The following is a 288,358-nucleotide window of genomic DNA, read 5'->3' as shown; positions in this document are numbered from 1 at the left end:
AGACAAGTATTAGTGACATAAAGACAAGTGGTAGTGATATAAAGACACGTAGTTGTGATATAAAGACAAGTAGTAGTGATTTAAAGACAAGTAGTAGTGACATAAAGACAAGTAGTAGTGATATAAAGACAAGTAGTAGTGACATAAAGACAAGAAGTAGTGACATAAAGACAAGTGGTAGTGACACAATGACAAGAGGTAGTGACATAAAGACAAGTAGTAGTGACATAAAGACAAGTAGTAGTGACATAAAGACAAGTAGTAGTGACATTAAGACAAGTAGTAGTGATATAAAGACAAGTAGTAGTGACATAAAACAAGTAGTAGTAATATAAAGACAAGTGGTAGTGATATAAAGACAAGTAGTAGTGACATAAAGACAAGTAGTAGTGACATAAAGACAAGTAGTAGTGATATAAAGACAAGTGGTAGTGACATAAAGACAAGTAGTAGTGACATAAAGACAAATGGTAGTGATATAAAGACAAGTAGTAGTGACATAAAGACAAGTAGTAGTGACAGAAAGACAAGTAGTAGTGACATAAAGACAGGTGGTAGTGACAGAAAGACAAGTGGTAGTGACATAAAGACAAGTAGTAGTGACATAAAGATAAGTAGTAGTGACATAAAGACAGGTGGTAGTGACATAAAGACAAGTAGTAGTGACAGAAAGACAAGTAGTAGTGACATAAAGACAGGTGGTAGTGACAGAAAGACAAGTAGTAGTGACAGAAAGACAAGTGGTACTGACATAAAGACAGGTGGTAGTCACAGAAAGATAAGTAGTAGTGACATAAAAACAAGTAGTAGAGACATAAAGACAAGTAAATGTGACAGAAAGACAAGTAGTAGTGACATAAAGACAGGTGGAAGTGACAGAAAGACAAGTGGTAGTGACAGAAAGACAAGTAGTAGTGACATAAAGACAAGTAGTAGTGACATAAAGACAAGTGGTACTGACATAAAGACAGGTGGTACTGACATAAAGACAGGTGGTAGTCACAGAAAGACAAGTAGTAGTGACATAAAGACAAGTAGTAGTGACATAAAGACAAGTGGTAGTGACAGAAAGACAAGTGGTAGTGATATAAAGACAAGTAGTAGTGACATAAAGACAAGTAGTAGTGACAGAAAGACAAGTAGTAGTGACATAAAGACAGGTGGTAGTGACAGAAAGACAAGTGGTAGTGACATAAAGACAAGTAGTAGTGACATAAAGATAAGTAGTAGTGACATAAAGACAGGTGGTAGTGACATAAAGACAAGTAGTAGTGACAGAAAGACAAGTAGTAGTGACATAAAGACAGGTGGTAGTGACAGAAAGACAAGTAGTAGTGACAGAAAGACAAGTGGTACTGACATAAAGACAGGTGGTAGTGACAGAAAGACAAGTAGTAGTGACATAAAGACAAGTAGTAGTGACATAAAGACAAGTAGTAGTGATATAAAGACAAGTGGTAGTGATATAAAGACAAGTAGTAGTGACATAAAGACAAGTATTAGTGACATAAAGACAAGTGGTAGTGATATAAAGACACGTAGTTGTGATATAAAGACAAGTAGTAGTGATTTAAAGACAAGTAGTAGTGACATAAAGACAAGTAGTAGTGATATAAAGACAAGTAGTAGTGACATAAAGACAAGAAGTAGTGACATAAAGACAAGTGGTAGTGACACAATGACAAGAGGTAGTGACATAAAGACAAGTAGTAGTGACATAAAGACAAGTAGTAGTGACATAAAGACAAGTAGTAGTGACATTAAGACAAGTAGTAGTGATATAAAGACAAGTAGTAGTGACATAAAACAAGTAGTAGTGACATAAAGACAAGTAGTAGTAATATAAAGACAAGTGGTAGTGATATAAAGACAAGTAGTAGTGACATAAAGACAAGTAGTAGTGACATAAAGACAAGTAGTAGTGATATAAAGACAAGTGGTAGTGACATAAAGACAAGTAGTAGTGACATAAAGACAAATGGTAGTGACATAAAGACAAGTGGTAGTGACACAATGACAAGAGGTAGTGACATAAAGACAAGTAGTAGTGACATAAAGACAAGTAGTAGTGACATAAAGACAAGTAGTAGTGACATTAAGACAAGTAGTAGTGATATAAAGACAAGTAGTAGTGACATAAAACAAGTAGTAGTGACATAAAGACAAGTAGTAGTGATATAAAGACAAGTGGTAGTGATATAAAGACAAGTAGTAGTGACATTAAGACAAGTATTAGTGACATAAAGACAAGTGGTAGTGATATAAAGACAAGTAGTTGTGATATAAAGACAAGTAGTAGTGACATAAAACAAGTAGTAGTGACATAAAGACAAGTAGTAGTGATATAAAGACAAGTGGTAGTGATATAAAGACAAGTAGTAGTGACATAAAGACAAGAAGTAGTGACATAAAGACAAGTGGTAGTGACACAATGATAAAGACAAGTGGTAGTTATATAAAGACAAGTGGTAGTGATATAAAGACAAGTAGTAGTGACATAAAGACAAGTATTAGTGACATAAAGACAAGTGGTAGTGATATAAAGACAAGTAGTTGTGATATAAAGACAAGTAGTAGTGACATAAAACAAGTAGTAGTGACATAAAGACAAGTAGTAGTGATATAAAGACAAGTGGTAGTGATATAAAGACAAGTAGTAGTGACATAAAGACAAGAAGTAGTGACATAAAGACAAGTGGTAGTGACACAATGACAAGAGGTAGTGACATAAAGACAAGTAGTAGTGACATAAAGACAAGTGGTAGTGACATAAAGACAAGTAGTAGTGATATAAAGACAAATGGTAGTGACATAAAGACAAGTAGTAGTGACATAAAGACAAGTAGTAGTGACAAAGACAAATGGTAGTGACATAAAGACAAGTGGTAGTGACTTAAAGACAAGTGGTAGTGACATAAAGACAAGTGGTAGTGATATAAAGACAAGTAGTAGTGACATAAATACAAGTGTCAAGAGAGGTGTTTGTTAAATTAGTTGGATTTGGATACAGTTCCCTGGTGTTATTGAGGTATTGTTGTACCCACAGCCCACTGCTTCTGTTGATGGAGATCGAAAACGTAGGAAACATCTTTCCTGTGTGTCACACCGATCAATCCGTTTAGGGAGAACATCAGCGCTGCGGACGTTGTTCACTTTGCTCTGTCCTGACTACTAACTAGTCCAGCTGGAATGTTTTCCACAAATCTCCCACTGACAGCAAACGCTTGGGTCACGGAAAAACTTCATCTCAGTTGATCCAGAACTAAAATCTTGAGTACCATTTATGTTACGTAGTCTGAGATTACAGAGAAAGGTCTGAGCCATGCCTACAGAGGATGGGTTCTGTACATAGACTCTCTAACCTGTTTTGTGTGCTCTTCTGATAGACGTGGATGACTGCCAGTCCAACCCGTGTCTCAACGGAGGCACCTGCATCGACAAGATCGACTCGTTCATCTGCCTCTGTCTGCCCAGCTACGCAGGAGACACCTGTGAGAAGGGTAAGAGAGTGCGTACACACTGGTCAACACACACTACATAGCAATGGAGGCTGCTGAGGGGAGGACGGATCATAATAATGGCTGGATCGGAGTTAATGGAATGGCATCAAACACCTGGAAACCATGTGTTTGATGTATTTGATACCATTCCAGCTATTCCGCTCCATTACCATGAGCCTGTCCTCCCCAATTAAGGTGCCACCAACCTCCTGTGCTACTTAGTCAATACACACAGCCTAAACAGAGAGAGATATAGATGATCACTTTTATCTGAAATGCACAGAAATAAGTGGCATTTGCACCTCCAAATGATACAGTGGAATATGTTAACTGAGCTCCCATCCAAGTCCTTTCCCCATGAAGTTAGTCCCTTATGAAAATAACGCTCTTCGTGTCCAAGTCTCCTTGGTCAGTGTTGTTATGTGTAGTATCAGCTGATGTATCAGAGGCTAACGTCCCAGAGAGCACTATTTCACTGCAGTATCACTCACCGGCTATCAGGCAGTGTATCTGTCTGTACCTGTCACTCTGCCGCAGAGAGCTGGCTGATGGATGTACACCCAAACACACACATACAGCCAAACTAGCACAGATACACACACTCTCAAATGAGCGCAAACACACACACCTCGCTGGATTCAGAGTCACTCTGACAGCCCACACCTCCTCATCTGCCCCCCTCTGTGTGTGCAGAAACACTAATAGCAATGAGGGTTAACGAACCCATAACCCTTGGAGTTATTAATGAGACTTCATAATGTAGAGATAGGAACAGTGTGTGCTGAGAATGGAAATGGAGGATCCATGATTGCAGGTTTAATGGTTCATTCAGTCTCAACCTTATTAAAGTGTGGCCTTGCAGGTCCTGAGAGGCACAATACTGAATGACAGGTTGAGAGGGTGTAACAACAATCCTCTCTCCTTCACTCAACTCTCTCTCTCTCTTCTTCTCTCCACTCCTCTCTCCTTCCCTCCACCTCTCTCTCTCCTTCCCTCCACCTCTCTCTCTCTTTTTCTCTCTACTCCTCTCTCTCCTTCCCTCCACCTCTCTCTCTCTTCTTCTCTCCACTTCTCTCTCTCCGTCCCTCTACCTCTCTCTCTCTTCTTCTCTCCGCTCCTCTCTCTCCTTGCCTCCACCTCTCTCTCTCTCTTCTTCTCTCCACTCCTCTCTCTCCTTCCCTCCACCTCTCTCTCTCCTTCCCTCCACCTCTCTCTCTCTTCTCTCTACTCCTCTCTCTCCTTCCCTCCACCTCTCTCTCTTCTTCTCTCCACTTCTCTCTCTCCTTCCCTCTACCTCTCTCTTTCTTCTCTCCACTTCTCCCTCTCCTTCCTTCTACCTCTATTTCTCTTCTTCTCTCCACTTCTCTCTCTCCTTCCCTCCACCTCTCTCTCTCCTTCCCTCCACCTCTCTCTCTTCTTCTCTCCACTCCTCTCTCTCCTTCCCTCTACCCCTCTCTCTCTTCTTCTCTCCACTTCTCTCTCTCCTTCCCTCTACCTCTCTTTCTCTTCTTCTCTCCACTTCTCTCTATCCTTCCCTCCACCTCTCTCTCTCTTCTTCTCTCCACTTCTCTCTCTCTTTCCCTCTACCTCTCTTTCTCTTCTTCTCTCCACTTCTCTCTCTCTCCTTCCCTCCACCCCTCTCTCTCTTCTCCTCTCCACTTCTCTCTCTCCTTCCCTCCAACTCTCTCTCTCTTTTCATCTCTCCACTTCTCTCTCTCCTTCCCTCTACCTCTCTCTCTTCTTCTCTCCACTTCTCTCTCTCCTTCCCTCTACCTCTCTCTCTCCTTCCCTCTACCTCTCTCTCTTCTTCTCTCCACTTCTCTCTCTCATTCCCTCCACCTCTCTCTCTCCTTCCCTCCACCTCTCTCTCCTTCCCTTCACCTCTCTCCCTCTCTCCTTCCCTTCACCTCTCTCTTCTCTCCACTTCTCTCTCCTTCCCTTCACCTCTCTCTTCTCTCCACTTCTCTCTCTCCTTCCCTTCACCTCTCTCTTCTCTCCACTTCTCTCTCTCCTTCCCTTCACCTCTCTTCTTCTCTCTGTCACTGTTCCTCTTTTCCTCTATCGTCCTACTCTCCTTTCTCTCTTCTTCACTTATCTTTTTCACTCAATCTTCTTCTCCCTTCCTTGCCTCCTTCATTTGTCTTTCTTTGCCCACTCCCATCTTCCATACTCTAACCTCTCTTTCCTATCCCTGTCTGCTTCCTCTATCACTCAATGCTCTCTTTTCTCATCCGCTCTCTCTAGATGTTGAGGGTTGTGAGCATGGATGGAGGAAGTTCCATGGCCACTGCTACAGGTACGTGAGAAAAAAGAACTGACAACGAACCTACCCTCTAACATTCAACTGTATCAGGGGTGTCAAGCTAATTTCCCCCCACGGGCCGCATTCGGTCTTCACCGAGCTCCGGAGGGCCACACTTAAAATGGATCTGGCCCGCGGGCCTTGAGTTTGAGACATCATCTATCATCTATTTTTAGCCTTGGTAGCTGAGGGATGAAGGAATCCTGCATTGAGCAACAGAAATGTAAAGGTGATTTTCTATTGAGCCGACGCAACATTTATGATGAATGCAGAACATTGCCTTTACATTTAAATCACGCTGTAATGCTGAATATTGGATTGAATATTGCCCTACTATTGATCTAACAAAAACCTGTTCTCTTCACTTCAGGTACTTCTCTCACAGACACACCTGGGAGGATGCAGAGAAGGACTGCAGAGAGCAGAGCGCCCACCTCAGCAGTATCACCTCGGTCACCGAGCAGGAGTTCATCAATGGGCTGGGCCATGATAACGCCTGGATCGGCCTGAATGATCGCACAGTGGAGGAGGACTTCCAGTGGACTGACACCAATGACCTGGTGACGTTTTATATTTCTCTCTGTCAATAAGAGCTCATGTTATCCTGCATTGTATGTGATATATACCTGTACTTGAACCTCAAAGTTGGAACACTTTGTGTGTAAAGTGTGTCTTTGTACAACAGATGATATTTCCACGAGATTTAGCAGACACTTTTATCCAAAGCAACAGTCATTCATACATTTTAAGTATGGGTGCTCCCAGGAATGGAACCCACTATATTGGCGTAGCAAGGGCCATGCTCTACCAACTGAGCTACAGAAGAGCAAACATAGGATCCCATGTATAAACAGCTGACTATTACTTTATAATAGATTTAAAGCCAAGATTAATACAATGTGACATACTGTAAGTGTGTGGTATTGTGTAGGTGTATGAAAACTGGAGGGAGAGCCAGCCTGATAACTTCTTTGCGGGCGGAGAGGACTGTGTGGTGACCATCGCCCATGAGGAGGGCAAGTGGAATGACGTGCCCTGCAACTATAACCTGCCCTACATCTGCAAAAAAGGCACAGGTAGGATCACAGGACTTAATAACTTCTTATGGCTGCAGGGGCAGTATTGAATAGCTTGGATAAAAGGTGCCCAGAGGTGCCCAAAGTAAACTGCCTGCTCCTTAGTTCCGGTTGCTAATATATGCATATTATTATTAGTATTGGATAGAAAACACTCTAAAGTTTATAAAACTGTTTGAATGATGTCTGTGAGTATAACATAACTCATATGGCAGGCAAAAACCTGAGAAGAAATCCAAACAGGATGTGGGAAATCTGAGGTTGGTCGATTTTCAACCCAGACCCTATTGAATACACAGTGGGATATTGGTTATGTTGCACTTCCTGAGGCTTCCACTAGATGTCAACCGTCTTTAGAAACTTGTTTGAGGATTCTACTGTGAAGTGGCACGGAATGAGTCAGGTCTGCCATGAGCTGACTATGCTCTGACCATGCGCGTTCACATGAGAGGGAGCTCTGTTCCATCGCTCTTCTGAAGACAATGGAATTCACCGGTTGGAACGTTATTGATGTTTTATGTTAAAAACATCCTAAAGATTGATTCCATACATCATTTGACATGTTTCTACGGACAGGAACGGAACAGAACTTTCTAACATTTCGTCTGCAACTAGGGAACGCACTTCATGACTTTGGATTTGTTTACCAAACGTGCTAACAAAAGTAGCTCTTTGGACATAAATGATGGACATTATCGAACTAAATTAAACATTTAATGTGGAACTGGGAATCCTGGGAGTGCATTCTGATGAAGATCATCAAAGGTAAGTGAATATTTATAATGCTATTTATGACTTCTGTTGACTACCCAATATGGAGGATATCTTTTGGACTGCTTTGTTGTCTGAAAGCTATACTCAGATTATTGCATGGTTTGCTTTTTCCGTAAATGAAAAAAAAAATCTGACACAGCGGTTGCATTAAGGAGAAGTGTATCTATATTTCCATGTCTAACAATTGTATTTTCATCGACATTTTTAATGAGTACTTCTGTAAAATGATGTGGCTCTGCAATATCACCGGATGTTTTTGGAACTAGTGAACGTAGCGCGCCAATGTATACTAAGATTTTTTAAATATAAATATGCACTTTATCGAACAAAACATACATGTATTGTGTAACCTGAAGTCCTATGAGTGTCATCTGATGAAGATAATCAAAGGTTAGTGATTCATTGTATCTCTATTTGTGCTTTATGTGACTCCTCTCTTTGGCTGGAAAAATGGCTTTGTTTTTCTGTGACTTGGCTCTGACCTAACATAATCGTTTGTGGTGCTTTTGCTGTAAAGCCTATTTGAAATTGGACTCTTTGGTGGGATTAACAACAAGATTACCTTTAAAATGGTATAAAATACATGTATGTTTGAGAAATTTTAATTATGAGATTTCTGTTGTTTGAATTTGGCGCTCTGCATTTTCACTGGCTGTTGTCATATCAATCCCGTTAACGGGATTGCAGCCCTAAGATGTTTTAACAAAGCCATGGTGCAACCAGCTCCATGTCTTCAGAAAGGAGCAGGTAGGATCACAGGACTTAACATAGCCATGGTACCGGTAAAACAATAAGAATGCATTTACAATAGCGTCCTTCAAACTGGGCTGTGGCTAGAAACAGGATGTCATGTTCATTTGGAGGAACAAAGTCATCATGGCAAATAAGGATTTTGGAAATACTGTTTCATATGACTTTCCAATTTACTCTACGAAGCCTTGTATCCTCTGGCTCTGTTTTGTCAATAGAATGTCTGGCGAGGAAACACGCACACTTGACATCAGAGTGTAAGAGCATAATGACAGTTTTATCAACTCAAGTTGCCAAAATAAATATTGCCTTTTGATGAAACATGTCAATCACAGTGTTTAGTTCAACAGGTTATTTATTATTGACTAGTGGGATTCACATTGTCAAGACAGACAGACAGACAGACAGACAGACAGACAGACAGACAGACAGACAGAGTGCTATTTCAAAATCACTGATATTCCCCTAGATACAACCCGATCAATATGCAGGCTGTCAAACCTCAATAGGCACAATGCACTCTCATATTGTCCTCTATGAAGTGTGAAAAGAGAATAAAGCTTCAACATTGCTGACACAACAAACAGAAGTCTGAATCACATTTACAGTTTTTCCCAATTGTTAACACACGTTTGCTGAAACTCCATCTCAGGTAGTCAAAACACAAAACAGTTAGCCAGTTTCCCCAGTGGGCAGTGTTGTATGGTCCAAGGGTGACATGAAGCTGTAGGTCCCCATTGTGGCTCACAGCTGCGCATATGGTGAAATTTCTCCCACGCTGGCCAGGTACAGTATCTCAGTGATGGCGCGTTGACCAATGATGTTCCTTCCTCCCCTCCTCGTCTTTGCTAAATTGAATCCAGCCTCATCTATGAGTACGAGTTCCTGGGGGATGGGACTTGCATCCAACTCCATGATTCTCTGAAATGACAGTAAATACTGTAATTGCTGTATAGTAAAGTTCACTGGCAACATCAATGAGTCTCTAATGTTTCAAGAGTGTAATACTACTACATTGCTTACTTACACATATTCGTACCGTTTATCCTTCACTCTTTGGGAATTCCTTTCAAATGGGACTCTGTAGATTTGCTTCATCCAGAGATTTGTTTCTTAAGGATGTGGCATATGGTTGGTCACCTTCCTCTCACATACTGTAGGTAACTCTGGGTCTTTCCAGTAGCGGCCCTTATGAGAGCCAGTTTCAGAGCTTGATGATTGTAGCTTCAACCCAGAGTTACCTATGCTGCAGAGGATAAGTTCATTAGAGTTAACTGCACCTCAGATTGCAGCCCCAAAAAATGCTTTAATATGGTCCACCATTGTCGCTCGAATTTCATCAGAGATTACTCTCCTTGTTCTTGGTCTTCCTCCACCTCTACAGTACCTCTACTGCTACCACTACCTCTACCTCTACAGTACCTCTACCTCCACCTCTACAGTACCTATACAGTACCTCTAACTCTACCTCCACCTCTACAGTACCTCCACCTCTACCTATACAGTACCTCTACCTCCTCCTCTACAGTACCTCTACAGTACCTCTAACTCTACCTCTACAGTACCTCTACAGTACCTCTACCTACAGTACCTCTACCTCTACAGTACCTCCTCCTCTACAGTACCTCTACAGTACCTCTAACTCTACCTCTACAGTACCTCTACAGTACCTCTACAGTACCTCTACCTCTACAGTACCTCTACCTCTACAGTACCTCTGTACCTATAACTCTACCTCCACATCTACAGTACCTCCACAGTACCAGTACCTCCACAGTACCTCTACCTCTACCTCCACAGTACCTCTACAGTACCTCCACAGTACCTCTACCTCCACAGTACCTCTACCTCTACCTCCACAGTACCTCTACCTCCACAGTACCTCTACCTCTACCTTTACAGTACATCTACCTCTATAGTACCTCCACCTCTACCTCTAAAGTACCTCTACCTCTATAATACCTCCACCTCTACAGTACCTCTACCTCTATAGTACCTCCACCTCTACCTCCACAGTACCTCTACCTCTACCTCTACAGTACCTCTACCTCTACACTACCTCCACCTCTACCTCTACAGTACCTCTACCTCTACACTACCTCCACTTCTACCTCTACAGTACCTCTACCTCTATAGTACCTCCACCTCTACCTCCATAGTAACTATACCTCTATAGTACCTCCACCTCTACCTCCACAGTACCTCTACCTCTACAGTACCTCTACCTCTACACTACCTCCACTTCTACCTCTACAGTACATCTACCTCTATAGTACCTCCACCTCTACCTCCATAGTAACTCTACCTCTATAGTACCTCCACCTCTACCTCCACAGTACCTCTACCTCTACCTCTACAGTACCTCTACCCCTACACTACCTCCACTTCTACCTCTACAGTACCTCTACCTCTATAGTACCTCCACCTCTACCTCCACAGTACCTCTACCTCTACCTCTACAGTACCTCTACCTCTACACTACCTCCACTTCTACCTCTACAGTACATCTACCTCTATAGTACCTCCACCTCTACCTCCATAGTAACTCTACCTCTATAGTACCTCCACCTCTACCTCCACAGTACCTCTACCTCTACCTCTACAGTACCTCTACACTACCTCCACTTCTACCTCTACAGTACCTCTACCTCTACAGTACCTTCACCTCTACCTTTACAGTGCATCTACCTCTATACTAAATGAGTTACAGGTTTGGTGTATGGTTCTACTAAATGAGTCACAGGTTTGGTGTATGGTTCTACTAAATGAGTTACAGGTTTGCTGTATGGCTCTACTAAATGAGTTACAGGTTTGGTGTATGGTTCTACTAAATGAGTTACAGGTTTGGTGTATGGTTCTACTAAATGAGTTACAGGTTTGGTGTATGGTTCTACTAAATGAGTTACAGGTTTGGTGTATGGTTCTACTAAATGAGTTACAGGTTTGGTGTATGGTTCTACTAAATGAGTTACAGGTTTGGTGTATGGTTCTACTAAATGAGTTACAGGTTTGGTGTATGGTTCTACTAAATGAGTTACAGGTTTGGTGTATGGTTCTACTAAATGAGTCACAGGTTTGGTTCTACTCAATGTAGGTTTGGTTCTACTAAATGAGTTACAGGTTTGGTGTATGGTTCTACTAAATGAGTTACAGGTTTGGTGTATGGTTCTACTAAATTAGTTACAGGTTTGGTGTATGGCTATACTAAATGAGTCCCAGGTTTGGTGTATGGTTCTACTAAATGAGTCACAGGTTTGGTGTATGGTTCTACTAAATGAGTCACAGGTTTGGTGTATGGTTCTACTAAATTAGTTACAGGTTTGGTGTATGGCTCTACTAAATGAGTTACAGGTTTGGTGTATGGTTCTACTAAATTAGTTACAGGTTTGGTGTATGGTTCTACTAAATGAGTTACAGGTTTGGTGTATGGTTCTACTAAATGAGTTACAGGTTTGGTGTATGGCTCTACTAAATGAGTTACAGGTTTGGTGTATGGCTCTACTAAATGAGTTACAGGTTTGGTGTATGGTTCTACTAAATGAGTTACAGGTTTGGTGTATGGTTCTACTAAATGAGTCACAGGTTTGGTGTATGGTTCTACTAAATGAGTTACAGGTTTGGTGTATGGTTCTACTAAATGAGTTACAGGTTTGGTGTATGGCTCTACTAAATTAGTTACAGGTTTGGTGTATGGCTCTACTAAATTAGTTACAGGTTTGGTGTATGGCTCTACTAAATTAGTTACAGGTTTGGTGTATACTAGATTACAGGTTTGGTGTATGGCTCTACTAAAAAGGTTTGGTGTATGGTTCTACTAAATGAGTTTGGTATGGTACTAAATGAGTTACTCTGGCTATACTAAATGAGTTACAGGTTTGGTGTATGGCTATACTAAATGAGTTACAGGTTTGGTGTATGGCTCTACTAAATTAGTTACAGGTTTGTGTAAATATGGTTCTACTAAATTAGTTACAGGTTTGGTGTATGGCTCTACTAAATGAGTTACAGGTTTGGTGTATGGCTCTACTAAATGAGTTACAGGTTTGGTGTATGGCTCTACTAAATGAGTTACAGGTTTGGTGTATGGCTCTCCTAAATGAGTTACAGGTTTGGTGTATGGTTCTACTAAATGAGTTACAGGTTTGGTGTATGGTTCTACTAAATTATGGTTACTAAAGGTTTCGTGTATGGCTCTACTAAATTAGTTACAGGTTTGGTGTATGGCTCTACTAAATTAGTTACAGGTTTGGTGTATGGCTCTACTAAATTAGTTACAGGTTTGGTGTATGGCTCTCCTAAATGAGTTACAGGTTTGGTGTATGGCTAAATGAGTTCTACTAAACTAAATAGTTACAGGTTTGGTGTATGGTTCTACTAAATGAGTTACAGGTTTGGTGTATGGTTCTACTAAATGAGTTAAATGAGTTACAGGTTTGGTGTATGGTTCTACTCAATGAGTTACAGGTTTGTGTATGGTTCTACTAAATGAGCTCTACTAAATGAGTTACAGGTTTGGTGTATGGTTCTACTAAATGAGTTACAGGTTTGGTGTATGGTTCTACTAAATGAGTTACAGGTTTGGTGTATGGCTCTACTAAATGAGTTACAGGTTTGGTATGGTATACTAAATTAGTTACAGGTTTGGTGTATGGGTTACTATGGTTCTACTAAATGAGTTACAGGTTTGGTGTATGGTTCTACTAAATGAGTAAATTAGTTACAGGTTTGGTGTATGGTTCTACTAAATTAGTTACAGGTTTGGTTTGGTTCTACTAAATGTTAGGTTTGTTGTATGGTTCTACTAAATGAGTTACAGGTTTGGTGTATGGTTCTACTAAATGAGTTACAGGTTTGGTGTATGGCTCTCCTAAATTAGTTACAGGTTTGGCTGAATATTCCTCATGGGCCAGTGTATAATTGGGAAAAACTGTAATATTTCAAACTTCCAGTTGATCTAAACAGAAACCTTTGTCTCTTTCTGTTGCCGTTTTATCTCACCCCACATGTTCACTTGGACTGCAAAGCTGACATTTGCCATCTTGTTTAAAGCTGGCATTAAATTGCCAGTGACTGTCTTGCCCTCAGATTTATTCTCTGAAATCCCACCATGCATCTCTGTGTCAGGTGCCCTGATGTAACTGTGACACTGGAATGAGACCCAGAGCAAGGATTTGTGGGATAGCCTGAAGCCTAGCTCCTTGAAGAGGGAGGGAGGGAGGGAGGGAAGAGGGAGGGAGAGAGATTATCGGAGCTGCCTTGGCTCTATATTTATTCACAGAGCACTGCGCCATCTGCAGAGCACGGCGCCATCTGCAGAGCACCTGTCCTCGCGTATAGGAGTCAGTAGCAAGTGTTTCACCTAGGGAGAAAAAAAAGAAATTTCAAGCCAGACACCCAAGATACAGTACACACTGTATCTTCTTCGATGTTGCTCAACACTGACTGAATTGACTTAATTGTTCATCTTGTCCCGTCTGACAGTGCTGTGTGGAACCCCGCCCGCTGTGGAGAATGCCCATCTGATTGGCCGTCGGCGGTCCCATTATGACATCCATGCGGTGGTGCGTTATCAGTGTGCCGAAGGTTTCTACCAGCGCCACATCCCCACCGCGCGTTGCCGGGCCGATGGCACCTGGGACAGGCCCAAGATCATCTGCACAAAGTGTGAGTGACAAACAGCAGATTTATTTTAAACGTGTTGTCTTCTGCAACCTTTCTACGGATAACAAACCTTCATTCACCCAGGTAGGCTTTTCTGTATAAACATTTGTGTATTCCTTCTAGTATGGGCTGAATAAGAAACTGAATTGTAAATGTTGTCACTGCACCAATTAAACAGAGAATGGTAAATGTTGTTACTGCACCAATTTTGAGGTGTAACTACCTGTGTTCCCCTCCCTCAGCTCGGCGATCCCACCGGTACCGCCGCAACCACCGCCACAGCCAGCGCCGGGAGCGTAGGAACCACAGGAGAAACGGAGGAGAGGCACACATGGAGAGGGGAGAGGACACACACAGCCAATACTGAACCAAATACTACACCTCCCACAATGCTCTGCGCCTGACCGCTGACCTATCCTGGGGCTGAGGGGGATCAACCCCTCGAAATGGACAGTAGTTGACATCTGAACGTTCTCTTTTCCTGACCTATTTCAGTCTCTCTCTTTGGATTGAAATCTCACTTGAGATACTGTATGTGTGCAAAACTTGAACTTTCATGCAAATGACCGATTGACATCAGTGCAAAAACGGTTCTGTGTTACGCACCCATATCTCATGTTTGGATATGTCCTTTTTTTGTTGATTTTGTTTAACCCATGTCCATTACTTACAATAGTAATAGTCTCTCTCTCGCTAACACGGTCGCTAATACTGTAACTTAGAAACAGCAAATCCTTGGCATGTCTATGAATAACCTATTCTCACTGTCGAAACATAAATACAGTGATGTGATAAATACAGCGTGTGTGTGTGTGTGTGTGTGTGTGTGTGTGTGTGTGTGTGTGTGTGTGTGTGTGTGTGTGTGTGTGTGTGTGTGTGTGTGTGTGTGTGTGTGTGTGTGTGTGTGTGTGTGTGTGTGTGTGTGTGTGTGTGTGTGTGTCTGTTCATGCATGTGTATGTGTGTGAGAGACAGTGTGTATCCTATACGAGTGTGTTTTTATAAGTTTGAAGCTTGTTCTACATCTCAGAACATCCTAATGTTTGTGTTCTGTTTATAAAGCACAGATTTAATTAATAAGTTAGCTAGTTAGCTTTCAGTCCCAATTAACCCAGAGCTTTTGTCTGTATCCTGTACTTGTTATGTTCCCTTAGGGCTCCTGAATAGTAGGGCTGTTTTATTATTCAACTTATGTGCCATTTTTAATATTTGCTAACTTTTCATGTCACGTCACTATTTATTATGGTCTCGTTAATATATGTTGATTTTTTTTGTTTACATAATCCAACAAGTCAATGTAATACCTGTTTTCTTTAATGTACCATTCTCTTACAATCAAAATGTGTTAACCAAAAAACAAGTTAACCCTTTGATTGCCTGTACTGTACTGTAAATACTGTGGTTTTTGTTTGTTTGTTATTGACTGACACCTGATTGATACCTGACCCGTGTCCAGCCATGTGTTTCCCATCGGCATCTCAACTAATATTCTAAAACAGCCCCATCGATCTAAATGGAATAAAATAGGATAGATTGAAGTACTACGGACTGAGACAAAACATTCCCAAGATATCTACTCGACCGCCAATAGACCCAGTCTTTGCACGGCTCCAATATGTGATGGGTAGGATGCCATGAATCTGGTCCTTGATTGATCGTCACCCCTTTTTTGGTGTTGTTATGATGTCCTGTCCAGCTGTTGTGTTCCATTCTTAATAAAGCTAAAAAAACAAACAAATGAACGACGACAGTGTCTCTGGTCAGTTTTGTGATTGAAGCTGGGCTCTAGCTCTAGTATTTCTATTTCTTTGTACGTTTCTACCTCAGACACGGAAGACTGACAGCAGCTTGTAGCTAACCCATGCCTCCTAAACCAGCATCCACGAACAAAAAAAAGCATTTTAACATCTTCTACTAATTTACCAGCTCTGTTGTTCATCTCACTTCATTCTCCACCCAGAGAAAGTCCATTCTGGCCACTAGTTTTCATTCTGTCGGGAACAAACAGGACATTTTCTCCTCTCTTTGGTCTCTGTTTTGAATGGATTGTGGAGGGAAAATACATGTAAGAATGGACCCTATAGAGGAAAATACATCTAAAAGAATCAACCCAATAAAAGAAACTTAATCTAAAGGAATTGGTCCATCAACCCATCCACCTATGATGAAAATTACAGGCCTCTCTCATCTTTTTAAGTGGGAGAACTTGCACAATTGGTGGCTCACTAAATACTTTTTTGCCACACTGTATGTTGTCAACAGTTTGATTTTGTATGACAATACTGTCTAGCTGGGGTTCACTTCTTATCAACTCATGACAGCAGAGGTCACCTGCCAGGCAGGGCAAAGTTTACTAGGCCACATGTGCACTGTCACTAACTATAGACAGGATCCAATGACATCATCAACCAGAGACAGAAGCTCAGAGGTCTTCGAGCAACACATACAACTCAGTGACAGTTTTGAACTGGAATAGACCAATGATTGTGAGAAAAAAACACTCCAGACAGAAGTTGCCTCAAACCACAGACCTAGGATTTCCCCCAGTCCAAAGCTTATCCGTTAGGTGGTGGAAAAATCTGCCCCAGCATCAGTGGTTTGGGCAACTATTATGATAAAAACAATGTTCCAGTGAAAGACTGAGCATCCCACCACTTTCAGTATCTGATGAATCTCTGCCCTGTTGCCTCAATAGTCAGGCAGACTTGCATGAAGAAGGTAAACAGAGTATTTCACAAGAATAGAGATATCGACACATCAGGATACACACCAACCAAGGACCAGAGTACAACTACTCAAAGAAACAGAATAGTGTAGTTGTTCACATATTTTAATATATTCACGTAACAAACATTTATTGAAGTAATTCTGGCCCAACTCCTCCAAAAATAGCCATCATGTGTTTCATAAATACTAACTATAAATTTGTCCCCTCAACCCATGACTTCCTATAGTGGTCTCTCCAATCCCAACCACATCTTGTGAAACATGCCTTGTTATCTGGTCTTATCAGCAGCACTACAACACAGTTGTTCAGCAAAAAAAAGAAAAGAGTCCTCAACATGGTCCATAGTTTCACAGTTCCTCTGTGATAACTCTATGAGGCAATGCTGTCCTGCTGTATCAGTGTCAGTGATCAGAGTCCACGTTTATAGGCCTTTTAGGCCCTACTATCCTATACCACCTGAGACTGTCTCACTGACTCACTAGCTACATAGATAAAGCCATGTCCACAAACAGGCTTTATCTCGATCCAATAGTCCATATAGGGAGTGCTACTGCAGAATAGATGGCTTGTAGCAGGGCTTGGTTTTGGCTGTTTAATGCACTGTACTGTATTCCGCTGTTGTAGACATGGGCCTGAACTTTACTCCAAAAGGCTCCAACCAACAGAAGGAGCGGATAATGTATGAAATTGAAGTTAATTTGCTTGATGTGTTCTAGATTAATATAACATTGTTTTGTAAATCTGGAGGGTCGCATTTCCAGAAGCATAGTATGCCAGCCGCACCAAAACGTTTGGGTTCTTTAGGATCGTGGGTACAGTAGTTCTTGATCTTACAGTAGCATTCTAGACCATTCGCTCACAGAGTCCATGCTCAGTGGGAATTGTAGTGTTATGGGTTTAGTTGTCCTTCTTCTCCGGGCTGGTCTGTCCCTCAGGTACAATAGGCATGAAGAAAGTGGGGCTGAGGCGGCATCGGATGGCTAGGAAGATCGGTAGAGCTACATACAGCCCGTTGAGAATCATAACTGTCGACCATTTGTCTGTTGGGACCCGGTATGTGAAGGGGGTTCGGGAGTGGAGTGATCCCCCGATATGGCACCACTGGGTCTGGGGAAGGGGAGGAGACGGGTGGGTGTGAGGGGACGTTAATGGAAGATGAATAATAGGAACAGAATAGAAAAACAACGGTGTAAAAAATAATCAAAAATTGAATTTGTATCACAGCTGATTTGTCAAATCCCTGGTACATCACACTGCGTGTGAACTGCAAATTGAAGCTACCAATATTATTACCTGGGCTATGGCCCCCGCAAAGAAGATGGCCCAGTCCAGCATCCAGGTACAACCAGGGTTCCTCAGCCCATATATGAATGCAGCCAGTAGAGGCAACGCATAGAACAAATACACCAGCATCTAGAGCAATCAAATAACAAGACACGTGTCGTTCGACATCAAGACGGACGCAATGGCAACTACACTGTCAAGCAGCATGGAACAGGAACAAATATGGATAATATGCCATAACGGACAATGGAATGAAGATCTATGTGTGTTTTACTCATTTTATTTTCTACAACTCACCATGATCCTAGGGAAGACCACGGGGTCCTTGAGGTAAGGCTCAACTCACCGTGATCCTAGGGAAGACCACAGGATCCTTGAGGTAAGGCTCATACTGGTAGATATAGGTGAAGCAGGTATCCAGAGGACAGTCAAGGGCCACCTGAGGGAGAGAGAGGGAGAGTGAATGAATGGATGGCTGGATAGATAGATGGATGAATGGATGGATGGATTAATGGATCAATGAATGAACACATGAATCAATCAATCAATCAATGATGTACAATTTTGTTAGCTAAAGAAGAAACACACTGGCTACATGAACCCTACAATTCAGACTTGTAATGTACGCCTTTCCTACGCACGCCTTCAACTTACCAACATTACTACCAGGAATACAACTTTCCCTAAGTTGATCCTCTGTTTGTACCACCACCCAGGACAATGGATAGGATCCCAGTAGGCGACCCAAAACAACAGCGTCGCAGAAGGGGCAGATGGAGCGGTCTTCTGGTAAGGCTCCGTAGACGGGCACATCACTCACCGCTCCTGAGTATACTACTCGCCAATGTCCAGTCTCTTGACAACAAGGTAGGCAAAATTTGTGTAAGGGTTGCCTTCCAGAGAGACATCAGAGATTGTATCATTCTCTGTTTCACAGAAACATGGCTCACTCAGGATATGTTATCAGAGTCGGTACATCCACCAGGTTTCTTCACGCATCGCGCCGACAGAAATAAACATTTCTCTGGTAAGAAGAAGGTCGGGGGTGTATGCCTTATGATTAAACGAGTCGTGGTGTGATAATAACAACATACTGGAACTCAAGTCCTTTTGTTCACCTGACCTAGAATTCCTTACAATCCAATGCCGACCGCAATATTTACCAAGAGAATTCTCTTCGATTATAATCACAGCCGTGTCTACCCCACCCCCCCCTCACCCCCCAAGCAGACACCTCGACCGCCCTGAAAGAACTTCATTGGACTCTATGTAAACTGGAAAGCATATATCCTGAGGCTGCATTTATTGTAGCTGGGGATTTTAACGGAGCTAATCGGAAAACAAGGCTCCCAAAATGTTATCAGCATATCGAATGCCCGACCCGGGCTGGCAGCGTTCTGGATGATTGCCACTCTAACTTCTGCGACGCATACAAAGCTCTCCCTCGCCCTCCTTTCGGCAAATCTCCAAGATGGCGTAGCAGTCAGACATCTTTTTGTCCTTGTCTTGTCGTGTCCCATGTATACATCTTTTTTGTATATTTTTTCTTCTTTTCTTTTCTTAACCTCAACTTCAACATACTCTCCTGCAATCCACCTCACCCAATGTGGTATAGATCTGCTATTTATTTACTTCTGAACCGGAACCCCAACAGAAGCTAGCCAGCTAACCACTGCTAGCGGTCATCAGCTACCATTAGCCCAGACAACTCTCGCCAGTCTGCAAAGTGCAACTCAAACCAGAGAAAATCTGACTTATTTTTCTCCATAGCTGCTATCCAAGTGGCCACCTGGCAAATGTCTCTGTCCCGAAACAAGAACAAATTAGCCTGGAGCTAGCCTTGCTAGGCCCATCTCCCGGCTAACCAAATAGGTCCATCAGCTACTCCTTGGGCTATAATACCTATTTTGCCAATCGGCCTGAACACCCTCCGACCCATCATGTCTGGACTACCAATGTAATTCGCCTGAGGGGGTTTATCAACTCGCGACATCCCCTGAATGCCCATCTGCTAGCCTGCTAGCCGCGGCCTGCTAGCTGTCTAGAGCATATCGGACTGTTAGCTTAAGAGGCCCATCGGACAAATTCTTTGGCCACTTTACCTATTCTACCAATTGGCTTGGATCCTTTAACCACACGGAGCCCTGCTGATCCACGACGACTGATCTGCAGATGTAACAGCACGAGGGGGCTACAACAGACTTTCTTCCGTCGCGACATCCCTCTAAGACCCTTCTGCTAGCTTGCTAGCCCCGGCCCGCTAGCTGCCTGAATCGAAGAGTCTACGGCCTGAGCCACTCACTGGACCCCTATGATCACTCGGCTACGCATGCCTCTCCCTAATGTCAATATGCCTTGTCCATTGCTGTCTGGTTAGTAATTATTTCCTTATTTCACTGTAGAGCCTCTAGCCCTGCTCAATACGCCTTAGTTAACCCTTTAGTTCCAACCCCCACACATGCGGTGACCTCACCTGGTTTAAATGATGTTTCTAGGGACATTATCTCTCTCATCGTCATTCAGTGCATATGTTTACCTCCACTATATTCACATCCTACCATACATTTGTCTGTACATTTTGCCTTGAATCTATTCTACTGTGCCTAGAAACCTGCTTCTTTTACGCTCTGTTCCGAACGTACTAGACGACCAGTTGTTATAGCCTTTAGCCGTACCCTTATCCTACTCCCCCTCTGTTCCTCTGGTGATGTGGGGGTTAATCCAGGCCCTACAGTGCCTAGTTCCACTCCCATTCCCCAGGCGCTCTCATTTGTCGACTTCTGTAACCGTAAAAGTATTGGTTTCATGCATGTTAACATTAGAAGCCTCCTGCCTAAGTTTGTTTTATTCACTGCCTTAGCACACTCTGCCAACCCGGATGTCCTAGCCGTGTCTGAATCCTTGCTTAGGAAGACCACCAAAAACCCTGAAATGTTAATCCCTAACTATCACATTTTCCGACAAGATAGAACTGCCAAAGGGGGCGGAGTTACAATCTACGGCAGAGATAGCCTGCAGAGTTCTGTCTTAATATCCAGGTCTGTGCCCAAACAATTTGAGCTCCTACTTTTAAAAATCCACCCTCCCAGAAACAAGTCTCTCACAAATGGATCTTGCTATAGACCAATTTCTGCCCGCAGCTGTGCCCTGGACACCATATGTGAATTGATTGCCCCCCCATCTTTCTTTAGAGCTTGTGCTGTTAGGTGACCTAAACTGGGACATGCTTACCACACCGGCCGTCCTACAATCTAAGCTTGATGCCCTCAACCTCACTCAAATTATCAATGAACCTACCAGGTACAACCTCAAATCTGTAGACACAAGCACCCTCATATATATCATCCTAACCAACTGCTCGCCAGATACACCTCTGCTGTCGTCAACCATGACCTCAGATATCACTGCATCATTGCCTGCATCCATAATGGGTCTGCTGTCAAATGACCACCGCTCATCACTGTCAAAAGCTCCCTAAAACACTTCAGCGTGCAGGCCTTTCTAATTGACCTGGCCCGGGTATCCTGGAATGTTCAATCTCTCTTTCGTATTGTCTGAGATCCCCAAAGATTGGAAAGCTGCCGCAGTCATCCCCCTCTTCATAGGGGGAGACACCCTAGACCCAAACTGCTACAGACCTATATCTATCCTACCCTGCTTTTCTAACGTCTTCAAAAGCCAAGTTAACAAACAGATCACCCGTCCATTTCGAACCCCACCGTACTTTTTCTATACAATCTGGTTTCAGAGCTGGTCATTGGTGCACCTCAGCCACGCTCAAGGTCCTAAATGATATCATAACAGCCATCGATAAGACACAATACTGTGCAGCAGTATTCATCGACCTGGCCAAGGCTTTCGACTCCGTCAATTACCACATTCTTATCGGCAGACTCAACAGTCTTGGTTTCTCAAATGACTGCCTCGCCCGGTTCACCAACTACTTCTCAGACAGAGTTCAGTGTATCAAATCGGAGGGCCTGTTGTCCGGACCTCTGGCAGTCTTTATGGGGGTGCCACAGTGTTCAACCTCGGGCCAACTCTGTACACATCAATGATGTTGCTCTTGCTACTGGTGATTCTCTGATCCACCTCTACGCAGACAACACCGTTCTGTATACTTCTGGCCCCTCTTTGGACACTGTATTAACTAACCTTCAGTCGAGCTTCAATGCCATACAACTCTCCTTCCGTGGCCTCCAACTGCTCTTAAACGCAAGTAAAACTAAATGCATGCTCTTCAACCGATCGTTGACCGATCGTTGCCCACACCTGCCAGCCCGCCCAGCATCACTACTCGGGATGGTTCTGACTTAGAATATGTGGACAACTACAAATACCTAGGTGTCTGGTTAGACTGTAAACTCTCCTTCTAGACTCACATTAAGCATCTCAAATCCAAAATTAAATCTAGAATTGGCTTCCTATATCGCAACAAAGCATCCTTCACTCATGCTGCCAAACATGCCCTCGTAAAACTGACTATCCTACCGATCCTTGACATCGGCTATGTCATTTACAAAATAGCCTCCAACACTCTACTCAACAAATTGGATGCAGTCTATCACAGTGCTGTTACAGTGCCATCCGAATACAAACAGTGTAGCTATTCCCTCCGCAAGACAATCAAACAAGCTAAGCGTCAGTATAAAGACAAAGTAGAGTCGCAATTCAAAGGCTCAGACACGAGACATATGTGGCAGGGTCTACAGTCAATCACGGATTGCGAAAAGAAAAACAGCCCCGTCGCGGACACCAACGTCTTGCTCCCAGACAAATTAAACAACTTCTTTTCTCGCGAGGACAATATAGTGCCACTGACACAACCCGCTACCAAAACCTGTGGGCTCTTCTTCAATGCAGCCAACGTGAGTAAGACATTTAAACACGTTAACTTCTCTGGGATATGTGGGACGGTAGCGTCTCACCTCGTCAACAGCCAGTGGAATTGCAGGGCGCCAAATTCAAAGCAACAGAAATCTTTAAAATTAAAATTCCTCAAACACACAAGTATTATACATAATTTTAAAGATAAACTCCTTGTTAATCCAGCCATGGTGTCTGATTTCAAAAAGGCTTTACGGCGAAAGCACACCTTGCGATTATGTTAGCTCAGTGCCGAGCCACGGAAAACCATACAGCCATTTTCCAAAGAAGGAGCGGTGTCACAAAGGACAGAAATAGCGTTAAAATGAATCACTAAACTTGATGATCTTCACCGGATCACAGGATCGAGCCACATTTAAAAAACGTTTTACGGTAAAAGCACACCATGCAGTTATGTTAGGTCAGGGCCTAGCCACAGAAAACCATACAGCCATTTTCCAACCAAGGAGAGGTGTCACAAAACTCAGAAATAGTGTTATAAATATTCACTTACCTATGTTGATCTTCATCGGAATGCACTCCCAGGAATCCCAGTTCCACAATAAATGTTTGTTTTGTTCGATAAAGTCCATCATTTATGTCCAAATACCTCCTAATTTGTTTGCGCGTTTAGTTCACAAATCCAAATTCACAAGGCGCAGGCACTTAGTCCAGACGAAAAGTCAAAACAGTTCCATTACAGTTCATAGAAACATGTGAAACGAAGTATATAATCAATCTTTAGGATGTTTTTATCATAAATCTTCAATAATATTCCAACCGTGCAATTCCTTTGTCTTTAGAAATGAAAGGGAACGGAGCTCGCTCTCACGGCCACGCACATGACTAAACTAATGGCATTCTGCCCTGATTCAAACAGCTCTTATTCGCTCCCCCTTCATAGTAGAAGCCTGAAACAACATTCTAAAGACTGTTGACATCTAGTGGAAGCCTTAGGAAGTGCAATATGACCCCATAGACACTGTATATTGGATAGGCAATCACTTGAAAAACTACAAACCTCAGATTTCCCACTTCCTGGTTGGATTTTTTTCAGGTTTTTGCCTGCCATATGAGTTCTGTTATATTCACAGACATCATTCAAACAGTTTTAGAAACTTCAGAGTGTTTTCTAACCAAATCTACTAATTATATGCATATTCTAGCTTTTGGGCCTGAGTAGCAGGCAGTTTACTCTGGGCACCTTATTCATCCAAGCTACTCAATACTGCCCCCCAGTCCCAAAGAAGTTAACACTCTCGCAAGGCTGCCGGCCACAGGCGGCATCCCTAGCCGCGTCCTCAGAGCATGCGCAGACAAGCTGGCTGGTGTGTTTACGGACATATTCAATCAATCCCTTTCCCAGTCAAGAGGGCCACCATTGTTCCTGTTCCCAAGAAATCTAAGGTAACTGAGCTAAACGACTCACTTCCGTCATCCTGAAGTGCTTTGAGAGACTAATCAAGGATCATATCACCTCCACCCTACCTGATACCCTAGACCCACTCCAATTTGCTTACCACCCCAACAGATCCACAGACGACGCTATCGCAATCACACTGCACGCTGCACACTGCCCTAACCCATCTGGTCAAGAGGAATACTTATGTAAGAATGCTGTTCATCGATTACAGCTCAGCGTTTAACACCATAGTACCCTCCAAACTCGTCATTAACTCGGGACCCTGGGTCTCGACCCCGCCCTATGCAACTGGGTCCTGGACTTTCTGCCCCCAGGTGGTGAGGGTAGGAAACAACATCTCCACCCCACTCAACACTGGGGCCTCGCAAAGGTTCTTTCTCAGCCCTCTCCTGTATTCCCTGTTCACCCATGACTGCGTGGCCATGCACGCCTCCAACTCAATCATCAAGTTTGCAGACGACTCTACAGTGCTAGGCTTGATTACCAACAACGATGAGACGGCCTACAGGGAGGAGGTGAGGGCCCTCGGAGTGTGGTGTCAGGAAAATAACCTCATACTCAATGTCAACAAAACAAAGTAGATGATCGTGGACTTCAGGGAACAGCAGAGGGAGCACTCCCCTATCCACATCAACGGGACAGTAGTGGAGAAGGTGGAAAGTTTTAAGTTCCTCATACCCAACCTCAGGAGGATGAAGAAATTTTGCAACAAAAACACTCACAAACTTTTACAGATGCACAATGATAGCATCCTGTCGGGCTGTATAACTGCCTGGTACGGCAACTGCTCCGCCCACAACCGTAAGACTCTCCAGAGGGTAGTGAGGTCTGCACAACGCATCACCGGGCGCAAACTACCTGCCCTCCAGGACACCTACACCACCCAATGTCACAGGAAGGCCAAAGTACAACAACCACCCGATCCACTGCCTGTTCACCCCACTACTATCCAGAAGACAAGGTCAGTACAGGTGCATCAAAGCTGGGACCGAGAGACTGAAAAACAGCTTCTATCTCAAGGCCATCAGACTGTTAAACAGCCATCACTAACATTGAGTGTCTGCTGCCAACATACAGCCACTTAAAATAATTAATATTTGGATGTAATAAATGTATCACTAGTCACTTTTAACAATGCCACTTTATATAATGTTTACATACCCTACATTACTCATCTCATATGTATGTACTGTACTCTATACCATCTACTGTATCTTGCCTATGCCGATCGGCCATCGCTCATCCCTATATTTATATGTACATATTCTTATTCATTCCTTTACACTTGTGTGTATAAGGTAGTTGTAAAATTGTTAGATTACTTGTTAGATATTACTGCACAGTCAGAACTAGAAGCACAAGCATTTCGCTACACTCACATTAACATCTGCTAACCATGTGTATGTGACCAATACAATTTGAATAAAATTTGAATTAAAATGTGATTTTTTTTGCCTGCACTGAATACATTTAATTCATCCACTGAAAACCTTCCCACTTGCTGGCCAACAGATTTACTCTTCAATGTTTCCATTCAATAGTGTTTTCAGTTTAAAAAAATTAAACCATCCCTTTAAAATATAGTGTATCTTCAATTAGAATTTTGGCGACAGGCACTAGAACACATGGAGAGAATGGGTTCAGAATACAGGGATTCATTAAAGAAAGCCATCTAAATATATACATACATGTCTTTGTTTCAGCACCAACTGGTAGATTTCTAAATATTTAGGCACATTTTGGGGTTTGGAAAGTATGAATCATTTTTTTATTTGGAGATCCTTTATGCACTAAATATATTGTTGAATCAAAAATACATCCTGAAAGTTGTCATATTATTAAATTGTTCAATCCCATGAAATATTGGAAGATTAGAAAAGTGTGCAATAGGGATTGAACTGTAGTCCAATAAATGTACCCTAATAATCCTCACTAATCATGGAACTGTATGAAAATGGTCCAGTTGTCATGAACCATGCGCCAGGCTCCAGGTGTAAACTGCTACTTATGGTCTGTGTTCCTTAATGATTCAAACAGGCTACCTGTTCCAAATTATTGCACAACTTGGAATACATTAGCCTAATATGATACACTATGGCTACCCACACATACTCCACAGTGGAAAGAAAGGTCAACTAACGATGTAATGGAATGATGCAAAATGTAAGGAAACTAACACTAAAGAGACAGATATAAATGTAAGGAAACTAACACTAAAGAGACAGATATAAATGTAAGGAAACTAACACTAAAGAGACAGATATAAATGTAAGGAAACTAACACTAAAGAGACAGATGTAAATGTAAGGAAACTAACACTAAAGAGACAGATATAAATGTAAGGAAACTATCACTAAAGAGACAGATATAAATGTCAGGAAACTAACACTAAAGTGACAGATATAAATGTAAGGAAACGAACACTAAAGTGGAAGATATAAATGTATGTGGGTATGTCTAACTGACGGTGGCTACCAATAGTGGCTAATATTTAAGAAAATACATGTATTTTTTTCAGACAGTGAAAAGTCCAGACATAAAATGAAAACTTTCTAGACATCCTAAATCAACTCGTTAGGTTCTCCACTATACTGTCATATTGTGCATTGCTACAGAAGCTTATAGCTTGGGTCTCCAGATGTCATCCCTGATGGTTATAAAGCCAGCGTTTCATAAACTTCACTGTGGAAAAGGTGATATGTTGATGTGTTTCAGTTTGCAGCCATATTACTGGTTTCACATTTGTCTCCATCGATCAGGTAAAATAGATCTAAAACTACTGTCATTTATATTTACAATCCACTTATCCAAATGGCTTTTTATTTTATTTTTATTTCACCTTTATTTAACCAGGTAGGCTAGTTGAAAACAAGTTCTCATTTACAACTGCGACCTGGCCAAGATAAAGCATAGCAGTGTGAACAGACAACACAGAGTTACACAGGCTACATAGGCTACATAGGCTACATAGGCTTACCTAGCTCTTATCAACAGCTCAGCCTCTTATCAATTTTGTAAATTACGGTGCATGGAGAATGGTGTTATTTCTATCGGAAAAACAAAGTAGATGTTGTTCCACTTAGGACCGATAGGTTGCTCAACCTTATTCGTCGTTTCATCGCGCGTAAAGGTGGTTTAATTATGAGGGGAATTAAGTCATGGTCAGAATACAGCGTATATGTAGACAAACCTACTTCCTTTACTTGAGCTCCCCCGCAAATCCAATCCATCCAATCCCCGCAATCCATGAAGTATTGGAAGGTGAGAAAAGTGTGCAACTTGGGTCGGAATCCCCCCATTGTGAAGTGAGTGGTTTGTCTGTTACTTACAACGCCCCTGAAGACAGAGAAGGCCATGGCTCCCAACAGTAGCAGAGACAGGATCAGGTCAATAGGCCTGTAGAGGAGACTTCTCTTCTGCGCTACTGCAATCTGAGGAATACAGACAAACACAACCTATGTCAGTCCAACTGGGTTACTGTACATTTCAGGTTCAGTACCAGTCAAACGTTTGGACACACCGACTCATTCCAGGGTTTTTCTTTATTTTTACTATTTTCTACATTGTAGAATAATAGTGGAGACATCAAAACTATGAAACACATATGGAATCATGTTGTATCCAAAAAACTGTTGAACAAAGAAAAAGAAAACACTACTAAAGGACACCAATAAGAAAAAGGGACTTGCTTGGGCCAAGAAACACGAGCTATGGATATTAGACCGGTGGAAATCTGTCATTTGGTCTGATGAGTCCAAATTTTAGATTTTTGGTTCCAACCGCCGTGTCTTTGTGAGATGCGGAGTAGGTGAACAGAAGATCTCCGCATGTGTGGTTCCCACCATGAAGAATGGAGGAGGAGGTGTGATGGTGTAGGGGTGCTTTGCTGGTGACACTCTCTGGGATTTATTTAGAATTCAAGGCACACTTAATCAGCATTCTGCAGTGATACGCCATCCCATCTGGTTTGCATATAGTGGGACTATCATTTGTTTTTCAACAGGACAATGACCCAGAACACCTACAGGCTGTGTAAGGGCTATTTCACCAAGAAGGAGAGTGATAGAGTGCTGCATCAGATGACCTGGCCTCCACAGTCACCCAACCTCAACCCATTTGAGATGGTTTTGGATGAGTTGGACCACAGAGTGAAGGAAAAGCAGCCAACAATTGTAGTCACTCGGAAGCAAATGGAAGCAAACAGAAGCCAACTGGGAGGGACCTATCTGAATTTGTCCTTGTTTCGGTTGAGCAATGCTTTCTTCGGTTTGCAGTAATGAATTTGTGTTTTGTGTTGGAGCGTTTAGTGACTGCAACATGATGGTTAGTTATTCTCTTAAAGTGAATTGATCATATTCAATTCATGGATGAAACAAACATATCAGTCCAGTCGAAAGTTAGCTTTACTGCACTGCTGTTCCGTCTGTGTATCTCACCTTGTCTGCAGGAATGATTGGCAGCTCTCTCTCTCTACTGAAGAGCAGGATGGCTCCCCAGATGGGCAGCAACAGGAAGGGAGTATTCCTCCAGAAGGCGGGATGAATGTTTGAACCATATTTACCTACGTGAAGAGCCATGACAATATTAACATGTGTGTTCCTGATATACCTGTTTGCCACTATTTGGCCGTGTTAGACTATACCAGAGAGTAACAGTAATGGCAATTTCTTTGAAACACTCACCGATGACTACTCCTGGGATGAAGACGATCTGGTGGGCAATGGACGACCCAGCCCAGAACAGCGCCAGGCTGCGATAGGACTTCCTTATGAATAGGAAATAGATTTAACCATCTCACCGAAAAATCTTATTGCCACTATTGGTACTACTGTAGAATCACTGTAACGAAGTGCCACTTACCCCCTGAACATGCGATGGATGATGATGAGGAAGAGGAGGAAGTGAATGACTCCCTCCCAGTAATTCATCATCACAGCGTAGGCTGTGCTCAGATGGGGCTCCCCCTGACATATCATCAGGTCATGTTTAATAGCTGATATATTTCTGACAAAAAAATGTGTTTTCTACAAAGCGATTTCCAAACCATATATCAATCAATAATCTAGTACAAATTACTAATTCATGAGGTAAAGGAAATTACTAGTTAATTAAACTAACCTTCTTCAGGTAGAAACCCATGTAACCAGAGATGTAGCCATCCTGTTCCAAAGCATTGGTCAGGCCCACCAGACATGTAAAGGAAAACACAGCCAACACTAAAAGAGAGAGAGAGAGACGAGAGACGAGAGAGAGAGAGGGAGAGAGAGACAGAGAGAGAGCGAAAGAGAGAGAGAGACGAGAGACGAGAGAGCGAGAGACGAGAGAGAGAGAGAGAGAGAGAGAGAGACGAGCGACGAGAGAGAGAGAGAGAGACCTTTCTCATCCAGTTTCACTCACGCATTCTTTTCAATTATCTTCAACACCCCTTTATAATGAGAGGCGTGTGCGTGCTCACATACTACTACCACCTTTACGGTCTCTGACTACTACATACCATAAAACAAGGGGTCAATGTTTTCCCAGTGTTGCAATGCGAGAAGATGGAGGATGAGGAAAGACATGATGTAGGGTATAATGTACAGTACGGCAGCTCCTAGTGTCAACACCATTACAGGCCTGTGGAGGAGATCGAACCATGTATCAGTAATACAAACTCAAACACCTTATGAAACTACATAGGGAAAAACTCTGGGGCCTTTTTTTCCTCTCCTCAAAGGTATCACCGATTTGAATGAATGACTGAACGAATGAATGACTAAGCCACTGAAGAATGATGACGTAACTGTAGCTGCCGTCTATGAAGGTACAGCCTAGGAAAGACGTTCGACTAAAAAGTATGGATGGATCAGGTGTTGTGTATCATGGTAAAAGTGTGTCATGATTACATTACACAGAATAAAATGTGAGATGAACCCAACTTACTGTTTTGTGACATTGTTCATAGCGTAGAGAACCGCAGGAGCCACAAGAGACAAAAGGAGAACACATATGTCCACAGGCAGCTGCATCTTTGTAGCGTTGATTCATATAACACCTCAGCCAAGGTGAATAATCTGAACAATGTACTGAAAAGGAACAGGAAAACTATATATCCCGGGTTTCAGTGGAGGATTACTGCTGCTGTCCACACCTTGTCTCCTGAATGGTGATTGTGATCACTCTTTTTACAAAGCTTTCATTGACCCTCGACATCAGCTGTTCACTGCTTTGGTTCAAAGTTCACAAACTTTATGATTGCATTATTCTCAGAGTATCCTAGTCTATATAGCCTATAAACCTTTAAAGAGAGTACATTTTGCATAAAATACATTAATGCTTAAATTAATTACATTCCAGTTTTAAATAGTTGTCAAACGTATATATATTTTTCTGTCAAGGCTTTGACATTTGGAACTATCGACAAAGAATGTATTACTGGAACCTAGGCCTACATGTCATTATTGCCACCTTGTGGTATGTGGCAAAAGATGTTGTTTTATTCTCAAAGTAAAGGTGATGGTAACTGTGGTAGAGGTCAATAACAATGTAGTCGAACAATGAACAAAAGCAAATGATGAACAACAACAATGAACTAAAATGTATTTCTCTAAATATACTAGACAAAAATATAAACACCACAACTGAAATAAAAGATGCAAGAAATGTTCCATACACACAGAAAATGTAAATCTTGAGAGAAATAAACATTTTGTGCATATGCACAATTACTGGGATATTTTGTTTCAGTTCATGAAATATGGGACCAACACTTTACATGTTGCGTTTATATTTTTGTTCAGTGTAAATAAAAAACTGAACTCAACCCAAAATCAGCATTTGGCCTAATGAAATACCTTGAAATCAAAATCAAAATCAAATTTTATTTGTCACATACACATGGTTAGCAGATGTTAATGCGAGTGTAGCGAAATGCTTGTGCTTCCAGCTCCGACAATGCAGTAATAACCAACAAGTAATCTAACTAACAATTCCAAAACTAATTTCTTATACACAGTGTAAGGGGATAAAGAATATGTACATAAGGATATACGAATGAGTGATGGTACAGAGCAGCATAGGCAAGATACAGTAGATGGTATCGAGTACAGTATATACATATGAGATGAGTATGTAAACAAAGTGGCATAGTTAAAGTGGCTAGTGATACATGTATTACATAAGGATGCAGTAGATGATAGAGTACAGTATATACGTATACATATGAGATGAATAATGTAGGGTATGTAAACATTATATTAGGTAGCATTGTTTAAAGTGGCTAGTGATATATTTTACATCCTTTCCCATCAATTCCCATTATTGAAGTGGCTGGAGTTGAGTCAGTGTGTTGGCAGCAGCCACTCAATGTTAGTGGTTGCTGTTTAACAGTCTGATGGCCTTGAGATAGAAGCTGTTTTTCAGTCTCTCGGTCCCAGCTTTGATGCACCTGTACTGACCTCGCCTTCTGGATGATAGCGGGGTGAACAGGCAGTGGCTCGGGTGGGTGTTGTCCTTGATCTTTATGGCCTTCCTGTAACATCGGGTGGTGTAGGTGTCCTGGAGGGCAGGTAGTCTGCCCCCGGTGATACGTTGTGCAGACCTCACTACCCTCTGGAGAGCCTTACGGTTGTGGGCGGAGCAGTTGCCGTACCAGGCGGTGATACAGCCCGCCAGGATGCTCTCGATTGTGCATCTGTAGAAGTTTGTGAGTGTTTTTGGTGACAAGCCGAATTTCTTCAGCCTCCTGAGGTCACGATCCTTCTTCACGATGCTGTCTGTGTGAGTGGACCAATTTAGTTTGTCTGTGATGTGTATGCCGAGGAACTTAAAACTTACTACCCTCTCCACTACTGTTACATCGATGTGGATAGGGGGGTATTCCCTCTGCTGTTTCCTGAAGTCCACAATCATCTCCTTAGTTTTGTTGACGTTGAGTGTGAGGTTATTGTCCTGACACCACACTCCGAGGGCCCTCACCTCCTCCCTGTAGGCCATCTCGTCGTTGTTGGTAATCAAGCCTACCACTGTTGTGTCGTCCGCAAACTTGATGATTGAGTTGGAGGCGTGCGTTGCCACGCAGTCGTGGGTGAACAGGGAGTACAGGAGAGGGCTCAGAACGCACCCTTGTGGGGCCCCAGTGTTGAGGATCAGCGGGGTGGAGATGTTGTTGCCTACCCTCACCACCTCTTGTCCAGATGGGTTAGGGCAGTGTGCAGTGTGGTTGAGATTGCGTCGTCTGTGGACCTATTTGGGCGGTAAGCAAATTGGAGTGGGTCTAGGGTGTCAGGTAGGGTGGAGGTGATATGGTCCTTGACTAGTCTCTCAAAGCACTTCATGATGACGGAAGTGAGTGCTACGGGGCGGTAGACGTTTAGCTCAGTTACCTTAGCTTTCTTGGGAACAGGAACAATGGTGGCCCTCTTGAAGCATGTGGGAACAGCAGACTGGTATAGGGATTGATTGAATATGTCCGTAAACACACCAGCCAGCTGGTCTGCGCATGCTCTGAGGGCGCAGCTGGGGATGCCGTCTGGGCCTGCAGCCTTGCGAGGGTTAACACATTTAAATGTTTTACTCACCTCGGCTGCAGTGAAGGAGAGACCGCATGTTTCCGTTGCAGGCCGTGTCAGTGGCACTGTATTGTCCTCAAAGCGGGCAACAAAATTATTTAGTCTGCCTGGGAGCAAGACATCCTGGTCCGTGACTGAGCTGGATTTCATCTTGTAGTCCGTGATTGACTGTAGACCCTGCCACATACCTCTTGTGTCTGAGCCGTTGATTTGAGATTCTACTTTGTCTCTATACTGACGCTTAGCTTGTTTGATAGCCTTACGGAGGGAATAGCTGCACTGTTTGTATGCGGGGTGCATCAAGAGGCACCCCTTCTCCTAGCGGGTTCTGTATCTTGATACCTATACCCCATTACCTGTTTAAAGGAGCTGAAGGCTAAACACACGTGTAGATAACGCCACATAATATTCATAGGCTTTTCTCAATCAAACAGGTATACCATCTGAAATACGACACATCTCATGAAATACTACGTTCACAAAATGACAGAACCCGCGGGGAAAGGGGTGCACGCTTCTCCATTCATTGAAAATAGCTTAATTCTTGTGTGTTTTATTTCTCACGTGTTTTTATTTTGTATTTTTCATATTTAACTCTGCATCGTTTGGAAATAGCTCGTATGTAAGCATTTCACTGTCTGTTCTACAACCGTTGTATTCGGCGCATGTGACAAATACAATATTATTTGATTACTTTGTTTGTTTTTTGTAAGTAGATGTTTCCACTGATGACGCTCCTTGTAGTAGAGTGCGTATATGCACGAGCGGAACTCCGAGAAGCAGCAGAAAAATACTCTAAATGAATGCACAAACTGTAAGAAATAATTTCACTGGAGCTACAAAGATATAACTGGAGAACTTGCTATCAATGAGTGGAATAGCAATAGTAGGCATTGTCACGGTTTTCTGTAGGTGAAAGAGAGTCAGACCAAAATGCGGCGTGGCTATTACGATCCATGTTTAATGAAACAGAAGAAAACACGAATCAAAATACAAAACAAACAAATGTAACACGAAAACCGAAACAGCCTAATACTGGTGCAAACTAGCACACGACAGACAAAAGGACAATCACCCACAAAATCCAACACCAAACAGGCTACCTAAATATGGTTCCCAATCAGAGACAATGACTAACACCTGCCTCTGATTGAGAACCATATCAGGCCAAACATAGAAACAGACAAACTAGACACACAACATAGAATGCCCACTCAGATCACACCCTGACCAAACAAAACATATAAACATACAAAGCAAACTATGGTCAGGGTGTGACAGTACCCCCCCCAAGGTGCGGACTCCGGCCGCAAAACCTGAACCTATTGGGGAGGGTCTGGGTGGGCATCTGTCTGCGGTGGCGGCTCTGGTGCTGGACGTGGCCCCCACTTCACCATAGTCTTTGTCCGCCACCTTGTCCGCTTCCTTGGCCTCCTAACTACGGTGACCCTACTATATAACCCCACTGGACAGAGGGGCAGCTCGGGGCTGAGGGGCTCTGGCGCCTCTGGGCTGAGGGGCTCTGGCGCCTCTGGGCTGAGGGGCTCTGGCGCCTCTGGAAGTGTCTGGCGGATCTGGAAGAGTCTGGCTGACTGGCGGATCTGGAAGAAGATCTGGAAGATCCTGGCTGACTGGCGGATCTGGAAGATCCTGGCTGACTGGCGGATCTGGAAGATCCTGGCTGACTGGCGGATCTGTAAGATCCTGGCTGACTGGCGGATCTGTAAGATCCTGGCTGACTGGCGGATCTGGAAGATCCTGGCTGACTGGCAGATCTGGAAGAGTCTGGCTGACTGGCGGATCCTGGCTGACTGGCGGATCTGGAAGAGTCTGGCTGACTGGCGGATCTGGAAGAGTCTGGCTGACTGGAAGCTCTGGCTGCTCCATGCTGACTGGCGGCTCTGGCTGCTCCATGCTGACTGGCGGCTTTGGCTGCTCCATGCTGACTGGCGGCTCTGGCTGCTCCATGCTGACTGGCGGCTCTGGCTGCTCCATGCAGACTGGCAGCTCTGGTGGCTGGCAGCTCTGGTGGCTTCTTGCGGCTTCTTGCAGACTGGCAACTCTGGCGGCTTCTTGCAGACTGGCAGCTCTGGCTGCTCTATGCAGACTGGCAGCTCCTTGCAGATGGGCAGCTCCTTGCAGACTGGCAGCTCTGGCTGCTCCATGCAGACTGGCAACTCTGGTAGCTCCTTGCAGACTGGCAGCTCTGGCAGCTCCTTGCAGACTGGCAGCTCCTTGCAGACTGGCAGCTCCTTGAAGACTGGCAGCTCTGGCTGCTCCATGCAGACTGGCAGCTCTGGCTGCTCCATGCAGACTGGCAGCTCTGGCTGCTCCATGCAGACTGGCAGCTCTGGCTGCTCCATGCAGACTGGCAGGTCTAAACAGTCGGGAGACTCCGGCAGTGCAGGAGAGGAGGAAGGCTCTGGCAGCGCTGAACAGGCGGGAGACTCCGACAGCGCAGGAGAGGAGGAAGGCTCTGGCAGCGCTGGAGAGGCGAGGCGCACTGTAGGCCTGATGCGTGGTGCTGGCACTGGTGGTACTGGGCCGAGGACACGCACAGGAAGCCTGGTGCAGGGAGCTGCCACCGGAGGGGTGGTGCGTGGAGGTGGTACTGGGTAGACCGGACCGTGCAGGCACACTGGAGCTCTTGAGCACCGAGCCTGCCCAACCTTACCTGGTTGAATACTCCCGGTCGCTCTGCCAGTGCGGCGAGGTGGAATAGCCCGCACTGGGCTTTGCAGGCGAACCTGGGACACCGTGTGCAAGGCTGGTGCCATGTAAGCCGGCCAAGGAGACGCACTGGAGACCAGATGCGTAGAGCCGGCTTCATGGCATTTGGCTCGACGCTCACTCTAGCCCGGCCGATACGCGGAGCTGGAATATACCGCACCAGGCTATGCACCCGCACTGGGGACACCGTGCACACCCCAGCATAACACGGTGCCTGCCCGGTCTCTCTAGCCCCCCGGTAACCACAGGAAGTTGACGCAGGTCTCCTACCTGGCGTCGCCATACTCCCTGTGAGCCCCCCCCAATACATTTTTGGGGCTGATTCCCGGGCTTCCTTGCCAACCGTGTTCCCTCATATCGCCGGCTCCTCTCTCCGGCTGACTCTGCTCTCCTCACTGCCTCCACCTGTTCCCATGGAAGGCGATCCCTTCCCACCAGGATCTCCTCCCATGTGTAGCAACCCTTGCCATCCAATATATCGTCCCATGTCCAATCCTCATTGCGCCGCTGTTCTGTTGCCTGTTGTCACGCCGCTTGGTCCTGCTGTGGTGGGTGATTCTGTCACGGTTTTCTATAGGTGAAAGAGAGTCAGACCAAAATGCGGCGTGTCTATTACGATCCATGTTTAATGAAACAGAAAAAAACACAAATCAAAATACAAAACAAACAAACGTAACACGAAAACCGAAACAGCCTAATACTGGTGCAAACTAGCACACGACAGACATAAGGACAGGAAAAGGAACAATAAGGACAATCACCCACAAAACCCAACACCAAACAGGCTACCTAAATATGGTTCCCAATCAGAGACAATGACTAACACCTGCCTCTGATTGAGAACCATATCAGGCCAAACATAGAAACAGACAAACTAGACACACAACAGAATGCCCACTCAGATCACACCCTGACCAAACAAAACATATAAACATACAAAGCAAACTATGGTCAGGGTGTGACAGTACCCCCCCCAAGGTGCGGACTCCGGCCGCAAAACCTGAACCTATTGGGGAGGGTCTGGGTGGGCATCTGTCTGCGGTGGCGGCTCTGGTGCTGGACGTGGCCCCCACTTCACCATAGTCTTTGTCCGCCACCTTGTCCGCTTCCTTGGCCTCCTAACTACGGTGACCCTACTATATAACCCCACTGGACAGAGGGGCAGCTCGGGGCTGAGGGGCTCTGGCGCCTCTGGGCTGAGGGGCTCTGGCGCCTCTGGGCTGAGGGGCTCTGGCGCCTCTGGAAGAGTCTGGCGGATCTGGAAGAGTCTGGCTGACTGGCGGATCTGGAAGATCCTGGCTGACTGGCGGATCTGGAAGATCCTGGCTGACTGGCGGATCTGGAAGATCCTGGCTGACTGGCGGATCTGGAAGATCCTGGCTGACTGGCGGATCTGTAAGATCCTGGCTGACTGGCGGATCTGGAAGATCCTGGCTGACTGGCGGATCTGGAAGATCCTGGCTGACTGGCAGATCTGGAAGAGTCTGGCTGACTGGCGGATCCTGGCTGACTGGCGGATCTGGAAGAGTCTGGCTGACTGGCGGCTCTGGCTGCTCCATTCTGACTGGCGGCTCTGGCTGCTCCATGCAGACTGGCAGCTCTGGTGGCTTCTTGCGGCTTCTTGCAGACTGGCAACTCTGGCGGCTTCTTGCAGACTGGCAGCTCTGGCTGCTCCATGCAGACTGGCAGCTCCTTGCAGATGGGCAGCTCCTTGCAGACTGGCAGCTCTGGCTGCTCCATGCAGACTGGCAACTCTGGCAGCTCCTTGCAGACTGGCAGCTCTGGCAGCTCCTTGCAGACTGGCAGCTCCTTGCAGACTGGCAGCTCCTTGCAGACTGGCAGCTCTGGCTGCTCCATGCAGACTGGCAGCTCTGGCTGCTCCATGCAGACTGGCAGCTCTGGCTGCTCCATGCAGACTGGCAGCTCTGGCTGCTCCATGCAGACTGGCAGGTCTAAACAGTCGGGAGACTCCGGCAGTGCAGGAGAGGAGGAAGGCTCTGGCAGCGCTGAACAGGCGGGAGACTCCGACAGCGCAGGAGAGGAGGAAGGCTCTGGCAGCGCTGGAGAGGCGAGGCGCACTGTAGGCCTGATGCAAGGTGCTGGCACTGGTGGTACTGGGCCGAGGACACGCACAGGAAGCCTGGTGCAGGGAGCTGCCACCGGAGGGCTGGTGCGTGGAGGTGGTACTGGGTAGACCGGACCGTGCAGGCACACTGGAGCTCTTGAGCACCGAGCCTGCCCAACCTTACCTGGTTGAATACTCCCGGTCGCTCTGCCAGTGCGGCGAGGTGGAATAGCCCGCACTGGGCTTTGCAGGCGAACCGGGGACACCGTGTGCAAGGCTGGTGCCATGTAAGCCGGCCAAGGAGACGCACTGGAGACCAGATGCGTAGAGCCGGCTTCATGGCATTTGGTTCGACGCTCACTCTAGCCCGGCCGATACGCGGAGCTGGAATATACCGCACCGGGCTATGCACCCGCACTGGGGACACCGTGCACACCCCAGCATAACACGGTGCCTGCCCGGTCTCTCTAGCCCCCCGGTAACCACAGGAAGTTGATGCAGGTCTCCTACCTGGCGTCGCCATACTCCCTGTGAGCCCCCCCCAATACATTTTTGGGGCTGATTCCCGGGCTTCCTTGCCAACCGTGTTCCCTCATATCGCCGGCTCCTCTCTCCGGCTGCCTCTGCTCTCCTCACTGCCTCCACCTGTTCCCATGGAAGGCGATCCCTTCCCACCAGGATCTCCTCCCATGTGTAGCAACCCTTGCCATCCAATATATCGTCCCATGTCCAATCCTCATTGCGCCGCTGTTGCTGTTGCCTGTTGTCACGCCGCTTGGTCCTGCTGTGGTGGGTGATTCTGTCACGGTTTTCTATAGGTGAAAGAGAGTCAGACCAAAATGCGGCGTGGCTATTACGATCCATGTTTAATGAAACAGAAGAAAACACAAATCAAAATACAAAACAAACAAACGTAACACGAAAACCGAAACAGCCTAATACTGGTGCAAACTAGCACACGACAGACAGGAAAAGGAACAATAAGGACAATCACCCACAAAACCCAACACCAAACAGGCTACATAAATATGGTTCCCAATCAGAGACAATGACTAAAACCTGCCTCTGATTGAGAACCATATCAGGCCAAACATAGAAACAGACAAACTAGACACACAACAGAATGCCCACTCAGATCACACCCTGACCAAACAAAACATCACCCCCCCCCAAGGTGCGGACTCCGGCCGCAAAACCTGAACCTATTGGGGAGGGGGGTTTAAAAACAATAACTATGTTGGCATAATTAACTGAAGAGCGAACAGAGAGTGGGGCTTGAATTTGAGCCGAGTACAATGTCAAAATATGTACATTTTATGAAATTGAACATGCAGACCTTGTCCAAAATAAATGTTATTAAACTTTCACTGATTTATCTGACTGATTCGAGTTACTATAAAATACTGTGCAATACATAAACTACAGATAGTGAAGATTACTATCATTATTATTATCATCATCATCATCATCATCATCATTATTATTATTATTATTATGGTCAGATAGCCTACTATAGGACACATTTCCAACATCATAATTTGTCTCTCTCACAGTGTCTCTGTGTCTCATCACAGAGAACCCCCTGTGCCAATGAAAAGCAAGAATTCCTGTCATGAAAAATATATCACTGCTAAGGGCTGTTCTTAGGCACGATGCAACGCAGAATGCCTGGACACAGCCCTTAGCCGTGGTATATTGACCATATTTCACAGATCCCTGAGGTGCGTTATTGCTATTATAAACTGGTTACCAATGTAATTAGAGCAGTTAAAATAAATGTTTTGTCAAACCGTGGTATAAATGAATGCACAAATTGTAATAAATAATTTCCACGGCTGTCAGCCAATCAGCATTCAGGGCTCCAACTTTCCAGTTTGTGAGAACAAACAGACAAAGATGACACATTCAGACAGAGTTGTGTATGGGACTTGGTTCATCAAACCACTGTTGAGATGTCCTCTTCAACATTAAAGCAAGTAAAAAACAATCTTCTCCCAAACTGATTAAACAAAATCAATGTCTTGCCAGGACCCAGTCTTAAGCCAATGCTCGTGACCCAAAAGGAACCCATTAATTGTGGGTCTCAGCTACAGACGTGATATACGCTACAGCCGGTTATCTCCCCTCCGTCTCCATGGAAAGATGTGGTAATAGAGGATTACATACCGCAGCATGAGAGAATTATGATCATGGTAAATGCAAAGGGAGGAGGAGGGAGAGAGAAGGAGGCGTAGAGAGAAAGGAGTCGGAGCAGACCAAGAGAGAAACAGATAGAGGACAAGGGCCAGAGAGAGAGAGAGAGAGAGGGAGAGAGAGAGAGAGAGAAAGAGAGAGAGAGAGAGAGAGAAAGAGAAAGAGAAAGAGAGAGAGTTCAGTCAGATCGAGGAAAAGACAAACACACACACACTCTCTTGCTGCACGCGCTAACCACACATACAATCCTATATCTAAGGGCAGAGCACCCAGACGCTGTGGCACCATGTTGCACCCCATTATGATAGGCATCGTGACCTTCAACACCTCCTTGACCATCATCTACTGGACCTTTCTCCTGGGAGGGACCTTCTTTGACATGATGTCTCAAGAAGAAGACAAGCCCAAGAAGCTTAGTGAGGTCACCCCCGCTTGAGCCTGCGCCGCCATGGAACCCACTACCTACCTGTGAATTTACTATGACAACCACCGACAGCTTACTAGGCCTATAGGCAGCTTGTGTCGCTTTACACATTTTATGTTGTGTTTTTTGTTTTTTCAGAATTCCATTGGGAATCCTGTTTTTTTTTTCTCTTTCTGCTGTTTTCCACTTGTTCCACATCCGTAGAGAATCGGGTCATCTGGATCAATCTGGAATCAATCTAAAACAGGTACAGTAGACTATATCTCCAGTATGATCATCTCTCATTTCAAGTAGCCTGAAGATTGTTCCTTTATTTTCTATTATTTAACATTTCTCTCATGGGTTTACATCATAAACACATTGGTCAGATTACTTAATTATAAGGTCACACAGGGGTTGAATTGTTGTTCTCATCGGCTTAAGCTGCAGATTATCACGTATCATTTAAGTCTATAGCTCTAATGCCTGTCCCAGACAGGTGTTGCATATCATTTTCACAAGCTAATAGCACTCCGCTTGCGTTTCTGTGTGGCTTCTGTTCATTGGCTTAGTTACAGTATCAAATCCTGTCAAGGGTTCCAGGAGGGGGTAAAGTACGTTACTTTAGTACCTGAAGAGGACTGGGAGTCTCAGAAAAGATCCAGACCACTTCAGCCTAACATAATTTCTCCATCCTATTTTCATCCGTCTTAACTTCACCTCAACCTCTACTCAACTCAAAATTTATTGGTCACATACACGTGGTTAGCATCCCTCATCCCTCTCTTTCTCCTGATAGTTACCCCTTTCTTGTTTGTTCCAAACTCCCAAACCTCAACCCTTTCCACCCTCATCCCTCTCCCCTGGCAACTGCCCCCACCCCACAACTACCCTCCACCATCATGGGGCTCCATCCCCTCATGATTTTCATTGTCTCCTTCAACCTCTTAATCACCATCATAGAGTGGACTTGGCTCTTGTCTAGGATCCTCAGGGTTGAAGATGAAGATGTCTCTCCAGAATGACAAAGAAGCATAGCCCTACCTTCTTAAGCTCTCGTCCCAACTCCACTGAGTAGAAAAAACATTTTCCTAATAGTGTACTCTGTGTCTGTCTTCATGGTTGCTTCCAGGATTCCATGCTTGCTTTGATTTACAGAGCAATTCTGCATGCTACAAGGTAAGAATGGCGTGAATTTGTTAGGAGAGCTGATGTTAAGTTCAGGGAAAGACAACTAATCTGACTCGTTGTTACTTCTCCTTTTCTCTCTGTATTCTGTATTCTGTATTTTGAATATAATGTGTTGTAATAGTGCAACATGAAACCGTTGTTAGGGGGTGGTTTGTGTGGATTGGCCCAATTAGTCACCAAATCCTGTCAAGGATTACATCAGGGCAGCCATGGGCGGTGAAAACTGAGTAGACTGACTAGTGGCTAGTCACTGAGTTGACTGACTAGCGGCTAGTCACTGAGTGGGCGTTTGTGTCTCAGGAGGAGAAAAGACCATTTCCTCCTTCTATTTGAATCCTTTTTTTCACCCCTCTTTTCCAAGACTACCATCACGTCATCCCTTTTTCTTTCACCTCTCCACTTCTCTCTCCGCCACCCACCGTCACCCACCGCCACCATGGCGCCACCATTCATCCCTTCATTGCTTGTGAGGTGGTCTGCGACCTCATCACCACCATCATAGAGTGGATTTGGATGCTGTCAACAAGAAAAACTCTGGAATTCTGAAACCATAGCATTCTTGTTGGCACTACAGTAAATTTCCTGGTGGAGGTGGACAGTCCTGTTACAGAGTATTTGTTGCTACTTCTCCTGTGTGTGTTGGCCTAGTTACAAAGTGTTACCGGCAGGGCAGCCGTAGGGGGTGAAACAGAGTGGACCGACTAGAGAAAACATCTGGATCATTTCATAATTTCTCCATCCCCTCTCTTTTAAGAATTCCACCTTTTGCTGGCATTGATCTCATCATTTCATCTCTCTTTGCTCCACCTCTTCATTTCTCTCTCCTGGGAGTTCCTTCCATCCCATTACGGCCGCCCTTCCTCTGCCACCATGGTGATGATCGGTCCCTTCATGGCCATTCAGGTCACCCTCAACATCCTTATCACCATCATATGGTGGGCCTGGATACTATCTAGAGTCATGAGACAAAAGGAAGATGAGGTCCCTCAGTTCTGACAATGGAAACAACTCTAATCTTAACCCTGCCTGCTAGTCCGACGTACCGATAGGAGCCACTTCAGAAACTCTGACCTGAAACGTAGCACTCTTGTTGACACTGAGTAGAGAAACACGCAAATAGAGAAGTCAGCATGGTTTGTTGTGATGTGGCCCTAACAGTGTTTCCATCCAGGATTACAGAGAACTTTCTAGACTTTCTCTCAGCGACAACATGCTGAGGGGAAGCTACACATCAAGTTTGTAAGGTAAGAACGGCACATCCCTGATTCAAAAGGGAAATTCAATTGTAGTCACTCAGGATCTTGTTTTCCATTTATCAAACATTTCCAGGAAATCACCTAACCCTTCATGATAACTTCCTTTTAACTTTCCAGGAAATAACCTAACCCTTCATGATAACTTCCTTTTAACTTTCCAGGAAATAACCTAACTCTTCATGATAACTTCCTTTTAACTTTCCAGGAAATCACCTAACCCTTCATGATAACTTCCTTGTATTCAATTGCTCTTTATTATTGTCAGAATACATCTGTGTCTTCAAATCCTTCACTGCTCTCTTCTGGAAAGTTTACTTTGCCTACCATAACCAGTTCCTGATGGACTGTCTTATTTCTCAGTCTTTCCCTTTGCTCTACCTCACATTTGATAAGAAATACAAAAAAAAAATGTATAAAAAAAAATATAACCTAGTCCGTGGTAGAAATAAGTTAAGGTATGGTGTGGTGTGTAGGATCAGGATCAGTAGGGACTATAAGCCTCTTTGGTACATTACTGTACATCTCCTCTGTCATATCACTAATCCTCACAGATGGAGGGCTGATATCTCTGGACATGATGACAGATTCCTGTTCAATCCTATTAGCACTCTGCCTGCCCTACATGTACTCAACTGCTTTACAAGGTTATGACAGATTATTAAACCAAGGATCCTCCTCAAAAAGACCATGACCCGAAGTAAGCCAACTTTGGCCTGGCTTCCAGATCAGTTTGTGCTGTCTTGTCAACTGTGCATGATAATTATTGCCATTATAATGACAGTAGGTGTTGTCAAGACAGCCCAGAATAGATCTGGGTCCCAGGCTAGGCATTATAATGACCGTAGGAGTTGTAAAGACAGCACAGAACAGATCTGGGACCCAGGCTAGGCATTATAATGACCGTAGGAGTTGTAAAGACAGCACAGAACATATCTGGGACCCAGGCTAGGCATTATAATGACCGTTGGAGTTGTAAAGACAGCACAGAACAGATCTGGGACCCAGGCTAGGCTTACTTAGCCACAGAAGGAATTTTGGTTGATATATACTGTATGTTACTTTTGAAATACAGCACATTCTTTTGAAATGAACTACTATGTTCTCGTTCATTCATTTTCCAACCCATTAGGCCTCTATCCAGAGCCTCACCCCGTCAATTGAAATACAATTATATTTTCTTCCATGAAAAGTAGAGTAACCACATTTAACCACAATTTCTTTATTTCTCTCACTCGTCTGATACACTTCTTTAACCCTGAAAACATCCAGAGTACAATGGTACACAGAGTGGATCTACTCATAGAAACCTCATAGAAACCAAGACTGTACCTCCTCAAAGACTATACCGACTCATCAAGGTGATACAGACAGATCTGCTTTGTACATAACGTCTGCAGTCTGCGCATCATCCATTTACTGTGTATCCCACCGCATCTCACTATACCAATAGCGTGCTTCACCAATCAAACCATGGGCTATCAGCTGCCCCCGACCCATGCACAAAACATCCCAGGACTGGTAGCAGTGGCCTGGAACCTCACACAGCTGAACTTTGAACCCCGCCAGCTCCTCCAGGCTTCCATGATTGGACAGGAGGAGGACGAGAAAGAGTATTTCAGAAACTACGTCCCGCCTTCTCGCGACGCCATCGAGCTGCCTCGCCATGTTGTTTACATACTTATAGGAGTGGTGTTGGTGGTAGTCGCTACCTACGCCATAGTGGGTCACCTGATCAAGGACCTGATGCATGACCTAGCAGGTAACCTGGGACTCCTTCTATCTGCTACCATCTGAAGGTTTTACCACTTGGTGTCACCGTGTGTCATCGTCCTATTTCCCTATCATGTGACGTGAGTCATTGTTTGATCATCTGACTGTCTTTCCCTTCTTGGATGGCCACTGGTTCAGTGAGTCCACATGATGTTGACTGTTGATGTCATCTATGCAATGAAAATCTTTTTGTGTGTTCTGACCTTCCCTCCATTTTGCACCTGTTGTGGGTACAAAGCTGCAGTGTATTCCCTGAGGTCATCTCTATGGCTGTCAGTATGTCATCAAGCTCAAGAGTGCGAATATGAAAACGTACTGGTCTGTTGGTGGCATTTCATAAACCACCTAAAATATTATATAGCCTACACTGCCTTGCGAAAGTATTCGGCCCCCTTGAACTTTGCGACCTTTTACCACATTTCAGGCTTCAAACATAAAGATATAAAACTGTATTTTTGTGAAGAATCAACAACAAGTGGGACACAATCATGAAGTGGAACGACATTTATTGGATATTTCAAACTTTTTTAACAAATCAAAAACTGAAAAATTGGGCGTGCAAAATTATTCAGCTCCCTTAAGTTAATATTTGTAGCGCCACCTTTTGCTGCGATTACAGCTGTAAGTCGCTTGGGGTATGTCTCTATCAGTTTTGCACATTTTTCCCATTCCTCCTTGCAAAACAGCTCAAGCTCAGTGAGTTTGGATGGAGAGCATTTGTGAACAGCAGTTTTCAGTTCTTTCCACAGATTCTCGATTGGATTCAGGTCTGGACTTTGACTTGGCCATTCTAACACCTGGATATGTTTATTTTTGAACCATTCCATTGTAGATTTTGCTTTATGCTTTGAATCATTGTCTTGTTGGAAGACAAATCTCAGTCCCAGTGTTCAGGGTGATGAGCTGTGTTGCTTTTATGCCAAACATAACGTTTTGCATTGTTGCCAAAAAGTTCAATTTTGGTTTCATCTGACCAGAGCACCTTCTTCCACATGTTTGGTGTGTCTCCCAGGTGGCTTGTGGCAAACTTTAAACAACACTTTTTATGGATATCTTTAAGAAATGGCTTTCTTCTTGGCACTCTTCCATAAAGGCCAGATTTGTGCAATATACGACTGATTGTTGTCCTATGGACAGAGTCTCCCACCTCAGCTGTAGATCTCTGCAGTTCATCCAGAGTGATCATGGGCCTCTTGGCTGCATCTCTGATCAGTCTTCTCCTTGTATGAGCTGAAAGTTTAGAGGGACGGCCAGGTCTTGGTAGATTTGCAGTGGTCTGATACTCCTTCCATTTCAATATTATCGCTTGGGATGTTTAAAGCTTGGGAAATCTTTTTGTATCCAAATCCGGCTTTAAACTTCTTCACAACAGTATCTCGGACCTGCCTGGTGTGTTCCTTGTTCTTCATGATGCTCTCTGCGCTTTTAACGGACCTCTGAGACTATCACAGTGCAGGTGTATTTATACGGAGACTTGATTACACACAGGTGGATTGTATTTATCATCATTAGTCATTTAGGTCAACATTGGATCATTCAGAGATCCTCACTGAACTTCTGGAGAGAGTTTGCTGCACTGAAAGTAAAGGGACTGAATAATCTTGCACGCCCAATTTTTCAGTTTTTGATTTGTTAAAAAAGTTTGAAATATCCAATAAATGTCGTTCCACTTCATGATTGTCTCCCACTTGTTGTTGATTCTTCACAAAAAAATACAGTTTTATATCTTTATGTTTGAAGCCTGAAATGTGGCAAAAGGTCGCAAAGTTCAAGGGGGCCGAATACTTTCGCAAGGCACTGTAAGTGCACAAAATGCTATATTTAAGCAATAAGGGACGTATGGTATACTGGCCAAAACCCAGTGGTGACTTATTGCTATTATAAACTGTTTACCAAGGTAATTAGAACTGTGGTATATGGTCTCATATACAGCGGCTTTCAGACATTCAGCATTCAGAACTAGACCCACCAAGTTTATGATGTAAAATAACCTATTCTTATCCCCTCTCTGCACCCCTCTCTCTCTCTCTCTCTCTCTCTCTCTCTCTCTCTCTCTCTCTCTCTCTCTCTCCTCTCTCTCTCTCTCTCTCTCTCTCTCTCTCTCTCTCTCTCTCTCTCATACACAGATTGGGTTCTTGGCCCAAAACTCTCTGATGTGGATGCTGAGGGCGGTATGGAAGAAGAAGAGGAGGAGCGAGGGATCCTATATGATGGAAGGATTAAGAAAGAGTGGATGGAGGAGAACGAGGTTGGGTTGCTGCCAGGGTTCTACCACGTGGCAGGGAACTACCACCCGCCTGCCCTGCCACTTTGCAGCATTATCACAGCTTTGCCAAGCGAGAGGATTATGTCCAATCAGAATGTGACCTTTCAGCGCCCTTTGACCCCTCATGTCACCTCCTTCGGAGTTCTGTAACCTCATTTCTTATGCCAATACGAAATCACCCCCTCATCTCTAGCCCTATGGAACGTGTTTATATCTGAGAGGATTTTAAGATACCAGCCATGTGGCTGAAATTGAATCTGGCCTATGAGAGGGCAAGTTGGTGAAATCATCTGCTTGTAACTAACCAATACATTAAGATCTAGGCAGAAGAGTTCAATCTGGAATAGGGCAGTGTTTTTAGACCTAGATGCCAGGTTCAGTAATGAAGTCCATCCTTCATTTTTACCCCATAACAACTCCTCTGTTTGTTGCAAATGACATAGAGATAGATGCTTGAGCTACATAACCACCGAGGTACAACACATGTAGCTTCTATGAAATATAACTGTGATACATGTATGAATACATGAGTATGTTCTTGAATTGATGCTGATAGAAAAGTGGGCCATATTTATACTCATTGACATGAGAAATGGGTAAAAAAATTATAGAGCTCTTGGATGTGATGTATAGCAGCTATATTACTTCATGTATAGACACACACACACACACACGCACACACACACGCGCACACACGTGCACGCATGCGCACACACACGCACGCACACACACACACACACACACACACACACACACACACACACACACACACACTTATATACACACACACAGGTTCCAGGTTTATGTGTTAGCAACAGTGTTTTCCCATTACGTAATAACTTGTGTTACTGTAATGTGTTTTTGAAATAAACATACTTTTACATTCCTGTTATGAAGTTGGTTGAGGATTTCTTCAGTAAAGAACTGACCGTTCGGATTATGTTGTGTCATCTACTTATCCTTATCCCTCTTATCCATTACTAATGCCTGACAGGTGTTAAGGTTGGGTCAGGGACAGTCCCAATTAAAATGTAGAGGATTCTATTAGTCACTTAGCATGAGACAGGAGAGGGGTTAAGTTAGGAGTATGAGTTTTGTTACAAGTTTGTTACAAGTTGAGATAGATTTATAGATCTTTATGCTGATAGATATGTAACTTCTGCATTTGCTAAATGCTAAATATTGAGTTAGAATCCAGAATTTGACATCACACTAGTGCTGTGTACTTGTAAGTAGCTGAGTGACTAGGCGGCTATGAGTCGATGACTCGGTGGCTATGAGTCGATGACTAGGTGGCCCAAACTTTCGAGTCACTCTTTCCCCAGGTGATAAACTGGGGCGGTCATCTGATATCACTAAGCTGGTCTCACCTGCGTCCTTCCACCGGTCCGTCCACAAGCAGGACAGACAAATAACAGTTGGAAGTTTATCCAAGACAACGCAAGTTTCAGCATGCGACATATGGATAAAGACATGGTCTGCTGTAGATACTGAGGGTTTTTAACCTAATAAACTGAAGACCCACCTCACTGTCACTGATCTGCTACCCCAAGAGCCTGAGTAGTAAGGACAGACGCACACAGCCAGTTCTGCTGGTATGTACTATACTGTAACATCCAAAGACTCTACAGGGTCTTGCTTTCAATCATGTATATCAACAAGTGTTTTACAAATATGTCTCTTTCTGTGAGACAGATATTTAGTTGCTGACACAGGCAACCCCAATGTCATGCCCTGTCTTTCCCCAAATGTATATGTTAGATTCTTCAATAATCAATGGTTACATATCATTAATTTATAAGTGCAAAAATGGACGTAGCTACTTCTGATTGCCCCTTTAACGTATGCTAATGTTGTTTGTCTAAAGATGTTGTGCATGAGGCAAAGGCTTGCAATCACAAGCCTTTCATGTGAATCCTTTCATTGTAAATTGTAAAAACACCTTATTAACCCTGTAATGGACATGTATTTTTGTAATCCTGTTTCTATGATCTGTTTCCACTACCATGTAGCCGGTTCGCTTTGTATAAAGGCGTCTGCTAAATAGCATATATTATTAAAGTCTCCTTTGACAACTAGCTGCCCAGTGTAGTGACCATTCCTTTCCAATAGATGGCAGCCAAAGCTAGTTGAAGTCACTACTCTAGCAACGGGGAGATGGGGTTAGTGTGCATTGAAAGTAGTTCAAAACATCTTCAAAGCAAGTTTATCTGGTTATGCTCGAACCTGTTGTTATATTGGACAAGCTAACTGATACATAAGGCAGAGGCATTAGGCCTATGTCTTGAAAAATGTGTTTTTACAGCAGGCTAGATCTACTAAATGAACTGTTTTTTATTCAAACTCAAACCCTGTGCAGATGCCACTTGCTTCTGGGTATGCTGCCTTATGGAAGAGAGACACGTAGGGATGACACGCTGTACACCTCGTCCAATTCTCCCTTGCGCCCATAGGGTGAACTGGTGATAAGCTGCCAGCCTGTGTGCTCTGCAAACAAACTCATAAGAAAAGTTAGTCTGATACCAAAACTAAATCACAAGGTATTTATAATGAGCACGCCCCATTATTGGTTAAAATTAGATTTCATAAATCATGATGCTGTCTGCGATTCCAACTCCGGTTGCCTAATAAAAAGGGGGATGCGTTACCATCACGCTGAACAGCGCTTGTGATAAACATCGTTATAGGTTACTTCTTATATATATTGAGCACCTACCCACTACTGAGGGTAGCTTTAAACCATTTATAATCAAGCAAAATACAAGCAATTATTTGACTGGCATATCGGCTGTTGACTGGTTGAGTAACTCTTCTGCAAGGAAGTTCTTCATAAGGATCAGTGACACTTCCAATATATCGCCAAAGGAAATGGAGGAATCTGGGAGAAAGAGAGTGCGCTTGTTTGAAATGGAAAAGTGTCACAGTAGCTATTGATAAAGAAGAACATCAAGAGGAAGCAGCTGCTTTACAAGTGAGATGCATTGTTGAGCGCAGCATCCAGAGGAGTTTGTGCTGATTGTGACAGCCGGTTAAATGGCGTGTGAGAAATGCAGTATTATCATAAGGAGAGTTATACTAGGAATACCGAGGAGAGTGGAGGGGGAAAGGGAAGCAGAGGAGGTCTAATAAAGAGATGGAGAAAGAAGGTGAGCTCGAGTCGGTTCAAAATGGATGGAAAAAAGGAGATGGTTTGTTAAAGAAGAATGTTAGAAAGTGTAAGCAGAGTGAGTTGAAGACAAGAGGAGAAATGGAAGTGAATGAGGGTGACGTATCGGAGGTGGTCGGTCTGGTGAAGTTCTCGGAGCCTGATGCACAGAGGGTCAGGATAATGGTGAGTCAGCAACAGCAGGAGTGAAGTTTTTGGAAAAAGTGGACCCTTGTCTTTAGCTGATCCATTTGAGGTTTCAGGTGGGTTCCAGGTTGCATCTGCATGTATAAAGTGGTTCAAATTCTGACTGTCAACATGAGAAAAAGGCGAGAAGTTCACCTTCCAGACAATCACCGGTACGGCTGTGTCACGTTCTGACCTTTATTTCCTTTGTTTTGTATTTATTTAGTATGGTCAGGGCGTGAGTTGGGTGGGCAGTCTATGTTTGTTTTTCTATGTTTTGGGGTATTTCTATGTTTCGGCCTAGTATGGAATCATACTTAGGTAGCTTGGGTTTCACTGTGTGTTTGTGGGTGATTGTTCCTGTCTCTGTGTTTTGCACCAGATAGGGCTGTTTTTGGTTTTCCCCGTTTATTGTTTTGTAGTGTTCGTGTTTATCTGTTTTTATTAAACATGAATCAATATAACCACGCTGCGTTCTGGTCCTCCTCTACTTCACCACAGGAAAACCCTTATAGGCTGATTAGCTGTCCGAAGTCAAATATCTAGAAAAGCAAACTCTTCAAACCACCCTGTTACTCATCTCAAATCACCGTCGACACGGTTCCTAGGAACATCTTCCAGAGTGAACAACAGTAAGAAGACGGGAAATGGTAACCCCTTTAGGACAATCAGAGCCTTACAAGCATGCTGCTGAAAGGCCAACCCAACAATCTTCCTAAGGAGGGATGGTTTCCGACAGAGATAAACGGTGAATGACTCTTTAAACAACTGCTCTCGTGGTGCCCCAAATTTCTAATGAGTTAATTGTTACATGATTGATTTAACAGTCATCAGATGAATGAAAAGTATAGTGACGTTAGGATGTTTCAGTTATCCTTTACGAGTTGTTGTGCAGACTACAGTGCGTTGCTACGAGTGTCAAGCTTTTGGGCATTTGGCAGCAGTGTGTAGGAGGGAGGTTCCTAGGTGTGCAGAAGGGCATGAGGCTTTGGGGAAAGTCGTGGTGTGTGTTACCTGTAGGGGTGCCCACAGGGTTGGGGTTCACAAATGTCCCGTGCGAGAGAGGCAGGTTGAGGTTTCCAGGGTTAGAGTAGTGCAGACGTTGTCATATGCTGAGGCAGTGAAGAAAGCAGAGGAAGATGGGTCAAGGGGGAGGGATCCTGAGAGGAGTGGTGTGAGTAGTATATCTGTACCAGTACAGAGTGATAAACCAACAAGTTATATATGTTTCAGTAAGATTGGATTTTTGGCATTTATAGAAATGGTTATCAACTGTACTGCAGGGATGAAACGTAAGTCGCAGAAAATAGGGGTTGTGGTGGCAGCTGCAGGGAGGTATTTGGGTGTGAGACTTGACATCAGAAGAGTTGCAGGGTGTGTTAAGTGGTGGTGTCCCATCCTTTCAGGCTGTTGGCATGAGGTACGACTAAATATATTGAAATAGTGGAGTATAGTATTTATGATGCAATTTTGTGACTGTAGTGTTAGATGGTAGGGTATTTATTTTTGTTGTTGCAAAAAAAATGTTTTTTAATGCAAAGTATAAGGGAGTAATACTCCAGTCTAGTAGGTGGCGGTAATGCAGCATTTATTGGATACCAACCTCCATTAAATCTCATCATAGAAGAAGAAACAATACATTGGCATCCAGGCAGACTGACAGGAACTCTGACTGAATGTGATACAGCCACCGTCCGCTGGGATTTTGTGATGTATCGCCACCATCTCTCTACAACACACACTCATACTCTAACCATTATCTGGCAGCATCCCCACTCACAGCAGTTTGTTTTCGGCTACGTCAACCCACTAGATGAGGTGTTTCAGGCGGCATTTCTGTGTTACTGCTACGAGAACAAACTATTTGATCTGGGGCAACGATCAGCTCAAACATGAATGGCTTCAGTAGTTTACTGGCCCCCTTAACTAACGTTATTTCATCCTCTGTTATAAACTCTTTCTCAGACTCAGAGTTACTCTTGGTAAATTCAGCTATTTTTGTGAGTTCCAAAATGTTCTCTCCTGCCAGTGACGCAACAATGCCAATAAGGTGATTTACAGTTAGTTTGCTGACGTGTTTCCATTCCCCTTTACAGATCTCATCCACGACCTGGCAGGTACGCTATCGACTTATTACATCTTGCAGGCATGTTATTATCATGTTATGACATAGACCTGAGGCACAACCTGGCATGTATGTAATTATCATGTTATAACAAAACTGTCTGAGAGCAAATATACCTGTCCATATTGTTACACCTGTCCATCTATTCAATTACTGGACAAGCTACTACCTCACCTCCCCTGATCCACCTCAGTGTGCATACCTACGACACCCATCACTTCCTACCTCGCTTTTCTTACCTGCGACACCCATCACTTCCTACCTCCCCTGATCCACCTCACTGTTTACCTGCAACACCCATCACCTTTACCTGTTTACCGACACCCATCACTTCCTATCTCGCTGTGCTGTGTTTACCTGCAACACCCATCACCTCCCCTGATCCACCCATCACTTCCTACCTCACGCTGCAACACCCATTCTTACCTGTTTACCTGCAACACCCATCACCTCCCCTGATCCACCTCACTGTGTTTACCTCCTACCTCGCTGTGTTTACCTCCTGTTTACCTGCGACACCCATCACTTCCTATCTCGCTGTGCTTACCTGCGACACCCATCACTTCCTACCTCACTGTGCTTACCTGAAACACCTGTCAATGTTTTAACACCTGGCATGTGGCTCTCACTCCCCTCCCTTCCCTCTTTCTCCCTCCCTCCCCCTCTCCCCCTCCATACATCCTGTTTGTGAAGGTGAACCTGTTTGTGGCCAAGGATAGTTTCATGGCTGACTGGGTTCCAGACACCACGCCAAAGCTGGAGGAATGAGCAGGGTAGAGAGCATCAAGTTGCAGGTCATGGTGATGAACCAATGTTCCCCAGCCATCTGGGTCATCTCTGATGGTAACCTTAATGAGCTAAGCCCACCCCATACCGGAACCTGCGTGGCCTTAACGAAAAGCACCTCAATCCAGACAGAAGTGGAAACTACACAGGAGTGGTCCTAGAAATGTAAATACTAAAGAGGAACCAGAATAAACATGGGGGAACAAGCTTAGGCAGAAGACCTTGAACAGAGGTGTTCAACTTGGTTTTTAGCTGTGTCTCTAAGCATCTAAAAATTACTATCACGTTTCCTTTTGACTCAGCTTATAAACAAAACAATATTTATAGCCTTTGCGATTACCCAGGATGAACCACAGATACAGTGGCTTGCGGAAGTATTCACCCTCCTTGACATTTTTCCTATTGTCACGCCCTGACAATAGTAAGCTGTTTTTTTATCTGTGTTGGTTGGGGCGTGATGGGGACTTGGGTGGGTCATCTAGGGGAATTTGTATTTCTATGTTGGCCTGATATGGTCCCCAACCCGAGACAGCTGTTTATCGTTGTCTCTGATTGGGGATCATATTAAGGCAGCCATTTCCCCTTTGTGTTTGGTGGGATTTTGTCTATGTTTAGTTGCCTTTCAGAACTAGTTGTATAGCTTCACGTTTCGTTTGTTCGTTTTGTTCAGTGAATTTCGATTTATTAAAATTATGTGGAACTCTACTCACGCGGTGCCTTGGTCCGATCTTTACGATCTTGCCTTTATAACCTGGAATTAAAATAGATTTTGGGGAGTTTGTGTCATTTGATATACACAACATGCCTACCACTTTGAAGATGCAATTTAGTTTTTTGTGAAGCAAACAAGAAATAAGACAAAAAACAGAACTTGAGCATGCATAACTATTCACCTCCCCAAAGTCAATACTTTATAGAGCAACCTTTTGCAGCAATTACAGCTGCAAGTCTCTTGGGGAATGTCTCTGTATGCTTGGCACATCTAGCCACTGGGACTTTTGCCCATTTTCAAGGCAAAACTGCTCCAGCTCCTTCAAGCTGGATGGGTTGCGCTGGTGTACAGCAATCTTTAAGTCATACCACAGATTCTCAATTGGATTGAGGTTTGGGCTTTGACTAGGCCATTCCAAGACATTTAAATGTTTCCCCTTAAACCACTCGAGTGTTGCTTTAGCAGTATGCTTAGGGTCATTGTCCTGCTGGAAGGTGAACCTCCGTCCCAGTCTTAAATCTCTGGAAGACAGAAACAGGTTGAAAAACATCCCCACAGCATGATGCTGCCACCACCATGCTTCACTGTGGTGTTCACTGTGGCTGGTGTTCTAGGGGTGATGAGAGGTGTTGGGTTTGCGCCAGACATAACATTTTTCTTGATGGCCAAAAAGCTACATTTTAGTCTCATCTGACCAGAGTAGCTTCTCCCACATGCCTTTTTGGGAACAAGAAATTGTTTTTTTTCTGGCCACTCTTCCATAAAGCCCAGCTCTGAGGAGTGTACAGCTTAAACTGGTCCTATGGACAGATACTCCAATCTCTGCTGTAGAGCGTTGCAGCTCCTTCAGGGTTATCTTTGGTCTTTTTGTTGCTTCTCTGATAAATGCCCTCCTTGCCTGATCTGTGAATTTTGGTGGGTGGCCCTCTCTTGACAGGTTTGTTATGGTGCCAAGAGAGGGCCGCCCACCAAAATTCCAGCAGGACAATGACCCTAAGCATACTGCTAAAGCAACACTTGAGTGGTTTAAGGGGATTTATTTTTATCAGCACAAAGTACATTGAGCAATAAAAGCCCCATTCGAGGTCTTCTTAATTTAAACTCAATTTAGTATGTGGCGCACAATACCATGGAGTTTAGAAGGGAGGAACTCCGTCTAACTTTTTTCCATAGACTAGGATCCACACTATGCAGCTGTTGCTAGAGCACATTTTTAAAGATACACTATGCAGAAATCGCTCCACCATTTCCTTGTAGCAAAAATTGGAATATTTTGCTTAATTTCAGTTGACAAAACAAGCATGTATAGTGTAGAGAATCATTGTACCATCTAAACCGTTGTGAAAAGCAAAAATATTGTATTTTCAGCTGTTTGAAACTGGTGTACAAAACCCAAAGTAAAAGACGCAAAAACAAAACCTAAGAACAGGAAGCATAGTGATAGTGCACATGGAACAGATATACCACTTCTTTTACTTGTTTTCAATGAAAGTGGCAGATCTATAACACACATTTCTATGTGAATTTGGTCGGGTTGCCCCAAAAAGTTACATACAATGCATTTGGAAAGTATTCAGACCCTTTCACTTTTTCCCATTTTGTTATGTTACAGCCTTGTTCTAAAATTGATTAAATCGTTTTCCCCCCTCATCAGTCTACTCACAATAACCCATAATGAAAAAGCAAAAGCAGGTTTTTAGACATTTTTTGCAAATGTATAAACAATTCAAAACTGAAATATCACATTGACTTAAGTATTCAGACCCAATACTCAGTACTTTGTTGAAGCACCTTTGGCAGCGATTACAGCCATGAGGCTTCTTGGGTATGACGCTACAAGCTTGGCACACCTGTATTAGGGGTGTTTCTCCCATTATTCTCTGCAGAACCTCTCAAGCTCTGTCAGGTTGGATGGGGAGCGTCGCTGAACAGCTATTTTCTGGTCTCTCCAGGTATGTTAGATCGGGTTCAAGTCCGGGCTCTGGCTGGGTTACTCAATTCAGAGACTTGTCCTGAAGCCATTCCTGCATTGTCTTTGCTGTGTACTTATGGTCGCTGTCCTGTTGGAAGGTGGACCTTCTCCCCAGTCTGAGGTCCTAAGCATTCTGGAGCAGGTTTTCATTAAGGATCTCTCTGTACTTTGCTCCATTCATCTTTCGCCTGATTCCTGATTAGTCTCCCAGTCCCTGCTGCTGAGAACATCCCCACAGCATGATTCTGCCACCACCATTATCACGACTCAGGATATGACCCAGATGTAGACACAGTCGGCAGATAGTACAGTTCTAAGATGATTTATTAGAAACACGGGCAGGCTTGAGAGCAGGCAGAGGTTCATGATCAGGTCAAAGTCAGGCAGGTACAGGATGGCAGGCAGGCTCGGGGTCAGGGCAGGCAGAGTTTCGTAATCTGTTCAGAGTCAAGCAGGTACGGGACGGCAGGCAGACTCTGGGTCAGGGCAGGCAGAATGGTGAAAACCGGGACAAACTAGGAAACAGAAATAGAGAAACAGGAAAGCGGGAAAGAACACTGGTAAGACCTGGCAAGATAAGATGAACTGGCAACAGACAATCAGAGAACACAGATATGAATGGGAAGATGGGAAGATGGGTGACACCTGGAAGGAAGTAGAGACAAGCACAAAGACAGGTGAAACAGATCAGGGTGTAACAACCATGCTTCACCGTAAAGATGGTATTGGCCAGGTGATGAGCGGTGCCTGGTTTCCTCCAGACGTGACACTTGGCATTCAGACTCCAATCAAGTTGTAGAAACATCTCAAGGATGATCAATGGAAACAGGATGCACCTGAGCTCAATTTCAAAGGTCATAGCAAAGGGTCTGTATATTTATGAAAATAAGGTATTTCAATTTTTAATTTTTAATAAATTAGCAAACATTTCTAAAAACCTGTTTGTGCTTTGTCATTATGTGGTATTTAATCAATTTTAGAATAAGGCTGTGATGTAACAAAATATGGGAAAAGTGAAGGGGTCTGAATACTTTCCAAAAGCACTGCACTGAGAAAGCACTGCACTGAGAAACAGTGTGATTAAATCATTGTGCTACGCAGATGTTAATGATAACCGTATCGCCTGTAGGCTACACCACTGCTGTCAGTTACCTCCACGTGTCTATTCACATTGGATGTATAATCTTTGGATGCTGAGAGAAGACAACACTTGGACTATAACCTACAAAAGCCCATTACTGCTCTTTTCCAGATATTCATCAAACACATTTGGTGTGTCATCATAGTGGTCTCTGACTTGTGGTCAGACTTGCTCAGGCAGAACAAATTTAAACCTGCGTGTTTTTTCACCGCAAACATCCTTTCTGAACTTAAAAGTAGCCTAATCCTAGAAGTAACCATCTAGTTTTTCAAAAGTATCTGTAATCTGATTACAATATTTTTTGCAGGTAAAGTAAGAGATCACAGTTACAGTTTTTACGTTTTTTAAAGTCAGTTATATGTAACTTCCTCCCCAACCCTGTATATCAATGTTACAATAGAGTGTTGAGGAGGAGGAGTGGGATCTCTGTTATAGACATTGTTACAATAGAGTGTTGAGGAGTGGGATCTCTGTTATAGACATTGTTACAATAGAGTGTTGAGGAGGAGGAGTGGGATCTCTGTTATAGACATTGTTACAATAGAGTGTTGAGGAGGAGGAGTGGGATCTCTGTTATAGACATTGTTACATAGAGTGTTGAGGAGTGGGATCTCTGTTATAGACATTGTTACAATAGAGTGTTGAGGAGGAGGAGTGGGATCTCTGTTATAGACATTGTTACAATAGAGTGTTGAGGAGTGGGATCTCTGTTATAGACATTGTTACAATAGAGTGTTGATGAGGTGGAGGAGGATCTCTGTTATAGACATTGTTACAATAGAGTGTTGAGGAGGAGGAGTAGGATCTCTGTTATAGACATTGTTACAATAGAGTGTTGAGGAGTTATAGACATTGTTACAATAGAGTTAGGATCTCTGTTATAGACATTGTTACAATAGAGTGTTGAGGAGTGGGATCTCTGTTATAGACATTGTTACAATAGAGTGTTGAGGAGGAGGAGTGGGATCTCTGTTATAGACATTGTTACAATAGAGTGTTGAGGAGGAGGAGTGGGATCTCTGTTATAGACATTGTTACAATAGAGTGTTGAGGAGGAGGAGTGGGATCTCTGTTATAGACATTGTTACAATAGAGTGTTGAGGAGGAGGAGTAGGATCTCTGTTATAGACATTGTTACAATAGAGTGTTGAGGAGTGGGATCTCTGTTATAGACATTGGTGCGAGTTTTCTCATGTCAATTAACTTGTGATATTCTTGGATGACTCATTATACTAATAAAGTCTGATGTAATCAACAAATACAAATACTGTGTACATATCTGTCTGTGTTGCCAAAATCACTACATATCCCATTGTCACAGTTCCAAGCCCAGTCAGAAAGAGAAGAGAATTACAGAGAATTACACGGTTATGAAAACGCCATGCCAGGGTAAGAATACACGAAACACAGCCCTTATTTCAAGTGCTTCTAAAATCCCCTATGGGAAAAATAAAATGGTGGAAAAACAATTGTAGCCATTTCCCTGTTTAACCTCTAGGTTTTCTGGGTATTATGACTCATACTGTGATACTCCATACAGTAGCCCAAAATAGGTTGAAGGTAAAACAGTCATTGTAAAGCTTATAGGGGCATCTAGTGCCTCTTAGGGAAATTACAACTCATCTACACCCACACGCATTACATTCTGTAGGATGTGACCATACATATTACGATGTACCTCAATATCATTTCATGCACACAGTAACACATGTTGGCTATTATGTATTACACACGTACATCATTCACATTATTTCAGTAACAAAACAGTAAAATTGTCACAATACACATTTCTGTAAATTACATAATAAACATATTGGACGGTTTGAGATGCCCGTATCTTCTGTATCCTATCTTACCAGAGCTACATTCACTTTTCAATTTTGAAGTAAGACATTTGGTCTAAACCTTTTTGGAAATTAGGCTAAAGTGCAAAATCACATAAATATGGCCTTATAGTAGACTGTATTCACCCATTAAAAAAATATGTTTTCTGATCATTCAGAATTTAGACAATCTATCTAAAACATCACCCTTAGAAACATTCGAGGCAACCGTGCGACTGTAGTTGAGCTGGAGGAAGGGTGTGTGAGAGCGGAGGGGCTGAGGGCGGTGTGTATGACAATACCCCACCGCATCGGTGGCACATTTCAAGACGCGCATCATCTCGAGCTCCAACCTCTTCCAAACGCTGTAATGATTGGGAAACTGACCACCGACAATTTCCCTTTATATCGGAACCTTTAAATGGACTGATGGCAGCCTTGGCAGGATGATATAAAAAAAACGGGTGACCACGCAAGGTGACCCTTTAACTGACGGCATATATGGATTGGACCTCATCGCCAGGACAGACCTGGGGCGGGACTGAAAGGTAAAACACATTGTTCTAGAATGCGGGCTTGAATGATTGAATAGTGGAATGATTGAATAGTCTAATATTATTGTTGGCTGGGTTTTGGAATAAAGGTTTCATTTTCGAGGTGGTGGTTTCACAATTGCTGTGATTATTGAAGGTGAAATCGAAAATATTTACTGGAATTGTGTTCTACACAATAATTGATGCGCCCGATTGACATATAATTAGGCCTTGCCCTTAACACATACTCAGCCTAATTATTAGGTGTTGACAGCTGATTTGCGCCATGTCCTTTTCTGGCCTATATATTGGCATCCTTATAAAATGCACATACCTATTGATATTGTCTTTTGTATACATAAGAACACCATGTCATAAACTCCGGCGTCCTCTAACTATAGCCTATGTCAATTAGGTCATTAATTACATCTTATGGTTTATTTGGTTAGCTAAAGAGGATTGGGCGGTTTCCATACATTTACTTATCAATCCATGGTTTGCTGTTGTACAGATGGCTCTACCAATAGGGCGGTTAGAACGGCCTGCTAGTCACGTGACAACCCGATGTGAGCAATGTGTCACATTTGCATACTACAGCATCCTTTTTATAGTTTCTGCCAATTTGGAACTGAGGTTCTTGATGATAGGCAGCCCAATAAATTCACAAGACGAGAGAGACACAATCAGTGGCAACTACTGAGCCAGTTCGGCCCGTATGTTACCTTCAAGGAGGTGTGGAAGAAACAGTGGCATGGCTCCTGTGATGTACCGGAGCTTAATTGTCCTGTTATTTAGAGCACATGCACACTGCCCTGAACATCACAGTTGTTCCTCATTTGGCGAGTCATGGAAGAATCAAAGTGGGCGGTTTGATTATTTAAAATTAATTTAGAATTTGTAACCCCTATGCTAACAGTAATTTGGGTCTCTCATGTAGTCACTTAGGGACCCCCTCCTAATAGTAGAATATACAAGGTTCAATTTCGAAATTTGGTTGTGCATGGGTGTTTTTTCTCTTGTTATGTCAATCACTGATTAGCCATGTCAACTAAACATTTTTAGATTGGTAAATTAGTTTAGCCAGCTAGCTAAACTTGTATTAATCTTAGTTTAGCCAGCTAGCTAAACTTGTATTAATCTTAGTTTAGCCAGCTAGCTAAACTTGTATTAATCTTAGTTTAGCCAGCTAGCTAAACTTGTATTAATCTTAGTTTAGCCAGCTATCTAAACTTGTATTAATCATGGACAAATACCGACCGGGCACGAATGGCATATGCCCAGGGACCATGACCTCCAGGGGGCCCCCGTTGATTTAGGTAGTAACTCTCACTCAGATATCATTAACATGGCATACGTCTTGGCAAAATTGGTAGAATTGCAGGAAATTAGCTGTAAAACTGCAAAAAATGTCTCTGCCCGATGCAAAATTAGTATAATTGCATGAAATGTGTTATAAAATTGCTAAACTTCTCTCCACCCCATGGCATAATGTGTAGAATTTCAGAAAGTTTGCTTTAAAACCGCAATTTGTTCTCTACTCCCCATGGCATAATGTGTAGAATTGCAGAAAGTTTGCTTTAAAACTGCAATATGTTCTCTACTCCCCATGGCATAATGTGTAGAATTGCAGAAAGTTTGCTTTAAAACTGCAATTTGTTCTCTACTCCCCATGGCATAATGTGTAGAATTGCAGAAAGTTTGCTTTAAAACTGCAATATGTTCTCTACTCCCCATGGCATAATGTGTAGAATTGCAGAAAGTTTGCTTTAAAACTGCAATATGTTCTCTACTCCCCATGGCATAATGTGTAGAATTGCAGGAAATTCACTTTAAAACAAAAACATTTCCCTCCATTGTCAACTAAAATAATTTACCCTCAAGGTGTGGGGGCCCCCAAACAAATATTGCTTAGGGCCCCTGAAATGCTAGGGCTGGTCCTGGGTCTGAAAAGGGCCAGACTGTTTTGTTTATGTCCCACCAGTAGGGCCAGTGGACTACCGTCTCACCAGTCTGCAATCAGCAGCTCAGCTGTCCAAACAACAAGGTTATTTTCTGAACCAGCAACTGATGGAGGCCTATGTAATCGTAGAACTGTGGCATGTGTGGCAGTTATTTCTACTTTAGTTAACTTGTTATTGTACTGCCTGTTAGGTAAGTCAACAATGCAATGTTACGGTATTAATTGCAGAAATACTAGTGTACTGCTACAAAGCTGGTTTTCCTTTCCTCCGTGAGGGTGAGTCCCTCTTGGCTTTAGGTAATAAGGAAGGCTATCCCTCATTTAGAAGTTAACAGCTTTATCAGAAACCCAGTGGGGGTTCTCTGTGTGTGTGTGTGTGTGTGTCTTTTGTCTTTAATTAGTTCACACTCTTATCTTTATTGAGGTTTACAGCCACTGATATCACTCCCCACTGTGTGTGTGTGTGTGCAGGGGTGGTCTGGCCATCTGGCATTTTGGGCAAATGGCAGGTGGGCTGGTCCATTTTTAGCACAGTGGGTCTGTCAAACTTTTTTTGTGCATTGTTATAGTTTTCTGCTCCCGAGTAGCACAGCGTTCTGAGGCACTGCATCTCGGTGCTAGAGGTGTCACTACAGACTCTGGTTTGATTCCAGGCTGCATCACAACTGGCTGTGATTGGGATTCCCATAGAGCGGCGCACAATTGGCCCAGCGTCGTCTGGGTTTGGCCGGGGTAGGCCGTCATTGTAAATAAGAACGTGTTCTTAACTGACTTGTTAAATAAAGGTTCAATGAAGGGGAGGGTAACACTGAAAAGCAGCAGCTGTGTGATGTTAGTTTTGGGGGAGTAGCTGGATGTAGCAGAGAGTTGTGAAATCTCATGATTGGGTTAAACTCTAACCCCATGTGGCTGCCGCCCTGACCTCTATCTTCCTTTACCCTTCCTCACCCTGAATATCTCCCCCTCTCCCATAGAGGTGTTAATGGGGTACTGCTAAAATAAACAGGGACCTTTTGTGCCTGTGGATATTCCTATGTGTCGTTTGAGAATGTATCAGGTACAGTGTGATGCCCAAAATGGTCCCGCTATATTTGTAAGGCAATATTGACCACAGAGAGACTCAAATATCTTTCTCTGTGTGTGTGTGTGTGTGTGTGTGTGTGTGTGTGTGTGTGTGTGTGTGTGTGTGTGTGTGTGTGTGTGTGTGTGTGTGTGTGTGTGTGTGTGTGTGTGTGTGTGTGTGTGTGTGTGTGTGTGTGTGTGTACATACTCACCGTGTCCCTCTTTGGGTTTTAGGGACAGTGCTGTGAAAGAGGAGTCCTCAGCCAGGAGCACAGGTCACATGACAGGTAAGGCCATTTTATTTGGACTTCCTAATAGTCCAAAAGATTTGACTTCCTGATTGTCCAAAAGCTTTGACCTCATTGCAGGGTAAAGTAGTGAGTAAGTGATGCACACTTCATATAACAAAACAAAGCAAATGGAGCTTTACATCTGAGGGTTTGAAACTTTCTCACTCGCACCACCGTCACCAAATTGCTCACCTGCTGCGGGCTACTTCGGGCTGCGGGCTACTTCATGGAATATCAAATGGCAGGGCAGTGCTGGGAGGAAACACAATATGACATTTCAAATGTCTTTATTCTTTTGGAACTTCTGTTAGTGTAATGTTTACTCTTCATTTTTATTGTATATTTCACTTTTGTTTATTATCTACCTCACTTGCTTTGACAATGTTAACATATGTTTCCGATGCCAATAAAGCCCTTGACTTGAATTGAATTGATATACTGAGACGGTTCAGAATTCATTCAGGGCCATCACACTGCTCTGTAATAACACTTTATGTCACTATGTAATTATTAACGTAATTACCATGAAATAAAAAAAGTTTACAAGATTTGTATGTTCTCTCCCTTCAGATGTATGTAGTGATGAAACTGACAACTCACCTTCTCTCCAACCTCACACTCTGAGAGAGTTTGAACAGGTGAGCTCTCCTCTCTAATTTAATGATCCAATCTTTGTAGCCTCATTATATTAACTCATTGTCTCCATCGTGTGGATTCATAATGTACTGTAATGAAGCAGACTGAAGACCAGTCTGTGAGGGATGATAAAGCCCGGATGTTACAGTAAATTATTCAGTCTGGATGTTACAGTAAATTATTCAGTCTGGATGTTACAGTAAATGATTCAGCCTGGATGTTACAGTAAATGATTCAGCCTGGATGTTACAGTAAATGATTCAGTCTGGATCTTACAGTAAATGATTCAGTCTGGATCTTACAGTAAATGATTCAGTCTGGATGTTACAGTAAATTATTCAGTCTGGATGTTACAGTAAATGATTCAGCCTGGATGTTACAGTAAATGATTCAGTCTGGATGTTACAGTAAATGATTCAGTCTGGATGTTACAGTAAATTATTCAGCCTGAATATTATAGTAAAGGATTCAGTCTGGATGTTACAGTAAATTATTCAGTCTGGATGTTACAGTAAATTATTCATCCTGAATATTATAGTAAAGGATTCAGTCTGGATGTTACAGCAAATGATACAGCTTGGACATTATTTGAAATGATTCAGCCTGGATGTTACAGTAAATTATGATTCAGTCTGCTAAAATAACATTCTATACAACAGAAATCTGGATAAAACCTATAAACCTCTAAATCAACTCTAGACCTGGAAGACAGTGTCACTGCTTGTTTTCATTGTTCCCCTCTAATCAGGGACTGATTTCGACCTGAGACACCAGGTGGGTGTAATTAATTATCAGGTAGAGCAGATCTCATAGGGTAAGGTTTGAATTCCCCTGACCTATAACTAAGAAGACCCTGTGCACTTCCTAACCATGTGACCAGGAACAACTCTGAACCCTAGTGACCAGAGAAAACTCTGAGCCCTAGTGACCAGGAACAACTCTGAACCCTAGTGACCAGAGAAAACTCTGAGCCCTAGTGACCAGGAACAACTCTGAACCCTAGTGACCAGGAACAACTCTGAACCCTAGTGACCAGGAACAACTCTGAACCCTAGTGACCAGGAACAACTCTGAGCCCTAGTGACCAGGAACAACTCTGAACCCTAGTGATCAGGAACAACTCTGAACCCTAGTGACCAGGAACAACTCTGAACCCTAGTGACCAGAGAAAACTCTGAACCCTAGTGACCAGGAACAACTCTGAATCCTAGTGACCAGGAACAACTCTGAACCCTAGTGACCAGGAACAACTCTGAGCCCTAGTGACCAGGAACAACTCTGAGCCCTAGTGACCAGGAACAACTCTGAACCCTAGTGATCAGGAACAACTCTGAGCCCTAGTGACCAGGAACAACTCTGAACCCTAGTGATCAGGAACAACTCTGAACCCTAGTGACCAGGAACAACTCTGAACCCTAGTGATCAGGAACAACTCTGAATCCTAATGACCAGGAACAACTCTGAGCCCTAGTGACCAGGAACAACTCTGAACCCTAGTGACCAGGAACAACTCTGAATCCTAGTGACCAGGAACAACTCTGAACCCTAGTGACCAGAGAGAACTCTGAACCCTAGTGACCAGGAACAACTCTGAACCCTAGTGACCAGGAACAACTCTGAGCCCTAGTGACCAGGAACAACTCTGAGCCCTAGTGATCAGGAACAACTCTGAGCCCTAGTGACCAGGAACAACTCTGAGCCCTAGTGATCAGGAACAACTCTGAGCCCTAGTGATCAGGAACAACTCTGAGCCCTAGTGATCAGGTTGGCCATTCAGGTCATGTGGATGTGGCATGTAGAATATTGGAAAGTCTTTGTTTAGCAGATTCCTGTCTAAAGCACCTGCTCCAGGGAAACAGTCTTATAATCTCTCTCAAAGTCACAAAGTGGACGATTTCTGGGCCCTGAATTCATGCCAAACACAAACACACATACATATATACTGTATATTTCAAAAATAAACCTTTTTGTTTGACTCCACACCATGTGATATGAACACCTGTTTTTCTACAACACATACTTCTTTCTTTCCATTCTCCATCTCTTTAGCTTCGCCTCCTATTCCAAACCCCACCACTCTCACTCACTTTATTCACGCATCAATCCTCCTCTCCTCCTCTCTTCATCTCTTCCTCCCCAACTCTCTCATTCTCTAATCATTCTCAGCACCCTCAAAAACACTTTAAAAACATTCCATGGTTCAAACACATTCCAGATCAGAATAGCTTACTAATGGGAGTCATTCACAAGCCATTAAGCTTATTAAATGTAGATGTTCCTCCTTTCTGTTTTGGTGGCTTTGCTGCTCTGGTAAAATGGGATGTAGCCAGCTTCTCACCAAAGCAGAGGTTCCACTCTGAAAGAGGGATGTGACCCAAAGCAACCCTCTCTTTCATGGGTGCCGGCGCAAGCTTCTCCAAGAAGTTACACCTCCACACATACATACCGTACATACACAAGCACGCAGTGTACACGTAAGTATGCCACCTTTTCTTATCAGAGGACGTGTGAGAGGAAGTGATTGTGTGTGAGGGTGAGGGCATGTCCTGGTGGCTGTTGTGCCACCCGCCACGTGTGTTGTTGTTTTTAAATGGGCAGCCGTGATGATGTCATCCTGGTGCTACGTGGCTGTTAAATAAGCTTGGTGACTGGCCCGTGTCTCTGTGGTGAATTATTTAGGAAGTGTTTTGTAACTCTAGATATTAATGGACACAGTCCCTGATTCTGCGGAGGGACGAGGTCCACTAATGATGATGTCATAGCTGCCCAGTCAGTTTGTCTGGGAGTCAGTCTGTGGCAAAAAAAACATATCCTTAAAACATCCAGCTAGTCAGTCTGTATAGGCATACCCACAAAATACGTGCAATGTTATTGACTCAATTGCATTATATTGAGACGGTGTGAGTTTGTGACCAGGTTCGTAATGTTATTACTGGTGTATGTCCACAGAACAGATGTACAGTGCATTCGGAAAATATTCAGATCCCTTCACTTTTTCCACCTTTTGTTACTACATTTTCTCTCTACTCAATCTACACACAATACCCCTCAATGACAAAGTGAAAACAGGTTTTCAGTACTTATTACAAATGTATTAAAAATAAAAACATGTACATAAGTTTTCAGACCCTTTTCTATAAGACTCAGGTGCATTCTGTTTCCATTGGTTATCCTTGAGATGTGTCTACAACTCGATTGGAGTCCACCTGGGTTAAATTCAATTGATTGGACACGATGTGGAAAAACAATTTTTCACAATTTTTCACATAAATTTATTCCACATAAAAAAAGTACCCCTTTGGTTTGTGACACAAATGTAAAAAGCATGTCAAACATCCTTCCTACAATGAAGTTTCTATGTGAGAATTGCCAGAACAATCTTAGATACCAAAACTATTTTGGGGCTATTCTGGCGTGGAATCGCTCAAGTCTTTAAAGTATGTACGCTTTTCTGTGCTTAGCTAATATAATAATTGATTGTGTTTGCAAGGTAGAGGACATCACCATATTGCTGCCACCTATCTGGTGTCTTCAGGCAGGGTTGGAGCAAACACAGGATAGGTGCGGGTTTTCGTTCGTCCCTTGTACTTGATCGATGAATTAAGGTCACTAATTAGTCAGGAACTCCACACTCCTGGTTGTCGAGGGCTTAATTGAAGGGAAAAACCAAGAACCTGCAGACACTAGGCCCTCCATTGAATGAGTTTGACGCCCTTGTTTTACAGGGTCAGCCGTAGTAGTACGGCACCCCTGGAGCAAATTAGGATTAAGTGTCTTGCTCAAGGACACATCAAGAGATTTTTCACCTTGGGTATTCGAACCAGCAGCCTTTCAATTACTGGCTTAACACTCTAACGACTAGGCGACCTGCTGCGGTTAAATACTTAGGGGTGGTATTCAGGACATACACAGTACATCCCTATAACATACCTGTTCTCTCCCCTCTCCACCCCCATTCTCTGCCTCGGAGGAACAGTCACTGTGAGATTGGTTCCCTATAAATAGCCCCACTGGCACAGAGCCATGCCTCCTATTACAGCCTCTGTCTCTACCTCTCAGATGATTCATTATGCCCATTCGTCGAATTGAAATCTGAAAACACAGACCATTGCGTATCATACTGTCCGTTGATCTCAATTGCAGATCTGAGCAAAAGGCACATTTGAATAGATTTTAATTTAGGATGCAGCCCTTATATACAAAGTACCTGTGCACTGCCAGACAGACTGAGGAATAGACAGAGTACTGTATTATGTTTATGTTGGCTGACACATTACAGAATAAGCACCTACTGTCTGTTGTCAGAGTTCAGAGTTTCAGCTGGTCGTTCACGTGTGCTTTTAACACAGATAAGGAGAGGGGACAGAGAGAGGATATGTACGACCATTCAGACCTCCCCGACCCTAGCACCTCTTTCTATTTACCTCTTACAATTCAATTCAAGGGCTTTATTGTCATGGGAAACATATTTTAACATTGACAAATCAAGTGAAGTAGATAATAAAGGAAAGTGAAATAAACAATAAAAAGTAAACATTGTACTCACAGAAGTTCCAAAAGAATAAAAACGTTTGAAATGTCATATTATGGGGGGGGTCGGTGGCAACTTGGCTCGTGGTTAATGGCTAGAGCGGAAGCTGTGGAATGGTATCAAATACATCAAAAACATGGTTTCCATTCCAGCCATTATTATTAGTCGTCCTCCCCTCAGCAGCCTCCACTGGATATTCTTACATGTCAAGTGCGTGCTTACCCATGGAGCCTCTCTCCCCCCCCCCCCCCTCTCCATGCTGTCTGAGATTCCAGGCATGTCTGTTTCAGTAAAATAAGCTCCTGTGTTCGGCCTCGTTGGCTCCAGAACACACCATGGAGCCAGCATGGCCACAGCTCTGACCACCCGGGCTGCACCACTACACAGCCTAACACACTCCTCCTGTGTGTGTGGGTGTTTTAGTGTTCGTGTGTGTGTGTAGATTCTCCTTCCTAGAGCTTGGGAAGGCACTTTCATTGTTTTCATCTTTTAGTTGTTTTTGCGTTGTGACACCGAGGACCGATATATTATGTCCACCGGGAAGAGGACATAACATGTCTAAAGGTTACCGGACTTTCTGATCTATATCATGGACATGTCAAACAGCTACCGTATTTTTTTAACGGTTACCGTATTTTCCCAATAACAGGGCCATGTCAAATGGTTACTGTATTCTCTGACTTATAAGGGACATGTCTGCGGGTTGCCGTTGGTTTTAAAGTGACATGTCTAACGGTTACCGTACTCTGTCGCAGCATCTCAATGACCTGAAGAAGGAGAACTTCAGCCTCAAGCTCCGCATCTACTTCCTGGAGGAGAGGATCCTGCAGAAGTACGAGGACACCAGTGATCATGTCTACCGCACGGTGAGTGTGTGTGTGCGTGTGTGTGTGTGTGTGTGTGTGTGTGTGTGTGTGCATGCATGCATGTCACCATGTTGGGAAAGGAGAGGTGGATGAAGTGATGGAAGATGAAGGGTTTTGTCCATTATGTTAAAAGCTGCGGTAGGGTCAATCCTTTCTGTGTTCCAGTCAGTTCAGGCATTGAACAGAGCCGTAGATGTTCAACTCACTAAGCACATGCCATGCAGTCAGGTTAGTCTGTTGTCATCTATGTTAACTACCAGGTTACAGAGGGTACTTTCTAGTAGTAATAGTAGTGTTATTGTATAAGAATCAATTCAACTGACTGAGGAATTGAGCCCAACTCTAGGTGAAGGGAGGATGAGATGAGCTGATACAATGTTCTGTGTGTGTGTCCCTCTGAGGAGATGGTAAACATTCTTTCTCTATGATGTCATTGTCCTACAGTGGTCCCTGCTACAGGTTCATGGCTAGAAGGGATCCAGCTTTTGTCAAATTAACATCAGATTTGACTTTTCATAGCAGGTTAGGAGAACTTATGCAGCAGGTTAGGATAATTAACGTAGCAGGTTATGGGTATTAGGTTAAGGTTTGGAAAAGGGTCGGGGTTAGCTAAAATGCACAAAAAAAGGACATTCATTTGACAAAAGCTTTATCCTCTAGCTATGATCCTGCTACAGGGAGCCATATAATGGCCAATTTAGAATTTTATAATGGCCATCTACTCTGCTGGGGTTCCTCTGGTGTGGTTCCTCTGCTGGGGTTCCTCTGGTGTGGTTCCTCTGCTGGGGTCCCGCTGGTGTGGTTGTGTGTTCTGTCTGGTGTCTATGGGTAGAATGTAGCGCTCGTTTGACAACTTAAATGTACAAAGAGAGATATCATTAATAAAATACATGTCAATCTCTCCTGGCTCAAAGTAGAGGAGAGATTTACTTTATCACTACTTGTATTTGTGAGAAGAATTGACATGTTGAATGCACCGAGCTGTCTGTTTAAACTACTAGCACACAGCTCAGACACCCATGCATACCCAACAAGACATGCCACCAGAGGTCTCTTCACAGTCCCCAAGTCCAGAACAGACTATGGGAGGCGCACATTACTACATAGAGCCATGACTACATAGAACTCTATTCCACATCAGGTAACTGATACAAGCAGTAGAATCAGATTTTAAAAAACAGATAAAAATACACCTTATAGAACAGTGAGACTGTGAAGAGACATAGGCACAGACACACGCACATTATATTAGACCATAAGGCATTAGTGCATAAGCCTAAACTTTAGGGTGTACCTGTATGCGCGCACAATAGCCTGCCTACACGCTACTCGCCACATGCTTTTGGGAACGGATAGAAAAAGTTAACATAAATACACGGAGGCAAAAATTGTCATTGTCGAAGTTCAATTCAATAAAAGAAAAGCTGCGAAATGGAGGGTTGAAATTAAAGAGAAGGGAGGGCCAGAAAAGTCATGTTTGTAAAAGATTTGGTGAAATGGTAAAAGAGGATGATAGCAGTGTGATGATTGTGAGGCGCTACTAATTGGACAGTCACAAGATGGGACTTCAACTAGGCCTATGGTACAGTGGTTTGTCCTTTAAAAGTTGCAGCGTACTGCAGCACAGCTTGCATGGTGCCGCAGAATTCTATGGCACATTATTTAAGTGTGAACTACTGGTACCATTAATGCTAGTTAGTGCTACTTTGACCACCAGAGGGCATCTCTGAGAAGCAAAGTCATCTGAATAAAGGCCAAAATAATATTTGTAAAGGCCAAAACATTTATTTCTGTTTTTAGGGGGAGAGAAACGCTGGGGCAATTGTGTACCACCCTATGAGACTCCCAATCACAGTCAGATGTGATACATAATATTTGTTTTGTCTTTTCTGGGGGATTAAACTGAAATTGCAACCAATCACGGCCAGTTGTGATACAGCCAACCTCACTTAGATATGCATTTGATGATAGAACTCTCCCCCTACCCTCCTTCCAGGCAAGTCTATTGTCCAGCTACCTGCTAATAGCCATAATGGCGCTGTACAACGTGAACGTGTGTGTTTGAAAGAGTATTTTCTAGTAAGCAAACATTTGTTTACCTTCATTAGACAACTTTGTTCCAATATTTCTGCCATTCAGTGATATTTAATCCCATAGTAATTCAATATGGATCCATAACTAAATAAACATCGACATTTTGAAAGAGTATTATTATAATTATTTTATTAACGAAAAAAGTTGCAAATTATCAGTTACATTGTTTTAGTTTGAACGTGCAGACTGGCACTAAGAACAGAGGAAACGTTTGCCTAGTCAACGCCAATTTTAGTGCAATGCCCCTTAAAGTGTTGCTATGTGCTACCCACTGTGGCGGGGTGGGGTTTCACCCCCCCTCCCCCTTGGGCTAGGTCTGTCTTATGTGCGCGGCTCTGCGGCCCATCCTGTGCCCCCTGCCCTCGTGCCTTGAACCTCATGTGCTTTCAGTGGATACAGCTGGAGAACTGCAAGGCAATCCCATTGCGCACCACTCGGGAGCCATGACCAATATATATTGTCCTGCTCCGAACATCTGTGAGAATATCCAAGGGGCTTTTATATCATTCAAAATAATAATAATAATAATAATCGCTTTATTTTAAAAAATAACAATATTTTGGAGATGATTTCGTTCTCACATAACGTCAAATGAGAGAGAAAAAGGCCATTCTTGAACACGGGGTGAGACATTGTTACTAATTTGTAAATAGTGTCAGGACCCGGTTACGAACTTGGGTCTCCGGAGTGAGAAACAGTCACTTAACCAACTGAGCCACAAATAGTCTGCAGAACCTAGAAGATGAGGCAGACACAGCAGTACTTAAGACGGTGTATTTAATAAAGTAAAAAGGAGAAGTCCTTAAATACAAAAATGGCAAATCCAAAAGGTGGTAGGAATAGCACAAAAAAGCCTCAAGAGACACTCAAAAACAAAAACAGAATTCCACAAGCGCATCCACCGGAATCGACAGGAAAACACAGAACACTAGGGCTGGGTGCTAACATACAAACACAGAGCACAGAACTGAGGGAAACTAAGGGTTTAAATACAATCAGGGGAAAACGAGGTACAGGTGCAAATAATAATGGGGAACAAGGGAAAAAACATAAGGTCAAAAAGCACAATGGGGGCATCTAGTGACCAAAACCTGGAACAACCCTGGCCAAATCCTGACAAATAGAGCCAGTTTATTTAGAATTATGTATTTATGTTTTTAGTGGGAGAGAAACCAAAAACCTACAGTCATCTCATAGGTCTCCCAGTCAAGGCCAGCACAGGTATTGAACCAGCATCTGTAGCAATACAGCTTCCACTGCTATGCAGTTACTGTCACGTACTGTCACGTTCTGACCTTAGTTCCTTTGTTATGTCTTTGTTTTAGTATGGTAGGGCGTGAGTTGGGTGGGTTGTCTATGTTCTTTTTTCTATAATTTGGGATTTTCTGTGTTCGGCCTGGTTCTCAATCAGAGGCAGCTGTCAATCGTTGTCCCTGATTGAGAATCATACTTAGGTAGCCTGGTTTCACTTTTGAATGGTGGGTGTTTATTTTCTGTTCTGTGTTTTGTTGCACCGTTCAGGACTGTTCGTTTGTCGTGTATAGTTTTTTGTTTCAGTATTCATTCTGTATTAAATTACAACGCTGGACCTTGGTCCTCTCTTTCTCCCGACGACAACCGTTACAATAATGACAAAAGCGAAGCTACATATATCTAATTATAGACATGTTTACTGAAAAATAGCCTTCCAAAATGGAGGAAATTATAAGCAGAAACATATTAAAATCAGGCAACAAAAAACAATCCTGCAACCCCTGTCAAAAAATTGTTCTGCAGTCTTTGACTGTACTTTATAGTATATTGTCTATATTTGCGGGTTAGGGTTGAGTGCGGCCTTTTTCCTTCCTTTTTTACTATCTTTGTGAGGACCTTTGGAACCCACCCACGCGCACACACACACACACAGCTCTTAGGCTGGTAACACCCTCAGGTTGGCACACAGACAGCTCCTAATCCCAGGGAAAGGGCAGCAGTCTGGGGTACGAGATGGTAGCCTGCTGCCTCATCTGACCTCCGAGATGCATGTTAAAAGGGGGTGTGAGGGGAGGGTGTGTGAGATCATGTATACACTACATTCCCGAAAGTATGTGGACACCGGCTCATCGAACATCTCATTCCGAAATCATGGGCATTAATATGGAGTTGGTCCCCCCTTTGCTGCTACAACAGCCTCCACTCTTCTGGGAAGGCTTTCCACTAGATGTCTGAACATTGCTGCGGGCATTTGTTTCTACTCAGCCACAAGAACCTTAGTGAGGTCGGCAACTGAAGTTGAGCGATTAGGCTTGGCTCACAGTCGGCGTTCCAATTTATCCCAAAGGTGTTTGATGGGGTTGAGGTCAGGGCTCTGTGCATGCCAGTCAAGTTCTTCCACACTGATCTCAACAAACTATTTCTGTATGGACCTCGCTTTGATAACGAGGGAATTGTCATGCTGAAACAGGAGCAGGCCTTCCCCAAACTGTTGCCACAAAGTTGGAAGCACAAAATAATTTAGAATAAGGGCACTCAACTTTTTTTTTACCCCTTTTTCTCCCCAATTTCATGGTATCCAATTGTTTGTAGCTACTATCTTGTCTCATCGCTACAACTCCCGTATGGGCTCGGGAGAGACGAAGGTTGAAAGTCATGCGTCCTCCGATACACAATCCAACCAAGCCGCACTGCTTCTTAACACAGCGCGCATCCAACCCAGAAGCCAGCTGCACCAATGTGTCGGAGGAAACACCGTGCACGTGGCAACCTTGGTTAGCATGCACTGCGCCCGGCCCGCCACAGGTGTCGCTGGTGCGCGATGAGACAAGGATATCCCTACCAGTCAAGCCCTCCCTAACCCGGACGACGATAGGCCAATTGTGCGTTGCCCCACGGACCTCCCGGTCATGGCCAGTTACGACAGAGCCTGGGCACGAACCCAGAGTCTCTGGTGGCACAAAAAAATATACCATGGCTGTCAGCCAAGCTGAAGTACAGTGCCCTTAACCACTGCGCCACCCGGGAGGCCAGGGTACTCAACTCTTACCCTAAGAGGTCTGGAACCTGCTGGTTTTCTGTTCTACCTGTTAATTAATTGCAGAAACCTGGTGTCGCTGGTCTAAATAAGTCCCTGATTAGAGGGGAACAATGAAACAATGCAGTGGAACTGGCTTTGAGGTGCAGAGTTGAGTTTGAGGGCTCTAGAATGTCATTGTATTGCTGTAGAGTGCTCGATTTCATACACCTGTCAGCAAGGGGTGTTGCTGAAATAGCCAAATCCACTAATTTGAAGGGGTGTCCACATACTTTTATATATATAGTGTATGTGTGAGTGGGGGTGTGCGTGCGTGTGTGTGTGTTCTAAGTGTGTTTGTGTGTTCTTGGTCTGTGTGTATGTGTAATGTGACTCTGTGAGCCAGCTGTTGTCTGGGTCCGTATGGAAATGGTCAAATCCATTATTGGTCCCTTCTCCAGAATCCCTAAAGTTCACCACTCCAGAGAGGTAGAGAGATTAATGTGTGTGGCTATGTGCTGTGTGTGTATGTCTGTGTTTGTATATTTTCATGCTTGCTTTCATCTGAGTGTGAGTGTGTGATTGTGTGTGTCTACATTCTTCCAATACATTCTTCTTCAGCCCTTAATCTCCTCCCTGATCATCAGTAAACCTCTTATATGAGAATCATGCAAACAAGATGGCTGATATGATCCAAATAAACAAGATGGCTGACCTTATCCAAATGAACAAGATGGCTAACTTTATCCAAATGAACAAGATGGCTAACTTTATCCAAATAACAAGATGGCTGATCTGATCCAAATAAACAAGACCTGAATGTGCTCTGACTCATCCTCTATTGTGCATGCCACAGCTAATTGAGTAGAAAGAGGTTTGACCAAACTGACACTTTCATGTTTTACCATGTTATAATTAAGCAATAGGCATGAGGGTGTGTGGAATATGGCCAATATACCACAGCTAAGGGCTGTTCTTAAGCACGATGCAACGCGGAGTGCCTGGATATAGCCCTTATCCAAGGTATATTGGCCATATACCACAAACCCTCAAGGTGCATTATTGCTATTATAAACTGGTTACTAATGTAATTAGAGCAGTAAAAAAAAAGTCATACCCGTGGTGTACGTTCTGATATTCCACGGCTGTCAGCCAATCAGCATTCACTGCTCGAACCACCCGGTTTTTAATTACCATTAGTAACCATTATAATTACTATTCACAAAATAATAATTCAAGGAATATTATGCTGAAGTATGAGAACTACGGTTCATATCCATTTAAACGTAATCAGATTTATTACAGTTACACAATAAGAATACAATTGACAAATAGTACATACCAGAAGTCTTCCATTTTTTATACATTTTTTATTTCACCTTTATTTAACCAGGTAGGCCAGATCACCTTTATTTAACCAGGTAGGCCAGATCACCTTTATTTAACCAGGTAGGCCAGTTGAGAACAAGTTCTCATTTATAACTGCGACCTGGCCAGGATAAAGCAAAGCAGTGTGACATAAACATCAATACAGAGTTACACATGGGATAAATAAACCTACAGTCAATAACACAATATAAAAAGTATATGTACAGTGTGTACAAATGTAGTAAGATTAGGGAGGTAAGGCAATAAATAGGCCATAGAGGCAAAATAATTACAATTTAGCATTAACACTGGAGTGATAGATGTGCAGATGATAATGTGCATGTAGAGATACTAGGTTGCATAAAAGCAACAACAACAAAAATAACAATATGAGGATGAGGCAGTTGGGTGTGCTATTTACAGATGGGCTGTGTACAGGTACAGTGATCGATAAGCTGATCTGACAGCTGATGCTTAAAGTTAGAGAAGTTAAGTCTCCAGCTTCAGTAATTTTTTGCAATTCGTTCTAGTCATTGGTAGCAGAGAACTGGAAGGAAAGGCTGCCAAAGGAAGTGTTGGCTTTGGGGGTGACCAGTGAAATATATCTGCTGGAGCGTGTGCTACGGGTGTGTGTTGCTATGGTGACCAGTGAGCTGAGATAAGGTGGGGCTTTACCTAGCAAAGACTTAGATGACCTGGATGAACTGGAGCCAGTGGGTTTGGCGCCAAATATGTAGCGAGGGCCAGCCAACGAGAGCAGTGGTGGGTAGTATATGGGGCTTTGGTGACAAAATGGATGGCACTGTGATAGACTACATCCAATTTGCTGAGTAGACTGTTGGAGGTTATTTTGTAAATGACATCGCCAAAGTCAAGGATCGGTAGGATAATCAGTTCTACGAGGGTATGATTGGCAGCATGAGTGAAGGATGCTTTGTTGCGAAATAGGAAGCCAATTCTAGATTTAAAATTGGATTGGAGATGCTTAATGTGAGTCTGGAAGGAGAGTTTACAGTCTAACCAGACACCTAGGTATTTGTAGTTGTTCACTTATGCTAAGTCAGAACCGTCCAGAGTAGGTATGCTGGTTGGGCGGGTGCGGGCAGAAATCGGTTGAAGAGCATGCATTTAGTTTTTCTTGGAGTTGGAGGCCACGGAAGGAGTGTTGCATGGCATTGAAGCTTGTTTGGAGGTTTGTTAACACAGTGTGGTGGATCAGAGAATCAGCAGCAGCAAGAGTGACATCATTGATATAGACAGAGAAAAGAGTCGGCCCGAGAATTGAACCCTGTGGCACCCCCATCGAGACTGCTAGAGGTCCAGACAACGGGCCCTCCGATTTGACACACTGAACTCTATCTGAGAAGTAGTTGGTGAACCAGGGGAGGCAGTCATTTGAGAAACCAAGGCTGTTGAGTCTGCCGATAAGAATGTGGAAGCCTTGGCCAGATTGATGAAGATGGCTGCACAGTCTTTTATCGATGGTGGTTGCCACAAGATACAAACTATCTAAAAGTCTATAGGTGATTAATAAAAACACACTATAGTGTAATGGAACGCTACGCCAGGAAAATGACATCGACTCCATGAGCAAAGTGTCAACCCAGCCAAATCCCAGTGTCTCATATCGTCTAATTAACATCACTTTGCATGGCACAAAACATTACAACAAAAAGCATGAAAGCAACACACGCATTCTTGGATCTAATCATCACAACTCTCATCTCAATGATAGGAGTGTACATCTGCGTTGCTCCCTCTTTGAACTGACCGCCATCCGATAAACAAATTAACAATAAATCCAGCACAATGAAACACATCAATATTTATAGCTCTTTAGGAACACTTGAAACAATCCAAACATGACAATTTAATTCACACAGTAACAATCATTCAGTCAATTTCACGTTTCATTGTGTCTTCACACATTCAACGGTGTCCACGCTCCCAGCGTTCTGTGAGAAGGGAATGTCCCTTCCTAGAGATTACCACAGGTGTGATGGACCCCTGCGATAGCCCACAGATGGTCAGCCATCCAAACTATCTCATACAGTGCCTTGCAAAATTATTCACCATCTTGCCGTTTTTCCTATTTTGTTGCATTACAACCTGTAATTTAAATGGATTTTTATGTCGATTTCATGCAATAGACATACACAAAATAGTCCAAAATTGGTGAAGTGAAATTAAGAAAATTATGTGGTGGTGCATATGTATTCACCCCCTTTGCTATGAAGCCCCTAAATAAGATCTGGTGCAAACAATTACCTTCAGAAGTCACACAATTAATTAAATAAAGTCCACCTGTGTGCAATCTAAGTGTCACATAATCTGTCACATGATCTCAGTATATGACCTGTTCTGAAAGGCCCCAGAGTCTGCAACACCACTAAGCAAGGGGCACCACCAAACAAACTGCACCATGAAGACCAAGGAGCTCTCCAAACAGGTCAGTGAGAAGTAAAGATCAGGGTTGGGTTATAAAAAAATATCCAAAACTTTTAACATGTATATTCTGGCACCACAACAAACTTGCCAAGAGCCGCCCACTAAAAATCACGGACCAGGCAAGGAGGGCATTAATCAGAAAGGCAACAAAGAGACCTAAGGTAACCCTGAAGCAGCTGCAAAGCTCCACAGAGGAGATTGGAGTATCTGTCCATAGGACCACTTTAAGCCGTACCATCCATAGAGCTGGGCTTTACGGAAGAGTGGCCAGAATAAAGCCATTGCTTAAAGAAAAAAATAAGCAAACATGTTTGGTGTACGCCAGAAGGCATGTGGGAGACTCCCCAAACAAATGGAAGAAGCTACTTTTTGGCCATCAAGGAAAACGCTATGTCTGGCACAAGCCCAACACCTCACATCACCCCGAGAACACCATCCCCGCAGTGAAGCATGGTGGTGGCAGCATCATGCTGTGGGGATGTTTTTCCATCGGCAGGGACTGGGAAACTGGTCAGATTTGAAGGAATGATGGATGACCCTAAATAAAGGGAAATTCTTGAGGGAAACCTGTTTCAGTCTTCCAGAGATTTGAGACTGGGACGGAGGTTCACCTTCCAGCAGGACAATGACCCTAAGCATACTGGTAAAGCAAAACTCGAGTGGTTTAAGGGGAAACATTTAAATGTCTTGGAATGGCCTAGTCAAAGCCCAGACCTCAATTCAATTGAGAATCTGTGGTATGACTTAAAGATTGCTGTACACCAGCGGAACCCATCCAACTTGAAGCAGTTTTGCCTTGAAGAATGGGCAAAAATCCCAGTGGCTAGATGTGCCAAGCTTATGGAGACATTCCAAAGTGGTAGGCATGTTGTGTAAATCAAATGCTAAACACCCCAAAATCTATTTTAATTCCAGGTTGTAAGGCAACAAAATAGGAAAAATGTCAAGGGGGTGAATACTTTCGCAAAGCCACTGTAAATCATGACTGAGTCATCACGCTTGACTAAGTCATCATGCTGGGCCTCAGCTCCTGCAAGTCACTAGTCGCTAGTATATCCTTTTTCCACTACATGTCCATAGAATTAGGAATGTCTAATTTAATAGGATCTCTATGGTCGTGTCACTCCCGGTCTATGCAAGACCATATGATAATGCTGTCACTTCCCACTGGGCAAATACTGGTTGAATCAATGTTGTTTCCACCTCATTTCAACAAAACAATCTATGTGAGGACATTGAATAAAGGTGGGAAAACTGATTGGATTTGAAAAAAGTAATCAACGTAAGGGAGTTAGGTATTTTTTGGGACACAACTTTTTACCTAAATCCAATGACATGGAGACATGTTTTGTTGATTTTACACATTGAATTCATGATAGTTAACAACTCAACCAAATGTAAGTTAAAAGCAGATGTTAAAATGACGTCTGTGCCCAGTGGTATCATTGTATCAGATACAGTAATTATGTTAATTTGGCCTTGGGATTGTTTCTTTGTTGATCTGCTTGATTCAGTTGATTTCCTGGCACCGTTTCTGTTGTCTTAGTTTACACTTCCTGCTCAGAGTGGGAGGGAGAGAATTTCTATATATAGTCCAAGTTTGAGTGCAATAATTTATTCAACACATTTGTTTTTCTGCAATGGGTTTGACTTGCTTGTTTTCACCCCGATATCTGTGCATGTGTAACAGTATAGCTTCAGTCCCTCTCCTCACCCCTACCTGGGCTCCTGGTTCGAGCACACATCGACAACAGTCACCCTCGAAGCATCGTTACCCATCACTCCACAAAAGCCGCAGCCCTTGCAGAGCAAGGGGAACAACTACTTCAAAGTCTCAGAGCGAGTGACGTCACCGATTGAAAAGCTTTTAGCGCTCACCCCACTAACTAGCTAGCCATTTCACATTGGTTACACATGCATGTCAGTATAAAAAATTATGCGGATTAACAGCTACAAAAAAAAATCTCAAAGGTACTTAAAGATTCTTATAAATAAAGTAGTCAAAGGTTTAGTATTTGGTCTCATATTTCAATGAAATATGAATTTACAGTTTGCTTTGGTTGCGTTTCAGATTATGTTGTGCCCAATAGAAATTAATGGTAAATCATGTAGTGTGTTATTATGGAGTCACTTGAATTGTGATTAATGATGATTTAGAAAGTTACAGAGGGTCAAAGATCATACCCCCAACCCATGCTAACCTCTCACCATTACTAATAACAGGGGAGGTTAGCATGTCTTGGGTGTATGATCTTTGACCCTCTGTAACTTTCTCACTCATCATTATTCAGGATTCATTCAGGACCATCCATAATCATGTTAGCATCCATATTAATTTGGAAGTGTTTGGAAACACACTATATTCTTATTTACAATAAAAGTGGCTCCAAAATGACACATTACATTATTTACCATTCATTTCTATTGGGCACAAAATAATCTGAAACACACCCAAGAAAAACTACAAATGCATCTAACAAGTTTGTAGAGTCACAAGCTTAATGTAAGCATTGCGTGCTAAGAATATGGGACCAAATATTCCTAGAATCTTATGGGATGTCAATAATTGTTACCTCTACCTTGTTGATATAGTTTTGTAATACTTGTTAAACAAAATATCTTTTCCTGAGCAATTGTATTAGTATAAAAGTATATACTTTTTTGAGCATACAATATAGCTCAGTATTTAAATCATATATTTTATACAGTCATTATTGCTCATCTTTATCAAGGGTGTCAATCATTTCAGACCCCACTGTATGCGTGTGTGACTTCATGGCTAGGTGTGTGTGTGTCAGCGACTAGGCCTAGCACTATACTCTTAACCCCATGTCTCGGCCAATCAGGCAGCCTTGTACCACTCCAGTGCATATCTAGTTATAAGGGGAACTGTTACTGTGGGCCGGGGGGGGGGGCAGGAATAGCAGGTGCACCATGGACTCCTATATTTAGAGCTGTGCGGATAACAGGAAAAAATCCCGGTTACTGTCTGTCAAGCAGTGACTAATAACGTGAAAAGTAATGTGAAATGCGTTTAAATTAATTTCAATTTGTTTACGTGACTTTGGCTTTTATAGCGACACTGTGTAAGAGCACATATATTGTGATTCTTTGTAAGATGCTAAATTGCTAAAATGTTTATGTAAAATGTTATCTTACGAACATTGCTTTTGTTTTGCTGAAGTATTTCCTAAATGTAATAAGATAAATAAGATTTATATTTCACACTACAAGGACACAGCGTAGTCATTAACTAACGGTTGTGTGTCAATACCAGTCCAAACGGCCAAAATCAGTGTGCAGCCAGTTTCAGTGTGGGTGAGCTCTAGTGACACGTGCACTGGGGGTCTGCTTACTCTGTGTGTGCGCACAAGTACCAGGGTCAGTGTGAGTGTTAAGGACAGACAGATAGTTTTGCTATGAAGGTGTGATGAACTGGAATACCTCTCTGGCTAAAAGACAGAGCAGATTCTAAAGGTCAATAGACTGGGGGAAGAAAAAAAACTAGACATACAGGTCTGACAGAGTGAGAGAGATGGAAGGATGTGGGAGACAGGAAATAAGAGAAATGGAATAGAAAATATTGAGAGAAAAAGTGAGAATAGGATACAGTTTGAATTTCAGAGAGTGAAAAGAGAGATAAGAGAAAGAGGACAGAGATAAGCAACAATAACACGAAAGAAAGAGAGAGACGGTAGTGTCTTATTCCTGTCCAGGGTCACAACCGGACAATTGAACCTCACCATTAATTCCCAGTCACATTGCCAATCCATTTTCCATATCCCAAATCCCTATCCTAAAGGCTCTGTTGTCACGTTCGTCGTAAGTAGAGTTCCACATAATTTTAATAAATCGAAACTCACTGAACAAAACAACCGACCGACCGACCGACCAACCGCTATACAAATAGTGCTGACAGGCAACTATACATAGACAAGATCCCACAACACAATTGAGGAAAATGGCTACATAAATATGATCCCCAATCAGAGACAACGATAAACAACTGTCTCTGATTTGGAACTATATCAGGCCAACATAGACATACAAAAACCCTAGACATAGAAAAATTAGAGTACCCACCCTAGTCACACCCTGACCTAAACAAAATATATAGAAAACAGAGATATCTAAGGTCAGGGCGTGACACCTGTCCTAGCTCAGAACTGTTCACCGTGCCTGTCAGAGCAGATAACCAAGGTGTGTACTTTAACCCCTGACCCCTGGTATAAGCCCAGAGAGGCTCTGTTTTCCCCCTGGTTTAAGTATGTGTGCCTAACAGTTAGTTACCCTCCATTGTGAGGTGAGGGAAATGACATTTTACCTTTATAATGATGAAAATAGAATCACTTAATGTTGTATTTCCACAGTAGCCTATTTGGCAATGGAACCAGGGCTGTTGAAAGCCCTGGATACGTTTTGTAACCTGTACTAGCTCCTGAGTGGTGCAGCGGTCTAAGGCACTGCATCTCAGTGCTAAAGTGGTCACTACAGACACCCTGGTTCGAGTCCAGGCTGTATCACAACCGGCTGTTATTGGGAGTCCCATAGAGCGGTGCACAATTGGCCTAGTGTTTGGCCGGTGTAGGCCGTCATTGTAAATAAAAATGTGTTCTTAACGGACTTGCCTGGTTAAATAAAGGATGTAATAAAAATTTGCTTTGCACTGGTGTGAGATGTGGCAAAGAGCTGATGTTAGCAAGATCTCTAACAGATCTGGGACCAGTCCAGATTTATACATGTTTATTCTATGAATTGATATGCATTCTATGATAGGTTTCAAGTAAAGTGTGCAATGGACAGGACATTATAGATTTTTGGTAACCTCCAAAAAGTTTGGGTTTCCTGGCTGCCTGTCCCATCATAAAATATGACATCTGTGACAAGAGAGAACCATGTTCCCTACTAATGTTACGTATGCACACCACACCACTCTGATTGATACAGCAGAGTGAGGGGGAGGGAAGGAGGAAAATTGATGCAGCATAGGAGGGGTGCGGGGATCAGGTGTAGATGGTGAAGGTATTTGAGGGTTGTGGGTGAGAAGGAGAGAGGACAGGTTGTGCGTGTAGGGTTGCTGTTGCTGGCTAGCTGTGGGATGGTGTTGGAGGGGGATAGAAGTTGCATTTGGAAGGCAGGAGTTTCCAGGAGAGTAATAGGGTATACTGTTCCTCTGGACATCAGAGGTCTTTGCAAGGCAGTACAGGTCAATGGAGGCTGGTGGGAGGAGCTACAGGAAGAGGTGCTCATTGTAATGGGTGGAATGGAATTAATGGATCGGAGTCAAACGTGGTTTCCATGCGTTTTAATGTGTTTGAAACCATTCTATTAATTCCATTCCAGCCATTACAATGAGCCTGTCCTCTACTCTCTTCCAGTGTTTTACACTAATTGTACTAATGGTGCCTGCACTTCTGGTTGAGTTTCTATGACTTCATTGACTTGTTTTAAAGTTTCTATTTGATATTCCTTGTCTTCTGAGATGAATCGTTATGATGTGGTTGAGGATGATGATGATGATAATGGTGATGACGGTGACAACGACGACAATATTGATGATGTCATTTTTTCTATCAAACATAATTCCAGTCTGATTTCGTGTTCTATTCTCCCTGTGTTCCAGAACATCGAGTTGAAGGTAGAAGTGGAGAGCTTGAAGCAAGAGTTACAGGAGAAACAAGACCTTCTTGACAAGGCTCTGTAAGTCCAGTCAGACACTTCCAGACTGACAGTTGACCGTTGAATACATTGACCAACCTCAGTCATCTGATCTGAGAATCTGACACTTTTTACGTCAAATTAAATTGCAATGTAGACTGACAGCCAACCAACAGATCAAATCAAATTCTATTGGTCACATACACATATTTAGCAGATGTTATTGCAGATGTAGCAAAATGCTTGTGTTCCAAGCTCCAAAGGTGCAGTAGTATCTAAATCAAATCAAATCAAAATCAAATTTATTTATATAGCCCTTCGTACATCAGCTGATATCTCAAAGTGCTGTACAGAAACCCAGCCTAAAACCCCAAACAGCAAGCAATGCAGGTGTAGAAGCACAGTGGCAAGGAAAAACTCCCTAGAAAGGCCAAAACCTAGGAAGAAACCTAGAGAGGAACCAGGCTATGTGGGGTGGCCAGTCCTCTTCTGGCTGTGCCGGGTGGAGATTATAACAGAACATGGCCAAGATGTTCAAATGTTCATAAATGACCAGCATGGTCAAATAATAATAATCACAGGCAGAACAGTTCAAACTGGAGCAGCAGCATGGCCAGGTGGACTGGGGACAGCAAGGAGTCATCATGTCAGGTAGTCCTGAGGCATGATCCTAGGGCTCAGGTCCTCCGAGAGAGAGAAAGAAAGAGAGAAATAGAGAATTAGAGAGAGCATACTTAAATTCACACAGGACAACGGATAGGACAGGAGAAGTACTCCAGATATAACAAACTGACCCTAGCCCCCGACACATAAACTACTGCAGCATAAATACTGAAGGCTGAGACAGGAGGGGTCAGGAGACACTGTGGCCCCATCCGATGACACACCCGGACAGGGCCAAACAGGAAGGATATAACCCCACCCACTTTGCCAAAGCACAGCCCCCACACCACTAGAGGGATATCTTCAACCACCAACTTACCATCCTGAGACAAGGCCGAGTATAGCCCACAAAGATCTCCGCCACGGCACAACCCAAGGGGGGGCATCAACCCAGACAGGAAGATCACATCAGTGACTCAACCCACTCAAGTGACGCACCCCTCATAGGGACGGCATGAAAGAGCCCTAGTAAGCCAGTGACTCAGCCCCTGTAATAGGGTTAGAGGCAGAGAATCCCAGTGGAGAGAGGGGAACCGGCCAGGCAGAGACAGCAAGGGCGGTTCGTTGCTCCAGAGCCTTTCCGTTCACCTTCACACTCCTGGGCCAGACTACACTCAATCATATTACCCACTGAAGAGATGAGTCTTCAGTAAAGACTTAAAGGTTGAGACCGAGATTGCGTCTCTCACATGGGTAGGCAGACCATTCCATAAAAATGGAGCTCTATAGGAGAAAGCCCTGCCTCCAGCTGTTTGCTTAGAAATTCTAGGGACAATTAGGAGGCCTGCTTCTTGAGACCGTAGCGTACGTGTAGGTATGTACGGCAGGACCAAATCAGAAAGATAGGTAGGAGCAGGTCCATCCTTTGTAAGTTAGCAGTAAAATTTTGAAATCAGCCCTTGCCTTGACAGGAAGCCAGTGTAGGGAGGCTAGCACTGGAGTAATATGATCAAATTTTTTGGTTCTAGTCATGATTCTAGCAGCCGTATTTAGCACTAACTGAAGTTTATTTAGTGCTTTATCCGGGTAGCCGGAAAGTAGAGCATTGCAGTAGTCTAACCCCGAAGTGACAAAAGCATGGATTAATTTTTCTGCATCCTTTTTGGACAAAAAGTTTCTGATTTTTGCAATGTTACGTAGATGGAAAAAAGCTGTCCTTGAAACAGTCTTGATATGTTCTTCAAAAGAGAGATCAGGATCCAGTGTAACGCCGAGGTCCTTCACAGTTTTATTTTAGACGACTATACAACCATTAAGATTAATTGTTAGATTCAACAGAAGACCTCTTTGTTTCTTGGGACCTAGAACAAGCATCTCTGTATTGTCCGAGTTTAAAAGTAGACAGTTTGCAGCCATCCACTTCCTTATGTCTGAAACACATGCTTCTAGCGAGGGCAATTTTGGGGCTTCACCATGTTTCATTGAAATGTACAGCTGTGTGTGATCCGCATAGCAGTGAAAGTTAACATTATGTTTTCGAATGACATCCCCAAGAGGTAAAATATATAGTGAAAACAATAGTGGTCCTAAAACGGAACCTTGAAGAACACCAACATTTACAGTTGATTTGTCAGAGGACAAACCATTCACAGAGACAAACTGATATCTTTCTGACAGATAAGATCTAAACCAGGCCAGAACTTGTCCGTGTAGACCAATTTGGGTTTCCAATCTCTCCAAAAGAATGTGGTGATCGATGATATCAAAAGCAACACTAAGGTCTAGGAGCACGAGGACAGATGCAGAGCCTCGGTCTGATGCCATTAAAAGGTAATTTACAACCTTCATAAGTGCAGTCTCAGTGCTATGATGGGGTCTAAAACCAGACTGAAGCATTTCATATACATTGTTTCAGGAAGGCAGTGAGTTGCTGCGCAACAGCCTTTTCTAAAAGTTTTGAGAGGAATGGAAGATTCGATATAGGCCAATAGTTTTTTATATTTTCTGGGTCAAGGTTTGGCATTTTCAAGAGAGGCTTTATTACTGCCACTTTTAGTGAGTTTGGTGCACATCCGGTGGATAGAGAGCCGTTTATTATGTTCAACATAGGAGGGCCAAGCACAGGAAGCAGCTCTTTCAGTAGTTTAGTTGTCATAGGGTCCCGTATGCAGCTTGAAGGTTTCGAGGCCATGATTATTTTCATCATTGTGTCAAGAGATATAGTACTAAAACACTTGATCCTAGGTCCTGGCAGAGTTGTGCAGACTCAGGACAACTGAGCTTTGAAGGAATGCGGAGATTTAAAGAGGAGTCCGTAATTTGCTTTCTAATAATCATGATCTTTTCCTCAAAGAAGTTCATGAATTTATTACTGCTGAAGTGAAAGCAATCCTCTCTTGGGGAATGTTGCTTTTTAGTTAGCTTTGCGACAATATCAAAAAGGAATTTCGGATTGTTCTTAAATTGTTCAAATTTTTGGGGTATCCTTCCACAAGCTTCCCACAATAAGTTGGATGAATTTTGGCCCATTCCTCCTGACAGAGCTGGTATAACTGAGTCAGGTTTGTAGGCCTCCTTCCTCACACATGCTTTTTCAGTTCTGCCCACACATTTTCTATAGGATTGAGGTCAGGGCTTTGTGATGGCCACTCCAATACCTTGACTTTGTTGTCCTTAAGCCATTTTGCCATAACTTTGGAAGTATGCTTGGGGTCATTGTCCATTTGGAAGACCCATTTGTGACCAAGCTTTAACTTCCTGACTGATGTCTTGAAATGTTGCTTCAATATATCCACATAATTTGAATTTCTCATGATGCCATCTTTTTTGTGAAGTGCACCAGTCCCTCTTGCAGCAAAGCACCAACACAACATGATGCTGCCACCCCCATGCTTCGCGGTTGGGATGGTGTTCTTCAGCTTGCAAGCCTCCCCATTTTTCCTCCAAACATGACGAAGGTCATTATGGTCAAACAGTTCTATATTTGTTTCATCAGACCAGAGGACATTTCTCCAAAAAGTATGATCTTTCTCCCCATGTGCAGTTGCAAACCGTAGTCTGGCTTTTTTTACAGCGGTTTTGGAGCAGTAGCTTCTTCCTTGCTGAGCGGCCTTTCAAGTTATGTCGATATAGGACTCGTTTTACTGTGGATATAGATAATTTTGCACCTGTTTCCTCCAGCATCTTCACAAGGTCCTTTGCTGTTGTTCTGGGATTGATTTGCACTTTTCGCAACGAAGTATGTTCATCTCTAGGAGACAGAACACGTCTCCTTCCTGAGTGGTATGACGGCTGCGTGGTCCCATGGTGTTTATACTTACGTACTGTTGTTAGTACAGATGAACGTGGTACCTTCAGGCATTTGGAAATTGCTCCCAAGGACAAACCAGACTTGAGGAGGTCTCCAATTTATTTCTGAAGTCTTGGCTGATTTCTTTTCATTTTCCCATGATGACAAGCAAAGAGGCACTGAGTTTGAAGGTAGGCCTTGAAATACATCCACAGGTACAATTCCAAGTGACTCAAATTGTCACTTAGCCTATCAGAAGCTTCAAAAGCCATGACATCATTTTCAGTAATTTTCCAAGCTGTTTAAATGCACAATCAAATTAGTGTATGTAAACTTCAGACCCACTGGAATTGTGATACTGTGAATTATAAGTGAAATAATCTTTCTGAAAACAATTGTTGGAAAAATGACTTGTATCATGCACAAAGTAGATGTCCTAACTGACTTGCCAAAACTATAGTTTGTTAGCAAGAAATTTGTGGAGTGGTTGAAAAACGAGTTTTAATGACTCCAACCTAAGTGCATGTAAACTTCCAACTTCAACTGTAAATATTAGGTCGAGCTATGTCGGAGTGGCATTGACTAAACTACAGTGGAATAGAATACAGTATATACATATGAGATGAGTAAAGCAGTATGTAAACATTATTAAAGTGACTAGTGATTCCATGTCTATGTATATACGGCAGCAGCCTCTAAGGTGCAGGGTTGAATAGCCGGGTGGTAGCCTGCTAGTGATGGCTATTTGACAGTCTGATGGCCTTGAGATAGAAGCTATTTTTCTGTCTCTCGGTCCCAGCTTTTATGCACCTGTATTGACCTCGCCTTCTGGATGATAATCGGGTGAACAGGCTGTGGCTCAGGTGGTTAATGTCCCTGATGATCTTTTTGGGCTTCCTGTGACATCGGGTGCAGGAGGTATCCTGGAGGGCAGGTCATGTGGCCCCGGTGATACGTTGGGCAGACCGCACCACCCTCTGGAGAGCTCTGCGGTTGCGGGCGGTGCAGTTGCCGTACCAGGCAGTGAAACAGTCCAACAGGATGCTCTTAATTGTGCATCTGTAAAAGTTTCTGAGGGTCTTAGGGGCCAAGCCGAATTTCTTCAGCCTCCTGAGGTTGAAGAGGCGCTGTTGCGCCTTCTTTACCACACTGTCTTTGTGGGTGGATCTTTTCAGATTGTCAGTGATGTGTACGCAGAGCAACTTAAAACTTTCCACAGTCTCCACTACTGTCCTGTCGATGTGGATAGGGGGGTGCACCCTCTGCTGTTTCCTGAAGTCCACAATCAGCTTCTTTGTTTTGTTAACTTTGAGGGAGAAGTTCCTTTCCAGGCACCACTCCACCAAGGCTCTCACCTCCTCTCTGTAGGCTGTTTCGTCATTGTTGGTAATCAGGCCTACTACTGTTGTGTCGTCTGCAAATTTGACGATTGAGTTGGAGGTGTGTGTGGCCACTCAGTCATGGGTGAACAGGGAGTACAGGAGGGGGCTGAGCACACACTCTTGTGGTGCCCCTGTGTTGAGGATCAGTGAAGTGGAGGTCTTGTTTCCGACCTTCGCCACCTTGGGGCGGCCCATCAGGAGGTCCAGGACCCAGTTGCACAGGGCGGGGTTCAGACCCAGGGCCCCGAGATTAATGATGAGCTTGGAGGGTACTATGGCGCTATTGAATATGTCCGTAAACACTCCAGCCAGCTGGTCTACAGCATGCCCTGGTCTACGCAGCCAGCTGGTCTACGTGGCTATTCAACCATATTCCCTGTCACCTTGCCATGGTTAAATGCGATGGTTCGCGCTTTCAGTTTTGCGTGAATGCTGTCATCTATCCACAGTTTTTGGGTAGGTTTTAATAGTCACCATGGGAACAACATCCCCTAATCAGTTCCTGATGAACTCAGTCACAATGTCCGTGTAAACGTCAATGTTATTCTCAGAGGTTACCCGGAACATATCCCAGTCCGCGTGATCAAAACAATCTTGAAGCATAGATTCCAATTGGTCAGACCAGCATTGAATAGACCTTAGCACGGGTACTTCCTGTTTGAGTTTCTGCCTATAGGAAGGGAGGAGCAAAATAGAGTCTTCATCTGATCTGCAAAGGGGGTGCGGGGGAGGGCCTTGTATGCCTCTCGAAAAGGCGAGTAGCAGTGGTCTAGTGTTTTTCCTACGCGAGTACTACAGTCAATGCGTTGATAGAACTTCGGTAGCGTTTTCCTCAAATTTGCTTTGTTAAAATCCCCAGCTACAATAAATGTGGCCTCAGTATATGTGGTTTTCGGTTTGCATGAAGTTCAGTGTAGTTCCCTGAGGAATGGTTGTGGTTTCGGCTTGAGGGGGAATATGCACAGCTGTGGCTATAACCGTAGAGAATTATCTTGGGAGGTAATACTATCTGCATTTGATTGTGAGGTATTCTAGGTCGGGTGAACAAAAGGACTTGAGTTTCTGTATGTTATCACAATCACACTATGTGTAGTTAATTATGAAACATACACCCCCGCATTTCTTCTTCCCGGAGAGTTCTGTATTCCTGTTTGCACGATGAACTGAGAACCCAGCTGGCTGTATGGATGGGGACAGTATGTCCCGAGAGAGCCATGATTCTGTGAAACAGAGTATGTTACAGTTCCTGATGTCTCCCTGGAAGGAGATCCTCGCCCTGAGCTTGTCTACTTTATTATCCAGAAACTGAACATTAGCGAGTAATATACTCGGAAGCGGTGGATGGTGTGCACGCCTCCTGAGTCGGACTGAAGTCCACTCCGAAATCCTCTTCTCCACCGGTGGCAGCCTCTGGGATAAGTTCAATTGCCCAGGAGGGTACGGACAAAGAATCCAATTCGGGAAAGTCGTATTCCTGGTCGTAATGCTGGTAAATTACCGCTGCTCTGATATCCAAAAGTTCTTTCCAGCTGTATGTAATAACACACAAAAAAAGTTCTGGATTAGTAATGTAAGAAATAACAATGTTCTGTATGCATTATGAATGGATGGCCTCAATGGCCTAATGTTGACATCACCAATGTCACATAACCACCAATAAAATACTGTCCTCTTACTCTTCCTGAAATTCCCCTCGAGACCCGCTTACTGTATGTAGCATAGTACTAAACCAATAGAATTCAATTATCTTAATGTTTTCCAAAGACCCATGACTACGTTCGACATGCTTTGCTGGTATTCTGAAATACAATTTGCTCAAGTGATTACTGTGAGTGTTTGTCGTTGTTTGATGAGAATTAACAAAGCTGTTTCTCATACAGCGATGGCGTTATAGCAGGATAACAAGCCTATAGCAGGAGACTTTAGGCATGGAACAGTAATCAGTAGTGAGTCCCTCAGAGGGTAGAATCAAACCATATAGCGATAGCATCTCAGCTCATGTTTCACACAACAGCTGGTGGGGTGAGAGAGAGCTGGACACACACACACACACACACACACACACACACACACAGGAGCGTGCACAGTCAGACAAACACACACACGTGTACACACACGTGTACTCCGAGTGTCTGTCCCAATGGGAACGCACACCCGCCAGCTCCAAAAGGGCAACCCTGATATCTTGGCGTGCAGACAGGGATATGGAAGGCAATACCTGTCACGTCCATCCTTACCCCCCTCCGAACCCTGCCCTGCTGTTGCAGCTAGGCTTTGAATGTAATACTCCCCCTGGAAGGGAATCAATTTGATTGACATATTCTGTGTATTTATCAGATTGCTATGAGATTAAAGGTCCACTCTTCTGCCTTGTGCCCTCAACCCCCCACCCATAGCCTCCAGCCTACAGTCCATAGCCTGTGATAGATTGATGATCAAAGGTGGTGTGTGCTGGTAGGGCGTCTAAGCAATAAATATTTGGCTGATGGAGGGGAGCAGTTAGCATGCAAGCTACTAATCACTGCCAGCTCCACAGCTGGTGTAATGGATCATACTGTTCCCTGGCCTTCTTGCTCATATGGCAACTAATCAACCTTACATTACAGTATTCATATGGAGATAGCATCAGATCAGCTCATCGACATTACAGTATTAATATGGAGATAGCATCAGATCAGCTAATCAACCTTACATTACTGTATTAAATTGGAGATAGCATCAGATCAGCTAATCAACATTACATTACTGTATTAAATTGGAGATAGCATCAGATCAGCTAATCAACATTGCATTACTGTATTCAAATGGAGATAGCATCAGATCAGTCAATCAACATTACATTACCAGCCTAGTACGGCAACTGCTCCGCCCACAACCATAAGGCTCTCCAGAGGGTAGTGAGGTCTGCACAATGCATCAACGGGGGCAAACTACCTGCCCTCCAGGACACCTACACCACCCGATGTCACAGGAAGGCCATAAAGATCATCAAGGACAACAACCACCCGAGCCACTGCCTGTTCATCCCGCTATCATCCAGAAGGCGAGGTCAGTACAGGTGCATCAAAGCAGGGGCCGAGAGACTGAAAAACAGCTTCTATCTCAAGGCCATCAGACTGTTAAACAGCCACCACAAACATTGAGTGGCTGCTGCCAACATACTGACTCAACTCCAGCCACTTTAATAATGGAAATGGATGGAAATTGATGTAAAGAAAATACATATTCTTATCCTTTTACACTTGTGTGTATAAGATAGTAGTTGTGGAATTGTTAGGTTAGATTACTTGTTGGTTATTACTGCATTGTCGGAACTAGAAGCACAAGCATTTCGCTACACTCGCATTAACATCTGCTAACCATGTGTATGTGACAAATAAAATGTGATTTGATTTGAATAAACTGCACTCCACACTATTCTACGTTATCTTAGTCACTTTTAAATTGTGTTTACGTATTGCATCACCCATCTCATATGTATATACTGTATTGTATTCTATACTACACCACTCACTATGGCTGATGGCTTCTTATGGCTGAGATCCTACTAACAGGATCGATATGACAACAGCCAGTAAAAGTGCAGGGTGCCAAATTCAAAACAACAGAAATCCCATAATTAAAATTCCTTAAACATACAAGTATTTCACACCATTTTAAAGATAAACTTCTTGTTAATCCCACCACAGTGTCCGATTTCAAATAGGCTTGACAGCGAAAGCACCACAAACGATTATGTTAGGTCAGAGCCAAGTCACAGAAAAACACAGCCATTTTTCCAGCCAAAGAGAGGAGTCACAAAAATCAGAAATAGAGATAAAATTCATCACTAACCTTTGATGATCTTCATTCGATGACACTCATAGGACTTCATGTTACACAAAACATGTATATTTTGTTTGATAAAGTTCATATTTATTTTTTAAAAACTCAGTATTCATTGGCGCGTTAAGTTCAGTAGTTCCAAAAACATCCGGTGATTTTGCAGAGAGCCACATCAATTTACAGAAATACTCATTATAAATATTGATGAAAATACAAGTGTTATACATAGAACTTTAGATACTCTTCTCCTTAATGCAACCGCAGTGTCAAATTTCAAAAAGGCTTTATGGAAAAAAAGCTTTTTTGGAATCTTTTTGAAATTTGTATTAAATTATCTGCCATATTGTGCAGTCAACAGAAGTCAGAAATAACATTATAAATATTCACTTACCTTTGATGATCTTCATCAGAATGCACTCCCAGGAATCCCAGTTCCACAATAAATGTTTGTTTTGTTCGATAATGTCCATCATTTATGTCCAAATAGCTCCTTTTGTTAGTGCGTTTGGTAAACAAATCCAAACTCACAAAGCGTGTTCACTAGGAGCAGACGAAAAGTCAAAAAGTACCTTTACAGTCCGTAGAAACATGTCAAACGAAGTATAGAATCAATCTTTAGGATGTTTTTAACATAAATCTTCAATAATGTTCCAACCGGAGAATTCCTTTGTCTATAGAAAAGCAATGGAATAGAGCTCGTTCTCACATGAACGAGAGTCACAAGCTCAAGGCATTCTGCCAGACCTCTGACTCATTCCCCTCTCATTCGCCCCCACCTCACAGTAGAAGCATCAAACAAGGTTCTAAAGACTGTTGACATCTAATGGAAGCCTTGGGAAGTGCATCATGACCAATATCCCACTCTCTCTTCAATAGGGAATGTGTTGAAAAACGACCAACCTCAGATTTCCCACTTCCTGGTTGGATTTTTTTCTCAGGTTTTTGCCTGCTCTGTTATACTCACAGACATCATTCAAACTGTTTTAGAAACTTCAGAGTGTTTTCTATCCAAATATACTAATAATATGCATATATTAGCAACTGGGACTGAGTAGCAGGCCATTTACTCTGGGCACCTCTGGGCACCTTATTCATCCAAGCTGCTCAATACTGCCCCAGCCATAAGAAGTTAAATTAAACAGCCATCTCCAGCACATCAGAGGCTGCTGCCTATAGACATAGATTAGGAATCACTGGCCACTTTAAGGAACATCCATCTCATATGTTTAAACTGTATTCTATACTATGCCACTGTCTTGTAGTCCAATGCCACTCTGACATATATGTATATATTCTTAATCCTTTCCTTACTTAGATTTACGTGTATTTTGGGTATATGTTGTGAAACTGTTAGATATTACTTGTTAGATATTACTGCACTGTCGGAGTTAGAAGCACAAGCAATTTGCTACATCCGCAATAACATCTGCTTTACATGTGTATGTGACCAATACATTTGATTTGATTTGATCAACCACCCACCCAGCAGTAGCATCCATCCACCCAGCAGTAGCATCCATCCACCCAGCAGTAGCATCCATCCACCCAGCAGTAACATCCATCCACCCAGCAGTAGCATCCATCCACCCAGCAGTAGCATCCATCCACCCAGCAGTAGCATCCATCCACCCAGCAGTAGCATCCATCCACCCAGCAGTAGCATCCATCCACCCAGCAGTAGCATCCATCCACCCAGCAGCATCCATCCACCCAGCAGCATCCATCCACCCAGCAGCATCCATCCACCCAGCAGTAGCATCCATAGCATCCATCCACCCAGCAGTAGCATCCATCCACCCAGCAGTAGCATCCATCCACCCAGCAGTAGCATCCATCCACCCAGCAGTAGCATCCATCCACCCAGCAGTAGCATCCATCCATCCATCCCCAGCAGTAGCATCCATCCACCAGCAGTAGCATCCATCCACCCAGCAGTAGCATCCATCCACCAGCAGTAATCCATCCACCCAGCAGTAGCATCCATCCACCCAGCAGTAGCATCCATCCACCCAGCAGTAACATCCATCCGCCCAGCAGTAACATCCATCCACCCAGCAGTAGCATCCATCCACCCAGCAGTAACATCCATCCACCCAGCAGTAGCATCCATCCACCCAGCAGTATCATCCATCCACCCAGCAGTAACATCCATCCACCCAGCAGTAACATCCATCCGCCCAGCAGTAACATCCATCCACCCAGCAGTAACATCCATCCACCCAGCAGTAGCATCCATCCACCCAGCAGTAACATCCATCCACCCAGCAGTAACATCCATCCACCCAGCAGTAACATCCATCCACCCAGCAGTAACATCCATCCACCCAGCAGTAGCATCCATCCACCCAGCAGTAGCATCCATCCACCCAGCAGTAACATTATACAGTCTGGTTAATAATAATCTTAGTTATCTTAGTTGCTGTCTGCCATGGTCAGATGGTCTGAGTTAAAAACAGAGGAATGCAGAGGAGAGGAGGAGAAAAGAGGAGAGGAGGAGGAGGAGGAATAGAACAGACGCCCCAAGGAGACAGGAAGGCGTCTGCCATTTTGGGATCCACAGCAGGAATTCTGGAATGGCATCATTGAGTGACTCAGTAAAACAGATACTTAAAGGCACACACACACACACACACACACACACACACACACACACACACACACACACACACACACACACACACACACACACACACACACACACACACACACACACACACACACACACACACACACACACACACACACACATTTGTTTTACTCTCCTTGTGGGGACCAAACAATTGATTCCCATTCAAAAACCTATTTTAACCCCCCTAACCCTGACCTTAACCCTGACCTTAACCTCAAACTCCTAACCTAACCTAATCTTAACTCCTAGCCCTAATTCTTGCCCTAAACCTAAGCCATAAAATAAAATAGCCTTTTTCCTTGTGGGGACTGGGGAATTGTCCTTGTTTTACTATCCTTGTGAGGACTTATGGTCACCACAAGGATAATAAAACCAAACACACACACAGTCAGAGGGTGTACGACTACAAGCAGTAGACTTCCCTCACAGGTTGATGCTCCAGTTTTCTCAATACCATGTGTGTGTGCAAAGACAGTAGTTTGTAAACAAAGACTCTGAATGCTTATTGGTAGCTATGGCGAGTTTGATCAAATTCCAGCCTTGGTCTGCGTGATGTTTTCGGGACGCTCTCACAGAACTATATGTGAACACAATGAAAGTTTACACTCTGGGTGTGTGACTGGTCTCTATTTGTAGCTGGGAAGTATAGGGTATCCCATGAGTTATAGCAGGGATACTTCATATGACCTCATATCCTGTCTTAGTCCTGACATGACCACACTACAACCCTAAAATCACCCAGGACTGACACCACTGGTCTGCCCTGCACAGATGGCGCAATAACAAGCAACACAGTGTTATGAGTGTTTGTGGATGACTGTTGGTAGTTATTGATAGACACTTAACATGATGTTCCATCTAATGTCCACTCCCTGATAGGACACCAGAATAGAGCCAGAACCAATCACAATTATTGCTATTTTTTCCTCTCTTTTAATTTGTCGATAGCAGAGAGCCTGACCAATCACAATGTTTCCTTTCTCTCCCCTTTTTCTGATAGGTCAACAGCTGAGAGCCTGTCCAGTCATAATGAGGCAGAGCTACAGAGACGATGTGAGGAGAGACAGCAGGAGATCGACCACATGCAGGAGTTGCTGGAGACCAAGATACAACTCCTGCAGGAGGTACACAAACGTGCACACACACACACACACACACACACACACACACACACACACACACACACACACACACACACACACACACACACACTGCTAAAGTTGGTTGTAGTCTTTGTTGAGATGAAATTAGTTGTTCTATTAGATTAGCTTTAAACACGGACTGATATCCAGACCTTTTCATGTTTTTCCTCCAGGAGGCCGAGCTAGCGCGATGTGAGGCTGGGAGGATGGCCTCCCTGGCTAGGTCTAGCTCCCAGACCCTCTTGGAGGACATGAAGGACAGCCCAGAGGAGGAGGAGAGCACCCAGACCACGTCTCACCACCCCCCATCACACACCAACAGAGACAGGTACACGCACAGTATATGGTCATTTGAGCCAGAGTTGAACCAGTGACCTAAAAGCTGTAATTACACACCTTCACACTCATGGAGGAAAGCCTAGGACTCCTACTAAGTCCAAATTTAGCCCACAGTACCTATGGTACTGACCTCTCTCTCTCCTCTCTCCTCTCCTCTCTCTCCTCTCTCTCCTCTCTCTCCTCCTGCAGGGTGGTTGAGGAGCTGACCTGTGCTCTGCGCTGTAAGGAGGCTCTGATCACTGAGCTGAGTGGACAGAAGAGCATCCTGGCCCTGAAGGTGGGAGAGCTGGAGGGACAGGTAGTGAACCTCTCCTCCTCCCTGCTGCAGAAAGAGAGGGATGCAGAGGTATATATCATCCCTGTTACACGTATGAGGAAAAGTGCATGTGTAGGGTCTGCATTAGGGTCAATCATTTATTGTGTTATTGTATTCATCTATTGTATGTATTTGACTGAGTTCCTGTAGTGTGTACAGGCATGTAATAGCAAGTGAAAAGCTTCATACACAGGGTTTCAGGGACAACTCACCCATCTCTCACCCTAGTCTCACCCATCTCTCACCCTAGTCTCACCCATCTCTCACCCTAGTCTCACCCATCTCTCACCCTAGTCTCACCCATCTCTCACCCTAGTCTCACCCATCTCTCACCCTAGTCTCACCCATCTCTCACCCTAGTCTCACCCATTCCTCATAGCTCAACCCTTCCTCACCATAGTCTCACCCATCCTTGCCTCTCCTTTAGCTATAGCTAACATGCTTTTCAAAACCTCCCCCCTCCTCACCCAGTCCTTCTTCATCCATATCTCCCCCGTCCCCACACATGTAAAAAAGATGAAACCACATGGAAACGTGAAAGCACAATGTCAAAATGTGGAAGCACACCTGTTATAGCTACGTAACACACGCAACACACACACGTAAACACTCCTGTCAAGAAACACATAGCAACACACACGTAAACACTCCTGTCAAGAAACACATAGCAACACACACGTAAACACTCCTGTCAAGAAACACATAGCAACACACACATAAACACTCCTGTCAAGAAACACATAGCAACACACACGTAAACACTCCTGTCAAGAAACACATAGCAACACACACGTAAACACTCCTGTCAAGAAACACATAGCAACACACACATAAACACTCCTGTCAAGAAACACATAGCAACACACACGTAAACACTCCTGTCAAGAAACACATAGCAACACACACATAAACACTCCTGTCAAGAAACACATAGCAACACACACGTAAACACTCCTGTCAAGAAACACATAGCAACACACACGTAAACACTCCTGTCAAGAAACACATAGCAACACACACGTAAACACTCCTGTCAAGAAACACATAGCAACACACACATAAACACTCCTGTCAAGAAACACATAGCAACACACACGTAAACACTCCTGTCAAGAAACACATAGCAACACACACGTAAACACTCCTGTCAAGAAACACATAGCAACACACACATAAACACTCCTGTCAAGAAACACATAGCAACACACACGTAAACACTCCTGTCAAGAAACACATTGCAACACACACGTAAACACTCCTGTCAAGAAACACATAGCAACACACACGTAAACACTCCTGTCAAGAAACACATAGCAACACACACGTAAACACTCCTGTCAAGAAACACATAGCAACACACACGTAAACATTCCTGTCAAGAAACACATAGCAACACACACGTAAACACTCCTGTCAAGAAACACATAGCAACACACACATAAACACTCCTGTCAAGAAACACATAGCAACACACACATAAACACTCCTGTCAAGAAACACATAGCAACACACACGTAAACACTCCTGTCAAGAAACACATAGCAACACACACATAAACACTCCTGTCAAGAAACACATAGCAACACACACATAAACATTCCTGTCAAGAAACACATAGCAACACACACGTAAACACTCCTGTCAAGAAACACATAGCAACACACACGTAAACACTCCATAAACATTCAAATCCTTTCAGTTGTCAAAATCTTATTTTGATTGAGGAATTCCATGTGGTCAATTTCCACAACACCTAAGGGCAATGAAGAGTGAGCCTCAAAGCCCTGGCTACAACATTGTGAACAGGAAGGAGCAAACCACAACACTGTGAGTCAAGTGATGGATCTCAATATATATTTATTTAACTAGGCAAGTCAGTTAAGAACACATTGTTATTTACAATGATGGCCTAGGAACAGTGGGTTAACTGCCTTGTTCAGGGGCAGAACAACAGATGTTTACCTTGTCAGCATGGGGATTGATCTAGCAACCTTTCAGTTACTAGTCCAACGCTCTAACAACTAGGCTACCTGTGGTGCTGGTTGTTGCAACATCATTTCGCTGAGTCTACTTTTAACACTTTAATCTGTTTCAGAATCAATCCATTACATGTGTATTTGCTGTGTAGCCTTCTGTAACCCATGCAACTAGTCGTGTTCAATCTACCAGTTGTGTAGTGTGTTGTGTTAAGTTGTGCTGTTGTGGCAACAGGCAGGGTGGTAGTGTGATGCATTTTGTTGGACGACTGTCAACAGGACATGGTGTTACTCTGCTCCTCTCTGAATGGTCTGATCATCCCTACAGCTGTTGTACAGATTTTCTGAGAAGGAGATATTAATTACGCTCTGTGGGACTGATATCACCATTACTCAAACACACGCACACACACACACACACACACACACACACACACACACACACACACACACACACACACACACACACACACACACACACACACACACACACACACACACACACACACACACACACCTAACTTTCTAAGGCCCCTGTTTCTCTCCCCCACAGTTCTACCAGGAGGAGCTGGGCAGGGAGAGACTACGCATTGAGCAGGAGATGCAGGTGAGTGAATCCTGAAGTGAACACAGAAACTCACTTGAAGCTGGGATCCTTAATGGTGAAACTGTCCATTTGTGATATTACAACAACAAAGAAGTTATTGAAAACAACCAACACAGTTTTTTCCCCTCTGACATCATCGCACGCACAATAGAAGAGCACAATATGGACTGGAATTTGTTTCACCATGCTGCAAGGTGCTCCTCAGCTCGGCAACAGAAACAATAACAAAGGTGATGGGGCGGCCAGTGGCTCTCTGTCCCCCTACTGCGGATTCCATCTTTAACATTGCATAATCACTATCAGCTTTGAGTTCTGTATTAAGTTGATTAAAGAGGGCACTTTAAGGTACTCGTCCTACACTACTGTTGAGTCAGTTCCCACTTTAGCCAGATCTCACTCTAAGGTGTTGGTGGAGCTTGACCCCTACTGAAGTATAAACACAAAGCACCTTTAAACCAGACAGCCACATACAGAGTGGTAACATCATGAGCTACAGAATATGTGGTCGGTGGTCACTATATAAGGAAAAATACATTATCAAATTGTAATCACATATAAACTACTTTCTAATATAATTAGGGTTTCTTTGTGGTTAATTGAAACGCCATTGTATTGAATTCAACGTAAACATCATACATTACCCATAGTTACCATATCATATAACATCTTAGTATATAGCAGCTGCTAGAGCTGAGTAATAAACCGTTCCTAGACCAGTCTGTGTTTGTGTCTCCATGTCTGTTAATGCCAGTATTGTGTTGGGAGCTGTCGGCCCTGTAAGGGAGCGGGCTGGGTTATTTTAATCTGTGGTAAACTAATTATGGGATGAATTTATGAACAGTCAGACCACATTCTCTATTCTCATCAGTCACATTCTTAGAGGGGAGCTTCATAATTAACAGGAAAACAGGTATATACAGTAACAGGTATATACAGTAAGAGGTATATACAGTATGCAGGTATATACAGTAACAGGTATATACAGTAACAGGTATATACAGTAACAGGTATATACAGTAACAGGTATATACAGTATGCAGGTATACAGTAACAGGTATATACAGTAAACAGGTCTATACAGTATGAAGGTATATACAGTAACAGGTATATACAGTACACAGGTATACAGTAAACATGTATATACAGTAACAGGTATATACAGTATGCAGGTAAATACAGTAACAGGTATATACAGTAACAGGTATATACAGTAACAGGTATATACAGTAACAGGTATATACAGTATGCACGTATATACAGTAACAGGTATATACAGTAACAGGTATATACAGTAACAGGTATATACAGTATACAGGTATATACAGTATGCAGGTATATACAGTAAACAGGTGTATGCAGTAACAGGTGTATGCGTAACAGGTATATACAGTAAGAGGTATATACAGTAAGAGGTATATACAGTATGCAGGTATATACAGTATGAAGGTATACAGTAAACAGGTATATACAGTAACAGGTATATACAGTAACAGGTATATACATTAACAGGTATATACAGTATGCAGGTATATACAGTACGGAGGTATACAGTAAACAGGTATATACAGTAACAGGTATATACAGTAACAGGTATATACAGTAACATGTATATACAGTATGCAGGTATATACAGTATGCAGGTATACAGTAAACAGGTATATGCAGTAAACAGGTATCCACAGTATGCAGGTATACAGTAAACAGGTATATACAGTAAACAGGTATATACAGTAACAGGTATATACAGTATGAAGGTATATACAGTAACAGGTATATACAGTATGAAGGTATATACAGTAACAGGTATATACAGTATGAAGGTATATACAGTAACAGGTATATACAGTAACAGGTATATACAGTATGAAGGTATATACAGTAACAGGTATATACAGTAAACAGGTATATGCAGTAAACAGGTATCCACAGTATGCAGGTATACAGTAAACAGGTATATACAGTATGCAGGTATATACAGTATGCAGGTATATACAGTAAACAGGTATATACAGTATGCAGGTATACAGTAAACAGGTATATACAGTAAACAGGTATATACAGTAACAGGTATATACAGTAAACAGGTATATACAGTAACAGGTATATACAGTAACAGGTATATATATACAGTAAACAGGTATATACAGTAAACAGGTATATACAGTATGCAGGTATACAGTAAACAGGTATATGCAGTAAACAGGTATATACAGTATGCAGGTATATAGTAAACAGGTATATACAGTAAACAGGTATATACAGTATGCAGGTATATAGTAAACAGGTATATACAGTAAACAGGTATATACAGTATGCAGGTATATAGTAAACAGGTATATACAGTAAACAGGAATATACAGTATGCAGGTATACATTAACAGGTATATACAGTAACAGGTATATACAGTAAACAGGTATATACAGTAACAGGTATATACAGTAACAGGTATATACAGTAACAGGTATATACAGTAACAGGTATATACAGTAAACAGGTGTATGCAGTAACAGGTGTATGCGTAACAGGTATATACAGTAAACAGGTATATACAGTAACAGGTATATACAGTAACAGGTATATACAGTAACAGGTATATACAGTAACAGGTATATACAGTAAACAGGTGTATGCAGTAACAGGTATATACAGTATGCAGGTATACATTAACAGGTATATGCAGTAAACAGGTATATACAGTATGCAGGTATATAGTAAACAGGTATATACAGTAACAGGTATATACAGTAAACAGGTATATACAGTAACAGGTATATACAGTAAACAGGTATATACAGTAACAGGTATATACAGTAAACAGGTATATACAGTAACAGGTATATACAGTAACAGGTATATACAGTAACAGGTATATACAGTAAACAGGTGTATGCGTAACAGGTATATACAGTAACAGGTATATACAGTAACAGGTATATAGTAAACAGGTATATACAGTAACAGGTATATACAGTATGCAGGTATATACAGTAACAGGTATATACAGTAAACAGGTATATACAGTAACAGGTATATACAGTAACAGGTATATACAGTAACAGGTATATAGTAAACAGGTATATACAGTAACAGGTATATACAGTATGCAGGTATATAGTAAACAGGTATATACAGTAACAGGTATATACAGTATGCAGGTATATAGTAAACAGGTATATACAGTAACAGGTATATACAGTAACAGGTATATACAGTAACAGGTATATACAGTATGAAGGTATATACAGTAACAGGTATATACAGTAAACAGGTATATGCAGTAAACAGGTATATACAGTAACAGGTATATACAGTAACAGGTATATACAGTAACAGGTATATAGTAAACAGGTATATACAGTAACAGGTATATACAGTATGCAGGTATATACAGTAACAGGTATATACAGTAAACAGGTATATACAGTAACAGGTATATACAGTAACAGGTATATACAGTAACAGGTATATAGTAAACAGGTATATACAGTAACAGGTATATACAGTATGCAGGTATATAGTAAACAGGTATATACAGTAACAGGTATATACAGTATGCAGGTATATAGTAAACAGGTATATACAGTAACAGGTATATACAGTAACAGGTATATACAGTAACAGGTATATACAGTATGAAGGTATATACAGTAACAGGTATATACAGTAAACAGGTATATGCAGTAAACAGGTATCCACAGTATGCAGGTATACAGTAAACAGGTATATACAGTATGCAGGTATATACAGTATGCAGGTATATACAGTAAACAGGTATATACAGTATGCAGGTATACAGTAAACAGGTATATACAGTAAACAGGTATATACAGTAACAGGTATATATAGTAAACAGGTATATACAGTAACAGGTATATACAGTAACAGGTATATACAGTAAACAGGTATATACAGTATGCAGGTATATACAGTATGCAGGTATACAGTAAACAGGTATATGCAGTAAACAGGTATATACAGTATGCAGGTATATAGTAAACAGGTATATACAGTAAACAGGTATATACAGTATGCAGGTATATAGTAAACAGGTATATACAGTAAACAGGTATATACAGTATGCAGGTATATAGTAAACAGGTATATACAGTAAACAGGAATATACAGTATGCAGGTATACATTAACAGGTATATACAGTAACAGGTATATATAGTAAACAGGTATATACAGTAACAGGTATATACAGTAACAGGTATATACAGTAACAGGTATATACAGTAACAGGTATATACAGTAAACAGGTGTATGCAGTAACAGGTGTATGCGTAACAGGTATATACAGTATGAAGGTATATACAGTAACAGGTATATACAGTAACAGGTATATACAGTAACAGGTATATACAGTAACAGGTATATACAGTAAACAGGTGTATGCGTAACAGGTATATACAGTAACAGGTATATAGTGAACAGGTATATACAGTAACAGGTATATACAGTATGCAGGTATATAGTAAACAGGTATATACAGTAACAGGTATATACAGTAAACAGGTATATACAGTAACAGGTATATACAGTAAACAGGTATATACAGTAACAGGTATATACAGTAAACAGGTATATACAGTAACAGGTATATACAGTAACAGGTATATACAGTAACAGGTATATACAGTAAACAGGTGTATGCGTAACAGGTATATACAGTAACAGGTATATACAGTAACAGGTATATAGTAAACAGGTATATACAGTAACAGGTATATACAGTATGCAGGTATATACAGTAACAGGTATATAGTAAACAGGTAGTAAACAGGTATATACAGTAACAGGTATATACAGTAACAGGTATATACAGTAACAGGTATATAGTAAACAGGTATATACAGTAACAGGTATATACAGTATGCAGGTATATAGTAAACAGGTATATACAGTAACAGGTATATACAGTATGCAGGTATATAGTAAACAGGTATATACAGTAACAGGTATATACAGTATGCAGGTATATAGTAAACAGGTATATACAGTAACAGGTATATACAGTAACAGTAACAGGTATATACAGTAAACAGGTATATACAGTATGCAGGTATATAGTAAACAGGTATATACAGTAACAGGTATATAGTAAACAGGTATATACAGTAACAGGTATATACAGTATGCAGGTATATAGTAAACAGGTATATACAGTAACAGGTATATACAGTAACAGTAACAGGTATATACAGTAACAGGTATATACAGTATGCAGGTATATAGTAAACAGGTATATACAGTAACAGGTATATACAGTAACAGTAACAGGTATATACAGTAAACAGGTATCCACAGTATGCAGGTATACAGTAAACAGGTATATACAGTAACAGGTATATACAGTATGCAGGTATATACAGTAACAGGTATATACAGTATGCAGGTATATACAGTAACAGGTATATACAGTAAACAGGTATATACAGTAACAGGTATATACAGTGTGCAGGTATATACAGTAAACAGGTATATACAGTAACAGGTATATACAGTATGCAGGTATATACAGTAACAGGTATATACAGTAAACAGGTATATACAGTAACAGGTATATACAGTAACAGGTATATACAGTATGCAGGTATACAGTAAACAGGTATATGCAGTAAACAGGTATATACAGTAAACAGGTGTATGCAGTAACAGGTATATACAGTATGCAGGTATACAGTAAACAGTATTAGTCGTTATCTGTAGCTAGTCATTACCAGAGCCATGTATTTAGAGAGTTGGGCCAATGAGGTTTCTGCATTATGATGCATTCTCATGTCACTACAACATTCTATAGCAGCCATGTTAGAGCGCCATCAACATTACACTGGGAATATTTAAACATTGCTATGTCACTGTCTAGAATTAGAACAATATATAACATTCTACAGGTTGTCTCAACTCTCTAGATGCATGGCTCTGGTCGTATCCATTATTCTTCCTTTGATCCTGTCTCACTGAGACTCCCAGGGCTCTTGCATCTGGTCATATCCATTATTCTTCCTTTGATCCTGTGTCACTGAGACTCCCAGGGCTCTTGGCTCTGGTCATATCCATTATTCTTCCTTTGATCCTGTCTCACTGAGACTCCCAGGGCTCTTGCATCTGGTCATATCCATTATTCTTCCTTTGATCCTGTCTCACTGAGACTCCCAGGGCTCTTGCATCTGGTCATATCCATTATTCTTCCTTTGATCCTGTCTCACTGAGACTCCCAGGGCTCTTGCATCTGGTCATATCCATTATTCTTCCTTTGATCCTGTCTCACTGAGACTCCCAGGGCTCTTGCATCTGGTCATATCCATTATTCTTCCTTTGATCCTGTCTCACTGAGACTCCCAGGGCTCTTGCATCTGGTCATATCCATTATTCTTCTTTTGATCCTGTCTCACTGAGACTCCCAGGGCTCTTGGCTCTGGTCATATCCATTATTCTTCCTTTGATCCTGTCTCACTGAGACTCCCAGGGCTCTTGGCTCTGGTCATATCCATTATTCTTCCTTTGATCCTGTCTCACTGAGACTCCCAGGGCTCTTGGCTCTGGTCATATCCATTATTCTTCCTTTGATCCTGTCTCACTGAGACTCCCAGGGCTCTTGCATCTGGTCATATCCATTATTCTTCCTTTGATCCTGTCTCACTGAGACTCCCAGGGCTCTTGCATCTGGTCATATTCATTATTCTTCCTTTGATCCTGTCTCACTGAGACTCCCAGGGCTCTTGGCTCTGGTCATATCCATTATTCTTCCTTTGATCCTGTCTCACTGAGACTCCCAGGGCTCTTGGCTCTGGTCATATCCATTATTCTTCATTTGATCCTGTCTCACTGAGACTCCCAGGGCTCTTGCATCTGGTCATATCCATTATTCTTCCTTTGATCCTGTCTCACTGAGACTCCCAGGGCTCTTGGCTCTGGTCATATCCATTATTCTTCCTTTGATCCTGTCTCACTGAGACTCCCAGGGCTCTTGGCTCTGGTCATATCCATTATTCTTCCTTTGATCCTGTCTCACTGACACTCCCAGGGCTCTTGGCTCTGGTCATATCCATTATTCTTCCTTTGATCCTGTCTCACAGAGACTCCCAAGGCTCTTGGCTCTGGTCATTTGGTGAATCCTACACATTTTTTGTTGTTGTGTGAGTTTCTCATGAAGCAGCCAAATCCCCAAGGTGCCTCTGGAGGCATTTTACCTTGTAAATCAGCTTGGCTCTAAGATGCAAATGTGACTATCACGGCTGATCTCAGCTCAGATTTCACGCAGTGATGTTGTCCCATTGACTTGGCCACTGCCAGTTGTAACTAAGGCTGAATGGATCACTATTACTCAAATCCATGTCAGTTTCTTTAGAAGACTGAGGCGGAGGGGTCTTTGAAAGTGGAAAATGAATTCACAGGCATAGGCAATGGAATGGCACACATTGAACGTTGGATTTATTTGCCCCATTAAATGACAGAAAAATATCTAAATATCAATCATTTCTGGCCTGTAGTTACACCTGATGGTAAGGGTAGAAATCATGTTCACCTGTCTGTCAACATGTTTAATATCTGTGTACACAACAGAGCACGACTGTATACAACACAGAAGGCTTGCAAGTGTCTGTATCCATGTATGTCAATGAGTGTACGTGCAAGGATGTGTGTTGGTGCGCATTTAGTGGCTCGTGTTTCAGCGAGGTTGTCAATTGGTCACGCTGACCTTCTGGTGCCAACTCTGACACACACAGATATCAAGTTGTGTTGTCTAAGATACCTAGCTTCTAAGTGGTTCTCCAGACACCACAGCCAATGAGATCAATCTAAATGGCAGGCCATCCAGGAGGGAGAAATGTTATGAATGAAATGCGCTGTGGGTGGCAGCTGATGCTATTCATGTTACATTTATGCTAATATTTTACCTCCTTTTCCTCCCCAATTTCGATCTTGTCTCATCGCTGCAGCTCCCCAACGGGCTCAGGGGGGCGAAGGTCGAGTCATGCGACCTCCGCAAACATGACCCGACAAACCGCACTTCTCAACACCCGCCCACTTAACCCGGAAGCCAGCCGCACCAATGTGTCGGAGGAAACACCTGTCGACCGAGGTCAGCCTGCAGGCGCCCAGCCCGCCACAAGGAGTAAAAGTGATATATTTTTTTATAAAATGTCTGTGTGGTGATTTGTTATTTCTAGCTCTCTCTTGCTTGATTGCAGTCTATGCTTAAAGAGGAGTTTGAAGGAACTATCTGATTTTACAGTAGACTCTGCTGGAGAGCACTGAAGCAGTCCTCATTTTAAACCCCAAATCCTCAACAAACTTTATCAAGAACCGCCAACTACCCCCAGACTGTCATTTTAAACCCCAAATCCTCAACAAACTTATTCAAGGACCTCCAACTACCCTCAGACTGTCATTTTAAGCCACCCATAAGCAGGCTTTAGTGAGGAGCTGACCTAGGACATACAAGGTCAACTCTGCCCTCAGAGAAAATGTCTGCCATACACCATCATATAGTAAGGTAATGAAGCCTACATGGGTTTGAAAATTAAGCATAGTAAATATTAGCACAATCACATACAGGTTTTTGTTATGAATCATGTATTACTCTTGACTTTAAATAAACCGTCAATTTGATGGGTTCAATTTGGTTTAACCAGTCCCTTTAAAATTGTTATTTAACCAGGCAAGTCAGTTAAGAACAAATTCTTATTTATAATGACGGCCTAGGAACAGTGGGTTAACTGCCTTGTCCAGGGGCAGAGCAGGAGATTTTTTTACCTTCTCCTATCAGCTAGGCCCTCTTGTCCTATCAGCTCAGGGATTCGATCTAGCAACCATTCAGGTACTGGCACAACGCTCTAACCACTAGACTACCTGCCGCCCAAATAACCCATCCCTTTTGGTAACCTATCCCCTTTGGGTTAACCCATCCATTTTGGTAACCCATCCCCTTTGGGTTAACCCATCCCTTTTGATAATCATTCCCTTCTGGTTTAACCCATCCCTTTTGGTTTAACCCATCCTTTTTGGTAACCCATCCCTTTTGGTTTAACCCATCCCTTTTGGTAACCCATCCCTTTTGGTTTAACCCATCCCTTTTGGTTGAACCCATCCCTTTTGGTTGAACCCACCCCTTTTGGTTTAACCCATCCCTTTTGGTTTAACCCATCCCTTTTGGTAACCCATTCCTTCTGGTTTAACCCATCCCTTTTGGTTGAACCCATCTCTTTTGAGTTGAGTTTGAGTTTATTTTTATTTTTACAGGGACAGTGCACATTAATCAACGTTTCAGTAAAAGTGCCGGTTTTAGCCAGCCGGCTAATTTTCAACCGCAGTCCCTGGGCAGGTTATTAAAAACAATTACAATATAGACAATAGCAACATAGAACAAGCAAGACATAGCAACATAGGACAAGCAAGACATAGCATACAGACAGAGCAACATAGGACAAGCAAGACGTAGCATACAGACAGAGCAACATAGAACAAAAAGCAGCAAGACAAAATTCATAAAAGCAACAAAGTGTTTCCACACCTCACAAGCTACAGACAACAGACAACATGGAAAGCGGCAACACACAGCTAGGGACCATGTTCACAAATCTTATTGACCTTTAGCCATGTCTTCAAGCATTTTGTGAAAGTGTGATATGTGGTGCAGTTATGTGTGTCTGATGGCAGTGTATTCCAGACATGGGAAGCTCTCACAGAGAATGCAGATTTACTAAAGGTGCTTTTCCTTAGGGGAACTATCCAGTCACCTCTCATAGCAGACCTTGTGGATCTGCTGCCATATGTCTGGGTTTTCTGTTTAACAAAAATCAATAGAGTGGAGGGGGAGCCAGGCCATTAAGGATCTTGAATACAAGACATGCGTCGGTGTATTGCACAAGATTTTCCCAACTCAAGAGCTCATGCTTTCTAAGGATGTGACAATGATGATGGCTATTGGGCTTCCTATCAAGCACTTTGAGAGCCTGTTTGTAGACAGACTGAATAGGTTTTAATGTTGTACAGCGAGCTTGGGCCCAACTAGTCAAGCAGTATGTTAAGTGGGGGACTATCATAGAGTTGAAGTACAGTTTTGCTACCTCTGTAGTCAAACAATTTTGTATAAATCGGAAATTAGCTAGGTTGAATTTAGTTATTTGAATTAACTTTTTCACATGCTTTTTAAAAGAGAGGTTGGAATCAAGTATGATGCCAAGGTACTTAAAATCGGATACCACCTGGAGCTTCTCCCCTGACACATAGACATCTGGCTCAGTAGCATCTGTTGCCCTCTTTGTGAAGAACATGAAAACAGTTTTTTTCACATTGAGATGCAAACACGAGTCACTGAGCCACTTTGTAACCTGGACCATTACAGTAGTGAGTTCTTGTGCAGCTTGTTGTTTGCTCTTTGCATGCACATATATCACTGTATCATCTGCATACATTTGAACTTCAGACCCAGTACAGACAGAAGGCAGATCATTAATGTACAGGCTGAACAGGAGGGGCCCCAGTATTGACCCTTGGGGCACGCCCACATCATAGCTACGATAGGGCGGCAGCTCATTGCTCACTCTGACACACTGAGTTCTGCCTTCAAGTTATGATTTCATCCATCTCAAGGCATCAGGGGAAAAGTTGAACTTTGACAATTTTGTGATGAGAATCTCATGGTTAACAGTATCAAAAGCCTTCCTTAGGTCCAGAAACACAGCCCCAACAGCACCCCCTTTGTCCATCTTGGACTTCACATTTTCCAGAAGAAAGCAGTTGGCCGTTTCTGTGGAGTGTTTCGCTCTGAAGCCAAACTGCATGGAGTGTAATGTGAAGGGGCTGTTGTTGAGGTGGGCAATCAGTTGTTCTGCTACACACTTTTCAACAACCTTTGACACCACAGGTAGTATACTAATGGGCCTGTAGTTACTCACGTCAGCAGGGTCGCCTGATTTAAAGATGGCCGTTATTATGGCCGACTTCCATACCCTTGGAAACACACCGAGACCAATAGATGTGTTGGTGACCTTAGTAATGGGGCCAATGAGTGACTCCTTGTAGTTTTTAAGAAAGGTAGAGTCCATCCCAAACACATCTTTGGCTTTAGAGTTCTTTAGTGAGCTAATCACCTTGTTCACCTTTGACTCAGAAACCTCCCTTATGATGAAGACAGGTTGAGTGTCATTCACTAGCACTGAGCCCAAGAAACCAGTGGAGGGGTTCTGTGTCAGTACCCTGACAGAGTCAATAAAGTAGGAATTGAAAGCTATTGCTATTTCGACTGCATCCTGTGTTAGATTGTTATTCACCATGATTTCTAGTCTTTTTGCAGTGTTACTATGGTCTTTCCCTGTTAACTTTTTTAGATTCTCCCATATCAATTTAGAATTTCCCTTTGCTTCACCAATTATGTTAATAAAAAAGTTTGCCTTGGCCTGTCTGATTTCTTTCATCACCTTATTTCTCAACATGGTAAACCTACGTCTGTCATGCTCTAATTTAGATTTTAGGGCTATTTTTAGAGCATAATCTCATTCTTTCATCAATTTCATGATTTCTCAATTTAGCCAAGGAAGAGTGCTCTTTTGGCCAGGTTTGGATTTGATTTTCTTTAGGAAGCCATTTATTGTAGTCTGGATTGTGGATAGAAAAACCTGACTATCAGCTTCCACGTCTGTATAGGACAAGAGATCATTCCAGTTTATTCCCTTAATTGCTTTTTCAAAATAGTTTAATTCACTCTTAGGTATTCTGAGTTGATCCGGCTTTCTAACAGTAGAGAGGTTAAACCTGCTCTTAGTCAGCTTTCTGGCTATAAGTGTCAGATTATGATCAGACAGCCCAGTAACCATATTGAATGATTTAGTCACTCTCTCTGGTTTATTACTGAACACCAAATCAATCTGTGTTTTAGAGCAACAAGTCACCCTGGTTGGCCCTTTAACTAGCTGTGTAAGGTCAAAGGTATTAGTGATCCGTTTGAGGGTTTTCCTACAACACTTGTCTTCATAATTCATGTTAAAATCTCCCATTAAGATGACCTCTTTCCCAAAATCACATTCCCTAAGCATGGTATTAAACTGATCAAAAAACACACTTTTGGTGGAAGGTGGCCTATACATTCCAATGAGGGTAAAATACATTTGGGGAGACAGTGTAACGTTCAGGCCGATACATTCTAGTTCATTATCACATGACCACTCAATTTGTTTACATCGGATATGTTCTTTAATGTAAATCATCACACCCCCTCCTCTTCCTTCAATCCTGTCTCTCCTGAAAACATTGTAGCCAGGCACAATCAAAGCAGCATATGGAGAGTGTTTATGGAGCCATGTCTCTGAGAGGCAGAGAAAGTCAAGGTTGGAGTCTGTGAGTAGATGTTGAATTTGATCACTTTTTGGAATGACACTACGAATGTTCAAGTGCCCCCCTAGTAGTCCCTTGGGCTTAGCTCGTGGGTCCCAGATGACTCGAGAGTGATTGACACATTGAAAAATGTTAAATTTTCTGTGTTTTCTGACGGCTGGGTTTAGGCCGTTTTGTTTCGTTTTGATTAGGGGCAGTTCGGTAGCGCAATTAAGAATCCCTCCCGCCTGCACTGGATGCGGGGAACTAATTAAAATAGCTTGCGTACCAGAAGCAGAGTCAGGGATCGCATATAGCGACTCTGGTATGTTTGAAGAGTCAAAATCTATCCTGGAGTCGGGTGAGTCGAGAGAAACCATAGGACCATAGCACTCACCCACCTCCACAGCGGCGACGATCAGTGGACGAGGCCATCCACCGCTCTCCACTCCGGTGCGTATCACTGGCTCGGTGATATTGGGCCCAGGATTGAGTTGTACATCCCCGGAGAGCAGGAGGGTAGTGAACAGGTAGTTTAACAGTTTCTGATAAATGTTGGACTTGTGTTTGTTACGCCTAAGCGGTTCAGTAGAATAAGGAGCGAGGTAGACTTGGCCATTATTCAGAACATTATGGTATGCTGTGTACTGTCTGCTCCCGTGGAACGGTGAACCAATGTGTTTGGTGTTGATATTCTCCGGTAGTAGACTGATTGTGTCATCCCAGCAAGGACGCACTGAGATTATCAGTAGAGCAGCTACATAACTGACAATCATGGCAGAGTACTGGAGATAAAACACATAATTGCGCTTTAACTCTTTGCATGAGTTACTTAGCTGGGATCGGCGTACACCTGATGGTTTAGATAAAATTACAGCATTCGAATGAGAAGCGGCACCTGCTGCACCAATAACCCATCCCTTCTGGTTTAACCCATCCCTTTTGGTAACCCATCCCTTTTGGTTGAACCCATCCCTTTTGGTTTAACCCATCCCTTTTGGTAACCCATCCCTTTTGATAATCATTCCCTTCTGGTTTAACCCATCCCTTTTGATAATCATTCCCTTTTGGTTTAACCCATCCCTTTTGGTTTAACCCATCCCTTTTGGTTGAACCCATCCTTTTTGGTTGAACCCATCCCTTTTTGGTTGAACCCATCCCTTTTGGTTGAACCCATCCCTTTTGGTTGAACCCATCCCTTTTGGTTGAACCCATCCCTTTTGGTTGAACCCATCCCTTTTGGTTTAACCCATCCCTTTTTTGGTTAACCCATCCCTTTTGGTAACCCATCCCTTTTGATAATCATTCCCTTTTGGTTTAACCCATCCCTTTTTGTTTAACCCATCCCTTTTGGTTGAACCCATCCCTTTTGGTTGAACCCATCCCTTTTGGTTGAACCCATCCCTTTTGGTAACCCATCCCTTTTGATAACCCATCCCTTTTGGTTTAACCCATCCCTTTTGGTAACCCATCCCTTTTGATAATCATTCCATTCTGGTTTAACCCATCCCTTTTGGTTTAACCCATCCCTTTTGGTTTAACCCATCCCTTTTGGTTGAACCCATCCCTTTTGGTTGAACCCATCCCTTTTGGTTTAACCCATCCCCTTTGGTTGAACCCATCCCTTTTTGGTTGAACCCATCCCTTTTTGGTTGAACCCATCCCTTTTGGTTGAACCCATCCCTTTTGGTTGAACCCATCCCTTTTGGTTTAATCCATCCCTTTTGGTTGACCCCATCCCTTTTGGTTTAACCCATCCCTTTTGGTTTAACCCATCCTTTTTTGGTTAACCCATCCCTTTTGGTAACCCATCCCTTTTGATAATCATTCCCTTCTGGTTTAACCCATCCCTTTTGATAATCATTCCCTTTTGGTTTAACCCATCCCTTTTGGTTTAACCCATCCCTTTTGGTTGAACCCATCCCTTTTGGTTGAACCCATCCCTTTTTGGTTGAACCCATCCCTTTTTGGTTGAACCCATCCCTTTTTGGTTGAACCCATCCCTTTTGGTTTAATCCATCCCTTTTGGTTGACCCCATCCCTTTTGGTTGAACCCATTCCTTTTGGTTTAACCAATCCCTTCTGGTTTAACCCATCCCTTTTGGTTGAACCCATCCCTTTTGGTTTAATCCATCCCTTTTGGTTGAACCCATCCCTTTTGATAATCATTCCCTTCTGATTTAACCCATCCCTTTTTGGTTAACCCATCCCTTTTGGTTGAACACATCCCTTTTCCAAGAGAGACTTGGACCTAGTAGCCATTTGTAACATTCTGTTCTGAGGCAGCATGCTATTTTGAGAATCAAATCTGATATGTGCAGTCACAGTGTGAGTGCATGACTGTCTGTGTGCACACCCTCAGGGATACAAAGTCAGTGGTCACTGTGGAAACCTATGAGCCTAAAGCATTCTGGGTAATGTGGTTTTGTACAGCTCATTTATTCACACAGCCAAACCATATTTTAAATGTTGAAGCCAAATGTGATGTTTCAATGTCATTGGGTTGCCCTTGTCAGTAAGTTAATTTATTGTCAGTAAGTTAATTTATTGTCAGTAAGTTAATTTATTGTCAGTAAGTTAATTTATATGCGGCAGCGTCTCTCATGTTGCCTCGTGTTTCTAGAAAAACCGGTTTACCTTCATATGTCAACATATCTGCCTACACCCCTCCATTCACAGCACAGGCTACAATAGCAGTCCCACATCCACCAGTGTCGGTGCATACTGCACCACTAGTGCCCCTCTCTTTGTTCTGTTCTTGTAGCATATGTAGTCGTAGTAACCGGTTTTATGGCCCTCTTGTCCTATTGAGTCACTGTGTTTCCCTCTCTGCTTTACATCACTCTTCCTGATGACTAACTGTAATGGATAGCCTTGTGTTGTAGTCTATTTCTCACAGACAGGCGCCTGGTTGAAGGCGTTGGAGCCTGGGCCTCCTGTGATATACAGTTCTAGAATAGAATAGAATAGAATAGAATACAGTACAATAATTATGCTTGACCACATGACTATATGCTATAACTTGAGTCCAGGTCAGGACATGGTCAGGACATGTGGTCAGACAGGAAAGACTACAGGCCCTAAGTGTATAGCGTAGAATAGAAGCACTTTGTTGTTACACTCAACAGCAAGCAGCACTATGAGAACTGTGGCCAGCCCATCTGTTGAGATCTGTTGAGTTGTAGAGCCACTACCGTTACAGTGTATCTTCACTCATACAATCATGTCATACAATCATGTCATACAATCATGTCAAACAATCATGTCATACAATCATGTCATACAATCATGTCATACAATCATGTCATACATGCCAGATCTGTTTTTTTTCCCTTCCCATAACTATTAATAATGTACGAGATATAAAATATAAATGTAAACATTGGAACCATCCACCTTCGCTATTATGGAAGCATTTGCCTGATAATATATAATAATATATGCCATTGAACAGACGCTTTTATCCAAATCGACTTACATTTCATGCATGCATACATTTTACATATGGGTGGCCCCGGGAATCGATCCCACAACCCTGGCATAGGGCATAGGAAAATCTATGTAAAATGTATCCCTTCTGCTTTGCAAAGCATTAATGGCATTTACTTGTAAGTGTATTTCTGAGATCTTATTTGCATTTAGAAGAGGCTCAATATGAGGAAGGAAAGGTGATGCAGCCTGCTCAGCCTGCTCAGTGGAAATGAGTTCAGTTCAACCCTCAGGCTGTGTGTGTGTGTGTGTGTGTGTGTGTGTGTGTGTGTGTGTGTGTGTGTGTGTGTGTGTGTGTGTGTGTGTGTGTGTGTGTGTGTGTGTGTGTGTGTGTGTGTGTGTGTGTGTGTGTGTGTGTGTGTGTGTGTGTGTGTGTGTGTGTGTGTGTGTGTGTGTGTGTGTGTGTGTGTGTGTGTGTGTGTGTGTGTTTGTGTGTGTGTGTGTGTGTGTGTGTGTGTGTGTGTGTGTGTGTGTGTGTGTGTGTGTGTGTGTGTGTGTGTGTGTGTGTGTGTGTGTGTGTGTGATCTAAACATGCAAGGAAGTAAATGTTTTTTTTTTGCTTTGTTAAATATAGAATCAATTCCACATTGAATTTGATATCAAATTCTGTATTTACGAAATAACATTGTGACTGAGTATGTGGTTCTGTTTGAGTAATTGGTATTGACCCCATAAAAGCACAAAAATAGCCTGGTGGAAATGAACAAAGCAGAGAAAACGATGTTATTATTGGTTTTCATTTAGATTATTTCTACTGGTTTACAAGAGTTTATGCAAAACACTGGGAATATAAAGTAGTTTACATTTCAGAGCGTCACTAATGTCACCATGTTACTACACGGTAATATGCATTTCACCTGTTCGTTGAAGCGAAAACAAAGCTTAGTGTAGAGTGGACCAGAATAACTAAGGGCATCCTGGGGAGCATTAGAGATCGTCAAAGTATTTGATTCAACATCTTTAACAAAATTGACCGACATTTAGCTCATTATATGAAAGAAAATAACGTGTATTATCGTGTCAGATAGGGACACTTTTTAACCCCTTGATATAGACGATCAGATATCTTGCACCCCTATTGCATGAAATGGTGCGCTCCGTGCCTGCAGCCAGGTCTAGCCAGTGCTACAAAGCTGCCACATCATGGTGTGCCCAAAGGATCGCGGGGCTGAAGTGAGCTAACTCCACTGTTGACATTGTAAATCATGAATGAATGTCAAAGGATTGCGGAGGACCTGATTGCCGCTACCGAATGAATTGTTTTGGTGTGTCAGTTATCCGAGGTGACGATCTTCAGTTAAAGCGATACTGCCGTAGCCTAATGTACCGGTGATAATCTATCTGACAGTGCGAGCCTCCCAATGACAGCTAACCAAGTAATGGAGCGGAACGTGTGCGTGCTTTTCTTGTTTTGGTAAACGCGAGATGAAGTCGCCTGGAGTGAAAACTCTGGTGGTTTGTGTATTTAGGGAATATGCAAGGCGCATGACACCAAAATGACTTTATTTTCCCCTTTCGGACTTTAACCCATCGCTTCAGAATATCCATTACGGAATGCAACAGAATCGGTGACCAAGGATACTGGAATACTTGCTGGCTGCCCTCTGCTCAAGCAATATGCAATTACAATTCACCCAAATTCTTCATTGTCCTACTGAAGCAACAACGCTGGTCGGGTTATGAAATAAAAATAGTCATTATGTCAAGATTATTGGATTTTGTGAGCATCTCTTTTACTTGCTGCTGTTTGCGTTTCCCTGCAGGCTACCAGTGCCAATATTAGTATTTAATGACTGCCTATCTGTTGTTTTTATGAAGTTTTAGTGGTATTTATTTATCTTCTGACGAGAGAGAAAGAGGACTGTTACATACAATATATTCCCACCTTCAATGATCTTATACTCAGAGTTTTAAAGTGATTCTTCTGATGGATGAGCATTAGTCATATTGGAGCTAATAGCATCCTCTCATTCACCTCCATCAATCAAAAGTTATTTATTATTTATAGGACACTTGACAGTAAACAGCCAGAACCTTTGTTTTTATCATTAAAAACAACGGTTATTTCACCATTAGACTAACGTTTTCAAGCTACGGTGATTGACCTCCGTCTGAGTGCGTGTGTGGAATGCTGGACATCAGAATGAAGGAGGCGTGTCGTATCTGCGCTCGTGAGCTCTGCGGTAACCAACGGCGGTGGATCTTCCACCCCGCCTCCAAACTCAACCTCCAAGTGCTTCTGTCCCACGCCCTGGGGCGAGAGCTGACCCGGGACGGGCGCGGCGAATTTGCCTGCTCCAAGTGTGCCTTCATACTGGAGCGTATGTATAGGTTTGATACGGTCGTCGCCCGTGTGGAGGCTCTGTCCATCGAACGTCTGCAGAGGCTGCTTCAGGAGAAACACCGGCTACGGGGTCTCATCGGAGGCCTCTACCAGAAGACCAACGGGGAGGGTGGTGGTGGAGGGGTCATTACCAGGCCTGGGGGTACGGGAGGAGGAGTACAGGGGGAAGGTATAGTGGACATGTCTGATCTGACCCATGCTAAGTACTGTGCTCTGCTCCAGGAGGACTTGGTGTACTCTCTGTATGAGTCCTGGGCTGAAGAGGGGTTGGAGTTCGGGGGTCACCACCATCCTCATCATGGGCATCGCTCTCAATACCCAGGGTCAGAGGTGACGGCTGTAGGGTCACAACGCTGTGGGACAGTCACACCTTCACGTAGGAAGTGCCAAGGGTGCACAGCGTGGCGAGTCGTGGACTCGGACTATGAGGCTGTGTGTAAAGTACCAAGGAAGTTGGCACGAAGTATTTCCTGTAGCCCATCGACGAGGTATTCGGCCAGTGTGATTGGAGTAGAAAGAGGTAGAGAAGAGGAGGAAGAGCCAGAGGGGACCCACTCCTCGCTCACACTGATCCCTGGGTCCAAGCTTCAGTCCCGGGCTTCAGACAGTGACCGTACCCTGGCGGGTCGAGCCAGCTCCAGCCCCTCCATAGACTCCTGGACATAGCTGGAGAATCTACCCGGCTGTCTGCTATCCAAGACGGGGCCGAGGGGCTAGGGTACCCCCGGGACCCCCTGGATGACCGGTTCTCTGACTCCCTGTCTGAGGAGCACGACCTGGTGACCCCGCTGAGATCCACGTCCCACCTCTCCCTGGCCCTCTGCCTGGTCCAGAACTGTGTGTACCGGCCTGTCCAGAGCCCCAAGGGAAGCAGATTGCCTGTGCTGCTCAGACAGAGCCCCAGCGATGGAGGCTCTAGACGTAGCTTCTATGAGCCGGCCTTGGGGTTGCTGCGTCGAGGTCCGAATGGAGAGGGGGAGATACATGGCCATGTACCTGACGTGGAGGCCCCTCTGATCAGGCTGGACAGTGAGATGGATGGGGGTCTGGACCTGGCTGAGATGGAGGAGCTGTGGGAGGATCTGTATCATGAGTGTCCTCCCCCATGCCCCCACCAGGTATACTACAGCAGCTCTCCAGCCAGCTCTGGACATCGGCTCACAAATCTCATTTTATTGTCTTTGCTCAAACTTGCCAGATACTGAAATCAGAAGGAGTGTTTTTCTTTCAATAGGATACCTTATTTTACTACAAATCGTATTTGTGGCATATTTAATCATCTGTTAGATGTAAAGAATATTCCAGGAGGTTACTTGGTAGTCTGTGAATCCAGCACACTGTGCAGTGCTTCCAACCGTGAGAATATTCCAGGAGGTTACTTGGTAGTCTGTGAATCCAGCACATTGTGGAGTGCTTCCAACCGTGAGAATATTCCCGTTCTCTCCATACCCCTAGCTAATTAGCTGGGTAATCCAGCTGTCCATCTCCATCACCTAAACCTCTCCAGAGAAGATGCACATTAGAGGATGTGCACTCTGTAGCACTTAAATCTGTGTTTGTGTGTGTGTGTGTGTGTGTGTGTGTGTGTGTGTGTGTGTGTGTGTGTGTAGCATAGCGTAGGGTAATGTAGGGTAGTGTAGTGTAATGTAGTGTAGCGTAGGGTAATGTAGGGTAGCGTGCAGTGGGTAGTGTAATGTAGCGTAGGGTAGCATAGGGTAGTGTAGTATAATGTAGCGTAGGGTAATGTAGGCTAGCGTAGGGTAGTGTAGCGTAGCGTAGGGTAGTGTAGCATAGGGTAGTGTAATGTACCGTAGGGTAGCATAGGGTAGTCTAATGTAGCGTAGGGTAATGTAGGGTAGCATAGGGTAGTGTAATGTAGCGTAGGGTAATGTAGTGTAGAGTAGTGTAGCGAGAACCTATAAATATAGGATGTGAGTGCTGACATGTTAATGCTGAAAGAGTGATGCTAACACACTGGTTATGTAAGATAGGTTAAGAGCAGCAAAGAACACTAGATACAGCCCCCCTACACACACACACACACACACACACACACACACACACACACACACACACACACACACACACACACACACACACACGCACACACACACACACACACACACACACACACACACACACACACACACAAGAGAATATCCTCAGGATAAATCTGCTTTTAGTAACACAGATGAGTGAACATAATGTTTGGTCCAGTTACCAACACGGCACTGCAAGGTTGGGGTCAATTCCATTTCAAATCCATCCTAGCTAGTAAAAGTGTTCTTCCTGGAATTGACTCTAACCCTGCAGCCCAGCTTGGTGCAGGTTGGATTGTAAGTCTGTTTTGTCTGGCTACAGCAGGTTAACCGCTGTGTGTGTGTGTGTGTGTGTGTGTGTGTGTGTGTGTGTGTGTGTGTGTGTGTGTGTGTGTGTGTGTGTGTGTGTGTGTGTGTGTGTGTGTGTGTGTGTGTGTGTGTGTGTGTGTGTGTGTGTGTGTGTGTGTGTGTGTGTGTGTTCCAGACTCTGATCGAGGAGCAGCATAGCCAGTTGAACCAGTATGAATGTGCAGCAGGTCAGTGTATCAGTGAGCTGCAGAGGCCCAGAAGGTCCAGCATGCAGACCAAGATCCAGTATGAAGGCCAACAACAGTCAGCTGAGCACAGAGACATTACACATCCATACAACACAGACCAAGATCCAGGAGAGCGAGGCCAACAACACGGTACAGCTACACAGAGACATTACACATCCATACAACACACACACCAAACAGCACAGCTACATTATACATCCATACAACACACACACCAAACAGCACAGCTACACAGAGACATTACACATCCATACAACACACACACCAAACAGCACGGCTACACAGAGACATTACACATCCATACAACACACACACCAAACAGCACAGCTACATTATACATCCATACAACACACACACCAAACAGCACGGCTACACAGAGACATTACACATCCATACAACACACACACCAAACAGCACGGCTACACATAGACATTACACATCCATACAACACACACACCAAACAGCACAGCTACACAGAGACATTACACATCCATACAACACACACACCAAACAGCACAGCTACACAGAGACATTACACATACAACACATGCCAAACAGCACAGCTACACAGAGACATTACACATACAGCACACACACCAAACAGCACAGCTACACAGAGACATTACACATCCATACAACACACACACCAAACAGCACAGCTACACATAGACATTACACATACAGCACACACACCAAACAGCACAGCTACACAGAGACATTACACATACAGCACACACACCAAACAGCACAGCTACACAGAGACATTACACATCCATACAACACACACACATGCACACAAGCATGTGCATTCACACGTGCACACTCAGCGCACACATGAATGCGCACACACACACACACACTCACGAGCACACACCAAAAAGCACTGCTACAGAGAAACATTGGAGCACAAAGAATAAATGTCTCCCTCTCCCTCTTCCTCTCCCACTCCCTCTCCCCCTCTCCAACTCCCTCTTCCTCTCCCTCTCCCCCTCTCCAGAAGCTGCAGGAGAAGCTCAGTGAGATGGAGTGTGATCTGCGTTCTATCCGTCAGGCAGCTCAGAACCAGGAACACACCATCCAGGAGCTGACCGACTCTATCAGTACCAAGGACAACGAGGTGTGTGTGGTCTACCATGAATTTACATCACCGCCCCAGAAATATTTGAGATGGCCTAGTGACTAAAATAATACTAATATGTGCCAGTTAGAAGACACTTTTATCCAAAGCGACTTACAGTTAGCCATGCAGACGTTTGGGTGGTCCCGGGAATTAAACCCACAATCCTGGGATTGCAGCACCATGCGCTATCAACTCAGCTACAGAGACCAACCATTTCATCAGCAGTGATTTACAGAATATTCCCAGTGGAGGAAGATGTACCCAATTGTTATACTTGAGTAAAAGTAAAGATACCTTAATAGAAAATGACTCACGTAAAAGTGAGTCACCCAGTAAAATAATACTTGAGTAAATTTGGTTTTAAATATACTAAAGTATCAAAAGTAAACATTTATAGTATAAATCATTTCAAATTCCTTATATTAAGCAAATATTTTTCATTTATGGATAGCAAGGGCCACTCTTAAACACAAACAAAGCATGTGTGTTTCCTGAGTCCGTGGGTCTGCCAGATCAGAGAAAGCAGGGTGACCAGGGATGTTCTCTTGATAAGTGCATTGGACCGTTTTTCTGTCCTGCTAAGCATTCAAAATGTAACAGGTACTTTTGTTGTCAGGTAAAATGTATGGAGTAAAAAGTACATTATTTTCTTTAGAAATATACTGAAGTAAAAGTACAAATACCCCCAAAAACTACTTAAGTTGTACTTTAATTAAAGTATTTTTACTTAAGTACTTTACACTACTGAATATTCCTCCTCAGGCCCAGGAGCTGTACCAGTTAATTGAAGGGCAGAACACCACACTGTGTAAACTGAGAGAGATGGCCCACCACAACCAGATCACGCAACATCAGGTGAGACCTCACACACCCCAGATAGATCCCGATAAAATACTGAGCAGGATACCGGTTAATGAAGAGCCATAATAACCCAATTGTTGATAGATAGATGGAGACAGACACCCTTCCTCCCCATGGCCAGACTAACCCCAGTGGTTCTTGTTTGTTTGGTCTGCTGTCCCAGGCTCCAGGGGGGGGCAGTGAGGTTGCGGGTCTAGCCCAGCTGCAGGGTGAGTTAGTGGGGGTACAGAGCTCTCTGTTTACCCTGGGTCTGGAGCTGGAAGCCAGTCATAGAGCGCAAAGACAGAGCCAGAGACAGGCTGAGGACCTGACCAGAGCTAAAGACAGACTCCACTCTGACCTAAAGGAGGCACTGCAGCATAGGGAGGTCACCGAAAAACACAACCAGGTCAGTGTGTGTGTGCGTGCTTCCGTCCGTGCGTGTGTCTGGATCCCTGTGATGTAGGAGGTGTGTGTAACCTATCCTCTGTCCCACCGTAGGACTTGCTCAGTGCCCTGGCTCAGTCCCGCTCTGCGCTGCAGGCTAAAGAGGCTCAGCAGAAGGAGAGCGAGGCAGAGAAACACATGGAGGTTCAGGAGAGAGACAAGAACATCACACAGCTCAAACTCTCCCTACAGGACAAGGAGAGCCAGCTACAGGTGAGACACACACATTCACACACACATTCACACACACACACACACGCACACACACACACACACACACACACACACACACACACACACACACACACACACACACACAGAACATACACATTAGTGCACACACATACAGACATAAACACATACACACTAACCCTATCTCGCTCTGTGTGTGTAGGAGTACTCTGAGCTCCTGGAATCAGTAGACAGCTCCAAACCCAGAGATATTCTGATGGACAAACTGAGAGAACGCATCAAGGACAGGGACAGAGCACTGGAGGTAAGAACACACACACACATACTGGATGATAATAATAATAATAATAATGATCATAATAATAATAATAGCATAACAATAATAATAAGATCAGAATTATGTAATGCTAATAATAAGAGAATAATAATAACAATATAATAATAATACTGATCATAATAATACTAATAATGATCATAACAACAATATTGATTGATTTATATAGCCCTTCCTACATCAGCTGATATCTCAAAGTGCTGTACAACAAGCAATGCAGGTGTAGAATCATGGTGGCTAGGAAAAACTCCCTAGAAAGGCCAAACCTAGGAAGAAGCCGAGAGAGGAACCAGGCTATGAGAGGTGGCCAGTCCTCTTCTGGCTGTGCCGGGTGGAGATTATAACAGAACATGGCCAAGATGTTCAAATGTTCATAGATGACCAGCATGGTCAAATAAGAATAATCACAGTAGTTGTCGGGGGTGCAACAGATCAGCACCTCAGGAGTAAATGTAAGTTGGCTAATAATGATGATCATAATAATAAGATCATAATACTACTACTACTAATAATAATACTGATCATAATAATAATAATAATATGATCATAATAATAATAATATTGATAATAATAATAATAATAATAATAATAATAATAATATGATCATAATAATAATAATGATCATAATAATAATATTGATAATAATAATAATATGATAATAATAATATTGATAATAATAATAATAATAATGATGGTCATAATAATAATAATATTGATAATAATAATAATAATGATGATCATAATAATAATATTGATAATAATAATATTGATAATAATAATAATGATGATCATAATAATAATATTGATAATAATAATAATAATAATATTGATAATAATAATAATAATATTGATAATAATAATAATAATATTGATAATAATAATAATATGATCATAATAATAATAATAATAATATGATCATAATAATAATAATCATATGATCATAATAATAATAATGATAATACTGATCATGATCCTAAAGATAATAATAATACTACATGGCCTTTCCCTCTGTCCAGCGGTCTATAGATGAGAAGTTCCGTTGTCTGGAGGAGAGGGAGGAGCAGGTGAGGAGACTACAGCTGGCCCTCCGAGAGAAAGAACGAGACCTGGAGAGACTCCGCTGCATACTGCTCAACAACCAGGAGACCATCACGGTACACACACACACACACACACACACACACACACACACACACACACACACACACACACACACACACACACACACACACACACACACACACACACACACACACACACACACACACACACACACACAAACTAAAGAAAGATACCTTGAGCAACAACGAGAATACACACACAAGTACATCTAGAGTTTATACAGTACATTGACATGTTTAGACTGTGTGTCCTACAGTACATTGACATGTTTAGACTGTGTGTCCTACAGTACATTGACATGTTTAGACTGTGTGTCCTACAGTACATTGATATGTTTAGTCTGTGTGTTTGTATAGAGTCTGGATGCGTTGGTGCGGGGTAAGGAGCTGGATGTGGAGCAGGCAGCAGAAGCCCACAGGAACCTGCAGTGGCTCCAGCAGCAGAGTGAGGAGAGAGAGAAGAGCACTCTGAGAGAGAGAGACACACTCATCAACCAGCTACAGTCTGCCCTGCAGACACGCAGCCGGGAGACACAGGTAAACACACACACACATACAGTACACATATGGCAGGTAGCCTTGTGGTTAGAGTGTTGGGCCAGTAATTGGAAGGTTGCTGGATCGAGTCCCTGAGCTGACAAGGTGAAAATCTGTCGTTCTTCCCCTGAGCAAGGCAGTTAACCCACTGTTCCCCAGACACACACACACACGCTAAACTAAATCTACCCTAGTGAGGACTGACTATAGCACCAGTTTGCATTCTGTTTGCTCTTGTAACCAAAGTACAACCACTCTACTAACTTCTGCCCATTGTTGAAGCTCTTCATTGTTGGCTGAAATAAGTGACTTGCAATACTAGTCCAACAATAAAATCCTGCTCTTATATCTGACCCTTACAAATATAACAGGTGTACTGATAATTTCTGTCTGTCTGTCTGTCTGCCTGTCTGTCTGTCTGACTGACTGTGTGCAGGACCTGACGGCAGCCCTTCTGGCTAAGGTCCAGGCGGGCCCCAGTGAGGTGGTGGAGGAGCTGAAGGCTCGCCTCGCACTGAAGGAGAAACTGTTCCAGGAACTTCTGTCAGACCGCAACCGCCAGAGCCACGAACACCAAGCACAGGTCCAGGACCTGCTCAGCACCATCAGCACCAAGGACCAGTACATACAGGTACCACACACACCACTGATCTAGGACCTGTCTCTGAGAATAATCTCATATTAGCTTTTCAGTGCACCCAGCTCAACAGCAGTGATAGGGGATAGACATCCAGTAGTATATTATAGAAATTGAATGATATACTGTAGAATGGACATATAAAGCGATAGTCGATTTCAGATTTTCTTTTCTTTTTTCCACCTCTCTCTCTCCACACCATTTTCCTCTCCCTCTACTTCCCTACCGCCTCCTCTCTCTCAGGACTGCTCTGATAGGCTCTCCCAGGTGATTGGCGAGCGGACGGGCCAGCTGCAGGAGCTGCACAGGCAGCTGTCATCGCGGGAACGGGAGATGGGTGAGCTGCGGAAGGAGAGAGAGAGGGAGAGAACGGGAGAGGCAAAGCGACTGCAGAACCTATTAAAAGAGAAAGAGACTTTTATCCAGGTAAATTCTGGGACACTGGAAAACACACTGTGTGAATCTCTCTCTTTCTCTCTCTCTTGCTCTCTCTCTCTCTCTCGCTCTCTCTCTCGCTCTCTCTCTCGCTCTCTCTCTCTCTCTCTCTCTCTCTCTCTCTCTCTCTCTCTCTCTCATGAAACTGTGCATTTCCACAATAGCTTATATAATTTAGACTAGACTCACACAAGCACACATGAGTACCATACCAAAAAACTTTCAACAGAGTCTCAAGTAGTAAAACTGTCATAACATAACACGGTCCTCCCTCTACAGAGTCTGATGCAGGGACAGGAGGAGAGCATGGAGCCCTCCACACCAGAGGGGGCAGCAGAGGTACATGCCATCCAGGAAGAGCTGGAGCTGGTTCGGAAGAAAGAGAGGGAGGCTCAGCTGGAGCTCTCAGCCCTGCGCTCAGCTCTCACACAGGGCCAGCAGCAGGCCCAAAAGCAGGAGGATAGATTTAAGATCCTGGCCCCAGAAATAACAGTCAGGGACCAGCCCTCCAGCACTGACCACCAGGTATCCCTCTCTGCCTAAATTCTTTATTGCCTACAACATTGTCCTTGTTAAGGTCGGGTGTCTAGCCTACCGAGTGGAGTGTGTGTCAACAATCTCTCTTTCTCTCTCGTTCCGTCTCTCGCTCTGTCTCTTCCTCCCCCTCTCTGTCAGAGTGTGTTGGAACAGTTGGTCAATGAGTACCACAGGCTGAACAATGCTTTGAGGGCAGAGAAGAGGCTGTACCAGAGTCTGAGCCACATCCAGACTAGAGGAGACAGGTAGAAGATAGGCCTTTACTGAGGCTAAGAATACACACATCTGGGTACCTAACAATACACAAATCTGGGTACCTAACAATACACACCTGGGTACCTAACAATACACACCTGGGTACCTAACAATACACACTTGGCTACCTAACAATACACACCTTGGTACCTAACAATACACACCTTGGTACCTAACAATACACACCTTGGTACATAACAATACACACACCTGGATATCTAAGAATACACCAATGTTTTGACAGGCAGGTACATACGAAGCTTCAGTGTCGTTAGACATAGTTATATATAGTTGTAGGCCAGGTAAAACTGTTAAAACCATGCAATCAGTTTTGAGGACATTTGTGTTTGTGCGTTGTGTCATTGCCCCTCTCCCAGCAGCTCAGAGAAGACCCAGGCCCTGCTCACAGAACTGGACTCTGTTCAGGCATTGCGAGGGCAACTGGAGGAGGTCCTAACCAGGACCCGGAAAACCGCCCTGGCACTGGAGAGGGCAGCTAAGAGGCAGTCTGACTTTGGAGGTGGGGATGGGCAGGGACCGGCCTACAGGGCTACAGGGGGCACTGTTACTAACTCTCTGGGATATTCTGTCTAGCCATTTCATCATGAGTCAGACAAATGCACTGCAGGTAGAAGTTGCTCTTAGGTGCAGATCTAGGGTCCGTTTACATTCACCTAAATCCTCACCTTAACCATTACAGGAAAAAACTCAATGCTGACCTAAGATCAGTGACTATGGGCAACTTCATTCCTCTTTGGATGACATAGACACCACACAATAACCAATGCCTGTTCTAACCAACAACACATTTTTGGGGTGGTTTTAGTTAGATTATAATGTGGCAACAATGAACCTTAGATATCTATTATTCATTATTAATATATTCAGTGTGTTTTGGATTGTTGTGTTTTTATATTGTTTTTGCAAAATGCCTCTGTGTTGCTTGTTCTGTAATGCCATTTTGTATTGGACTGTGTCTCTGTGTCAAAGTTTCCAGCCTTATCGTCACAGTGATGTGATGCGGTGTGTAGACAGCCCAGCAAATGCATTACAGTGAAACGTCTTCAAGTCGTCCATCTTGTTTTTTTATACCATCTTTGTGTACACAATGGATGCAGGTCCAAGATATACTTCAGCTGAAATCAAGATGATGGCCAAGTAGTTCCCTCTTATAATTCCTGTAACCTCAGATATGGGTTCCATTCCATGGGTTTTAAAGTGCCTATCATTTGGTCGCAGATATTCTTAGTCTCAGATGATGCATGAACAACTAGATTAGTAGTCAATAGTGTTTGCTTATCAAAATAAATAAAGTAAGAATCATTACCCTAGTTATTTGTTGTTGCAAAACTAAAACCTTGCGCTTATCAATCTTAGATACACAACAACCCAAGTGTCTTAGATACACCACAATCCAAGTGTCTATTTGTTACTTGTATAGATAGACTTTGTAATGATCACATAAAATGTGATAAAAACATGATGATAAGATGATACCTAGTATCATTCGAGATTCGATTGGTTGGGATTGATTATGTTTAAAGGATTTTAGGATTAGTGAAGAAATGTTCCATTTAGATTTGGTGATGAAATGCCAACGTACTTCGAAATGGAAAGTTTAAAAAATGATATTGCCTTTTTTATTTTATTTTTTATTTGGGACTGGATTTCCTCTCCCTTTTTGCCTCCTTGTTCAACACAACAAACCTTCCTTTCTCCCCTGACTAGTAGAGAACAGATAAGGAGTGTTCTGTCTATCCCTGAGGTGAAAGAAAGAGAAAGTGATGATCATGTGCTTTTCTCATCCCTGACTGAACAGCCACCTCTTTCTCCACACTGTATCCATAGTCTCTGTGTCCAAAACACACACTCTTAAAGGCCCAGTGCAGTCAAAAACGTGATTTGCCTGTGTTTTGCATATATTTCCATACTATGAGTTTAGAATATTCTGTGAAATTGTGAAAATTATGATAATGGCCTTATAGTGTAAGAGCTTCTTGAAAGGACAGCCTGAAATATCTGCTTGTTTTGGGGGGGGTGGAGTTTTGGCCGGTAAATTAGTTAATAGAGCAATAAGAAAAAAAGAAAAAATTCTGCCAATCACAGCTAGTTTTCAGTTTTCCCCTCCTCACTCAGACCACTCCCAGACAGTCCTAGCAAAATTCTTGCTTGAGAAATTTCTCTTCACTAAGAAGCAATTTATTTGTTTGTTTTTTTAACCATTTTAATTGAAAACTATCACAGTATGGTACTTAATTGTTACCCAGAAATGATTTGATAATAAGATAAAAACAGATGCATTGGACCTTAAACCATTACCACACACACACACACACATATTCTAAGAATATCTTTAAAAGACACATTTTCTTTCATAGAAGAAAGAGATCTGTCATGTTTGGGAGCTAAACAACCATCTCTCTGTCTTAACCTATGACTTCTCTGCCACTTGCATGCCGTCGTGGCATGCATTTCCTGCCTGCATGGCTATGTTTGATGTGATGAGTGAACAGTTATTGACAACTTAAATGCACCAATCACTCACTATTGGGCATAAATAGAATAGGATACGGTACTAATATGTGCCTCACACTACGTATAGAAATAGGATGATATGAAGAAGAACATGAATGTACAGAAGGGTATAAAACATGATTTCTACACTGTGTGTCACCGTCACTAGCAGGGGCTCCTGTAAGGACTGGACACATGAAGATGTCCCCTAACAGAGAAGACTAGTTCACACCCTCTTCATGTAATATCATGGAATTAATTACTACACCATAAATACATGATACATTGATTATACTATTTCCTATTGCTCACAGAAAGATGATTATGTTGTACGCACTTCAGTCATAATACTGTAAGTCCTTAATTAGACATTGGAATAGAGGTAGACTGAGCAACACACATACACACCAGTCTTAATACTGTAAGTCCTTAATTAGACATTGGAATAGAGGTAGACTGAGCAACACACATACACACCAGTCTTAATACTGTAAGTCCTTAATTAGACATTGGAATAGAGGTAGACTGAGCAACACACATACACACCAGTCTTAAATTTGTGGTAAGCTAAACAAACAGAGTCTTATTGTCCCCCGTCACCCACATAGCTATAGGCCCAACACCCCACCCTCATACACAGTGCCAAGGGTTAAAAGTATGTTTTAGATGGTTCAAAACAATCCTAACCAAGAATAATATTTTCCATAAGACTCTTCCATTGATCACAAACTGAAGATTGTATTATCCTCATTGTAATTGTTGGCAGATGTGTGTTGCTATGCAAAAACTGCACACAATACAAATGCCCTGGTACGATGAAGAGGATTTCATAGTATGAAGCATTTATATGGCAATATGAAGCTATTGGTATTTATTTCAGGGAGATTTAAACTCCTGATTTCTTGACAGATTGTCTTAGAACTTTGTGGTTGTTATTACGGTTAAATAGCCTTCTACCTACCAAACAACTATAATGAGGTAGTATAATGTTTCTACCTACCAAACAACTATAATGAGGTAGTATAATGTTTCTACCTACCAAACAACTATAATGAGGTAGTATAATGTTTTTACCTACCAAACAACTATAATGAGGTAGTATAATGTTTCTACCTACCAAACAACTATAATGAGGTAGTATAATATTTCTACCTACCAAACAACTATAATGAGGTAGTATAATGTTTCTACCTACCAAACAACTATAATGAGGTAGTATAAGGTTTCTCCTTATTAAACAACTATAATGAGGTAGTATAATGTTTCTCACTACTAACCAACTATAATGAGGTAGTAAAATCTTTCAACCTACCAAACAACTAAAATAAGGTAGTATAGTGTTTCTCCCTACTGAACAACTATAATGAGGTAGTATAAGGTTTCTCCTTATTAAACAACTATAATGAGGTAGTATAATGTTTCTCACTACTAACCAACTATAATGAGGTAGTAAAATCTTTCAACCTACCAAACAACTAAAATAAGGTAGTATAGTGTTTCTTGCTACTAAACAACTATAATGAGTTGTATAATGTTTCTCCCTACTAAACAACTATAATGAGGTAGTATAGTGTTTCTCCCAACTGAACAAATATAATGAGGTAGCATAGTGTTTCTCGCTACTAAACAACTATAATGAGGTAGTATAATGATTCTGTCATGGCCGTAGTATGAAGTAGACCAAAGCGCAGCTTGGTGAGTGTACATATTCCTTTTTATTAGGATGACGCCGACAAAAACAATAAACAATACAAAAACAACCGTGAAGCTTAAGGGCTATGTGCCACAAACAAAGTTAACTACCCACAAAGGCAGGTGGGAAAAAGGGCTGCCTAAGTATGGTTCCCAATCAGAGACAATGATAAACAGCTGTCCCTGATTGAGAACCATACCCGGCCAAAACAAAGAAATACAAAACATAGAAAATAGAACATAGAATGCCCACCCCACATCACACCCTTACCTAACCAAATAGAGAAATAAAATGGCTCTATAAGGTTAGGGCGTGACAGTTTCTCCCTACTAAACAACTATCATGAGGTAGTATAGTGTTTCTCCCTACTAAACAAGTCGCATCGTGTATCTCCCTACTAAACAACTGTAATGAGGTAATATAGTGTTATTCCCTACTAAACAACTATAATGAGGTAGTATAGGTTTTCTGCCTTTTAAATAACTATAATGAGGTAGTATAGTGTTTCTCCCTACTAAATGAGGTAGTATATACAGTTGAAGTCTAGCTCAACCTAATATTTACAGTTGAAGTTGGAAGTTTACATACACTTAGGTTGGAGTCATTAAAACTCAGTTGTCAACCACTCCACCATTTTCTTGTTAACAAACTATAGTTTTGGCAAGTCGGTTAAGACATCTACTTTGTGCATGACACAAGTCATTTTTCCAACAATTGTTTACAGACAGATTATTTCACTTATAATTCACTGTATAACAATTCCAGTGGATCAGAAGTTTAAATACACTAAGTTGACTGTGCCTTTAAACAGCTTGGAAAATTATAGAAAATTATGTCATGGCTTTAGAAGATTCTGATTGGGTAACTGACATCATTTGAGTCAATTGGAGGTATACCTGTGGATGTGTTTCAAGGCATACCTTCAAACTCAGTGCCTCTTTGCTTGACATCATGGGAAAATCAAAAAAATCTCAGACCTCAGAAAACAAATGGTAGACCTCCACAAGTCTGGTTCATCCTTGGGAGCGATTTCCAAACGCTGAAGGTACCATGTTCATCTGAACAAACAATAGTATGCAAGTATAAACACCATGGGACCACGCAGCCGTCACACCGCTCAGGAAGGAGACGCGTTCTGTCTCCTAGAGATGAACATACTTTGGTGTGAGAAGTGCAAATCAATCCCAAAACCATAGCAAAGTACCTTGTGAAGATGCTGGAGGAAACAGGTACAAAAGTATCAAGAGCAACAGTAAAATGAGTCCTATACCGGCATAACCTGAAAGGCAGCTCAGCAAGTAAGAAGCCACTGCTCCAAAACCGCCATAAAAAAAGCCAGACTAAGGTTTGCAACTGCACATGGGGACAAAGATCGTACTTTTTGGAGAAATGTCCTCTGGTCTGATGAAACAAAGAATAACTGTTTGGCCATAATGACCATCGTTATGTTTGGAAGAAAAAGGTGGAGGCTTGCAAGCCGAAGAACACCATCCCAACCGTAAAGCACGGGGATGGCAGCATCATGTTGTGGTGGTGCTTTGCTGCAGGAGGGACTGGTGCACTTCACAAAATAGATGGAATCATGAGGAGGGGAAATTATGTGGATATATTGAAGCAACATCTCAAGACATCAGTCAGGAAGTTAAAGCTTGGTTGCAAATGGGTCTTCCAAATGGACAATGACCCCAAGCATACTTCTAAAGTTGTGGCAAAATGGCTTAAGGACAACAAAGTCAAGGTATTGGAATGGCCATCACAAAGCCCTGACCTCAATCCTATAGAAACTTTGTGAGCAGAACTGAAAAAGCATGTGTGAGGAAGGAGGCCTACAAACCTGACTCAGTTACACCAGCTCTGTCAGGAGGAATGGGCCAAAATTCACCCAACTTATTGTGGGAAGCTTGTGGAAGGCTACCTGAAACGTTTGACCCAAGTTAAACAATCTAAAGGCAATGCTACCAAATACTTGTAATGGTTTTCTTCTGGGGAAAGAGAGGCGGACAAAAATGCAGCGTGGTTAGTTTTGTCCATCTTTAATAAAGATGAAAGTACAACAATCTACAAAACAAGAAACGTGAAAAAACACAGTCCTATCTGGTGCCACAAAGACAGGAACAATCACCCACAAAACCCAACACAAAACAGGCTACCTAAATATGGTTCCCAATCAGAGACAATGACTAACACCTGCCTCTGATTGAGAACCATATCAGGCCAAACATAGAAATAGACAAACCAGACACACAACATAGAATGCCCACCCAGCTCACGTCCTGACCACCACTAAAACAAGGAAAACACACGAACGATGGTCAGAACGTGACAATACTAATTGAATGTATGTAAACTTCTGACCCACTGGGAATGTGATGAAAGAAATATAAGCTGAAATAAATCATTCTCTTTACTATTATTCTGACATTTCACATTCCTAAAATAAAGTGGTGATTCCAACTGACCTAAGACATGGAATCTTTACTAGGATTAAATGTCAGGAATTGTGAAAAACTGTATTTGGCTAAGGTGTCTATAAACTTCCGGCTTCAACTTCCGGCTTCAACTGTATTTATCCCTACTAAACAACTATAATGAGGTAGTATAGTGTTCCTCCCTGTAACTATACAAGTATAATGAGGAAGTTTAGTGTTTCTCACTACTAAACAACGATAATGAAGTAGGAAAGAGTTTCTCCCTACGAAACAAGTAATATAGTGTTTCCCCCTACTAAACAACTATAATGAGGTAGCATAATGTTTCCCCCTACTAAACAACTATAATGAGGTAGCATAATGTTTTTCCCTACTAAACAACTGTAATGAGGTAGTATAATGTTTCTACCTACTAAACAACTACAATGAGTTTTTACAGTGTTTCTCCATACTAAACAACTATGATGAGGTAGTATGGTGGTTCTGCCTACTAAACAAGTATAATGAGGTTGTATAATTTTTCTACCTACTAAACAACTATATTGAGGTAGTTTAGTGTTTCTCCCTACTAAACAACTATATTGAGGAAGTATAATGTTTTTCCCTACTAAACAACTGTAATGAGGTAGTATAATATTTCTCCCTACTAAACAACTATAATAAGGTAGTATAATGTTTCTCCCTACAACTATACAACTGTAATGAGATAATGTTACTACCTACTAAACAACTATAATGAGTTATTATAGTGTTTCTCACTTATAAACAACTATAATGAGGTAGTATAATGGTTTCCCTACTAAACAACTATAATTAGGTAATATAGAGTTTCTACCTACTAAACAACTATAATGAGGTAGTATACTGTTTCTCTCTCCAACTATACAACTATGATGAGGTAGCATAGTGTTTCTACCTACTAAACAACTAGTATGCGGTAGTACAATGTTTCTCCCTCCTGAACAACTATAATGAGGTAGTATAGTGTTTCTACCTACTACTATACAACTATATTGAGATAGTATAATGTTTCAACCTTTGACTAACTGTGTGTGTGTGTGTGTGTGTGTGTGTGTGTGTGTGTGTGTGTGTGTGTGTGTGTGTGTGTGTGTGTGTGTGTGTGTGTGTGTGTGTGTGTGTGTGTGTGTGTGTGTGTGTGTGTGTGTGTGTGTGTGTGTGTGTGTGTGCATATCCCCAGCACAGAGTGCTCTAGGTCTGTTATGGAAAAACTCTTCTGTTTGTTATACTGACAGTCACATTCCAGTTGCACCTTTCTGGCTGACCAGCGTGTGTGTGCGTGTGTCAGACATTCTGTTGCTCTCTGTAGACAAGGATTTGACAATCTGAAGATTCCACAGTACTTTTTGGCATCTGATTAGTTAACAAACATTATTGCAATGTGAGTGAATTGTGTTTGTGCTTTGCATGCTTCTCTTTGTATATGGTGTACGTGCATGTTAATAATATGTCCATCTCAACTAATACGGGGAAAAGGCTGAATGTCGCCATTTTGTTTGTTTTTAAGTTAATTGTGGAATGTCTTCCTGAGGGCCATATGTAGTGACATGGACAGGACACAGAGAGGACCTGTGCTACACACACACCACATGGTTGGGAAAAAGACAGAGGGGCTGGTCTGTCCTGGTCTGGGCTCAACGTGGGTGTTTGGCTGTCTACTGGTCACATAACATTTCCCTCATGGCTCCTGCTGAAGTGATTCAGACCAGAGAGATGGAGAGTGGGAGGGAGATAGAGGGAGAAGGAGTGAGAGACGGAGATAGGGAGAGAGAGAAAGAGGAGAGGGATTGGTGGGGTACGTAAGAAAAACAGACTTCGGTAGGAGAGAGAAAAGACAAGGAAGTGTCTGATCTGATCAGTTGGCTGTTGTGTTTTCAGAGCTCAGCACGGAGGAAGAAGAAGAGGAGGGAGATGATGAAGAGGGCAGCACTGATGAGTTCTCAGACAGTATTGAAGACGATGAGGATAAACTGACTGCCAAAAGTCTGGCCTCCACTAAGGTACATGTGGTTCTTTACCTTTAAATCTTAAAGGGATACTAGATTCTACACCAGTCTTGTGCCTCTCATCCCCTTATACAGTCATTGCTTTCATTATAGCTAATGTTGACAATCTTCGACAGATGTAGGATCTTATTTTGAGCCTGATGCTACAGCAGGAAAATAATCCTACAACAACAGGAAATGTAAATTATTATGTTGGTTGTGATTGGTGGACAGTTCTGTAGGGGTTGCTACATTTTTCGTTTACCGGGTAGTATAGTGTTTCTCCCTACTGAACAACTATAATGAGGTAGTATAGTGTTTCTGCCCACTAAACAACTATAATGAGGTAGTATAATGTTTCTCCCTACTGAACAACTGTAATGAGGTAGTATAGTGTTTATAGTGTGTGTGTGTCTGTATCGTGTCTGTGTCGTGTCTGTGCGTGCGTGCGTCTATGTAAGTTAGTGTGTGTGTGTGTGTGTGTGTGTGTGTGTGTGTGTGTGTGTGTGTGTGTGTGTGTGTGTGTGTGTGTGTGTGTGTGTGTGTGTGTGTGTGTGTGTGTGTGTGTGTGTGTGTCTGTGCATGTGTTCATTTGTGTCTATGTGTGTGTGCATGTGTTCATTTGTGTGTGTGCGTGCGTGCGTGTGTGTGTGTGTCTATGTCCATATCCCCAGCACAGAGTGCTCTAGGTCTGTTATGGAAAAACTCTTCTGTTTGTTATACTGACAGTCACATTCCAGTTGCACCTTTCTGGCTGACCAGCGTGTGTGTGCGTGTGTGTGTGCTGCGTGCATGTATCTGTGTGTATGTATGTGTGTGTGTGTGTGAGTGTGTGTCAAAGTGAAAATTACAAACTTCAGAAACCCTTTTAAACCTCAAATATGCTTCTGCATTGCAGGAAACTTCTTCTGCACCAGAGTGATCAAATTAAGATCCTACATCTGTAGCCTGGGTACCAGACTGTTTCTGTATTCAACAACGCTGCATTGTTCCCTTGCCAAATGAGACCATAACAAAGCTGTTGGCTTAAGCAGACACAGACCTGTACCCAGACTAACAATGTTAGAGTTGTTTTAACTAATCATTTTCATGTTATGTTTAAAAATTATGTAATTGTAGTTATGTTCTTAGGCTTGACCAATTATTATTGACTAATTATGTACACTAATTTCCCCTCTCTCTTATTACCTGTCTTCCCCCCTCTCTTATTACCGTCTTCCCCTCTCTTATTATCATCTTCCCCTCTCTCTTATTACCTGTCTTCCCCTCTCTCTTATTACCTTCTTCCCCTCTTTCTTATTACCTGTCTTCCCCTCTCTTATTACCGTCTTCCCCTCTCTCTTATTACCCGTCTTCCCCTCTCTCTTATTACCCGTCTTCCCCTCTCTCTTATTACCTGTCTTCCCCTCTCTCTTATTACCTGTCTTCCCCTCTCTCTTATTACCTGTCTTCCCCTCTCTTCCCCACTCTTATTAACGGTCTTCCCCTCTCTCTTAATACCTGTCTTCCCCACTCTTATTACCTGTCTTCCCTTCTCTCTTTTACCCTTCTCTTCTCTTTTCTTTCGTGCGCAGAACTCTGTGGTGGCCTGTGGGCAGGGGGTGCTGTCTGGAGGACCTTTGAGCGGAGCACTGTCCCAGGGGGCAGAGGGGCAGGGACAGCAGCTGGCTGAACAGAAGAGGGCATTAGAAGAAGAAGTGGAGGAGATGAGAACACAGCTGGAGACAACTGGCTGCTCCTCCCTAGCCCAGATGAGGTATGTACCTACACAGTACCCACTTACCTACTTATCTCAGTGTCTCCCATCTACCTACAAGAAGCACAGTCAAAGGCTCACAGTCTGATTGTCATTGCAGCCATTGTTGTTATTGTGGTGGTTGTTGTTGTGGTTGTTGATGTGGTTGTTAATCATGAATCCTCTGGTGTCTATTTCTTGCAGGAGAACACTGCAGAAGCTACAACAAGAGAATGAAGCCCTGAAAGATAGCCAAGGGGGATTACAGGGTCTAGGAACTCTGGAGGATCCAACAGACATCTGCCAAGGATGGGGACAGGAGGAGGAGGAGGAGGCACAATCAACAGTGGTACCCACCCAGGGCAACTATGGCCCCCCAGCAGTGAGGATGAGAGAGGGGAGGGGGAACAGACAGAATACCAGACCTCACTCCCTAGACCTGGGGACTCTCCTCTCCCATCACCAGCCAGACCAAACAGAGAAGGTACACATACACTCCTCTACCCTAAACCAGTCTATGCCAGAATAGTGTAAACCTCTCTTTATCTCTCCCTCCCTCTTTCTCTGTCTATTTTTCTCCCCCTCTCTCCTCATATCTCTGTGTTGTATAGCTAGAGCAGTCTATGTAGGGCTGATAGTTTATATAAGCATCATGTCTGCCTCTGGGCAGCTGCTGCTCCTGGGTTTCAGGTCAAAGAGACCAGAAGAAAGCAGTGTTCTGTGTTGCTGCTGCATGTGCTTTCGGAAATAGAATGCAGGACATATTCACACTTCTTCTACTCTACATGTCAATGTTTTTTTTTCCCATAATGACAAGAAAGGTGTCCGATCTCCGTTTGCTGCTCCTGTGATCTTTATTTTATCTTGTGATATAACAACAGTTGGACCATAATGGTCTTTCCTAGTCATGTAAAAGTGAATGAGACTTTTCCCCCTTTTTTAACACCACTGTTTTGTCTTGTGCCCTATAGGAGGCTGAATCTGATGATGTCACCGGCGATGTGGGCGGGTTCTGGCAGCATATGGATGCGGGTCTCCGTGAGCAGGCGGCGCATCTGCGTTCTGATTTGGCGCTGAGCAGACAGGAGAGCAGAGAGCTGCAGGAGAGACTCATGGTGTCTGAGGCCACAGTACATGCACAGGCTGATCAACTCAAAGACTACAGGGAACTACTCAGTGAGTCCTCTTGCATATACTGAAAACATAAATACACAAACACATACATATACACAGAACACACACACACACAAAGAGATGCACAGAACACACAGAACACACACAGATATGTTTATCGAATCAACTAACTATGTTTAATTGTTACCAGATTAAATTAATCATGTAACAATGAACTCATTAGGAATTTGGGGCACCACGAGAGAAGTTGTTTATAGAGTTACCATCTCCACCGCCCGTTTGGGTAAGAAATGTACATGCAGATGTCTTTGTTCGTCATCTCTCTGTTGAAAACAATTAGTCCTTCTATGGGAAGTGCTCAGTGGGTGTAAGGCTCTGGTTGTCCACCAGAGGTCACAATGTCCTTCGTAGTTGTCTTGGTCTTGTAGTGGAGTGGAGTGTTCAAATAGAACAGATCTTCAGATGCACCAATGGTTGTCTGATATGGGATGTACTTCCTTCCCGCCTCATGTCTTTAGTGAAAGTTCTAGGACCACTTTTACATGCCCAGCTGCAGACTGGCAATGTTAAGGTCTATTCTTTATCTTCTTCACCTCGTGTGGAGATTCAAAGGTCTAACCATTTTCAGCTACACGTTTTCTGGTCTTAGAGTTTCAACCATTTGTAATGTTTAGCTCACGCTTCACGTTTGCTGGTCTGGTATGTTCATTCTTAAATCGAGTCCTTTTTAAGCACTCTGGTCAAATAGGGCGGTTCCATCACACTGACATGGTCTTCTGACCTCATTCAGGGCGTGGCTTAGTTAATGTGCAAAAGGACATAAAAACTAGGATCTCGTTAGAAAACTAAAACCACATTAATATCTTAAGAAAAATAGTCTCATCGTTCTTCATATTGTATTAACATCATATTGGATGAAAACTTGAAAGCTAGATTGTGTTTCCTTCATAAGTTACAGTATTTGGTTCATACAGTTTTTAATAATATCACAAAATGAAAAGCAATATGACATTATTATTCTTTAGATCCCCACTGACCATTCTTAACATTCCTATCTTAGAAATATTGTGCCAAAGTTCACTCTTTGGACGTTAGAGTTTTTTTGCGGGCAACAGCCTCTATAGAGACAAAGGCATTCCTTTGGTTGATACTGAAGAGCAGGAAAGGGTTCTCTGCTGCATAATATTTATGATTGGCACCCCCCCCCGTCTCCCTGTCTCCCTCGTCTCCTCTCCTGTGGGAGAAGGGGGTCTTGTTATCTGTCAGCCATTTGCCAAGCTGATCTAAGGCCTTGGTTCCTCGACCAGGAGAGTCATGACATACAGATACACAGAACACACATACAGATTCACAGAACACACAAATACCCAGATACGCAGAACACATACACAAACATACAGATACACAGAACACACATACATACAGATACACAGAACACACACACACACATACACAGAACACACACACACACACACACCAGTGATGATGCAATCTTTTCTTCCTGAAACTCTGTGAAGATGTCAAAGATAGTGAAGTACTGAACTTGTCTGTGTAAAATATACCTACGTTCCCCCAGAGAAAAGAACCCACACACATACAGTGGCATATACATATTTAAATACAGTATAACTAATTAACTTAATTGAATCACTCAATGTAATTTATTCAATGGTTGTAATGGTTCTCTCTCTCTGTCTTTCTCAGCAGAGACATCAGTTGAGCAGGACAGTAAGCAGGTCCAGGTGGACCTACAGGACCTGGGCTATGAGACCTGTGGCCGTAGTGAGAACGAGGCAGACAGAGAGGCCAGCAGCCCAGGTAACTTAGCTGTGCCTTTCCCCGTCTCCCGTCTCTTCTCTCACTCCTATCTTACCTATTGCCTCTCTCCCGTTACACCTCTCTGACAGTGTCACCTCTCACTGCTTCTATTTCAGTTTGTCACTTGAGATATCTACTGTACCTAACATCTCACAATACAGTACCTGCATCACTTCTCATTCCCACCTTACCTGTGTCCAATGTGCTGATCTATACACCCTAGAGTTTGATGATCTGGAGATGTGTACGTCACTGAGCCACCGGCAGGACTACGAGAGTGCCGGAGTTTGGTTCCATGGCGATGGGAGTGTGGGCGGAGCTTTTGATGAAGGCGAGGAGCCAGGGGCAGGATCCTTACAGCAATTGGTCCTGGACCTGCGTTCTCAGCTGACCCGCTGCCACAAGGTGATTCGTGGGTTGCAGCTACGTGTGCGTTCACTATCCACGACCAGTGACTACGCATCCAGTCTGGAACGCACCCCACGCAAGGTACTTCATATACATACAGGGTTAGGTAGGTTACTTTCTAAATGTAATCTGTTACAGGTACTAGTTACCTGTCCAAAATTGGAATCAGTAACATAACTTTTGGATTACCCAACTCAGTAACGTAATCTGATTACATTTCATTACTTTTGGATTACTTTCCCCTTAAGAGGCAGTAGAAGAAAACAAAAATGTATGTTACCAATTGAACGACATCTATTGCAGGATAAATCAATGTTAAAGTTTAAGTAGTTGGCCATATATAGATTTTTTTTAAAGGCTGTAGGTTGGTTATGTAGACTTCTTCTAACCCATCGCTTTCTACTACATATAATAATACGATTAAATGATATCTTTACATTAAAAACCAGAATTCCAGTCATTCCCATAAATGTTTTACCCCTTGATCTTCAAGAGTATGACTTGGAAATATGGAAGTATAGATTAGCCAAATTGTTTTACCTGAGAACGACCCCAAAACTAAGGATGTATTAGCCAGTCCTACTCTGTTGTTTATGATTTTGTTCTCATTGATTCGAGTTGAAAAATAAATGCTGCACTCATGGAATGGCAAGCTTTGAGCACTACTGAATAAGTGCTATTTACATGGGAAAAATGAATGTCATATGCTGCATTTGCTGTAGGCCTATTGTTTACCTTTATGTTGGTGACACTTTGATATCTTCATAAAATGCAGCTGTTTAAAGGGAAAATCCACAGATGAAACAATAACAAAATCAACACCCCGCCTCTATTTTGGTAAAAAGCTGAGGGATGGGCCTGGAGAAATCAGCTGTTTATCGCTGTCTCTGATTGGGGATCACACATAAGTTGTCACTTTCCTTTTGGGTTTTGTGGGATCTTGTTTTCTGTTTAGTGTCTGTACCTGACAGAACTGTGCGCTTTCACTTTGTTTATTTTTGTTTGAAAATATATTATCATGAACACTTTCCACACTGTGCTTTGGTCCACTCCTTTCGATGAGGGCCGTTACAGAAGATCCCACCAAAAACGGACCAAGCAGCGTGGCCAGGAGAGTTGGACATGGGAGGAGATCCTGAATGGAGAAGGACCTTGGACGCGGGCCGGAGAGTATCGCTGTCCAAGGGAGCAGATGGAGGCAGCAAGAGCGGAACGCCAAAGATACGAGGAGTTCGCTCAACAACAGAAGCCCGAGAAGGCACACGGGGAGATTGGCGGAGTCAGGCTTTAGACCTGAGCCAACTCCCCGTGCTTACCGTGGGGAGAGTGTGACTGGTCAGGCACCGTGTTATGCGGTGATGCGCACTGTGTCTCCAGTGTGCATTCACAGCCAGGTGCGCTCTGAATGGCCAGGACGGATGGTGCCGGTTTAGCGCTCCTGGTCTCCGGTGCGCTCTGAGTGGGCATTCAGCCAGGAAGGATGGTGCCGGTTTAGCGCTCCTGGTCTCCGGTGCGTCTCTTCGGCCCAGGATATCCAGCGCCGGCTCTGCGTACTGTGTCTCCAGTGCACATTCACAGCCCGGTGCGCTCTGTGCCAGCTCCTCGCATTTGCCGTGCGAACGTAAGCATCCAGACAGGACGGGTTGTACCAGCTCTACGCTGGAGACTCTCCGGTGCTCCTCCACGGCACAGTGTATCCGGTGCCTGTTCCATGCACCAGGCTTCCAGTGCATCTCAATTTATAGTGACACACATACTTCCACACCAACCATCAAATCCGCCCACCAATAGAGCCTAGGGGAGTACGTGCCAATAGAGCCTAGGGGAGTACGTGCCAATAGAGCCTAGGGGAGTACGTGCCAATAGAGCCTAGGGGAGTACGTGCCAATAGAGCCTAGGGGAGTACGTGCCAATAGAGCCTAGGGGAGTACGTGCCAATAGAGCCTAGGGAGTACGTGCCAATAGAGCCTAGGGGAGTACGGCCAATAGAGTACGTGCCAATAGAGCCTAGGGGAGTACGTGCCAATAGAGCCTAGGGGAGTACGTGCCAATAGAGCCTAGGGGAGTACGTGCCAATAGGGCAGATAGGCAGATACCTGGGACTGGGAAGTTCTCAGTGTCCCAGCCAAGGTCTCCCCGGATCGGGCTCAAACAGTCTGTAATTAAAACACTAGACACATTGTTCCCAAAACATTGATTCTGAGTAAAACCACGCACAGTATTATAATATAATCATCGAATGTAGTGCCAATAGAGCCACGTGCCAATAGACTAGGGGAGTATGCCAATAGGGCAGATAATAATCAGTGTAAGGTCTGATTCAACAGTCTGTAATTAAAACACTAGACACATTGTTCCCAAAACATTGATTCTGAGTAAAACCACGCACAGTATTATAATATAATCATCGAATGAGTCTAACACCTACACAGGTATTATAATAATCTAATGATTCAAATTAATTTCATACAATCACATGGATTCAGACCTATAGTTTCAGGACTAACATGAATCATTTATTAAAACACATTTCCTTATCAGGGGGGTACAGTCACGCCCTGACCTTCGCAATCCTTTCTATTCTCTATGTTTGGTTAGGTCCGGGTGTGACTCGGGTGGGAAAATCTATGTTTTCTATTTGTTTGTTTTTGGCCGTGTGTGGTTCCAAATCAGAGGCAGCTGTCTATCGTTGTCTCTGATTGGGGATCACACAGAAGTTGTCATTTTCCTTTTGGGTTTTGTGGGATCTTGTTTTATGTTTAGTGTCTGTACCTGACAGAACTGTGCGCTTTCGTTTTTAACTTTGGTTATTTTTGTTTGAGTGTTTTTTTGAAAATAAAATATCATGAACACTTTTCACGCTGCGCTTTGGTCCACTCCTTTCGACGAGAGCCGTTACAATTATTGGGTTCAAATACACAATTAGATTTGTGAACAGCCATCCACAACAACCACAATCCGTAAGGTGCAAATAGCTAAATGAGAGAGCAGCAGTGTGATTCACATCAATGCGCTATGTAGATATCAATAATAAGTGATATCCGTATCGCCGTAGACTACACCACTGCTGTCATCCTTACCTCCAAGTGTTTATTCAGGTTGGATAATGTTTGGATGCCGACAGCAGTCGCACCATTGGAAGACATAGCTTGGACTGTAGCCTACAAAAGCCTGTTCCTGCTCTCTCCCATGATCCATCAAACACATCTGGTGTGTCATCATAGTGATCTCTGACTTGTGGTCAGACTCGCTCAGGTGGAACAAATTTACACTTGCGCCTTTTTTCAATGCTGATTTGAATGTCATTGAGAAAAGTGTCAAAGATTTTTTTTCTCGCAAACACCCATTATGAATTTAGAAGTAATCTTTCTAAGTAATCATCTAGTTTTTCAAAGTATCTGTAATCCTATTACAATATTTTTGCCTGTAATTGTAACGGATTATACAGTTACCTTTTTTGTAATCCCTTAAATGTAATCTGTTACTCCCCAACCCTGTATACATACAAGGTCTGATTGATTGATAATTCATTGATCAGTTGATTGATCAATACATTGACTGATGACTTTAGTGTCTTATGCGCTTGTTGGATTATTTCTGCTAATACATTTTCCCTGACTATTTACTGTCTTTTTCCTCCTCTCTCCTGTCCATCAGGTGAATTGGGCATTTGAGGCGTCCCCAGCCCTCAGCGGTGTAGAAGACGATGAGGGCTGGATGTCCGACAGCCTAGGGCCTTGCATGGAACCTAAGCCCAGCCGAGAGCTGCGAGAGCTGGTGTCCCGAGTAGCCTCACTGGAGGCCCAACTCAAGAGCTCCAGGCTGGAGGGGAAAGGAAAGGAGGGGTGGTGGTGGAGAGGAGGAAATGAAGGAAGGAAATAATTCTGAGAATGAATATGGTGATGACTGATAACAATGATAATGACTATGATTATGATTGATAACAATGATAATGACTTCCATGGTGACTGATAACAGTGGTAATGACTATGATGATGATTGATAACAATGATAATGACTTCCATGGTGACTGATAACAGTGGTAATGACTATGATGATGTCCGATAACAACGATGATGATGAAGATGTTTTTTTAAATGTATTTTTATGTCCTGACCCCTCCCCTTCCTCCATCTATGGACAGGAAGTACAACACCCTGATCCAGGCTCAGGCCAGGGAGCTGTCCCACCTGCGTCAGAGGATGCGGGAGGGCCGTGGTGTCTGTCACATACTCACACAACACCTGGGAGACACCACCAAGGTCTGACACTCTGACAATCTCTCCAAAGATTAGGACATTATCCACCACTTTTTGACAGTGACTGAATCAAATGTATTTCATCGATTTTAAAACGTTTTATTGAACTATCAGCTAAATGTAATTGATTGGCCAGGGCTTTGAGGAGCTGCTGCGTGCCAACGACATTGACTACTACATGGGACAGAGCTTCAGAGAGCAGCTGGCACAGAGCACTGCCCTGGCACAACGAATGGGCACCAAGATCAGTGGACGTGAGTGTGGAGAAACACACACCAACCTATGCACAGAAAGACACACACATATGCACAAACACAAAGACAGACAGACAGACTCACACACACACACACACCACATTCCCGGATCTTCTTTCCTTCTATCTCACTCTCTGTCCTCCCTTTCCTCTCCACTACCCATTCTTCTCTCTCCTCAGGTGACCGTGCTGAGCTACATGATGATAAGATGGGCCATGAGCTGCTTGCTTTGCGGTGGGTTTTATGTCCAAATGATGTGTAACCATCTGAAAAAAGTGTTTCCTTTATGTGTATGTTTTGGTTTTAGTATCCTTGTGGGGATCAGAAGTCCATGGGATCAGAAGTCCAGGGGACCAGAAGTCCAGGGGACCAGGATAGTATCACAAGGAAAAGTGGGGCCATTTTCCCCACAAGGAAAAAAAAGGCTGTTTTAAGGTTTGGGGTTAAGTTTAGGGTTATGGTTAGGTCTAAGGTTAGGGGTTAAGTTTAGGGTTATGGTTAGAATTAGGAGTTATGGTTAGGTCTAAGGTTTGGGGTTAAGTTTAGGGTTATGGTTAGAATTAGGGTTAGGAGTTATGGTTAGGTCTAAGGTTTGGGGTTAAGTTTAGGGTTATGGTAGAAGGGTTAGGAGTTATGGTTAGGTCTAAGGTTTGGGGGTTAAGTTTAGGGTTATGGTTAGAATTAGGAGTTATGGTTAGGTCTAAGGTTTTAGGGGGTTAAGTTTAGGGTTATGGTTAGAATTAGGAGTTATGGTTAGGTCTAAGGTTTGGGGTTAGGTTTAGGGTTATGGTTAGAATTAGGAGTTATGGTTAGGTCTAAGGTTTGGGGTTAGGTTTAGGGTTATGGTTAGAATTAGGAGTTATGGTTAGGTCTAAGGTTTGGGGTTAAGTTTAGGGTTATGGTTAGAATTAGGGTTAGGAGTTATGGTTAGGTCTAAGGTTTGGGGTTAAGTTTAGGGTTATGGTTAGAATTAGGAGTTATGGTTAGGTCTAAGGTTTGGGGTTAAGTTTAGGGTTATGGTTAGAATTAGGGTTAGGAGTTATGGTTAGGTCTAAGGTTTGGGGTTAAGTTTAGGGTTATGGTTAGAATTAGGGTTAGGAGTTATGGTTAGGTCTAAGGTTTGGGGTTAGGTTTAGGGTTATGGTTAGAATTAGGGTTAGGAGTTATGGTTAGGTCTAAGGTTTGGGGTTAAGTTTAGGGTTATGGTTAGAATTAGGGTTAGGAGTTATGGTTAGGTCTAAGGTTTGGGGTTAAGTTTAGGGTTATGGTTAGAATTAGGGTTAGGAGTTATGGTTAGGTCTAAGGTTTGGGGTTAAGTTTAGGGTTATGGTTAGAATTAGGAGTTATGGTTAGGTCTAAGGTTTGGGGTTAAGTTTAGGGTTATGGTTAGAATTAGGGTTAGGAGTTATGGTTAGGTCTAAGGTTTGGGGTTAGGTTTAGGGTTATGGTTAGAATTAGGGTTAGGAGTTATGGTTAGGTCTAAGGTTTGGGGTTAGGTTTAGGGTTATGGTTAGAATTAGGGTTAGGAGTTATGGTTAGGTCTAAGGTTTGGGGTTAGGTTTAGGGTTATGGTTAGAATTAGGGTTAGGAGTTATGGTTAGGTCTAAGGTTTGGGGTTAAGTTTAGGGTTATGGTTAGAATTAGGGTTAGGAGTTATGGTTAGGTCTAAGGTTTGGGGTTAGGTTTAGGGTTATGGTTAGAATTAGGAGTTATGGTTAGGTCTAAGGTTTGGGGTTAGGTTTAGGTTATGGTTAGGGGTTAGGAGTTATGGTTAGGTCTAAGGTTTGGGGTTAGGTTTAGGGTTATGGTTAGAATTAGGGTTAGGAGTTATGGTTAGGTCTAAGGTTTGGGGTTAGGTTTAGGGTTATGGTTAGAATTAGGGTTAGGAGTTATGGTTAGGTCTAAGGTTTGGGGTTAGGTTTAGGGTTATGGTTAGAATTAGGGTTAGGAGTTATGGTTAGGTCTAAGGTTTGGGGTTAGGTTTGGGGTTAGGTTTAGGGTTATGGTTAGAATTAGGGTTAGGAGTTATGGTTAGGTCTAAGGTTTGGGGTTAAGTTTAGGGTTATGGTTAGAATTAGGGTTAGGAGTTATGGTTAGGTCTAAGGTTTGGGGTTAAGTTTAGGGTTATGGTTAGAATTAGGGTTAGGAGTTATGGTTAGGTCTAAGGTTTGGGGTTAGGTTTAGGGTTATGGTTAGAATTAGGGTTAGGAGTTATGGTTAGGTCTAAGGTTTGGGGTTAGTTTAGGGTTATGGTTAGAATTAGGGTTAGGAGTTATGGTTAGGTCTAAGGTTTGGGGTTAGGTTTAGGGTTATGGTTAGAATTAGGGTTAGGAGTTATGGTTAGGTCTAAGGTTTGGGGTTAGGTTTAGGGTTATGGTTAGAATTAGGGTTAGGAGTTATGGTTAGGTCTAAGGTTTGGGGTTAAGTTTAGGGTTATGGTTAGAATTAGGGTTAGGAGTTATGGTTAGGTCTAAGGTTTGGGGTTAAGTTTAGGGTTATGGTTAGAATTAGGGTTAGGAGTTATGGTTAGGTCTAAGGTTTGGGGTTAAGTTTAGGGTTATGGTTAGAATTAGGGTTAGGAGTTATGGTTAGGTCTAAGGTTTGGGGTTAAGTTTAGGGTTATGGTTAGAATTAGGGTTAGGAGTTATGGTTAAGGTTTGGGGTTAAGTTTAGGGTTATGGTTAGAATTAGGGTTAGGAGGTCTAAGGTTTGGGGTTAAGTTTAGGGTTATGGTTAGAATTAGGGTTAGGAGTTAATGGTTTAGGTCTAAGGTTTGGGGTTAAGTTGAGGGTTATGGTTAGAATTAGGGTTGGGAGTTATGGTTAGGTCTAAGGTTTGGGGTTAAGTTTAGGGTTATGGTTAGAATTAGGGTTAGGAGTTATGGTTAGGTCTAAGGTTTGGGGTTAAGTTTAGGGTTATGGTTAGAATTAGGGTTAGGAGTTATGGTTAGGTCTAAGGTTTGGGGTTAAGTTTAGGGTTATGGTTAGAATTAGGGTTAGGAGTTATGGTTAGGTCTAAGGTTTGGGGTTAAGTTTAGGGTTATGGTTAGAATTAGGGTTAGGAGTTATGGTTAGGTCTAAAGTTTAGGGTTATGGTTAGAATTAGGGTTAGGAGTTATGGTTAGGTCTAAGGTTTGGGGTTAGGTTTAGGGTTATGGTTAGAATTAGGTTAGGAGTTATGGTTAGGTCTAAGGTTTGGGGTTAAGGTTTAGGGTTATGGTTAGAATTAGGAGTTAGGAGTTATGGTTAGGTCTAAGGTTTGGGGTTAGGTTTAGGGTTATGGTTAGAATTAGGGTTAGGAGTTATGGTTAGGTCTAAGGTTTGGGGTTAGGTTTAGGGTTATGGTTAGAAATTAGGAGTTATGGTTAGGTCTAAGGTTTGGGGTTAGGTTTAGGGTTATGGTTAGAATTAGGGTTAGGAGTTATGGTTAGGTCTAAGGTTTGGGGTTAAGTTTAGGGTTATGGTTAGAATTAGGGTTAGGAGTTATGGTTAGGTCTAAGGTTTGGGGTTAAGTTTAGGGTTATGGTTAGAATTAGGGTTAGGAGTTATGGTTAGGTCTAAGGTTTGGGGTTAAGTTTAGGGTTATGGTTAGAATTAGGGTTAGGAGTTATGGTTAGGTCTAAGGTTTGGGGTTAGGTTTAGGGTTATGGTTAGAATTAGGGTTAGGAGTTATGGTTAGGTCTAAGGTTTGGGGTTAAGTTTAGGGTTATGGTTAGAATTAGGGTTAGGAGTTATGGTTAGGTCTAAGGTTTGGGGTTAAGTTTAGGGTTATGGTTAGAATTAGGGTTAGGAGTTATGGTTAGGTCTAAGGTTTGGGGTTAAGTTTAGGGTTATGGTTAGAATTAGTTATGGGAATTAGGAGTTATGGTTAGGTCTAAGGTTTGGGGTTAGGTTTAGGGTTATGGTTAGAATTAGGGTTAGGAGTTATGGTTAGGTTATGGTTTGGGGTTAAGTTTAGGGTTATGGTTAGAATTAGGGTTAGGAGTTATGGTTAGGTCTAAGGTTTGGGGTTAAGTTTAGGGTTATGGTTAGAATTAGGGTTAGGAGTTATGGTTAGGTCTAAGGTTTGTTTAGGGTTATGGTTAGAATTAGGGTTAGGAGTTATGGTTAGAATTAGGAGTTATGGTTAGGTCTAAGGTTTGGGGTTAAGTTTAGGGTTATGGTTAGAATTAGGGTTAGGAGTTATGGTTAGGTCTAAGGTTTGGGGTTAAGTTTAGGGTTATGGTTAGAATTAGGGTTAGGAGTTATGGTTAGGTCTAAGGTTTGGGGTTAAGTTTAGGGTTATGGTTAGAATTAGGGTTAGGAGTTATGGTTAGGTCTAAGGTTTGGGGTTATGGTTTAGGGTTATGGTTAGAATTAGGGTTAGGAGTTATGGTTAGAATTAGGAGTTATGGTTAGGTCTAAGGTTTGGGGTTAAGTTTAGGGTTATGGTTAGAATTAGGGTTAGGAGTTATGGTTAGGTCTAAGGTTTGGGGTTAAGTTTAGGGTTATGGTTAGAATTAGGGTTAGGAGTTATGGTTAGGTCTAAGGTTTGGGGTTAAGTTTAGGGTTATGGTTAGAATTAGGGTTAGAGTTATGGTTAGAATTAGGTGTTATGGTTAGGTCTAAGGTTTGGGGTTAGGTTTAGGGTTATGGTTAGAATTAGGGTTAGGAGTTATGGTTAGAATTAGGAGTTATGGTTAGGTCTAAGGTTTGGGGTTAAGTTTAGGGTTATGGTTAGAATTAGGGTTAGGAGTTATGGTTAGGTCTAAGGTTTGGGGTTAAGTTTAGGGTTATGGTTAGAATTAGGGTTAGGAGTTATGGTTAGGTCTAAGGTTTGGGGTTAAGTTTAGGGTTATGGTTAGAATTAGGGTTAGGAGTTATGGTTAGGTCTAAGGTTTGGGGTTAAGTTTAGGGTTATGGTTAGAATTAGGGTTAGGAGTTATGGTTAGAATTAGGAGTTATGGTTAGGTCTAAGGTTTGGGGTTAAGGTTTGGGGTTAAGTTTAGGGTTATGGTTAGAATTAGGGTTAGGAGTTATGGTTAGGTCTAAGGTTTGGGGTTAAGTTTAGGGTTATGGTTAGAATTGGGGTTAGGAGTTATGGTTAGGTCTAAGGTTTGGGGTTAGGTTAAGGGTTATGGTTAGAATTAGGGTTAGGAGTTATGGTTAGGTCTAAGGTTTGGGGTTAGGTTTAGGGTTATGGTTAGAATTAGGGTTAGGAGTTATGGTTAGGTCTAAGGTTTGGGGTTAAGTTTAGGGTTATGGTTAGAATTAGGGTTAGGAGTTATGGTTAGGTCTAAGGTTTGGGGTTAAGTTTAGGGTTATGGTTAGAATTAGGGTTAGGAGTTATGGTTAGAATTAGGAGTTATGGTTAGGTCTAAGGTTTGGGGTTAAGTTTAGGGTTATGGTTAGAATTAGGGTTAGGAGTTATGGTTAGAATTAGGAGTTATGGTTAGGTCTAAGGTTTGGGGTTAAGTTTAGGGTTATGGTTAGAATTGGGGTTAGGAGTTATGGTTAGGTCTAAGGTTTGGGGTTAAGTTTAGGGTTATGGTTAGAATTAGGGTTAGGAGTTATGGTTAGAATTAGGAGTTATGGTTAGGTCTAAGGTTTGGGGTTAGGTTTAGGGTTATGGTTAGAATTAGGGTTAGGAGTTATGGTTAGAATTAGGAGTTATGGTTAGTCTAAGGTTTGGGGTTAAGTTTAGGGTTATGGTTAGAATTAGGGTTAGGAGTTATGGTTAGGTCTAAGGTTTGGGGTTAAGTTTAGGGTTATGGTTAGAATTAGGGTTAGGAGTTATGGTTAGGTCTAAGGTTTGGGGTTAAGTTTAGGGTTATGGTTAGAATTAGGGTTAGGAGTTATGGTTAGAATTAGGAGTTATGGTTAGGTCTAAGGTTTGGGGTTAGGTTTAGGGTTATGGTTAGAATTAGGGTTAGGAGTTATGGTTAGAATTAGGAGTTATGGTTAGGTCTAAGGTTTGGGGTTAAGTTTAGGGTTATGGTTAGAATTAGGGTTAGGAGTTATGGTTAGGTCTAAGGTTTGGGGTTAAGTTTAGGGTTATGGTTAGAATTAGGGTTAGGAGTTATGGTTAGGTCTAAGGTTTGGGGTTAAGTTTAGGGTTATGGTTAGAATTAGGGTTAGGAGTTATGGTTAGAATTAGGAGTTATGGTTAGGTCTAAGGTTTGGGGTTAGGTTTAGGGTTATGGTTAGAATTAGGGTTAGGAGTTATGGTTAGAATTAGGAGTTATGGTTAGGTCTAAGGTTTGGGGTTAAGTTTAGGGTTATGGTTAGAATTAGGGTTAGGAGTTATGGTTAGGTCTAAGGTTTGGGGTTAAGTTTAGGGTTATGGTTAGAATTAGGGTTAGGAGTTATGGTTAGGTCTAAGGTTTGGGGTTAAGTTTAGGGTTATGGTTAGAATTAGGGTTAGGAGTTATGGTTAGAATTAGGAGTTATGGTTAGGTCTAAGGTTTGGGGTTAGGTTTAGGGTTATGGTTAGAATTAGGGTTAGGAGTTATGGTTAGAATTAGGAGTTATGGTTAGGTCTAAGGTTTGGGGTTAAGTTTAGGGTTATGGTTAGAATTAGGGTTAGGAGTTATGGAGAATTTATGGTTAGGTCTAAGGTTTGGGGTTAAGTTTAGGGTTATGGTTAGAATTGGGGTTAGGAGTTATGGTTAGGTCTAAGGTTTGGGGTTAAGTTTAGGGTTATGGTTAGAATTAGGGTTAGGAGTTATGGTTAGAATTAGGAGTTATGGTTAGGTCTAAGGTTTGGGGTTAGGTTTAGGGTTATGGTTAGAATTAGGGTTAGGAGTTATGGTTAGAATTAGGAGTTATGGTTAGGTCTAAGGTTTGGGGTTAAGTTTAGGGTTATGGTTAGAATTAGGGTTAGGAGTTATGGTTAGGTCTAAGGTTTGGGGTTAAGTTTAGGGTTATGGTTAGAATTAGGGTTAGGAGTTATGGTTAGGTCTAAGGTTTGGGGTTAAGTTTAGGGTTATGGTTAGAATTAGGGTTAGGAGTTATGGTTAGAATTAGGAGTTATGGTTAGGTCTAAGGTTTGGGGTTAGGTTTAGGGTTATGGTTAGAATTAGGGTTAGGAGTTATGGTTAGAATTAGGAGTTATGGTTAGGTCTAAGGTTTGGGGTTAAGTTTAGGGTTATGGTTAGAATTAGGGTTAGGAGTTATGGTTAGGTCTAAGGTTTGGGGTTAAGTTTAGGGTTATGGTTAGAATTAGGGTTAGGAGTTATGGGTTAGAGTTATGGTTAGGTCTAAGGTTTGGGGTTAGGTTTAGGGTTATGGTTAGAATTAGGGTTAGGAGTTATGGTTAGAATTAGGAGTTATGGTTAGGTCTAAGGTTTGGGGTTAAGTTTAGGGTTATGGTTAGAATTAGGGTTAGGAGTTATGGTTAGAATTAGGAGTTATGGTTAGGTCTAAGGTTTGGGGTTAAGTTTAGGGTTATGGTTAGAATTAGGGTTAGTTTAGTTATGGTTAGAATTAGGAGGAGTTATGGTTAGGTCTAAGGTTTGGGGTTAAGTTTAGGGTTATGGTTAGAATTAGGGTTAGGAGTTATGGTTAGAATTAGGAGTTATGGTTAGGTCTAAGGTTTGGGGTTAAGTTTAGGGTTATGGTTAGAATTAGGGTTAGGAGTTATGGTTAGGTCTAAGGTTTGGGGTTAGGTTTAGGGTTATGGTTAGAATTAGGGTTAGGAGTTATGGTTAGGTCTAAGGTTTGGGGTTAGGTTTAGGGTTATGGTTAGAATTAGGGTTAGGAGTTATGGTTAGAATTAGGAGTTATGGTTAGGTCTAAGGTTTGGGGTTAAGTTTAGGGTTATGGTTAGAATTAGGGTTAGGAGTTATGGTTAGGTCTAAGGTTTGGGGTTAGGTTTAGGGTTATGGTTAGAATTAGGGTTAGGAGTTATGGTTAGAATTAGGTTTAGGGTTATGGTTAGAATTAGGAGTTATGGTTAGGTCTAAGGTTTGGGGTTAGGTTTAGGGTTATGGTTAGAATTAGGGTTAGGAGTTATGGTTAGGTCTAAGGTTTGGGGTTAAGTTTAGGGTTATGGTTAGAATTAGGGTTAGGAGTTATGGTTAGAATTAGGAGTTATGGTTAGGTCTAAGGTTTGGGGTTAGGTTTAGGGTTATGCTTAGAATTAGGGTTAGGAGTTATGGTTAGAATTAGGAGTTATGGTTAGGTCTAAGGTTTGGGGTTAAGTTTAGGGTTATGGTTAGAATTAGGGTTAGGAGTTATGGTTAGGTCTAAGGTTTGGGGTTAAGTTTAGGGTTATGGTTAGAATTAGGGTTAGGAGTTATGGTTAGGTCTAAGGTTTGGGGTTAAGTTTAGGGTTATGGTTAGAATTAGGGTTAGGAGTTATGGTTAGAATTAGGAGTTATGGTTAGGTCTAAGGTTTGGGGTTAGGTTTAGGGTTATGGTTAGAATTAGGGTTAGGAGTTATGGTTAGAATTAGGAGTTATGGTTAGGTCTAAGGTTTGGGGTTAAGTTTAGGGTTATGGTTAGAATTAGGGTTAGGAGTTATGGTTAGGTTAGGAGTTATGGTTTTGGGGTTAAGTTTAGGGTTATGGTTAGAATTAGGGGTTGGTTAGAGTTATGGTTAGGTCTAAGGTTTGGGGTTAAGTTTAGGGTTATGGTTAGAATTATGGGTTAGGAGTTATGGTTAGGTCTAAGGTTTGGGGTTAAGTTTAGGGTTATGGTTAGAATTAGGGGAGTTATGGTTAGAATTAGGAGTTATGGTTAGGTTTGGGGTTAAGGTTTGGGAGTTATGGTTAGGTCTAAGGTTAAGTTTAGGGTTATGGTTAGAATTAGGGTTAGGAGTTATGGTTAGGTCTAAGGTTTGGGGTTAGGTTTAGGGTTATGGTTAGTTAGGGTTAGGAGTTATGGTTAGAATTAGGAGTTATGGTTAGGTCTAAGGTTTGGGGTTAAGTTTAGGGTTATGGTTAGAATTAGGGTTAGGAGTTATGGTTAGGTCTAAGGTTTGGTTTAGGGTTATGGTTAGAATTAGGGTTAGGAGTTATGGTTAGGTTAGGTTTGGGGTTAGGTTTAGGGTTATGGTTAGAATTATGGGTTAGGAGTTATGGTTAGGTCTAAGGTTTGGGGTTAAGTTTAGGGTTATGGTTAGAATTAGGGTTAGGAGTTATGGTTAGAATTAGGAGTTATGGTTAGGTCTAAGGTTTGGGGTTAAGTTTAGGGTTATGGTTAGAATTAGGAGTTATGGTTAGTCTAAGGTTTGGGGTTAGGTTTAGGGTTATGGTTAGAATTAGGGTTAGGAGTTATGGTGGTTATGGTTAGAATTAGGAGTTATGGTTAGGTCTAAGGTTTGGGGTTAAGTTTAGGGTTATGGTTAGAATTAGGGTTAGGAGTTATGGTTAGGTCTAAGGTTTGGGGTTAAGTTTAGGGTTATGGTTAGAATTAGGGTTAGGAGTTATGGTTAGAATTAGGAGTTATGGTTAGGTCTAAGGTTTGGGGTTAGGTTTAGGGTTATGGTTAGAATTAGGGTTAGGAGTTATGGTTAGAATTAGGAGTTATGGTTAGGTCTAAGGTTTGGGGTTAAGTTTAGGGTTATGGTTAGAATTAGGGTTAGGAGTTATGGTTAGGTCTAAGGTTTGGGGTTAAGTTTAGGGTTATGGTTAGAATTAGGGTTAGGAGTTATGGTTAGGTCTAAGGTTTGGGGTTAAGTTTAGGGTTATGGTTAGAATTAGGGTTAGGAGTTATGGTTAGAATTAGGAGTTATGGTTAGGTCTAAGGTTTGGGGTTAGGTTTAGGGTTATGGTTAGAATTAGGGTTAGGAGTTATGGTTAGAATTAGGAGTTATGGTTAGGTCTAAGGTTTGGGGTTAAGTTTAGGGTTATGGTTAGAATTAGGGTTAGGAGTTATGGTTAGGTCTAAGGTTTGGGGTTAAGTTTAGGGTTATGGTTAGAATTAGGGTTAGGAGTTATGGTTAGGTCTAAGGTTTGGGGTTAAGTTTAGGGTTATGGTTAGAATTAGGGTTAGGAGTTATGGTTAGAATTAGGAGTTATGGTTAGGTCTAAGGTTTGGGGTTAGGTTTAGGGTTATGGTTAGAATTAGGGTTAGGAGTTATGGTTAGAATTAGGAGTTATGGTTAGGTCTAAGGTTTGGGGTTAAGTTTAGGGTTATGGTTAGAATTAGGGTTAGGAGTTATGGTTAGGTCTAAGGTTTGGGGTTAAGTTTAGGGTTATGGTTAGAATTAGGGTTAGAGTTATGGTTAGGTCTAAGGTTTGGGGTTAAGTTTAGGGTTATGGTTAGAATTAGGGTTAGGAGTTATGGTTAGAATTAGGAGTTATGGTTAGGTCTAAGGTTTGGGGTTAGGTTTAGGGTTATGGTTAGAATTAGGGTTAGGAGTTATGGTTAGAATTAGGAGTTATGGTTAGGTCTAAGGTTTGGGGTTAAGTTTAGGGTTATGGTTAGAATTAGGGTTAGGAGTTATGGTTAGGTCTAAGGTTTGGGGTTAAGTTTAGGGTTATGGTTAGAATTAGGGTTAGGAGTTATGGTTAGGTCTAAGGTTTGGGGTTAAGTTTAGGGTTATGGTTAGAATTAGGGTTAGGAGTTATGGTTAGAATTAGGAGTTATGGTTAGGTCTAAGGTTTGGGGTTAGGTTTAGGGTTATGGTTAGAATTAGGGTTAGGAGTTATGGTTAGAATTAGGAGTTATGGTTAGGTCTAAGGTTTGGGGTTAAGTTTAGGGTTATGGTTAGAATTAGGGTTAGGAGTTATGGTTAGAATTAGGAGTTATGGTTAGGTCTAAGGTTTGGGGTTAAGTTTAGGGTTATGGTTAGAATTAGGGTTAGTAGGGTTAGTTATAGGGTTATGGTTAGGTCTAAGGTTTGGGGTTAAGTTTAGGGTTATGGGTTAGGGTTAAGTTATGGTTAGAATTAGGAGTTATGGTTAGGTCTAAGGTTTGGGGTTAAGTTTAGGGTTATGGTTAGAATTAGGGTTAGGAGTTATGGTTAGGTCTAAGGTTTGGGGTTAAGTTTAGGGTTATGGTTAGAATTAGGAGTTATGGTTAGTTATGGTTAGGTTTAAGGTTTGGGGTTAGGTTTAGGGTTATGGTTAGAATTAGGAGTTATGAGTTATGGTTAGAATTAGGAGTTATGAGTTATGGTTAGAATTAGGGTTAGGAGTTATGGTTAGGTCTAAGGTTTGGGGTTAGGTTTAGGGTTATGGTTAGAATTAGGGTTAGGAGTTATGGTTAGGTCTAAGGTTTGGGGTTAGGTTTAGGGTTATGGTTAGAATTAGGTTAGTTATGGTTAGGTCTAAGGTTTGGGGTTAGGTTTAGGGTTATGGTTAGAATTAGGGTTAGGAGTTATGGTTAGGTCTAAGGTTTGGGGTTAAGTTTAGGGTTATGGTTAGAAGGTTTGGGGTTAGGTTTAGGGTTATGGTTAGAATTAGGAGTTATGGTTAGGTCTAAGGTTTGGGGTTAAGTTTAGGGTTATGGTTAGAATTAGGGTTAGGAGTTATGGTTAGGTCTAAGGTTTGGGGTTAAGTTTAGGGTTATGGTTAGAATTAGGAGTTAGGAGTTATGGTTAGGTCTAAGGTTTGGGGTTAAGTTTAGGGTTATGGTTAGAATTAGGGTTAGGAGTTATGGTTAGGTCTAAGGTTTGGGGTTAAGTTTAGGGTTTAGAATTAGGGTTAGGAGTTATGGGTTAGGAGTTAGGTCTTTTGGGGTTTAGGAGTTATGGTTAGGTCTAAGGTTTGGGGTTAAGTTTAGGGTTATGGTTAGAATTAGGGTTAGGAGTTATGGTTAGGTCTAAGGTTTGGGGTTAAGTTTAGGGTTATGGTTAGAATTAGGGTTAGGAGTTATGGTTAGGTCTAAGGTTTGGGGTTAAGTTTAGGGTTATGGTTAGAATTAGGGTTAGGAGTTATGGTTAGAATTAGGAGTTATGGTTAGGTCTAAGGTTTGGGGTTAGGTTTAGGGTTATGGTTAGAATTATGGGTTAGGAGTTATGGTTAGGTCTAAGGTTTGGGGTTAAGTTTAGGGTTATGGTTAGAATTAGGGTTAGGAGTTATGGTTAGGTCTAAGGTTTGGGGTTAAGTTTAGGGTTATGGTTAGAATTAGGGTTAGGAGTTATGGTTAGGTCTAAGGTTTGGGGTTAAGTTTAGGGTTAGGTTAGTTAGGGTTAGAGTTATGGGAATTAGGAGTTATGGTTAGGTCTAAGGTTTGGGGTTAAGTTTAGGGTTATGGTTAGAATTATGGTTAGTTAGGAGTTATGGTTAGGTCTAAGGTTTGGGGTTAAGTTTAGGGTTATGGTTAGAATTAGGGTTAGGAGTTATGGTTAGGTCTAAGGTTTGGGGTTAAGTTTAGGGTTATGGTTAGAATTAGGGTTAGGAGTTATGGTTAGGTTAAGGTTTGGGGTTAAGTTTAGGGTTATGGTTAGTTAAGTTATGGGTTAGGAGTTATGGTTAGGTCTAAGGTTTGGGGTTAAGTTTAGGGTTATGGTTAGAGTTAGGGTTAGGAGTTATGGTTAGGTCTAAGGTTTGGGGTTAAGTTTAGGGTTATGGTTAGAATTAGGGTTAGGAGTTATGGTTAGGTCTAAGGTTTGGGGTTAAGTTTAGGGTTATGGTTAGAATTAGGGTTAGGAGTTATGGTTAGGTCTAAGGTTTGGGGTTAAGTTTAGGGTTATGGTTAGAATTAGGGTTAGGAGTTATGGTTAGTTAGGTCTAAGGTTTGGGGTTAAGTTTAGGGTTATGGTTAGAGTTATGGTTAGAATTAGGAGTTATGGTTAGGTCTAAGGTTTGGGGTTAAGTTTAGGGTTATGGTTAGAATTAGGGTTAGGAGTTATGGTTAGGTTATGGTTAGGTCTAAGGTTTGGGGTTAAGGTTTAGGGTTATGGTTAGAATTAGGGTTAGGAGTTATGGTTAGGTCTAAGGTTTGGGGTTAAGTTTAGGGTTATGGTTAGAATTAGGGTTAGTTATGGTTAGAATTAGGAGTTATGGTTAGGTCTAAGGTTTGGGGTTAAGTTTAGGGTTATGGTTAGAATTAGAAGTTATGGGTTAGGAGTTATGGTTAGGTCTAAGGTTTGGGGTTAAGTTTAGGGTTATGGTTAGAATTAGGGTTAGGAGTTATGGTTTGGTCTAAGGTTTAAGTTTAGGGTTATGGTTAGAATTAGGGTTAGGAGTTATGGTTAGGTCTAAGGTTTGGGGTTAAGTTTAGGGTTATGGTTAGAATTAGGGTTAGGAGTTATGGTTAGGTCTAAGGTTTGGGGTTAAGTTTAGGGTTATGGTTAGAATTAGGGTTAGGAGTTATGGTTAGAATTAGGTTTAGGGTTATGGTTAGGTTAGGAGTTATTTAGGGGTTATGGTTAGAATGGTTAGTTAGGAGTTATGGTTAGGTCTAAGGTTTGGGGTTAGGTTTAGGGTTATGGTTAGAATTAGGGTTAGGAGTTATGGTTAGGTCTAAGGTTTGGGGTTAAGTTTAGGGTTATGGTTAGAATTAGGGTTAGGAGTTATGGTTAGGTCTAAGGTTTGGGGTTAAGTTTAGGGTTATGGTTAGAATTAGGAGTTATGGTTAGGTCTAAGGTTTGGGGTTAGGTTTAGGGTTATGGTTAGAATTAGGGTTAGGAGTTATGGTTAGGTCTAAGGTTTGGGGTTAGGTTTAGGGTTATGGTTAGAATTAGGAGTTATGGTTAGGTCTAAGGTTTGGGGTTAAGTTTAGGGTTATGGTTAGAATTAGGGTTAGGAGTTATGGTTAGGTCTAAGGTTTGGGGTTAAGTTTAGGGTTATGGTTAGATTATTAGGAGTTATGGTTAGGTTATGGTTTGGGGTTAAGGTTTGGGGTTAGGTTTAGGGTTATGGTTAGAATTAGTTTAGGGTTATGGTTAGAATTAGGAGTTATGGTTAGGTCTAAGGTTTGGGGTTAAGTTTAGGGTTATGGTTAGAATTAGGAGTTATGGTTAGGTCTAAGGTTTGGGGTTAAGTTTAGGGTTATGGTTAGAATTAGGGTTAGGAGTTATGGTTAGGTCTAAGGTTTGGGGTTAAGTTTAGGGTTATGGTTAGAAGTTATGGGTTAGGAGTTATGGTTAGGTCTAAGGTTTGGGGTTAAGTTTAGGGTTATGGTTAGAATTAGAATTAGGAGTTATGGTTAGGTCTAAGGTTTGGGGTTAAGTTTAGGGTTATGGTTAGAATTAGGAGTTATGGTTAGGTCTAAGGTTTGGGGTTAGGTTTAGGGTTATGGTTAGAATTAGGAGTTATGGTTAGGTCTAAGGTTTGGGGTTAGGTTTAGGGTTATGGTTAGAATTAGGGTTAGGAGTTATGGTTAGGTCTAAGGTTTGGGGTTAAGTTTAGGGTTATGGTTAGAATTAGGGTTAGGAGTTATGGTTAGGTCTAAGGTTTGGGGTTAAGTTTAGGGTTATGGTTAGAATTAGGGTTAGGAGTTATGGTTAGGTCTAAGGTTTGGGGTTAAGTTTAGGGTTATGGTTAGAATTAGGTTAGTTATGGTTAGGTTAGGTTTAAGGTTTGGGGTTATTAGAATTTTATGGTTAGGTTAAGGTTTGGGGTTAGTTTAGGGTTATGGTTAGAATTAGGGTTAGGAGTTATGGTTAGGTCTAAGGTTTGGGGTTAGGTTTAGGGTTATGGTTAGAATTAGGAGTTATGGTTAGGTCTAAGGTTTGGGGTTAGGTTTAGGGTTATGGTTAGAATTAGGGTTAGGAGTTATGGTTAGGTCTAAGGTTTGGGGTTAAGTTTAGGGTTATGGTTAGAATTAGGGTTAGGAGTTATGGTTAGGTCTAAGGTTTGGGGTTAGTTTAGGGTTATGGTTAGGGTTAGGAGTTTAGGGTTATGGTTAGAATTAGGGTTAGGAGTTATGGTTAGGTCTAAGGTTTGGGGTTAAGTTTAGGGTTATGGTTAGAATTAGGGTTAGGAGTTATGGTTAGGTCTAAGGTTTGGGGTTAGGTTTAGGGTTATGGTTAGAATTAGGGTTAGGAGTTATGGTTAGGTCTAAGGTTTGGGGTTAGGTTTAGGGTTATGGTTAGAATTAGGGTTAGGAGTTATGGTTAGGTCTAAGGTTTGGGGTTAAGTTTAGGGTTATGGTTAGAATTAGGAGTTATGGTTAGGTCTAAGGTTTGGGGTTAGGTTTAGGGTTATGGTTAGAATTAGGAGTTATGGTTAGGTCTAAGGTTTGGGGTTAAGTTTAGTGATGAAACACACCAATAATCTCACTGCCAATAGACTGCTGATAGGTACTTATCACAGTGGGAGGCCTGTGAACAAAAGTGTGCTAGGACAAAAGTGGTACCTGCTGCGTGCTGACCCAGTAGCGACGAACCTACCGATTCTACTTGTAGAACCGCAATGCTTGTCAGTGGCCAACAACTTGAACTTGAGCCACTCAGAGAGCACGACCCCCCACATGGGGAAGCCAACAAAAGTAATATGAAAAAGAGAGCATTTTCTCTGTACATCCACAGATCAAATCAAATCAAAGTTTATTTGTCACGTGCGCCGAATTCAACAGTGAAATGCTTACTTACAGGCTCTAACCAATGGTGTGAAAAAAAGGTATGTATGTATGTGTGTGTGTGTGTGTGTGTGTGCGTGCGTGTGTGTGTGTGTGTGTGTGTGTGTGTGTGTGTGTGTGTGTGTGTGTGTGTGTGTGTGTGTGTGTGTGTGTGTGTGTGTGTGTGTGTGTGTGTGTGTGTGTGTGTGTGTGTAGGTAAGTAAATAAATAACAATAAAAAGACATTTGAAAATAAGAGTAGCAAGGCTATATACAGACACCTGTTAGTCAGGCTTATTGAGGTAGTATGTACATGTAGGTATCGTTAAAGTGACTATGCATATATGATGAACAGAGAGTAGCAGAAGTGTAAAAAGAGGGGTTGGTGGGTGGTGGGAGGCGGGACACAATGCAGATAGCCCGGTTAGCCAATGTGCGGGAGCACTGGTTGGTCGGGCCAATTTAGGTAGTATGTACATGAATGTATAGTTAAAGTGACTATGCATATAAGATAAACAGAGAGTAGCAGCAGCGTAAAAGAGGGGTTGGGGGAGGCACACAATGCAAATAGCCTGTTCAGGAGTCTTATGGCTTGGGGGTAAAAACTGTTGAGAAGCCTTTTTGTCCTAGACTTGGCACTCCGGTACCGCTTGCCATGCGGTAGTAGAGAGAACAGTCTATGACTGGGGTGGCGGGGGTCTTTGGCAATTTTTAGGGACTTCCTCTGACACAGCCTGGGGTGGGGATCCTGGATGGCAGGCAGCTATGACCCAGTGATGTACTGGGCCATACGCACTACCCTCTGAAGTACCTTGCAGTCGGAGGCCGAGCAATTGCCGTACCAGGCAGTGATGCAACCGGTCAGGATGCTCTCGATGTTGCAGCTGTAGACCCTTTTGAGGATCTCAGGACCCATGCCAAATCTTTGTAGTTTCTTGAGGGGGAATAGGCTTTGTCGTGCCCTCTTCGCGACTGTCTTGGTGTGTTTGGACCAATCTAGTTTGTTGTTGATTTGGACACCAAGGAATTTGAAGCTCTCAACCTGCTCCACTACAGCCCTGTCAATGAGAATGGTGACGTGCTCCTTTTTCTGTAGTCCACAATCATCTCCTTAGTCTTGGTTACGTTGAGGGATAGGTTGTTATTCTGGCACCACCCGGCCAGGTCTGTGACATCCTCCCTATAGGCTGTCTCGTCGTTGTCGGTGATCAGGCCTACCACTGTTGTGTCGTCAGCAAACTTAATGATGGTGTTGGAGTTGTGCATGGCCATGCAGTCGTGGGTGAACAGGGAGTACAGGAGGGAACTGAGCACGCACCCCTGGGGAGCTCCAGTGTTGAGGATCAGCGTGGCAGATGTGTTGCTACCTACCCTCACCACCTGGGGGCGGCCTGTCAGGAAGTCCAGGATCCAGTTGCAGAGTGAGGTGTTTAGTCCCAGGGTCCTTAGCTTAGTGATGAGCTTTGAGGGTACTATGGTGTTGAACGCTGAGCTGTAGTCAATGAACAGCATTCTCACATAGGTGTTCCTTTTGTCCAGGTGGGAAAGGGCAGTGTGGAGTGCAATAGAGATTGCATCATCTGTGGATCTGTTAGGGCGGTATGCAAATTGGAGTGGGTCTAGGGTTTCTGGGATAATGGTGTTGATGTGAGCCACTACCAGCCTTTCAAAGCACTTCATTGCTACGGACGTGAGTGCTATGGGTCTGTAGTCATTAAGGCAGGTTGCCTTTGTTTTCCTGGGCACAGGGACTATGGAGGTCTGCTTGAAGCATGTTGGTATTACAGACTCAATCAGGGACATGTTGAAAATGTCAGTGAAGACACCTGCCAGTTGGTCAGCACATGCCCGGAGCACACGTCCTGGTAATCAGTCTGGCCCCGCAGCCTTGTGTATGTTGACCTGTTTAAAGGTCTTACTCACATCGGCTACGGAGAGCATGATCACACAGTCATCCTGAACAGCTGATGCTCTCATGCATGCCTCAGTGTTGCTTGCCTCGAAGCGAGCATAGAAGTGATTTAGCTCGCCTGGTAGGCTCGTGTCACTTGGCAGTTTGCGGCTGTATTTCCCTTTGTAGTCTGTAATAGTTTGCAAGCCCTGCCACATCCGACGAGCGTCAGAGCCGGTGTAGTATGATTCAATCTTAGCCCTGTATTGACGCTTTGCCTGTTTGATGGTTCGTCACATAGTGGGATTTCTTGTAAGCTTCCAGGTTAGAGTCCCGCACCTTGAAAGTGGCAGCTCTACCCTTTAGCTCAGTGCGAATGTTACCTGTAATCCATGGCTTCTGGTTGGGGTATGTACGTACAGTCACTCTGGGGACGATGTCTTCAATGCACTTATTGATAAAGCCGGTGGCTGATGTGGTGTATTCCTCAATGTCAGTCTGTGATAGCAAAGCAGTCCTGTCGTTTAGCATCTGCTTCATCTGACCATTTTTTTATATACTGAGTGGTGCTGGTGCTGGTGCTTTCTGCTTTAATTTTTGCTTGTAAGCAGGAATCAGGAGGATAGAGTTGTGGTCGGATTTACCAAATGGTGGTCGAGGGAGAGCTTTGTATGCGTCTCTGTGTGTGGAGTACAGGTGATCTAGAATTTTTTTCCCTCTGCTTGCACATTTAACATGTTGATAGAGATTTGTTAGAACTGATTTAAGTTTCCCTGCATTAAAGTCTCCGGCCACTAGGAGCGCCGCCTCTGGGTGAGTGGTTTCCTTTGCTTATTTCCTTATACAGCTGACTGAGTGCGGTCTTAGTGCCAGCATCTGTCTGTGGTGGTAAATAAACAGCCATGAAAAGTATAGCTGAGAACTCTCTAGGTAAGTAGTGTGGCCTGCAGTTTATCACAATATACTCTACTTCAGACGAGCAAAATCTAGAGACTTCCTTAGATTTCGTGCACCAGCTGTTGTTTACAAATATGCACAGACCACCCTCCACCTCGTCTTACCGGAGTGTGCTGTTCTATCCTGCCGGTTCAGTGTGTATCCCGCTAGCTGAATATCCATGTCGTCACACTTCATATGCAATGTAGGCTATGGGATGGTAGCTAGCTAAGTGCACAGATGTAGGTTATGGGATGGTAGCTAGCTAAGTGCACAAATGTAGCTTATGGGATGGTAGCTAGCTAAGTGCACAGATGTAGGCTATGGAGTGGTAGCTAACTAAGTACATATATGTAGGCTATGGGGTAGTAGCTAACTAAGTACACACATGTAGGCTATGGGATGGTAGCATCTGCCAGAGATAGAGGTCAACAGTCAGAGCCTCTGGCAGGGGTAGAGGTCAACAGTCAGAGCCTCTGGCAGGGATAGAGATCAACAGTCAGAGCCTCTGGCAGGGGTAGAGGTCAACAGTCAGAGCCTCTGGCAGAGATAAAGGTCAACAGTCAGAGCATCTGCCAGGGATAGAGATCAACAGTCAGAGCCTCTGGCAGGGATAGAGGTCAACAGTCAAAGCCTCTGCCAGCGGTAGAGATCAAAATCAAATCAAATTGTATTTGCCACATACACATGGTTAGCAGATGTTGATGCGAGTGTAGAGAAATGCTTGTGCTTCTGGTTCTGACAGTGCAGTAAACTCTAACAAGTAATCTAACAATTCCCCAACAACTACCTAATACACACAAATCTAAAAGGGGTGAATGAGAATATGTACATATAACTATGGATGAGCGATGGTCGAGCGGCATAGGCAAGGTGCAGTAGATGGTATAAAATACATTATATACATATTATATGAGTAATGTAAGATATGTAAACATATTTAAGTGGCATTATTTACTGTGCATTGTTTAAAGTGACAAGTGATCCATTTGTTAAAGTGGCCAGTGATTGGGTCTCCATATAGGCAGCAGCCTCTCTATGTTAGTGATTGCTGTTTAGCAGTCTGATGGCCTTGAGATAGAAGCTGTTTTTCAGTCTCTCGGTCCCGGCTTTGATGCACCTATACTGACCTTGCCTTCTGGATGGTAGCGGGGTGAACAGGCACTGGCTCGGGTGGTTATTGTCTTTGATGATATTTTTGGGCTTCCTGTGACATCAGGTGCTGTAAGTGTCATGGAAGGCAGGTAGTTTGCCCCCAGTGATGCGTTATGCAGACAGCACCACCCTCTGCAGAGCTTTGCAGTTGAGGACGGAGCAGTTGCCGTACCAGTCTGTGATACAGCCCAACAGGATGCTCTCGATTGTGGATCTGTAAAAGTTAGTTAGGGATTTGGCGGACAAGCCAAAGACAAGTTGATGTTGAGTGACATGTTGTTTTCCTGACACCACACTCCAAGTGCCCTCACCTCCTCCCTGTAGGCTGTCTCGTCAGAGCCTCTGGCAGGGGTAGAGGTCAACAGGCAGAGCCTCTGCCAGACACATGCTCAGTCATTACAAGTCACATGCTCTCTTGAATAATCTTGTTTTTTTATTTTTGTCTTCAGCGGACAAGCGTAACTTTGTTTTACATTTGAGTTTTTACAGTGAATTTGTTACATATGCATTTTACATACATTTATCACGTGAATAATCTTATTACGTTATAGGAACATAGGGGTTTCCTCTATTTTCCCATGGTTCACTTCCATGGGTTGTGGGTTTTAAATCAATTCATTTAGTGCTATAGATACAGATTTTTTAATCCACCTGCAACGTGCATAGAGATTCTGTTTGATCCCAGAAGTCCCATTGTTGATCCCAGAAGTCCCATTGTTGATCCCAGAAGTCCCATTGTTGATCCCAGAAGTCCCATTGTTGATCCCAGAAGTTCCATTGTTGATCCCAGAAGTCACATTGTTGATCCCAGATATTAGAAGACTCCCAGTAGACTTTACCCAGAAGGATTCACCCACCGGCTGTGTGTCTAAAAGCTCACCCAAGGTTAGCTGATGAAGCTGTCAAGGAGCACAAAGAAGATTGACTGCTAATCTAATCTAATCCCAGGCTGTAGAGTGGACCTGGGTGAACCACAGGTGTCACGCAGGCCCTCCTTAAGAGGCTCAGTGAGACTGCGTTAGACACACACACACCCTGCCTCGGTTCTCCCTCCCCTCCATTCTGGATGTGGCTCAGTAAGCCATTATCTCACAGAGAGAGTAAAGAGAAGACAAGAAAGGAAAAGACTCTAATAAGGAAAACACCCTTGGATCTTATGCTGTATTTGACCTGATTTGGGAAAGGTCGATTTCTATGAATATTTCCAGGACTAATCAGAATATTTTCAGGACTATTTTTAGGACTGTTTATATACTTTTTTTTATAACTAATTGGACTATTTCTAGGACTATTTCTAGGACTATTTCTAGGACTATTTCTAGGACTAATACGACTATTTCAGGACTATTTATATGACTTTCTAGGACTAATCAGACTATTTTTAAGACTAATTGGACTATTTGACTGTCAGATCTATGGCTCCACTATGGAAGTCCATGCTTTCTAAGAGCAGTCCCCTGTACAGGGACTCTCTGTGGTCTTTCTCTGTGTGTGGGGATCGCGCTGGGAGAGAGCCTGCCCTCCTATGGAAACAGATGGAAAGAGAGCGGGAGTTCCTACAGAGGAAACTGGCAATGTAAGGGGGATGCAATAGACAGGGATCATGGTCATACAACTTGATTGTGATGTTTGAGCTCTGTGGTGGATCATAGATAATGGTCATACAACTTGATTGTGATGTTTGAGCTCTGTGGTGGATCATAGATAATGGTCATACAACTTGATTGTGATGTTTGAGCTCTGTGGTGGATCATAGATAATGGTCATACAACTTGATTGCGGTATTTGAGCTCTGTGGTGGATCTTAGTGACTTTCACTTGTTTGCAGCCTTTCTGGTGGCCTATGTCTATATGTGATTGTGTCTGTCTATAAGTGAACACTACCGTTCAAAAGTTTGGGTTCACTTAGAAATGTACTTGTTTTTGAAAGAAAAGCTATATTTTTTGTCCATTAAAATAACATAAAATTGATCAGAAATACAGTGTAGACATTGTTAATGACTATTGTAGCTGGAAACGGCTGCTTTTTTTATGGAATATGTGCACAGAGGCCCATTTATTTATTTTACCTTTATTTAACTAGGCAAGTCAGTTAAGAACAAATTCTTATTTTCAATGATGGCCTAGGAACAGTGGGTTAACTGCCATGTTCAGGGGCAGAACGACAGATTTTGACCTTGTCAGCTCGGGGATTCAATCTTGCAACCTTCCAGTTACTAGTCCAACACTCTAACCACTAGGCTATCTGCCGCCCATTATCAGCAACCATCACTCCTGTGTTCCAACGTTGTGTTAGCTAATCCAAGTTAATCCTGATTAAAGAAGCAATACAACTGGCCTTTTGACATGTTGAGTATCTGGAGCATCAGCACTCCTCTTTCTATTCTGGTTAGAGCCAGTTTGCGCTGTTCTGTGAAGGGAGTAGTACACAGCGTTATACGAGATCTTCAGTTTCTTGGCAATTTCTCGCATGGAATAGCCTTAATTTCTCAGAACACGAATAGACTGATGAGTTTCAGAAGAAAGTACTTTGTTTCTGGCCATTTTGAGCCTGTAATCGAACCCACAAATGCCGATGCTCCAGATACTCAACTAGTCTAAAGAAGGCCAGTTTTATTGCTTCTGTAATCAGGACAACAGTTTTTAGCTGTGCTAATATAATTGCAAAATGGTTTTCTAATGATCAATTAGCCTTTTAAAATGATACACTTGGATTAGTTAACACAACGTGCCATTGGAACACAGGAGTGATGGTTGCTGATAATGGGCCTCTGAACGTCTATGTAGATATTCCACAAATCAGCCGTTTCCAGCTACAATAGTAATTTACAACATTAACAATATCTACACTGTATTTCTGATCAATTTGATGTTATTTTAATGGACAAAAAATGTGCTTTCAAAAATAAGGACATTTCTAAGTGACCCCAACCTTTTGAACAGTAGTGTACATCTTGTAGAAAATGAGTAAAGATCTGAATGAGATAAACAATCTCTCTTTCTCTCTCTAGGCTGAGTAAGGAGCTCCAGCAGAAGGATAAGATAATCGAGTCGCTCCACACCAAACTCCAGCAGCGTCCTGACACCCCCTCCAGCAGCCATGCCCTCTCAGAGACCACCGACCAATCAGACAGAACCTCCTTTGTGTCAGATGAGTGCCGGGCCAATGAGGACCTGGAGCTGTGCTCAGATGTGGATGCTGGCAGCGAATACGCTCAAGAAGTGAAGGGACAGGGGGCGGGACATGGCCCAGGAAGCACAGGTATAGTAGCCGTTTAAAACATGTGCTATTCATAAACACATACCTTACACCTGTGTCTCCCTCCATCCTTTTCCCAACCTCCTGTCACCCTTTTCTCCACTCTTTTTTCAGACGTCCACCCCTCCCTTCCTCCATCCTCTCTTAAGTCCTCCAGCAGCTGTCCCAACATGCTATACTCCACTCCCGTGGAGTCAGCCAGTCAGACTGGTCCTGTGTCCTGCTCCCTACCCACCTCCCAGTCCCTCCCCAGGCTTTACCCTAGCCATGACCTCTGGGGTCAACATATGACCTTTGACCCAGCGACCAGGACCTTCCCTATGGAAGCGGTGCAACAGCAGCTGGATACCCTGCACAGACAGATGACTATGAATAAGAGTGAGCAGAGTTAGGGTCAGCATGCAAGGGTGTGGTGTTCTTAGTTTATGAGGGACATCCTTGGTGGATTGAGTAACATAATGGAAGAGACTTGGTGATCTGCAGCATGTATTGTTTTGACACTGACAGGGACAACATTGGCTAGATAGAGGAGTGGATGAAGTTAGGGCTAATATAGGATGCCTGCAGTGGATCAGGATGGGACAGTATATATTGTAATGACTTGGTGTGGATGTGACAATGTTGGGGCTGAGAGATCCTAGACTAGTATTGATGTTGGGGTTGAAAGATCCTAGACTAGTATCAACGTCGGGGTTGAGAGATCCTAGACTAGTATCAATGTTGTTGTTGAGAGATCCTAGACTAGTATCAATGTTGGGGTTGAGAGATCCTAGACTAGAGACAATGTTGGGGTTGAGAGATTCTAGACTAGTATCAATGTTGGGGTTGAGAGATCCTAGACTAGTATCAATGTCGGGGTTGAGAGATCCTAGACTAGTATCAATGTTGGGGTTGAGAGATCCTAGACTAGTATCAATGTTGGGGTTGAGAGATCCTAGACTAGTATCAATGTTGGGGTTGAGAGATCCTAGACTAGTATCAATGTTGGGGTTGAGAAATCCTTGTGTTCGATGATACAGCACCTGCATTTGGTCCAGATAGTTTAATGATACAGCACCTGGTTCTGGTCCAGAAATGCTGTAATACCCTCTAACAAGAATCCTTTCTCTTTTACACCACCTGAGTGTGGCTCCTTAATACAGACTAGTTCTCTGTTCTGTTACAGGCTTTGTGGTTCCTCACGCCAAGGCCCGGACGACCGCCCCACCAACCGCCCATCACCAGCCTGACCATTCCACTTACAGACAGATTACCCACCATGCCTTTTACCCACACCAGCTAGGCGGCCGACCTGCAGGCCCCGCCCTGAAGGCAGACGCAGATCTGGTGGAGAGTGGTGCATTGTGGGATATGGAGAACATGGTTCAGCCAATCAGGGTTGGGTCATCAGGATACTATTCAGGAAACAGCTTTAGTGGTAAGACCCAGAGCTTTCTATTACAATAAAGGGCTCTCGTAGGTCCCTCCACCTTTTTTCATCGCTAGCATGGTTTGCACTATCTAGACTCAATACCAACATCAATAATTTTCCAACTGTTTTTCATATATAACCTGCAAATACACAGCAGTGCTAACATAAACTTGACCAATGTTCTGTCCCGTGTTCCCCGAGGTGTGGACGTGATCAAGGAGCACCTGAGGGAGGTGCAGTGTCTGCGTCAGCACCTGGAGGAGTCCATCAGGACCAATGAGAGGCTCAGACAGCAGCTGGAGGAACGCCTTTCCACCACCGGCTGTGACGGCGCAGCTCCCACCAACATCTACATCCAGAGCCTGGACTCTGTCTGCCAGCTGTCCAATGAGATCAGAGTACTGAAAGAGGAGAACCTGGCTCTCCAGGCACGCCTGCAGGCCAGCTCAGGTACTGTACCTCACCAGTCCATCCTACTGTCAACATTAAACCAAATGATTCATATTTTGTCTACAGAGGGCTTGCAGTTGTGTCACAAATCACCTAGCAACCCCACCTTGCACCATGTTGGAAGACCAAAGTTAGTATGTGGGATGCCTCCAATCGACCACATGGCTGGCTGCATTCTGCTACCACCGGAAACTTCGGGAAGATTGCCCATTATTTATTTTCTCTAAGCACCCAGAAGACGAGGGCGTGGGAGAACCTTTTCAAGTAAGTAAATATATTTTGAAAATGATCAATTATTAGCTAGCTTGCTACAGAAACTTAGTGCAGGCTAACTCAAATGAGCTGTTAACGTAATGTTTGCTACCATAGTTAGCTTACTTTACATACTGTATAGCTAGCTAAGGGAATTAAATATCACCAGCTTGCTAACTTCATATTAGATAGTTAGCTAGCTATCTTCATGTATTTATTATTATAACTAAATCCATTTGTAGCTACAGTAGGTAGGTAGCTAGCTAACAACGATTGAAAAGGGAGAAAGGATTAGCTAGTTCCGGCTGTCAGAGAAGGGAGAGTAGGCTACTTTAGATAGGCCAGGTACCTTTGTTGGAGGACATTATGAAAATATTATCCAGTTCCAGTCCCTAGTGAGACAAACTGAGGACAGAGAGAGATAGCAACACAATATTCAGGGCTGTCTAATTTTAGTATAATGCAACCTGTTTCTTTGTGATGTTTTCTGTCCTCAGATAGAGTGCCAGGAAACACTGTCTACAGATGAAAAGGTCCCAAGAGAAAAAAGGTCCATCCTTGTATACCAAGGATTATATGTGTACCTATGTTGGCAAATTTTGTGAACAGAAATACAGTTTAAAAAAGTCACACACAATGTATAAACCTATTACAGCTGGAGCAGACCAACCCTGCTGAGTGTGCAGGCTTCTGTTGCAGCCCAGCACGAACACACCTGATTCAATGTGTCAAACCTAATTAGTTCATTATCAGGTATGCTATTGCTGGACAGGAACGTACGTCTGCTCCTCCAGTAGATCAGTGATCAGTGGAAGGAGGTTGGCCACCTCTTGTATTTGTTTTTGTTCTACTTAAATTATGCTTTAGTAGTAATAGTCTACTTATTACTACAATGTCTAACCTTTACATATCTTGTATACTTTGTAATTATATGAAATAGTGTTGAAATAGTTAAGTGATCAACTTGATTTAATTGTTAACTATTATTCAAAATGAACTATGTTGATTAATCACAATCCTGCAATAAAGAGGGGAATCTGTCTCTAATTTGTCTTAGTTTCTGTGATGTAATTCTCAAATGAACAGGACCTTTTTGTTCAGTCATAAGTGCTCCAATTAGTTTTATTTCATTGTCACTTTCTTTTCAGGAAAAAAAGGCCACGTTTTTCCTGTGCAACGGAAAGAAACATCTTTGATATATCCTATGCCACTACGTGATTATTAATAGCCTAAATTATCACTATCCAATCTACTCATCACATTAGGAATAGCAGGGCTTACATTAGTCTGCAAATGCGATGAACAGATTGCATGCATATCAAATCAAACTTTATTTGTCACATGCACGGAATACAACCGGTGTAGACCTTACAGTGAAATGCTTATACAAGCCCTTAACCAATAGTGCAGCTCAAGAAGAGTGAAGAAAATATTTACCATATAAACTAAAGTAAAAAACAATAAAAAGTAACACAATAAAATAACAATAACAAGGCTATATACAGGGGGTACCGGTACTGAGTCAGTGTGGAGGCTATATACAGGGGGTACCGGTACTGAGTCAGTGTGGAGGCTATATACAGGGGGTACCGGTACTGAGTCAGTGTGGAGGCTATATACAGGGGGTACCGGTACTGAGTCAGTGTGGAGGCTATATACAGGGGGGTACTGAGTCAGTGTGGAGGCTATATCCAGGGGGTACTGGTACTGAGTCAGTGTGGAGGCTATATACAGGGGGTACCGGTACTGAGTCAGTGTGGAGGCTATATACAGGGGGTACTGAGTCAGTGTGGAGGCTATATACAGGGGGTACCGGTACTGAGTCAGTGTGGAGGCTATATACAGGGGGTACCGGTACTGAGTCAGTGTGGAGGCTATATACAGGGGGTATGCAGTCGTGGGTGAACAGGGAGTACATGAAGAGACTAAGTACACACCCCTGAGGGGCCACAGTGTTAAGGATCAGTGTAGCAGATGTGTTGTTGCCTACCCTCACCACCTGGGGGCGACCCGTCAGGAAGTCCAGGATCCAGTTGCAGAGGGAGGTGTTTAGTCCCAGGGTCCTTAGCTTAGTGATGAGCTTTGTGAGCACTATGCTGTTGAACGCTGAGCTGTAGTCAATGAACAGCATTCTCACATAGGTGTCCCTTTTGTCCAGGTGGGAAAGGGCAGTGTGGAGTGTGATTTAGATTGTGTCATCTGTGGATCTTTTGGGGCGGTAGGCGAATTGGAGTGGGATTAGGGTATCCGGGAGGATGCTGTTGATGTGAGCCATGACCAGCCTTTCAAAGCATTTCATGGCTACCGATGTGAGTGCTATGAGGCAGTAATAATTTAGGCAGGTTACCTTCACTTCCTTGGGCACAGAGACGATGGTGGTCTGCTTGAAACTTGTAGGTATTACAGACTCGGTCAGGGAGACTTTGAAAATGTCAGTGAAGACACTTGCCAGTTGGTCCGCGCATGCTTTGAGTACACGTCCTGGTAATATGTCTGGCTCCGCGGCTCTGAGTACACGTCCTGGTAATATGTCTGGCTCCGCGGCTCTGAGTACACGTCCTGGTAATATGTCTGGCTCCGCGGCTCTGAGTACACGTCCTGGTAATATGTCTGGCTCCGCGGCTCTGAGTACACGTCCTGGTCATATGTCTGGCTCCGCGGCTCTGAGTACACGTCCTGGTAATATGTCTGGCTCTGCGGCTTTGTGAATGTTGACCTATTTTTAAAGGGCTTCCTCACATCGGCTACTGGGAGTGTTATCACAGTCATCCAGAACAGCTGGTGCTTTGGTGAATTCTTCAGTGTTTCTTGCCTCGAAGTGAGCATAATAGACATTTAGCTCATCTGGTAGGCTCACGTCACTGAGCAGCTTGCATCTGGGTTTCACTTTGTAGTCCGTAATAGTTTTCAAGCCCTACCACATCCGACGAGCGTCAGAGCTGGTGTAGTATGATTCAATTCTAATCCTGCATTGAAAGCTTTGCTTGTTTGATGGTTCACCTGAGGGCATAGCGGGACTTCTTATAAGTGTCCGGATTAGTGTCCCACTCCTTGAAAGCGGCAGCTCTATCCTTCAGCTTGATGCAGATGTAATCCATGGCTTCTGGTTGGGATATGTACATGTGGGGACGACGTCGTCGATGCAGTTATTGATGAAGCCAATGACTGAGGTGGTATACTCCTCAATGCCATTCGATGAATCCCCGGAACATATTTCAGTATGTGGTAGCAAAACAATCCTGTAGTATAGCATCCGTTTCATCTGACCACTTCCGTATTGAGCGAGTCACTGGTACTTCCTGCTTTAGTTTTTGATTGTCAGCTGGAATCAGGAGGATAGATTTATGGTCAGATTTGCCAAATGGAGGGCAGGGGAGAGCTTTGTCTACATCTCTGTGTGTGGAGAAAAGGTGGTCTAGAGTTTTTTTCCCTCTGGTTGACATGTAACATGCTGGTAAAAATGTGGTAAAACTGATTTAAGTTTGCCTGCATTAAAGTCCCCGGCCACTAGGAGCGCCGCTTCTGGATGAGAATTGTCTTGTTTGCTTATGGCCTTATACAGCTTGTTGAGTGCAGTCTAAGTGCCAGCATCAGTCTGTGGTGGTAAATAGATGGCTATGAATAATATATATAAGAACTCTCATGGTAGATAGTGTGGTCTACAGCTTATCATAAGGGGCTCTACCTCAGGTGAGCAATACCTTATTAATATCGTGCACCAGCTGTTATTGACAAATAGACACATACCCCCACCCATCAACTTCTGTTATAAAGGTGCATTTTTATGGTGAAAGAATTGCTTCACCAAAACATGAAACTCATGTGACACATCAAATCAAATCAATTTAATTATATAGCCCTTCGTACATCAGCTGATATCTCAAAGTGCTGTACAGAAACCCAGCCTAAAACCCCAAACAGCAAGCAATGCAGGTGTAGAAGCACGGTGGCTAGGAAAAACTCCCTAGAAAGGCCAAAACCTAGGAAGAAACCTAGAGAGGAACCAGGCTATGAGGGGTGGCCAGCCCTCTTCTGGCTGTGCCGGGTGGAGATTATAACAGAACATGGCCAAGATGTTCAAATGTTCATAAATGACCAGCATGGTCAAATAATAATAATCACAGGCAGAACAGTTGAAACTGGAGCAGCAGCACGGCTAGGTGGACTGGGGACAGCAAGGAGTTATCATGTCAGGTAGTCCTGATGCATGGTCCTAGGGCTCAGGTCCTCCGAGAGATAGAAAGGAAGAGAGAAAGAGAGAATTAGAGAGAGCATACTTAAATTCACACAGGACACCGGAAAGGACAGGAGAAGTACTCCAGATATAACAAACGGACCCTAGCCCCCCGACACATAAACTACTGCAGCATAAATACTGGAGGCTGAGACAGGAGGGGTCAGGAGACACTGTGGCTCCATCCGAGGACACCCCCGGACAAGGCCAAACAGGAAGGATATAACCCCACCCACCCAAATGCTAATAGCTAGACTACAAGCTATTGCTAGCTAGCTAATTTTGGCTAACTTAGTGCAGTTGTTGTCACCTGGTTAGCATAGCAGCGAAACTAAACTCAAAATCGATCAGACTTGATTTACCAGTGATTAAATGATCGTAGCAAACCATGTATTGACAGCTGTCTGGGTTCAGGTCTTGACGGGCAAAAATGTTTCTTTGCTTTTCTGGCAGTTCTTTAGTCTTATCTCATTGGTGTCACCAATGGGGTTTCATGATTGCCGGAAATCTGTATTTTTCCCCCCTTGTCTTTCCTAACCTTGTTAGAGCAGCCAAATACTGCACAGAAAATGAATGGGGTGATGAATCAACTATTATCATGCAGTTTGGGGTAGCCACTCGGCTGCTGTTGTCAGAAGAATTAAAGCGGTGGTCTTCCAATATGGCCGCCGGGAACTGCAAGCCCTCTGTAAGGCATGGACTATTCTAAAAACATTTGATGTTGTTAAAAAGGATCTGATGTAGTGTCTTGCTCTGCCTTCCCGTCATGTGTGGTTCCCCCTCAGAAACGTGTGAGGAGGCGGAGCAGCTGCGTGAGGTGGCGGTGACGGGGCGTGCCCGTCTGAAGCAGGCGGAGCTGGAGGCGGAACAGTGGAAGGAGGAGCTACGCCGGCTGCAGACACACAGCCAGGAGCAGGGACAGCAGATTCACGCACTCAGACAGGAGAGGCAGAACAGCCATGACAAAAACAATAGGTGTGTGTGTGTGTGTGTGTGGCTGATGGTATGTCTGTGTGTGTGTGTGTGTGTGTGTGTGTGTGTGTGTGTGTGTGTGTGTGTGTGTGTGTGTGTGTGTGTGTGTGTGTGTGTGTGTGTGTGTGTGTGTGCTGTGTGTGTGTGTGTGTGCTGCTGACGGTGTGTGTGTGCTGCTGACGGTGTGTGTGTGCTGCTGACGGTGTGTGTGTGCTGCTGACGGTGTGTGTGTGTGTGCTGCTGACGGTGTGTGTGTGTGTGTGCTGCTGACGGTGTGTGTGTGTGTGTGTGTGCTGCTGACGGTGTGTGTGTGCTGCTGACAGTATGCGTTTGTGTTTGTGTGGCTTACACACACATACCGTCAGCAGCATACACAGACATACCGTCAGCAGCACACACACACATACTGTCAGCCACTAAAGCACATACTGTGTGTGGCTGACAGTATGTGTGTGTGTGGCTGACGGTGTGTGCATGTGGCTGATGGTGTGTGTGTATTAACCCGTGAACCTCTCTCTACTCTCCAGGCTCCAGCATGAGGTGTCCCTGCTGCAGCAGCAGTTGTGTGAGAGCAGGGAGCTGCTCCACTCTCTGCAGAGTGAGCTGCAGGTCTACCACAGAGTGTGTTTCAACGCCAAGGGCAACCCAGGTCCGCCTTCCCACTTTATCTACAGGTTATTGGTTGCATAGAGAGCACTGTAATTCAGGAGTTCACCAGTGGAGATACGTGCATATAACTGGGACTTTCACATATATAATTCAAAATGACGCTCAGAAGTCGTTTAAGTCATTTATATTGATACTTGCTGTGGGTCAATGACATTCACTCTGTTATATTGATGCTTGCCGTGGGCCAATGACATTCATTCTGTTATGTTGACTAACACTATTATTGGGATTGACAGAGTTTCTGTGTGAGGGCCAGTACGGTAGGGTCCCTGCCCTGCCCCTGCCCGGGGAGCTGGGGGAGCTGCTAGGGGAGGTGAGGAGCCTCAGAGCCCAGCTCCAGAGCAGTGTCCAGGAGAACAGTGTCCTGAAAGAGCTGGAGCTCCACAAACATCTGGAGCAGAAGCTGGGTGGGGGCGTCCACGGAGGGCTGGGGAGCATTGGGGGGATGGAGCCCCCTCGTACCCCGTCTCTCAGTGCCCTTACAGACAGCCCCCAGAGGGACAGCCTCTACAGACGGCAGCTACTACATGGTAAGGGGGGTGGTGTGATGATGTGGTTTGAGGTTACAGTATGGAAATACATTTTGATATCAGCTTGATAGACACCAACACTCAATGCCAGCCTACGCTTGATATTGGCCCACTCTTCAACACAATGAATGAGACAGAAGAGTCCAGAAAGTTTGTCTCATGTAAATCCCATTGAACTAACTGATTGACGTGTTTAATGAACCATTAACAACAGACTAATGAGTGAAATGTTTGATTTGAAGCATTATCATTCATTAAATGTAGTTCAATGCTCGGGGTTGTGTGTGTGTGTGTGGTGACCAAGCATCCCTGTCTGTCCCTGTGTGTGTTCTGCAGACCCAGCGCCGTCTCCCCCGGTCAGAGACATTGGGTTGTTTAACTATGGTTCTCCATACCACGTCCCCTACACAGATCTGGTGGAGACCCCGCTCACTGCCAACGGTGTGACTCGTTCTAACGGCACTGCATCCTGTCCCTTCTTTGTATGACGTGTGACAAATTGAGAAATTACAGTTTTACATATCTGATTCACACATCTGAAGGAGTTTACACAAGTCTACACAAATAGTCCAGGAAGGATGTTATTAAGGAAGTTAATCACTCTTATAAAATAAAAATAACTAACTAATAACATCCCCAATTATCTCTTCATAAAATGATGACATCCGTTAGATCTGGACCCCCACTCAGAGCTGCAGGGGGACGCCCCGGACGGCTCGTTCTCTAACCGGAACGGACGCCACGCCATCGGGCACGTGGACGATTACAGCGCCCTGCAGCAGCAGGTCCTGGAGGGGAGGAGTCTGGTCCAGAGAATGGAAACAGCCCTTCAGGCCTGCCTCAGCCAATCAATGCTGGTAGACAGCCAGGACCAGGTAAGGGGGTAGTGATGGGGTGGGGAGGTGGGTGGCACAGGGAAACTAGTTCTATTATCTATTTGTGCCAACATCTGAGTAAGTGATGACCTAATCCTGAAACTCATAGCCAAATCTTGTGTATGTGCTGGCCACCTTCTCGATGTGAACAGTCTGTCACTACAGCTACATTCAGGGAATATTATGAGCCTGTCTCTGTCTAGGTCCTCCTGGACTATGGCTGTGTGAGGACTCTGTTGTCTAACACCAAGACCCTGAGACAGATCCTGGAGGAGGCTGTGTCCCTGCTGAAGATGTTCTGGAGGGCTGCCCTGCCCAGCACCGACCGCTCCACCCACAACCTTAAGAAGGTACCGAATATATATGATTTACTACCAATATATTATTTTGTTGAGTTGTTGTAATTGATGGTTTGTGACTTCATGTGTCAGTCGTGTGGTGGCTTTGAGGCTCTCTGTTGATGATGGAGGTTTTAAGCTAGTCAGACATATGAGCTGGTGTTTGGTTTATTGATGTTTTGAATTATTGAGTTGATTGATCAGTCTACTGATTGATTGCTGTAACCCCTGCAGGAGCAATGTATGAAGGAGGAGATTCTGTCTCTGAGAGGGCGTATCTCGGAGCAGGAGGAGGTTCTCCAGGGAACCGTCCAGAGACTGAGGAGCACCAGCCGCACCAAGGAGAGCATGGAGCACTTCATCGTCAACCAGCGTGAGTGTGTGTGTGTGTGTGTGTGTGTGTGTGTGTGTGTGTGTGTGTGTGTGTGTGTGTGTGTGTGTGTGTGTGTGTGTGTGTGTGTGTGTGTGTGTGTGGGTGTGTGTTCGTTCGTTCGTTCGTTCGCGTTACATTGGTCTTACGGCAAAGGGTCCTAGTTAGATTTCTATTTTATTTTTTATATTGCAGTATCAAGGACTCGAGATGTGCTGAAAAAAGCAAGGACTAACTTGGAGGTAAGAGATGATCATTTTCCTTGACATATCCTGTACACACATCAGATGGTGTTAATGTGTATTGTTCGTTGTCCCAGTGTCAATACTGTAGTCTCTCTCTACTGTCACTGTTTTGCACCCACCCTGTCTGTTCCACCTGTTCCTTCATCCTCCCTCCTTCCTCTCCTTCCTCTCGTCCTCCTCCTCTTTTCCCCTGAGTACCTCCAGAAGAACGAGCGGAGGATTTCTTCCCTAAGCTCCTCCTCTTCCTCTCCTTATGCTGGTAAAGGGTTTGGCACGCTGTGGCTGTCATGCTGTGTGACATCACTGCTTTACCATCCAATCAAACAACAGAATAATAATCATCAAGGACTATCATAAGCGTATAGATATAAGTCATAGAAACCAATTCATATAAATCATGGAAAACCTGAAGGGGGAGAGGGGGGGGGGCGTGCTTGCGCGCGATTGGCTGAAAGCCAGGGCAAGCTGAAGCTTTTAGACTTACTGGAATTTAAACTTACAGGTCAGCTACTTACTGAGGGGAGGCTTTTACATAACACATTTTAGATAGCAATTTTCAGCTTCTCTTCATCTGCAAGCATAATAGCTATTGTTGTGGTTTCATACTAACGAGGCAAAATACATTTGACACATGAATATTCCATTAAATCAACAAATCTACAGAATCATTTGCAGATAAACCTAAACTTTGCATACTCTACTCTTCATTGCGGTGTGATGTTTAAAAAAATGTTCATCAACTTTTTGGCTGTGGCATCTTCTCTCCATCTGTGTATGTAACAGGAGTGTAGCAGTGAATAATCTAGTCTTTATTCCCCTCTTCTCCCTTTAGCTGAAGACCGAAGTCCCGGTAATGAACGGCCTACTGATTGGAGTTTCTTGAAGCCTGGCGACTCCCCGGCAACGTCAAATCAGCGTCCAGGAACCAGGAAGCGCAGCAGCCAGTGCCTGTTTTAGGTGATGACCTGTTATAGGAACCAGCCAGCCTAACACCACGACCTCTGAACTCTGACGTCACCGCCAGAACAGCCACGACCCCTCCTCCTCCTCGTTGCCTCATCTCTAGCATCCAACGTCCCTCCTCAGATCACTCCATGCTTCTTTCTCTCCTATCTCTCCTCCACTTCTCTCCTGCCGGCAATTTGTGCCCAATGTTCCTGCCTCCTACACATTGGGCCTTACCTGAACTCTTACTCCTTTAGTGTCATTCCTCCACCCTCCTTTTGACTGTTCTCTTTCCCCCACCTCCACCCTTGTTCTTCTGTTGGAGTCTTTGAGCTCCAGAAACGGTTGGTCCAGTCTGATGATTACCTTGTTGTGAGCGTGAAGAAGAAGGTGGTTTGAAACGTGCCTCTGATGGTTACAGTAATGTGCGCCCTTGACTGCTGTAGAAGGAGTAGGATGAAGCTGCCCCTAGACATTGAGCTAAGGTCAGATTTGCCTTTTCCCCAATGGTAAAGGTTATGGGATTTGGGGAAGGTAGGCTGATCCTAGATCTGTAGCTAAGGGAAGCTTCTACATGGAGCATAGTAGATTGTGCTCTTCTGCCTGGCAGCTTTTGGACGGGATAAGTGTCAATGCATGTGAACTCATGGCTTGAGAAAGGAAATGTATAGTATTCAAACGTATAAACACATACAGTACGGTACCCATATAAATATAATAGGCTTGGAACCTCTAACCCTGGCAATAGGGACACCCATTCTATTCATTCTATTTCTGTGACAGTACCCGCGTCACACACATACGTTCACAGACATACATGAACAATCAATTTCTTTCAAAACAAATATTCAACTTTCACTGCCACAGAAATGCAAACTTTATCCTCGTGGCATTTCATCAATGAGGACTTTCTTTGCAAGTACAATGCAAAAAAAGTTGAATAACATCCACAATCTAGCTAGATCTGCTGGAATCACAGTGGAAGAATGTATAGGTGTAACACTTCTAGGTAATTGTTTGCTATATTTATCTGTGGAGGATGAAGCCTGTGGATGGTCTGTCTGCCATTAGCCAAGGGTTCTGGATAGCAGAACAAAGGCCCAGTTCCATTTCAATCACTAGCCACTTCCCCTCGCTCCTACTCTATCGGTATTCACAGATCTGAATAGACTGGATAGGTGAAAGCAATATGTTGATGGCTTCACCTAGTCCTCCGATAAGTTAAGTTGAGCTTCCACTGTGTTGCTTTTATCTATCCAGTCCTGTCTGATCTAACGCTGACAGGGTAAAGGCTGAAAGAAGGCGCTAGGGGCTGAAATGGAGCGAGGCTGAACACGCGTATTCAAGCTCCTCTTTAGGAGTCCTCAGGCGAGCATGTGCAATAATTACCTTGTTTATTGAATGATCATGGCGCACCAGCTTTTTGGTTTTTTGCCTGACACTGGAACTAAAGTATTTAACCACTCTTGATAAGTGAAAAAGACCGTTGGTGCAATATTATACTAATAACTATCTTCTACTAACTTAGGAATACTACTGACTGAAACAAAGTGAAGTTTTTATGCAGTGTTGATGCATGAAAGAGGTTTTAAAAGGAAAAATCTAAACATTTGTTTGTGGAACATGGGATCACCAATACTTGCCAAAGTTTGAACTTTGAACTCTTCACGTCCTTGTTTGCCTTACCCATGCGAATGACATACTGTAGGAGTGGTGTGACTATAGGAAGTCATCATCAGCCCAGTATATGAGATCATTTATGACATCATGATGGAGATATTTAATTGGCTGCTCTTTGAGAGCCATTTGAACCAGAGAGACGGTAACCGTTAGATTATAAATGTGCTTTATAACGAGCACATCTTGTCATAAATGGACCAAACATTTCTAAAAGTGAATCTTTCACACTAGGCTTCTATTGCTTTGTGAATTCCAAAAACTTAAATTGTGCTCATGTGAGAGATGTACAACTAAAACAGAGAATACTTTTGTGATTGTAACATTTCCATTGGACTTTTTGTCTCGGTTAAGACCTTGATTGCATTCCCATGGTGTTGTTGGCTAAATGTTCTCTGTCCTTTTAGGTGTTACAAACTTTGGCAGGCTACTGGTGGGACCAATGTTCTAGATTTCACCATTGGTGATGTCACACCCAAAGGTGTTTCTTCCTATGCTGCTTTTGATTGTGTTGTATGTTCTTGCTGTACATTTGGCAATTTTCACGCTGTAAATGACTTGCTTTTTCACTGTATTCTGTTGGCTGACCTTTTGGTGTGTGAATAATCATGTCAGACATTTGCTCTGTATGCAAACGTTGAATATCTGGGTAGCTGTGCAATAGCTCTACACTATATCTATTTTATTTTGATGTTACACATCATTATATTAACAATATTTTTGCTTTCTTAAGTGTTTATTTTCCTGCTTTGTATGGTTTATCCGTTTAGTTTTTTAGATTATGCCAGATTGTAATAAGATAGCCACATGTCTGTTATGAAATCACAAAGATCTGCCTTTTCTTAGGCTATAAGGGGAACCACTATTATTACTTACACACCAACCTAAAATTAACCTTCGGATGCTTGCCTTTAAAAGTAGCTTGGCCACTGCAATTTTCTCCCAACACTTACTTGGAACTCTATTCGATCTGTAAAGCTGAAGCGTTACAGATTCTGCAACAGGAATGTAAAGGTCCTTTCCAAATGATCCAACATATGCAGCGTTTACCGTGAATGCAGCCTGCGCTAAAGCGGGGAACATTGCTTTTTAAACATTTCAAACACGCTGTAAAGCTGAACTTCCGTGATGTGGATTGAATAAAGCCCTTGGAGTTAATAGCGCTTGGTGTCTATCCTAGGTATATATCACAGTAGATCTGCCAACAACGTCTTGTTTGCGCTCCACTCAATTGAAAATCCCTAGAGGGGATTCTAATATAACACATTCTAATATAACAAACATCCTAATATAAAAGCCCATGCTGTGGGGTTCTTTTGGAAAAATAAGGATTTGATGAGAAGATTCATAGAAAGATTAGGGAAGAATAATATTTTATACCAAAGTAGAAATAACCAACCAACCAACCATAGATGTACAGGATTATGTCAGATTGGATCAGAGTAGAACTGAACAAGGCCAGAGAGTGTGAACAAGGCCTTTTTAATGCGCTGTGTAGAACGGAATCAAACAGAAGTATTTAGCGTTGTCTAATAGCTGGTCCTGAAACTTAGATTTAATGCTATGTGATTGAAATCGAAGAGCAGCTTGGTTTGTCAGGCTCTGTGTGTGATAAAGTGTGCGCTGATGAACCTAACTAGGATGCCGACACAGAGCTCGTCTATGAGCTCTGTCTCTGAAGATGGTCACTGTGTGTATGTGTGTGTGTGTGTGTGTTGTGTTGCCACAGTATTATCACAATGAGGGCTTTTGAGTTCCAAAAAAGAAATAAAAATGTATTTAAAAAAAACTTTGTCACATCTTTTAATGTAATGTGTGTCGGTAGCCAAACATTTGTGTTTGAACACCGAGCAAGAGGAATACACACAAATCTCCACATTTACTTGAAGACACTCAATTCAGGATGTGATTTGACGTAAATAAATAGCTTGTCATTTTATGAGAAATTGTTCAAAATATATTTTTTTCAAATGTAATTATTGAATTGGAATTTCTGTTAACTTCCTGAATTGGTTGACTTCAATTCAAATTGACCCCAGCCATGTTTTCTAAAGCCGAGGGCAAATGTAATCTAGCCAGTCACTCACATTAGGTAAAGATACTATTTAGGCACAACTGATATTCAGGGTCAACACATCTTCCCTTTTTATTTGCAAACAAGTGAAACAACCTTCTATAATACATGGCTTTACACAGTGATGCTGCAAAGTATTTTCAAAAACAAACATGTTAGCTAACAGTTTTAAAATTCAAGTTTTGTTTTTTGCCGAATAAAGCACCAGAATATCCTATATTCTCAAACCGAGCGAGATATAGCTTTTTCTCAGTTTCTTCAAATAAAATATGTAATTATATATTATCTTCTCTTTGGAGTATATCACCTACCTAGCAATAGGTACACTATTCTCTTAAAATGATCAAAATTAAATACATTTATGGTCAAATCTGAGTAGTTTAACATCATTTAACATTATCGATGAAAGTAAATTACACTTAACATTCTTATGAAATCAATATTGGCAATTTGCCACAAATGTTTAATCTTGATAGAATCACAGTTGTGAAATCCACCACACATTCCACAGTAAACTGTTCGTATTAGACATTCAAATCATGCACGACATTCAAGACAAACCATTATTTGTTTTGTTTCTTTGCTATAAATACAGAAAATGTAACAGATACATCGATTTCTATTGGATAAATAGAAAATAGAATGAAGAAAAAAACCTCACACAGAACAGCTATTTATCCATCTCTAACATGCAGACTGGACACTGAGGTTCAATGTAAAGCTACCAGATGTGTCTGTGTATCTGCATAGTTAAAGGTTTATGTCAACAGTCCTGCTCAAAGCATTTGTTGGAGACACACGTGTAGCTAAAGTGCTTGCAGCATCCTTTCATGAAGGCAATAGCAGAACTAAGCAGAGATCTACAGGACAAAGGGCAACATTTCACAACTCCTACTTGATATGTAATATGAGGCCTTTAGTTTAAAGTGATTCAATGGGATATACCATTTAATACCCATAGTTTGTTATACTTCAGTTCTGTTAAAATTACACAGCCTATCCAATTGCATATCCTGATTTTATCAGTGGTCATCGTCCCTTTGGAATCAAACAAGGCAGACCCTGCAGAATCTTCCATTTAGTCACTGTTCAATTACAGTAATAACAAGGAAGACCCTGCAGAATCCTCCATTTAGTCTAGTCACTGTCCAATTACAGTAATAACAAAGACGACCCTGCAGAATCCTCCATTTAGTCACTGTCCAATTACAGTAATAACAAGGAAGACTCTGCAGAATCCTCCATTTAGTCTAGTCACTGTCCAATTACAATAATAACAAGGGAGACCCTGCAGAATCCTCCATTTCGTCTAGTCACCGTCCAATTACAATAAAAATATGGAGAAAGAATGGGACACTATTGGGACACTAAATCCAAGCCAGAAACATTCAACTGCCCTCTTTCCGTGTACATAACCTTTCAAAAGCTAATTCAATAAAACGTCATGTTGATTATATGTGTTTTACAGTCCCATCAGCAGACTTGTCTTCAAACCCTTATGTTTTTAATGGAATCAAATGTTCTTTCTACGCACCCACAAAGAATCTAAGGCTGTGTTTACACAGGCAGCCCAATTCTGATATTTTTTCCACTAATTGGTCTTTTGACCAATGAGATCAGCTCTGAAAAAGATCTGATGTGAAAAGATCTGATTTGATTGATCAAAAGACCAATTAGTAGAAAAAAGGATCAGAATTGGGATGCCTGTGTAAACGCAGCCTAAGTGCTGCACACACAAACACACACAGTGGTTTCTTTCAGTCCCTTATTGCTATTCAACTATGGGTGCATTATGGGAAAACGCCACAGTCCAATTTCAGTATTTCTCCTTGTGAAGTCACAGGCTGAAGCTCAAATGACACCCTATTCCACATTGAGTGCACTACTTTGAACCCATTTGCTGAGTGCTACATTGTGTAATGCACTCTACAGGGAAAAGGGTGTCTTGAGATTTGCCTCTCAGCCACAGGCCTCCAGCTCTTTTGTAAACTGTTAGTTTAGTCCAATCTCAACTACATGTCATGGATAAACCCAGTGCAGTATTAACATGCTGCCCTCTATAGCACTGTGCACCTACACACACAGGTTAGATGGGCTTGTAGAGCAGAGATGTGACGTACTTCTTCTTATACCTGTGAGTCGCACTGAGCACCATCACTCCATCCTGGGGGAGAGGACAGAGAGAGAGTGTGATTGTGTGGGACGGACGGGACGGGACGGAGGGAGGGACGGAGGGAGGGAGGGGACAGATAGAGAGCGTGATTGTGTGAGACAGACGGGACGGAGGGAGGGAGGGAGGGAGGGAGGGAGGGAGGGAGGGAGGGAGGGAGGGAGATAGGAGGGAGGGTGGGGGAGGGAGGGACGGAGGGAGGGAGGGAGGGAGGGAGGGAGGGAGAGGACAGATAGAGAGCGTGATTGTGTGGGACAGACGGGACGGAGGGAGGGAGGGAGGGAGGGAGAGGACAGATAGAGGGCGGGTGTGGGGAGGGAGGGACGGAGGGAGGGAGGGAGGGAGGGAGGGAGGGAGGGAGGGAGGGAGGGAGAGGACAGATAGAGAGCGTGATTGTGTGGGACAGACGGGACGGGACGGAGGGAGGGAGGGAGGGAGGGAGGGAGAGGACAGATAGAGAGCGTGATTGTGTGAGACAGACGGGACGGAGGGAGGGAGGGAGGGAGGGAGGGAGGGAGGGAGGGAGGGAGGGAGGGAGGGGGAGGGAGGGAGGGAGGGAGGGAGGGAGGGAGGGAGGGAGGGAGAGGACAGATAGAGAGTGTGATTGTGTGAGACAGACGGGACCGGACCGACCCGGACGGACGGACGGACAGACAGACACTAATGCTATGTTATGCTATGGATGAGACTATTACTCAATCCATAAGTATTGCAGTAAGAAGTGGGATAGAGGATTCTGCTGCCCTCCTACAGTACCTTTATTGAGAGCGCATACAGATGGTTGAGCATCACATGGTTAGGTTCAGGCAGCAAGGCTGGGTCGCACTGTAGGAGAGGAAGAGAGAGAGAAGACGAATTAGTAATCAAGATGGTTCCAAATTGGAATTTACAATGCAGAGATGGGAGAGCAAAAGAGAATGAGAAAGGGAGAGAGAGACAGAGGGAAGATGAGGGAGAGAGAAAGAGAGGAGAGGGGGAGACAGAGAGAGAGAAGTATAATATTAAGAAAAGCTACAGAAGGAAAGTAGTGTAAACCTACCAAAAAACAATGAGGCAACAACAAATTCTATCCCATTTATACAACTTCCTGGACAAAACGTTCCACTATAATAGTGGAGGTGTAAACTTTGCAGTAGAAAATCTAAACAGTATATTTGACCTCTCAGCTTCCCTATCAAATCTATAAAATGTAAAACAGAAAACAGAAGAAAATGAACAACAATGACAAATGGTTTGATGAAGAATGCAAAAACCTAAGAAAGAAATTGAGAAACCTAGTCAACCAAAAACATAGAGACCCAGAAAACCTGAGTACACGCCTTTACTATGTTGAATCACTAAAACTATACAGAAATACACAATGGAAAAAGAAGGAACAGCAGGTCAGAAATAAGCTCAATGTAATTGAAGAATCCATAGACTCTTTCCACTTCTGGGAAAATTGGAAAACACTAAGCAAACAACAACACGAAGAGTTATCTATCCAAAATGGAGATGTATGGGAAAACCACTTCTCCAATCTTTTTAGCTCTTTAACAAAGAACAAAGAACAAAAACATAGTATACATGATGAAATACAAATATTAGAATAAACTATTAAAGACTACCAGAACCCACTGGATTCTTTAATTTCATTGAATGAACTACAGGACAAAATACTCAACCCTCCAACCCAAAAAGGCCTGTGATGTTGATGGTATCTTAAATTAAATGATACAATATACAGACTACAAATTCCAAATGGCTTAAACTCTTTAACATCATCCTTGCCTCTGGCATCTTCCCCAATATTTGAAACCAACGACTGATCACCCCAATCCACAAAAGTGGAGACTCATTTGACCCCAATAACTACAGTGGGATATGTGTCAACAGCAACATTGGGGAAATCCTCTGCATTATCATTAACAGCAAACATGTACATTTCCTCAGTGAAAACAATTTAACTGAGCAAATGTAAAATTGGCTTTTTACCAAATTACAGTAAGACAGACCTCATATTCACCCTGCACACCCTAATTGACAAACAAACAAAACAAAGGCTTTGTTGATTTCCAAAAAGTTTTAGACTCATTTTGGCATGAGGATCTGCTATACAAATTGATGGAAAATGGTGTTGGGGGAAAAACATAACACATTATAAAATCCATGTACACAAACAACAAGTGTGCGGTTAAAATTGGCAAAAAACACATTTCTTTCCACTGCCACACCCTGATCTCTGTCCTCATTGTCTCCACTCCTTCCAGGTGTCGCTTGTTTTCCCCAGTGTATTTGGCCTTTCAAGGGAGTTTTTCCTAGCCACCGTGCATCTACACCTGCATTGCTTGCTGTTTGGGGTTTTAGGCTGGGTTTCTGTACAGCTTTGAGATATCAGCTGATGTACGAAGGGCTATATAAATAAATTTGATTTGATATTTATCTCTGTTTCCTGTCTCTCTGTACCAGTGTATTGATCCATGTGTTTCCTGTCTCTCTGTACCAGTGTATTTATCCCTGTGTTTCCTGTCTCTCTGTACCAGTGTATTTATCCCTGTGTTTCCTGTCTCTCTGTACCAGTGTATTTATCCCTGTGTTTCCTGTCTCTCTGTACCAGTGTATTTATCCCTGTGTTTCCTGTCTCCCTGTACCAGTGTATTTATCCCTGTGTTTCCTGTCTCTCTGTACCAGTGTATTTATCCCTGTGTTTCCTGTCTCTCTGTACCAGTGTATTTATCCCTGTGTTTCCTGTCTCTCTGTACCAGTGTATTTATCCCTGTGGTTCCTGTCTCTCTGTACCAGTGTATTTATCCCTGTGTTTCCTGTCTCTCTGTACCAGTGTATTTATCCCTGTGTTACCGGTCTCTCTGTACCAGTGTATTTATCCCTGTGTTTCCTGTCTCTCTGTACCAGTGTATTTATCCCTGTGTTTCCTGTCTCTCTGTACCAGTGTATTTATCCCTGTGTTTCCTGTCACTCTGTAACAGTGTATTTATCCCTGTGTTTCCTGTCCTCTGTACCAGTGTATTTATCCCTGTGTTTCTGTCTCTCTGTACCAGTGTATTTATCCCTGTGTTTCCTGTCTCTCTGTACCAGTGTATTTATCCCTGTGTTTCCTGTCTCTCTGTACCAGTGTATTTATCCCTGTGTTTCCTGTTCTCTGTCAAGTGTATTTATCCCTGTGTTTCCTGTCACTCTGTAACAGTGTATTTATCCCTGTGTTTCCTGTCTCTCTGTACCAGTGTATTTATCCCTGTGTTTCCTGTCTCTCTGTACCAGTGTATTTATCCCTGTGTTTCCTGTCTCTCTGTACCAGTGTATTTATCCCTGTGTTTCCTGTTCTCTGTACCAGTGTATTTATCCCTGTGTTTCTGTCTCTCTGTAGCAGTGTATTTATCCCTGTGTTTCCTGTCTCTTGTACCAGTGTATTTATCCCTGTGTTTCCTGTCTCTTGTACCAGTGTATTTATCCCTGTGTTTCCTGTCTCTCTGTACCAGTGTATTTATCCCTGTGTTTCCTGTCTCTCTGTACCAGTGTATTTATCCCTGTGTTTCCTGTCACTCTGTACCAGTGTATTTATCCCTGTGTTTCCTGTCACTCTGTACCAGTGTATTTATCCCTGTGTTTCCTGTCTCTCTGTACCAGTGTATTTATCCCTGTGTTTCCTGTCACTCTGTACCAGTGTATTTATCCCTGTGTTTCCTGTCTCTCTGTACCAGTGTATTTATCCCTGTGTTTCCTGTCTCTCTGTACCAGTGTATTTATCCCTGTGTTACCGGTCTCTCTGTAGCAGTGTATTGATCCCTGTGTTTCCTGTCTCTCTGTAGCAGTGTATTTATCCCTGTGTTTCCTGTCTCTCTGTTCCAGTGTATTTATCCCTGTGTTTCCTGTCTCTCTGTAGCAGTGTATTTATCCCTGTGTTTCCTGTCTCTCTGTAGCAGTGTATTTATCCCTGTGTTTCCTGTCTCTCTCTACCAGTGTATTTATCCCTGTGTTTCCTGTCTCTCTGTAGCAGTGTATTTATCCCTGTGTTTCCTGTCTCTCTGTACCAGTGTATTTATCCCTGTGTTTCCTGTCTCTCTGTACCAGTGTATTTATCCCTGTGTTTCCTGTCTCTTGTACCAGTGTATTTATCCCTGTGTTTCCTGTCTCTCTGTACCAGTGTATTTATCCCTGTTTCCTGTTTACCTGTATTTATCTGTGTTTCTGTCACTCTGTACCAGTGTATTTATCCCTGTGTTTCCTGTCCCTCTGTACCAGTGTATTTATCCCTGTGTTTCCTGTCTCTCTGTCAGTGTATTTATCCCTGTGTTTCCTGTCACTCTGTACCAGTGTATTTATCCCTGTGTTTCCTGTCTCTCTGTACCAGTGTATTTATCCCTGTGTTTCCTGTCTCTCTGTACCAGTGTATTTATCCCTGTGTTACCGGTCTCTCTGTAGCAGTGTATTGATCCCTGTGTTTCCTGTCTCTCTGTAGCAGTGTATTTATCCCTGTGTTTCCTGTCTCTCTGTTCCAGTGTATTTATCCCTGTGTTTCCTGTCACTCTGTACTAGTGTATTTATCCCTGTGTTTCCTGTCTCTCTGTAGCAGTGTATTTATCCCTGTGTTTCCTGTCTCTCTGTTCCAGTGTATTTATCCCTGTGTTTCCTGTCACTCTGTACTAGTGTATTTATCCCTGTGTTTCCTGTCACTCTGTACCAGTGTATTTATCCCTGTGTTTCCTGTCACTCTGTACCAGTGTATTTATCCCTGTGTTACCGGTCTCTCTGTACCAGTGTATTTATCCCTGTGTTACCGGTCTCTCTGTACCAGTGGATTTATCCCTGTGTTTCCTGTCTCTCTGTACCAGTGTATTTATCCCTGTGTTACCGGTCTCTCTGTACCAGTGTATTTATCCCTGTGTTTCCTGTCTCTCTGTACCAGTGTATTTATCCCTGTGTTTCCTGTCTCTCTGTACCAGTGTATTTATCCCTGTGTTACCTGTCTCTCTGTACCAGTGTATTTATCCCTGTGTTTCCTGTCACTCTGTACCAGTGTATTTATCCCTGTGTTACCTGTCTCTCTGTACCAGTGTATTTATCCCTGTGTTTATTCTTTTGGAACTTTTGTGATTGTAATGTTTACTGTTAATTTGTATTGTTTATTTCACTTTTGTTTATTATCACTTGCTTTAGCAATGTTAACATGTTTCCCATGCCAATAAAGGCCTTAAAGTGAAATTGAATGAGAGAGAGAGAGAGAGAGAGAGAGAGAGAGAGAGAGAGAGAAGAACAGAGTCCCCTCATCTAGCTGGTCCTGTGGCTGAGTTCTACTAACACGCTGAATCCTCAGTACCAGAAATCCAATGAATCAGAATAAACCAAATTACAACACTGTCAAAACAAAACTACATTACTTATTGACAGTGGCATAAAATACTTAAGTAAAAATACTTTAAACAAGAGAGCATCCCTGGTCATCCCTACTGCCTCTGATCTGGCGGACTCTCTCAACATATGTGTTTCGTTTGTATATGAGCGTTTGAGTGTGCCCCTGGCTATCCGTTAAAAAAATTTAAATCAAGATTGTGCTGTCTGGTTTGTTTAATATAAGGAATGCGAAATGATTTATACTTTTACTTTTGATACTTAAGTATATTTTAGCAATTATATTTACTTTTGATACTTAAGTATATTTAAAACCAAATACTTTTAGACTTTTACTCAAGTAGTATCACATTTACTTGAGTAATTTTCTATTAAGGTATATTTACTCTTACTCAAGTATCACAATTGGGTACTTTTCCCACCACTGCTTATTGGGGAGAACAATCAACAGTCCACCGTGGCAAACTATTTGACCTTGGTTACTGATCAAAACTTTAGAAAGTACAGGCTCAGTGAGCACCGCCTTGTCATTGAGAAAGTACAGGCTCAGTGAGCACCGCCTTGTCATTGAGAAAGTACAGGCTCAGTGAGCACCGCCTTGTCATTGAGAAAGTACAGGCTCAGTGAGCACCGCCTTGTCATTGAGAAAGTACAGGCTCAGTGAGCACCGCCTTGTCATTGAGAAAGTACAGGCTCAGTGAGCACCGCCTTGTCATTGAGAAGGATAGACACAGGAAAACCTGGCTCCCTATAGAGGAAAGGCTGTGCAACCACTGTACAACAGCAGAACCCGAGACAGAACTGCATTTCCTGACAAAATGTAAAAAATATAAAACAATTAGACAGTGTGATTTCCCCAAATGTGAAACCCTTATTCAAGGTTTCAAAGACCTCTCTGATGAGAATAAGCTACCCGTCTTGTTGGGGGAGGACGCAGAGAACTGTGGGTTGGCAGCTCACTACATTGCTGCCAGACAGAAGATGAGGGACAGTGTGTGACAGACCTACTAACATGCACATGTCCTCTATGCCATTGTTATTGTTCAATGTATGGTTATATGGTTTAATTATGTATGGTTGTATGGTTTAATTATGTTAATATTGTAAATCTCCAAAGTAAGCTTTGGCATTATGCACATTGTTACATCATGCCAATAAAGCAAATGTAATTGAATAATTGAGAGAGAGAGAGCGAGAGAGAAAGAGAGAGACTGAAACAGAAGGAAACTCACAGAGATGTTAGTGTCCTTGTTGAGGATGACCTGGAGGAGGTGTGGGGGGAGGATGGGCGGGGCTTTGGAGCGTTCCTCAGGCCTGAACATGTACTGCTCCTGTCCATAGGGACCTGGAGGGGAGCTGGACAAGTCTAAGGACACACAATGACACACACAGCATGTCATTCATATACTCTCAAATGGTGACTGATTTCTTGGGTTTTCATCAATTTACATAACTTATCCTAAACATCTGATCAGGATTAAATATTACATCCTTTCCTTGAAGTAATCACTGATCTGAAAAGGCTTGAATGGTGATAGGATGGAAAACCTGCCTTCTCTTACCCAATCATGTACAGATCAGTGATTACCATGAGGAAGGAAACTTGGCCCAAACTTGCATGACCTTAATTAAGTCGGCACCTCTTGGTCAGTACAAGGCTCTGCTTAACCCAAAGGGACAACATGGGATGAAAACCCTGCCTTCACTAATCCAATCATAAATAGATAAGGCTATACAAGCTTAATGTAAAGGACAACAGAGGATTAGAGCCTCTACTGACCTGAGGTGTCGGTAGACTCCAGAGAGTCCACCTGCAGAGCATCAAACACCTCAAAGTCCGACTGCTTCACCTCAATCAGGTTGTTGATGGTGCCCAACTGGCTGGTCACCACAGGCTGTGAGAGGGAGTGTTATAGCAGGGTTAATAACAAATAAACCGTGTGGTTGGATCACCAAAACAAGGGAGTGTTATAACAGGGTTAATAACAAATAAACCGTGTGGATGGATCACCAAAACAAGGGAGTGTTATAACAGGGTTAATAACAAATAAACCGTGTGGATGGATCACCAAAGGGGTTAATAACAAATAAACCGTGTGGATGGAACACCAAAACAAGGGAGTGTTATAACAGGGTTAATAACAAATAAACGTGTGGATGGATCACCAAAACAAGGGAGTGTTATGGATGGATCACCAAAACAAGGGAGTGTTATAACAGGGTTAATAACAAATAAACCGTGTGGATGGATCACCAAAACAAGGGAGTGTTATAACAGGGTTAATAACAAATAAACCGTGTGGATGGATCACCAAAACAAGGGAGTGTTATAACAGGGTTAATAACAAATAAAGTGTTGGATAAGTGTTATAACAGGGTTAATAACAAATAAACCGTGTGGATGGATCACCAAAACACAGCTGAAAATAGCTGCACTGTTGTATTTGAAATATATTATTAAACCTTTATATGTTCAGGTTAGGCCTAAAATAAAATAAAAATTACATCATAAATGGAAATAAATCACTGACTTTATTGTGCTATCCCAGTCACATTTAAAATGGATGTACTGTGTGTATGTGTTTTTTTAACAGGCAAAAAAAAGTATATCAATCTAGTAGTCTAGTTTAGGCCAGAGCCATTTGTAGGGTTTACCTCTGAGGGGTCATGGACCCACTGTCCGTCCACAAAGAACTTGTACTGGTGCTCTCCCTCTGGCAAGTCCAGGATCGCTACAAAGTCATTGTGGCTTGGCGAAGAAATACTGTGTTAATACCCTGCTAATGCACGATTAACTGTGTCAAAGTGTTGTCACTAATAAAATAGTATAACAGCAAAACAGTATGCAAGCCAGGGCCTCTCCTTTACCCTCCCCTACCTCTTATTGAGGTGGATCTTGTTGCCCCAGTTGTTAAAGGATCCAGCGATGTAGACCTCCTTCCCTCCTCCGGCCCAGCGGATGACCGTGGGCCTGGACTGAGGCCCGGTCTTCACCAGGTCATCCAGGTCGGGCTCCTCCTTGTCCGACACCTAACGGGAGAAAAGAAACTCTGTGTTTAAATCAAAATGTGGGAATGACAGGGGCTCTACTCTTTTTGTGATTCCTCGCATATTATCTCCTTGCCTCCTTGGAAGAAAAGGTCCAAGGTCCCTCACATTGGACCTTCTTCTCCAGTGGGTTTTGAGGAGGAGAGAGGAATCGATAAAGATGAATTGAGAAAGAGCCAGGGTTTATCTCACTTGGCTAATATGGCTTCTACTTCTCTTCCCATCGTCATCTTCTTAATCTGCACCGGAAATGTACCCCCCCCTGCATCTGTTGTTCATGCAACTGTTTAGTGTGATGGTCTTTACGCCCCTGCCCCCAAATATCCTATGTTCCAGAGCAGAGGTACCTTGGAGGACCCCAGACCGTGTGTGTTGAAGATGTTAGGGTCATCAGTGCTATCCACCATCTTGCTGGGCTCGTGGTCTTTGTCTCTGCTGTCAGAGCGATGGGCCTTGGCGCCATGGCGGTCTCCGGACATCCGGTCGCCTGTGTTACCCATGATCCTTTACTAGGTTTCCTGCCAGGACAAGCTGAAAGAAAACATACAGTCATCATCATCTTACAAACAACAAGACATAACTTGCCACCCAAACCAACCTCTGAACATTACTTGCATATTTCAGATTAGTTAGATAAGGTCAACAACAACAGGATGCTTGATGCAGAGAGACCAAGGGGGACTGGATATATGTTTTGCCTTGTCGTTTGAATAACTAGCTAATGTTAGCTAGCTAGCTATACAGCATTTCTATATATCAATGTGTACAGTTGCTGACATTGGTAACAGAGCTGAATATTGACTGTACTTAGCTAGCTAAAGTTAGTCATGTTGAGCTAGCTATCAAAACAGCTGACTTGTTACCAGAATTGGAAGTTCTCTGCTCGGCCCACCAGCTGGCTAACCCACTCCTGACAATCAACAAGTCGGGTCATGGATGTGCTGCTCCACGAGCACCAAGAAACAAATTTGAACGACCAAGAAATCTGGCAATAACTATAGTCTAGATCAGAATACAGAATTGAACAAGGCAAAGGCTACAGTTAGTTCCCTTAGCAGTTAGCTAGCATAAATCGCTCCCCCTGACCGCCGCAGGGAATATTTTTTGCTGCCTCAATTACCTATCGTGGGCTATACTTAGGGTGTGATTGTGAAATGCCAACCAGTGACAATGCTAACATCGTGACATGCCATGTGATCAATCGGTTCTGTATGGGACAGTTACTCACCAAATGACACGATTCGAAGTTTGTTTAACACTGAGTCCTCCTCTTCAACTTTGACATCAACATTCTTCTTCACAATGTTATTCCACCAACTACGGATCCCCACCAGGACAAACTATGCAGTCATTGGGAAAAATAGATAAACCTGTTTCATGAACAGAAATAGTGAAACACCTAACCCAAGATCAGATAGAACTGGAATTAGCATATATCGTTAACCAGCAACACACATATACAGTGCTTTACGGCAAACCAGCCCTGTGTACTGTGTCATATTTTACCAATAGAAACGTTTAATTTTAATTTGTGTCATTTATATAAGAACATTGACTAATAGACATCACCCACAGTAAGGAAAATGGTTGTATTTCGGACTTTTTACGTTCACTACTGAGAAAACGCCAGTTACTGAGTGGATGTGCAGGAAACATGGCCATGTCGAGTGAGTCGCAGCAATTGGTCCATCTCCAGTATGATCATCCTTTGTGTGCTTCAGGAGTGTCATGAAAAATGAGAGAGACATGAAGTCATTCATTATTTCATATAACTAAATATTCCCAATTAGGAGCTTAGTATAACGTGAGTTAATCAGCAGTATTGTAATGTATTTTAGAGAATACTGTACAATAGACCAGCAGAAGCTTAGCACTGATGGAAAACTTGTGTGGTTATATCATATAATAATAAATGCCATTTAGCAGACACTTTTATCCAAAGCAACTTACAGTCATGCCTGCATACATTTACCATATGGGTGGTCTAGGGAATCGAACCCACTACCCTGGGGTTACAAGCACCATGCTCTACCAACTGAGCCACAAAGGACCATTTTTTTTCTTCTAACGATACCTATTTCACATACATTTGAGGTTTCATACCACCAGACACAGAAAATCACAAGGCTGACAAAAAATCAGTCCACAAAAACAACAATCAAAGCTTACTAACCAACAGTCCAGTCAGAGCCTTGCTGATATTGTGAATGCCTGACATTTTACTCTTGGACTATTTGCTCTTTATAACATCATCTGCTGACACATCAGCTTTGAACTCACTGCTTGCTCATGGCGCTCCCTGACGCTGGAGACCCTCTCCTTCCGGCCTGTGGTTTCCTCATCATCACTGGTCCCAGGGGACTCCATCTGTCGCTCCCCTGGAGCTATAGGAACGACTGGGGTCATCACTGGCCTGCTTCTTGGGGAGTGGGAATAGGACTGATGGGCAGAGGAAATGCAAGACAAGGCATTGGGTTACAATTCCAGTTATAAGTAAGAACATTATTTAGATTATTTTATCAAAGTTGTGTTTTGGGTTGATGTTATACAGAAGTTGGATTAGCCTAACACAGTATATTAGCTGAGAAGCATACTTTTAATAAAACAACATGCACAATGCATTGCTAAATGTGTTAAGAACCCCTAGATGGAATCATCGGCATGTGAAAGACAGTCATTAACACCTTCTTTCTGACTTCTCTGTGATCCTCTTCTTAACCTTCGGGAACTCTTGATTATCAGCAGTTATGTACTTATAAAAACACATTTTTTTTAGTTAGAGAAAGCTTATCAAGTGTAGGGATACCTGGAAAAGAATGTGTTTAATACATTCTCTCTTCCAGAATCATCTAAATGAATGCAGACCTAAATTGATCTCATTAGCTATACATTCCATCCTTTTGTTAAATATACAGTTCCTTTTTTTCCTTGTAAGATTTTTTTGCATATTGAAAGCCAAAGGTCTTACACCTTTCTGAACTTTGATCTCACAGCTTGGTCGATAGACATCTTGTCATCCTCAAGAACCTTTTCAATTATTTAACCCTCCTGCTGTGTTCTGGTTGAATTGGACCGATTTTTCTCTATGAAAAATGTAGTTAATTTAATCTGATTGTCATAAGGTTCCATGACTTTGTCCACACAGCGCATCTGAACACACAAAATACATTTTGATGATTTCCATGACATTTTGGGTGTTCTATTTCACTTTTATAGACCTGTGGTGTTCCTGGTCAAAAATGACCAGTCATTAGAAATGAATGGGTGAGACTACAATTAGTGTATAAAATTGAGGTCAGGCACATGCCCATTCATCAGATGGACACACTTCCTCTCCCAGACCCCACATGCATGTGTGTTTAAGCACACACACACATACCTCACTCCACTTCTTGGCATCCATGGCAACCCCCATAGGAACCTTTCCCCAATAGAATCTTTCCCACACGGGAAGCACACCTGTTGGCATTCTCACAAATAATCGCAACACTGTTTCAATAATGTATATCATTTTTCTCACAGCTCTGGTATGTAAAGCTTTTTTGAGGCCTTGTGAACAATTCATTCTGTGGCAGCACAATGACCAAACGATATACTGTGTGTGAGGCTCTTGATCATATCTTTGAGGAGGAGAGAGGCCAGGAAACAGACAGTGAAGATGCATTAGAGGAGAAAGTAGTCTGTGATAAATAGCACAATATGTTTCATCTGAGTATTTATTATAGTCAAAATAATCCATACATTATGTTTTTTGTACTCGAGTTGAATGAGCTCAGGTCAATGAGGCCTATAGGCCATAAAATCAAATAGAAGTTCAAAACGTGTAATGTTCACAAGAACTTAAGTTGATAAAAAGATCTAACACAATATATGTATTGATAATATGATAATATATGTATTATTATGGATTTATAATCAGCTATAATGGGGCGGCCATTTTGTACCAGGAACACGGAATTAATTCACATGAAACGAACACAACATGTGGGTTAACCGAGGGTTTCTCCTATACAAATAGCCAGAGCCTTTAAAAACGTATTATATTTTTGAAAGAACATGATAAACATCCACTTACCATTTGTAGTAGCAGTAGCCCTCCTCAGCTCTATAGCCTAGAAATAAAAGTTCTGGGAACACTGTTTTCTGTTTTGTTTTATTTCAAACAATTTCATCGCGTTCGATCGATTACGTCAAAAGAAGTTTGAATAATCTAGAAATGACACATTTCAATTTCATCATTTGCGGACACTGCATTCACAAACTTGCACTGCGTTTGTTGTAAGCCCTCTAGATGGCGCCATGCACACAGCATTGAGATAGAGGTTTAGCCTTTGCAATGGGAGCACTCCAATCCTTTCCATTGTCAACATTGATTATTGGACAACTGTCTGTAAACACTTGTATTGACCCATAACACATGCATTGCTTTTCTGTCAGTCTAGGTTTTGTGAGCTCAGTGAGAACATTCATACATCGCTCACAATGTCAATCAATTCAGGTATAATAGTATTACATACTCAAACATAATTAAGACATTGAGGCAACATAATAACAATTGGTCTAACTCTAAATGTTAACTGCGTGCATGGCATGCACATGTGTGTGTGTGTGTGTGTGTGCATTGAACTTCAGGTGTGTGTGTGTGTGTGTGTGTGTGTGTGTGTGTGTGTGTGTGTGTGTGTGTGTGTGTGCATTGAACTGCAGGTGTGTGTGTGTGTGTGTGTGTGTGTGTGTGTGTGTGTGTGCATTGAACTGTGTGTGTGTGTGTGTGTGTGCATTGTGTGTGTGTGTGTGTGTGTATTGAACTGCAGGTGTGTGTGTGTGTGTGTGTGTGTGTGTGTGTGTGTGTGTGTGTGTCACAGGTGGGATTATTCTGAATTCCAGTATTAGCAGATTGAATTTCTGTTTTTAAGACTTTCCCTCAGCTCCATTCATGATTGACAGGCAATATTTGCATGCAGGTTTGTAAGTATAAATATTTTGCTAGGGATACAGCTTAACAGTCAAGAACAACAATGGAAATACATATGGGGGAAAAACACATGAAAAACATAGCATTGAGGCTGTTGTAAATTACACTGAAAGTGTAAAAACATCAATAAAAAACAACCAAATAAAATATACAGTTATGATATTTAACTGAGGGTAAGGCACACTTCAATAATAATATAATCGCTTACGTGCACATGGAGTACTTCATATTACAGAAGAACAGAAAATACTTTAGACAAAGCTCTCAACAGTGTTCACCTGAATACCTTCTCCTTTCCCCTTATACAGTGTAAGACCCATAATGCAGTTCTTCTCAGTTATATTGCACCATCTTTTGTGTTGGATATGTCTCATATCGCTGTGCGTTAAAGGGGTGAATGTCATTTTTGGAGTTTACTGATATGGCCCAGTTTGAACTAGCCTTAGCTTCTCCTTGCGAGGCTCGCAGAGCGAACATGATCTCGATGTTTGGCTACGCGGGAACATAGAAGTCTATGTGCAACACAAATCTGGTTGACTGTCTAAAAGATCTAACGATCTAACAACCTATTTCACGATCCCTGCATCATTCGGAGATGGATCAATCCTCATTTTGAGATCCCCAGGCCGGTCTTCATGTATTCGTAGACCACATAGCTGATGCTCACAGCAGGAATGACTTTCATGAAGTTGGGCAGGATACCCCGGTAGAGTCCAAAGAACCCCTCGTTAGCCAGGATCCCCTTCACTAGCCCACTCATGGTGGACTTGTCTGACGCATCCAGAGTTGCTGTGAAACAGATAGTGAAAGAAAGGACGCAGGAGTAAAATAAAAGGTTAGTTTGTTCACACTTACTACCTCAGGTTGGCACTTAGTTTCTCTCTCATGGCAATCAGGTGATCTCTGTTTTACCATAGAGTAAAAAAATGTATTTTATGATTAAGTAGCAGATGGTTTTATTCATCAAATATTTATTTCTGTGCTGCTGGAGAGCTTTGACAGTAAATAGGTGAATTTTGTATGTCCATTGTTTTTCGTCTTGAATCAATAAAGTAGTAACAGATGCATTTTGATTGCCATGCATTACCCTGCGCCTGCATGCGTGTGCGGAGCAGGGCGAGGGGGTAGCTGGCCAGCTGGCCACACGTGCTGGAGATGGTGCCACATCCTAACAGCACCAGGATGCCAGGGTTGGCCGTGTCTTTGGCATAGCGGGACAACCAGGCATTCTTCAGACTCTAGGGTACACAAACACAGAGTGGGGCAATCAACAAGGATCATTTAGGGATGAGACAGCCACCACAGGTAATCTGTGTTCAGACAGTGGTCACAGTGCTGTAAGTCTTCCCTCATTTAGACAAACGCAATTCAGTGGATTCACTGGATTTAATTCTTAAGTCCTGAAAAACTTGTAAGATGATGGAATTCTCTGTTTTAGCAATACATGTCAGTGAACTGTAAAGCATTGTGTTACTGTAATGAGGAATAGCATTGACTCAGTGATATGAATCCTCAGCCTGCAGACCTCGTAAACAGCTAGGTCGATGCCAGCATAGGGAATGATGCCGATCATGTTGGGAGTGTAGCCTTTATAGAAGGCTTTGATGCCCTCTTTCCTCAGAATCTTCTTGGCACAGTCAAACATTCCATTATACTGCCCAGTTTTCCCCAGAGTCAGTCTGGTCTTCATGACCTAAAAAGAGGAAACAGAGAGGGCGAGTAACCGTGTAAATGCACTGCTTTACGAGAAGCCAAAATGACTGGTGTGCCATCTAATGCCACTATCTAGCGGGACAGAAGTTTGAGCCTATTTACATAGCTTATTTGTCATGAATACATAGTAGCAACACAAAGATTTGCACTCTTGTTTAAACATTTTTACGCTCAAGATACAGTGGGCTCCAAAAGTATTGGGACAGTGACAGACGCTTTTGTGACGGCTGGAGCCACTACTTTTATATGGGTGGTTATTTTGCAAGCGCCATGCTCTACCGACTGAGCCACACAGGACCCATTGTATTCAAGCACTTTGGATTTTAAATGATACAATGACTGAGGTTATACATGACAATCAACATGTATATGTTACTACTTTATTGATGGAAGATGAAAAACAATGGACATACAAAAATCACATTTACTGTCAAAGCTCTCCAGCAGCACTGAAATAAATATTTGACTAATAAAACCATCTACTGCTTAATAATGTAAATTCACTTTTTTTAAACTCTGTCACCTTTAATTTTAGGGTATTTTCATCACAGTCACCTCATTTTAGGGGACCAAAAGTATTGGGACAAATTCACTTATATGTGTATTAAAGTAGTCAAAAGTTTAGTATTTGGTCCCATATTCACAGCACGTAATGCCAACATTAAGCTTGTGACTCTAGTAACTTTTTGGATGCGTTTGCAGTTTGTTTTGGTTGTGTTTCAGATTATTTTGTACCCAAATAGAAATGAATGGTAAATAATGTATTGTGTCAGTTTGGAGTCACTTTTATTGTAAATAAGAATATAATATTTCTAAACACTTCTACATTAATGTGGATGCTACCATGACTACGGATAATTCTGAATGAGAAAGTTAGACCTACAAATATCATACCCCCCAAAAATGATACCTTCCCTGTTACTGTAATGGTGAGAGGTTAGCATGTCTTGGGGGTATGATATAAAATGCTACCTTCCCTGTTACTGTAATGGTGAGAGGTTAGCATGTCTTGGGTGTATGATGTAAAAGGCTAACCTTCCTTGCTATTGTAATGGTGAGTGGTTAGCTTGTCTTGGGGGTATGATATAAAATGCTACCTTCCCTGTTATTGTAATGGTGTGAGGTTAGCATGTCTTGGGGGTATGATATAAAATGCTATCTTCCCTGTTATTGTAATGGTGAGTGGTTAGCTTGTCTTGGGGGTATGATATAAAATGCTACCTTCCCTGTTATTGTAATGGTGAGAGGTTAGCATGTCTTGGGGGTATGATATAAAATGCTACCTTCCCTGTTATTGTAATGGTGAGAGGTTAGCATGTATTGGGGGTATGATATAAAATGCTACCTTCCCTGTTATTGTAATGGTGAGTGGTTAGCTTGTCTTGGGGGTATGATATAAAATGCTACCTTCCCTGTTATTGTAATGGTGTGAGGTTAGCATGTCTTGGGTGTATGATATAAAATGCTACCTTCCCTGTTATTGTAATGGTGAGTGGTTAGCTTGTCTTGGGGGTATGATATAAAATGCTACCTTCCCTGTTATTGTAATGGTGTGAGGTTAGCATGTCTTGGGGGTATGATATAAAATGCTACCTTCCCTGTTATTGTAATGGTGAGTGGTTAGCTTGTCTTGGGGGTATGATATAAAATGCTACCTTCCCTGTTATTGTAATGGTGAGAGGTTAGCATGTCTTGGGGGTATGATATAAAATGCTACCTTCCCTGTTATTGTAATGGTGAGAGGTTAGCATGTATTGGGGGTATGATATAAAATGCTACCTTCCCTGTTATTGTAATGGTGAGTGGTTAGCTTGTCTTGGGGGTATGATATAAAATGCTACCTTCCCTGTTATTGTAATGGTGTGAGGTTAGCATGTCTTGGGGGTATGATATAAAATGCTACCTTCCCTGTTATTGTAATGGTGAGTGGTTAGCTTGTCTTGGGGGTATGATATAAAATGCTACCTTCCCTGTTATTGTAATGGTGAGAGGTTAGCATGTATTGGGAGTATGATATAACATGCTACCTTCCCTGTTATTGTAATGGTGAGTGGTTAGCTTGTCTTGGGGGTATGATATAAAATGCTACCTTCCCTGTTATTGTAATGGTGAGTGGTTAGCTTGTCTTGGGGGTATGATATAAAATGCTACCTTCCCTGTTATTGTAATGGTGTGAGGTTAGCTTGTCTTGGGGGTATGATATAAAATGCTACCTTCCCTGTTATTGTAATGGTGAGAGGTTAGCATGTCTTGGGGGTATGATATAAAATGCTACCTTCCCTGTTATTGTAATGGTGAGTGGTTAGCTTGTCTTGGGGGTATGATATAAAATGCTACCTTCCCTGTTATTGTAATGGTGAGTGGTTAGCTTGTCTTGGGGGTATGATATAAAATGCTACCTTCCCTGTTATTGTAATGGTGAGAGGTTAGCATGTATTGGGGGTATGATATAAAATGCTACCTTCCCTGTTATTGTAATGGTGAGTGGTTAGCTTGTCTTGGGGGTATGATATAAAATGCTACCTTCCCTGTTATTGTAATGGTGTGAGGTTAGCTTGTCTTGGGGGTATGATATAAAATGCTACCTTCCCTGTTATTGTAATGGTGAGTGGTTAGCTTGTCTTGGGGGTATGATATAAAATGCTACCTTCCCTGTTATTGTAATGGTGAGAGGTTAGCATGTCTTGGGGGTATAATATAAAATGCTACCTTCCCTGTTATTGTAATGGTGAGAGGTTAGCATGTATTGGGGGTATGATATAAAATGCTACCTTCCCTGTTATTGTAATGGTGTGAGGTTAGCATGTCTTGGGGGTATGATATAAAATGCTACCTTCCCTGTTATTGTAATGGTGAGTGGTTAGCTTGTCTTGGGGGTATGATATAAAATGCTACCTTCCCTGTTATTGTAATGGTGAGAGGTTAGCATGTATTGGGGGTATGATATAACATGCTACCTTCCCTGTTATTGTAATGGTGAGTGGTTAGCTTGTCTTGGGGGTATGATATAAAATGCTACCTTCCCTGTTATTGTAATGGTGAGTGGTTAGCTTGTCTTGGGGGTATGATATAAAATGCTACCTTCCCTGTTATTGTAATGGTGTGAGGTTAGCTTGTCTTGGGGGTATGATATAAAATGCTACCTTCCCTGTTATTGTAATGGTGAGAGGTTAGCATGTCTTGGGGGTATGATATAAAATGCTACCTTCCCTGTTATTGTAATGGTGAGAGGTTAGCATGTATTGTAATTGTAATGGTGAGAGGTTAGCATGTCTTGGGGGTATGATATAAAATCCTACCTTCCCTGTTATTGTAATGGTGAGAGGTTAGCTTGTCTTGGGGGTATGATATAAAATGCTAACCTTCCCTGTTATTGTAATGGTGAGAGGTTAGCTTGTCTTGGGGGTATGATATAAAATGCTAACCTTCCCTATTATTGTAATGGTGAGAGGTTAGCTTGTCTTGGGGGTATGATATAAAATGCTAACCTTCCCTGTTATTGTAATGGTGAGAGGTTAGCATGTCTTGGGTGTATGATATAAAATGCTAACCTTCCCTGTTATTGTAATGGTGAGAGGTTAGCTTGTCTTGGGGGTATGATATAAAATGCTAACCTTCCCTGTTATTGTAATGGTGAGAGGTTAGCTTGTCTTGGGGGTATGATATAAAATGCTACCTTCCCTGTTATTGTAATGGTGAGTGGTTAGCTTGTCTTGGGGGTATGATATAAAATGCTAACCTTCCCTGTTATTGTAATGGTGAGAGGTTAGCATGTCTTGGGTGTATGATGTAAAATGCTAACCTTCCCTGTTATTGTAATGGTGAGAGGTTAGCATGTCTTGGGTGTATGATATAAAATGCTAACCTTCCCTGTTATTGTAATGGTGAGAGGTTAGCATGTCTTGGGGGTATTTACAAATCTTATTTACAGTAAACGTGACTTCAAAATGACACAATACATTGTTTACCATTGCTTACCATTCATTTCTATTGGGCACAAAATAATCTGAAACACAACCAAGACAAATGTGTAGAGTCACAAGCTTGATGTAGTCATTGTGTGCTATGAATATTGGACCAAATACTTAACTTTTTACTACTTTAATACACATACAAGTGAATTTGTTCCAATACTTTAGGTCCCCTAAAAGGTTCTGTACGGTTATGGATGAAAAACCCTCAAATTAAAGTTGACAGTCTGCACTTGAACCTCATAGTCACTGTAAATGCTGGAGAATAGAGCCAAAATGACAACAAATAAATGTGTCACGGTCAATACTTTTGGAGCTCACTGTATTTCTGAGAAGTTGCATTTCTCTCTCACCAAGATCAAAATGTTTCATGAATGACACGTGATGAAATTGACCGCAGAAGACGGAAATGTCTTTGGAATGTTAATAGAATACTTGATTAAATGAATACCAGAGACCTGAAAGTGACATTGGGAGGTGACAATGGGTGGTCTCACCTCCATGGGGTAGATGGACGACTGGGCCGTGGCGCCTGCCAGAGAGCCAGCCATGAACCTCTGGTAGGTCTGGACCTTCTCTCCCTCTGGAGTCAGCAGCTTCTTATACTGACAGGTGAGAGATGCGTCATGAAGACAACACAGAGATACTATCACAACATTTACACTTTCTTCCACCTTCCCCCTCTTTCTCTGTCCGTCTTCCCTCTCTTGCTCTGTCCGTCTTCCATCTCTGTCTGTCTGTCTTCCCTGTCTGTCTGTCTTCCCTCTCTTACTTTGGCTGTCTTCCTTCTCTATCTGTCTTCCCTCCCCATCTCTGTCCGTCTTCCCTCTCTTTCTATCTGTCTTCCTGTCTTCTCTCTCTGTCTCCCCATCTCTGTCCGTCTTCCCTCCCCGTCTCTGTCCGTCTTCACTCTCTTTCTATCTGTCTTCCCTCTCCATCTGTCTGTCTTCCCTCTCTGTCTGTCTGTCTTCCCTCTCTCTCTTTCTCTCTCTGTCTGTCTTCCCTCTCTTTCTCTCTCTGTCTGTCTTCCCTATTGCTGTCTGTCTTCCTCTCTCATTCATGTTTCCTTTCCTCACTATCGTTTGATTCATTTCTTCCAGCTTTCCATATGTCACTATGTCTTTCTCTGTAGGTCAACCTCTTTTTGTCTACCTCCATCAAAGTAAAGATATGAAACAGTGTCCAACCTGTTCGTAGGCCATGAATTTGATAGCGGTCTCAGGGGCGATCTTTAACACGTTGATCCCGTTCCCTCGCCATAGTGAGGCCACGCCCCCTTCCTTAATCATCTGTTTGAATCCTCCCAACAGGGTGATCCGGTTGGACTTGGAGGAGTGGACCTGAAACACAACCACAGGCGTTGTAGATTAGACAATACTGATGGATAGGTAGCATTCCTGTAGTTCTTTTCACTATGTCTCCAACATTTCACTTTGTAAGGGGTTGTAGGCCTAAAAAAAACTCAAAACAAAATGTGTAAGGTTTGTGATAAGGGTTATAGTTAGAAGGTAAATCATATAAAGCGGTCTACATTCGGCCTCCATAGAGTGGTCAGACTGTGACAACCTTTCCGGTGCTCTACCTGCATGAAGACCTTCACCCTGTCCAGGGGGGCGGTGCCTGTGCGAGAGACCGCCCCGGCCATCGCCCCGGCAGCCAGCTGTTTCCACCAGCCTCCCGAGGTCTTCTCCTCCTCAGTGAACTCATCAGGGATGGCAATACTCTCTCCTATGTCCAGCACCTGGTGAATAAAAAATATTAGCTTGAACAGGTGCCAAACTGCTGGGACAGGAATTCTGTACGATCAATAAATGTATTCTTGTAATAATTATTATAGTAAACTGTTCAGTCGGTCTTTCATGTTGTTCCAACTTCCCATTCTTCATCAGATTGCCCATAAGAAACCTTCGAGCTATAGTAAGTAACAGATGTGGTCAATACAGTGCCAAGGCCTAACCAGACTGCTACCTCCCCAACCAGCAGGTCAATTCTCATACAGTGCTGAAACTGTCTACCAACACCTACTACAGATGTATTATCTTCATTTGACCAGTTTTGTCAAAGGATAAAATAACCCTGCAGCAGGACAATTAGAATATAGATTTTTTTTAAGTGATAATTTCTAACAGGAAATTAGTTTTGATAGGCTACAGTACAGACGTGGCCAAAAGTTTTGAGAATGACACAAATACTAATTTTCACAAAGTCTGCTGATATTTTTGTCGGATGTTACTATGGAATACAAGCATTTCATAAGTGTCAAAGGCTTTTATTGACAATTGCATGAAGTTGATGCAAAGAGTCAATATTTGCAGTGTTGACCCTTTTTCAAGACCTTTGCAATCCGCCTTGGCATGCTGTCAATTTACTTCTGGGCCACATCCTGACTGATGGCAGCCCATTCTTGCTTAATCAATGCTTGGAGTTTGTCAGAATTTGTGGGTTTTTGTTTGTCCACCCACCTCTTGAGGATTAACCACAAGTTCTCAATGGAGATTAAGGTCTGGGGAGTTTCCTGGCTATGGATCCAAAATATCAATGTTTTGTTCCCGGAGCCACTTAGTTATCACCTTTGCCTTATGTCAAGGTGCTCCATCATGCTGGAAAAGGCATTGTTCGTCACCAAACTGTTCCTGGATGGTTGGGAGAAGTTGCTCTCTTGTGAGTGAGCCCACTCCCTTGGCTTAGAAGCAACCCCACACATGAATGGTCTCAGGATGCTTTACTGTTGGCATGATACAGGACTGATGGTAGCGCTCACCTTGTCATCTCCGGACAAGCTTTTTTCCGGATGCCCCAAACAATTGGAAAGGTGATATATCAGAGAAAATGACTTTACCCCAATCCTCAGCAGTCCAATCCCTGTACCTTTTGGAGAGTATCAATCTGTCCCTGATGTTTTTCCTGGACAGAAGTGGCTTCTTTGCTGCCCTTCTTGACACCAGTCCATCCTCCAAAAGTCTTCGCCTCACTGTGCGTGCAGATGCACTCACACCTGCCTGCTGCCATTCCTAAAGAAAGCTCTGTACTGGTGGTGCCCCGATCCCGCAGCTGAATCAACTTTAGGAGACGGTCCTGGCGCTTGCTGGACTTTCTTGGGCGCCCTGAAGCCTTCTTCACAACAATTGAACCGCTCTCCTTGAAGTTCTTGATGATCCGACAAATGGTTGATTTAGATGCAATCTTACTGGCAGCAATATCCTTGCCTGTGAAGCCCTTTTTGTGCAAAGCAATGATGACGGCACATGTTTCCTTGCAGGTAACCATGGTTGACAGAGGAAGAAAAATTGTTCCAAGCACCACCCTCCTTTTGAAGCTTCCAGTCTGTTATTCAAACTCAATCAGCATGACAGAGTGATCTCCAGCCTTGTCCTTGTCAACACTCACACCTGTGTTAATGAGAGAATCACTGACATGATGTCAGCTGGTCCTTTTGTGGCAGGGCTGAAATGCAGTGGACATTTTTGGGGGGATTCAGTTCATTTGCATGGCAAACAGGGACTTTGCAATTAATTGCAATTCATCTGATCACTCTTCATAACATTCTGGAGTATATGCAAATTGCCATCATACAAACTGAGGCAGCAGACTTTGTGAAAATTACTATTTGTGTCATTCTCAAAAAAAATTGGCCACGACTGTAGGCTTTAGTTTAGGTCCATTTTGGATATACTTGAACATCGTAGTGGAGAACAATATATATCTTGTGTAATTAAACTATATATAACAGAGGTTGTTGATGTGTATGGCTGCATTTCAGAGACATAGTTGTACCTTTGAATGTCGCAGTAGTAGGACATTTATTATGTTTGGTACTTTAGCGTTTGAGCGAGAGAGAGAGAGAGAGAGAGAGAGAGAGAACTGTAGGTGTTCAGTGAATTTATGGAAATCACGAAGCTCATTTGAATTCTCAGTAACAGAGTGATCAAATGAAGATACTACATCTGTATCCCACCACAAACAGTGACACAAGCAGTAACAGTAACACCCTTTTAACAGGTAGTCTCAACAGTATGTTATGGAAGGCGCTCACTATTTGCTAGAAATAAACTTTGCAAGATAACCCCGCTGGAGATAAGCAAAAACAGTACATTTTCTGATGAAAGTCAAAAGTCAAAGTCAAAGTGGAAACAGCACTGTACTCCACACTGTTTGACAGTTAAACGTCTGTTACAGAGAATATTCTAGAAGGCCTACATTCACTGTACTGCTTGATCTGGAGGCTGCTTTAGGTAATCTGTGTCTTATTATTTAGCATTGTGGTGAGGCTGTTGGTCAATGCATTTCCATTACAAGGCCCAAAGACAGACACAAACATTATCTCAATCTGAATTATTGATGGCCCTTAATTGATTTGAAAAATTGGACAGGAGTTTTTATCCCATATTGTTGCTTACACCCATCAAGTTCCTTCATTCCTTCAAGAGACGGACGTGTGTGTGCTGTGTTTGTGTGTGACGTGTGTGCGCACTAGGACTGGGTGACCCCACTGACCGTGGAGTGTTTCCAGTAGCGTACGATCTCGTTCAGGTTATGGGCAGGGTTGAACAGGAAGTGATCCCTCCACTCGTTCCAGTCCACCATCATGGTACCATCGATGTCCATGCTGCACAGGCAGGATATGAGGTTAAAGAGCAGGATAGTAACAGTACTAGCCTGGTTGCCATTCTGCATCTGCTTTAGCCAACTTTACTACTTTTGTTGCAGCCCAGCACTAACACTGATTCAACAAATCAATGGTTTTCTGATTAGTTGATTAGTTTAATATAAATTCTTAGAGTAGGGCTGCACGATATGGGCAAATATTTTCATCAAATATTTGAATTGTGATTTGATGTGCGATAACAATCTAAACACTTAGGTAAACTGTTGGAATAATATACCAGTCAAACGTTTGGACTCATTCAAGGGTTTTTCTTTATTTTTACTATTTTCCACATTGTAAAATAATAGTGAAGACATCAAAACTATGAAAGAAAAAAATATGGAATCATGTAGTAACCAAAAAAGTGTTAAACACATCAAAATATATTTTAGATTCTTCAAAGTGGGCAACCTTTTGCCTTGATGACAGCTTTGCACACTCTTAGGATTCTCTCAACCAGCTTCATGAGGAATTATTTTCCAACAGTCTTGAAGGAGTTCCCACATATGCGGAGGACTTTTTGGCTTATTTTCCTTCACTCTGCGGTCCAACTCATCCCAAACCATCTCAATTGGGTTGAGGTCGGGTGATTGTGGAGGCCAGGTCATCTGATGCAGCACTCCATCACTCTCCTTCTTGGTCAAATATCCCTTACACAGCCTGGAGGTGTGTTAGGTCATTGTCCTGTTGATAAACAAATGATAGTCCCACTAAGCGCAAACCAAATGGGATGGCGTATCGCTGCAGAATCCTGTGTTAGCCATACTGGTTAAGTGTGCCTTGAATTCTAAATAAATCACTGACCGTATCACCAGCAAAGCACTCCCACACCATCACACCTCCTCCTCCATGCTTCACGGTCGGAACCACACATGCGGAGAACATCCGTTCACCTACTATGCATCTCACAAAGACACGGCGGTTGGAAGCAAAAATCTCAAATTTGGACTCATCAGACCAAAGGACAGATTTCCACCGGTCCATTGCTCGTGTTTCTTTTAGTTTCTTTTCAGCAATTTGACCATGAAGTCCTGATTCACACAGTCTCCTCTGAACAGTTAATGTTGAGATGTGTCTCTTACTTGAACTCTGTGAATCATTTATTTGGGTGGAAATCTGAGGTGCAGTTAACTCCAATGAACTTGTCCTCTGCAGCAGAGGTAACTCTGGGTCTTCCTTTCCTGTGGCGGTCCCCAAGAGAGATGGTTTTTGCAACTGCACTTGAAGAAACTTTCAGAGCTCTTGAAATTTTCCAGATTGACTGACCTAAAGTAATGATGGACTGTCATTTCTCTTTGCTTATTTTAGTTGTTCTTGCCATAATATGGACTTAGTCTTTTACCAAATAGAGCTGTCTTCTGTATACCCCCTACCTTGTCACAACACAACTGATTGGCTAAAACACATTAAGAAGGAAAGAAATTCCATAAATTAACAAGGCACATCTGTTAATTGAAATGCATTCCAGGTGACTAACTTATGATGCTGGTTGAGAGAATGCCAAGAGTATGCAAAGCTGTCATCAAGGCAAAGGGTGGCTACTTTGAAGAATCTCAAATATAAACTATATTTTGATTTGTTTAACACTTTTTTAGTTACTACATGATTCCATGCAGGTTTTTTTCATAGTTGTGATGTCTTCACTATTTTTCTACAATGTAGAAAATAGTAAAAATAAAGAAAACCCTGGAATAAGTAGGTGCGTCCAAACTTTTGACTGGTACTGTTAATAGAATGACTTCTATTAAGAAGCAAAGTGGAAAGCAGCATCATTCTGGTTTGGACCAATCGGTTGACTGCATTTGACTCAACAGAACCGCATGCAAATGTACAGTAAATCTAACAGCATGGAGGAACTGTACAGCTTAAGTGACATGGAGCGGGGCTTGTTGTGTGTGGGAAACAGCTGAAAGAGGAGAAAAACCTGAGTAAACTATAAAAGTGGACATTACCCACGGCTGAGATGCGTTTCCAAATATTGCGATATGGATCTCTTGCGATATGGATATTGCACATGTCAATATTGCGATTTCAATGTAAATTCGATTTATTGTCAGCCCTGGGTTAGAGTACGAAATGCAAGCAATGAGTGATTTATGAGGACAAACCTTTGTAGGATGGTCTGGGCCTCTTCCTGGGTGATGTCCATGCCCAGCTCTTCAAGGGACTGCTTAATCTCAGAGGCATCGATGCGCCCTGGAGGAAATTATGGAAACATTTCAATGTGTTGTTTAAGTACATTCTGCACCTAAATGCTGATAAGTATGATGCTTGTTCAATCATGCCTTGTTGCTTTATAACAGTGATATTATTACATTGATATGAGAATTGTGTCATTCTGACAGGTCTCATCATGTACTGTTCTTCTTCTAAACTATCGAAATAAACATTTCATATAAAAATGATAATACCGTCGTTGTTTTTGTCCAAGCTCTTGAACGTAAGGCGCAGTTTCTTTTCATGCTCTTTCAGATATTTGTTGAACTCGTTGAAGTCAAGCCCTCCATCTTTGTTTTTGTCACCGGACGATACAATTTTCTGTGTAGACACAAATGGGAGGGTTATTTTATTTGCCTCACTGTAGTAAGTTTAACCCTTCATTGTCTATGAAGTAAGCTACTCTGCAAGGTTACTCATCACACAAGACTCAGGAAACCCTGACAAAGACAGGAACTGTATAACATTCCTATACTGTGTATTGTTATAGAGTTGATGTAACTGTAGAGCTACAAGAGCATGCTGTGCACGTGACTGAATACTGAACGGTAATGAATATTTCAAACTGTCTGGAGATGACTTAGTCAATGGGATGGGGATGTTCCACTGTAGCTGGTAACAGATACCAAAAGATCTCTTTTCATTCCCTGGTACTGTGGAGGAAGTAGCCTTTTCTCTCCTTCGACCAATGGTGCACTAGTTCTCAGCGTTGACTAATTCTCTGAGAACTAGTGCAACATTGATCGATGACAGAAAAGTCTAGTGATGAAAGTGATGAACTATTCTGTGGATGTCATATTGACGATGAAACCGATCTGTGTGTCCCGCAAGATAAACCAGCCCCAGGCCTGTGTCCACAAAGCATAGAGTAGGAGTGCTGATCTAGGATCAGGGCCTCATCTGTCCATATAGTCCTATTCATTATGATCTAAAAGGCTAAACTAATTCTACACTCTTAGAAAAAAAGGGTTCCAAAGGGGTTCTTTGGCTGTCCCTATATAGGAGAACCCTTTTCGGTTCCAGGTAAACCCATTTTTGGGTCTAGATAGAACCCTATGTGGAAAAGGTTCTACATGGAACCCAAAACAGTTCTACTTGATACCAAAAGGGTTCTACCTGGAACAAACAAGGGTTCTTCAAAGGGTTCTCCAATGGAGACAGCCGAAGAACCGTTTTAGATTCTAGAGATGACCTTTTTTCTAAGAGTGTAGATCAGCACTTCTACTCTGAGAATGTGTGGATACAGGCCCATGCCTGCACTGATAACCCCAGGCACTGTTCTATCTCTCCTGGATATGACACGTGACAGGGGAGGAACTGGTTGGAAGACTAAAGTTTAGATAGAACAGTACTTAGTTTATATAAAGTTATATTTACAGGACACATGCGCATACTACAGGAAAATTCCCTACATATGAGTGAATGGATGAATAGTCTAAGGAATGAGAATGTCATATGTTCATTTAATTGCTACCTATATGTCCCACTAGCTTGGTCCCAGATCTGTTTGTGCTTTTGCCTACACCGTTGTCATTGTAAAGACAATATTTTGCATGACAATTCCATAAAGAGTTGGTAAAAGAGCAGAAAACGAACTGGGACCCAGGCTAATGTCCCTCTCCCAATTGAATCACTGAGCTATGTATAATAATAACTGAATAGATTGCTTGGAAATAGAACATAATGGCTCTTCATTGCATGTGCATTTACCTGCGCTGCACCTTTGCGGAATGATATGCCCATTGCGGTTAGGCCTGCTCTCAATTCGGCAACATCCACCTTCCCATCCTTGTTGGTGTCCAGTTTATCGAACAGGTCCTGGTATGACCTTTGACTGTCGGGATCCCAGCATCGGGAGTCCGTTAGTATAAATCCTCTTATAACCTGATACATTGTTGCGGTTGGCAAAGAGGCAATAGATAGGGCCTTGTCTTATCTTTTTCAGAAAGTTGAATGCATAGCAATATTGAAAACCACAGCTTGGGAAAATATAGCCATTGGTATGCGGTCTGTCGTCTTAATCAGTCGGTCGTTGTAATTATCTCCGTTCGCGACAAGATAAATAACGATAAACGAAATGTGTGACGACGATCTTACACAGCTCCATACTCCCTGCAAATACTGCTGCATATCCAGCAAATAACCTGAAATCCACTCATCCAGGCTGCAGTCAAATTGAGGGCGTGGTATAATAAGGAATGAGGCAAACAACGCGAGGGGAGTTGCCCATACTGAGCTATGCTCGGAGAGACCCTGGCTGTTTTGCACAGTTTAAAAAAATGTTTACCTTTATTTAACTAGGCAAGTCAGTTAAGAACAAATTATTATTTACAATGACGGTCTACCCCGGCCAAACCCGGACGACGCTGGGCCAATTGTGCGCGGCTGTAGTGTGATAATAACCTTATCTGTCAATGTTATTATTAACGTGTTTTATAACTGAGATGGCCTATTTAATAGTCATATACTATATACAATGGCTTGCGTTGTATAGAATTCGATTTATTAGGGGCGTTGTCTTACTCTGTAAAGAGTGCAGAGACATTTCCTGTTGAAAACAGTGCCTTCAGAAACTATTCACACCCCTTGACTTTTTCCCCATTTTGTTGTGGTACAGCCTGAATATAAAATTGATTAAATTGAGATGTTGTTTGTCACTGGCTTACACACAATACCCCATAATGTCATAGTGGAATTATGTTTTTAGAAATATATACAAATTAATTAAAAATCAAATGCTGAAATGAATATTAAATCCCGTTGTTATGGCAAGCCTAAACAAGTTCAGGAGTAAAAATGTGCTTAACAATTTGCATAGTACGTTGAATGGACTCACTCTGTGCAATAATAGTGTTTAACATGATTTTTTGAATGACTACTGTACGGTCCCTCAGTCGTGCTGTGAATTTCAAACACAGATTCATCCACAAAGACAGGGAGGTTTTCCAACGCTTCGCAAAGAAGGGCACCTATTGCTAGATGGGGAAATACATTTAAAAAAGCAGACTGAATATCCCTTTGAGCATGGTGCAGTTATTCATTTAACTTTGGATGGTGTATCAATAAACCCAGTCACTACAAAGATAAAGGCACCCTTCCTAAACCAGTTGCCGGAGCGGAAGGAAACCGCTCAGGGATATTACCATTTTTTATTCAACGAGGCAAGTCAGTTAAGAACAAATTCTTATTTACAATGACAGCCTACCCCAGCCAAACCCTAACAATGCTGAACCAATTGTGTGCCGCTCTATGGGACTCCCAATCACAGCAGGTTGTGATACAGCCTGGAATCAAACCAGCATTTGTTGTGATGCCTCTCGCACTGAGATGCAGTGTCTTAGACCGCTGTGCCACTTGGGAGCCCCATGAGGAAAATGCTGACTTTAAAACAGTTACAGTTACAACACTGTAGTTACTCCAGAACCTAATTGGCATAGTGCAAAGAAGAAAACCTGTACAGAATACAAATATTCCAAAACATGCAACAATGCACTAAAGTAATACTCCTCAAAATGTGACAAAGCAATTAACTTGTTGTCCAGAATACTTATTGTCATGTTTGGGACAAATTCAATTCAAGACATTACTGAGTAACACTCTCCATATTTGCAAGCATAGTGGTGGCTGCATCATGTTATGGGTATGCTTGAAATCATTAAGGAGTGGGGAGTTTTTCAGGATAAAAATTAAATGGAATGGGGCTAAGTCTAGGTTAAAGACAAGAGGAAAACCTGATTGTTGCCTGTGCTAAGCTCTATTCCATTTCTTTTTAACCTAAAAAAAAACTCCCTTGTCCTTGCTGAGGACAAGTATACCCATAACATGATGCAGCCACCACCATGCTTGAAAATATGGAGAGTGGTACTCAGTAATGTGCTGTGTTGTATTTTCCCCAAATATAATGCTGTGTATTCACGAGAACAAGTTCCTTTCTTTGTTACATTGTTTTGCAGTATTACATTAGTGCCTAACTGCAAACAGGATGCATGTTTTGGAATATTTGTCATATGTACACCAGGGGTGTCAATCTCAATCAGTGCATGGGCCATATTGATAAAGCACAAGGAATTTGTGGGCCAGACATAGGCTATTATGTTTGCTTTTACAAAACAAATTGCATAGGCCTACAACTGCAACTCAAAATGGCCATTGTTTTATTAGAAAAAATATGTTCCTTCATAATGTCCACTTATGTACATAGGATTCTGTATGTAGCATTTTAACATATTATAACAAGAGAAGCATACATAATATTTGTCCAGCCTTTGCTGCTAATGTTGGCACATGCGCATTATATGCTGCGACCTTAATCAAAAAAGTATTTAATACTCTAACTCCAAATAACAAAAACGTAGCTAGGTTGTAGCAATTAAATGAACATATGACATTCTCATTTCCCTAGACTATTCATCCATTCACTCATATGTAGGGCATTTTCCTGTAGTATATGCATGTGTCCTGTAAATAGAACTTTATATAAACGAAGTAATGTTCTATCTAAACTTAACATTTAAACTTAAACATGTTTTTCATTTTTTTTGCACTGCATGGATCACTGGTGTGGATGAGTGCAGCATTGCTGTATAGCCAGCCTAGGCTACTGCTAAAATGTTGTTGTAATTGGGCTACATGTTTCTCGTTTGCATGCTATTTTGTTGCAGGTTTAGTTTTAAGTTTATTCATTGTCAAGCTTTACAAAACGAATCCAGACTGCAACATTTTAGTAGCCTAGCTCGGACTGTGGTAGGTGTCTGTACACTTTCCCTCCGCTGCGTGTTATCAACTGGAGACACGAAAGGAGTGCAGTTGGCGTTGAATTCTCCGATGAAATCAGGCTGTAATTAGATGACTTGTTGACTGAATTATACTCGCTTGTGTGTCCTATTGTCCTTAAGTGATCATTTATACCCGCATGTGAATCCGTTATTATATAACTTTTTTTCAAACCAAGATACATTCTGTAGGCTACAGCAATGACCCGTTGGAACCGAAACTTGGCATGGACATTTAGCCTACAACATGTTTAAATGTATGGTCTGGTAGAAGATTCGGTCAGTGCCATTATTGATTATATGGTGCCATAAAGCACACTGGCAGGCTCATGTGTGGGTGGGTCTGGGAGGAGGGGTGTGTGTGTGGCAATGCACTACTGTTTGTCGTGCTGCACGTTGGCAGTGCTTCCCGTGACTTGTAGTGCAAAGCATCTCTGGTGGTGTGGAAGCGGGACAAAATTAATTGACAACACAAATCACTGCATGGGTCTGATAGAAATGTGTAAAGTGCGGGATTTGCAGTGAGCCTTCTGTTTGACACTTGCTGTACTGTCACACCCTGGCCTAAGAGAGCATTTTATGTCTCTATTTTGGTTTGGTCAGGGCATGAGTTGGGGTGGGCATTCTATGTTTTGTGTTTCTAGGTTTTCTATTTCTAGGTTTTGGCTGAGTATGGTTCTCAATCAGGGACAGCTGTCTATCGTTGTCTCTGATTGGGAACCATACTTAGGTACCCTTTTCCCCACCTGTGTTTGTGGGAAGTTGACTTTGTTTATGGCACTTAGACTTTGGCTTCACAGTTTGTTTTGTAGTGTTTATTGTTTTGTTGGCGTATTCACCTAAATAAAAAGAAAATGTACGCTCACCACGCTGCACCTTGGTCCTCTCCTTTCATCAGCCGTGACATGTACAGGCTTCCTACTTTTCACTCTGTAATTTATGTTAGTATTGTGGAGTAACTACAGTGTTGTTGATCCATCCTCAGTTATCTCCTATCACAGCCATTAAACTCTGTAACTGTTTTAAAATCCCATTGGCCTCATGAGGAAATCCCTGAGTGGTTTCCTTCCTCTCAGGCAACAGAGTTCGGAAGGATGCCTGTATCTTTCTAATGACTAGGTGTATTGATAAAACATACGAACTGTAATGAATAACTGCACCATGCTCAAAGGGTTATTCAATGTCGGATTTAAAAAAAATGTATTTACCCATCTACCAATAGGTGCCTTTTGCGAACCATTGGAAAACATCCCTGGTCTTTGTGGTTGAATCTGTGCTTGAAATCGACTGAGGGACCTTTCAGAAATATATGTGTAGGGTAGTCATTTAAAAATCATGTTAAACACTATTATTGCACAGAGTGAGTCCATGCAACTTATATTGTGACTCAAGCACAAATGTTTACAAAATAATAAAACACGAAAAGCAGAAATGTCTTTAGTCAATAAGCATTACACTTTTCAAGTTATTTAGGCTTGTCATAAGAAAAGGGTTGGGTTGAATAGTTGACATTTCCGCTTTTCATATTTTATTAATTTGTAAACCTTTCTAAAAACATAATTCCACTTTAACATTATAGGGTATTGTGTGTAGATCAGTGACACAAAATCTAAATGTAATCCATTTTAAATTCAGGCTGTAACACAACAAAATGTGGAAAAAGTCAAGGGGTGTGAATACTTTCTGAAAGCACTGTATGCAGGCGTCTATCTCTAGTGCTGCCTCAATCTCTAGGCTTTGGCAAATGTAAAGTGTAGTCTATAGGATATTCAATTAATTATCTGAAGTCTATATAGTCTGTTTGTCTGGACCTCAAATTATCTCACAATCATTTAGAATGTAGAGGCAGGAATGGGGAAAGTTTACAAATGTAAGTTATGAAGGTATCAACATTGCTCACTAGGTAGCGTTATATCCTTGGGTAGATGGATGATTGAACCGCAAATGACTGAACATGGATTCATAGCGTGCGTTCGTAAAATCACTCTGGATTGCCACGGTGGGTTTAGTTAGAATGCGCTCTGGGCGTTTGTAAATTCAGAGCGTTGTCAGATTATCCGTTCATAAATTCAGAACGTTGTCAGATTATCAGTTCATAAATTCAGAGCGTTGTCAGATTGTCCGTTCATAAATTCAGAGCGTTGTCAGATTGTCCGTTCATAAATTCAGAGCGTTTCGCTCTAGGAGTAGAGCGTTCTGACATCACAACTGCAGTCAAGCACACAAGCTAACTGGCTAAAGTTGGCTCGCTTGCCAGCTACTTCCAGAAACAAACGAGAGCACACCTCACTCTGACCATTTTACTCGCCCCAGCAGAGCTGGTTTGGCTGTTTTCATGTTATCTAGAGCGTTTGTGACTGTAACTATGCTGCTGGCAACAATTTAACAACGTTTTTTGCCGACGTTTACTGACACGGGTCACATTCAACAGGTGTTGCGCATTCCCCATTTCCTCAGTTATTCTGCGCTCTGCCACACTCAGACGAGAGTGCTCTGAAATCGGAGCCAGAGTGATTATATAAGCTATAAAATTGATAGGCTAATGAAGTAGACATTTGGAGTAATTTTATCTAATTCTTTACAATGACTTTACAATGTTCTTCAGTCCCAATTGCACACTCTATTTTCTGTGATTTGAAAACACAGCACCCTCAAATAGAGTGAGCCACCAATAAAAATGTAAACAATGGAGCAAATGCGTCATAGGTCCTTTTGATAATGATAACGTAAGTCAGTTGTACCAAAGATACTGATAACTAACCCCATTTTACTTGTGGTTGTACTGTCAGTAAGGCCGTATTCTTCCAACTCAAAGGACATATACACTGGGTGCACAACACATTAGGAACAAAATCCTTCTTTAACCTGTCTCCTACCCCTACAAGGTATGAAACACAACGGAGAATTGTTACCACATCAACGATGATACATGATTTATGTGCATGACACGCATATACGTTTACATCAGCCATAATAAGCCTTTGTTGATATTCATTCAGGAGCGACAGCTGCGAAGGGGGTTGGGATGGAAGGTGGAAACAATATATTATAAAATGCATATGCAATGTGATTGTGCAGTTACTACCATAAAAAAATACCACATCACGAAAAAAAAAACAACGAATCAATACACATACTAATGTATAGATAACCTACATTTAATTCATGATGTAGGCAATTATAGCCTAATCTCATCATACATTTGTTAATCTTAAATCAGTGTTAAAATTGTTAATTTGAAAACAACTGGCCATCCTTTGTTACAGTAGTGGGCTACTTGTTGTTTTGTTACTATTTTGTTACAACGTATCTAAGGAATATCCATCAGAAACCATATATTGCTGTCATTGGTCGAATGAAAAGAAATGCAGCATTTACACCAATCAGAATAGAACGCGGTGTAAGCGTTTCCTCCTCCATACAAATTGAGAATTTCCCTAATCGTCACATAAATTATGGGTTATGGCCAATGGTTATAGCCAGTAACAACTAGGGGTAGCTAGGCACTGGAGCGTAAAGTTTTTGAATTGACCGACAATCGCTAGCAGACTGAGCTGTCACAGTCAGCCTGTTTCTTTACCGCCTGCTATGTTAGGTTACAGTCTGGCAAGTGTGGAAGAAATCACAGTCAAGAGACTCAAGAAGCTTGAGCTGTGGCTAGCGACCCGACGTACATTATTTACCACAGTTTTCACTAGCTAGCTAGCCTAGTTAGCTACTTTAAACAACGTTAGTTAGGTTAACAATGTCGTTTATTATGACGAAGAAAAATAAATTCAAATTTAAGGTAGATTTCGAGTTGGACGAACTATCGTCTGTACCCTTTGTCAACGGGGTCTTGTTCTGCAAAGTACGGCTCCAAGACGGTGGCTTTACTGAAGAGTCCTCTCGGTAAGAAACTGCCCTTTCTATTTCATTAAGCTAGTTTAAGTTAACAGTTACGTTAAGCAACCCAGGGAGACACAGAGGTGCGACTCGATCGTGGTTAGTTCACTGGCAGTGAGTGGCATTGATCAGTTTGCTAACATTAGCGAGCTAGCTAGCGCCCACACTCAAGAAGACAGTGTGAATATGAGTGATGTGACTGAATGTTTGTTGCTAACTATTAACATAGCAAACAATATCTAATTTAATCAATTATAGAATATGTAGTATTCACACTTGCATGTTGTTTTTACCTCATGTTTCTTATTTTAGTATAGTTAGCTACCATGGTAGTTCATCTGTCATCTTGTTTTGACTGATGGTGAAGCTGCTTGTCTGATTGATCTGACTGACACCGGTCACGACATGTGAGGTTTGCTTGATCTATGATATCTGACAATGTATGTACCTTAAAACGTTGAACAAAACGTCTGGCAACTGAAGGTCACTAGATTTCCAATATGAAATGCCAAGAAAATGTGATTTATTTATCATTTTGTTATAACCAATAGTCCAATATCTCAGACTTTAGACTGGCTAGGTTCTTATTGATCAGACTAGTAGTTGCAAAAACTTGCACATCATTCATCCCCAATCCAAGCCTATTTTCAAGGTAAAAATGGAGATATACTTTCATGTAACCACACCTGCACACCATTTTTTAAATGTAAAAAAAAATAAATCTGTATTGTTGTCTATAACTTATTTTCTTTGGTGCAAATAAATTAAATCAAACAATAACACAAGCTCTAAACAAAACAAACACACATTAAACACTTAATGGGTGCTGCAAAAACCTCCTATCTTACATTGAACAACAACAGTTTCAATAGCCCCCATATGAGACTTCAAAGGATGACCCATACAGTTCAAAAATCTCATTATCTCAATCACTCAAAACATCACTTGATCAACAAGAAATGCTCGCTCTCCAAGGATCCAGAGCCATTGAGACGGCTAGACAGATAAGACCTGGTTTAAAATCAGATCAGTCAAGTTAACAGCATCTTAACAACAGCATCTCAGGATAGGACTTTGTCCATTGCATTTTGAACACTCTTTTCCAGAGTGACTGAGAGTGCATACATTTTCATACTTTCTCCACATTGGTCCCAGGTGGGAATTGAACCCACAACCTTGGTGGTGCAAGCACCATGCACTACCAACTGAGCCACACGGGACCTAAAGAGAGGAAATTAAACAGCTCTAACGGTTCATTGTGGTAATTTAATAAGAGATGGCTCATGTCCAGGGTTGAGGAGTAACGGATTCCATGTAAGGGATTACAAAAAACGGTAACTGTAATCTATTTCGTTACCAGCAAAAAATATTGTAATTAGATTACAGATACCTTTGAAAAACTAGATAATTACTTAGAGGATTACTTTTTTTAATTTTTTTTTTTTTTAATTTTTTATTTATTTTACCTTTATTTAACTCAGGCAAGTTACTAGTCCAACTCTCTAACCACTAGGCTACATTCAGAAAACATTTGTGTAAAAAAAACACTTCTCTGTTTTTTTTATTTTCAAGTTTCAGACGAGTCTGAACACAAGTCAGAGATCACTATGATGACTGGGTTAATTAGGGCCGATTTCAAGTTTTCATAACGATCGGAAATCGGTAATATTGGGCGCGGATTTGCAGATTTCCTTTTTACACCTTTATTTAATCTTTATTTAACGAGGCAAGTCAGTTAAGAACACATTCTTATTTTCACCTTGGGTTAACTGCCAGCTCAGGGGCAGAAAGACAGATTTTCACCTTGTCAGCTCGGGGATTCAATCTTGCAACCTTACAGTTAACTAGTCCAACGCAATAACGACCTGCCTCTCTCTCGTTGCACTCCACAAGGAGACTGCCTGTTACGCAAATGCAGTAAGCCAAGGTAAGTTGCTAGCTAGCATTCAACTTATCTTGTAAAAAACAAGCAATCATAATCACTAGTTAATGACACATGGTTGATGATTTTATTAGATATTATCTAGCGTGTCCTGTGTTGCATATAATCTGACTGAGCATACAAGCATACAAGTATCTAAGTATCTGAGCGGTGGTAGGCAGAAGCAGGCGCGTAAACATTCATAACAGCACTTTTGTGCATTTTGCCAGCAGATCTTCGTTGTGCGTCAAGCATTGCGCTGTTTATGACTTCAAACCCATCGAATCCCGAGATGAGGCTGGTGTGACCGAAGTGAAATGGCTGGCTAGTTAGCATGCGCTAATAGCATTTCAAATTTCACTCACTCTGAACCTTGGGGTGGTTGTTTCCCTTGCTCTGCAATACAAATGGTATTGAGGGAAATAGTCCTATAATAACTACAACCTAAAACTTCTTATCTGGGAATATTGAAGACTCGTGTTAAAAGGAACCAGCAGCTTTCATATGTTCTCATGTTCTGAGCAAGGAACTGAAACGTTAGCTTTCTTACGTAGCACATATTGCACTTTTACATTCTTCTCCAACACTTTGTTTTTGCATTATTTAAACCAAATTGAACATGTTTCATTATCTACTTGAGGCTAAATTGAATTTATTGATGTATTATATTAAGTTAAAATACGTGTTAATTCAGTATTTTTGTAATTTTCATTATTACAAATGCATATATTTTTTTTAATCGACCGATTAATCGGTATCGTCTTTTTTGGTCCTCCAATAATCGGTTTCGGTATCGGCGTTGAAAAATCATAATTGCTCGACCTCTAATGATGACACACCAGATGTGTTTGATGGATCATGGGAGAGAGCAGGAACAGGCTTTTGTAGGCTACAGTCCAAGCTATGTCCTCCAATGGTGCGACTGCTGTCGGCATCCAAACATTATCCAACCTGAATAAACACTTGGAGGTAAGGATGACAGCAGTGGTGTAGTCTACGGCGATACGGATATCACTTATTATTGATATCTACATAGCGCATTGATGTGAATCACACTGCTGCTCTCTCAGCTATTTGCACCTTACGGATTGTGGTTGTTGTGGATGGCTGTTCACAAATCTAATTGTGTATTTGAACCCAATAATGGTTGAATTCAAGAAGTTTAAGCTGCCTATCAATCAAATGAAACCAGTGGACAGCCAGTGAAAAATGTGCTCTTGCAACAGCTGCATAGTGCAGATCCAAGCCTATGGAATAAAAGTAGGGCTTTTATTGCTCAATCTAATTCATGCTGATAAAAAATCAAATCCATAGGCTTAATGGACACATGCTCAAACTTGCACACCTTTGATAGACTTAAAGGGGCAATCTGTAGTTGCTGCATCCATTTTCAGACTTATAAATTATATATATATATATAGCCATTGATTCTTGAAGAATATAACTTAGAAATTCCTCATGAGCTTAGATCAACTGTCACACTCCATGATAACCCAAAATATAACCATGTTTTATTCCAATGTTTGTAAACATTGTAAATGTAAACAAACACTGTATAGCCTCATAATGTCGATAAAACAATGTTTTTTATATAATGGATGGTCAGTCCTTGCATAGCTCTGTCTATTAATCTGAGAGTGGTTACATTTCTCCAGGCCCATCCCTCAGCTTTTTACCAAAAATAGAGGCGGGGCGATGATTTTGTTATTGTTTCATCTGTGGATTTTCCCTTTAAACAGCTGCATATTATGAAGATATCAAAGTGTCACCAACATAAAGGTAAACAATAGGCCTATAGCAAATGCAGCATATGACATTCATTTTTCATATGTAAATAGCACTTATTCAGTAGTGCTCAAAGCTTGCCATTCCATGAGTGCAGCATTTATTTTTCAACTCGAATCAATGAGCCCAATTAGTCCTCCATGAGAACAATATCATAAACAACAGAGTAGGACTGGCTAATACATTCTTAGCTTTGGGGTCGTTCTCAGGTAAAACAATTTGGCTAATCTATACTTCCATATTTCCAAGTCCTACTCTTGAAGATCAAGGGGTAAAACATTTATGGTAATGACTGGAATTCTGGTTTTTAATGTAAAGATATCATTTAATCGTATTATTATATGTAGTAGAAAGCAATGGGTTAAAAAGAAGCCTACATAACCAACCCATAAAGTAAAATTTAACATCCATATATGGCCAGCTATGTAAACTTTAACATTGATTTCTCCTGCAATAGATTTTTGTTTTCTTCTAATGCCTCTTAAGGGGAAAGTAATCAAAAAGTAATTAAATGTAATCAGATTACGTTACTGAGTTTGGGTAATCCAAAAGTTACGTTACTGATTCCAATCTTGGACAGGTAACTAGTACCTGTAACAGATTGCATTTAGGAAGTAACCTACACAACCCTGCTCATGTCAACCCACTCAACAGCACGAGCAGGATGGTACTTAAATTAGTCACTCTGGAATGTAGTGGATACACATCTGGAGCAAGTGTCAGCTCCTAACGTCGACTCGATTGTCATTCCCCGAGTGACTTTGCCACGGCAACTGCCTGCATTTTTCCAATCATGTAAACATACCATAGAAATAAGAATAAATATAACGGGCCTCCCCATTCAAGTCAATGATGGCATAATGGGTGGACTGGCGGCCATTGCGAGTGTACCTATTCATGGGTTTACTGACAATGTCTAGAAAATCACGTGCGTGCTTCTGGATGGCCAGATTGCTAGCAAGAATGACAATAAACTGCCATGTGTGGAATCGCAAGTGTCTAGTTTCAGCTTGTTTCATATTGTTATTGATACTGTGTCTTGTTTTGAGGTGTTTTGACTGATTCCATGTCAATGCTAATATTTTGGACAGAAACGGATGTAACTAAGGCTAGGAATGTCAATATAATCAAATTAACAAGGACAATGATCACAAGTCAGTCATAATGCAAGCTAAAAACACGGAGCCTAACATTAGCTAGATAGGTAGCTAGCTAGCCAGCTGCTAGGAAGATGTCATGTCATGCCACTGGAGGAGTGGGTGAGTGACTGACTTTTTCCCCTCATATCGTTTTTCGGTGGCTATACACAGCTAGAGATGCAAGTGTAATTTGGTTAGCTAGCAAGAACTTGAACAACTGTTATCCATTTAGCATATCTCTTGCGTTCACAAATTCCCTCTGGCTATCTACTCTGATTTCAGAGCACTCTCTTCTGAGTGAGCCAGAGTGCAGAATAACTGATGAATTTATGAACGCACAACACCCGCTGAATATGACCATTGTCAGTAAACTAGGGCTTTCACCAACTAAATCGATTGGTCAACATTTTTAAAGTGTATTTTCCATTTTTAGATATATGGGGTTTTAATCAAAATCAACTATATGCATTGAGCTTGTCGGACGCTTTAAGCTTACTGTTTGCTGAACTAAGACACAAATGCCGCAAGAAGGAGCCAGAGATCTAGATAACCAGAAGGAAAAAAAACTCAACCTGACCCAACCATTATCCACCTGCTCTTGCTGGCTTTCGCATATTCTGCCATTACTCTCCTGAAGTTGCCATAATGGGCTACACAAGGAGTCTGCAACCTTTCTCATGTAGAATGCCAATTTATCTTACCATTTCTACTGATCTGTATGCCAGTTATGGTTTTCATGTGCAAATTTTCGTGGAACAGTTTCATTTAATTTATAATAACATCTTCATATCTCAAGATCGTTGTCATGTGGTTAATCTAAATTCTATCCAAATCTAACTGAAAATGATACAAACCTAAAAACGAACTTCAATTGCTATTGCCAACTATGTAAAAATAGCCTACATAAAGCCAACAAATAAAAACATTACAGCCTGCAGGGACAAAATTTCCTGATAAAAATAAATATCACATTGGCTACACATGGCCTGTCTGCAACTAACTTAAAATATTATATTAACTTGGGTCCGGCCCGAAGCTTGGCTAGCGAACTTGCACCATTGTAGAAAATATTTTGGTCCCTCAGAGTTTCCCGCCAGTGAGCTCGGGACAGACACAAGTGTAGGCTATTTGTGCAAGGGATAAGAAGCAGTGCTTGAGCTCCTGTTCCTTTTATAGAATATTATCTCAGAAGTATTGTGGTACCAGCACCCAAAATTAGTACCAGAACCTATTTCAGTCCAAGTCAAGCACTGATAAGAAGTAATATGGGTAGGCCTGACATTTTTCTCTTTCGAAAGGGAGATTTTTTCAAATACATTGAGGAACTATTGTAATTCTCAATGGATGTAAAACAGACTTCATTGAAGAAAACATGATTTTGAAATACATTAGTGGGGGTGGATTAAGCCAGTCAGAAATGCTGTCTCCAAATAGGCACATTTATATGCCTACGTTTGTGCTCAGGCAAGATAGTCTTTTAAGGTGATAAGGCCCCAGCAGAAACCAGGGCATTCATACTTCTTGCACTTTGCTGATCAGAGCTGTTGTGAAGGTAGTTGTCAAGGAAGGTAGTTTTATTTATGAAGGATTTACTGCCCCCACCTACCGTCAACCAATCATGTCATTGTGGAGCGATACAGAGGCCTCCGCATTGTTACAACATTTGGGAGGCGCATGGCGATTCAGTACGGAGCTTGATTTGTCCTCTGCATGCCCCTGGAGGCTCTGCAATTGCGTCAAAACGTCCTTATGGAGCCTCTGACCACATTTTCGGATGTATGTAACCTTAGTGTATGTAAACTTCCAAATTCAACTGTGTGTGTGTATATATATATATATATATATATATATATATATATATATATATATATATATATATATATATATATATATATATATATATATATATATATATATATATATATATATATATATATACACACACACAGTTAAAGTCGTAAGTTTACATACACTTACGTTGGAGTCATTAAAACTCATTTTGCAACCATTCCACTAATTTCTTGTTAACAAACTATAGTTCTGGCAAGTCAGTTAGGACATCTACTTTGTACATGACTCAAGTCATTTTTCCAACAATTGTTTACAAGTTATAGTTAGTCAAGGACACTCTAGAGAACATGTAAACTGCTCTGCTACGGCGAGTAAAATGATCAGAGTGAGGTGTGCTCTCATTTGTGTCTGGAAGAAGTTAGAAAGCTAGCTATCTTTAGCCAGTTAGCTTGGGTGCTTGGTTGGGCCTTTAGCCTGTTGGCTTGGGTGCTTGGTTGGGACTTTAGCCTGTTAGCTTGGGTGCTTGGTTGGGACAAGCATGCAGTGGCAGGCAAGCTGCAGAAGGAAGAGCAGCCCACAATTCCACATAATTTATCAGTGCAATTTTGACGGCTAACTAGCTGAAAAAGTTTGAGAGGGTTTATCTAATGTTCCTTCGTTAGATTTTAACTCATCTTGCTCTGGTTAGCATTAGTTGTTGTTCTTGTTGTTGTTGATTTGTATAACTGAGGGAGAGCCTACCTTTGAATGGTTCTCTGATTAATAGGACTGTAAAGTTCCCAAAGTTAAGAGGACTCCTGTGGTATTTATATATTTGCAGATATCGATTCAGTTGTATTTTGTGTCTTTTGGCGAATACGTTCTAATGATCTAAAGTCACGCTGTTGCAACTGCCTGTAAACACACAATCCAGTCCACTGAATAATGGCAGGCCCATGTGGGAAGTGGCTTGTTTGTATAAAGGCCTACTGTAGCTCTGATTGCCTATGGCGCACCGTTCTGTGTAGACTCCCGTTCTGGACGAGACAGATGTTTTTTATTCGGTTTTATTTACTGCAGTGTCTATTGATTGTCTAAACGCATGATCAGAAAAGCCCCAGTATACATAATTCACAAACATTCTAAGAATTTATGAAAATGTTAAAATGACAATATCTAAGTGCTTGCTTGTCAGAAAATGTTTTTTAAAAGTGTAATATTCTTCCTCGGGGTGTATATGAACATATTTGAATAAGATCAGTTCCACTTTAAATGACACCCTTTCAAATTTAGGATTTGGCTATTTAAAAGCCACACCCTTTGCTGACAAGTGTATAAAATTGAGCACACAGCCATACAATCTCCATAGACAAACATTGGCAATAGAATGGCCTACTGAAGAGCTCAGTGACTTTCAACGTGGTATCGTCATAGGATGCCATCGTTCCAACAAGTCAGTTCGTCAAAGTTCTGCCCTGCTAGAGCTGCCCCGGTCAACTGTAAGTGCAGTTATTGTGAATTGGAAATGTCTAGGAGCAACAACGGCTCAGCTGCAAAGTGGTAGGCCACACAAGTTCTCAGAACAGGACCGCCGAGTGCCGAAGCGTGAACCGCGTAAAAATCGACTGTGCTCGGTTGCAACACTCACTACTGAGTTCCAAACTGCCTCTGGTAGCAACGTCAGCACAAAAACTTTTTGTCGGGAGCTTCATGAAATGGGTTTCTATGGCTGAGCAGTCTCACACAAGCCTAAAATCAACATGCGCAATGCCAATTGTCGGCTGGAGTGGCTTAAAGCTTGCCACCATTTGGACTCTGGAGCAGTGGAAACGCGTTCCCTGGAGAGATGAGTCCCGCTCCACCATCTGGCAGTCCGACTGACTAATTTGGCGAATGCCAAGAGAATGCTACCAGCCCGAATGCATAGTAACAACCGTAAAGTTTAGTGTGGGAGAAATAATGTTCTGAGGCTGTTGTTCGGCCCCTTATTTCCAGTGAAGAGAAACCTTAACTCTACAGCATACAGTGACATACTAGACAATTCTGTTTGGTGAAGGCCCTTTCCTGTTTCAGCATGACAATGCCCCGTACACAAAGCAAGGTCAATACAGAAATGGTTTGTCGAGATCGGTGTGGAAGAACATGACTGTTGTGCACAGAGCCCTGACCTCAACTCCATCGAACACCTTTGAGATGAATTAGAACGCCGACTGCGAGCCAGGCCTAATCGCCCAACATCAGTGCCCGACCTCACTAATGCTCTTGTGGCTGAATGGAAGCAAGTCCCTGCAGCAATGTTGTAACATCTAGTGGAAAGCCTTCCCAGAAGAGAGGAGGCTGTTGTAGCAGCAAAGGGGGGGAACAACTCCATATTAATGCACATGATTTTGTAATGTAGTGTATCTTGTTTTTGGAGAAAAATAGGTTTTTCCATCTTCTTAGGCTCATCCGAACATACACACACACACACAGGCCATTAGCCTCCTCTGAGTTACTGAATGTGTGATGGAAAAGCAGCATTGTAAGTGATATGTGATTATTTAAAATACTTTTTACTAGTACCTATCTGCTTTGGCCGACAGCTATTTTTACCTCTCCTGCTCCCCAGTTGAGAATCATCAACTATTTATTTAACCTTTATTTAACTAGGGAAGTCAGTTAAGAACACATTCTCATTTACAATGACAGCCTAGGAACAGTGGGTTAATTGCCTCTTTCAGGGGCAATTTCAACAGATTTTTAACTTGTCAACTCGGGGATTCAATCTAGCAACCTTTCGGTTACTGGCCCAACACTCTAACCACTAGTCTACCAAACTATATGTTTGTCACCTGCATTAAGGCTGAAACACCATATACATCCCTTGTTCTAAAGAGTCAATGCATGTTCTTCACCACCATGGTATTTCAGAATCTATCATTCACTTACTTAGAGCATGGGAGAGTTTGTGTTCTTTTACCTTGAGGGCATTTATGTTCTGTGGCGTAACTGTCACACCCATTCCAGAGAACAGCACACAGGATCTTGTCATTAACTGTGGTGTCTTTATTGACATATATTTATTTTAGCCATGAATCAGATCTAGGGATTAATGTGTATTGTAGCTAAACATTCCAATCAACTGTATGTGTGCGCATGCGTGTGTGTGTGCGTGTGCATGTGTGTGTGTCTATCAGGATTGGACTCAATTCAAATTGAAGGCAATCAATTCAGGAAGTAAACTAAAATTTGAAGATATTTATTTGAAAAGATTTGTCTATACATGATCTATGTGTTTTCAGTCTTGGGGTTATTTTGCTATAAGTTATGTATGTGTGTCTTCTCCAGGGAGCAGGTCCAGGCTAACTGTGTGCGCTGGAGGAAGAGGTTCTCCTTCCTGTGTAAGATGAGTGCCAACGCTGGGACAGGAGTACTGGACCCCTGTGTGTGCCGGGTGTCTGTGCGCAAGGTACAGGACTCACTACAACAACTCTGTCAAAGCAATGTGAATGCTGTGTCAAGTTTAACTGCCTACAAGAATAGTCCAACTACTACGTATAGGTCTACTACTACTATTGTAGATTCTAGAATAGTCTACTAATAGGTCTACTACTGTAGATTCTAGAACAGACTACTACCGGTTGGTCTACTACTACTACTGTGGATTCTGGAACAGACTACTATTAGGTCTACTACTACTATTGTAGATTCTAGAACAGTCTACTAATAGGTCTACTACTGTAGATTCTAGAACAGACTACTAATAGGTCTACTACTACTATTGTAGATTCTAGAACAGTCTACTAATAGGTCTACTACTGTAGATTCTAGAACAGACTACTACTACTGTAGATTCTAGAACAGACTACTACTGGTAGGTCTACTGTAGATTCTAGAACAGTCTACTAATAGGTCTACTACTGTAGATTCTAGAACAGGCTACTATTAGGTCTACTACTACTACTGTAGATTCTAGAACAGACTACTAATATGTCTACTACTACTACTGTAGATTCTAGAACAGACTACTAATAGGTCTACTACTACTACTGTAGATTCTAGAACAGACTACTAATATGTCTACTACTACTACTGTAGATTCTAGAACAGACTACTTCCAGTAGGTCTTCTACTACTACTTGTAGATTCTAGAACAGACTACTAATAGTTCTACTACTACTACTGTAGATTCTAGAACAGACTACTAATAATAGGTCTACTAATTCTACTACTGTAGATTCTAGAACAGTCTACTAATAATAGGTCTAGAACAGACTACTACTACTGTAGATTCTAGAACAGAACACTACTACTGTAGACTAGAACAGACTACTAATTGGTCTACTACTACTGTAGATTCTAGAACAGTCTACTAATAGGTCTACTACTACTGTAGATTCTAGAACAGACTACTAATAGGTCTACTACTGTAGATTCTAGAACAGACTACTAATAGTCTACTACTAATAGGTCTACTAATAGGTCTACTACTGTAGATTCTAGAACAGACTACTAATAGGTCTACTACTACTACTGTAGATTCTAGAACAGTCTACTACTACTAATAGGTCAGTAGGTCTTCTACTACTGTAGATTCTAGAACAGACTACTAATAGGTCTACTACTGTAGATTCTAGAACAGACTACTAATAGGTCTACTACTACTGTAGATTCTAGAACAGTCTACTAATAGGTCTACTACTACTGTAGATTCTAGAACAGACTACTAATTGGTCTACTACTACTGTAGATTCTAGAACAGTCTACTAATAGGTCTACTACTACTGTAGATTCTAGAACAGACTACTAATAGGTCTACTACTGTAGATTCTAGAACAGACTACTAATAGGTCTACTACTGTAGATTCTAGAACAGTCTACTAATAATACTGTAGATTCTAGAACAGTAGGTCTACTACTGTAGATTCTAGAACAGTCTACTAATAGGTCTAGTACTACTACTGTAGATTCTAAAACAGTCCATTAATAGGTCTACTACTACTACTGTAGATTCTAGAACAGACTACTAATTGGTCTACTACTACTACTGTAGATTCTAGAACAGACTACTAATTGGTCTACTACTACTACTGTAGATTCTAGAACAGTCTACTAATAGGTCTAGTACTACTACTGTAGATTCTAAAACAGTCTATTAATAGGTCTACTACTACTACTGTAGATTCTAGAACAGACTACTAATAGGTCTACTACTACTACTGTAGATTCTAAAACAGTCTACTAATTGGTCTACTACTACTACTGTAGATTCTAGAACAGACTACTAATTGGTATACTACTACTACTGTAGATTCTAGAACAGACTACTAATTGGTATACTACTACTACTGTAGATTCTAGAACAGACTACTAATTGGTCTACTACTACTACTGTAGATTCTAGAACAGACTACTAATTGGTCTACTACTACTACTGTAGATTCTAGAACAGTCTACTAATAGGTCTACTACTACTACTGTAGATTCTAGAACAGACTACTAATTGGTATACTACTACTACTGTAGATTCTAGAACAGACTACTAATTGGTATACTACTACTACTACTGTAGATTCTAGAACAGACTACTAATTGGTATACTACTACTACTACTGTAGATTCTAGAACAGACTACTAATTGGTATACTACTACTACTACTGTAGATTCTAGAACAGTCTACTAATAGGTCTACTACTACTACTGTAGATTCTAGAACAGACTACTAATTGGTATACTACTACTACTACTGTAGATTATAGAACAGACTACTAATAGGTCTACTACTACTATTGTAGATTCTAGAACAGTCTACTAATAGGTCTACTACTGTAGATTCTAGAACATACTACTACCGGTAGGTCTACTACTACTACTGTAGATTCTAGAACAGACTACTACCGGTAGGTCTACTAACTACTTAGATTCTAGAACAGTCTACTAATAGGTCTACTACTGTAGATTCTAGAACAGTCTACTATTAGGTCTACTACTACTACTGTAGATTCTAGAACAGACTACTAATAGGTCTACTACTACTACTGTAGATTCTAGAACAGACTACTAATAGGTCTACTACTACTTTAGATTCTAGAACAGACTACTAATATGTCTACTACTACTACTGTAGCTTCTAGAACAGACTACTTCCAGTAGGTCTTCTACTACTATTGTAGATTCTAGAACAGACTACTAATAGTTCTACTACTACTACTGTAGATTCTAGAACAGACTACTAATAGGTCTACTTCTACTACTGTAGATTCTAGAACAGTCTACTAATAGGTCTACTACTACTACTGTAGATTCTAGAACATTCTACTAATAGGTCTACTACTGTAGATAGAACAGACTACTAATAGTTCTACTACTACGACTGTAGATTCTAGAACAGACTACTAATTGGTCTACTACTACTACTGTAGATTCTAGAACAGTCTACTAATAGGTCTACTACTACTACTTAGATTCTAGAACAGACTATAATTGTATACTACTACTACTGTAGATTCTAGAACAGACTACTAATAGGTCTACTTCTACTACTGTAGATTCTAGAACAGTCTACTAATAGGTCTACTACTACTACTGTAGATTCTAGAACATTCTACTAATAGGTCTACTACTGTAGATTCTAGAACAGACTACTAATAGTTCTACTACTACGACTGTAGATTCTAGAACAGACTACTAATTGGTCTACTACTACTACTGTAGATTCTAGAACAGACTACTAATTGGTCTACTACTACTACTGTAGATTCTAGAACAGTCTACTAATAGGTCTACTACTACTACTGTAGATTCTAGAACAGACTACTAATTGGTATACTACTACTACTGGAGATTCTAGAACAGTCTACTAATAGGTCTACTACTACTGTAGATTCTAGAACAGACTACTAATAGGTCTACTACTGTAGATTCTAGAACAGACTACTAATAGGTCTACTACTGTAGATTCTAGAACAGTCTACTAATAGGTCTACTACTGTAGATTCTAGAACAGACTACTAATAGGTCTACTACTGTAGATTCTAGAACAGTCTACTAATAGGTCTAGTACTACTACTGTAGATTCTAGAACAGTCTATTAATAGGTCTACTACTACTACTGTAGATTCTAGAACAGACTACTAATTGGTCTACTACTACTACTGTAGATTCTAGAACAGACTACTAATAGGTCTACTACTACTACTGTAGATTCTAAAACAGTCTACTAATTGGTCTACTACTACTACTGTAGATTCTAGAACAGACTACTAATTGGTATACTACTACTACTGTAGATTCTAGAACAGACTACTAATTGGTATACTACTACTACTGTAGATTCTAGAACAGACTACTAATTGGTCTACTACTACTACTGTAGATTCTAGAACAGACTACTAATTGGTCTACTACTACTACTGTAGATTCTAGAACAGTCTACTAATAGGTCTACTACTACTACTGTAGATTCTAGAACAGACTACTAATTGGTATACTACTACTACTGTAGATTCTAGAACAGACTACTAATTGGTACTACTACTGTAGATTCTAGAACAGACTACTAATTGGTATTACCTACTACTGTAGATTCTAGAACAGACTACTAATTGGTTACTACTACTACTACTGTAGATTCTAGAACAGTCTACTAATAGGTCTACTACTACTACTGTAGATTCTAGAACAGACTACTAATTGGTATCTACTACTACTACTGTAGATTATAGAACAGACTACTTAGGTCTACTACTACTATTGTAGATTCTAGAACAGTCTACTAATAGGTCTACTACTGTAGATTCTAGAACATACTACTACCGGTGGTCTCTACTACTACTGTAGATTCTAGAACAGACTACTACCGGTAGGTCTTACCTACTGTAGATTCTAGAACAGTCTACTAATAGGTCTACTACTGTAGATTCTAGAACAGTCTACTATTAGGTCTACTACTACTACTGTAGATTCTAGAACAGACTACTAATAGGTCTACTACTACTACTGTAGATTCTAGAACAGACTACTAATAGGTCTACTACTACTACTACAGTAGATTCTAGAACAGACTACTAATATGTCTACTACTACTACTGTAGCTTCTAGAACAGACTACTTCCAGTAGGTCTTCTACTACTATTGTAGATTCTAGAACAGACTACTAATAGTTCTACTACTACTACTGTAGATTCTAGAACAGACTACTAATAGGTCTACTTCTACTACTGTAGATTCTAGAACAGTCTACTAATAGGTCTACTACTACTACTGTAGATTCTAGAACATTCTACTAATAGGTCTACTACTGTAGATTCTAGAACAGACTACTAATAGTTCTACTACTACGACTGTAGATTCTAGAACAGACTACTAATTGGTCTACTACTACTACTGTAGATTCTAGAACAGTCTACTAATAGGTCTACTACTACTACTGTAGATTCTAGAACAGACTACTAATTGGTATACTACTACTACTGTAGATTCTAGAACAGACTACTAATAGGTCTACTTCTACTACTGTAGATTCTAGAACAGTCTACTAATAGGTCTACTACTACTACTGTAGATTCTAGAACATTCTACTAATAGGTCTACTACTGTAGATTCTAGAACAGACTACTAATAGTTCTACTACTACGACTGTAGATTCTAGAACAGACTACTAATTGGTCTACTACTACTACTGTAGATTCTAGAACAGACTACTAATTGGTCTACTACTACTACTGTAGATTCTAGAACAGTCTACTAATAGGTCTACTACTACTACTGTAGATTCTAGAACAGACTACTAATTGGTATACTACTACTACTGGAGATTCTAGAACAGTCTACTAATAGGTCTACTACTACTGTAGATTCTAGAACAGACTACTAATAGGTCTACTACTGTAGATTCTAGAACAGACTACTAATAGGTCTACTACTGTAGATTCTAGAACAGTCTACTAATAGGTCTACTACTGTAGATTCTAGAACAGACTACTAATAGGTCTACTACTGTAGATTCTAGAACAGTCTACTAATAGGTCTAGTACTACTACTGTAGATTCTAGAACAGTCTATTAATAGGTCTACTACTACTACTGTAGATTCTAGAACAGACTACTAATTGGTCTACTACTACTACTGTAGATTCTAGAACAGACTACTAATTGGTCTACTACTACTACTGTAGATTCTAGAACAGTCTACTAATAGGTCTAGTACTACTACTGTAGATTCTAAAACAGTCTATTAATAGGTCTACTACTACTACTGTAGATTCTAGAACAGACTACTAATAGGTCTACTACTACTACTGTAGATTCTAAAACAGTCTACTAATTGGTCTACTACTACTACTGTAGATTCTAGAACAGACTACTAATTGGTCTACTACTACTGTAGATTCTAGAACAGACTACTAATTGATCTACTACTACTACTGTAGATTCTAGAACAGACTACTAATTGGTATACTACTACTACTGTAGATTCTAGAACAGACTACTAATTGGTATACTACTACTACTGTAGATTCTAGAACAGACTACTAATTGATCTACTACTACTACTGTAGATTCTAGAACAGACTACTAATAGGTCTACTACTACTACTGTAGATTCTAGAACAGACTACTAATTGGTATACTACTACTACTGTAGATTCTAGAACAGACTACTAATTGGTATACTACTACTACTACTGTAGATTCTAGAACAGACTACTAATTGGTATACTACTACTACTACTGTAGATTCTAGAACAGTCTACTAATAGGTCTACTACTACTACTGTAGATTCTAGAACAGTCTACTAATAGGTATACTACTACTACTGTAGATTCTAGAACAGACTACTAATAGGTCTACTACTACTACTGTAGATTCTAGAACAGTCTACTAATAGGTCTACTGCTACTGTAGATTCTAGAACAGACTACTAATAGGTCTACTACTGTAGATTCTAGAACAGACTACTAATAGGTCTACTACTGTAGATTCTAGAACAGACTACTAATAGGTCTAGTACTACTACTCTAGATTCTAGAACAGACTACTAATTGGTCTACTACTACTGTAGATTCTAGAACAGTCTACTAATAGGTCTACTACTACTGTAGATTCTAGAACAGACTACTAATAGGTCTACTACTGTAGATTCTAGAACAGACTACTAATAGGTCTACTACTGTAGATTCTAGAACAGTCTACTAATAGGTCTACTACTGTAGATTCTAGAACAGACTACTAATAGGTCTACTACTGTAGATTCTAGAACAGTCTACTAATAGGTCTAGTACTACTACTGTAGATTCTAAAACAGTCTATTAATAGGTCTACTACTACTACTGTAGATTCTAGAACAGACTACTAATTGGTCTACTACTACTACTGTAGATTCTAGAACAGTCTACTAATAGGTCTAGTACTAATACTGTAGATTCTAAAACAGTCTATTAATAGGTCTACTACTACTACTGTAGATTCTAGAACAGACTACTAATAGGTCTACTACTACTACTGTAGATTCTAAAACAGTCTACTAATTGGTCTACTACTACTACTGTAGATTCTAGAACAGACTACTAATTGGTCTACTACTACTGTAGATTCTAGAACAGACTACTAATTGATCTACTACTACTACTGTAGATTCTAGAACAGACTACTAATTGGTCTACTACTACTGCTGTAGATTCTAGAACAGACTACTAATTGGTATACTACTACTACTGTAGATTCTAGAACAGACTACTAATTGGTATACTACTACTACTACTGTAGATTCTAGAACAGACTACTAATTGGTATACTACTACTACTGTAGATTCTAGAACAGACTACTAATTGGTCTACTACTACTACTGTAGATTCTAGAACAGACTACTAATTGGTCTACTACTACTACTGTAGATTCTAGAACAGTCTACTAATAGGTCTACTACTACTACTGTAGATTCTAGAACAGACTACTAATTGGTATACTACTACTACTGTAGATTCTAGAACAGACTACTAATTGGTATACTACTACTACTACTACTGTAGATTCTAGAACAGACTACCCAATTGGTATACTACTACTACTACTGTAGATTCTAGAACAGACTACTAATTGGTATACTACTACTACTGTAGATTCTGGAACAGTATACTAATAGGTCTACTACTACTACTGTAGATTCTAGAACAGACTACTAATTGGTATACTACTACTACTACTGTAGATTCTAGAACAGTCTACTAGTAGGTCTACTACTACTACTACTGTAGATTCTAGAACAGTCTACTAACAGGTATACTACTACTACTGTAGATTCTAGAACAGACTACTAATAGGTCTACTACTACTACTGTAGATTCTAGAACAGACTACTAATAGGTCTACTACTACTACTGTAGATTCTAGAACAGACTACTAATTGGTATACTACTACTACTACTGTAGATTCTAGAACAGACTACTAATTGGTATACTACTACTACTACTGTAGATTCTAGAACAGACTACTAATTGGTATACTACTACTACTACTGTAGATTCTAGAACAGTCTACTAATAGGTCTACTACTACTACTGTAAATTCTAGAACAGTCTACTAATAGGTATACTACTACCACTGTAGATTCTAGAACAGACTACTAATAGGTCTACTACTACTACTGTAGATTCTAGAACAGACTACTAATAGGTCTACTACTACTACTGTAGATTCTAGAACAGACTACTAATTGGTATACTACTACTACTACTGTAGATTCTAGAACAGACTACTAATTGGTATACTACTACTACTACTGTAGATTCTAGAACAGACTACTAATTGGTATACTACTACTACTACTGTAGATTCTAGAACAGTCCTCTAATAGGTATACTACTACTACTGTAGATTCTAGAACAGACTACTAATAGGTCTACTACTACTACTGTAGATTCTAGAACAGACTACTAATAGGGCTACTACTACTACTGTAGATTCTAGAACAGACTACTAATTGGTATACTACTACTACTACTGTAGATTCTAGAACAGACTACTAATTGGTATACTACTACTATTACTGTAGATTCTAGAACAGACTACTAATTGGTCTACTACTACTACTGTAGATTCTAGAACAGACTACTAATTGGTATACTACAGGATATTTCAGGATACATCACTGACACCTTTGCTGCAAGTGTGTTTTGACAAAAGTGTTTCTGTAGCTTAGTTGTTGTTACACACAAAGATGGTCATTTTGGATTGATAACTACTTTCCCTTATCTGTTTTTAGGAAATGAAGGGTGGAAAGACCTTTGCAAAGGTAATATTTTGCTCTTGAATTCATAGTCCCTAACCACGTTTCCTTCCACAGTTTCTATGCGAGTAAAGTTATACTGTATAAAAAGAGCTGTGATGAGAACAACAACTTTAACGCAATGATTTTTATCTGCAACAAGTCATTTTGCTGGAAACACACTAGTGGTGAGAAAATTTGCATATTTTCTTTAATGCCGATTTTTTTTTTTTTCTGCATGAAAATCTATCGCCAATTGGATGGAAACCTAGCTAGTGACAAACTAGGCATACTGGCATTTTAGAAGTAAATAAATAACTGAACATTCTTATCCTAATACAAATTACTGTTAGTCATTTAACACCTGATATGAGAATATCACTAAAGAATGAGGTCACCACTACCGACACATTCTTAAAAGGATAGTGCATTGATAGTATGGGAATACTTGCTAGTTTTTGCCCACTACAGTAGCTTCTTATGTTTGTGATTGTTATAAGCAGGCTCTGGGTCTACTACTACAACAGAGTGCTCTGTATTACAACTCTGTGGAACTGAGGCTCTGTTGCCAAGCTGTTTCCATAAACCTGAATATATCTGTTCTCACTCTCCTCTGTAGCTGGGTTTTGCTGACCTGAACCTGTCAGAGTTTGCTGGCTCTGGCAGCACCACACGGCGATGTCTACTAGAGGGTTACGATACCAAGAACACCAGACAGGACAACTCCATACTCAAGGTACAGTTCAGTCCAGTTAGACAGGCCTCCAGAACATTCCCACCAGTCCACAACTCCCTTCAGGAAGTTACAGTACGGGACTAGAGTCTGTCCTACTATGCCACACCCTACTTGGCTCTGTTCCACTACTCTAGAATGGGTTGCCCTACATGGCTCTGTTCTATTACTCCAGAATGGGTTGCCCTACTTGGCTCTGTTCTACTACTCTAGAATGGGTTGCCCTACATGGCTCTGTTCTATTACTCTAGAATGGGTTTCCCTACATGGCTTTGTTCTATTACTCTAGAATGGGTTTCCCTACTTGGCTCTGTTCTACTACTCTAGAATGGGTTGCCCTACTTGACTCTGTTCTATTACTCCAGAATGGGTTTCCCTACTTGGCTCTGTTCTACTACTCTAGAATGGGTTTCCCTACTTGGCTCTGTTCCACTACTCTAGAATGGGTTGGCCTACATGGCTCTGTTCTATTACTCTAGAATGGGTTTCTCTACTTGGCTCTGTTCTACTACTCTAGAATGGGTTGCCCTACTTGGCTCTGTTCTACTACTCTAGAATGGGTTTCCCTACTTGGCTCTGTTCCACTACTCTAGAATGGGTTGGCCTACATGGCTCTGTTCTATTACTCTAGAATGGGTTTCCCTACTTGGCTCTGTTCCACTACTCTAGAATGGGTTTCCCTACTTGGCTCTGTTCCACTACTCTAGAATGGGTTTCCCTACATGGCTCTGTTCTATTACTCTAGAATGGGTTGGCCTACATGGCTCTGTTCTATTACTCTAGAATGGGTTTCCCTACATGGCTCTGTTCTACTACTCTAGAATGGGTTGCCCTACATGGCTCTGTTCTATTACTCTAGAATGGGTTTCCCTACTTGGCTCTGTTCCACTACTCTAGAATGGATTTCCCTACATGGCTCTGTTCTATTACTCTAGAATGGGTTGGCCTACATGGCTCTGTTCCACTACTCTAGAATGGGTTTCCCTACTTGGCTCTGTTCCACTACTCTAGAATGGGTTGGCCTACATGGCTCTGTTCTATTACTCTTGAAATGGGTTTCCCTACTTGGCTCTATTCCACTACTCTAGAATGGGTTGGCCTACATGGCTCTGTTCTATTACTCTAGAATGGGTTGGCCTACATGGCTCTGTTCCACTACTCTAGAATGGGTTTCCCTACTTGGCTCTGTTCCACTACTCTAGAATGTGTTGGCCTACATGGCTCTGTTCTATTACTCTAGAATGGGTTTCCCTACTTGGCTCTGTTCTACTACTCTAGAATGGGTTGCCCTACTTGGCTCTGTTCTACTACTCTAGAATGGGTTTCTCTACTTGGCTCTGATTCTACTACTCTAGAATGGGTCGCTCTACTACTCTAGAATGGGTTGCTCTACTTGGATCTATGTCTACTACTCTAGAATGGGTTGCCCTACTTGGCTCTGTGTCTACTACTCTAGAATGGGTTGCTCTACTTGGCTCTGTGTCTACTACTCTAGAATGGGTTGCCCTACTTGGCTCTGTGTCTACTACTCTAGAATGGGTTGCTCTACTTGGCTCTGTTCTTACTATTCTAGCATGGGTTGCTCTACTTGTCTACACTGGGACCACTGATCTGAAATGCCTGGATAGGTGAAAAGCCTGTTACTAATGAGTGGTCATGAGGGAGAGGAGAGAAAGGGAACCATGTGAGGTTTTTGAGTCATAGCCAACATAGCTGAGTATTGGCACACATTGGGAGAAAGCTAATTGTTGGTTGTCACCCTGCCCTGCCCCCTAGTCACCATATGTTTACTAGTGTGTATGGGTAAACAGTCAGTAACTAGGGGTGTAATATCACTCATTACAGTTCAGGATGAAGTATCCTAATGATGCAACTGCTCTGACATGTGCATGAAGACAGGCAGGTCTGGGCCTGCGATATAGGACAGGCACCTGTAACCCTGTGAATGGATGTTGTAGATGTTTCGGGTAGAAGTTGTACTTAGACACATGTCTAGGATCAGCTTACCTATCCTAAATACGAACCAGAAACGGTGAAAGGGGAAAAGACGAAACTGACCTTAGATCAGTGTCAAGGGGCGACTTTATTCTATTTCATAGGGCCTGTGGATGTGTATGATCCCTGCTGACATGGGTTTTCTGTCACCTCTGTCACAGGTTGTCATCAGCACACAGCTCATGTCTGGGGACCCCTGCTTTAAAACGTAAGTTAACCTTCTTTCAATCCTTTTGGTGGGTTATGCCACAAACATGTTTAGGACTAAGCATTGTAGAAATGAATGCAGTTTTGGATAATGAATCAGTATAGGTAAGTAGGAAACATTGATGTGATTGGCAGACAGCCTGACCACAGACACATAGAGGAAACCAACTGCGCATTGAGCATCCTGTCTCTGAGTACACACAAGAAACTCTGAGTCACAGAAACAAGGGAGACTAACTTCCGTCCCGTAAGTCACTTTGGGTAAAAGCTAAAGCCCATGTAGATCAACAAATGGTCATACAATCATGGTATATATTATATAAAATGTTATGGTTATTTTGGGTATCTTGTGTGGGCATTGTTTCCTCAGCACTACATCAATTATTTGAAGTCAAAGAAAGTTGTGGCCACAATCTAACCGACTTCTGCCATTGAACATTAATAGAGACAGTTCTATTGTTTAGATGGTCATAAGAGAACTTCCCCACAGATTATGTCTGGTCTCTGTTGATAGAAACAACTGATTTGAGACCAGCTCAGACCTGAATGAAAACATTCTGAGCTAAACGCCACAGCAGGCCCAGGAACAGTAGTCAAAAAGACCATGACGTTCCCACACACTCCTGCCAGTGCTGAGAAGATGTGTGTTTGGATGGCTATGCCTTTACTGTGAATACACACACACACACACACACACACACTCTGTCTGAATCACACACTCGCTATTACACCACACCTCTAGACACTGTTCCTCGAACAGACAGTCTATCAATTGGCTGAATTGCACAGTGGATGTAATATACTGTAGAATTTATAGAGCCTCTATAGAGCTGTTATAGAGCCGTTAGAGAGCCTCTATAGAGCTGTTATAGAGCCGTTAGAGAGCCTCTATAGAGCTGTTATAGAGCCGTTAGAGAGCCTCTATAGAGCTGTTATAGAGCCGTTAGAGAGCCTCTATAGAGCTGTTATAGAGCCGTTAGAGAGCCTCTATAGAACTCTTATAGAGCCTTTATAGAACTGTTATAGAACATTTATAGAGCTGTTATAGAGCCATTATATAACTGTTATAGAGCTGTTATAGAGCCATTATAGAACTGTTATAGAGCTGCTATAGAGCCTCTATAGAGCTGTTATAGAGCCGTTAGAGAGCCTCTATAGAACTCTTATAGAGCCTTTATAGAACTGTTATAGAACTTTTATAGAGCTGTTATAGAGCCATTATAGAGCTGTTATAGAACTTTTATAGAGCTGTTATAGAGCCATTATAGAACTGTTATAGAGCCTTTAGAGAGGTGTTATAGAGCGTTTATAGTCTGTTTAGAGCGGACAATAAAAACCCTTTGTGTCTGAGTGTGGGGTAACTGAGCGCGCTGAGTCACAGAGGAAGACGAGCCAGAGAACAAACAGACAGACTCATGATATTGTACTCACTAGTATTGAGCCTGGTATTATTTTACTATGTAGGGGGAAGGGGGGGAATGGATTCTAATATACTGCTGGGATTCCAGGAAGGATTCAGAATCAGTCCCCACATACACAGTGAATGTTGAGTTGGTTTGTGTGGGAGGGTTGCCTTGGCTGAGGCCTCTGATAATGCAGTGAACTGGAGAGATGGTGAGTGTGGGAGGGTTGCCTTGGCTGAGGCCTCTGATAATGCAGTGAACTGGCAAGATGGTTAGTGTGGGAGGGTTGCCTTGGTTGAGGCCTCTGATAATGCAGTGAACTGGAGAGTTGGTTAGTGTGGGAGGGTTGCCTTGGCTGAGGCCTCTGATAATGCAGTGAACTGGAGAGATGGTTAGTGTGGGAGGGTTGCCTTGGCTGAGGCCTCTGATAATGCAGTGAACTGGAGAGATGGTGAGTGTGGGAGGGTTGCCTTGGCTGAGGCCTCTGATAATGCAGTGAACTGGAGAGATGGTTAGTGTGGGAGGGTTGCCTTGGCTGAGGCCTCTGATAATGCAGTGAACTGGAGAGTTGGTTCGTGTGGGAGGGTTGCCTTGGCTGAGGCCTCTGATAATGCAGTGAACTGGAGAGATGGTTAGTGTGGGAGGGTTGCCTTGGCTGAGGCCTCTGATAATGCAGTGAACTGGAGAGATGGTGAGTGTGGGAGGGTTGCCTTGGCTGAGGCCTCTGATAATGCAGTGAACTGGAGAGATGGTTAGTGTGGGAGGGTTGCCTTGGCTGAGGCCTCTGATAATGCAGTGAACTGGAGAGATGGTGAGTGTGGGAGGGTTGCCTTGGCTGAGGCCTCTGATAATGCAGTGAACTGGAGAGATGGTTAGTGTGGGAGGGTTGCCTTGGCTGAGGACTCTGATAATGCAGTGAACTGGAGAGATTCCAGCACAACACTTTCATGCAATCATAAAGGAGGTGTCTCTGAGTTCTCCTGGTGTGTGTGTGTGTGTGTGTCTTACTGAACTGTCCTACATAATGCAGTGAACACAGTGGTGAGTGTGGGATATTTCAGAGCTCTGTGGAAAGAAAGCCAAGGCTTTATGCAGTGAAGAGAAGAAACCACTCCAAAACTACTGACATCACAACACCTCCTCACATTCATCACATAATGTTCTCCTGCGTGTGTGTGTGTGTGTGTGCTTTCTCTCCTTCTGTATCTGTGTCTGTCTTGAACTGTCCTATAGAATGTATCTCTGTTTACACAGTTTCTTGGACATATTTCTGATCTCTGTGGAAAGAAAGCCCCCTCTCTGCATCTCTGTTTAACTTTCTCTCCCCACTCCAAAACTACTGACATCACACCCACACCTCCTCACATTCATCACATAATCTGTTTAACTTTCTCTCCTTCTGTCTGCATCTCTGTTTAACTTTCTCTCCCCCTCTCTGTATCTCTGTTTAACTTTCTCTCCCCCCTCTCTGTATCTCTCTGTTTAACTTTCTCTCCCCCTCTCTGTATCTCTGTTTAACTTTCTCTCCCCCTCTGTATCTCTCTGTTTAACTTTCCTCCTCCCTCTCTATATCTCTGTTTAACTTTCTCTCCCCCTCTCTGTATCTCTGTTTAACTTTCTCTCCCCCTCTCTGTATCTCTGTTTAACTTTCGCTCCCCCTCTCTGTATCTCTCTGTTTAACTTTCTCTCCACCCATCTCTCTGTTTCTACTTCTTCCTCACTTTCACATTTTCTATCCCTCTAAATCTCACTTTGCCTCTTCTACATCATTTTAGTCCACCCCCTCTCCCCTCATGAATTAGCCTCGTTCACCAGAAAAATAAAAGAAGTGAGAGACTTGGTGGTTTCCTGTCTTGTAAAAGAAGTGAGAGACGTGGTGGTTTCCTGTCTTGTAAAAGAAGTGAGAGACGTGGTGGTTTCCTGTGTTGTAAAAGCGGGGTTATTAAAGAGCAGAAGAGCAGCTAACCGGAAATATAGCTTATGAATTAATTGATCTTATTACAGATCAGAACTTCTGATAGGGTATTATTAATGTCCTCTACTGCGATTGATGTCCTCTACTGCGATTGATGTCCTCTACTGCGATTAATGTCCTCTACTGCGATTGATGTCCTCTACTGCGATTAATGTCCTCTACTGTGATTAATGTCCTCTACTGCGATTGATGTCCTCTACTGCGATTAATGTCCTCTACTGCGATTAATGTCCTCTACTGCGATTGATGTCCTCTACTGCGATTGATGTCCTCTACTGTGATTAATGTCCTCTACTGTGATTAATGTCCTCTACTGTGATTAATGTCCTCTACTGTGATTAATGTCCTCTACTGCGATTGATGTCCTCTACTGTGATTAATGTCCTCTACTGTGATTAATGTCCTCTACTGCGATTGATGTCCTCTACTGCGATTGATGTCCTCTACTGTGATTAATGTCCTCTACTGTGATTGATGTCAGTTCTAAGGTTGTTTATAGGAATTGATGTCATGTTATGTGATTAATGTTGTAGGCAGGATTACATTCATTACATTTAAGTCATTGATGACGCTCTTATCCAGAGCGATTACAAATTGTGAATTCACCTTATGACATCCAGTGGAACAGCCACTTTACAATAGTGCATCTAAATAATTTAAGGGGATTAATGATTACTTTATCCGATCCTAATGTCCTTAAAGGAGGTGGGGTTTAATGTCCTCGGACTGTGATTAATGTCCTGGCGTACGTGAGGGAGTTTGTTCCAATGTCGAACAGTTTTGACTGGGCTGAGCGGGAACTGTCTTCCTCAGTGGTAATGGCGAGCAGGCCAGATTGATGTCCAGTGCCCTTGTTTGTGATTAATGTCCTCTACTGCGATCAATGTCCTCTACTGTGATTAATGTCCTCTACTACATTAATGTCGCTCGGTCACAAGCGAGGCCTTCTAATTGTCCCTAGAATTTCTAAGCAAACAGCTGGATTGATGTCCTCTACTGCGATTAATGTCCTCTACCGATTGGAATGTCCTCTACTGTGATTAATGTCCTCTACTGCGATTCATGTCCTCAGTGGGTCATATGATTGAGTGTAGTCTACAGGTGATTAATGTCTTCTACTGTGATTAATGTCCTCTACTGTGATTAATGTCCCCTCTTTCCACTGGGATTAATGTCCTATTACAGGAGCTAAGTCCTCATCACTGTGATTAATGTCTTTAAATGTGATTACATGTCCTCTACTGTGATTAACCATCCTGCAAAGATGACTACATGTCCACAGTGCAGAATGTCCTGTACTGAAGAATCCTAGAGTGTCAGTAAAGTTCTAAGGTTGTTTATAGGAAGGGATGGGTCATGTTATGTCATAAAAAGAATGGTGTTCATGGGATGGTTGTATAACATGTGTTTATACCATTTAGCCAGTCACTTTCAAATGACCGTATGAACAAACAGATAGACATCCTCAAACCAACCAACAACCGTACATGGTAGCAAGTAGGTTTGGAACAGGTGTGTGGGGTGTTGGGTTTGGGTTGTAAAATGGTTCAGGGTGAATGTCAATGTCCCTGTGTCCCCTTTAGGCCACCGTCCACAGCCATGAAACTGGGCATCCAGCAGGCAGAGGCAGGGTGTCTCTACGAAGACAGGAAGGGAGGGGACACCCACACACCCTGCCTCCCCATACCAGGTACATATACACACCCTGCCTCCCCATACCAGGTACACAGCCACACCCTGCCTCCCCATACCAGGTACACACACAGACCCTGCCTCCCCATACCAGGTAAACAGCCACACCCTGCCTCCCCATACCAGGTACACACACACACCCTGCCTCCCCATACCAGGTACACAGCCACACCCTGCCTCCCCATACCAGGTAAACAGCCACACCCTGCCTCCCCATACCAGGTACACAGCACACACCCTGCCTCCCAATACCAGGTACACACACACACCCTGCCTCTGGGTACCAGGAAAACACACACACCAGGTACACACACACCCTGTCTCCCCATACACACACACCCTGTCTCCCCAGGTACACACACACCCTGTCCCCCCAGGTACACAGCCACACCCTGTCCCCCCAGGTACACAGCCACAGCCTGTCCCCCCAGGTACATATACACACACACCCTGTCTCCCCATACACACACACCCTGTCTCCCCATACCACAGCCACACCCTGCCTCCCCATACCAGGTACACACACACCCTGTCTCCCCATACCACACACACCCTGTCTCCCCATACCAGGTACACAGCCACACCCTGTCTCCCCCCATACACACACACACCCTGTCTCCCCATACCAGGTACACACACACCCTGCCTCCCCATACCACACACACACCCTGTCTCCCCATACCACACACACACCCTGCCTCCCCATACCAGGTACACACACACACCCTGCCTCCCCATACCAGGTACACAGCCACACCCTGCCTCCCCATACACACACACCCTGAGTCCCCATACCACACACACCCTGCCTCCCCATACCAGGTACACACACACACCCTGTCCCCCCAGGTACACACACACCCTGTGTCCCCATACCACACAGCCACACCCTGTCCCCCCGTACACACACAGCCTGTCTCCCCGTACACACACACCCTGTGTCCCCATACACACACACCACCCTGCCTCCCCATACCAGGTAAACAGCCACACCCTGTCTCCCCCAGGTACACACACACAGCCTGCCTCCCCATACCAGGAACACTCACCCAAATGCCTCCCATACCCGCCACAGCTCTGGACACTTTTGAATTGATTTACAGCAGTAAACAGGATTGAACCCCGTTATTCATGAATCATTAGTGCTAATGCCTCGTGCAGATGTTGTGTCAATGTTGTGCTGACGTTGTGCTGCTATCCCCTCCTGCTCAGAGCCCCCAGGGAAGTGTGTGTCTGTTACCTGATGAGCCACAGCATCTGGCCACTCTAGAACATCCAGCATGCCAGCCAACAGTCCAAAGTGTCAGGTATCTAAACACCACGTCTGAACCAGATATTAATTACAAAAGGCGACCTATTATGAATTAAAAAGATTATGAATAGTATGTATGAATGTCTGAAAGGCCATAGCTTGTCCCCCAGAGTTATCTTTGTGGTTGTGAAATCTGTCTCCATTAAGTGTCTACCACTGTCGTGTGGAGTGTAACATTGCCTACCAGGTTCCCCACACCCTGGCTATAGCTCAGGTCACCACGTCTCCTCCAGCCTATCAGAGCTCACACACAAGAGGAACCCCTCAGCGGGCTCCCCTCCACAGGCATCGGCAGTATTCCTGAACCCAGCGTGGACCGGGGGGCTGAGAGGACACCCTGTCTCCCCATACACACACCTCCTGTCTCTGTCACCTGCACCCTGTCTCCCCATGCCTGAACACCCCCACCCCCACAAAGACGCTGCCTCCTCAGAGAGACACAGCAGGTAATATCTGCACACTTACTCACTCACCTCTGACCTTTCAACCTGAACCCCCACACCCTGTCCCCCACAAACAGCCTGCCTCCTCAGACAGACTCAGCAGGTAATATCTGCACACTTCTCACTCACCTCTGACCTTTCAACCTGAACCCCACACCCCACACAGAGCCTGCCTCCTCAGAAGACTCAGCAAATACTCACACTTCTCACTCAGCTCTGACCTTTTCAACCTGATTTACCCCCAGTATGGCAGAGCTTGCCCCTCATTCATGAATCATTAGTGTAATATCTGCAGATGTTGTGTCAATCACCTCTGACCTTTCAACCTATCCCCCCTGCTCAGAGCCCACAGGGAAGCTCTGTCTGTTCAGATGAGCTCAGCATCTGGCCATCTAGAACACCAGCTATGCCAGCCACTGACCAAAGTTTCAACCTAAACCCCACGTCTGAACCAGATATTAATTACACAGAGCTCTGCCTATTATGAATTAAAAAGATTATGAATCAGTAGTATGAATGTCTGCACACTTACTCACTCACCTCTGTGGTTTCAACCTGTCTCCCCCCACACAGAGCTCTGCCTCCTCAGAGGACTCAGCAGGTCAATATCTCCAGCCTACTCAGCTCACCTCTGACCTTTCAACCTGGGCTCCCCCCCAGGCACAGAGCTCTGCCTCCTCAGCGTGGACTCAGCAGGTAATATCTACACACTCACTCACCACTGACCTTTCAACCTGAACCCCACCACCCCCACAAAGAGCTCTGCCTCCTCAGAGAGACTCAGCAGGTAATATCTGCACACTTACTCACTCACCTCTGACCTTTCAACCTGAACCCCACCCCCACACAGAGCTCTGCCTCCTCAGAGAGACTCAGCAGGTAATATCTGCACACTTACTCACTCACCTCTGACCTTTCAACCTGAACCCCCCCCCCACAGAGCTCTGCCTCCTCAGAGAGACTCAGCAGATAATATTTTCACACACACTCACTCACCTTTGACCTTTCAACCTGAACACCCCCACACAGAGCTCTGCCTCCTCAGAGAGACTCAGCAGATAATATTTTCACACACACTCACTCACCTCTGACCTTTCAACCTGAACACCCCCCCACCCCCACACAGAGCTCTGCCTCCTCAGAGAGACTCAGCAGATAATATCTACACACTCACTCACCACTGACCTTTCAACCTGAACACCCCCCCACCCCCACACAGAGCTCTGCCTCCTCAGAGAGACTCAGCAGAGGTAAGACTCAGCAGGTAATATCACACACTCACTCACCTCTGGCCTTTCAACCTGAACACCCCCACCCCCACACAGAGCTCTGCCTCCTCAGAGAGACTCAGCAGGTAATATCTACACACACACTCACTCACCTTTGACCTTTCAACCTGAACACCCCCCACCCCCACACAGTGCTCTGCCTCCTCAGAGAGACTCAGCAGGTAATATCTACACACTCACTCACCTCTGACCTTTCAACCTGAACACCCACCCCCACACAGAGCTCTGCCTCCTCAGAGAGACTCAGCAGGTAATATCTACACACTCACTCACCACTGACCTTTCAACCTGAACACCCCCCCACCCCCACACAGAGCTCTGCCTCCTCAGAGAGACTCAGAAGGTAATATCTACACACTCACTCACCTCTGACCTTTCAACGGAGTATCACAATGTAATCATCAGACGAGAACAGTAGTCTGTTATGGTGCTGCTGGCAATGTTCCATCTCATCCACCCTTCTTTCTTTCTCACGTGTGTGTGTGTGTATATACATGGTGTGTGTGTGTATATACATGGTGTGTGTATATACATGGTGTGTGTGTGTGTGTGTCTCAGGCATCCAGTGAAGCAGAGCTCGGTGGAGTGTCAGCTGAAGAGGGTAGACGCCACGCGGGTAGATGCTGACGACATCGTGGAGAAGATCCTCCAGAGCCAGGACTTCAGCCACGGCCTGCTGGACTCCAGTGCTGAGGGTACGCTCACCATGCTAGATGTTAGCTCAATGTTCAGGGCTAGACTTTACCCAGCTCAGACACTTAGACTAGCTCAGAGGGCTAGCTCAGAGGGCTTTACCCAGCTCAGACACTTAGACTAGCTCAGAGGGCTAGGTTTTACCCAGCTCTCTTTTTTTCAGAGACTGCAGCCAAGATTTAGTGGAGTCTATTGTAGAGGAAACTGTTTCCATGGATACTAGCAGGAATATAGGCCATAGTGGAGAGAGAGTTTAGCATGTGAGAGATGACTCCTGGCAGAGCTCTGTATACACCAGTCACGTCAGACAGACTCTACTGTCCTGTACACATCACAAGTTATGGCTACTTATAACCAGGTAGGCCAGATCACCTTTATTTAACCAGGTAGGCCAGATCACCTTTATTTAACCAGGTAGGCCAGATCACCTTTATTTAACCAGGTAGGCCAGATCACCTTTATTTAACCAGGTAGGCCAGATCACCTTTATTTAACCAGGTAGGCCAGATCACCTTTATTTAACCAGGTAGGCCAGATCACCTTTATTTAACCAGGTAGGCCAGATCACCTTTATTTAACCAGGTAGGCTAGTTGAGAACAAGTTCTCATTTGCAACTGCGACCTGGCCAAGATAAAGCAAAGCAGTGTGACACAGACAACAACACAGAGTTACACATGGAATAAACAATAAACAAGCCAATAACAAAACAGGTCAATGACACAGTAGAGTCTATATACAGTTTGTGTGCAAAAGGCATGAGGAGACAGGCAATAAATAGGCCAGCGAATAAGGATACAATTTAGCAGATTAACATTGGAGTGATAAATGAGCAGATGATGATATGCAAGTAGAGATACTGAGATGTTTAAAAGAGCAGAAAAGTCAATAAAAACAGTATGGGGATTAGGTATTTTAGATTGGGTGGGCTATTTACAGATGGACTATGTACAGCTGTAGTGATTGGTTAGCTGCTCAGATAGTTGATGTTTAAAGTTGGTGAGGGAAATAAAAGTCTCCAACTTCAGCCTGTTTTGCAATTCTTTCCAGTAACTGGCAGCAGACAACTGGAAGGAAATCCCCTCAAATGAGGTGTTGTGCTTTGGGGATGATAAGTGAGATACTCCCTGCTGGAATCCCCTCCACTGTGTCTCACTCGGGTGGGTGTTGTTATCGTGACCAGTGAACTGAGATAAGGCGGAGCATTACCTAGACTTATAGATGACCTGTAGCCATGTCTCTCTCACAGTGAAAGCCCCTCCAGGTCCAGCCAACTAGAGCATGCACTCCATGTGGTGGGTGGCCCTCCACTCCCTCTCACAGTAAAAGCCCCCTCCACTCCTCACATCACAGTAAGGTGATTTGGTAACAAAAGCCCCGGATGGCACTGTGATAGCCCCTGCATCCAGTTTGCTGAGTGTTGGAAGCTATTTTGTAGATGACATCCCTGTCTCACTCAAGTCGAGGATCAGTAGGATAGTCAGTTTTACTAGGGTAAGTTTCCATGTCTCTCTGAGTGAAGGAGGCTTTGTTGCGAAATAGAAAGCCGATTCTAGATTTGATTTTCGATTGGAGATGTTTAATATGAGTCTGGAAGGACTCTAATGGACTCTAAAGGTACCTAATGGACTTTTTGATTAGCTATTTTAGTTGACTCGTTTTTTCAAAGCCCCTTAACTCCCTGTCTCTCTCACGGTAAATCCCCTCCACTCCTTGTCTCTCTCACAGTAAAGCCCCTCCACTCCCTGTCTCTCTCACGGTAAATCCCCTCCACTCCCTGTCTCTCTCACAGTAAAGCCCCTCCACTCCCTGTCTCTCTCACAGTAAAGCCCCTCCACTCCCTGTCTCTCTCACGGTAAAGCCCCTCCACTCCCTTTCTCTCTCACAGTAAAGCCCCTCCACTCCATGTCTCTCTCACGGTAAAGCCCCTCCACTCCCTTTCTCTCTCACAGTAAAGCCCCTCCACTCCATGTCTCTCACAGTATAAAGCCCCTCCACTCCATGTCTCTCTCACAGTAAAGCCCCTCCACTCCATGTCTCTCTCACGGTAAAGCCCCTCCACTCCCTGTCTCTCTCACAGTAAAGCCCCTCCACTCCATGTCTCTCTCACAGTAAAGCCCCTCCACTCCATGTCTCTCTCACGGTAAAGCCCCTCCATCCCTCCCTGTCTCTCTCACAGTATAAAGCCCCTCCACTCCTTGTCTCTCTCACAGTAAAGCCCCTCCACTCCCTGTCTCTCTCACAGTAAAGCCCCTCCACTCCCTGTCTCTCTCACAGTAAAGCCCCTCCACTCCCTGTCTCTCTCACAGTAAAGCCTCTCCACTCCCTGTCTCTCTCACAGTAAATCCCCCCCACTCCCTGTCTCACTCACAGTAAAGCCCTTCCACTCCCTGTCTCACTCACAGTAAAGCCCTTCCACTCCCTGTCTCACTCACAGTAAAGCCCTTCCACTCCCTGTCTTTCTCACAGTAAAGCCCCTCCACTCCATGTCTCTCTCACAGTAAGGCCCCTCCATGTCTCTCTCACAGTAAAGCCCCTCCACTCCATGTCTCTCTCACGGTAAAGCCCCTCCACTCCCTGTCTCTCTCACGGTAAAGACCCTCCACTCCCTTTCTCTCTCACAGTAATGCCCCTCCACTCCATGTCTCTCTCACAGTAAGGCCCCTCCATGTCTCTCTCACAGTAAAGCCCCTCCACTCCATGTCTCTCTCACGGTAAAGCCCCTCCACTCCCTTTCTCTCTCACAGTAAAGCCCCTCCACTCCATGTCTCTCTCACGGTAAAGCCCCTCCACTCCCTTTCTCTCTCACAGTAAAGCCCCTCCACTCCATGTCTCTCACAGTATAAAGCCCCTCCACTCCATGTCTCTCTCACAGTAAAGCCCCTCCACTCCATGTCTCTCTCACGGTAAAGCCCCTCCACTCCCTGTCTCTCTCACAGTAAAGCCCCTCCCCTCCATGTCCCTCACGGTAAAGCCTCTACACTCCATGTCTCTCTCACGGTAAAGCCCCTCCACTCCCTGTCTCTCTATTGTAAAGCCTCTACACTCCATGTCTCTCTCACAGTAAAGCCCCTCCACTCCATGTCTCTCTCACAGTAAAGCCCCTCCATGTCTCTCTCACAGTAAAGCCCCTCCACTCCATGTCTCTCTCACGGTAAAGCCCCTCCACTCCCTATTTCCCTGTCTCACTCACAGTAAAGCCCTTCCACTCCCTGTCTCTCTCACAGTAAAGCCCTTCCCTCCACTCCCTGTCTCCCTGTCTTTCACAGTAAAGCCCTCCACTCCATGTCCTCTCCACTCCATGTCTCTCTCACAGTAAAGCCCCTCCACTCCATGTCTCTCTCACAGTAAAGCCCCTCCACTCCCCCCTCCACTCCATGTCTCTCTCACAGTAAAGCCCCTCCACTCCATGTCTCTCTCACGGTAAAGCCCCTCCACTCCCTGTCTCTCTCACAGTAAAGCCCCCTCCACTCCCTGTCTCTCTATTGTAAAGCCTCTACACTCCATGTCTCTCTCACAGTAAAGCCCCTCCACTCCATGTCTCTCACAGTAAGGCCCCTCCACTCCCTGTCTCACTCACGGTAAAGCCCCTCCACTCCCTGTCTCTCTCACAGTAAAGTCCCTCCACTCCCTGTCTCTCTCACAGTAAAGCCCCTCCACTCCATGTCTCTCACAGTAAATCCCCCCCACTCCCTGTCTCACTCACAGTAAAGCCCCTCCACTCCATGTCTCTCTCACAGTAAAGCCCCTCCACTCCATGTCTCTCTCACAGTAAAGCCCCTCCACTCCCTGTCTCTCTCACGGTAAAGCCTCTCCACTCCCTGTCTCTCTCACAGTAAAGCCTCTCCACTCCCTGTCTCTCTCACAGTAAAGCCCCTCCACTCCATGTCTCTCTCACAGTAAAGCCCCTCCACTCCATGTCTCTCTCACAGTAAAGCCCCTCCACTCCCTGTCTCTCTCACAGTAAAGCCCCTCCACTCCATGTCTCTCTCACAGTAAAGCCCCTCCACTCCATGTCTCTCTCACAGTAAAGCCCCTCCACTCCCTGTCTCTCTCACGGTAAAGCCTCTCCACTCCCTGTCTCTCTCACAGTAAAGCCTCTCCACTCCCTGTCTCTCTCACAGTAAAGCCCCTCCACTCCATGTCTCTCTCACAGTAAAGCCCCTCCACTCCATGTCTCTCTCACAGTAAAGCCCCTCCACTCCCTGTCTCTCTCACAGTAAAGCCCCTCCACTCCATGTCTCTCTCACAGTAAAGCCCCTCCACTCCATGTCTCTCTCACAGTAAAGCCCCTCCACTCCATGTCTCTCTCACGGTAAAGCCCCTCCACTCCCTGTCTCTCTCACGGTAAAGCCCCTCCACTCCCTTTCTCTCTCACACTAACGAATGCTTGTCAATAACCACTTATTTTTAGATGGCTAAGCAAATAACCACAGGCCATTTTGGCAGCGTGGCGACCTTGCGTTGATTGACAGTATCTTGTTTGTGCGTTACAGAGGAGGGGCTCAGGCTGTTTGTTGGTCCTGGTGGAAGCACAGCGCTGGGAAGCCAACACACCAGGTGGGTGACATTATTACCTAATGCATCAGAAAGTGGGTGACACCATAGAGATAGAATGACTACAAAGGGACACACAACAGCAGGCACTCCTAGCAACAATCACTGTCACTGAATCACGATAACAGATAACATTTAAAGGGATAGGGCATAATTTTGTCAATTAACTATCTACCTCGAACTTCCTTCATACTGGACGCAGACAAAAAGAATGTATCCATTCAGTAGATAAAATACTTAATTGTCAAAATCTTGCACTGTCCCTTTAATGCACAAGGGTCAATCGATAGAATATATGATTAATAGAATGTGATTGTTTGTTGTGAAGTGTTTTTCAGTAACACCCTTTCACTTGTTTGGTGTGAGTTGTTGCTGGTTGGATAATGACGTGTGTGACGTTCTCTTTCAGGGTTGGCGCGGGGCCCTACGAGCAGGTGGTGATCAGACGCTAGCCCCCTGGGTGTGGATGTGTCTCATAAGGTGCCAGAACACCACAGAGTCTGACAGAGGGAAATAGTTCTCACCTCTATGCAGGACAAACATTTGTTCCAATGGGAGTCCAGGTCTGAGGTGTGGAACCTGTGTAAGCCTGTCCCCCTAGTGTTGAAGCTAGGAGGTGACCTGAAGTTCATGATTACAACTTGTTCAATAACTTTCAGAAGAAAGAGGATATATTGATATATATACACACACTGTGCAGTCAGAAAGTATTGAGACCCCTGGATTCTTTCCACATTTTGTTACAGTCTTATATATATATATCATCCATTTTAGAATATATATATATATATTATATATATATATATATATTCAATCTACACACAATACCCCATAATGACAAAGCAAAAACTATTTTTCGACATTTATTAAAAGTGGAAAGATCACATTTACATAAGTATTCAGACCCTTTACTCAGTACTGTGTTGAAGCACATTTGTCAGCGATTACAGCCCTGAGTCTTCTTGGGTTTGACGCTACAAGCTTGGCGCACCTGTATTTGGGGAGTTTCTCCCATTCTTCTCTGCAGATCCTCTCAAGCTCTGTCAGGATGGATGGGGAGCATCGCTGCACAGCTATTTTCAGGTCTCTCCAGAGATGTTCGATCGGGTTAAAGTGTGGGTTCTGACTGGGCCACTCAAGGACATTCAGATACTTGTCCTAAAGCCACTCCTGCATTTTCTTGGCTGTGTGCTTTGGGTCGCTGTCCTTTAGGAAGGTGAACCTTCGCCCCAGTCTGAGGTCCTGAGCACTCTGGAGCAGGTTTTCATCAAGGATCTCTTTGTACTTTTCTCCGTTAATCTTTTCCTCGATCCTGACTAGTCTCCCAGTCCCTGCCACTGAAAAACATCCCCACAGCATGATGCTGCCACCAACATGCATCACCGTAGGGATGGTGCAAGGTTTCTTCCATTCAGGCCAAAGACTTCAATCTTGGTTTCATCAGACCGGAGAACCTTGTTTATTATGGTCTGAGAGTCCTTTAGGCAAACTCCAAGTGGGTAGACATGTGCCTTTTACTGAGGAGTGGCTTCCATCTGGCCACTCTACCATAAAAGCCTGATTGGTTGAGTGCTGCAGAGATGGTTGTCCTTCTGGAAGTTTCTCCCATCTCCACAGAGGAACTGGAGCTCTTTCAGAGTGACCTTTGGGTCCTTGTTCACCTCCCAACCCTTCTCCCCGAAGTGGCCAGCTCTCGGAAGAGTCTTGGTGGTTCCAATCTTCTTCCATTTAATAATGAAGGAGGCCACTGTGTTCTTGGGGACCTTCAATGCTGCAGAAATATTTTGGTACCTTTCCCCAGATCTGTGCCTCGACACAATCCTGTTTTCGAGCTCTACGGACAATTCCTCCGACTTCATGGCTTGGTTTTTGCTCTGACGTGCACTGTCAACTGTAGGACCTTATATAGACAGGTGTGTGCCTTTCCAAATCATAAAACAAAAAATCAATTTTAGAATAAGGCTGCAACGTAACAAAATGTGGAAAAAGGGAAGGGGTCTGAATACTTTCTGAATGCACTGTATATATTGAGTACTGTTGGAATTAAACTGTGCAGGGTGGTATAATGTTCTCTACCCAGAGAGGCTAGACTTTCAACTCTGCAGTACTTCTGTTCAATGAAGACTTCTTGTTATACAAGTAGGAGAATGCTCAGCTCTTACAACAAAAAGGGCTTGTTGTTTTTTTTAAATGTTTTTTTAGTCCTTCCAAATGGTTCTAGGTTCCTCTGGGAGGTATTTTGTAATTTACTGTTTTATTGTTTGGTATGTTGCTGCTTGATATGTTCACTGTGTAAAATGTGTAGTATTTCACACACACAGGTGTTTTAACTGACAAAGTGTGGCAATGAGCTGGTTTCATTTACCACAAGGACCTTAAGACTGACTAAAGAACTATACACAGACAGCTTGCCGGACGTCACCGACCTACAGGTGCCCTGCTCTGTCAAATGAACAAAGATGACCTGGCATATCTGTTTAGCGATACATGGAGGCCCAAGAGGCAAGCACATCATTAGCTCAAGAACATTATTAAGATTCTATGAGCAGAGAAATTATATAAGTGCCAGATGGGGTTGCCTCTTGGCTCCTTACGATGAAGTAATGAAAGGAGGAGAAAGCAAAGGGAGGAGGAGTGTCAACATCAGATGGAGGTGAAGAAGATGTCCTTGAAGCTATAGATTAGGGTTAAGGTTTCAAATCCTCAGGAAAAATGGTTATACAGTAAATGTACTATGCTCGATGATCCCAAAACGGACAGTTCAGTTCACAGTGTGTTGCTTTGATATACAAAACTGTATTGGGAGAGAAGCCTCCTTGGACAGAAAACGTTAATCTTTTCAGAAAGCTTATTTTCATACAAAAACAGGCACTCCTAGCAACAACTCCTAGTAAGTAGGAGGGAAAACTGATTTAGGGACAGTAAACATGGTTGACGTTTTGAAAGTGGAAAGTGGGGCAAGTACAGCTTCACTCAAGGGAAGATGGAGTCAGTCAAGTACAGCTTCACTCAAGGGAAGATGGAGTCAGTCAAGTACAGCTTCACTCAAGGGAAGATGGAGTCAGTCAAGTACAGCTTCACTCAAGGGAAGATGGAGTCAAGGGAAGATGGAGTACAGCTTCACTCAAGGGAAGATGGAGTCAAGTACAGCTTCACTCAAGGGAAGATGGAGTCAGTCAAGTACAGCTTCACTCAAGGGAAGATGGAGTCAAGTACAGCTTCACTCAAGGGAAGATGGAGTCAAGTACAGCTTCACTCAAGGGAAGATGGAGTCAGTCAAGTACAGCTTCACTCAAGGGAAGATGGAGTCAGTCAAGTACAGCTTCACTCAAGGGAAGATGGAGTCAGTCAAGTACAGCTTCACTCAAGGGAAGATGGAGTCAAGTACAGCTTCACTCAAGGGAAGATGGAGTCAGTCAAGTACAGCTTCACTCAAGGGAAGATGGAGTCAGTCAAGTACAGCTTCACTCAAGGGAAGATGGAGTCAGTCAAGTACAGCTTCACTCAAGGGAAGATGGAGTCAAGTACAGCTTCACTCAAGGGAAGATGGAGTCAAGTACAGCTTCACTCAAGGGAAGATGGAGTCAGTCAAGTACAGCTTCACTCAAGGGAAGATGGAGTCAAGTACAGCTTCACTCAAGGGAAGATGGAGTCAAGTACAGCTTCACTCAAGGGAAGATGGAGTCAGTCAAGTACAGCTTCACTCAAGGGAAGATGGAGTCAGTCAAGTACAGCTTCACTCAAGGGAAGATGGAGTCAAGTACAGCTTCACTCAAGGTAAGATGGAGTCAGTCAAGTACAGCTTCACTCAAGGGAAGATGGAGTCAAGTACAGCTTCACTCAAGGGAAGATGGGAGTCAAGCTTCACATGGAGTCAGTCAATGTACAGCTTCACTCAAGGTAAGATGGAGTCAGTCAAGTACAGCTTCACTCAAGGTGAGATGGGGTCAAGTACAGCTTCACTCAAGGGAAGATGGAGTCAAGTACAGCTTCACTCAAGGGAAGATGGAGTCAGTCAAGTACAGCTTCACTCAAGGGAAGATGGAGTCAAGTACAGCTTCACTCAAGGGAAGATGGAGTCAAGTACAGCTTCACTCAAGGGAAGATGGAGTCAGTCAAGTACAGCTTCACTCAAGGTGAGATGGGGTCAAGTACAGCTTCACAAGGGAAGATCAAGGGAAGATGGAGTCAAGGGAAGAGTCAAGTACAGCTTCACTCAAGGGAAGATGGAGTCAAGTACAGCTTCACTCAAGGGAAGATGGAGTCAAGTACAGCTTCACTCAAGGGAAGATGGAGTCAGTCAAGTACAGCTTCACTCAAGGTGAGATGGGGTCAAGTACAGCTTCACTCAAGGGAAGATGGAGTCAAGTACAGCTTCACTCAAGGGAAGATGGAGTCAGTCAAGTACAGCTTCACTCAAGGGAAGATGGAGTCAAGTACAGCTTCACTCAAGGGAAGATGGAGTCAAGTACAGCTTCACTCAAGGGAAGATGGAGTCAGTCAAGTACAGCTTCACTCAAGGTGAGATGGGGTCAAGTACAGCTTCACTCAAGGGAAGATGGAGTCAGTCAAGTACAGCTTCACTCAAGGGAAGATGGAGTCAGTCAAGTACAGCTTCACTCAAGGGAAGATGGAGTCAAGTACAGCTTCACTCAAGGGAAGATGGAGTCAGTCAAGTACAGCTTCACTCAAGGGAAGATGGAAGATCAGTCAAGTACAGCTTCACTCAAGGGAAGATGGAGTCAGTCAAGTACAGCTTCACTCAAGGGAAGATGGAGTCAGTCAAGTACAGCTTCACTCAAGGGAAGATGGAGTCAGTCAAGTACAGCTTCACTCAAGGGAAGATGGAGTCAAGTACAGCTTCACTCAAGGGAAGATGGAGTCAGTCAAGTACAGCTTCACTCAAGGGAAGATGGAGTCAGTCAAGTACAGCTTCACTCAAGGGAAGATGGAGTCAGTCAAGTACAGCTTCACTCAAGGGAAGATGGAGTCAGTCAAGGGAAGATGGAGTACAGCTTCACTCAAGGGAAGATGGAGTCAGTCAAGTACAGCTTCACTCAAGGGAAGATGGAGTCAAGTACAGCTTCACTCAAGGGAAGATGGAGTCAGTCAAGTACAGCAAGGGAAGATTCAGTCAAGTACAGCTTCACTCAAGGGAAGATGGAGTCAGTCAAGTACAGCTTCACTCAAGGGAAGATGGAGTCAGTCAAGTACAGCTTCACTCAAGGGAAGATGGAGTCAAGTACAGCTTCACTCAAGGGAAGATGGAGTCAAGTACAGCTTCACTCAAGGGAAGATGGAGTCAGTCAAGATACAGCTTCACTCAAGGGAAGATGGAGTCAAGTACAGCTTCACTCAAGGGAAGATGGAGTCAAGTACAGAGTCAAGTACAGCTTCACTCAAGGGAAGATGGAGTCAGTCAAGTACAGCTTCACTCAAGGGAAGATGGAGTCAAGTACAGCTTCACTCAAGGGAAGATGGAGTCAGTCAAGTACAGCTTCACTCAAGGGAAGATGGAGTCAGTCAAGTACAGCTTCACTCAAGGGAAGATGGAGTCAAGGGAAGATGGACAGTCAAGTACAGCTTCACTCAAGGGAAGATGGAGTCAAGTACAGCTTCACTCAAGGGAAGATGGAGTCAAGTACAGCTTCACTCAAGGGAAGATGGAGTCAGTCAAGTACAGCTTCACTCAAGGTGAGATGGGGTCAAGGGAAGATACAGTACAGCTTCACTCAAGGGAAGATGGAGTCAAGTACAGCTTCACTCAAGGGAAGATGGAGTACAGCTTCAGTCAAGATGGAGTACAGCTTCACTCAAGGGAAGATGGAGTCAAGTACAGCTTCACTCAAGGGAAGATGGAGTCAAGTACAGCTTCACTCAAGGGAAGATGGAGTCAGTCAAGTACAGCTTCACTCAAGGATGGAGATGGGGTCAAGTACAGCTTCACTCAAGGGAAGATGGAGTCAAGTACAGCTTCACTCAAGGGAAGATGGAGTCAGTCAAGTACAGCTTCACTCAAGGGAAGATGGAGTCAAGTACAGCTTCACTCAAGGGAAGATGGAGTCAAGTACAGCTTCACTCAAGGGAAGATGGAGTCAGTCAAGTACAGCTTCACTCAAGGGAAGATGGAGTCAAGTACAGCTTCACTCAAGGGAAGATGGAGTCAGTCAAGTACAGCTTCACTCAAGGGAAGATGGTCAAGTACAGTCAAGGGAAGATGGAGTACAGCTTCACTCAAGGGAAGATGGAGTCAGTCAAGTAGTCAAGTACAGCTTCACTCAAGGGAAGATGGAGTCAGTCAAGTACAGCTTCACTCAAGGTGAGATGGGGTCAAGTACAGCTTCACTCAAGGGAAGATGGAGTCAGTCAAGTACAGCTTCACTCAAGGGAAGATGGAGTCAGTCAAGTACAGCTTCACTCAAGGGAAGATGGAGTCAAGTACAGCTTCACTCAAGGGAAGATGGAGTCAAGTACAGCTTCACTCAAGGGAAGATGGAGTCAGTCAAGTACAGCTTCACTCAAGGTGAGATGGGGTCAAGTACAGCTTCACTCAAGGGAAAGATGCTTCACTCAAGGGAAGATGGAGTCAGTCAAGTACAGCTTCACTCAAGGGAAGATGGAGTCAAGTACAGCTTCACTCAAGGGAAGATGGAGTCAAGTACAGCTTCACTCAAGGGAAGATGGAGTCAGTCAAGGGAAGTACAGCTTCACTCAAGGTGAGATGGGGTCAAGTACAGCTTCACTCAAGGGAAGATGGAGTCAAGTACAGCTTCACTCAAGGGAAGATGGAGTCAGTCAAGTACAGCTTCACTCAAGGGAAGATGGAGTCAAGTACAGCTTCACTCAAGGGAAGATGGAGTCAAGTACAGCTTCACTCAAGGGAAGATGGAGTCAAGGGAAGATCAAGTCAAGTACAGCTTCACTCAAGGGAAGATGGAGTCAGTACAGCTTCACTCAAGGGAAGATGGAGTCAGTCAAGTACAGCTTCACTCAAGGGAAGATGGAGTCAGTCAAGTACAGCTTCACTCAAGGGAAGATGGAGTCAAGTACAGCTTCACTCAAGGGAAGATGGAGTCAGTCAAGTACAGCTTCACTCAAGGGAAGATGGAGTCAGTCAAGTACAGCTTCACTCAAGGGAAGATGGAGTCAGTCAAGTACAGCTTCACTCAAGGGAAGAGGGAAGATGGAAGAGTCAAGTACAGCTTCACTCAAGGGAAGATGGAGTCAGTCAAGTACAGCTTCACTCAAGGGAAGATGGAGTCAGTCAAGTACAGCTTCACTCAAGGGAAGATGGAGTCAGTCAAGTACAGCTTCACTCAAGGGAAGATGGAGTCAGTCAAGTACAGCTTCACTCAAGGGAAGATGGAGTCAGTACAGCTTCACTCAAGGGAAGATGGAGTCAGCTTCACTCAAGGGAAGATGGAAGTACAGCTTCACTCAAGGGAAGATGGAGTCAAGTACAGCTTCACTCAAGGGAAGATGGAGTCAGTCAAGTACAGCTTCACTCAAGGGAAGATGGAGTCAAGGGAAGAGTCAAGTACAGCTTCACTCAAGGGAAGATGGAGTCAGTCAAGTACAGCTTCACTCAAGGGAAGATGGAGCTTCACTCAAGGGAAGATGGAGTCAGTCAAGTACAGCTTCACTCAAGGGAAGATGGAGTCAAGTACAGCTTCACTCAAGGGAAGATGGAGTCAGTCAAGTACAGCTTCACTCAAGGGAAGATGGAGTCAAGTACAGCTTCACTCAAGGGAAGATGGAGTCAGTCAAGTACAGCTTCACTCAAGGGAAGATGGAGTCAAGGGAAGATGGAGTCAAGTACAGCTTCACTCAAGGGAAGATGGAGTCAAGTACAGCTTCACTCAAGGGAAGATGGAGTCAGTCAAGTACAGCTTCACTCAAGGGAAGATGGAGTCAAGGGAAGATGGAGTCAGTCAAGTACAGCTTCACTCAAGGTGAGATGGGGTCAAGTACAGCTTCACTCAAGGGAAGATGGAGTCAGTCAAGTACAGCTTCACTCAAGGGAAGATGGAGTCAAGTACAGCTTCACTCAAGGGAAGATGGAGTCAGTCAAGTACAGCTTCACTCAAGGGAAGATGGAGTCAGTCAAGTACAGCTTCACTCAAGGGAAGATGGAGTCAAGTACAGCTTCACTCAAGGGAAGATGGAGTCAAGTACAGCTTCACTCAAGGGAAGATGGAGTCAAGTACAGCTTCACTCAAGGGAAGATGGAGTCAGTCAAGTACAGCTTCACTCAAGGTGAAGATGGGGTCAAGTACAGCTTCACTCAAGGGAAGATGGAGTCAAGTACAGCTTCACTCAAGGGAAATGGATGTCAAGTACAGCTTCACTCAAGGGAAGATGGAGTCAGTCAAGTACAGCTTCACTCAAGGGAAGATGGAGTCAAGTACAGCTTCACTCAAGGGAAGATGGAGTCAAGTACAGCTTCACTCAAGGGAAGATGGAGTCAGTCAAGTACAGCTTCACTCAAGGTGAGATGGGGTCAAGTACAGCTTCACTCAAGGGAAGATGGAGTCAAGTACAGCTTCACTCAAGGGAAGATGGAGTCAGTCAAGTACAGCTTCACTCAAGGGAAGATGGAGTCAAGTACAGCTTCACTCAAGGGAAGATGGAGTCAAGTACAGCTTCACTCAAGGGAAGATGGAGTCAGTCAAGTAGTACAGCTTCACTCAAGGGAAGATGGAGTCAAGTACAGCTTCACTCAAGGGAAGATGGAGTCAAGTACAGCTTCACTCAAGGGAAGATGGAGTCAGTCAAGTACAGCTTCACTCAAGGGAAGATGGAGTCAAGTACAGCTTCACTCAAGGGAAGATGGAGTCAAGTACAGCTTCACTCAAGGGAAGATGGAGTCAAGGTGAGATGGGGTCAAGTACAGCTTCACTCAAGGGAAGATGGAGTCAAGTACAGCTTCACTCAAGGGAAGATGGAGTCAGTCAAGTACAGCTTCACTCAAGGGAAGATGGAGTCAAGTACAGCTTCACTCAAGGGAAGATGGAGTCAAGTACAGCTTCACTCAAGGGAAGATGGAGTCAAGGGAAGAGTCAAGTACAGCTTCACTCAAGGGAAGATGGAGTCAGTCAAGTACAGCTTCACTCAAGGGAAGATGGAGTCAGTCAAGTACAGCTTCACTCAAGGGAAGATGGAGTCAAGTACAGCTTCACTCAAGGGAAGATGGAGTCAGTCAAGTACAGCTTCACTCAAGGATGGAGATGGGGTACAGCTTCACTCAAGGGAAGATGGAGTCAGTCAAGTACAGCTTCACTCAAGGGAAGATGGAGTCAAGTACAGCTTCACTCAAGGGAAGATGAGTCAAGTACAGCTTCACTCAAGGGAAGATGGAGTCAGTCAAGTACAGCTTCACTCAAGGGAAGATGGAGTCAAGTACAGCTTCACTCAAGGGAAGATGGAGTCAGTCAAGTACAGCTTCACTCAAGGTCAAGGGAAGATGGGGTCAAGTACAGCTTCACTCAAGGGAAGATGGAGTCAGTCAAGTACAGCTTCACTCAAGGGAAGATGGAGTCAGTCAAGTACAGCTTCACTCAAGGGAAGATGGAGTCAGTCAAGTACAGCTTCACTCAAGGGAAGAGGGAAGATGGAGTCAAGTACAGCTTCACTCAAGGGAAGATGGAGTCAGTCAAGTACAGCTTCACTCAAGGGAAGATGGAGTCAAGTACAGCTTCACTCAAGGGAAGATGGTCAAGTACAGTCAAGTACAGCTTCACTCAAGGGAAGATGGAGTCAGTCAAGTACAGCTTCACTCAAGGGAAGATGGAGTCAAGTACAGCTTCACTCAAGGGAAGATGGAGTCAAGTACAGCTTCACTCAAGGGAAGATGGAGTCAGTCAAGTACAGCTTCACTCAAGGGAAGATGGAGTCAAGTACAGCTTCACTCAAGGGAAGATGGAGAGTCAAGTACAGCTTCACTCAAGGGAAGATGGAGTCAGTCAAGTACAGCTTCACTCAAGGTGAGATGGGAGTCAAGTACAGCTTCACTCAAGGGAAGATGGAGTCAAGGGAAGATGGAGTCAAGTACAGCTTCACTCAAGGGAAGATGGAGTCAAGTACAGCTTCACTCAAGGGAAGATGGAGTCAGTCAAGTACAGCTTCACTCAAGGGAAGATGGAGTCAAGTACAGCTTCACTCAAGGGAAGATGGAGTCAGTCAAGTACAGCTTCACTCAAGGGAAGATGGAGTCAGTCAAGTACAGCTTCACTCAAGGGAAGATGGAGAGTCAAGTACAGCTTCACTCAAGGGAAGATGGAGTCAGTCAAGGGAAGATGGACAGCTTCACTTCAAGGGAAGATGGAGTCAAGTACAGCTTCACTCAAGGGAAGGGAAGATGGTCAGTCAAGTACAGCTTCACTCAAGGGAAGATGGAGTCAAGTACAGTCAAGTACAGCTTCACTCAAGGGAAGATGGAGTCAGTCAAGTACAGCTTCACTCAAGGGAAGATGGTACAGTCAAGGGAAGATGGAGTCAAGTACAGCTTCACTCAAGGGAAGATGGAGTCAAGTACAGCTTCACTCAAGGAAGAGGGAAGATGGAAGATGGAGTCAAGTACAGCTTCACTCAAGGGAAGATGGAGTCAGTCAAGTACAGCTTCACTCAAGGGAAGATGGAGTCAAGTACAGCTTCACTCAAGGGAAGATGGAGTCAAGTACAGCTTCACTCAAGGGAAGATGGAGTCAAGTACAGCTTCACTCAAGGGAAGATGGAGTCAGTCAAGTACAGCTTCACTCAAGTACAGCTTCACTCAAGGGAAGATGGATGGAGTCAGTCAAGTACAGCTTCACTCAAGGGAAGATGGAGTCAAGTACAGCTTCACTCAAGGGAAGATGGAGTCAGTCAAGTACAGCTTCACTCAAGGGAAGATGGAGTCAGTCAAGTACAGCTTCACTCAAGGTGAAGATGGGGTCAGTTTCACTCAAGGTGAGATGGGGTCAGAGTACAGCTTCACTCAAGGGAAGATGGGAGTCAAGTACAGCTTCACTCAAGGGAAGATGGAGTCAGTCAAGTACAGCTTCACTCAAGGGAAGATGGAGTCAGTCAAGTACAGCTTCACTCAAGGGAAGATGGAGTCAAGTACAGCTTCACTCAAGGGAAGATGGAGTCAGTCAAGTACAGCTTCACTCAAGGGAAGATGGAGTCAAGTACAGCTTCACTCAAGGGAAGATGGAGTCAGTCAAGTACAGCTTCACTCAAGTACAGGAAGGGAAGATGGGACAGATCAAGGGGAGTCAGTCAAGTACAGCTTCACTCAAGGGAAGATGGAGTCAGTCAAGTACAGCTTCACTCAAGGGAAGATGGAGTCAGTCAAGTACAGCGATCAAACCAAGATGTTAAGAGTCCTGCCAACCATCAACTATCTGCAAGGCCAAACATGACATTTCTATAAATGTTTGTCTTGTTCAGTGCTTTGTTGAAATACTGTTTGTGGAGTTTGTTATATATCCATGATGTAAGTTTTATGTCATTCAACTTCACATTCAGACTAGTTCTTGTGATTGATTGTGTATGTTGATACTCTGCATTTGTCGGTTTTTACTGGTATGAATAAATTAGTGAAAGAATGCTCTTCAAATCAAATGTTATTGGTCACACACATGGTTAGCAGATGTTAATGGTCACATACACATGGTTAGATGTTAATGCGAGTGTAGCGAAATGCTTGTGCTTCTAGTTCTGACAATGCAGTAATATCTGACAAGTAATCTAACAAATTCACAACAACTACCTTATACACACAAATGTAAAGGGATGAATAAGAATAGGTACATATATATACAGTGGGGTAAAAAAGTATTTAGTCAGCCACCACTTGTGCAAGTTCTCCCACTTAAAAAGATGAGAGGCCTATAATTTTCATCATAGGTACACTTCAACTATGACAGACAAAATGAGAAGGAAAAATCCAGAAAATCACATTGTAGGATTTTTTATATATTTATTTGCATATTATGGTTGAAAATAAGTATTTGGTCAATAACAAAAGTTTATCTCAATACTTTGTTATATACCCTTTGTTGGCAATGACAGAGGTCAAACGTTTTCTGTAAGTCTTCACAGGGTTTTCACACACTGTTGCTGGTATTTTGGCCCATTCCTCCACGCAGATCTCCTCTAGAGCAGTGATGTTTTGGGGCTGTTGTTGGGCAGCACGGACTTTCAACTCCTTCCAAAGATTTCTATGGGGTTGAGATCTGGAGACTGGCTAGGCCACTCCAGGACCTTGAAATGCTTCTTACGAAGCCACTCCTTCGTTGCCCGGGCGGTGTGTTTGGGATCATTGTTATGCTGAAAGACCCAGCCACGTTTCATCTTCAATGCCCTTGCTGGTGGAAGGAGGTTTTCACTCAAAATCTCACGATACATGGCTCCATTCATTCTTTCCTTTACACGGATCAGTCGTCCTGGTCCCTTTGCAGAAAAACAGCCCCAAAACATGTTTCCACCCCCATGTTTCACAGTAGGTATGGTGTTCTTTGGATGCAACTCAGCATTCTTTGTCCTCCAAACACGACGAGTTGAGTTTTTCCCAAAAAGTTATATTTTGGTTTCATCTGACCATATGACATTCTCCCAATCTTCTTCTGGATCATCCAAATTCTCTCAAGCAAACTTCAGACGGGCCTGGACATGTACTGGCTTAAGCAGGGGGACACATCTGGCACTGCAGGATTTGAGTCCCTGGCGGCGTAGTGTGTTACTGATGGTAGGCTTTGTTACTTTGGTCCCAGCTCTCTGCAGGTCATTCACTAGGTCCCCCCGTGTGGTTCTGGGATTTTTGCTCACCGCTTGTGATCATTTTGACCCCACGGGGTGAAATCTTGCGTGGTTATCAGTGGTCTTGTATGTCTTCCATTTCCTAATAATTGCTCCCACAGTTGATTTCTTCAAAACAAGCTGCTTACCTGTTGCAGATTCAGTCTTCCCAGCCTGGTGCAGGTCTACAATTTTGTTTCTGGTGTCCTTTGACAGCTCTTTGGTCTTGGCAATAGTGGAGTTTGGAGTGTGACTGTGAGGTTGTGGACAGGTGTCTTTTATACTGATAACAAGTTCAAACAGGTGCCATTAATACAGGTAACGAGTGGAGGACAGAGGAGCCTCTTAAAGAAGAAGTTACAGGTCTGTGAGAACCAGATATCTTGCTTGTTTGTAGGTGACCAACTACTTATTTTCCACCATAATTGGCAAATAAATTCATTAAAAATCCTACAATGTGATTTTCTGGATTTTTTTCTAATTTCATCTGTCATAGTTGAAGTGTACCTATGATGAAAATTACAGCACCTCCTATCTTTTTAAGTGGGAGAACTTGCACAATTGGTGGCTGACTAAATACTTTTTCCCCCATTGTATGTCTATGTTAGTGATTGCTGTTTAACAGTATGATGGCCTTGAGATAGAAGCTGTTTTTCAGTCTCTCGGTCCCAGCTTTGATCCACCTGTACTGACCTCGTCTTCTGGATAGTAGTGGAGTGAACAGGCAGTGGATCGGGTGGTTGTTGTCCTTGATCTTTTTGACCTTCCTGTGACATTGGGCGCTGTAGGTGTCCTGGAGGGCAGGTCGTTTGCCCCGGTGATGCATTGTGCAGACCGTGTTACCCTCTGGAGAGTCTTGCAGTTGAGGGCGGTGCAGTTACCGTACCAGGCCGTGATACAGACAGACAAGATGCTCTCGATTGTGTATCTGTAAAAATTTGTGAGTGTTTTAGGTGACAAGACTAATTTCTTCAGCCTCCTGACCTCACCTCCCCCCTGTAGACCGTCTCGTCGTTGTTGGTAATCAGGCCTACAACTGTAGTGTCGTCTGCAAACTTGAATATTTGAGTTGGAAGCTTGCATGTCCACGCAGTTATGGGTGAACAGGGAGTACAGGAGAGGGCTGAGAACGCATCCTTGTGGGGCCCCAGTGTTGAGGATCAGCAGGGTGGAGATTTTGTTTCCTACCTTCACCACCTGGGGGCGGCCCATCAGAAAGTCCAGGACTCAGGATGTTAAACTTTTAATGACTTTCTTGTTTGTCCAATTCATACCCTTATCGTACTGTTTGTACCTTTATTATGTTGATATCCTACTTTGTTTGTTGTTTTTACGGTTATTTCTATAGACTGATGTTGCAAGTGCAGGTCCCACATTGTTCAATGTCCTAAATGTTGGAAGATTGTTATTGGGATACAGTATAGAAATAACAAACAGACATGCTGTGTTGTTTCTTAAATAAATTGTATTGTTTTATTACTTTACAGAACAACATCTCTCGCTCAATAGATTTGGATTTTTTTCCCTATCCCCTGCTAAACTGTAGCCTACTTTTCCTTCCTGGCAGCTACAAAACCCAAATGTAGTATGTATGTTGTCATGGTGAAAACGTGTTTCTTGTTTTCGATACAATAGATATCCTAGTACTTATTTCAGTCCCATGGGATGGGAATATTGATGGATGGATGCTTCAAAAGCGGCTAGTGATATTTAAACAGTGAATCCATGCTGGCTCAGAGAGCTGTTACATAACTGCTGTCAGTAGTACTCAACACAGTGGGGGTTGAGAAAGGGCTCAGGGCTGCTCGTCACCGCCAGTCTGGCAGTCCTGGCTCTGGGTGAGATGCTTACAAAGTACCAGAGGACAGATGGCTGGCTACCGTGGCTATATACTATCACTGGCAGGGAGGGAGCGTTCCTGGAACACAGAGCTGCTACAATAGATTGTAAATGTGATGCTGATTTTTGCAGCGTGAAAAGGCCCATATATTATAGCAAGGAGGGGAGGAATGGATACATGCAGTGAAGAACTGTCTTTCAACCCACCTTTAGAATATGTGGGAGAAGGGACTTGCATGACTGGATGGTCAAAGAATACTGCATTGATTAAGGGGGAATGAACCAGCAACCCTACCTCCTGTGTAATAAGGGCCCAGACATCATGTTAGAAGCTGTAGTTTTCAGGTCTCTCCAGAGATGTTTGATTGGGTTAAAGTGGGGGTTCTGCCATGGCCACTCAAGGACATTCAGAGACTTGTCCCAAAACCACTCCTGCGTTGGCTTAGGGTCGTTGTCCTTTTGGAAGGGGTCGATGTTTTCAAATGGAGGAAGAGTAGTCGGCATAAATCAAAGATTGACAGATTACTTGTGTACATAGCTAGGACTGAAGGTATGCAAATTATGAAAGACACAGTAGCTACCCCAACATTGAACCAGTATCTGGGCCGAGGAGGAGACGATGAGAATATGACCTACTCCAGTGCTAGCCTCTCTACACTGGCTTCCTGTTAAGGCAAGTGCTGATTTAAAGGTTTTACTGCTAACCTACAAAGCATTACATGGACTTGCTCCTACCTATATTTCCGATTTGGTCCTGCTGTACATACCTACACGTACGCTACGATCACAAGACACAGGCCTCCTTATTGTCCTTACAATTTCTAAGCAAGCAGCTGGAGGCAGGACTTTCTCCTATAGAGCTCCATTTTTATGGAATAGTCTGCCTATCCATATCAGAGACGCAGACTCGGTCTCGACCTTTAAGTCTTTATTGAAGACTCATCACTTCAGAAGGTCCTATGATTGAGTGTAGTCTGGCCCAGGGGTGTGAAGGTGAATGGAAAGGCACTGGAGCGATGAACCGCCCTTGCTGTCTCTGCCTGGCCGGTTCCCCTCTCCACTGGGATTCTCTCCCTCTAACCCTATTACGGGGGCTGAGTCACTGGCTTACTGGTGCTCCTCCATGCCACCCCTAGGAGGGGTGCGTCACTTGAGTGGGTTGAGTCACTGATGTGATCTTCCTGTCTGGGTTGGCGCCCCCCTTCGGGTTTGTGCCTTGGGGGAGATCTTCGTGGGCTATACTCTGCCTTGTCTCAGGGTAGTAAGTTGGTGGTTTGAAGATATCCCTCTAGTGGTGTGGGGGCTGTGCTTTGGCAAAGTGGGTGGGGTTATATCCTGCCTGGTTGGCCCTGTCCAGCGGTATCGTCGGACGGGGCCACAGCATCTCCAGACCCCTCCTGTCTCAGCCTCCAGTATTTATGCTGCAATAGTTTGTGTCAGGGGGCTAGGGTTAGTCTGTTATATCTGGAGTATTTCTCTTGTCTTACCCGGTGTCCTGTGAATTTAAGTATGCTCCCTTTAATTATCTTTCTTTCTCTCTGAGGACCTGAGCCCTAGGACCATGCCTCAGGACAACCTGGCTTTACTCATTGCTGTCCCCAGTCCACCTGGCCGTGCTGCTGCTCCAGTTTCAACTGTTATGCCTGCGGCTATGGAACCCTGATCTGTTCACCGGACGTGCTACCTTGTCCCGGACCTTCTGTTTTCGAAGACAGCACCTGCTGTCTCTAACTGAATGATCGGCTATGAAAAGCTAACTGACATTTACTCCTGAGGTGCTGACCTGTTGCACCCTCTACATCCACATTATTGTTTTACCCTGCTGGTCATCTACGAACGTTTTGACATCTTGGCCATGTTCTGTTATAATCTCCACCCGGCACAGCCAGAAGAGGACTGACCACCCCTCAGAGGATGGTTCCTCTCTAGGTTTCTTCCTAGGTTCCTGCCTTTCTAGGGAGTTTTTCCTAGCCACCGGGCTTCTACATCTGCATTGCTTGCTGTTTGGGGTTTTCGGCTGGGTTTCTGTACAGCACTTTGTGACATCGGCGGATGTCAAAATAGCTTTATAAATACATTTGATTTATTGATGACCTATTCAATGTCTCCCCCTCTGCCCCAAACACACAGAACAGGAGAAAAACATAATGACATTTATTACTATAAGAAATTACAGTTAATTATTCAAAACGACTATCATTCCATGCTCACCAATCAGTGAATGCAGTGAGCCAAAGATATTGAATTCCTCGATACAGTTACTGTACTTTGGTACTCATTCACGAAAGTCACTCATTGGACGAACGGCGTTCGTTGCCTTTTCCGGTCTTCTCCCAGCAGCGGCAGTTACGTGCGTACCATTTTCTCCTACTGTTGTCGAAGAAACTCAGCTAGCAAGATAGATCTACAAAGTAAGGTTTTGTGGGCCATAATCTGGTGCTAGGTTATTGTAGAATATAGTTTACCGCAATTATTGACGGTTTCAAACCCTGCTTTAATGGCGTTATCGTCAGAAGCATCGATTGTGTAAGCTAGCTAGCGTTAGCAGATAGCGGCTAATTTCCCGCATTTGTGGATCGACAGCCTGGGATCCTCGCATTATGGCCAACAACACTGTAGCCGGGAATCAGCAACAAGGACAGGCTGTGAACAAGATTGGCCCTAACCCTGGAAAACATGGCAACAACTTGCCTCTCTGGGGCAACGAAAAGACTATGAACTTGAACCCTATGGTCCTCACCAACGTGCTCTCATCTCCATATTTCAAGGTTCAGCTCTATGAACTGAAAACTTACCATGAGGTGGTGGATGAAATATATTTCAAGGTAACCAGACCGATGCTGGCTAACGTTACTATGCTAGCTAAAGTTGGCTAGCTACCTTAGGTAGCGGTTTGAACGTATGGGTAAATTGCTAACTTAACTGGCTAAATGGTTCAGTAGCAGGTAGCTAGCTTTTGCTTAACGTTTTTCATATTATAATTTGGCAGTATCATCTCAAATGGTTCCTAGCGTGTTTGTTAGATAACTAACTTCGCTAGCGTGCTAGCCACCGCTAACCCGACCCTATTTTCAGTTCTGTTTACTCATTTGAGTGGGTTGCAACGTTCGCTAGCTATGTAGCTAAGTTAACTAGCTAACGTCTCTTAGGTTTTCCTGTACGGTCTGTAGCTAAGTGGACTGCTGATTATTAAATTTGTGTTGGAATTAACGTTACTGTAGCTAGTTAACCTGACTTGCGAGCCAGGTAACGTTAACTCTAGTGTTATGTTAGCCTATTAATACACGCTGACTACATTTAGCGCCTAATTAGTATTGCTGAAGAGATCTTTCCGTAGCCCCGACGCACGCTCAGTCTTGAACGTGAACAAGCATCGCTTGCAATACGGTTTTGGAAACGTAGCTATTTTTCATATCAGCGAGAAATTGTTCTAAAATGGTTAATTGGGGCGACCACCAGTGCTCATTAGCTATTCAGCATGCCCCAAACTAACCCAAAGGCCGGCGAATTTTACCGTTGAAAGGCATTGTATCCCCCGTGGACCGGTTTGTACGTTCAGGCTGCAAAGGCGTCGATTTCCGCCTTGTCGCGATTTAATGGCGAGAAGGCAGTTAAAAAAAGGGAAGTGTGTGTACTTTATGAAACACTTTTCCACCATGGCTAATGCCTAGGAATGCTAGTCCCAGATGTTGCATATCGTGTTCAGTCATTCGGGGTGCCGAAGTCTTTACCTCTGGCTGAACGCTGGGCACATCAGGAAGGAGCATTAGACGCTCTAGGATGGCAATATGCATCCGAACACCTGTGTGTAACAAAAGAAAGTCGACAGAAACGTGTTGTAATTGAAACATGCTGTCGACTGCAACTGATAAAGCCTGTTAAAAACAATGTACAGTAAGTGTATATTTAGCATTTGTGAAATGATTTTGATGTGATTGGAAAGTAAAGGGCTGCAAAGGCGTCTTCCTGATGTGCCCAGCGTTCAGCCAGAGGTAAACAACAGACTTCTGCAACCTGAATGTGATTCACTGTGCATTGATTTGTGTCATGGGGTCACCGTGTTAAAAAACATGTTTCTGTAGGTGACTCATGTTGAGCCCTGGGAGAAAGGCAGCAGGAAGACTGCTGGACAGACTGGAATGTGCGGAGGGGTAAGTTAGAAAGTACGTGCCTTTTGCCTCCCCCTCTTTCTCTGTCCTAGATGATGGGGGTAACAGTCACTCTCTGACTTCTCTGATTTAATGGCTTTTGCTGTCAATAGAATCAATGTAAGTTACATCCTGACCAGAGAAGCTATTCTCTGCCTAATTGTGTTCATAAGTGCATCACATACATTTGACATTTTTTTAAAAAATTATAGTCATTTAGCAGACGCTCTTATCCAGAGCATCTTAGTTAGGTGCACATACATGCATGCACGCAGACACACATACATACATACACGCATCAAAAGTCAGTAGTTGATAGATGACAAACTCAAGCAATACACTTAACTTAGCTGTGGAGTAGGACCGTGTTGAAAAAGGATAATTCCCCCCAAAACGTAGAGGTCCACTTCAGATACATGTTAGGAACACTGGTCCCAAAAATCGAAACGTCTAACACATGAACCTCTGTTCTCAGGTGCGTGGAGTCGGGACAGGCGGCATTGTGTCCACGGCTTTCTGCCTGTTGTATAAGCTGTTTACCCTCAAGATGACCCGCAAGCAGGTGATGGGACTGATAACTCACAACGACTCGCCCTACATCAGAGCACTTGGTTTCATGTACATAAGGTACGACTCTTTTACATTTTGGTTTATGTAAAAGGCAAATGTTTGCACAAAGGATAGAACCTATTGGACTTGTTTTTATTTGGTTGTAAATACATTTCACTCACCCTGTTCTAATGGGTTGCGACCTCTTTGTGAGATGCTCAGCAGCCATTTTGCAGTATATAGTTGCATGCCTAAATGATACCATTTTGTTCCGACATCTCTATTAATATGTTGTTAAATTAACTACATGTATTTTCCTGGAATAGAGGTGTTATATAAGATGTGTTCGCAGACAACAGTAGGTAGCCTAGCGGCTAAGAGCATTGGGCCAGTAACTGAAAAGTTTATGGTTTCGAATCCCAGAGCAGACTCGGTGAAGAAAGAAAAAATCTGCCTGTGTCCTTGAGCAAGGCTCTTAACCCTAATTGTTCCTGTAAGTCGCTCTGGATAGGAGTGTCTGCTAAAGGGAAAAAATGTCAAAACAGTATCTACCTTCAGATGGTTAATTAACATGTGCGTCAAGATGCAGGCGGAAGTCAAAGACTTCTACATGTGTTATTCAATGGGATGCTCAGTAGTGTGTTATGTGTGCGTTTCCTCCAGATACACCCAGCCCCCTGCAGACCTGGTGGACTGGTATGATGGTTTCCTGGATGATGAGGAGGTATGTCCACACGGGTAATACGTTCATGTTTCTCTACCTTTCACTAACTAGTCTGGCATGATCCAAACTGTTGGCTCTCAGTTCTCTCCTCGTTGTGATGCTCAGAGCTGATTTTTCACCTTTGCCTTCATTTGGCTTAATTGTCCCCAGTCCCCCCCCCCCGCGCAAAGTTGAGTAGTTAGGTCATTCACTCTGCTCTGCTGCCTGTTTTTGTCAGGGTAAGTATATTTGACGTAGTGTTGAACCATACAGTCAAATTCTGTTAACTAAAGGCATGCCCTTTGTGTTTGCCAAGATGCAATCAGGACTTGTTGCACAAACTCAATTAATAAAAAATCTAATTTGCACAATTTGACCTTTTACACTGAAATGTGTAACGTTGTTTCTCCCAGGCTCAGATATGTATTTATTCTAATTAACACATTTTATTTTAAAATATAACAACACGTATATTTCAACACAAATCCATTGCTTCGTTTTCTTTTCTCTCCCTCCTACTTAAAGGTGCCACACAGAATTCTTTGGGGAATTTTTGCATTGTAATTCCAGAAAATGTCCTTAATTAACATAGATGGCACTGATAATGGAATGATAGTCTTTCACAGTATTACTTACCCACCAGTGTTGTGATTGGATATTCACCTAAGCTGGTTCTAACTTTGTGGCTATGTTATCTAGTGGAAATGGCTGCCATTTCCTTGTTGCAGAAATTCTGCAGTGTTTCCTCAGTTTCAGTTTATTTGAGAAAACAAGCACTGAATAGTGTAGGTAAGCATTGTGCCATTTATATCACTGAAATATATTTTAATAACAACAAATATTGTTTTTTTCTGCTGTTTGAAGTTGGTGGTCCAAAACAAAAGTTACTTTCATTTTTGGTCCACCAGTTTCAAACAGCTGTAAAAAAAAAAAAATATATATTTTTATATTTATATATTCATTTTATATTGAAAATGCATTTCACAGTGATTTAGATGGTACAACGACTCCCTATTGTGCTTGTTTTCTCACATAAACTGAAATTGAGCAAAGAGTGTTTGGAAAAAAAATCCAGACATGAAATGACAGCCATTTCCACTAGATAACACAGCCACAAAGTCAGAACAGCTTTCCCAGTTTGATAACAGATGCCACTCCGGTGGGAGAAATCAATAGGCACTTATATAACAGACAATCACAACGCTGGTGGGTAAGTAATACTGTGAAACACTATCGTTCCGCTATTAGCACCAGATACGTTAAGTACATTTTTGGGAATTACAATGCAAAAAAATCCCATGTGTAGCACATTTTAATACAATTGAACAATTTTCTGAGGAGAACTTTGTAGTAGATGTTCAGTGCATTCGGAAAGTATTCAGACCCCTTGACTTTTTCCACATTTTGTTACGTTACAGCCTTATTCTAAAATGGATTAAATTGTTTCCCCCCCTCATCAATCAACACAACATAACACCATAATTACAAAGCAAAAACATAATTTTTATTTGTTTTTGCTCATTTGTAATATGACATTTACATAAGTATTCAGACCCTTTACTCAGTACTTTGTTGAAGAACCTTGGGTCTTCTTGGGTATGATGCTATAAGCTTGGCACACCTGTATTTGGACAGTTTCTCCCATTCTTCTCTGCAGATCATCTCAAGCTCTGTCAGGTTGAATGAGGAGCGTTGCTGCACAGCTATTTTTAGGTCTCTCCGGGGATGTTTGATCGGGTTCAAGTGCGGGCTCTGGCTGGGCCACTCAAGAACATTCATAGGACTGGCTTCGGGACAAGTCTATGTTGTCTTGGCTGTGTGCTTAGTGTCGTTGTCCTGTTGGAAGGTGAACCTTCGCCCCAGTCGTAGGTCCTGAGTGCTCTGGAGCAGGTTTTCATCAAGGATCTCTGTATTTTGCTCTGTTCATCTTTCCCTCGATCCTGACTAGTCTCCCAGTCCCACCCGCTGAAAAACATCCCCACAGCATGATGCTGCCACCACCATGCTTCACCGTAGGGATGGTGCCAGGTTTTCTCCAGACGTGACGCTTGGCATTCAGGCCAAAGACTTCAATCTTGGTTTCATCAGACCAGAGAATCTTGTTTCTCATGGTCTGAATTCTTTAGGTGCTTTTTGGCAAACTCCAAGCGGGCTGTCATGCCTTTTACTGAGGAGTGGCTTCCGTCTGGCCACTACCATAAAGGCCTGATTGGTGGAGTGTTACGGAGATGGTTGTCCTTCTGGAAGGTTCTCCCATTGCCACATGGAAACTCTGGAGCTCTGTCAGAGTGACCATCATGTTTTTGCTCACCTCCCTGACCAAGGGCCTTTTCCCTCTATATGTCAGTTTGGCTGCATGGTCAGCTCTAGGAAGAGTCTTGGTGGTTCTAAACTTCCATTTAAGAATGATGGAGGCCACTGTGTTCTTGGGGACCTTCAATGCTGCAGATTTTTTTTTGATGCCCTTTGCCAGATTTGTGCCTCAACACAATCCTGTCTCAGAGCTCTACAGACAATTCCTTCGACCTCATGGTTTGGTTTTTGCTCTGGCATGCACTGTCAACTGTGGGACCTTATATAGACAGGTGTGTGTCTTTCCAAATCATGTCCAATAAATTGAATTTACCACAGGTGGACTCCAACCAAGTTGATGAAACATCTCAAGGATGACCATTGGAAACAGGATGCAACTGAGCTCAATTTAGAGTCTCGTAGCAAAGGGCCTGAGAACTTATGTAACTAAGGTATTTCTGTATTTTATTTTTTTGTATAAAAGCCTTTGTCATTATGAGGTATTGTCTGTAGATTGATAAGGGGGGGAAGTATTTAATCCATTTTAAAGTAAGGCTGTAACGTAACAAATACTTTCCGAATGCACTGTATCCTCTCTGTGCATTCAAACCTTCAATTCAATTGGCTGGATATTGTTTGTCAGACTGTGCAACCAGGCCTACTTTCTTGTTCTGATGAAATATTTTAACCTGACATCCTCTGACATCCTACCCAACTGGCTAATTCCCATGTTCTCTTCTTTAGATGCCCCTTGTGCAGCAGGTGAATTGGATAATGTATCTCTCAGCACTGTTGGTTTGCGTGTGTGAGTGCAAAACGGCTGTTCTCTACCCATTCAGACCTGGTCTCTCTGTAGTTGCTGTGCACATACCTATCTACCTACCTACATGCCTCCACTCTGTACTTGCACTGTGGCCAGCGTCTCCCTGGACTGTCGAGAGAACTAGGAAGGAGGAAGCAAAAAACTTTCCTTAACCCTTATTTTTTTGCCTGCCTACGGATCCATCTCAATTGTCCATCTCAAGTCGCTTCCTCTCCTTGTCTCACCCCCATCTTTACTTCCTCTTTTAATGCTAGTGCAGATGGAGGAAATGATGAGGAGAGGAAGCCACTTTAGACTATTGAGATGCAACCCAGGGTGTTTTCAGTTATTTTGCTAACATATCGTTGTGTAAGAGAGCTCACAGTGTAAGTACAGACTTTTCAGGACAGCCAGACAGATTAAATGAGAGAAACCATTTTTCCATTTCCATACTATTATTTCCTATAGTCAGTATCAGGCGTTAAGTTGAACTATAAGCAAACACATGATAAGGATTGATATGTGAGCATATTAAGCTAGATGAAATCAGAGGTGAAGGTTCAGTACTTGGTCATCACAAATTATATTTGATTTCTAATTGAGTCATGGAGGCAAGTGTTAAAAAAACAAGGGACTAGGGAGATATGCTGAATAAATATGATAATGAATGCAATGTCTTTTGTAGTTCTGTTTTGCATCTGTGTGTGTTAATAACGTTTTCAATACCCCCCCCCCCCCCCTATGTTCTCAGGAGCTGGATGTGAAGGCCGGAGGCGGCTGCGTTATGACCATCGGTGAGATGGTCCGGTCGTTTCTCACCAAGCTGGAGTGGTTCTCCACACTCTTCCCACGCATCCCGGTGCCTGTGCAGAAGATGATTGACACACAGATGAAGGCAAGGCCCCGGAAGGTTCCTGAGAAGGTGGAGGAACCGGTTGAACCTGTGCCAGAGGAGGGACGGGCGACAGAAGGGCGTAGACGCTCCCGGTAGGAAATGGATAAAAGCCACTCCGAAGAGTATTCTGTATTATGTGGATCGCATCTCTGTCAATGAGAGAGGGTTTTTGCTGTTCATGAGGCTGATATTTAGGTTTGTTTCTGTTTTTCTATTGGTCAGGAGCCCCAGGAGGTCCCCCAAACGGTCGAGGAGCAGGAGCCACCACCGCGAACGAGAGCGCCACGGCCCAAGCTTCGACCGCGAGCTGGAAAGGGAACGTGACCGCCAGAGGAAGGAGAGGGAGGGTAAGGACGGGGACAGGAGAGGAGGGGAGAGGGAGAGAGGGGAGAAAGAGAGGGACAGGGGAGGAGAAAGGGAGAGGCGACGGTCCAGGAGCAGGGAACGCAAGGGAGAGCGGAAAGACAGGGAGAAAGAAAGGGAGGGGGGCGGGGAGAACGACAGAAGCAGGAGGAAAGACAGGGGCAGTGACAGAGGGAGGGAGAGGTCCAAGGACAAGAGGAGCAAGGGAGAGACTGAGGACAGGAGACACAAAGAAGAGCGGGATGAGAGGAGGGGGCACAGGGAGGAGAGGAAGGCCAAGCGCTCCAGTCGGAGCGGAAGCAGGGAAAGGAGACACAAGGAGAAGTCCAAGAAGAGAGAAGTCCAAGAAGAGAGTGGAAGCAAGAGCTGGGGGAGAAGGAGAAAACAGGAAAACGCAGCCGCAGCAAAGAGCGGAGCCGGAGCAAAGAGCGGGCCACGGCCACGAGAGCCCAGCAATGGGAAAGACCACGGGAAACACCGAGAGCGCAGGAGGAGCCAGAGCATGGATAGAGGAGAGAGGACGACACAGAGCGCTAGGGCAGAGTCCCCTTAGCTCGTCACAGCTCTTCTCTGCCTTTCTCTCTTCATTCATTTGTTTTACTTGTTCGTGTAGTCTGCCACGTATTATTAAAAAGAGAAGAAAAAAACATTAGCACGAGAATCTACCTGGACTTGTCTTTGGCCAACGTAATGTTACTTTATGTAGATCTTTCTATCTCTCTGCCTTTCTCCTCCCTTTCTAGACCAGCGTGACTTTTCAGTCGAGACAGTTGTATTAGAAATAAAAAATGCCATTTTAAGTTTCATATGGTTTTGTCTCTGGAAAGTTCCAAATTGCTTTGTACATCCGGGTCTGAGAATGTTTTAAATCCGACAGAGCAAACCTCCGGAGGTGAATTTGTACCATGCACTGAGCCGTACTGATATTGTGCTGTGTTTGGTTAAGTGCTCTGTTGCATTTTGTTTTCTAATTAAACAACTTTTACAAAAGGAGACGTTGTGTGGGGTGATTATGGTTTAGTTGAGATGTAATTCTTAAAGCTGTAATTCCTTATTCATACACAAGTACTCCTCTAAAAAGGTTTTATCTGGTACGATCTCACTCGATTACACGAGTACTCTTCAAAGCACTTCCAGATCTAGGGGATTGTATACCATGGTTATAATGGACTGCTGTAATGTCTGCTAAATGACTAAATAACGGACCACCGTAGTGTCTACTAAATGAAGAAATGGACTACCGTAGTGTCTACTAAATGACTGAATAATGGACTACTGTAGTGTCTGCTAAATGACTGAATAATGGACTACTGTAGTGTCTGCTAAATGACAATAACGGACGACCGTGGTGTCTGCTAAATGACTGAATAATGGACTACCATAGTGTCTGCTAAATGACTGAATGGACTACCGTGGTGTCTGCTAAATGACTGAATAATGGATGTAGTGTCTGCTAAATGACTGAATGGTGTCTGCTAAATGACTGAATAATGGACTACTGTAGTGTCTGCTAAATGACTGAATGGACTACCGTGGTGTCTGCTAAATGACTGAATGGACTACCGTGGTGTCTGCTAAATGACTGAATAATGGAATACTGTAGTGTCTGCTAAATGACTGAATAATGGAATACTGTAGTGTCTGCTAAATGACTGAATAATGGACTACTGTAGTGTCTGCTAAATGACTGAATGGACTACCGTGGTGTCTGCTAAATGACTGAATAATGGAATACTGTAGTGTCTGCTAAATGACTGAATAATGGACTACCGTAGTGTCTGCTAAATGACTGAATGGACTACCGTGGTGTCTGCTAAATGACTGAATGGACTACCGTGGTGTCTGCTAAATGACTGAATAATGGACTACTGTAGTGTCTGCTAAATGACTGAATGGACTACCGTGGTGTCTGCTAAATGACTGAATGGACTAAACCGTGGTGTCTGCTGACTGAATAATGGACTACTAAATGACTGAATAAATGACTACTGTAGTGTCTGCTAAATGACTGAATAATGGACTACCATAGTACTGCTAAATGACTGAATAATGGACTACCGTAGTGTCTGCTAAATGACTGAATAAGTGTCTGACTGAATAATACTGTAGTGTCTGCTAAATGACTGAATAATGGACTACCATAGTGTCTGCTAAATGACTGAATAATGGACTACCGTGGTGTCTGCTAAATGACTGAATAATGGACTACTGTAGTGTCTGCTAAATGACTGAATAATGGACTACCGTAGTGTCTGCTAAATGACTGAATAATGGACTACCTGTAGTGTCTGCTAAATGACTGAATAATGGACTACCATAGTGTCTGCTAAATGACTGAATAATGGACTGAATAATGGACTACCTGTGGTGTCTGCTAAATGACTGAATAATGGCTAAATGACTGAATAATGGACTACTGTAGTGTCTGCTAAATGACTGAATAATGGACTACTGAATAATGGACTACCAGTGTCTGCTAAATGACTGAATAAATAATGGACTACAAAGTGTCTGCTAAATGACTAGTGTGTCTGCTAAATGACTGAATAATGGACTACCGTGGTGTCTGCTAAATGACTGAATAATGGACTATCGTAGTGTGCTAAATGACTGAACATAGTGTCTGCTGGACTAAATGACTGAATAATGGACTACCATAGTGTCTGCTAAATGACTGAATGGACTACCGTGGTGTGCTAAATGACTACTGAATAATGGTAGTGGTGTGCTAAATGCTAAATGACTGAATAATGGACTACTGTAGTGTCTGCTAAATGACTGAATAATGGACTACCATAGTGTCTGCTAAATGACTGAATGGACTACCGTGGTGTCTGCTAAATGACTGAATAATGGACTACTGTAGTGTCTGCTAAATGAAATGACTACTGCTAAATGACTAATGGACTAAATGACTGAATGGACTAATAATGACTGAATGGACTACCGTAGTGTCTGCTAAATGACTGAATAATGGACTACCATAGTGTCTGCTAAATGACTGAATAATGGACTACTGCTAAATGAGTGTCTGCTAAATGACTGAATAATGGACTACCATAGTGTCTGCTAAATGACTGAATAACGGACTAAGTGTGCTAAATGACTGAATAATGAATCTGCTAAATGACTGGACTACCATAGTGTCTGCTAAATGACTGAATAATGGACTACCATAGTGTGACTAAATGGACTACTGTAGTGTGTACCTGCTAAATGACTGAATAATGGACTACCATAGTGTCTGCTAAATGACTGAATAATGGACTACTGTGTCTGTCTGCTAAATGCTAAATGACTGAATGAATAATGGACTACCATAGTGTCTGCTAAATGACTGAATAATGGACTAGTGTGTGCTAAATGACTGAATAACGGACTACCATAGTGTCTGCTAAATGACTGAATAATGGACTATAGTGTCTGCTAAATGACTGAATGGACTACCGTGGTGTCTGACTAAATGACCTGTAGTGTCTGCTAAATGACTGAATAATGGGTGTCTGCTAAATGACTGAATAATGGACTACCGTGGTGTCTGCTAAATAAATGACTGAATAATGGACTACCTAAATGACTGAATAATGGACTACTGTGGTGTCTGCTAAATGACTGAATAATGAATAAAACTGAATGGACTACTGTAGTGTCTGAATAATGGACTACCATAGTGTCTGCTAAATGACTGAATAATGGACTGCTCGTAGTGTCTGCTAAATGACTGAATAATGGACTACCATAGTGTCTGCTAAATGACTGAATAACGGACTACTGTAGTGTCTGCTAAATGACTGAATAATGGACTACCATAGTGTCTGACTAAATGTGAAAACGGACTACTACCATAGTAGTGTGCTAAATGACTGAATAACAGACTACCATAGTGTCTGCTAAATTACTGAATAATGGACTACATAGTAGTGTGCTAAATGACTGAATAACAGACTACCATAGTGTGTGCTAAATGACTGAATAATGGACTACCATAGTGTCTGCTAAATGACTGAATAATGGACTACTGTAGTGTCTGCTAAATGACTGAATAATGGACTACCGTAGTGTCTGCTAAATGACTGAATAATGGACTGCTGTAGTGTCTGCTAAATGACTGAATAATGGACTACCATAGTGTGATAAATGACTGAATAATGGACTACCGTAGTGTGATAAATGACTGAATAATGGACTACCGTAGTGTCTGCTAAATGACTGAATAATGGACTACCATAGTGTGATAAATGACTGAATAATGGACTAAATGACTGAATAATGGACTACCGTAGTGTGATAAATGACTGAATAATGGACTACCGTAGTGTGATAAATGACTGAATAATGGACTACCGTAGTGTCTGCTAAATGACTGAATAATGGACTAGTGTCCTAAATGACTGAATAATGACTACCGTAGTGTGATAAATGATAAATGACTGAATAAATAATGTGACTGAATAATGGACTACCGTAGTGTGATAAATCTGAATAATGGCTAAGTGACTGAATAATGGACTACCGTAGTGTGATAAATGACTGAATAATGGACTACCGTAGTGTCTGCTAAATGACTGAATAATGGACTACCGTAGTGTCTGCTAAGTGACTGAATAATGGACTACCGTAGTGTGATAAATGACTGAATAATGGACTACCATAGTGTCTGCTAAATGACTGAATAATGGACTACCGTAGTGTCTGCTAAATGACTGAATAATGGACTGGACTAAAATGGCTGAATAATGGACTGCTGTAGTGTCTGCTAAATGACTGAATAATGGACTACCATAGTGTCTGCTAAGTGACTGAATAATGGACTACCGTAGTGTGATAAAGGACTGAATAATGGACTAAATGACTGAATAATGGACTACCGTGGTGTCTGCTAAATGACTGAATTGCAGACTACCGTAGTGTCTGCTAAATGACTGAATAATGGACTACCATAAATGACTGTCGTAGTGTCTGCTAAATGACTGAATAATGGACTACCGTAGTGTGATAAAGGACTGAATACCGTAGTGTCTGCTAAATGACTGAATAATGGACTACCGTAGTGTCTGCTAAATGAGTGTGACTGAATAATGGACTGAATAAATGACTGAATAATGGACTACCATAGTGTCTGCTAAATGACTGAATAATGGACTACCGTGGTGTCTGCTAAATGACTGAATTGCGGACTACCGTAGTGTCTGCTAAATGACTGAATAATGGACTACCGTAGTGTCTGCTAAATGACTGAATAATGGACTACCGTGGTGTCTGCTAAATGACGGACTACCATGTAATAAAGTGCATCATACTCCGTTGTTCATTGTCCCCATTAGAAATAAGTATCGACATCAATGAAAGGGAGATATGAGTATTTTATATATTCTATTTTGTACTGAATGACAATGAATTTGAATTAATGAAAGTGGAAAAGTTGTACATTTTGATCATTTTTGTCTGACTGTTTCTCTTGATAAAGATAGTCAAGAAAATGGCACAGTACATTACAAATAATCTGTTATTGAAAATACAGCCAGATATATTACTCTTCAATAAAGATACATATACTGAACAAAAATATAAACGCAACATGTAAAGTGTTGGTCCCATGTTTCATGAGCTGAAATAAAATATCCCAGAAATGTTCCATACCCACAAAAGCTTATTTCTCTCATATTTTGTGCACAAATTTGTTTACATTCCTGTTAGTGAGTATTTCTCGTTTGCCAAAAGATTTCATCCACCTGACAGGTGTGGCATATCAAGAAGCTGATTAAACCATTAAAAGGCCATTCTAAAAATGTGCACCGATGTCTCAAGTTTTGAAGGAGCATGCAATTGGCATGCTGACTGCAGGAATGTCCACCAGAGCTGTTTGAAATGTGTTAATTTCTCTACCATAAGCCACCTCCAACTTCATTTTAGAGAATTTGATAGTATGTCAAACCGGCCTCATAACCGCAGACCACGTGTAACCACGGCAACTCAGGACCTCCACATCTGGCTTCTTCACCTGCATGATTGTCTGAGACCAGCCACCTGGACAGCTGATGAAACCAAGGAGTATTTCTGTCTGTAATAAAGCCCTTTTGTGGGAGAAAACTAATTCTGATTGGGTGGGCCTAGCTGCCAAGTGGGTGGGCCTATGGCTGCGCATGTGAAATCCATAGATTTGGGCCTTATGAATTTATTTAAATTGACCGATTTCCTTATATTCACTGTAACTCAGTAAAATTGTTGAAATTGTTGCATGTTGCATTTATATTTCGGTTCAGTATACATAAGTAATAAAAAGGAAAGATGCATATGAAACAAGTCATTAAAATTAACTTTTTGAAGGTATTGTAAAAATTACACAAAAACTAGAAATACATGTTTGAGCTTTGATTTCACCAACTTCAGGGTACTGGAAGACGAGTTGGGAAACACTGAGCGATAGCATTCAGCTGTCTGCAGTGACCATACAATACATACTGCCATCGGCCCTGTAACGCCGACCAGAGCCATACTGTAGCTTTTGCGTTTAACCAGGAAGTTAGAAGCCCACTTTCCCAAAAGAGACCTTAGTTTTACAGAGTAAGTCAGACTGATTTGAGATTGAACAATTTCTTGTGGGTTGCCGTGCCCTTGTTGGCACCAAAAGATCCAGAGACTATTACATTCTCGTTCTGTGATACCCATGATTAGAGCCATATATTCAGATACATTCATGGCTCTACTTCTTTTCTTCAGTCCAGAACCCCCCTTCACATCTTGACTGCAGGTGCCACAGTCTCCACACACACAGGCTCTGAGTCGGGCCCCTTGCTGGCCTCTGTCTGGGCAGACACAGATAGGCAGTAAGTGGAGGAAGGGTTGAGGTCAGTGACGATGGAGCTCTCGCCGTACACGGTCAGTATCTGAGAGCGGCTGACGTGGCGGGGGTGAGAACTCTGCTCTCGGACCACCAGGGTGTAGTAGGCCGCCCCCTTCACGCGGGACCACTCCACCAGGAGGACGTTTAGGGTTTCCACGGTGACCTGCACCTCGGGCATGGACAGACCTGATGAAGGAGGCAAGGAGAGGTCTGATTATGAACTGAATTATTTATTAGAATTGATTTGTTAAAACCACTTTTCGGTTTGTAACGTTGCTCTCCTGTATCATAGAGTATGAAGTAGAGCAGAGCTTAACGCACCCGTCTCTGAGATCATCTCTTCTTCACTGAGATCTCTCCTTTTCAAGTGATGCACTGTCGATGGGAACCATGTTAAGAGACAGTGATTAACATTATATTAAGAGACAGTGATTAACATTATATTAAGAGACATTGATTAACATTATATTAAGAGACAGTGATTAACATTGTATTAAGAGACAGTGATTAACATTGTATTAAGTGACTGGCTTCTGCCTATTTCGATAACAAACGGTCACATTTTCAAACACAACCGTTTGGGTTGGTTCCTACCTGTTATTTCCCTGGTTGGGTCGCTCTCCCCGGCAGTGTTGCTAGCGGTGACCTCCAGGTTGTTGTAGTCGAGGTTGGTCAGGGAACAGGACAGCTGTACCGTGCTGCACACCTGGGTCCGCACCACGCCACTGATGTCATACACCGTATACATGGTGGCGTAGACGGCACCATTCCACGAGATGGTGGCCGAGGAGTTGGAACCACTGTAGGTCACCACCGGTGGAGGGCAAGGGGCTGGAGAGACGGAATGCTATGGTTAGAGTTATGGTTATGGTTGAGTTATGTTATGTTATGTTTAGGGCAAGGTCTATATGACCTCACCAGGAAAATCTCTGGGTCCTAGTAATGTTATGTTATGACTATAAGCCATAAACATAAAGAGTTGCACACTCCATATATAAACTCCCAGTAATTTATTGGGTAAATCACCAACGTTTCGGCATCACAGTGCCCTGAAGAAGGCACCCTGAAGAAGACACAGTGATGCTGAAACATTGGTGATTTACCAACGTTTATATATGAAGTGTGCAACTCTTTATTTTTATAGCTTAGTTTATTCGCCGTTAGTCAGCACCTCTACATAAAATAATTTTCTCTGGTTGTGCACCAGCTCATGTTTTTTATATGTCATGACTTTAACACATGATGCCCTGACAGGGGATTTTGGTGTGAAATGTGTTATGCCATAGAGATAGATTGAGAGACAAAATAATAAGAAAATGGACTGCTTTAAAATGTAGCTGCTGTCACACATAATTGAACAGATACATGCATGAGTCCTCTATCTAAATCTATGAGTTATGAGTCCTCTATCTAACTCTATGAGTTATGCACATCTGTCCCACGTTAAGCCTCTTGCTGTACCTGTGATTCCAGTGATGGCCACAGAGGGGCGCTGTCGCCTATAAAGTTCCTGCTCCTCACTGTCGCGCTATAGGACGAGCCACAGGGGAGGAGCAGCTCAAAGAAGCTGGAGCTGGTCCAATAGGAAGACAGCTCGAACAGGGATTGGCTGTCTCCCAGGATGCTCCCGGTCACCTCCAGCAGGTATTGGACGTTGGGACAGTTCACATGGGTCCAGGAAGCACGCAAAAACTGGGTCTGGTTCTGCATGGGGAACATGGTCACTGCCATGGTCTCTGGGGGACAGGGAGCTACAGAAAAGGGGAAGGACAAAATGTCAACAAATACCTATACAGATCTAAACATGTTCCTTCCTCTCCTGTTTGATGAAGAGATGAGGAGGGAAGATGTCAGAAATCAAGAAAATATCAATTGAGAGAGAGCCTCTAAGAGGAGTTATCCTCCCAAGACCAAGGAAAACTATCACTACTCAATGATCAATATGTCTGTACAATAAGATGGCTGTACAATATGATGACTGTACAATATGATGACTGTACAATATGATGACTGTACAATATGATGACTGTACAATACGATGACTGTACAATATGATGACTGTACAATATGATGACTGTACAATACGATGACTGTACAATACGATGACTGTACAATATGATGACTGTACAATATGATGACTGTACAATATGATGACTGTACAATAAGATGACTGTACAATATGATGACTGTACAATATGATGACTGTACAATATGATGTCTGTACAATATGATGACTGTACAATATGATGACTGTACAATATGATGACTACAATATGATGACTGTACAATATGATGACTACAATATGATGACTGTACAATATGATGACTGTACAATATGATGACTGTACAATATGATGACTGTACAATAAGATGGCTGTACAATATGATGACTGTACAATATGATGACTGTACAATATGATGACTGTACAATACGATGACTGTACGATGACTGTACAATATGATGACTGATGACTGTACAATAAGATGACTGTACAATATGATGACTGTACAATATGATGACTGATGATGTCTGTACAATATGATGACTGTACAATATGGACTACAATATGATGACTACAATATGATGACTGTACAATATGATGACTACAATATGATGACTGTACAATATGATGACTGTACAATATGATGACTGTACAATAAGATGACTGTACAATATGATGACTGTACAATATGATGACTGTACAATATGATGACTACAATATGATGACTGTACAATAAGATGACTGTACAATATGATGACTACAATATGATGACTGTACAATATGATGACTGTACAATATGATGACTGTACAATATGATGACTGTACAATAAGATGACTGTACAATATGATGACTACAATA

At 42.6% G+C, this 288,358-nt stretch overlaps 7 protein-coding genes and 1 pseudogene across 11 annotated transcripts in view; 5 read left to right on the top strand and 3 right to left on the bottom strand.

Annotated features, from left to right (window-relative positions):
- Window positions 1–15,804, top strand: part of LOC135510188 (neurocan core protein-like) — a 93,897-nt gene extending 78,093 nt beyond the window's left edge. For all 4 annotated transcript variants that reach the window (XM_064930996.1, XM_064930988.1, XM_064931002.1 and 1 more), the window contains 6 exons: window positions 3,387–3,500; window positions 5,745–5,796; window positions 6,173–6,362; window positions 6,734–6,878; window positions 13,884–14,066; window positions 14,306–15,804. In XM_064930996.1, the coding sequence (XP_064787068.1) occupies window positions 3,387–3,500; window positions 5,745–5,796; window positions 6,173–6,362; window positions 6,734–6,878; window positions 13,884–14,066; window positions 14,306–14,430 (809 nt within the window). In that variant the 3' untranslated portion in view covers window positions 14,431–15,804. The remainder of the gene's footprint in view (window positions 1–3,386; window positions 3,501–5,744; window positions 5,797–6,172; window positions 6,363–6,733; window positions 6,879–13,883; window positions 14,067–14,305) is intronic.
- Window positions 15,805–16,873: 1,069 nt separating this feature from the next.
- tm6sf2a (transmembrane 6 superfamily member 2a) lies at window positions 16,874–30,539 on the bottom strand. The gene is made up of 10 exons (XM_064931157.1): window positions 30,285–30,539; window positions 29,857–29,978; window positions 29,481–29,578; window positions 29,223–29,326; window positions 29,045–29,127; window positions 28,799–28,923; window positions 27,692–27,793; window positions 18,420–18,512; window positions 18,083–18,202; window positions 16,874–17,896 (listed from the first exon to the last, which is right to left on the bottom strand). Exons 1-10 carry the CDS (start codon window positions 30,368–30,370, stop codon window positions 17,687–17,689), a joined length of 1,143 nt encoding a protein of 380 aa, XP_064787229.1. The 5' UTR covers window positions 30,371–30,539; the 3' UTR covers window positions 16,874–17,686.
- A 28,460-nt stretch (window positions 30,540–58,999) lies between these two features.
- On the top strand, window positions 59,000–178,677 carry LOC135518985 (myomegalin-like). The gene is given in 47 exon segments (XM_064943989.1): window positions 59,000–59,223; window positions 62,465–62,517; window positions 63,091–63,158; window positions 68,443–68,553; window positions 83,076–83,152; window positions 95,839–95,962; window positions 96,154–96,308; window positions 96,509–96,665; window positions 99,165–99,218; window positions 119,895–119,980; window positions 120,024–120,096; window positions 120,965–121,084; window positions 121,850–121,942; window positions 122,112–122,336; window positions 122,429–122,587; window positions 122,769–122,870; window positions 123,917–124,054; window positions 124,379–124,558; window positions 124,995–125,189; window positions 125,439–125,621; window positions 125,910–126,155; window positions 126,306–126,412; window positions 126,800–126,942; window positions 134,955–135,076; window positions 136,636–136,817; window positions 137,001–137,280; window positions 137,768–137,972; window positions 139,635–139,748; window positions 139,972–140,237; window positions 143,814–144,001; window positions 144,301–144,418; window positions 144,552–144,669; window positions 144,849–144,903; window positions 167,094–167,344; window positions 167,456–167,719; window positions 168,507–168,758; window positions 168,954–169,202; window positions 174,474–174,663; window positions 175,188–175,309; window positions 175,566–175,859; window positions 176,196–176,300; window positions 176,532–176,734; window positions 176,938–177,084; window positions 177,307–177,445; window positions 177,638–177,684; window positions 177,892–177,946; window positions 178,520–178,677. Coding segments are annotated over 47 exon segments (7,020 nt in total). The 5' UTR covers window positions 59,000–59,176.
- Window positions 116,154–118,099, top strand: LOC135510343 (uncharacterized). The gene has a single exon (XM_064931196.1). The coding sequence runs from the start codon at window positions 117,156–117,158 to the stop codon at window positions 118,035–118,037; it is 882 nt and encodes a 293-aa protein (XP_064787268.1). The 5' UTR covers window positions 116,154–117,155; the 3' UTR covers window positions 118,038–118,099.
- A 3,748-nt stretch (window positions 178,678–182,425) lies between the features above and the next one.
- Window positions 182,426–194,280, bottom strand: LOC135510351 (5'-AMP-activated protein kinase subunit beta-2-like). 2 transcript variants are annotated; one of them, XM_064931208.1, is made up of 8 exons: window positions 194,176–194,280; window positions 193,295–193,478; window positions 192,778–192,929; window positions 192,555–192,648; window positions 191,680–191,794; window positions 191,132–191,265; window positions 185,310–185,378; window positions 182,426–184,547 (listed from the first exon to the last, which is right to left on the bottom strand). In XM_064931208.1, exons 2-8 carry the CDS (start codon window positions 193,445–193,447, stop codon window positions 184,470–184,472), a joined length of 795 nt encoding a protein of 264 aa, XP_064787280.1. In that variant the 5' UTR covers window positions 193,448–193,478; window positions 194,176–194,280; the 3' UTR covers window positions 182,426–184,469. The 2 variants fall into 2 exon arrangements, with proteins under 2 accessions (XP_064787280.1, XP_064787289.1); XM_064931217.1 differs by lacking the exon at window positions 194,176–194,280 and adding an exon at window positions 193,811–194,166.
- A 3,454-nt stretch (window positions 194,281–197,734) lies between these two features.
- On the bottom strand, window positions 197,735–212,630 carry LOC135510293 (mitochondrial adenyl nucleotide antiporter SLC25A24-like). The gene is made up of 10 exons (XM_064931109.1): window positions 212,176–212,630; window positions 210,660–210,786; window positions 210,357–210,444; window positions 208,098–208,209; window positions 205,186–205,344; window positions 204,791–204,943; window positions 204,101–204,208; window positions 199,445–199,612; window positions 199,007–199,157; window positions 197,735–198,708 (listed from the first exon to the last, which is right to left on the bottom strand). The coding sequence occupies exons 1-10, from the start codon at window positions 212,356–212,358 to the stop codon at window positions 198,527–198,529; spliced, it is 1,431 nt and encodes a 476-aa protein (XP_064787181.1). The 5' UTR covers window positions 212,359–212,630; the 3' UTR covers window positions 197,735–198,526.
- Window positions 212,631–218,721: 6,091 nt separating this feature from the next.
- LOC135510326 (EEIG family member 2-like) lies at window positions 218,722–255,953 on the top strand (annotated as a pseudogene).
- Window positions 255,954–267,873: 11,920 nt separating this feature from the next.
- On the top strand, window positions 267,874–279,645 carry LOC135510284 (pre-mRNA-splicing factor 38B-like). The gene is given in 8 exon segments (XM_064931097.1): window positions 267,874–271,725; window positions 272,983–273,051; window positions 273,524–273,675; window positions 274,261–274,321; window positions 278,146–278,381; window positions 278,512–279,017; window positions 279,020–279,086; window positions 279,088–279,645. Coding segments are annotated over 8 exon segments (1,434 nt in total). The 5' UTR covers window positions 267,874–271,500; the 3' UTR covers window positions 279,206–279,645.
- Window positions 279,646–288,358: the final 8,713 nt, after the last annotated feature.

This window comes from Oncorhynchus masou, chromosome 3 (genome assembly GCF_036934945.1).
Source record: "Oncorhynchus masou masou isolate Uvic2021 chromosome 3, UVic_Omas_1.1, whole genome shotgun sequence".
In the NCBI taxonomy this organism is placed as follows: Eukaryota; Metazoa; Chordata; class Actinopteri; order Salmoniformes; family Salmonidae; genus Oncorhynchus; species Oncorhynchus masou.
The sequence above is the reverse complement of the archived record's forward strand: the minus strand, read 5'-3'. Positions and strand labels throughout refer to the sequence as shown.

What these genes read in the sequence shown, in the direction of transcription:
- LOC135510293 (XM_064931109.1), bottom strand. Translation starts at nt 212,358, where the DNA reads ATGTATCAGGTTATAAGAGGATTTATACTAACGGACTCCCGATGCTGG. An exon ending in AATTCATGGCCTACGAACAG is followed by an intron (nt 204,209 to 204,790) that starts GTTGGACACTGT and finishes CTCACCTGTCAG; the next exon opens with TATAAGAAGCTGCTGACTCC. An exon ending in TCGACCTAGCTGTTTACGAG is followed by an intron (nt 199,158 to 199,444) that starts GTCTGCAGGCTG and finishes TGTGTACCCTAG; the next exon opens with AGTCTGAAGAATGCCTGGTT.
- LOC135510351 (XM_064931208.1), bottom strand. Translation starts at nt 193,447, where the DNA reads ATGGGTAACACAGGCGACCGGATGTCCGGAGACCGCCATGGCGCCAAG. An exon ending in GGGTCCATGACCCCTCAGAG is followed by an intron (nt 191,795 to 192,554) that starts GTAAACCCTACA and finishes TCCCTCTCACAG; the next exon opens with CCTGTGGTGACCAGCCAGTT. An exon ending in GGAGTCTACCGACACCTCAG is followed by an intron (nt 191,266 to 191,679) that starts GTCAGTAGAGGC and finishes GTGTGTCCTTAG; the next exon opens with ACTTGTCCAGCTCCCCTCCA.
- LOC135510343 (XM_064931196.1), top strand. Translation starts at nt 117,156, where the DNA reads ATGCTGGACATCAGAATGAAGGAGGCGTGTCGTATCTGCGCTCGTGAG.
- tm6sf2a (XM_064931157.1), bottom strand. Translation starts at nt 30,370, where the DNA reads ATGCAGCTGCCTGTGGACATATGTGTTCTCCTTTTGTCTCTTGTGGCT. An exon ending in CATTGACCCCTTGTTTTATG is followed by an intron (nt 29,579 to 29,856) that starts GTATGTAGTAGT and finishes TCTCTCTTTTAG; the next exon opens with TGTTGGCTGTGTTTTCCTTT. An exon ending in CATCCCAGGAGTAGTCATCG is followed by an intron (nt 28,924 to 29,044) that starts GTGAGTGTTTCA and finishes CTCTTCACGTAG; the next exon opens with GTAAATATGGTTCAAACATT.